General features: G+C 41.5%; 1 protein-coding gene across 5 annotated transcripts; it reads right to left on the minus strand.

Annotated features, from left to right (window-relative positions):
- Positions 1-96424: 96424 nt before the first annotated feature.
- Positions 96425-216585, minus strand: TOX3 (TOX high mobility group box family member 3). Of its 5 annotated transcripts, XM_042231621.2 has the most exons (8): positions 216070-216124; positions 129114-129179; positions 126160-126274; positions 124639-124893; positions 108708-108977; positions 104409-104636; positions 102741-102821; positions 96425-98339 (listed from the first exon to the last, which is right to left on the minus strand). In XM_042231621.2, the coding sequence occupies exons 4-8, from the start codon at positions 124804-124806 to the stop codon at positions 97659-97661; spliced, it is 1428 nt and encodes a 475-aa protein (XP_042087555.1). In that variant the 5' UTR covers positions 124807-124893; positions 126160-126274; positions 129114-129179; positions 216070-216124; the 3' UTR covers positions 96425-97658. The 5 variants fall into 5 exon arrangements, with proteins under 5 accessions (XP_042087555.1, XP_042087552.1, XP_012045144.3 ...); XM_042231618.1 differs by lacking the exon at positions 126160-126274 and having other exon boundaries at positions 124639-124890; positions 216070-216585; XM_012189754.4 differs by lacking the exon at positions 126160-126274 and having other exon boundaries at positions 216070-216585.
- Positions 216586-288358: the final 71773 nt, after the last annotated feature.

Below are 288358 nucleotides of genomic sequence, written 5' to 3' on the forward strand. Positions count from 1 at the left end.
GAAGGGTCACTGAAAGTGCTGTGCTCTCTACGCTTCCTTACCAGTTGGCCAATTCAGTTCCCACTCATTATTCAGATTCAACTCATTATTTACCACCTTCTTCCTTCACCTCCCCTAATTAGATTAGATTCCTCTGGTATATGTTCAGAAAATATTATGTACTTTTTCTTCAGTGTATCCATCATTCTTTGTAATTGTGTCTTTAGATTCTTAGTTACATTAATTCTTTGATTAATGTAACCTCCATATTGGCAGGAATCATGTCCATTTTGCTCACCAATATTCCCCTGGCATCTAGCACCTGTCCAGGAAGAAAGTAGGTATTTAATACATTTTAAATTAATCAATTTAAAAAGAAATGATTTGATGGATAAATGTATGAAGAAGAAGCACTAGGATGATAATCGAGAACAGTGAAGGGCATTGTGCATTTTCTTTTACAATAAGAGGAAAGGAATATTTACATTGCTCCCACCAAGTGACTGATACTGAGCTAGGTATTTTAAACTGGATTTCAATTCAGATCATCCTGATCCTAATGCCTATGGTGTTTTTAACTTCTACTCTATAGAAAATGATTAGTTAAACACCAAGGGAATTGGGAAATGCAGAAGGGAAACTCATTTCTTATAAACCATGGAGCCAACAGATACTAGTTTACACAAAAAATACTTGGGTATCATTTACTATGTGTCAGGCAAAGTTCTAATGCTTTATAAATATAGACTCATATTAACCCTATGAAGTATCTTGTTATTATCAAAGATGTCTCTTTGAATCACAGCAATCGAATAACTTGCTAAATGCTGTACAGTGAGAATGCGACAGAATCAAGACTGAATCCAAGCAGATGGCTCTATGGTCCGTGTGCTTGACTATCACTCTATGTAATTTTCATGATTTAAAAAAGAACTGGAGCTTACTTATTGCCTTAACAGGTCATTTTTCCTTTGTCCAAAATAAAAGAGCATTCAGGTTCAAAATGAAGTAGGCACTCAATGAAACTAAAAATTCTGGACAAAATGCATGGAGCAGCTAGCTGAGGATTCTGAAAAGTGAATGGCAACAAGTATTGAGGATGGAACCCAGAGTTCTAAATACTACTGTAGTAAGCGCCCACTTGCCCCTTTCCAGAATCTTCTGACCTAATTCAGAGGCATCTTAGAACTCTGAACTGCATAGGGACAGCAGCCAGGGGGACCCCCAAATGAGCTCTGTTCCTGGTCCAAAGAATGGAAAGGGGGCCCTCTGGATAACAAAGAGTTGGAAAAATCCCATTTTCCAGTAGTAGGCAATCACATAGTGCTGGGGGTAGTAATGACAGCAGAAGATGAGCAGGTGCCTACAACTCAGGGAGGAGAGGTGTTTTATTGTTTGTTTTTTTTTTTTTCTGACCAGAGAGATGTTTCCCAAAAGCAAGAGGAAAATGTTCATTGTTCTTTTTCTCTGTATATCCTCCCACCATTTAGTCTCAGACACAGATAAACTGTGGGAAGATGATGACAGCGAGAAGAAATTAAGCCACAGCCTTTTAATCAAAAGACCAGGAAAGGAAATTCTTATAAGCCAGCTGGTGCCTGGGAAGTCACAGAGAGTTGAGAGGTAGACAATGAGGTCAAAATGTTTGTATGAATTCTCACACCCACTCTGAGCTATGCACGTATGGATCGGATCCCTAATACCATGCCGGAAGCTTTCGGACTAAGTTAGAGCGTAGTCAACTGCCTCATTCCCAAGCAGGGACCGAGACGGCACTCACTGCTAAGGCTTGACACTGACCTGACCCTGGCACAACAGCTCAGAGCAGGCAGGTGGAAACTTGCAGTCTGAACAGAACCTGCCTGGTAAAACAAACACACACATAAATAACATTCTCCACATGGTTCAATAAAAGCAGGAGTGTCCTAACATTACACTAGAAAAGTCTAGGACACAATTTAAAATTAATCCTACAGACAAACAATGAGAAAAATCTCAATATCTGGAAAAGGAAAAGACAATCAACACACACCTACCTGAAGATGACATGGATACTGGAATTATCAGACCTATATAGTATCTGTTTTAATCATGATCCAAAAAAGGACAGTGAATAATCTTTAAAAAAAAAAAAAAGAAGAAGGAAAAGAAAGTCATAAAATACTAAAAGGGTTAATTTTATGACATGTGGATTACTTCTCAATTTTAAAAAAAACTGGACTGATATGAACAGATACCTTAGTAAGCAGGCTATCCTGATCAGAAACAGGTAAACAAATAGATGTTTAATGTCATTAACAAGTAAAGAAATGCAAGTTAAAACCTCAACTATTAGAGTAGCCAAAGCTAAACTATAACTGGCAATACCAAGTACTGGTGAGGATGTAAAGCAACCAGAATTCTCAGACATCACGGGTGACAATGCGCCATGGTACAGTCACTCTGGAAAACTTATTGGTGGTTTCTTGATAAACAGATACCTCTCTCATGACCCAGTTATTCTACCCCAAGTTTTCACCCGAGAAAAATGAAAGCATCTATCCAAGTAAGGATTGATCGATCACGTGAATGTTTATAGCCAATTTATCTGTAAGAGATGAAAGCTGAAAACAACACAAATATCCTTGGAAGGGCAAATAAACAAACAGCGGTACATTCATTCAATGGAATACTTTTCAGCCATAAACAAGAATGCTTTCTTGATAAATATGCATTAAACGTACATCAAACAAAGACATTTGATAAAGACTGTACTGCTGTTGTTGTTTAGCCACTAAGTCCTGACCGACACCTTTGCAACCCCATGGACTGTAACCCACCAAGCTCCTCTATCCATTGGATTTGCCAGACAAGAATACTGGAGTGTGTTACCATTTTCTTCTCCAGGAGATCTTTCCAACCCAAGGATCAAACCCAAGTCTCCTGCACTGTGTGAATTATTTTACCACTGAGCTACCAGGGAAGCCACCCTAATGCTGACAGAAAAACAAATCTCACAGCATTACATTTCTATGTTTCCATTGATGTGACATTCTGAAAGAGGCAAAAGTATCATGACAGCAAACAGAACCGTGGTTGCCGAGGGTGGAATGAGGATTTGGCTACAAAGGGGCACTTCAGGGACTACTGGGGAGAGTGATAGAATCCTGATTATGGTGGTGGTTACGTGACTCCACGAATGTGTTAAAAATTCTTCAATCAACACACCCACACATGGACACACATACATAACATTTAAAATGCAAAAGAGGGGAAATAAATGGTTCAGGATCAATAATCCAACACTTCAGAAGATGCCAACATGGTACACTCCCTTCTTAATGAGATTTGTGATCTAACTAAAAAGACAAAACGAGCAAATTCTGGGGAGCTATCATTAAGCATAATATTAATTCCTGTCATTTGTTAAGCATTTACCCTGTGCCAGGTCCTTTAGTGATGCTATCTACCATCTAATCCTCCCAACAATGTTATGAGTCAGAGAAATGGTGTCAAAGCCAGGAATGACTCCAAAGGCCAGGCTACCCTGCAAGTAAAAGCCAGAAGACAGAACTGTTTCCATCTTTGTAGGGTCTCTATCAGAAACCAGAGTTCCAGAAACACACTGGCATGCCATTTTTCACAACAACTGGTTTGTTGCTGATGAAGACGCAAGGGTGTTTTTTAATGTGTATTCCTCATCACGACAACAAAACCGTCTCAGCACAAACTTAAGTGATGGCTCACATGATCTCATCATTTCTCGCTGCCATGTGGTACACAAATGGCTCCTGATCTAAACAGAAACTGTTGGCAACTTCTCCCCATAAGGAAATGAGAGGTAACTGTCTAGTCTGAAAAATTAGATTGCGTCCATCGGAAAGGTAGTTAAGGTACAACCAGGACTGCAGAGACTTCCTTATAAAGGAAAAATACAGTCAACATACTAGAAGCTGGAGACTACTGATGTTTCTCAACCCTGGTTTCACACTTAGCGCAGCATCTACAGTGATTGATAACTTTCAGCATCATTAAAAAGCAGATATTTTCTAGGAAACAGGTGCCCCAGGTCTGAAGGAGGAAGTCAAGTCTTTCCTAAAATGCTCATTTCTGGGTTTCATGCCCCTGTTCAGAAAGCCCTGCTTGTTTATCAGACGAAGAACCAACATTAGCTGGGTCTTAAAGCCTTCCCTATCCTCCCTTCTCTGGTCCACATAGCAGGAAGCCCAGCCATCATCTTGGTAAGCTTTACTTCTCACAGTCTCAGCCATCATGGGGATAATGGCTTTCCTAGCTCTACATTTTCTGGGGAGGAACTCTGATTGGCTCCTCCCCATCAGATGACCATGCTTAGACCAACCAGCTGGGACCAGTGAGGCAGACACAGCCATGAAATGGGGCGACAGTGGAGCAGAAAGACAAAGCAATATTTCCAACCCAAAGAAAGCCCCTTTTGACCACCCCCAGGGTTCTGTTCCTTCTGAACTCTTTACCATTAAAGCTAACAGGTACTGAATACTTATTATGTGCTGAGCCCCTTACACCACCTTCACGTGATGTTTCATGATGTAAACATTATCCTGACTATAACTGAAAAAGTTGAAGCACGTGGAGGTTATGTAACTTGCCCAAGATCTCACAATTAACAAGTGATGGAACCGGGGCCTGGGCTGTGACCACAGTGCATCATTTCTAATTTTTGAATATGTACTGTCTCATCAACCCTTAGAGGTACTAATATGCCTCTAAGGGTGTTTATCATTTCACTCTTATTCCCACCTCTCCAGCTAGACTAGGGATGGAAGTCAGGTCTTCTCACTCTCTCTATATGCCCACATCTTAGCCTTGGACCTACCCTGCAATCCAAGCCCAGCAGTGCCAGCACCCCAGGTGACGTGCGATCAGAGTGCCTGCCAAGGAAGGAACAGATGGGTCTGCTAAATGGTGAAATCAAGTCTCTGCCACTGTAATGGCAATAAGCATTCCACATAAAATAATTACTTCCAGTTTGCTTGGCGGGTTGGACGAAGTCCGAGGGAAGGTTAATTTATCTTTCACAGCTTTGAGCCTTCAAGCTGTGGTTTCCCAAGTGAAAAGGGCCTCTCTTCAATGATTCTTTGCAAGATCCATTTAATCATGACAGAATTACCTCCTCATCACTGAGTGGCAAAGTCTATTTGGAGTCCACTTGCCAGAGAGAAGCCAGAATGGAGGGGATTATTTAAGTCACATGGAAATTTAAGTCTATAGCAAAAGTCTACAGTACAGTAGGTAGAATACTTAAATAGCATCAAGTTCTAGATACCATGTAAAATCTGTGCAGTGATTTTCTCATCTAAGGAATGGGTACAACCACACATGGCCAATTTATTTACAGAATATGAAGGACATTACATAAGATAAAGTTTACTAAATAAAACCTAGAATGGTTAAAGGTGCTTCCAGGAACAGAATCCATTCATTGATAGAGCCTTTTAGTCTAAGCTCAAATGACAGAACTTTCTGTCTTTCCTTGTAATTAATGCTTCCACCCTTCTTCATCACCTCTGTTTTCTGAGGCTCTACGTTTCTCCCTTTAGAACCATCTGTTAAGATTTTTGCATTGAGAGGGTTGGAAAAGCCAACTTTTTTGTTTATGTGTCTTCAATAAACAAACACCTACTCCCACTGAATGGCAAAGGTCTAATATTGATAAGAATTTGATGTCATCATTATATCTGATTCAATTCAACCCAATCTCTTTTTCAGAGAAGTTTGGTTTGTCAATGCAATTCCTGGTGGCCAAAGCAAAGATAGGACATGGATTTCATCCACAAATGCCTTATCTGGTATCTCAGACAGACACTAATCCGAAAGCAGCCTTGCCTACTCAGTCTGGTCAGAAACTACTCTCTAGCAGTAGCAAGAAGATAATTCCACAGACTGGGAAGACAAGCACAGAGTAGTAAATGTGTGTAGAGATTTGTCAGTGGTGGGAGACATCTAATATATTTTCTTAAAAAATACAGAAATAGGCATAATCATAGAAGCAAAAAAAAAAATTTTAGCTGACTTGGGAAATGGCTTTAATTACCCATTATATTTTGAGGCAACATGTATTCTTGCAGTCTCCCCAACAGCTGGATTCCCTTCTACTGTTCGAGTCTTTTGCGTGTAACTTTCTTTCCCCCAAGTCCATGGAGTTTTCTGAATTTAGAATTTAAGGTTGACAGTCCTCTTATTTCAATATCTGAAAAATGTCAAATGACATTTTTCTTACATCCATGGTTTCAAAGGACAAATCCACAATCATTTGAATTCTGTCTTCTCCTTAAGCTATCCTTTGTCTCTCTGTAGTCGCCTTCAAGGTGTTTACTTCAAAGTTTTCAGTACTTCAATTATGGTGTGTCTTGGCATAGATTTCTTTGTGTTTATCCCATTTGGGATTAACTCAGCTTCGTAAACATGTAGGTTCATGGTTTTTGCCAAGTTTACCAAGTTTCAGCTGTTATTTCTTCAAATATTTCACTACTCCTCCATCTTCCCTCTCCTTCAGGGACTCCAGTAGGACATACGTCAGCCCTTTGTGTTGTCCCACAGGTTCCTGAAGACTTTGTTCATTGTTCTTTCAATTTATTTTCTCTCCTGTTTAAACTGAGGAAACTCTATTATTCTGTCCTCGAGTTTACAGATTTTATCCTCTTGTCATCTCTACTCTACTATTCACCCATCCAGTGAATGTTTTATTTCAGTTATTTTATTTTTCAGTTTTATAATTTCCATTTTGTTCTTTTTTTATAACTTCAATGTTTTGCTGACATTTGATATTTTTTCATTTGTGTCAGGAGAATTCACAACTGCTATAAGACGGCTGCCTTAAAATCCCTGTCAGATAATTCTGCTTTATTGTAGTCTTGGCATCTATTGATTGCCTTTTCTCACTCAAGATGTGATTTTCCTCATTCTTGGTATGAACAGTGATTTTTTTTTTTTTTTTTTTGGTATCCTGGGAAGTTTGGATATTGTATTATAAGACTCTAGATTCTATCTAATCTACTTTTTTAAGCAGGAAGTCCTCCTGTTGTAATGTAGTATGACAGCTAAGTAAAATGGAATAAAGTATATCCCTTAAAGAGTTATGTTAAGCATTTAATGAAGTAATGTATGCAAAGCAGTTCAACCGATGCTTCGAATGTTGTGAGTTCTCACTAAATGAAGAGAAGAACTGACATAATTGATACGATTGAATAACTGATAACGGTTGCTAACAGCAGGACAATATCTTCTACTTGTCTTTTATCTTTCATAGGACTGAGCTCACAGTAAGTGCCTAGTGAATACACCACACTAATCAAGGTATCAGGAAGGAGCAGATTAAACCTGCTAACTCAATTTCTTATCCCACAATGACACTTGTTTTAATATGAAGATTAGAGCTGGCTGGCCAACTGCATTCTCACCATTTGCGGTCACACAACATAACATTACTGTCTCTTCCACGTCTGTCTCTCTAGGGAAGCAATTTCCTGTGGGACTGACATCCTTAGCTGCACAGAATAAAAATCCTTTATCCACAACGATGCGGATAGTCTTCCCTCACTCCTCTAGTCCACTAGTTTCCTACTGCCACTTTAAAAAAATATCCCAAATAGAACTTGGATTCAAGTAATAAAAGTACAAGGAATGGAGGGCAGAAAATTGTCAGATGACACTGATAGCAATACTGTACGTATGGACTCATATTAGGCTTTTTGAGACAGTTAAATGGAGAGAAATGCAGACAGACTGCTGGTATTCTGCACTCACACAGATAGCAAGAATCACCCCTGCCAAGCTGACAGAAACTCAGGTAAAGAGGGGTTCTGAAGACAGTTTATCTGAGGGCAACTGTGTTGGAGAACTTCTCTTATTCTAAACCTTAATTGTCAACATCATTGGAAAAAATGGTCAAGCATTTCCCTCTTTCTCATCTACCACTATCTAGCTGGACTTTTCATTCCACTGCCATTAGTATATCTAAATAGGTATTCATATATCTAAATATCTAAATGCTATTAGTATATCTAAAATGACATTTTTGTATCACTGATCCTTGAGCTATTAAAGAATTTTTTTCTTCTACACTAACCTCCTCAATGGTAAAGAATCCACCTGCCAATGCAGGAGACTTGGGTTCAATCCTTGGGTCAGGAAGAGTCTCTGGAGAAAGAAACGGCAACCCACTCCAGTATTCTTGCCTGGAAAATCCCATGGACAGAAGAGCCTGGTGGGCTACAGTCCATATGTCGCAAAGAGTTGGACATGACTTAGTAACTGAACAACAATAACCAACAACCTCCCGTTAATCTATTTTGTGGAGTGTGGCAGTTTATTTAGTCCCATTCCCACTCCATTCCACCAGGCTTTATTACTCTGCAGGAGCACTTCCCAACAGGAGGCAATTCTTCCCCCAGGGGCTATGTGGCAATGACTGGAAGCATTTCTGGTTGTCACAATCTGGAGAAGAGAGGAGAGATACAGGCCAGCGCTATCAGCATCTAGTGGGTAGAAGCCAGGGATGTTGCTAAATACCTTACAACATGTAAGATGATCCCCACCCCCCAACAAAGTATCTAGTCTAAAATATCAATAAAAATCAAAGCTGTGAAATCTGCCTGGAGACGGGAAAACAAAGCTATTTCCCAAGACAGAAATATCTTGCAGCTAGAGTTCCACATGTACTTAATTGGAAACCAGAAGTGAGATCCATGAGGCCACAGTGGTAAAGCCCTCCCACAAACTCACTTGAAGTTTTTCTGCCAAAGTTGTGGTTCTAGCTCTATTCTGAGCGTCAACTGTTAGAAGCATCAAGGTTTTCACTGAAAGTATGCTACATGTGACTGGATTTTCTCTTGGCTTCTCTGCTCCAGGCTGTGTAGCATTTAATTTTCTTCCACTAGCTCTCTAGAAATTCTTGTAAGTGACTTAATGACCTATCATAAATCCTTTCCTACTTATACTAGTTAGAGTGCATTATTTTGTCTGCAATTAAAGAAGCTAAGTAATACAGCAGATGATTATAGGCAATCAATCTTCAAGGAAATGGGAAATATGAGATTGATTAGGGCCTGGTTGAGTCTGAAATCAATGCAGATTCAGTTAGCATTAGAAAACGGAACTCTTGTAAGGTTTTGTAGGACTAAGTGGATGATGCTAGAGACCATCACAAAGCACAAAGAAGGAAAAAATAGAGTCGACTGATACAGTAGATTAAAGATGGTTACAAATTCTGTGACTTATCCATCTGTTCCCTCCTTCCCCCAAACTGCAATTATCTCTTGATTTCAATGAATACAAATATAACAAAATTAGTCCTGTATAACTACGGAGGCAGGGCCTTAGGTCTGCAGTAAATGCCTTTCCCTCTTAGAACATTCTCTTTTGGAAGCCGGTCACCATGCTGTGGGGAAGCACAAGCAACCAGGAAGAAAGGCTTGAGAGAGCAGAAACAAGGTGTCCTTGGCTGACAACCCCACCTAAATCTTCAACCAACATCCAGAATCTACTACCAGCCTTTTTGTTTGTCACCTGTCTTGAATATTCCAGTCCACACTGACCCTTGGCTTGTTGTCCTAGCAGTCACCACTAAATCCAGTCAATCCACAAAATTGTGAGAGGCAGTAACTGGTACTGTTGTAAGCCACGAAGCTTTGGAGTGGTTTGTTATATAGCAGCAGATTACCAAAACGGTTGGCTAATTCTAACTGCACTGGCAAGTCTAAAAAATAAAATGACAAATTAAAGATTTCATTCCCTATTTAAGGCATAATTAGAGAATCACAGTTTCCATGAGTAACCTAAAAGGAGGTAGCTACAAAAATAAGATGCCAAGCCTAATCCTGTGGGTTGCTCAACATTCAACACAGATTGATTAAACAGCCTCATTGGATTTCTTATGTACAAATTAGAAAATTATTTGGAAAGAAAAGGATGTTTAGAATAAGAATGAGGAGAGTAGAGAGGATTTGAAGGCTTCTGAAGACCTCTAACTTTCCAAATGTGACCTCCCATCGCCAACAGAAGCAGCCCATCTTTAGCTGTCTGATGAAGGGGGCCCTGCTTCCTAAAACAGCCAGTAAAAGCCTCACTGAAGAGAGTTACTATCACAGAAATCCAACTATTTCTTTGACTCAATATACTACCTCTTCAGGGGCTTCAGGCTTAAAACCAGAGTCAGATCTCAATCTGCCCTGGATTGTCCATTTAGGAGTAAAACCAGAAAAGAAGGGCCACACTAAAAGAATGGCAAGATTTTGCTAAACTATGTCAACACAGCCCAGGAAACATATGTGAGATTAAAGAGGGAGTAACATAACTCTGAATATGACTGAATTTAGTGATGTGGGTTTATCTACCAGAGATTCTAATATCAATGGGCTCATTCAAGCAACTGGGAGTGGTTCCAGATGACAGACAGAAATTTTGACTCTGTGGTGTCATACTGTAAATAAAGTCAATATTTATCACATAATATAGAAGGAAGATGACAACGATGCAGGGAGAAAGGATGTAGGAACAAATTCATTATGTTCCATTCCACTCACCCACCTTTGAGAGCGTTCAAGAACACTCCCTTACCAAAGCGGTGAGAAATGCACTCACCAACAGGAGCAGCAGAACCTTTGAAAAGGGCTGTAGTGGCTTCGACTCCATGCTAGAAGTGTAGATTCAAGATACTGTCATTGAAAAGCACCCTCTGATTTCAGTGGGGTTGATGGTGGCACAACCACCAAAGTTAGCATGATTACTATAACAGGCAGCATGGCTGGAAGGCTGATCAGAAGGATGATCAGCATGGCTGGAAGGATGATCCAGAGAGGTTTCTGTTAGGGGTCATTTTTGAAGGTTTTTTTTTTTTTCAACTGAAGTATCGTTGATTTAGATGTAATCATTAAACAAAACTCAGATGTTATCATTAAAAAATAAATGTTCTAATTTTTATATGGTTGCTGTTATAGCAATTTTATAATATAAAGAGACTGAATTTATAGTCATGACTATTATAATTAGCATTTTTATAATCCTAGTTATGGTTGAATATTTTTATGTATGTATCAATCATTTTTGTCTCTTTAGTGTTTTGCCTGTTCATGACCTTTCCTAATATTTTTAGAAAATGAATGAGCATAATTTTAATATAAAAAACCCTTCTATTTGAGTACATGTAACTTTTTGTCTATTACACATAAGTCATCTTAATCTCCTATTTGGGTTTTAACTCTTATTCTGTCAATTTTTTAGATTTTTGAAGGCAATGGCACCCCACTCCAGTACTCTTGCCTGGAAAATCCCATGGACAGAGGAGCCTGGTGGGCTGCAGTCCATGGGGTTGCTACAAGTCGGACACAACTGAGCAACTTCACTTTCAATTTTCACTTTCATGCACTGGAGAAGGAAATGGCAACCCACTCCAGTGTTCTTGCCTGGAGAATCCCAGGGATGGGGGAGCCTGGTGGTCTGCCGTCTATGGGGTCGCACAGAGTCAGACACGACTGAAGTGACTTAGCAGCAATGTAGCTGCATTTGCATGTACATATAACTTCAGTTCAGTTCAGTTCAGTCAGTCAGTCATATTCGACTCTTTGCGGCCCCATGAATCGCACCACGCCAGGCCTCCTTGTCCATCACCAACTCCCGGAGTTCACTCAGACTCACATCCATCGAATCAGTGATGCCATCCAACCATCTCATCCTCTGTCGTCCCCTTCTCCTCCTGCCCCAATCCTTCCCAGTATCAGAGTCTTTTCCAATGAGTCAACTCTTCGCATGAGGTGGCTAGAGTACTGGAGTTTCAGCTTTAGCATCATTCCTTCCAAAGAAATCCCAGGGCTGATCTCCTTCAGAATGGGGAGTTCTTTATTTTTTATAGGGGACTTTCCCAATATGAGATTAGGTTTAAATCAAATTATGTTTTGATGTAGTTATTTTTGTTTAATACTTTATATATTTACATTGTCATTCCATTTGTATATTATTCTTGTCTCTGCCTTCAGAAAATCTCTATGTTCACACAACCCAAAATAGAATAAAGCACTCGAGGAAGTATTTTCTGTCTTTCAAATATTTCATGCAGATTTTTTCCCAATACACTTATTCTCTCTTTGTAATATAATATAACATAACATAACATAACATACTATTGTAACTGGAGCAGGAAATGACAGCCCACTCCAGTATTCTTGCCTGAAGAATCCCATGGACAGAGGAGCCTGGTAGGCTACAATCCATGGGGTCACAAAGAGTCAGACACAACTAAGTGATTAACACATAGTTGATTTACATTTTATTGATAACTGTGCAATGGGAAAAGGGAGATACACAGAACTTTGTAGCATCATTGGACTGAATTCCTCTGAATTATCACTAATCTGGGACCTCACAATGCAATTATGGACCAAGGGTTAGAGCAGGGTTGATACTACAATTTAGGCCTAAGCCACATAACCATGGGTTCAATGGATACATGAACCCATGTTAGTTATTTCACTAATTCCTGAGTTCACAGAAGGAACAGATATCCTCAGAACACTGTTCCAGTGAGAGGTTTATGGGAAAAGGATTGAAGGGAAGCGCCTTAGCTCTCCTCTAAAGGCAGAGGAACCAGAGATGAAATTGCCAACCATCTGCTGGATCATCGAAAAGCAAGAGTTCCAGAAAAACATCTATTTCTGCTTTACTGACTATGCCAAAGCCTTTGACTGTGTGGATCACAATAAACTGTGGAAAATTCTGAAAGAGATGGGAATACCAGACCACTTGACCTGCCTCTTGAGAAACCTATGTGCAGGTCAGGAAGCAACAGTTAGAACTGGACATGGAACAACAGACTGGTTCCAAATAGGAAAAAGAGTACGTCAAGGCTGTATATTGTCACCCTGCTTATTTAACTTATATGCAGAGTACATCATGAGAAATGCTGGACTGGAAGAAGCACAAGCTGAAATCAAGATTGCCAGGAGAAATATCAATAACCTCAGATATGCAGATGACACCACCCTTATGGCAGAAAGTGAAGAGGAACTAAAAAGCCTCTTGAAAGTGGAAGTGGAGAGTGAAAAATTTCACTTAAAGCTCAACATTCAGAAAACGAAGATCATGGCATTCAGTCCCATCACTTCATGGTAAATATATGGGGAAACAATGGAAACAGTGTCAGACTTAATTTGGGGGGGCTCCAAAATCACTGCAGATGGTGACTGCAGCCATGAAATTAAAAGACGCTTACTCTTGGAAGGAAAGTTATGACCAACCTAGATAGCATATTGAAAAGCAGAGACATTACTTTGCCAACAAAGGTCTGTCTAGTCAAGGCTATGGTTTTCCCTGTGGTCATGTATGGATGTGAGAGTTGGACTGTGAAGAAAGCTGAGTGCTGAAGAATTGATGCTTTTGAACTGTGGTGTTGGAGAAGACTCTTGAGAGTTCCTTAGACTACAAGGAGATCAGCCCTGAGATTTCTTTGGAAGGACTGATGCTAAAGCTGAAACTCCAGTACTCTGACCACCTCATGCGAAGGGTTGACTCATTGGAAAAGACTCTGATGCTGGGAAGGATTGGGGCAGGAGGAGAAGGGGACGACAGAGGATGAGATGGCTGGATGGCATCACTGACTCGATGGATGTGAGTCTGAGTGAACTCCGGGAGTTGGTGATAGACAGGGAGGCCCGGCATGCTGCAATTCATGGGGTCGCAAAGAGTCGGACACGACTGAGCAACTGAACTGAACTGAACTGATACAACAATAGTAAACCATAAAGAATCCTAATCCCTCTAGGAATACAGAGATTAGTGCCACCAACCAAGTCTTGGAAGATCAACCCTATCACAATCTCATTTAGTTTGTCTATTTAATCTCAGCAGAAGATGGATGGATCTTTGAGAATTACAATGGCTTATTCTAAACTTAATTAGGTGTTGACTTCAATTGCAGCTACTATTCCAGATGTAGTCTTCTCAGTGGAGTAAATCAATACAGCCTCTGGCACCTAGTGTGCAGATATTGATCCGTCTAATGCATTTTTCTCTATCCCCATTAGCAGAAAATATCAAAAGTAACTATTAAGTAACCCATAAGGTTGCCAATTTAGAAAGAAAGTCAGAGCAAGATAAGACTCTCCAGCTGGCCCAGCTCAGTCAGTTGGCCCTTATGATTCCTCAGATCCAGTGATGTTTGATTTGCGAATGGTCCAGGTACTGTTAAAGGCTTGAGGCAACAAATGTTAGGAGAATCAGAGTTGCAGCCTTTAGGGTTGGTAGCAAAGCCATACTCTTTCCTCCTTTGGAGAAAACAGCTTTCTTAAAGCACTTAAATGCCACGAAGTCATAAAAATGGAGCTTGCTATCATGAAGTAGACATTGTCTAATTTACCGAACCAAAAAGTCAGAGAAGCCCTGCAGTGGTCCATCATCAAGGAGATGTGATATATATAGAACTGGGCTTGAGCAGATATTTAAGGTGTAAGTTATTTTCACTCTCAGTATAATTATTCCTGCCACACTGCAGTCCCAAGACTCATAAGGAGTCCTTATGATCAGATGGCTGAGGAGGAAAATCAGGCCTGATCGATGGTGGCAGTAAGAAATGGATAGCTGTGCCATTTCAGACCCACTCAAGAATGACCTTAAACAACAATGGAGAGTGGGAGAGTTTTCCAACAGGTAGGATTTTAAGGACTTCATTTCATGATGCAAGGTCTAGGCATTTGGAAAGAATAACATTCCAGGATTGGTAACAAGAAGGTTTTAATGAAGATTGGGCGATTCTAAATGGGCTCAGAATATGAGAGTACTTTTATTCCATATGAGTGTTCAGAAAAGAACCCCACTGTATAAGTTCTCAAAAATAATGCTTCAAATCATATCCCCATGGTTGTCTGTCAACCTTTTTCCAGACACTAATGAATGAGTTCATGGACAAAGTGGTCACAGAGGCAAAGACAGAAGAAATGCACAGGCTTAATAACAACACTAATTCTGGCTATCACCATCAATCGGTGCACCAGGGTTTTAAATACTGCATCATTTTCTGAGGACCAGACTGCTACCTGGTGGCAACTGATTTCATCAGAACTTTTCCTTTATGAAGGAACAAAAGTGTGCTCTTATTGGAATAGATATTTATTCTCTCTATGGATTTGCAGTCCTTGTTCACCATGTCTCCCACAGTCCCACCAGGCACAGAATCACTAAGTGCTTTGTTTATGATCATGGTATCATACACAACTCTGTCTCTTTATTTTACCACAAAAGCAGTAAGGCAGTATCTAATGTTCATGAGGGTTTACTGTCTTTCCATGTACCCCACTACCCACTAGAGCTGGTCTTACAGAATGATTGAGTGATCTACTGAATTATCAGCTGTTGGAGACAATATCTTGAGAGACAAGATAACTGTCCTATAGCATGTAACATGTGCATTGAACAAACAAGAGGCCAATATTGTGCCATTTCTCTTACAGACCGAAGAGACAAGAGACAGAAACACAAACAGGAAGGTGAATGGCTCCTTTCACCAGAGCTAGTAACCCCTATAAAGGTATTTATTTCCACAGTCCTGACATAGCAGTCTTGATAATTCAGGCAGAAATATCTTCATCCATAAAGGACATATGTGTTCCATTGAATATCAAGTTGAGAGTCCCTGTTGGCCACACTATGTTCCTCAAAAGAAAGTGCTGGCTAAGATGATCAAGCCTTACTCTGAAGGAGAAAGAGAATTTAAGAAAGGAACCCAAAAGTTCCTGTTACTACCATTTTCAGTGATAAAACTTAATGGGAGATGACAGAAACAGCAACTTAGTAATACCAAGGCTTGTACCCCTAGAAATGAATGATCCAGGAGATAAACCCCAACAAGGTAATGTGAACTGGGATGCAGAGGAAAAAAATTTTTAATTCTAACTATGAGCTCATGACACACTGCAGAATCAAAGACTGAAGACGTTACCCATACTTGTTCTAATAACTAATTTTATTTTCCCTATTATTTCATATGATGAGTGTTCACAGTAATTACCTTTACAAATTAAAGTATAGCTTGCAAGTATCAAGATAGATTATGACCAGAAAAATAAGGTAACATCACTCAAGAGATGGATGCAATGACTGATAGGAATTTGGTTCTTACCTTTTGGATATGAGGATGAGCCGCTTTGCTTGTTTGAGAAGTAGGTTTCATTATATTAAGCAAGACCATGTTATTGATATTCTTATTTTCTGGAAGCTTCACTGGAATAGAAAGAGTAGGTATGCTGCTGAATATACAATGGACCAAAATATGATAGAAACTGCAGAATGGCTCACCCATTACTATTCTAAACTCCTTGTATTTCTTTTTCACAGTAGAAGTCACAGACAAAGACAGCATTTCCCAGACTCGCAGCTATGGTTCTGCAAATCGCTTGTCCTGATCAAGTAGACCTATCTGTTTCAGATTAAAAGGATGAAGCAAATATCACAAGGCTAAGGCCACATGACTCTCCTGGCACACATAGTGCAAGTATTTCTTTCTTCTGTGATAGTTATGTCCATGTTTCTCATGATCATTCCCTACTTTCATCAGTGTGGACCTAGGCCAGTGGCAGAAGTATGGTTCTAGCTTGGCAGGGTAGGGCATTTTTCCCAGTATGTAGCATCCAAGCTTAATTCCCCAACTCCCCTAGACCTTAAATGAACTACTCTGTATCATATATCAGCATGGATCTGGTGTGTGCAACTAAATCTCTGATTAATATATAGGGAAAGATAAACATTCAAATAGAAGAGTTTAGCTTAATTGTCTCTTTCTCTGGAAAAGCTTTCCTCTTCTCCTGTGCACTTAGGCAAATTCTAGGTGGTCTTGCTATAATCTCTAATAGTTATTTATCTTCCTCACCATAGTATTTGACACTGTTGTTCAAGGCAGTATTAGATCCTCCCTCCCCAACTCCCCCACTTTAGAATGGATATATTCTGGTAATAACTCCCTGTAATTTACCCATATTCTGATAAGAGCACATGGGGCTTCCTTTAGCAAACTGCTTTTTTCCACTGTCAGTTCAGGGTATTTGGGTATGTAACCCCAAACTGGTCAATCAACATTGGCCCTGGCAACAGTGGTTGTTTCAGGAGTAGATTGTGATGCAAAGGAGGACCAATCAGAGTATGAACTTTTTGTTGGAACTATTACAAACAGGATGTTCTTGCACTGGGCTCCCTGAGGTAATAATATATTCTGTTCTTTCTTGCTATATTAGTTATCACTTGAAAAGAAACAGAATAAAACCAACAAAATACAGAATTCAGATATAGAGAATGAGAGATCAGTCCTGATGACATTATTTGACCACCATGAAAAAAAAAAAATCAAAAAGTACAAAGAAAATGCAAACCTCACCTGAAACCTCATCATTCAGAGATAGTCTCCGTTAACATTTTTATGATATATATAAAATAAGAAAGAACAAACAGTTTTTCATAAATGAGATCATCTTATGGAAAAACTGGAACAAATTTTTGGCCAACCCAATATATACTATTATAAACATTTTTCTTTTTATTCTGCAATTTAATGTTGTCCTCCTTTCCCTGTTACTTCTCTCCTCACTTTTTAATCCTCTGTCCCACCTCCCAGCAAATGTTATAGGCCTAGTGTTTTTATTCCATACATTTCTTCTTGATCAAATACATATATGCATTAATATATGTATTTAGAATTATATTGTTTCTTGCTATTATAAAAATGGTATCATACGGTATACCTGTCTTTGCATATAACTTTCCTCACTTAACAATACATTATAAAAATTTATCTAAGTTAAATGATACAGATTTAAGCTGTTATTTTTTAAATTAATTTATGTATTTTAATTGGGGGCTAATTACTTCACAGTATTGTAGTGGTTTTTGTCATACATTGACCTGAATCAGCCATGGGTGTACATGTGTCCCCCATACTGAACAACCCTGAGAGATGGGATGGGGAGAAGGTGGGAGGGGGTTAAGCCATTATTTTTATTGATCACAATTCATATACTATGGATGAATAAGCCACATTTCACACAGCCATCCCTTTGTTATTTGATAGTTTGTTTCATTTTATTTTTCTTTTTTTCCCCACCCCACTACAAACTATGCTAGAATAAAGACAATATACTGGTCTTTTCTTTTTTTTCAGCAGCAGATTCCCAGGAATGGTATTGCAGGGAAAGGATATTGCCAGACCGCCTTCCAACAGGCTGCAACAGTTTCCATCTCCATCAGCAACGTGTGAGTGCCTCCTTTTCCTTGGCACATCACCAGCATGAGGTGATAATGCACTTGAAATGTTTTCATTATATCTTTAATTAGAAATATTGTTGACTAGCAGTAAGGTTAAGCATCTTTTCATATGCTTCTTGTCCATTTGGATTCTCTCTTCTCTAAAGAACTCTTGAGTTGTTGGTCTTTTTATTATCAATTTGATGATGCACAGGATACAATGTATAAAATCACAAGATAATTACTCTTTTAGGAAGATCTTCAAAACATATGTAATATATATATGATATATATGTATGAGACAAATATACATATGACAAATAACTAGTTAATAGATCTAATATACTAAGAAGGTCTTTATGATTCCAAACTTTCACCCTCGAACAATGAAAAAGATGGTTGATTTGCTCAGAGATCTCCCCCCATGGCATACCTGAGAAGAATTCAGAACCCCTAAAAAGTCTGGTGGTGAAGAGCAAGTTTCGTTCATCCCAAATAGGAGAAAGTAATGGAAAGTATAAACTGAAAATGATGAAGAGGAAAGAAGAGGCTGGAGCTTTAAATAAAATGAGTCAAGGCATGGTTGTGCTGCTCAGGCTTAGAGTCAAAGGTGGGAGTGAATCAGAGCCTGATAAAGGTCACCCTTAACCCGCCTTTTCTGTGCCTCCCATGCTGTTCACCACTTTTAACTACAGCGGGGGTGTCTCATCACCCATACCATGCAGAGGCCCAGATCTTCGTTCATTTGTTCTTCCAAGCAGACCTAAAAGGTAGAGTGCCTTTGTGGTCCACACAGCTGGCAAGAAGACCAAGAGTCACAGGAGAAAGCGGTTTGCAGTGGGAGCCTGGGCCACTCCTCACAGCTGCCAAGCCTTGAATTGTTCTTGAATTGTTCAAGTTGCCATAACAACGTGCTACGGTTAAGTATAAAGGTGACCCTACTGGTCCACCCCAAGAGGGCAGCTTAGACTGGTTTCCTGCACGTATGATGAGTTGTTGAAACATAATCAGAGAAGACTAAATGTGGCAGAAACATAGAAACCAACCAGGTCAGTAAACAGCAAGTTCATATACTTGGCAGACATCACCAATCAATCCAAGACCCTTTTATTGTGAGCCTGAACACAGCTCCACAATTCTTCATTCGGTGCTCCTTAAACATGGATACATATTGGAACATGAGACTAATACAACCTGCCATCCCTGACCAACCTTTAGATGACAAAGTAGAAGTCGAAAGGGGGAAATGAGTTATCCAGGAGCACAAAAGGAGCAAGTATCAGAGCAAGGGAGAATGTTCAGTTCAGTTCAGTCGCTCAGTCGTGCCCAACTCTTTGCAACCCCATGAATTGCAGCACACCAGGCCTCCCTGTCCATCACCAACTCCCAGAGTCTACCCAAACCCATGTCCATCAAGTCGGTGATGCTATCCAACCATCTCATCCTCTGTCTTCCCCTTCTCCTCCTGCCCTCAATCTTTCCCAGCATCAGGGTCTCTTCAAATGAGTCAGCTCTTTGCATCAGGTGGCCAAAGTATCAGAGTTTCAGCTTCAACATTAGTCCTTCCAATGAACACCCAGGACTGATCCCCTTTAGGATGGACTGGTTGGATCTCCTTGCAGTCCAAGGGACTCTCAAGAGTCTTCTCCAACACCACAGTTCAAAAGCTTCAATTCTTTGGTGCTCAGCTTTCTTTACAGTCCAACTCTCACATCCATACATGACCACTGGAAAGGGAGAATGAGGTTGGGGGAAAAATCAGAAAAGGAAAAGAAATTCAACTTACTGAGTATGTTTCTGCCATGTAACTGAGGCACTGTGCTTGCTGCTTTGCACATATCATCTTAGGACAGACCTCAGGTCCTGCAAGTGTGTGGTATCAGCTGTTCTCTTGATTAGTGTCCTATACGGACAACAGCACAGATATACAGGACACAGTGCTGAGATGATTGCTCCTACTGTGGCAATGGGCTGAGTGATGCTAACTAGGTCATGGGTGCAGTGTGATGAAAGGCATGACCTTGCCATCATCACCCCTAGGCTCTTATCAGACATTTTCACTTTAGCATGATAACTTTGGACCTATGCCCAGAAAGCGTGGCACTCTTAAAGGCAGCTGCCGTGCCTTATCAGGTGACAATCTCAGCCATGTACTTAATATGTACAAGAACCAGTTTGCTTGGCACAGAAAAATTCCTACTCCAGGACCACATGCTGTATCAGTAGGAAGTACTGTGCTTTCTCACCACAGCCAAGTGCTACCCTTTATCATAAAAAGAGCCAAGTAAGAAAATGAAAAAACTCAGTCCCTCCCCAAAACGCACTCTACCACCATCACCACTGCTGACACTGGGCAAGATTATGGCAAAGACATAGGCGATGACATCATCATCACTGAGGATGATGTTAAAGTTATCTAACTGTTAGACACTGTATGTTTTCACTGTTTCATAAAATTTAGTCAGCATTTGCCAAACTCCTCTGGGATCTCAGAGAAAAAGACCTGGGGAAACAAATTCAACAGCCCATGTTCAAGAACTATATTTTCATATAATGCAACATGAACTTTGTAGTCTGACAGACACCAGTTCATGTCCTGACCCTGCCACTCAATTATGTGACCCTGGGCAAGCTGCTTTTCTGAGCCTCAGTTCCTTCAACTGTAAAACTGAAGGTGAATAATAATGAACTAGTAGAAGGGCTTCCCTGGTAGCTCAGATGGTAAAGAATCCATCTGCAATGCAGGAGACCTGGGTTCGATGCCTAGGTCAGGAGGATCCTCTGGAGAAGCAAATGGCAACCCACTCCATTATTCTTGCCTGGAGAATCCCAGGGACAGAGGAGCCTGGCAGGCTACAGTCCATGGGGTCTCAAAGAGTCAGACACGACTGAGTGACTAACACTTTGAGTAGGAGGCAAAATACTTATCACACAATAATCCTTGGCACACAATAAACTTTTGATATTTAATGTCATTAAATATTTTAATACCAAGCCCAATTGTGTCATAATAATAATGATACCAGCCAGGGTTCTTGGTCTTCCTCAATCAACAGATATTAATGAGAGGCCAGACAAGAAATTCAGGCAAGGCTTTATTTGGGCCCCTGCTGCACCAGGGAACAGGGAAAACAAGTAACAGGTTTCCTTGTTGCTTGCTCCTGGAGTCCAGGTGAGCTGGTTCCTTATATGGGGTGAGGGTAGGGGTGCATCCAGGGGCGAGGTCAAAGGGGTGGCTCGGGTGTTCTGCCCACCCCTCTGTGATGTTGTGTGCAGGGAGCATACACAGTACCTCTGCTTTAGCTCCCAACTCTTCAGAAATGGCCTCTGTGTTTTTTAGTCTTTTTGTATCTTTTATCGAGAATTTGCCCCAATTGCACATGCACACAGTTATCTTCAGTCCCTTATAGTTTCTTTGTATTTTTTTGCTCAAGGAGACATCTGTCCAGGTGAAAGCACTGCAGCGCCACAGCAAAGGGTTCCAGGTCCCAGCCTGTCTCATTAATAGACGATTACTATTTCTGCAGTCCCTGCAGTCATCCTCTCCACTCTTTCAACCCATTCTCACATTCTCCTAAATGAGACCACCCTACAGAGCACTTTTGTTCATTCCTTTTCCCAGGGAAAGGCTAACCCTTCCCCATCTATCCAGAAGGTTTCATCTTCAGAGTCAAGTTAAATGCCTCCTTCTGGGAAGCTCAGTCTCACCACCTAAAAACCATCCTTTGTCTCTGACCTTCTGAACCATGCACTCTGGCACTTCTTTCAGTCAACACTGAAAGAACATCTATACTGTACTAAGATTTTTTTCATCACACTGTCTCCTATCACATAGGATTGCATTTGAGTCTTTGCACTGACTGGTCCCTCCATCTTCTGCCATGTTTTCCTATTGCCCTGCAACGTCACATAATTTGATCCTCCCCATTTTACAAGTGTCAGATCAAATACTGCCTCTGCAGAACACGTCTCACTATTTTCCAGTTACATCCTACTCCCACCAGTTAGTCTTCATCGGTTTTCTTCATTCGTTTACACAATTTTCCATATTCCTCCCCTACTGTAAGAGATACTCCATTAGAATAGGAATTTTACCTATTGTGTTCACTGCTGAACATCCAACACATAGAAAATCACCAAGCACAAAGTATATACACAATAAATACTTACTAGGTGAATCAATATTTTTTCTTTCTTCTTCCAATAATATTAGAAGCTTCAGGGCAATACCTTCTAGAGCAGATATTCCATTCACAATCACTTTACTGTATCTGAGACAGCATTACTCAAGAGTTGAATAAAATAACTGGTAATATACAAACTCAGTGGGAAATAATATTAGAGTATATATCCTTGTCACATACTCACTAGATTATAAGCTCCTTGGGGGTAAAAGTCATCTCTTTTTCATCCTGTGCTTCCTTTAATGCCCAGCAAGCACCGTGAAATGCACATATATAATAACAGCTTAGCTGTGTCAAATGGAATTGAATAGAATAGCACAAGCATCTGCAGAAATGTTCAAACACATCCAAGCAGCAACAATAAAACTGCAAACTCATACCCAGTTCCTCTGCAGCACTGGCTCAGATCTTAGAAAAGCACTATCTATAATTAGGCATTTTGTTCTTTTTATATCAGAGGGATGAGAAAGGAGCTCTTACTTTCTGGGTGGCTGGGGAAGCAGAAAATAAACCAGTGCCTGAAACAGAAATGAAGATGCTTCGATTCTTTGTGTTTTATCATCAGAACCCAGATTAAATGTGCCAGTCTGCATTTCCTCACTCTTAAATGGACCCTCTTTCCAGTCTCAGCCTTGTCATACCTGACCAAATATATCTCTTCCCACTGGAAGTCTGGGCTGATAACAAAATATTAGTCACATTCCCTGTCTAGGAAACATCATGTAGGTGCTATGGCTAATGATCTTCTTCTCATTAACTTATATATTAAAGAAGAGGAAGATTGTTGTTGTTCAGTCTCTCAGTCATGTCTGACTCTTTGCAAACCCATGGACTGCAGCACACCAGGCTTCCCTGTTCTTCACTGTCTTCCAGAGTTTGCTCAAACTCATGTCCATTATGTCAGTGATACCATCCAACCATCTCATTCTCTGTGGGCCCCTTCTCCTCCTACATTCAGTCTTTCCCAGTATCAGGGTCTTTTCCAATGAGTTGGCTCTTAATATCAGGTGGCCAAAGTATTCGAGTCTGTGTTTTAATACACTGTCTAGGTTTATTATAGCTTTTCTTTCAAGGAGCAAACTTCTTTTAATTTCGTGGCTGCAGTCACCATCCACAGTAATCCCAAAGTCCAAAAAAATAAACTGTGTTACTGTTTGCACTTTTTCCCAATCTATTTGACATGAAGTGATGGAATCAAATGCCATGATCTTAGTTTTTTGAATGTTGAGTTTTAAACCAGCTTTTTGACTCTTCTCTTTCACATTCATCAAGAGGCTCTACTTAAACTCTTCTAGAGAACTGAAGAGGAAGGTAAACTCCCAAACTCATTCTATGAGGCCACCATCACCCTAATACCAAAACCAGACAAAGATGTCACCAAAAAAGAAAACTACAGGCCAATATCACTGATGAACATAGATGCAAAAATCCTCAACAAAATTCTAGCAAACAAAATCCAACAACTTATTAAAAAGATCATACATCATGACCAAGTGTGCTTTATCCTAGGGATGCAAAGATTCTTCAATATTCACAAATCAATCAATGTGATACACCACATTAACAAACCGAAAGATAAAAACCATATGATTATCTCAACAGATGCAGGGAAAGACTTTGACAAAATTCAACACCCATTTCTGATAAAAATCTCTCCAGAAAGCAGGCATAGAAGGAACATACCTCAACAAAATAAAAGCCATATATGATAAACCCACAGCAAATATTATCCTCAATAGTGAAAAATTGAAAGTATTTCCCCTAAAGTCAGGAACAAGACAAGGGTTCCCATTCTCACCACTACTATTCAACATAGTTCTGGAAGTTTTAGCCACAGTAATCAGAGAAGAAAAAGAAATCAAAGGAATTCAGATTGTAAAAGAAGTAGAACTCTCACTGTTTGCAGATGGCATGATCCTCTACACAGAAAACCCTAAAGACACCACCAGAAAATTACTAGAGCTAATCAATGGATAGAGTAAAGTTGCAGGATATAAAATTAATACACAGAAATCCCTTGCATTTCTATACACTAACAATGAGAAAACAGAAAGAGAAATTAAGGAAACAATCCCATTCACCATTGCGACAAAAAGAATAAAATACTTAGGAATGTATCTACCTAAAGAAACAAAATATCTATATATAGAAAACTATAAAACACTGATGAAAGAAATCAAAGATGACACAAATAGATGGAGAAATAGACCATGTTCATGAATCCAAAGAATCAATACAGTGAAAATGAGTATACTACCCAAAGCAATCTACAGATTCAATGCAATCCCTATCAAGTTACCAATGGTATTTTTCACAGAACTGATAAGTCACTTCAATCGTGTCCGACTCTGTGCAACCCCATAGATGGCAGCCCACCAGGCTCCGCTGTCCGTGGGATTCTCCAAGCAAGAATGCTGGAGCGGGTTGCCATTTCCTTCTCCAATGCAAGAAAGTGGAAAGCGAAAAGTGAAATGAAGTCACTTGGTCGTGTCTGACTCTTAGCGACCCCATGGACTGCAGCCTACCAGGCTCCTCCGTCCATGGGATTCTCCAGGCAAGAGTACTGGAGTGGGTTGCCAACTAGAAAAAATAATTTCACAATTTGTATGGAAATACAAAAAACCTCAAATAGCCAAAGCAATCTTGAGAAAGAAGAACAGAACTAGAGGAATCAATCTGTCTGACTTCAGACTACACTACAAAGCTACAGTCATCAAGACAGTATGGTACTGGGACAAAGACAGAAATACAGATCAATGGAACAAAATAGAAAGCCCAGAGGTAAACCCACACACCTATGGACACCTTATCTTTGAAAAAGGAGGCAAAAATATATAATGGAGAAAAGACAATCTCTTTAACAAGTGGTGTTAGGAAAACTGGTCAACCACCTGTAAAAGAATGAAACTAGAACACTTTCTAATACCATACACAAAAATAAACTAAAAATGTATCAAAGATCTAAATTTAAGACCAGACACTATAAAACTCCTAAAGGAAAACATAGGCAAAACACTCTCTGACATAAACTACAGCAAAATCCTCTATGACCCACCTCCCAGAGTAATGGAAATAAAAACAAAAATTTTAAAAATAAGACCTAATTAAATTTAAAAGCTTTTGCACAACAAAGGAAACTGTAAGCAAGGTGAAAAGACAGCCTTCAGAATGGGAGAAAATAACAGCAGATGAAACAAATGACAAAGAATTAATCTCAAAAACATACAAGCAGCTCAATATCAGAAACATAAATGACCCAATCAAAAAATGGGCCAAAGAACTAAATAGACACATCTCCAAAGACATACAGATGACTAACGAATATATGAAAAGATGCTCAACATCACTCATTATCAGAGAAATGCAAATCAAACCACAATAAGGTACCATCTCACGCCAGTCAGAATGGCTGCTATCAAAAAATCTACAAACAATAAATACTAGAGAGGGTGTGGAGAAAAAGAAACCCCGCTTACACTGTTGGTGGGAATGCAAACTAGCACAGCCACTATGGAGAACAGTGTGGAGATTTCTTAAAAAAAAAAACTGAAAATTGAACTGCCATATGACCCAGCAATCCCACTGCTGAGCATACACACCTAGGAAACCAGAATTGAAAGAGACACATGTACCCCAGTGTTCAATGCAACACTGTTTACAAACACTAGGACATGGAAGCAACCATGATATCCACTGGCAGATGAATTGATAAGAAAGTTGTGGTACATATACACAATGGAATATCATTCAGCTATTAAAAAGAATGCATTTTAATCAGTTCTAATGAAGTGGGTGAAACTGGAGCCTATTATACAGAGTGAAGAAAAGCAGAAAGAAAAACCAATATAGTATATTAATGTATATATACGGAATTTAGAAAGATGATAATGATGACCCTATATGCGAGACAGCAAAAGAGACACAAATATAAAGACCAGACTTTTGGACTCTGTGGGAGAAGTGGAGGGTGGGACAATTTGAGAGAATAGCATTGAAACATGTATATTACCATATGTGAAATAGATGACCAGCCCAAGTTCAAGGCATGAAACAGGGCACTCAAAGCCGGTGCACTGGGACAACCCAGAGGGATGGGATGGGGAGGGAGGTGGGAGGAGGTATAGGGATGGGGGACACATGCATACCTGTGGCTGATTCATGTCAATGTACAGCAAAAACCACCATAATATTGTAAAGTAATTAACCTACAATTAAAATTAATTAATTCTTTAAATAAAGAAATAGAGAACAGACTTGTGGATGCCAAGGGTGAGAGGGAGTGGGGGGAGGGAATGATTGAGAGTTTGGGATTAGCAGATGCAAACTATTATATAGAAAATGGATAAACAACAAGGTCCTACTGTATAGCACTATATTCAAGACCCTATGATAAACCATAGTGGAAAAGAATGTGAAAAGAAGGTTCAGTTCAGTTCAGTTCAGTTCAGCCACTCAGTCATGTCCGAATCTTTGCAATCCCATGAACCGCAGCACGCCAGGCCTCCCTGTCCATCACCAACTCCCGGAGTTCACTTAGACTCACGTCCATCAAGTCAGTGATGCCATCCAGCCACCTCATCCTCTGTCGTCCCCTTCTCCTCCTGCCCCCAATCCCTCCCAGCATCAAAGTCTTTTCCAATGAGTCAACTCTTCACATGAGGTGACCAGAATACTGGAGTTTCAGCTTTAGCATCAGTCCTTCCAAAGAAATCCCAGGGCTGATCTCCTTTAGAATGGACTGGTTGGATCTCCTTGCAGTCCAAGGGACTCTCAAGAGTCTTCTCCAACACCACAGTTCAAAAGCATTAATTCTTCGGTGCTCAGCTTTCTTCACAGTCCAACATGACTACTGGAAAAACCACAGCCTTGACTAGACGGACCTTAGTCGGCAAAGTAATGTCTCTGCTTTTGAATATGCTATCTAGGTTGGTCATAACTTTTCTTCCAAGGAGTAAGCGTCTTTTAATTTCATGGCTGCAATCACCATCTGCAATGATTTTGGAGCCCCCCAAAATAAAGTCTGACACTGTTTCCCCTGTTTCCCCATCTATTTCCCATGGAGTGATGGGACTGGATGCCATGATCTTTGTTTTCTGAATGTTGAGCTTTAAGCCAACTTTTTCACTCTCCTCTTTTACTTTCATCAAGAGGCTTTTTAGTACCTCTTCACTTTCTGCCATAAGGGTGGTGTCATCTGCATATCTGAGGTTATTGATATTTCTCCCGGCAATCTTGATTCCAGCTTGTGCTTCTTCCAGTCCAGTGTTTCTCGTGATGTACTCTGCATATAAGTTAAATAAGCAGGGTGACAATATACAGCCTTGGTGTAAACTGAGTCACTGTGTTGTACAGCAGAAATTAACACAACATTGTAAATCAACTATGCTTCAATAAAATATTTAAAAAAAAAAAACAAAACAAAAGAAAGAGGTTCTTTAGTTCCTCTTCACTTTCTGCCATTAAGAGTGCTGTCATGTGCATATCTGAGGTTGTTGATATTTCTCCCAGCAGTCTTGATTCCAGCTTGTGAGTCATCCAGCCCAGCATTTGGCATGATGTGTTCTGCATATAAGGTAAATAAGCAGGGTGACAATATACAGCCTTGATGTACTCCTTTCTCAATTCTGAACCAGTCCATTGTTCCATGTCCAGTTCTAACTGTGGCTTCTTGTCATGTAGAAAGATTTCTCAGGAGACAGGTAAGGTGGTCTGGTATTCTCATCTCTAAGAATTTTCCACAGTTTGTTTTATATCACACAGTCAAGGCTTTTTAGCACAGTCAATGAAGCAGAAGTAGATGATTTCCTGGAATTCTATTGCTTTTTCTACCATCCAGTGGATCCTGGCAATTTGATCTCTGGTTCCTCTGCCTTTTCTAAATTCAGCTTGAACATCTGTAAGTTCTTGGTTCACGTACTGTTGAAACCTAGCTTCAAGAATTTTGAGCATTACTTTGCTAGCATGTGAAATGAGTGCAATTGTACAGTAGTTTGAACATTCTTTGGCATTGCCTTTCTTTGGGATTGGAATGAAAACTGCCCTCTTCCAGTTCTGCAGCCACTGCTGAGTTTTCCAAATTTGCTGGCATATTGAGTGCAGCACTTTAGCAGCAGCATCTTTTAGGATGGGAAATAGTTCAGCTGGAATCCTATCTCCTCCACTAGCTTTGTTTGCAGCAATGCTTCCTAAGCCCCACTTGATTTCACACTCCAGGATGTCTGGCTCTAGGTGAGTGACCACACCATCATGGTCATTATCTTAATGACCTATTTTGTATAGTTCTCATGTGTATTCTTGTCACCTCTTCTTAATCTCTTCTGAGGAGGAAGGTAGTAGTTACCGTTTATTGAATGCATATTATGTGGTTGATTAAATGTTTAGTGAGTTACACATGCCACACTGTAGTTGTTATAAAAATCCTATGTCTAAGTATTATCGTTGTTGGTGTGTTTCCCTTTTTAAAAAATGTAAACCTGGGAATGGTGAAACCTGAATATGGCATGTTGTTTGGTCCTTAGTATTGTATCATTACAATGACATTGATATGTCATGACATCATTGATATCAATACCAAATTTCTTGGTATTGATCATGTCCTTTTGAATCTGAAATAATATCATCAGGAGAAGCTGGGTGAAGAATGCAAAAGAATTTTGAACTATTCTTACAACCTCTTATGGGTGTAAAATTATTTCAAAATAAAAACACTTTTTAAAAATAAAGAATAATCCTGGGACACAGGGTGATTATACAGCTTGCCCAGATCACAAAGTTTGTATATGAAGAGATCAATTTGAACCCATGTTCTTCTGGTTCTAAAACCCAGGTCTTAAGGGTTGTAGTCCATGTTCCTGTCTTCACCGGTTTTCCTTTCAGATAACATGAGCCCTTTAGCACCATGTTGTTCTCCTTACACTGGTTATTGGGAAGCTCGGGGTTAAGTGGTGCCAAACTGCAGCATAATTGGAATGCCTATTTCATTTCTCTTAGGTCTATTTCCTTCCAGCATTTATCCAACTTGGTCTTTCACAGACTAATTTTTTCACTTTTTTTTCCTTTTAGCAAACTAGCTAAATCTTTTTGAAAAGATTCCAGGTTATAAAAAAAGTTAAGAATCTCCTCAAGTTTCAAGAATATACTTACCCTTGATTTTCTGAAACTAGAGATTACTTGGTACCACTCAGTTAGCATCTCTGAGTCCAGATCCTAAAACAGGGAGGCACTCGAAGCAAAAGATGAGATAGAAAACAATGGCTTCAGGGTGCAAAGGTAAGAGGCCTTTCTTATCTTCATTTTATTTTCTGAAAATTAAATACTTGGCAGGGTTTTCCTTGAGCTAATTACCATCCCTTCTTAACATTTTAAGTAACTGCTCATTTAGAATAGTGAATGATTGCTCTGAGATTAGAGCATAGGGAAAATCTTTCTGTTGGGAATAATCCACTTATGCGGCTGTTTGTTTGAAGCAGAGATAAACAGAGATTTTTTTTTTCTTCTTCTTCTTGACATGCCAGGCATAAGAGAGAACAGGGTGATTAATGAAACTCTGCTTTTTGCCAATAAATTTCTGACTTCAGATACAAGCTCATAGTTGTTGAGTTTTCTGGGGATTTTTTTTTCTGTTTTTCTTTCTTTCCTTTTAACCCAAAGGAAAAAGAAAATGGCACCACTCAGATTCTAGAGCCCATTTAAATCTGTTACACTGTGGACTATTTTTGGTTCTTAAAATGGTTTAGGTAATTTTTCATTGGCTCTACTGGGAATGCCACTTTGTGCTCTGTTATTTATAATCTGCAGAAATTAATTATGCTGCTAATTAACAGCTTGCAAACAAATTATTGCTCAAGGAGTTATTTATTCAGTTATGAAAGCACAACTTCAGGGTTCTATGTAGATTCTTTCTGACAGCTCTTTTATATCTTGCTTTTGTTTCTTAATTTTTCTGCTTCTAAGGTTCAGCAAAGGTCTGCTTGCAAGGGATGACAATTAGTCAGGATCTGGGTAGCCAGGAACTGGGTCAGCTGCTCTACTTGTGGGGAGGAAAAGGCAGGAGAGTTGCAGAGCCTGCTTAGTATGCACTCTGGAATTGATAAAGACATTCCTTATGTGAGTGGTGGCTCTTGCAACAACCACCACAAGGTTTCACATGCCCATTTTTGCACCTCCAAGACTCTTAGGACTCTTAGCCCTGGAGGGCAGTGCTGACATCACACATGGAGGAAAGCAGGAATGTAAACATATGCCATGTATTTATCATTGGTAACACTACCATTCTCTATGCCCATGTTCATGGCAGACAGCAAAAATGGATCACAGACCTACTTCAACCTCTGAAAATTTGTCAACATGGTCTTCCAGGTAGGCATGGCCAACTGTTGTTATCCTGGGAGGAGGGTTTGCCAAATTGAGTGGTTTGATATTCCCAACTCATGTAAACAACCTTCCATGGCTAACCAAGCTGTGGGACTGGACAATGGGATGGAAGAAACTGTAGACAAGTAACCTCTTTTTCCCTTGGCAAGACCTCAGAGGGGCACTCAGGACACAATCTGACTCTAACTGACCCCATCTGCCCAAGGAGACACCTAAGAACTGCCCCCAGGCAAAGCCACAAAGTGCCAGCTCTGTATGAAGGGCCACGCTGGACAGTTCCTACAGGAGCAAGGAGTTCATCACAGAAAGAAAACAGAACACTGGCAAGGTTTGGAGTACCTGCTTCTGATTCTTTGTATTCCATTCAGTGGCTGTGAGATCCTTAGTGAGTCTCTTCCTCTCTCTGTTCCTTAGGTGTTCATCTGCCAAATGAAGATGGTGCACAGGGTCTCTGAGATCCTTCTAGCTCTGGATGTCTAATGTTCCAGTGCTGCTGTGAGTATCAAACACACATGAAGATTCCCATAGTCAGGTCTATTCCAATTAGAAAAATGAAGATGCCAAAGGAACTCACTAAACCATTCCTGCACTCAGATAAGAGGAGCAGAGATGGGTCTCAGGATCACACTGAAGAACATTGAAAATAATATGAGAAAAACAAGTGTAAAAGTCACCACGTTGATAGCTGGCACACTCCAAGCAACATTTACCCCTAAGTTCAAAAGAATCAAAACCACCTTGTGGCTCTGGAGACATTCAGATCCCCAAGCTCCTTCAACACCCCTAGAAGCTCATCTTCCTCTATCTTAACTCACCAGCCCACCTCTCACACATTCCAGAGCTCACGGCCTAGTCCATTTTCAGCAAATGCAATCACTTTCTTTAAGCCCCTCTTTTTAAGGCTAAGAAATAAGAATCCACATTTATCTCATCAGAGAAGTCAAGTCACAAGCCTAAGTTCTTCAGCCCAGAAGTGGCAAAACTAGGCTTTGATCTCATGACTTATGATCATTGGTCCTGTACTGTCCCACACCATTGGGTTCCCTGTCATGTCTTTACTTAGTGATCAACTTCAGGAAACAGAAGTCAATCTCAGGCCAATCCAGTGAGGCACCCATGAAGCTCCAGTTCTCAGAACCCCTCCAAGCAGTAAAAACTTTGTCTGAGGACTTTCTAGCCTTTGGAGGAGGCTAAATGCAGCAAAGGACAGAACATGGACTGAATTTGAATTCTAGCTAGCCCTAACCTGATTAACTTTCTGACATTAGACGTTTCTGAGAATGCTTTGAGCTTCAATCTTTTCATCTGAAAAGCGGCCACAATAAACTCTTACCATGCCCAGAGACATGTACAAAGATGTTCATCACAGCCTGGTTTACCATTGTAAATATAGGAAAGAACTGACGATACTCCATCAGTAGGAAAATAAAGAGATTGATGTTTAGTCATAAAATGGAATACTTTTACAGTCAAATGAATGAATTAGATATGCCTGTATTAAGGTGAACAAATTTCAAAAACTAAGAGTGAGCAAAGCAAAACACAAATGGATGGGAAGTATGTAATACAAAATATAGTGTATATTCCATATTTTTACATTTGTTTGCCTGTGTACTAAGAAATAAAAATATACTTGGGAGTGACACTCAACAACCTCAGAATATTGTTTCCTCTGCAGAGGGAAGAAGGGAAGGCCCGTGAGTAGAAACTTCTGTTTCTGATATGAGTACTACATGACTGCCTTTAGGTCTAGTCCTCATTTCTAGAAAAATTTCAGCAATTTGGGGCTTTCCACACTACATCCTATTTTAGGTATACTATGGAGGTTCAATATTAAAGGGAAACTTGAATAATCCCTGCTTTAACAAAGAATCCTTCTGTTAAGTAGTCAGTGCCTAATTCTGTCTATAAACTAGAGTAAGGTTTGAAGCTGCTTTCTAAAAGATGCTCATTCATTTAACAAAGATTAGTTAAGGTCATCTCTCCGCCAGTCACTGTGCTAGGTTGCTAGGTAGGAGTATACAGAATTAAGCAAAATAAACATGGATCCTGCAATCTGAGAGTTTGCAGAATGGGAGAAAAACTAAAGATGTAAACAAACTAAATTCTGTGTAAGACATGAACAGCGTGTTATGATAAGAAATACTGAAGAAGCGGCAGAGTGCTTCAGTCATCTATGAGGTGTAAAAACCAATGCAAAATTCAGTGTCTTAAAATAACAACTTACCATTTCTCACAATTCTGTTGACTGATTAGAAGGTTCTTCTGCTTCCCATGGTATTACTGGCTGGGGTACAGAGCTGCCTGAAAGGTCTAAAATGGCCTCATTCCTGTGGCTGTAGGGGTGCTAGCTGGGAGCCCAACTGGTGACTGGGGCCAGAGTTCTCACAAGCCTTTCCACAAACCTTCCAGAACTTCATCCACATGGTGGCTGGCTTTCAAGCAGTGTTCTGAGTAGAAAAGATGAAAACTTTAGATATCTTAAGGCCCAGCCCCCAAATTACACAGGATCACTTTCTGCTCCATTCTGTTGGTCAAAACAAGTCATGAGGTTATTTCAGATTCAAGAGTAGAGAAATCTGACTCTACTTCCAAAAAAACTGATTTTTTTTTTTTAGAACATTTTCAAAACATGAGTGCTGGCGGTCAGGGCCAAGGCAAAACCTGTGCTGCTTTCAGGCGCCTCTGAAAAGCATGAGGTGGGTCCTCGCAGCCCCCGGTCCATCATCGTCACTACCAGGGCCCCCACGCGGGACCTGAGAGAAGCCGGAACACAAGGCGTGTGCCCGTCATGTACGCAGAGAGGAGGGGGCCCTGGGTCCCACGAGGCAAGAGGCGTGCCTCCCTGACCATCTCCACCCACGGAGAACTGCTCATCGGAAGCACCTCCGCAGTGGGGGCCCCAGGGGCTCTCTGGGCACAGGAGAGGAAGCCACCGCTGGGCCTCAGGCACCTGAATTGACTGCCCGGAGCTCTCCAGGAGCATCGCCCAGGGCCTTTGCCGCGCGCAGCACTGCAGCAGGAAGTCCCCACCGCTATTCCCGCCCAGCCAAGCGAGAGGCCCTCTCGCGAGACAGCAAGGGGACTGCGCGAGAGCTTGTGCTGCACGGAGAACCAGGACCCTACCGCGCTGTGAGGTAGTGGGTGTGACATCCGGGGTCTGACCTGAGGCGGCACCCTAGCCTTCCACACACTACAGGCCACCTACAGGCGGGGAGGGGAGGCGAGACTCTCGCAGAGGGAACCGGAAAAGCAGCTGCGTTTGCCGTGATCTTCCATCCCTTGTTTGGTGTGGCTTAGGCCTGGGCCCAGCGGAGAAGGACATCACTACATCCATCTGCCCCTACTTCTTCTTTTTTTTTTTTTTTTTTTCACTTTTTAATTTTTTAAAATTAAAGTATAGTTGATTTACAATGTTGTGTTAGTTTCAGTTGTTCAGCAAAGTGATTCAGTTATACATTGATATAGATCTATACTTTTTATTTTAATTTATTTTTTAATTGAAGGATAATTGCTTTACAGAATTTTGTTGTTTTCTGTTAAACCTCAACATTGCTCAGCCATAGGTATACATATATATCACCTCTCTTATGAAACTCCCTCCCATCTCCCTCCCCATCCCACCCCTCTAGGTTGATAAAGAGACCCTGTTTGAGCTTCCTGAGACATACAGCAAATTCCCCCCTCCCCTGGTGTGGAATGAGGATTCCACAAGTGGTTTGTTGTGGCACTAAGTGAGATTAAAACCAATACCTCAAAACGAGAAACCAAAGATGAACCCCAGACAAATGGCAGTTACAAAATCAGGCAAATAACATTTAACTTAATGGAATATACACATATAAATATACACCCATAAGCAAAATCAAAACACTCCAACTAAAATAAAGTACAGTAGATTGACCTGGCAAACAAAGGAAATCAAAAATTTTATCTACCAGTTAAGAACGAAACTAACCGAAGCACAAGCTGTAAAACAAAACTAAAGCAAAGTGCCAAGTGGAGAATAAAGCAATGAAAACAAAACTAACAAATATGTTGAGAGGATAGGAAAGAAGGAAAGAATAGATACGCAAAGTTATATAGAGGTAGATTAAGAAGGTTTATATACATTAAAGATTAACTGCAAGGAGAAAAGAACAGTAGGAAAAGCAAACAAAGGAATAAATGTAGAAAAAAATATAATAGGTTTAAAAAGATTAAAAATTAAAAGAAAAGAAAAAAAGGAAAACTCCACGGATCTGCAAAAACCCAACATAGAGGCAGAGGTTTGCAACAACAATAAAAAGTATGACAATATATGCATATACATATACACCCATGAGCAAAATCAAAGCAATCCAACTAAAATAAAGTACAATAGTCTGGCCCAGCTAACAAAGGAAACCAAAAATTATATCTACCAATTAAGAACAAAACTAACTAAAGCACAAACTGGAAAACAAAACTAAAGCAACGTGCCAAGTGAGGAATAAAGCAATAAAAGCAAAACTAACAAATATGTTGAGACAAAAGGAAAGAAAGAAAGAGTAGATATGCAAAGTTAAATAGAGGTAGATAAAGAAGATTTATATACATTAACGATTAACTGAAAGGGGAAAAGAACAGCAGTAGGAAAAGCAAACAAAGGAATAAATGTAGAAAAAAATAATAGGTTTAAAAATTAAAATTAAAAAAAGAGAAAAGATAGAAAAAAGGGAAGAAGAAAGAAAAGAAAAAAAAGGAAAACTCCACAGAACTGCAAAAGCCCAATGTAGAGGCAGGGGTTTATAACAACAATAAAAAATGTTACTGAGGGAAAAAAAACCTCAAAAGCTTAATTAAATTTCATAGTGCCAGTAAAATCAACAACTACAACAGGGGGCAGGGGAAGAAGAAAGTTAAAAAAAAAAAAAATCCAAAAGAATCTACAGAACAAGTCAAAACATAAGAATAATAAATACTTTTCTTGAGTCACTGCTGTCAGAGTCCTTTCCCTCTTTGGAAGTCACACTCCAACTCACCTCCCTAAGATGCCCTCCAACACTGTGCTGGTCTCTGGACCTACTGAATCTGGCAGCTCAGATTCTATTCTGTTCCTACTCCTGCGTGTTCTTGCCTCCAATGTCCATAGCTATCAAAACTAGTGCGTTTTCTTTTGTGGGAAATTTCAATGTCCTTTTGTATATTCCATAAATACAGAGTCTGCCTAGCTGGTTGTATGGATTTAATCTGCAGCTTGTACAACTGGTGGGAAGGTTTTGGGTCTTCTTCCTTAGCCACACTGCCCCCTGGGTTTCATCTGTGGTCTTATTTCCACCTCTGCATGTGGGTCATCCCCTGGGATTTGCTCCTGAGGCTGCCCTGGAGGACTTGGGTCTGCCCCAGTGAAAGCCAGGCATGGAGGTGGTGCAGCTGCTTGGGTTGCAGGGGTTCTGGCAGCACCAGGTACTCAAGGGAGTTGGTGTCTAGGGCAGTAGGAAATATAGTGCTCTAGAAGGGTATGACAACCAGTATTGGCCAATACACTCCAGTATTCTTGCCTGGAGAACCACCCTGACAGAGAAGCCTGGCAGGCCACAGTCCACAGGGTTGCAAAGAGACATGACTGAAGTGACCCTGCACACAGAAGCAAGTCTTTTTGCGTGTAGCGGCTCTGCCGCAGTGAGGATTGAGCATGGAGGTGGTGCAGCTGCTTGGCTTGCGGGGACCCTGGCAGCGCCAAGTGTGCAGCGACACGGACTGCCTCTGCCACAGTAGTTATGCCCCTACCAGAGTCTTCTTTCAAGCCTCTTGTAGCTGGCGATCAGAAAGCCTCTTTGTCCAGTCTTTCTCCATAGCTCCGTCCATTCAGGCACTTAGAGGGCTCCCTTGCCTGGGGTCCTTCTCTGTTGTTCAGTGCATCAAGCACTTAAAGAAGCTTCCTAGGTGGTGTCCTACTCTATAGTTTGGGGCATCAGTCACTTAAAGGAGCACCTTAGCTGGGGGTCCTACTCTGTAGTTCAGTTTGTCAGGCGTTTGATGGGCCAGCATCTCTATTGTTCAGCTGCCGATGTTGGCACATGGGGAGAGAGAGGCTATGGTGATGGCTCCACCTCCTATGCATGACTCAGCAGTATAGCCTTGCTTCCATGGCTGCCTGGCTTTCCTCCACAGGCATTTCCCACCACAATCTCCTCCCTCACATCCCCTCGATCTGTCTCTGCAGTTAACAGCAGCCCACGCCTTGGGATTGCTCCACAATCCCTAAACTCCAGCTCCCAGCCACTGCACCTTTTAGGGGACCTGCGTCCCTGTCTGGGGTATGTATGGCTGCAGCAAGGACTATCTGATTCTCATTCCACTTCAGCTACCACAGATCAGCTGTTTCACTCTCAGCCTTAAATGTTTCTCCTCTGACTCAGACAATTGCCCCGATATGGGGATCGGACCCCTGCTTCAGTTCCCCCACCTGCCCAAGGCTCATCCAGACCTATGAACACTCCCAGTTTTCCCGCTAGTTCCTTCATCCCACCTAGTTTTACATGGTTCTATGTGTTTTCCCCGCTGGTCAGGTACTCCTGTTTGCTCTCAGCTGGTGTTCTGCATACACTTCTGTGTCTGAAGGTGTATTCCTGGTGTATCCATGGAGAGATGTACTCCATGTCCACCTAGTCTTCCACCATCTTGCTTCCATTGTTTTCTTTCTTTCTTTCTTTTTAGGTTATTTCCCCTTATAAAAGTGAAAGTTTTAGTGGCTGAGTCCTGTGGGTCTCTTTGCAACCCAAGGGACCGCAGCCCACCATGCTCCTTTGTCCAAGGAATTCTCCAGGCAAGAATACTGGAGTGGGTTACTATTCCCTTCTCCAGGGCATCTTCCCACCCAGGGATGAAACCCAGGTCTTATGCATTGGAGGCAGAGTCTTTACCATCTAAGCCACCCGGGTAGCCCCATATACATTTTTTTTTTCAGGTTCTTTCCCTTCATAGGTTGTTACAAAATATTGAGTTGAGTTCCCTTTGCTATACAGTAGGTCCTCACTGGTTGTCTCTTTTGTAAGTAGGAGCATGTATATGTTAATCCCAAACCCCTAATTTATGCCTGACCTTCTGGCTCTACTTCTTGATGGGAGGATTGGTGAACAATTGATCACCTTGTTCAGTCCACCAAGCAGAAACAGGAACTGACTACAGTTGAGAAACTGCTGTGTACCATGTTTTTTTCACATTCACTGAGCTCATCATCAAAGCAAAGTCTCTAAGAAGTCTTATGGTAAAGAACATGATTTCACTTACTGTTTTTTTTTTTTAAATGTATCTTTTATTTATTTATATCTGTACACATTTTTCATTTGTATTAACCCAAGTGTCTTTCAAAGTAAGTTGACCATAGGTACTTTTTTTATTCAGAGAATTCCTGGAACTAGTATCTTTGCATTCAGTTTGGGAAATAAGCGTTCTAAAAATGAAGTCAATTTTTATAGATTAGAGTTGCCTAATGCAGAGTCCAAAATGACATGTATCTCATGTTCTTTGGAGAAAAAGTTCTTCCGTGTAAATCAGAAAAATTAATAAACACTCTGACACAGCCTGCATGACACAGCCCAGGCCTGAGAGTAGGGGAGCGGGAGGGTCTGTCCAGGAGAGACTGAAGGAGAGGGATCTGGGTTCTGTCACCTGATCAGGCCTCCCCAGACCTTCAGCAGTTTCCTAATTCCTCCAGTCTAGGAATGACAAACTCTGGAATTTAAATTTGCATCTAGAATAAAAATCTACAAGTAAAATGCCATCAACCTATATAATACTACAACCACCTGGGTAATTATTAGAGATGAACTGCTGTGAATTACATGAAAGACCAAAAAACCCCTCTTGAACACAATCCAGCCTCCAGCAGACAAGCTGTGATGTTCGGCAGCCTTGGCGGTTGTGTTACAATTGAATTACAAGGAGAAAACAGCTCTGTGCTGATTTCATAATTATCATGATCTACTATTATGATCCATCACCAACAGAGCAGTTGGTGAAGCTGCAATAAATCACCATTATTTATATTGCAACAAATCACAAGGAAGTATCATTGAGAATCATAATTCACGTTCACTTCAGATCATAATTACCCACATATGACTGTCTAGGTATGTCATGAAGGAAGCATGGAAAAAAATCATAAACCACACTGTCTTGGAGACTTGGCTTCCTTCTTAAGATGTGTAAGGAAGGAAAAGACAAATCTTGCTATTTGTTCCCCCACAATTATCTGTCCTGGCCCTTCTCAGATCACACCAAAAGTGGGCTAAGTTGTAGGGTCAAACTTTTTAGGGTGAACACTAGCCAAATTTACAAACTTCTGGCTTGACACATGTCCTGGGACATGCTTTAGGCAAGATTAAGGTTTCAGACAGAAATTGGATTTAGATAAGCCATGCCTTTTTTTTTTTTTTTTTTTTTTTTGCCATGTACCAAGATTTTAGGATCAGTAAAAGTACTATGCTCTTCCTATTGGGACCTGAGGCAAAGAAAAAAACAGTGTTACTGATCCTGTCTTTCTTTAAAATTATGATATTTTTGCTCATCATGGATTGCTTATATTCATTTTAATTTTTAAAACTCTTCCATGAAAACATTATTTATCTCAATGACTGGGTTTTCTGGCTTTCTTTTAAATTCTGCACCCTAGAAGAATGCCTCAGCTCCTCATTCTAATCCCAGTCTGTAATTTTCTCAATTACCCTGTGGGGTAGATACAATTATTTCCATTTTAGGGATGAAAAACTAAGGCTCAGTAACTTGGTCAAGTTATATTCTGGATGGGTTTGAAAGTTCACTGAGAGGGAGAATAAGTTATGTACTTCTTTTATCTTCTTCTCTCATCTTACATGATGTCATTAAATAAGGAAGCTGAGTCAGATTGGATTCTAGTTCAAAGGCAGAGAGCTGCAGTAACAACTTACCATAACAGAAAGGAGAGTGGGCTTCTTGTTAGGGAACCATTGAATGAAACATGCCTGCCTTGACCAGTCACAATAATAACCACTTGCATGAGTTGTCACACAAGAGGAGGTCCCAATAAGGAATTCTAGTGCTGCTGCCAAAAACTAACCAGGAGAATTTGGGAGGGGCTGAATGCAGAGAGGAGATGCCAGTCGGCCTCCCAGAAACCTTCACTGTTGAATCCATCTTGGCCGAGAGATGCATGTGCCACAAGGAAAGACCTTGAGTCAGACCAGATATAAGCACAAGCAAGCTGATTGGCCAAAGACAACCAGAAAGATAACACCATTCCCTTAAAACCTAAGACTGCAAGCCGTGTGGCAGGGCAGTTCTCTGGGGTTGTCTTACCCTGCTGCTCTTCACCCCAGCACCCCTTTTCAATAGCCTTTTGCTTTCGTCAGTATGTGTATCTCCTCAGACAGTTTCTTTCCAAGTGTTAGACAAGAGCCCCTCTCTGGGGTCCCCCTTCCAGAAACATTCTGTGCAGCCCACTTTCTTATTCCCCTGAGAGCAAGGACTCTTAACAAAGGGCCTACAGGAGTCAGCAGGATTTACAGGGTCCACAAACTCCCTCAAAATCATATGAAATGTGTGTGTGTATACGTGTATGCTCTAGACAGAGGATCGATAGGTGTTGTCATTTTCTCCAAAGAATTTGATCCCCCCAAAATTCAGAACCACTGCCTTATGACAGCTGAGGTAACGTTTAGTGTAAAGTCTTACAGGTGATCCAGACACCACATGTTAATTATACTTTTATCACAATCAAAGAGGCTCCATCAAAGTAGCATGCAGGTATTGGTACCAAAGGTCCAACAGAAAGTCTTATATCATACTGTCCCTCTCCAGAATCTTGAAGTGTGTTAGTCGCTCAGTTGTATCCAACTGTTTACTACTCCCATGGACTGTAGCCCACTAGGCTCCACTGTCCATGGAATTCTCCAGGCAAGAATACTGGAGTGGGTAGCCCTTCCTGACCCAGGGATCGAACTGAGGTCTCCTGCATTGCAGGTGGATTCATTACCGTATGAGCCACTAGGGAAGTCTCTAAAAATGATGAAACCACAGTAACTAAAATCTTTAGTGGGTACGGTAAGCGCTTTAAGTGAAATAACTCATTTAGTCCTCACAGGGATCAACAGAAGGAAGATGCAATTCACTCCCTCTTCCTCATCAGTGAAAGGGAATTGAAACCACTTTGGGGAAAAATATGGGGGAAAAGAGTCCACTCCTATAGAAACCTCATTTGGAAATAAAGAAACAGTAAGGTGATTGCCCTCTCTTCCTTATTCCTTCCTATCACCACCCCTAAGCATCCACATCAGTAGAGAGGAACTGCAAAACCATGGGTCAAACATAAAGAGGCTGGTACCAAGTTAGATGCAGAATTCAACCCCTCTGCTCCACCCTGGGCCTAAGTATTGGGTTCTCCAAAACATTTTACACAAAACCCAAACTGAACAAACATTTTGGTCAACGCAATATTTTCCTGGCTTATGAAGCAAAGGAACCAGCAAATGCCCTTGATCAGGACAAAAATAACTTGTAAAAGTAGAAGGGAGCAGGACCTATGGGGCCTTCCCAAACAGACCTCTCCCCCATATCCTCTGCTTTAGCTCCTCTCTGAAGCACCTAGATAATAGTATCTGATGCTTGTTTCTCGATTTTTTCAGATGCTAAAGCCACCACCACATGGAAGAAATGTACTACTTGAACACCGGAGACAGTAGCCCTCAGACCTAAGGAGGGATGATATTAACCCCTGTGACATCACCTGGTTATCTCATCGTGAACCAATCAGAATTATGCATGAGCTGATCACATATCCCGGACCACCCTTCCTTTGCTTTGCCTTTCAAAATGCTTTGCTGCCTGGTCGGGAGAGGAGTTTGGGGGAGGAGGGATACCTGTATATATGTGGCTGAGTTCCTTTGCTGTTCACCTGAAACTATCACAACATTGTTAATCGGCTATATCCCAATATAAGATAAAAAGCTTTTTTAAAAAAGAAATGCTTTGCTGACATCCTTCCCAGAGTAACAAACCCCCATTGATAAAGCTGCTCTTTCCTTCACCACAACCTGGTGTCCGTAGATTGGCTTTACTGCTCATGGGGAAGTGGACCCAAGTAGTTGGGTAACAAACTTGACACAAACTCAAGTGTGCTTTCCCTATGAATATAAGGGCTGTTTGTGCATGTATGTGTGTGTGTGCACCTGTACACACACACACACACCTCCCTTCTTGGATAGGAACATCCTCCAGCCCCTGGAAATTCACTCTCACTATAGCTCATCTTTTCTAGTATCTGAACCCTCCTAGAGTAATCATTCTCACTACCTTGCAGATAATGCCAAGACCTTACCAGCCCATTCAAAAGTAACATCTCAGTCCCCCATCTCTCTTATACATAGCAAGACTTCCAGCTAACACTGGGCATTGCATAGTCACAAGTGAATCCAGTTCATGTTCCTGACCATTGATCCACCATCAATTTTTTCCAAGCCCCAGGCATGTGATTATCTGCAAAGCTGACTTACAAGATAAAATCCCCAGGCCTCTCCCCTCCCCCGCCTCCTCCAACAAGCAGACATTGATTTTACACAGAATGTGCGTGGCTTTGATGGTGTTATTGCAATCAACATGAAAAATACCACCGCAGTGCTTATCCGGATGTCTCAGTTGTTTTGCCTCATAGCACAAGTGATTGTTTAAAGAGGCTTGACACTGTTGGAGTCTTTTGTTTTATGGATTTTGCAAAGCATTGCTCTTTGTCTCCTGGGCTGGCAGAGGAGAAAGCTCTTTTTTCAAGGCAGTGGGCAGTGCTTTTAGAAAATAGGATCCAAGGTGGGAGCTGATTCTGTAATTCCTTTAAGCACCTGCATTTAGGCAGCCATGGTTCCACAGGAGAGACTGCACCTAAGTTGTCCATGCTGTAATTTGCTTCCTCTGGCCAAGTTGAGGCAGGAGATAGATGGACCCCCAGGACAAAGAGCTGGACTTCATTCTCTGTGGACAGATACTCCAATAAGAGTATGGCAGGACAATCAAGGGAGGAGGTGAGGCCCTTCCCAGATATGATATAAAAGACCACATATTCTTCATTCTCAAGTCAAGAGACCTCCCCAACTACACATGGGCAGAAAACTCCTCGGAGGTTTAAAAAGGAGGGTGCGCAACCCCATAGCAAATGATGTTAACTACCCATAGGCCTCTTCGGTAGAATCCATCTCGGTTAAAAGATGCGTCTGCACACATGGGAGGATCCTGAGACAAACCAAATATGCACTCAGAACCAGGCAAAGCAAGATGATTGGCCAAAGGACGCTGGAGAGAAATGCTCCATAAAAGGGTCTCAAACCACCATGAGGGTGCAAATCTCTCTCTGAGCCCACCTGTGTGTCTATCCACATATACTGTACTGACTTTCCTCCTAATGAATGCTTTACTTGCTTCACTACTTTCCATATCTATGTGGAAATTTATTTCTACACAGCGGACAGGCCAGGGCCTTGTCACTGGCCATTGGTTCCTGGTGGTCTAGAGGCTAGGATTCTGCTCTTTCACCTCCTCGATCCAACCTCAATCTCTGGGAACCAAAAGCCCTGCTTTGAGTTGCTACAGGCCGAGGCCACCCAAAATCATGTTCACCCCTGATCCTTATCACCATCTGTTTCCCATGATGTTCTACATTCTTATTCCAGGCGGATCCTCAGTAACTAAATGGGTTTGCTCCCTCTCTTTTACTTCCCTACGTCTCTCTTTCCCCCATGTCATTGCTGAGTGATTATCCAACTGATCTGATCCAAAAATAAAAGTCAAGAAAGAAACTTGGAACACACACCATACCCCTCCCACACAAGCCAAGGATCCAGACACCCACCCCCAATCTCCTCTCTCCCCCCACCCGTAACAACACAGTTGTTTGTGTCCAGTATGCCCATCTCTCCCATCAGAAAGAGAGGGAGCCCCTCCAAAAGGCTGGAACTCTTCAACATGTTTGCCCTATTTACCTGTGGTATATTGTCTAATTCAGTGCTGAGTTTTGATTATGTTGTAAATCAAAGTGTGAATAAGGATTTAGTTGGATAATTATGAGACTGGGCATGTGAAGTGATTGATAAATTCTCAAGCAGGTTAACTTATCCTGGGCATTACTGACATTTTGGACCTGATAACTGTTTGTTTGGGGGGAATGTCCTATACTTTGTAGGATGTTTAGGAGCATCAAAAGTCTGCAGATATTGCCAAAGAGCCCATGAATGGCAAAATCTCCCCAGTTGAGAACCACTGTCCTAGCACATCACAGGATTATAAGACCAACCTTAACACAATTTCATGAAGAGATGGTAACCTAGGACAAAGTGAACTGTTGAATTCAAATTTAGGCTCACTTACTCATTATGCCTCTAGTCTCCTTGGCACCCTCTACCAAACCAACACAGTGATATCATGTTGAAATCACTGACCTGTGTCCTGAGGGTCAACATGAAGCTGTACATTTCTATTGGTCTATCAAATCTCCTGGCTCTAAATTTAATTGTTGAACTTGCTAGATAATGCTTATACCCAAGTTGGGGTTCTCTGCTTATTAAAGTATATAGAACAAAACTGGGCAAATCTAAGCTCAGAGTTAGGGCAAGTGGGTTTGGGGTTCAGGTCATCTGGGAGCCACTGAGCAACTCCCCTGCCTTCTTTGGCTGCCCTGTTTGACTTTCTTTCAGTAGAAGTGCAGAAAAAGAAGAGCTTGGACCCAATTAAGGATCTTCAAACTGTTGTGTGTATTTCTAAAGTTTAATAAAGGTATTATTGCAGGAACCCCCTTGCGAGAAAATGTGAGATGGGGAGTGGAAGGCTGCCACTCAAATGCTGAGTCAATAAGATCAATTTTCTTCTTATCTATTCTTCATACTGGACTTCCAGGTTAAATTTCCTTCCTGAGAGAATGTTTCAGCATCTTGTGTGTGTGTGTGTTTAAAGGAAATAATTCAATGGCACTTGTTAAGTCACAGTAAGGAAGACTTCAGTCTCGGTAGTTACAACCACAGGCATGGGATTTTGCAAAGGGCAGAGAGATTACACTCAACTCTGAATATAGCATGGGCAAGAGGAAATTTATGGGCAAGTGTTTGGGGTCAGTGGATGGAAAATTACTAAGAGAAAATAACAGGGGTAAAGAGGGGTTCCATCTAAATCCAGCTAACACAACTCTTGCTGAAAACTGGCCAGGGTGGTCAGATATTACCTGGAGGTGGGCAGTAGAGAATGAGGAATCCGATCAGATATCAAAGGTGATCAGATATTGAGAACGGGGGATTCTGGTTAAACTGCATTATTAGTATTCTTGCTAAAACTGGATTTTACCCAAAAAATGAACAGATAGGCCTGGGAGAAGATTCAGGAGTCTGACTAAAGTTTGGTCAAGCAATCTTTATCAGTATGTATAAGTGTTATTGGGGCTTCCCAGGTGGTGCTAGTGGTAAAGAACCCAACAGCCAGTGCAGGAGATGTAAGAGACTTGGGTTTGACCCCTGGATCTGGAGTATCCCCTGGAGGAGGGCATGGCAACCCACTCCAGTATTCTTGCCCGGAGAATCCCATGGACAGAGGAGCCTGGTGGGCTACAGTCCATGGGGTCTCAAAGAGTCAGAAAAGACTGAAGCAACTTAGCAGGCAGGGAGGCATAACTGTTACTAAAGTTTTAAAATCTCTAGGTTAGATAATATTAATGAATCCTTCTGGTTCTAGAATTCTAGAAAAATTCTTAATATAGACATAATTTTGTGTACAAAAATACTTGAATAGCCACTAGAAGCCAGACTTAAAGAGACCAAGAATTTGAGGGAGAGCAAGGGTAGGGGTTTCCTCTACCTTTCTAAGTTCTCAGCTGAGGTCCCTATAACAAAATACAGATTAATGAGAGAGAAATATACACATTGACTTTAAGTTTTATGCAACTCAGGAGTTTTCCTAAGGAAATGAATACCCAAAGAACAGTCAAAGGAATATTTTTATACCAGCTCTGATAAAGAATGAAACAGTTGTGGGGGGAAATGACAGAACAAAATGGGATAGGAGGTAGTCCAGGTAAATGGAGGAAGCTTAAGCTTAACAAGGCCTGCTTATTTGGATTCCTGATGGTATCCTTCCACTTCCAGAGATAAAGGTGTTCCTATGGGAGATGGGAGGACTCCTCTCATCTGAGGGTCTTGGGATCTGCTTCCAGGGAAGGCCAAAAAGTCCTTCCTGCCCCTCCCATTTCCCAAATTCCTTCAGTTTAAAATACTAGTTTTGCCACAGGGCCATATCTTGGCAGAGAGTGTTCTGAAGCCTGTCAACCCATTCCTCCTTCACTTCGCTGATACAGCGTAACTGCGATGGGAAAGGACCAAAAGAGTACAGGTCAGTCCTCTACACACAAACGTCAAGCCTCGAACTTTCAGAGACGCACACGAGCATTCACATACCCAGCCGCGTAAATTAGTTCACCTATCTGGCGTACATTGTCTCGTCCATGCGTCCTCTACAGATGGTTGTGCAGCTTGCCCTTCGTGTCCTATTGCTGACGATCCTTCATCTCTACCATCTTCCACACCTTCTCCCTCCTCCAGTCAGTAACTCTTCTTGCCTGTTCATTCAATGCCAGCCCCTGTACACCAGCCATTGTGCTGTACTATTGTATTTTTTCAAGTACTATACAGTAAGGTTGGGCTTCCCTTGTGGCTTAGACAGTGAAGAACCTGCCTGTACTGTAGGAGGCCCAGGTTTGATCCCTGGGTCAGGAAGATCCCCTGGAAAAGGAAATGGCAACCCACTCCAGTGTTCTTGCCTGGAGAATCCCATGGACAGAGAAGCCTGGTGGGCTACAGTCCATGGGGTCCCAAAGAGTGGGACAGGACTGAAAAACTAACACTTTCACTGTTTTCACACAGTAAGGCTAAAAATGTTTTCTTTTTTTTTTATGCGTTTCTTTGTATTTTATGTATTATTTCTGTGAAAAGAATTATAAACCTATTATAGTACAATACTGTATAGATCAATGTGTCAGTTGGGTACCTGGGCTAATTTTTTTGGACTTAATAAATTGGACTTAACGAACACACTCCTGGAACAGAACTCTCTAGTGGAAACTTACTGTACATTGAGAAGAGCCTGAATTTAAAGGATATATGAGATGGTAGCAAAGGAAAGGAGTGAGTTTGAAGTTGAGGTTTAATCATCTCTTCTCTCCTCAACCATCACCTTCTCTGGCCCAACCCCTTGCCTCTGTGCTCAGGGCTTGAATGCAACCCAGATCTACCAGCGCAGGCAACCACTTCAGCCTCCCCCAGCCCCTCTGAGCCTCTGCAGGGGACTGACTGGAGCCCTCTGACTTATTTCTGAAGCCTGAACCTTTGACAGCAGGCCAGCCTGGCAGCCCAGCTCTGCAAAGTTTGCCCTGAGCCCCGCATTCCTCCTGTTTTATTAATACTGCACAGAACGAGAAGAACCAGCCTGAGTGGCAGCTACAAAGACACTCGTCTCCTAAAATGTGATATTTGATCACAGGAGGATTTTGCGGTGGGATAGTTTATAATCCTAAATTTAAATCCTTCCTGAATTTCAGACGTTCCAGTATCAGAAATCCTTTTAGGATTTTTCAAAGTGTGTAATCTGTTTAGAAATTTGAAAAAAAAAAAAAAAAAAAAAAACCTCTCTGGCCCATTCTTTCTCCAAAAATAGGCTTGCTTCATTTTTAACTTCCTTTAAAAGAAAGAAAGAAATGCCTTTTAAAAAAATTAAATTTCTTGTTTATTTCACTTCAGGGGCAACTATTTCTAAGACATCCAGTGAAATATTCTTACTAAAATAAAGTGAGATTTTTTTTTTTTTCCCCAGTGACTGCAAATGAACCCAGAAGAAACATTTATTTTAAAAGGGATTAAGGAGGGAGAGAAAGGAGAAGCTGTGTTAAGGAAAAGAACTAGAAATATACAAGAAAGGAAAAAAAAAAAAAAACCAACCTGTCTTCTCTTTCTGCTATACCTCAAGCAACCTTAGGAGAAAACAGGCGAGTTTGCCTATTATAATTTAAATGAGAGGGTGGAGAATAAGTATTCCCTTGAGAGCAGAAGAAGGTGAATGATTGGGAGGGAGGAAGAAGTGGGGAGGGCAGAGAAGGAAGCCAAAAGGAGGAAGAATCAAAGGCCACTGAAGGGATGTGCCCTGTTCTCTTCCAAACAAGCCTTCCTCTCTGGGTAGACCTGAGACCTTTCTGAGGGTTGAATAAAGGTTGAAGTTAGGAAAGAGTCCCTAAAGACAGTCCACAGGTAGAGATTGCCTCAGAATGGCTGAACCTCTTGGACAAATTTTTCCGTGTGATTTTCATTCCATTTTCATCGTCTGTTATAACATAAAATTTCATCAACTGTAAATGTCAGTTCTTCCCTTTATTATTTGCTAATGTCATAAAAATCTGAATTGTTTGCTTTGTTAAAGGGCTTGCTGGGCATTGACTTTTCCTTATTTGTACTTTACTACCCCAAATGTGTGGGGTTTATTTATTTTTTTAAGAAAAAATAACATCCCTTTTGAAATGGGATTTAAATAACAGAGCAAGGTTTGCCATTATCATAAATGTATAAAGTGCCTTGTGAGTAATAAAATGGATCATGGATTCAGGATAATTCAAACTGAAATGTTATGTTCAGTATCAAGATTAGATTACGTTAATGCAGTTCATTTTAAATGGTTTAAAGGCCATCAGATGCATGTGAAAAGAATCTGTATCATAACTTAGAATAAATAGACTGAGACATTTGTTTATAATGTCAGTGCTAAACAAATCTATTACTACATTTCTGCATGTAGCGTTATATTACCACTGCTATTAAACAAACAGAGCATGAAGATAAATTATAGCTTTAATTATAAACATTACCTTTGCGTATTTATTAATTTAAAATGGAACAATGTTCAATAACCTTAGGTTATTTATATCAGCTAACATTTTAATTAACTTTGTTGTATTTATGCGTCTTGGTAATTGTTGCTACCAGGCACATGGAGCTCCTTGAATAATGGAAGCAATCTAACCTATCCCTCTGCATATTACCCATTAATGGGATGGTAACGTTGTAACTCCTGCCAGAGTCAGACTCTGCTGCACAGGCTTCCTGGGTGAGAGCCTAAGGCTCCAAAATTTGCCTTTCTCATTGGAAACCACCACTGAGGAGCACCTGGAATTCCTGGACAGACTGTGGAGAAAGGTGGCAGAGGAGCCAGGAATTATCTTGTGAAGTAAATAGTCAGCATCTTTCAACAAGGTTGAGCTATAGAATCAGCATAGTTGAGCATATGGCCAGAGGCCATGGCCCTGCCTCAATCGAGCTTCACCTGAGTATACCCAGCACAGACAGGAACCTTGGTCATAAGATTCAGACAGACAATAACACAATACTTTACTTTTCATTAATCAGGTTTTTTTTTTTTTCTTGAAATCTCAATTCCAAGAGGTTGGTAAGAAATCCTTCCTCCATCTTTAATGAAGCTGTACTAAAATTCAGAACTCAGAACAAAAAGAGGGACAATTCTAGACCCCCTCCCACTGTATTTTTCTAACAGTAATCTTTGTCTGCTTTTCCATTGCTTTCTTGGAGCCTCATTGCTATGCATTTTCATGCCTGGAGAGATCTGTGAAAGCTTTCCCATGCCTCTGAACCTTTCTACTCTAGGTAGACAATGCATTCATACCCTCTAGGCCAGGCCATCTCTTCAGGGAACTGGCCCAGAGCAGTGGTTGAGTCAAGTTATAGCGACAGGGCTCTTCTATCCAAAGCCAGGGGAATCTCCACGCCCTCCTTCCTGTGTAGTTTTCTATTCACCCCAAAACATTCCTTTCTTTTGTCCTTTTCGGTTAAGTTCAGTTCAGTTGCTCAGTCATGTCTGACTCTTTGCGACCCGATGAACCACAGCACGCCAGGCCTCCCGGTCCATTACCAACTCCCGGAGTTTACCCAAATTCATGTCCATTGAGTCGGTGATGCCATCTAACCATCTCATCCTCTGCCATCCCCTTCTCCTCCTGCCTTCAGTCTTTGCCAACATGAGGGTCTTTTCAAATGAGTCAGCTCTTCCCATCAGGTGGCCAAAGTATTGAAGTTTCAGCTTCAATATCAGTCCTTCCAATGAACACCCAGGACTGACCTCCTTTAGGATGGACTGGTTGGATCTCCTTGCAGTCCAAGGGATTTGCTAGAGTCTTCTCCAACATCACAGTTCAAAAGCATCAATTCTTCGGCACTCAGCCTTCTTCATAGTCCAGCTCTCACATCCATACATGACTACTGGAAAACCATAGCCTTGACTAGACAGACCTTTGTTGACAAAGTAATGTCTCTGCTTTGTAATATGCTGTCTAGGTTGGTCATAACTTTCCTTCCAAGGAGTGAGCGTCTTTTAATTTCATGGCTGCAATCACCATCTGCAGTGATTTTGGAGCCCAGAAAAATAAAGTTAACCATTGTTTCCACTGTTTCCCCATCTATTTGCCATGAAGTGATGGGACTGGATGCCATGATCTTAGTTTTCTGAATGTTGAGATTTAAGCCAACTTTTTCACTCTCCTCTTTCACTCAAGAGGCTCTTTAACTCTTTTTCACTTTCTGCCATAAGGGTGGTGTCAACTGTATATCTGAGGTTATTGATATTTCTCCTGGCAATCTTGATTCCAGCTTGTGCTTCCTCCAGCCTAGCCTTTCTCATGATGTACTCTGCATATAAGTTAAATAAGCAGGATGACAATATACAGCCTTGACGTACTCCTTTTCCTATTTGGAACCAGTCTGTTATTCCATGTCCAGTTCTAACTGTTGCTTCCTGACCTGCATATAGGTTTCTCAAGAGGCAGGTCAGGTGGTCTGGTATTCCCATCTCTTGAAGAATTTTCCACAGTTTATTGTGACCCACACAGTCAAAGGCTTTGGCATAGTCAATAAAGCAGAAATAGATGTTTTTCTGGAACCCTCTTGCTTTTCCATGATCCAGCAGATGTTGGCAATTTGATCTCTGGTTCCTCTGCCTTTTCTAAACTAGCTTGAACATCTGGAAGTTCATGGTTCACGTATTGCTGAAGCCTGGCTTGGAGAATTTTGAGCATTACTACTAGCATGTGAGATGAGTGCAATTGTGTGGTAGTTTGAGCATTCTTTGGCATTGCCTTTCTTTGGGATTGGAATGAAAACCAACCTTTTCCAGTCCTGTGGCTACTGCTGAGTTTTCCAAATTTGCTGGCATATTGACTGCAGCACTTTAACAGCATCATCTTTTAGGATTTGAAATAGCTCAACTGGAATTCCATCACCTCCACTAGCTTTGTTGGTAGTAATGCTTCCTAAGGCCCACTTGACCTCACATACCAGGATGTCTGGCTCTAGGTAAGTGATCACACCATAGTGATTATCTGGGTCATGAAGATCTTTTGTATAGTTCTTCTGTGTATTCTTGCCACCTCTTCTTAATATCTTCTGTTTCTGTTAGGTCCATACCATTTCTGTCTTTTATTGAGCTGATCTTTGCATGAAATATTCCCTTGGCATCTCTAATTTTCTTGAAGAGATCTCTAGTCTTTCCCATTCTATTGTTTTCCTCTATTTCTTTGTCCTTTCTGACTTTGTTAATCCATTAAACCTAAAGACCTACGTGCTGAGTCACTCAGTCCTATCTAATTCTTTGCAACAACCCTATGGACTGTAGCTCACCAGGCTCCCCTGTGCCTGTGATTCTCCAGGCAAAAATACTGGAGTGGGTTCCCATTCCCTCCTTCAGGGGATCCTAAAGACAAAATATTCAAAGCATAAAAATGGATCTCCCTGTTGCTGAGGGCAGACAGATCTTAGTTTTCATATGGTACCCCAAACTCCAAGAAATTAGGGTGAAAAAGAAAGTAGGATTACACAGGAATAGGGAGCAGGGCTCTCTCTAAATCATTGTCCCACATTTGTGTATCCATCACAACCTTTATTCCCCAGTCCCAGTAGTCACCACTCTATCTGAAGAGCTTCTGGATAGGGAATATGCTGAGGGGAGGAATTTTTTATCACTAGACTATTAGTATTTCTCTGGGATTCCCTAATTGATCAGTAGTAAAGAACCCACATGCAAATGCAAGGAGACACAGGAGACGCAGGTCTGATCCCTGGGTTGGGAAGATCCCCTGGAAGAGGGACACAGTGACCCACTCTAGTATTCTTGTCTGGGAAAATCCCATGGACAGAGGAGCCTGGTGGGCTACAGTTCACAGGGTCACAAAGAGTTGGACCCAGCTGAAGTGACTGAGCAGATTAATATCTCTAGAATTGAGCACACAGCCAAGCACAAAGAAACTACATAATAAGTATTTGTTGAAAAAACTAAAACACGAAAAGTAATGATCTCCACAACAGGTATCAGCTGACTCTCTTGGTGTAACATGACCTGAAAAACAGCACTGTCTCCACCTTCAGCAAACAAGAGGATCAGTCCTGCAGGTCAACGTATCTTATCGACCTGTAAGTGTTCTCACTCTAGACCTGGTATTACAGTGATATCTGCAGCCAAAATGTTCATGCTTTGTTTTCCATGACAAGCATATGAGGTGATCAAAATGGGAAGTGTTTTAAGGGACATACACAAAAAAATTATCTAATCAAACTCTTCTCGTATATGTATTCTTTTTGTTTGTTTTCCTCCATTCTTGAAAACCTTTAGCCAAATGGTGAGGATATGCACACGCAGACACTCTGTACTTTTCACCTCCATCCTCTCACCCTTCCCGTAGACCCATTTACCATCACCTCCATCTAGAAGACAGGAGATCTGGATCCCAGTTTAAATCTTCTACTGACCAGTTAGGTAAGCCTTAAACATCTCCAGATCCCTAAGACTCTGCTTATTCATCTGTGGAACAGGATCGATAATTTCATCCTTACTTAATGAGATTGCTCACTGCATCCAATAATACAATAAATAAGAAGACATTTGAGCAGAAATAATATCTCATCTGGTGAAAGACATTATTATACTAAAAATTTCTTTGGGAGGATTCCTAAATAGAAAGCATTTTTAGCAACAACGTCATGGACAAGCTCAAAAGTGCTGCATCACGCTGTCAGTGGTAGTAAGGAGCTGGATGTCACTGGATATCCATAATTCGATGTGCAGGTGTGTGAAACGTGGTATATGACAGTGAAATACTATGCAGCAGTTGAAAATAATGAACTCTGGCGACAGAGCAGAATCGCATCACGTAAACCAAGTTAGAAGTAGAGCAAGGTTTATCAAACAATATCATAATTCAAATTCAAAGCAAACACATGGAAGACAACACTAGTGTTTTTCAAGACTGCATTCTCAGTACACGTATAAATATACATAAACTGGATCGGAAGGAGTGTGTGCATTTAAGATATTAGCAAGGACATCTATAGGGAAAATAGGTGTGGGACTAGAGATGAAAAGTGATGCAGAACACAGTCAGAAATGAAATAAAAATGGTTCAAAGGCTCAGATGATAGTATGCTGTGAATTGAGGAATAAGAATGACCAAATCTCTGCACTTGATATATAAATACTAATTTTTTTTTCCAGGAGGTCAAAAAGTGCTTGTATTAATTTGTCATAACGATCTACCACAAACTGAGTGGCTTACAGAACAGAAATTTGTTATCTCACAGTTCTGGAGGCTAGCAGTCTGAAGCAAGGTGTAGGCAGGGTGAGTACCTTCTGAGGTTTGAGGGAAGGATCCATTTCAGGCTTCTTTCCTTGGCTTGTAGGTTGCCATCTGAATGTTCACACGGTTCACATTTCTTCCAGGTAAACCTGTCTGTCTCAAGATTTCCCCCTTTTAATAAGGACATTTTCATATTGGTGAAGAGTTCATCCAGTGAAGACTTCATTGCCAAATAAGTTCACATTCTGAGGTCTCGAGGATTAGGACTTCAGCTTACAAATTTGGCAGGGGCACAATTCAACTTCTAACAGAGATATATCTCAAAGACAACTTAGACAAGCATGAATATGATGATCTAAAAATTATTTTGGATGTCTCAAACTATGGTCCTGGAGATCATAAAACATTGAAGCTGAAAATTAAGGAGTTATGATAAGTATTTCTTTAATTATGAGCACAAAAGCAATATGTATAAATAGTTATAGTATGTAATTCATGAATTTTAATATGTATGTCTAAACTAATCAAAAGAACATAATAAAATATTTGACTGTTTCTAAATATCTCTAAAAGTTCATAAATTAAGTTAGCTATAAAACTTTAAAAATCTTCTCCTTAGGAAGTTAAAGGATCATCCCAAAATCCACTCTCTTTGTATGAGAATATATATCTATAGGCTTAGCTAGAAAAGTGTATATTTACTCAACTCTGGCTTGCCTAGCCAGGTATCTTCTCTATGAGGGGCCCCTTGTTACCCATTAAGAATTAATCACTCTGTTTTCTGGATAACTTGTTTATTTATTCTCTTGTTGTATGGTATAGTCATTTAAAAATACACATTTGTCTTCTGTATTAAATTATGACTTTCTTAGGGGAGAAGACTGTGTCTCATTCACCTTTGCAGCATAACACCTGACCCATTTTTCCTAGATGCATAATAAATATTGTGGAATTGAACTCAGCCTTTGCTTCAAGATTTCCTTTTCTTTAATTAAATATGTAATACATGTTTCTTACAGAAAATTTAAGCAATGTAGATTTTTAGATTGTCTGGAAGAATGCTTTCTAACAAAATATAGGCTATGTAGTATACTTGACCCTCTCGACAGTATATCTTGTATAATAAATAGCTTTCTTCATTGTTACATTTAATAGCTGTACCATGTTCTATTGAATGGATGTTGTAATTTATTTAACCTAGTACTTCAATATTAATTAAGTATTTATTTTCAAGTTTTCAGCATCGGAAATGCAAGTAGAAACAGATAAATAATAATGTGAAAGCCTTGAATAGCATAAGAAAGATCAGATCTTGAGGGTAAACATTAAAATGTCCTTCCCAACAACAGAAAAATTTTCTTTTCTCTAAAGCATCATACAATAAAGAGCTTATGAAAAGTGAACACTATTTCACAGGGAAAAAAAAAAATACTTTCCAAAAGGTATAAAGAATACAGATAACATTCTCAGATTTTTTTCAATAAAATAAGAAATTGACAATAAAAAGAAAGAACAAGTCCTTTTCTCTGAAATTAAAAAACAATCCATTTAACATTCTCAGGTAAAAGTTGAAATGTAAACCCAAATAGCATAAGTCTAAAAATATTAAATTGTAGAATGTGCTAACTGTCAGAATCTCTGGGATACTAACAATGTGATAATCATAGAAAAATTATAGCCTTAAATATTTATGCCAATAAAAATAAAGCCATTGAAACAAATTTCCAAGTCAAAATAGTAAAAAAAAAAAAAAAGAAGAAGAAGAAGTGAAAGGAAGCAGAATAGAAATAGTAAAGATAAAAGCATAGTTATTGAGATAAAATCCAGTAAACAGCTAAGAAGTAGATCAAGGATGATTTCTTTTTTAAGAAATCAACAGATACACAAACCACTCAATAATCTAATCATGATGGAAAGGCTGGTAGGAAGAGATGGGTTGGGGAGAATACAAACACATATACATAAAGTACATGTTGACTTTGAAATACTTGAGGAAGATCCAGGTGAAGATGTCTACAAGTGGTGGACGTGTGTGTCTGAAGCTCAGGAAAGCGCTGCAGGCTGGAAATAGGAACTTTACAGCCCATAAAGGTGAGTGAGTGAGATAGACTATTGTCTGGCTATCTCCTGTTCACTCAGGTCCATTCTTTGCCCCTTTCCTGCTAGTTGTAGTACATTTCCTGAGCGTCATTGACTACTAGCTTCTTTCTGGCTTCACCCAGTGGGAGACTCTGGAGGAGACAGGAGGGCAGAGATGGGAAAAGTCAGGGTACTGCTTCCTCTGTCTGTTTCTAGTCACTTCTCCCACAGTGGTTGCCCCTTCCCCTGGGGCCCAGCTCCAGGCTAGGTAGCCTCTGCTGTGGCTCCAGCTTCTACAGGCAGCCCTGGCTCTGGGACGTAGATCCTGCCACCTGCTACCATTATACCTCCAAGCCTAGGAGTGCCGGAGGTTTCCCCTTATTACTACTCTCTGCTGCTGCTACTGCTGCCAAGTCACTTCAGTCGTGTCCGACTCTGTGCGACCCCAGAGATGGCAGCCCACCAGGCTCCCCCGTCCCTGGGATTCTCCAGGCAAGAACACTGGAGTGAGTTGCCATTGCCTTCTCCATTACTACTCTCTAGGTTGTCTCAACTTCCTGCATTCAGCTTCGCCGTTCTCCCTACCCTTTTCCTGGTTTTCCTGGTGGCTCAGAGAGGAAAGAATCCACCTGCAATGCAAGAGACCCAGATTCGATCCCTGGGTTAGGCAGATCCCCTGGAGAAGGGAATGGCTACCCACTCCACTATTCTTGCCTGGAGAATTCTGTGGACAGAGGAGCCTGGACAACTACAGTCCAAGGAGTAGAAAAGAGTCAGACATGACTAAGGGACTAACCCTCTCACTTTCCACCATTTTATAACCAGTTGCCCTTATTAACTTGTCCTCTGTTAGACTATCTGGTGTTGGTTCTATTTTCTGAGTAAGACTTAAGTGTCAGTTTCCCACTGCTGAGCAAGAAGGGAAGAATTAATAATCCAAACTGGGAAGCCCCAACATTCAAGAGTCAGACAGAAGAAAAGGAGCCATCAATGAGGCAGAAAGAAAAATAGGAAACTCCATTCAGTGGTCCTTGTGATTCTCTCTCTTTCCCTCATAACAAAGCTGTATTTGGGGACTTCTCTGGGGGTCGCTGGGAGTCGGACACAACTGAGCGACTTCACTTTCACTTTTCACTTTCCTGCATTGGAGAAGGAAGTGGCAACCCACTCCAGTGTTCTTGCCTGGAGAATCCCAGGGATGGGGGAACCTGGTGGGCTGCTGTCTATGGGGTCGCACAGAGTCGGACACAACTGAAGCAACTTAGCAGCAGCAGCAGCAGCAGCTGGTGGTCCAGTGGCTAAGACTCCATGTTCCCAATTCAAGGGGCCTGGGTTCGATCCTGGCCCAGGAGCTAGATTCCATAAGCTGCAACTGAAGACCCCTCATGTCACAGCAAAGATGGAAGATCCTGCAAGCTGCAGCTAAGACTTGGTGCAGCCAAATAAATTTTAAAAAATTTAAAAACCAAAATATTTTCACTGGTGTCCCCCAGAAACAAAATGTTAAGCACCAAAGGAGAAATGGCAGGAAGATACTGGGGTCCTGCCTCTTAAACTCCCTCTATACATCCAGACACTCACTGGAAAAAGGACCCTCAGCCAGACATAATATTTTCATCAGTGGCTGAACTGACTGTGTTTATAATCTTAATAAGACACCAGTTAAGTCAGCCCTACTACCTTAGCTATCATTTAATTGCCTGTGGTTTATATCTTGCATATTCAGTGGTTATGCAATTGAAAATGTAACCATTGAGGCACTTAAGGAAGAAGACAAATATTAACACACACTGCATGAGAAACTCAGATTAAAGAAAGTGATTTTACATTTCATCAGAATCACCCCCCTCAAACTACTGGATAAAGCTTGGGTACACATGCTGAGGCCAAATTCTCTTCCACCTAAGCTTAACTATGCATTTTTTTCCCCATCGAAAGATCTGCATAGCAGGGCTTATAAAATCATCTAACTAAATGTGCCTCATTAACCTGTATTTATCTGTGTTGAGTACCTGGTGATCCCTGATGTTTCTGAAATTGATTCTCTCCCTCCAGGTGAGTCTGAACGAAACCTGGGCCGAGGAAACTTTAATGGATCTGTTGACATTTCCAAAGATCTTAAATGCCAATCCCTCTTCCCTGACTACTAGTTCCCATCCATTTTACTTGTTCCTGTGGGAGTTACAAATCGCTTTATCTTTGCCTCCAAGCAGAAGCTATGACCTAACAGGGAACTTTGACCTCCCCACAGCTGCCCAGAACTCCTGCAGCCCATCACAGGGGTCTGTTGGTCTCAATGACAGATGACACTGCAGTCAGGAAGTGAGCAAAAATTAATTGTGCTTTCAGGAACTGTGCAGTGTAGTCCCTGCAGGATAAGAAGCAGGACTACAAAAGACAGAGCCCATGGGACATCCAGGTTTCCCTGGTGGCTCAGTGGTAAAGAATCTGCCTGCCAATGCAAGAGACACAGGTTCGATCCCTGGGTCCAGAAGATCCCCTGGAGTGGGAAACAGCAATCCACTCCAGTAGTCTTGCCTGGGAAATCCCATAGACAGAGGAGCCTGGCAGGCTACAGTCCATGGGGTCGCAAAAAAGTCAGACACAACTTAGCAACTAAATGACAACAACATGGGACATCCTCTGGCTGTATTCACAGCTGCCCAAGCTTCCTGGACAGTGCCCCCAGCTGACCTGGTGGTAGATGTTCCATGAGGGCAGGAACCCACTTTGCTTCAATGCTCCCAAGCCTTTGCCCATAGTAAGTGCTCAAAAACTATTCATTGAATGGCTGAAGGAATGAATCTCAAGTAAACTTCATGTTACTTATTTAGAATGGCAGATATAGACACCAACTTTCAAATCTTAAGAGACTTAAAAATCATCTAGGTTTCTGCCTTCTTTTGGAGGCAAATATGGTATCATAACCAGCCTTTGGAATCAGACAACCACTCCACATGTAAAAATGTTGTCTTTGAGTGAGTGACTAAATGGCTCCAAGACTCAATTTCCTCATCTGTAAAATGGGATAATAGATACATTACAGGGTTATTGTCAGAATTAGATGACATAATACATGTTATTTATTAAGAAGAGTGATCAGTTCTCAATATATATTAACTCTCATTACTTAGATCAGGGAACTTGGTTTAAGTTTACATATGTATTTTTTTATTTTTTGAAAAATGGGAACTTTTTTCACAGACAAAATATTCATAGAAACCTCACTAATATGAAACAGATTGGACCTTGGTAGACTCTGGTGGGGGTGGGGACTCATAGATTTCTAGTCAGTTTTTTTCTTGTCCCAGGAGGTGGCCCCAGAGTCCTTTCCAGTAAAACCTAAGTTTCTGGAGAAAATCATACTGTATTTACCTGGATCACTCCTCTCATTCCATAGTCAAGGACACTGGCCCTCAGAGAGGGGAAGTGACTGACCTGAAATCACACAGCAAATCTCTAACTCAAGATTCCTGGATTTTCCTCTCTGCTTTTCCTCTGCCTCCAGTAGAAATAACTTAGTCTTCTCCTTCTAGAAATATCTCTTGTTGGTGTTAGACGAGCTCACTGAGGTCTCTTCTCTTGATTAGGAGTCCTAATGCTGTTTGCCTGCCTGCAATGTCCCCTCACGTTAAGCTATTGTTTCAGTGTATTATACCAAATAACTCGCTGAGATGGATAAAGACAAGGTAGTGCCTTGCATCTGGCATTGAGAACACATCCAGTTTCACTGTGGTCACGTGTCTTTTTCTGTACTTTGTCATTTTGAAAATAAGCCAGAAATGTGAGAACTCCTTAGCAAACCACAGAGGAATGGTGACTTACAGAATGCTTCGCTCTGAGATCACAAATAAATCAGGATGCCTGATACCGCTACTTCTACTAAACATGGAATGAGGTTCCTGGGTATTATGATAAGGCAAGAAAATAAAAAGACAGAAATTTAAAAGAAAGAAATAAAATAATCACTATCTATAGGTGACTTTGTTTCTTATAAGAATTTTTTTTAATTTATAAAACATTAGAATAAATTAGTGAATCTAGCAAAGTCTCTGGCCATAAAGATAATACACAGAATTCAACTTATTGTTAGCTACCAGCAACAAAGAAAAAGAAAAGGAAATTTAAAAAACTGACTGAAAACATCAAAGTGTTAAAAATAAATCTAATGAAAGGTATGTAAGACTTCCATGATAACTACATGACATTGAGAAATATTAAAAATAATCTAAAAACAATAACATAATGAGCACGTTGATGTTGTATGCCAAAAACCCTGACTGAGCATACAAGTCATTTATGTGCTTGAGCTTGCAGTCCAGTGCGATAATCAATAACCATAACCATGCAAATTAAATGTTATATTGCAAACATGGGAAGGGCTACAGAGGAAGGTATATGGTGTTTCTGAGAGCTTTAAAGATCGGCCCCAGTTAAAGAACTAAGGAAGAGTTCTCAAGGAGAGCATTGAAGAAGAAAATCAGTTAAATAAATGAAGAGAAAAGAACATTCCAAACAAAAGCAATAGCATGTGCAAAGCATTTGTGCAAAGAGCATGTATGAACCACAACTGAATCAACCATTCTTGGTACGGGGGCCACAGTATCTCAGATGGTGAAGAGTCTGCCTGTAATGCAGGAGATCTAGATTTGATTCCTGAGTCAGGAAGATCCCCCGGAGAAGAGAATGGCAACCCACTCCAGAATTCTTGCCCAGAGAATTCCATGAACAGAGGAGTCTCGCAGGCTACAGTCCATGGGGTCACAAGGAGTCAGATTAGACTAAGCAACAAACACTTTCACTTTCACACTTTCTTGGTATTGATGGCTATTTAGGTCATGTGGTAGACTGTCTGCCAAAGAAGCTGCAAAGATTCCCTTCCTTTGGGTAGTACCCTATTATATGGGCTCTGGGCTACTCCATGTGACATGTTTTGGCCAAGGGAAAGATAGCAAACGTTGATGGAAGTGGAGACTTACAAAAATGTTGTACACTGGGGCTTCCTCTCTCCTTTTGTACTTAGGACTCTGAGACCACCACATGAACAAGCTCAGGCTAGCCTACTCAAGGTTAAGAGAGTACGTGGAGCACAGAGCAACTATCTCAACTGATCATCCAGCCTGTCAACCTCCAGACACCATCCAAGACCTTCCAGCTGCAAAATGACAGCTAATCACAGACATAATAAAGTCAAAAAAGTGGGACTTCCCTGGCAGTCCAGTGGTTAAGACTCTGTGCTTCCACTGGAGGGGGCACAGGTTCGATCCTCAGTTGGGGAACTAAGATCCCACATGCTACAAGCCACTGCTAAAAGAGAAAATAAATGAATAAAAGAAGAATGTTTTTGAAAAAATAAAGTCAAAAAAAGAGTCGAAAAGCCAAGTCAGCTGAGACTAGAAGAACCACCCAGCTAACTCATAGAATCATGAGCTAAATAAAATGGTTGTTATTTTAAGCCATTATATTTTAGAGTAGTTGTTAGGTAGGAAAAGCTAACTGCTGCAGGTGGCCTGCAGTTTTCTGTTCTGAGCAGCAGTGCATTAGGAACTGTCTTTGCATATACATCTTAGTGCACCTAGTACATAGCAAGCCCCTAGTAATTGGTACTATTATTATTATTTAGATAAATTAGGAAATCGCACAGATGAAGCAACTGAGATGTAGCTAACTTAAACTGAAATTCCAAACTCACACATGGGGAGGGAGATATTTGGGGATTAGTAGCCAGGTCTTCAAACTCAATTCAACATTTATTCAAATCCACCATCGTCTTATTTTGCTAAGTGGAGCAAAAGCAACACAAATTTCAAAGTCGAAAATCAAAAACGTTCCAATTCAGTTTGCTGGATTGCGATGAGTCTACATTTTTAAAAACATATGCTGTTTAATCCTGACAACAAACCGGAGCTTGTAAGGGTTTTAGGAAGCGCGTCCCCACAAGAAAGACCACTGGGAAGTTTGGCTTCAGTTTCAGCAGAGAAATATTGCTGTCCCCCAGGAAGGAAATGCAGACAAATATTTTTCTGCTACCTGATTGGTCTAACAGTAGCCACAAATCATGAAGAGTTAAACAAAGATTACGGATTCTCTTCTGCAGGGGATGGTAAAGTTTATTTTTTTGTTCAGTTTGTGGAATTACAAAAATATTACTTTCCTAGAACTTGGAAGGAGAGTTTTGCAGACAATATGAATTTCAGGAAAATATTTTTGCCATTAATTATGTCATAAGCAAAAGAGTAAAATAAACTGTTTATTATCACATATAAAATGCTTTTGATCAGTCAACTGAAAAACTAATTTCATTTTCTCATTACACTGCCTCAGGCATCCTTTAACGTCAATTTTTATTACAGCAAAAGCAAGGAAATTAAAATGATCAGTTAGGGTGCAGAGAGAAACATTTGCTTCAGAGTTTTTTTTAAGTGCGAATAATAAAGCACTGAACCTCTTTATCATTCATAATAATCACAACTCATCTGATGAGGGAAGAATTCTATTCAAAGGGTCTAGGATACCATCCCAACCTAACCCTCTCCTGGAACCCTCAGGGTTGCTCAGCAATGAAAGATGTACCAGGGGCCCTGTTCGTGTATCTTGCTGAGGTCGTGTTAAATTTCCAGCCCAATTGGTTCAAAGTTTCACAGATAGACTAGAGAAAGGAGGGGGCTCTGTTTTCACCCAAACAAGCTACAAGGAGAAAGTTTTGCAGGAGACTGGGGAAGCATGGGCTTGGTCTTAGTCTTCGTGATCAGAAGCTGATTTTATGGAAGAAAAATAATTTGATAAAAAATAAGAAGTTAGGAGACACATTTTCGGAACTTGGCTCTGCACCTTTCAAACTATGTGATCATGGGCTCCATTCACTGGCTGAGTGTCCTGACTCACCACAGCGTTATAGAGCATTAACAAGCCATGTATGTGAAAGCACTTTGTAAGTCATGATCAGAGCCCCTTTTACAATGGTTGTTGAGATAACAATGCCTGGGCTGGGGTGGATGGAAGACTTCGCTGCTTCTATTGGAGGATCATTGACTACGTACAGGGCTCTTGCATTTTGGTTACAGGGGAAAAAGTTATTCTGCTGTAGTGAGGGGATGGGAAAGGAAGAAAGAAGGCCTTGGGTCAAGGAAGTGTTGACAGAACCTCTGTGAGCTGGAACAATCTGAATGACTGCCCCACGGCAAAAGGGATGGGGAGAAACTGAAAGAGCCACAGCTGCGTGGGACCTATGCCAATGTCCTGATCCAGGGTCTGGATGACAACGCTGTTGCGGGGTCTTGTCCTGTGACCCACTTCTCCACATACACATACATCCTCAGCATCAGTAGTTGGATGCTGTTGCATTTCAGGAAACATAGGTGGTGATGCAAGCCTTGACAAGATGGTAAAGTCAGAAGGCAAAGAGGAGACTGGCTCTTCAGTACGCAGAGCTATCCCTGCCCCAAATCTGACATGTCCTAAAAAGCTCAGGCCAAATTCCCTTATTATTCCCTGCTGTGGCTGGTGAGAGAAATGAATATTAGCTAAGGCCACAGCCTGTCCACTCTGGCTACACACATGCCCAGTGGAGAAGCACTGTCCTCTGAGAAGTCAACAAACATCCCCATTTTCCCAATAGTTGAAGGCATAGATTTTTGAGCCTGTACACTCTAAGTAGCTGCTGCTGCTGTTGCTAAGTCGCTTCAGTCATGTCCAACTCTGTGCGACCCCATAGACAGCAGCCCACCAGGCTCCCCCGTCCCTGGGATTCTCCAGGCAAGAACACTGGAGTGGGTTGCCATTTCCTTCTCCAATGCATGAAAGTGAAAAGTGAAAGCAAAATTGCTCAGTCGCGTCTGACTCTCAGCGACCCCTTGGACTGCAGCCTACCAGGCTCCTCTGTCTATGGGATTTTCCAAGCAAGAGTACTGGAGTGGGGTGCCATTGCCTTCTCCGACTCTAAGTAGCTCTGTATGCCAAATAGGAGCCAAAACAAAATAAAGCCCTGCCCTCAAGGTTAAGTCAATCTACTACAGAGTCTAAACTGGGACATGACTGACATAACTTCAAGTGCAAATAGTGAACAATATATAACTGTGTATTTCCAATTAGGAAGGATGGACAGTGAGGGGTGGGGACAGGTATCTTCTCAGAAGAGGACACAGCACTCCCCAGTACGTAAGACCTTATTATTGATGTCATTTATTTTACCTTTGTCCCACTCATTTCTGAGAAATGTGTTGGTTTTACTCCCATTATAAATTCCAAGAAAGGACTTGTTGATGGGTCACTAAGTCCAGGTACTCAAACAATATGGTCAGTGAGGTGTCCTTATCTCTCAGCTTTGCTTTTCTCAGCACCGGCCCCACTCTCAAGCAGGCACTATCACGGGACTGGCTACCAAGAGTTCCAAACTTATATCTTTCCAGTATCAAGAGAAAGAAGACTTTGAAGCAACTCAAATCCCCATCAACAGAAGACTGGTTTAAGATGTGACTATATATACATATATATGTATATACCCATGCATACATAATGTGGTATGGTGTGTATATATATATATATATATATATGTTGGGTCAGCTGTAAAGAATCCACGTACTAATGCAGGAGATGAAGGAGATGCGGGTTTGATCCCTGGGTCAGGAAGATCACCTGGGTCAGGAATGGATTACCCACTCCAGTATTCTTGCCTGGAAATCCCATGGACAGAGGAGCCTGACAGGCTACAGTCCATGGAGTCCCTATGAGTCAGATACAACTGAGCAACTTCACTTCATTTCATATATACATATATATAATGGAATATTTCAGCTATGAAAAAGAATGAAACATTGCCATTTGCAGCAATATGCATGGACCTAGAGAATATTATGCTTAGTGAAACATTAGACAAATACTATATGATATCACTTACATGTGGAATCTAAAAAATAATCCAAATTAATCTATATACAAATTAAACTATATAATCTATATAGACTCATAAATATGGCAAACAAACTTATGGTTATCAAAGGAGAGAAGGTAGGAAGAAGGACAAATGAAAAGTATGGGATAAACAGACACAAACTACTTTACATGAAATAGATAAGCAACAAGGATTTACTGTATAGCACAGGGAATTATACCCAATGTCTTATAATGGAATTTCTATAGCATAATCTTGAAACAACAAAAGAACGAATTACTATGCTATACATCTGAAATCAACACACTATTGTAAATCAATTTTGCCACACTAAATCACTTCAGTCATGTCCAACTCTTTGTGACCCTATGGACTGTAGGCCACCAGGTTCCTCTGTCCATGGGATTCTCTAGGCAAGAATACTGGAGTGGGTTGCCATGTCCTCCTCCAGGGGATCTTCCTGACACAGAGATGGAACTTGTATCTCTTATGTCTCCTGCATTGGCAGACGGGTTCTTTACCACTAGCACCACCTGAGAAGTTACCTCAATAAAAAAAGAAGAGGAAAAAAAAAGAGAGCGAGAAGGCGTCTCTTTTCTGATAGTTTAAAGGCAAGTTATCGAATTGAGTATGTTTGGCCCTGGATGGCCTAGTTTGGGTCATGTGCCATAAGAGCTGAGACAATACAGTACCCTGATTGGACAGACTTGGGCCACATAAACTTTTCTGGGGCTGAGAGACGGGTGGTTTCTCAAGGTAAACAAGTTATCCTTACTGGAAAAGGGTGGCAGGAAGGCACACATCAGCAGATGGCTGTGTGAGCACCACCAACTACGCTTCACCCTCTGCCCAGCTTCCCTTAGGGTTCTGTTTTGAGCAGGAGAGAATCTAAGGGCAGATCCTCAATTGCCTCAGGCCTGTGGCATCCGACAGGCACATGCAGGTACCGGGCCAGGATGGAACCACCCTGCTTTCTTCCAGCCAAGATCTCCCAACCTGATGAAAAGGATGATTAATCCAGCTGCCTCGCTCTAATCCACCAGCCCATTTGGTAACCATCTGCCCTTCTCTTTCCACAAGGCAGCCCCAATTAAAGAGGCCTGTATTTGTTTTTTTGGAAAATGTTATGATTTTTCAAGTAAACAGTAGAAACTTTATAAAGCTATGAGATTTATTGAAACTGCCAAACTGTCTGGACTTGATCAAACTGGTTTATGCTGGTTTCAATATGTGCTCCGTTCTCTCTGCTTTATTATCATAAACAACCATTTCTATTTATTTACATAGGACCAGAACTTTTGTTTATGTTTTTCACATATCATTTCATTTGATCCGCACCAAATCCATGTGTGGATAAGTACCATTGCCAGGCCTGCTTGACCAAGGGGGACTCTGGCAGCCTAAGTGATGAAAGGTTTCCAGAACTCAACTTGGTGCCAGGCATATGGTGCTTGGAGCCCAGGTCTCCCGACTGAACACCATGTTTGTTCTGGTGTAGTCTGTTGTGCCTTGTAACTTATCCTGGGGACATATCTCAGTGGTCCCCACCCTACTCACATACCCTTTGGCCTCATTAGTCATTGGTACAATATGAAAAAGAAGGAAGAAGGCAAAGAACCACTTGCTCATTATCCATACTTGTGATTTGTACTGCTTCAGACCTAGACAGCCAAGATCATCACTTTATTTCAGTACAATCAATCGGCAATTGATTGCTTTTATAGAAAAAAAAAAGCCACTGTCCTAAACACAAAGATACACAGATGAATAAGAAATATCACTAATCATCAAAAAGCTTGATGCCTAGTTGTGGACACAAGACAAACTTGAAAAAAAATTATCTATGCTTTTGTAAGTTATATAAAAGTTTAAACAGATAGACGATAGATAGAGTTTGAGACAAAATAAATGGAAAGATGTCCCTATGCAATCAACAATTAAAAATCCATACAAATTGTACAGAGGGCAAATGAATAGGTTCAAAGAAAAAAATGGCATCTTAAAAAGGCACCTTTTAAAGACCCTCTTTGCCAAATCAAACCTGTTGAATGACAGCAAATTGCTTGAAGTTCAGGGTTAAGACTTGGGTCCTCCTAAAAGTGTGGCAAACCCTATCCCTTAGGCTGTTTATGAACAATTAGACATTATATTTTCAGCAATAATCTAGTGACGTACTGGAACTGTTCTTAAATTTTGAAGTGCATGGGCTTGTCTTGTCTTTATTAGTTAATCATAGGCCTTGTTAAAGTTAAGAAATAAACCTTGTTTTCGACCTTTTCTTCCCCTCCTCACCAAGAGTCTGTATCCACAGCAAAAGCTAAATTCTATAAAACTGGTATTGAAATAAATCTAATTTAGCTAATGAGCTCTAAGTACATGGCTGCTTTAACCATGCAGTATTTAGGGAAAACATTCCCTGAGAGGCTGGCAAAGCTCAGAGCTAGATGAGAAGCACACCATCAATTCAGCTACTTTCAGTAGCCTGACTCCCATTTGCTCTCACCTTCAGTTTTCCACCTAGCACACCGTGCTGCTGCTGCTGCTGCTGCTAAGTCGCTTCAGTCGTGTCCGACTCTGTGCAACCCCATAGACGGCAGCCCACCAGGCTCCCCGTCCCTGAGATTCTCCAGGCAAGAACACTGGAATGGGTTGCCATGTCCTTCTCCAATGCAGGAAAGTGAAAAGTGAAAGTGAAGTCGCTCAGTTGTGTCTAACCCTTAGCAACCCTATGGACTGCAGCCCACCAGGCTCCTCCGTCCATGGGATTTTCCAGGCAAGAGTACTGGAGTGGGGTGCCATTTCCTCCTCCTAGCATACCATAGATCACCTTAAAAGAAAGGGAGAGATGAGGAGTTTGTTGACTAGAGACTTATCCTGGGGAGATATCTCAGTGGAAAAAGGGACCTATATCCCATGGACAGGAAATTCAAACAGATTTGAGCACCAAGGACTATTCAAAGATGCACCTGAAGAGTGCACAGAATAAATAAAGTAATTGGAATCTTTTTATTAAATTCCATGCTTCAAAAATTTCCATTTCTTCTCCTCTACCCTGTTAAATACTTCCACTTGTGCTTGTAAGATCTGTGCTGAAACCGCCTTAATAAATTATATCTCTTCCGAGCAATGAGTTGATCCAGCCTTGTTTGGTACATCTGTTATAACATATCACAGTCTCCCATAATTACTCTTTTATTTAATTCTACACATTCTGATTTGCTGTGTCGGTGCCAGGCGAGCACTAGGAGTGTGGTAAGTGCCCTTCATTCAAAAGGAGTTCTTCAGAACAGTGTGAAGTGAAATTAAAGTAATTATTAAGTCATAGAAACGAAATGCAATTCCACAGTCAACAGCAGGGCTGGCAAATAGCTAGCAGGCCAGAGTAAGAATTGTTCGGGGCTTCTTTCTCCAGTAACTCCTCATATCTGGTTCTCAATGATGATGACATGCAGTAAGTGAAGAGGCAGGGAAACATAGACTAGAGGACTGCTTGAAGATTTAAAAGGAGCCTTCTCCCAAACACTGATGGAAACCAGAGAAGCAGCAGTCTCAGAGGCAGAGTGGAAGGGACATGTGTGATACTGTGGCTGGACAAACCTGCCTTCTCCAGCAGCTCTCTTTAGTTTCATGAATATTCTGTAGGCCGAGAAGCTTTTAGTATAGCAGAGACAATTAAATTCAAGCTTTTCACCATTGGCTCTCTTGCACCAGAGTGAGTAATAGGGCACAGAGCAATAGACTGAAATTAGATTGTAGCTGAACATGTGTACTGACCTTTTCTCAGAGCAGATCTATTTACTTTGCGCTACAGCTCCACTTGTAGGAAGTGATGTACTCCTAGCTGGAGTAAAGGTTAAGAAATATGTGCATCTTAATTCATCTGGATTTCAACCCTGCTCTAGTCTTTGGCTCAACATGTAAGACCAGCCTGGATTGGCTTCAGTGAAACTGAGGAGACAATACTTTTTGAGCTTCGTCTTACACTGATTTTTTTTTTTAAATTATTATTATTGTGCAAAGTGGTTCTCAAAGTGGTTTCTTGGGAGGCAATGTTAGTGTTACCTGGAATCTTGTCAGGAATTCAAATTTTGAGGTCTTATGTTAAACCTACTGAATCAGAAACTCTAATTCAACAAGCACTGCCAGTGATTTTGACACACACTATTGCTTGAGAATGTGTGTGTGTGTGTGTGTGTGTGTGTGTGTGTGTGTGTGTTAACCCTCCAGGTGCTTTTAATGTGCAGCCACTGATGTAGTTCAGTGTTTCCTAAAATGTGGACTGCAGCAGGTAACATAGGTGACATCCAAATAATGAAAGATAAGTCACCTTGGGTGGTCTGGAGGATATGATTTCAAATAACACTGGAACACAATTTTAAATAATATTGAATCTCTTAGAAAGAAAGCTAATCCTTTTCAACACTTCTCCCTACTCAAGAAGACCCAGTTTGATACTAATAGGCTCTCTAATATCTCTCTAACACTTAGTAATCTCTCTCTTAAATAGAAACATAGCAGGTCTTGGCTCAGAACCTTTTAACATTCAATAGTATCAAGAGAGAATGTGATTAATATCTTTACATTTCATGTGGGTTATCCTTATAGGTTGCTTTCTATTAATCTCAAAGGATACCAGTTTTCATTGTGATAAAAATTTTCCTTTTCAATTAAATCTTTTTCTGGAAGGAGAGTAAACTAATTTAAAAATAAATTCTAAGTAAATCCTTCAAATAATAGAGTACAAATGACTCCCAGGAACTCACATATAGGACAAGGAGGGCAGGCAATTTCCAGGACAGTACTCCATCAGTAGAGACTAAGCCTAATTTCCCACACCAGCTCAGCTTGTAATTCCAGGCCTTGACCTTCAGAAAGATGACCTAAACCCGGAGACATTTGCCATCAGCAAAGATAAATTCCATTCTGGTTACTGCCCAATTTACTAAGATATAAAAGTGACTCATGTATTTCAGAACAATTGCTAATCACAACATTTGGAATCGAAAGGGTTCTAAATTACGCAGAAAATTAAGATCAACAGTAACCAATCACTCAAAATTTAGATTGATTGAATTGTTTTGGTCTTAAAAAATGTTCCATTTTCTAATTTTTATAAAAGCAACAAGTTTCTAAATATAGCATTTTGGGGAAAAAAAAAGAACCAGACAGAAGAGAAATACCACACCATCTACATGTGTGCTCAGTCGTGTCCAACTCTTTGGAGACCCCACAAACTCTAGCCCACCAGGCTCCTCTGTCCATGGAGTTTTCTAGGCAAGAATATTGGAGTGGGTTGCCATTTCCTCCTTCGGGGATCTCCCCTATCCAGGAATCTAATCCACATCTCCTGCATTGCTTCTTGCATTGACAGGTGGATTCTTTACCACTGAGCCACCTGGGAAGCCCCTTCTATATTAAGTATAAAGTGAAAGTGAAAGTGAAGTTACTCAGTCGTGTCCAACTCTTTACGACCCCATGGACTGTAGCCTACCAGGCTCCTCTGTCCATGAGATTTTCCAGGCAATAGTCCTGCAGTCGACTGCCATTTCCTTCTCCAGGGGATCTTCCCAACCCAGGGATCGAACCCAGGTCTCCAGTATTGTAGACAGACGTTTTACCATCTGAACCACCAGGGAAGCTCTCTATATTAAGTATAGATGTCCCTAAAGTGAAGTATTAAGATTTTGATCAATTTACTTCTAGTCTTTTTTTTTTTTCATGAGATTGTAGTACCAATATATATACAATTCTGTACATAATAGCATAGCTTTCTCTTTCTATCTTAGTGAATTTTGTTGTGTGAATAATAAAAGAATAAATAAATGATATTACAATAAAGGTTTCTATGTCTATATCTTCTATACATAAAGTATATAGCTCAGGTTGCTTTTGGCTACAAATAATAGAAAACCTATCTCAAATTGGCTGAAACAATAAAGATATTTATCAAGTCACATAATAGAAAGCCCAAAGTAGATCAGACTGCAGTACTCTGACACCAAGGATCCAGGTTCTTATGTCTTTGTAGCATGGGCTCCATCCTCAGACTTGTAGTAAAAAGGTTCAACAGTTCTAGGTATCAGGGCCAGCTTCCCATGGAAAAAGAAAATCTCTCCCTTTAGACCGCGTTTAGGAAAAATAAAACTTTCTGCAGAAATTCCTCCAACAGACTTCTCACCTCTCATGAGATAGAGTTGGATCTCATGCCCACTTCCAACTCAGTCCCTCCCTGGTCAAGGAAAAGGGCCTACCCCAATTGGCTCACACCAAGCCTCTCACTAGGAATGCATTTGAGTGAGTCGCCTGCCATTCCCTTCAAAAAATGAGGAAAGGTAGGGAGGTTTTTTTAGTATATTGACATTGCAAATAATGTGGTGCAATGTTTAATGAAGATATTTAAAAGTTTTTTAACGGCTAGTTGCTTTTGCCAAGGGCATAAAATTTAACTAGCCTCTAGACAACGTCCTCTATGCTTTGGTCCACTCTGTTTCTCTAGATTTTCTCTAAATTTCAAGATATTTTTACATTCTAATCAATTTTTATTCTCCCTTGTTCCTTGAACACAGCCTTTTCTTACCGGATGATGTCCTAATCAAGTTTTACATCAACTGCCACTCCATAACCAACCCCTTATACTTACTTATATTTATAGAACATCTCTTAGTTAAATAGCATCGTCCCCTCATACATTTGTTGACTTACCTCCTACAGCCATGTTTTACATTTGTCTATCCAATATCTACTCTCCCATAGGTCTTGCTGATGGCACTCTAAATTTCCTGAAAAATATCCCTTCCCCTCTGTCAATCCATGTGACACACAACAGGGAATAAGGACCAGGCAGCCACAATGACTATTTTAAAGAGGGACACATGACCCAATCAGAGTCCATGAGGCTGAAACCCAGAACTTTTAGCACTGTTTAGAAGACAGTTTGCTTTTTGTTGAGGGTGCTGATGAGATTTAAGTCTGGAAATCCTGGCAGGTATCTTGTTACCAAAGAGATGATCTGTCTGGGAATAAAGCCAACATAAGGCAAAGGAGATATAAATCAAGAGATGGAGAAGATGAGGGACTTTCCTGGTGGTCCAGTGGTTAAAACTTTATACTTCCAATGCAGGAGTTACAGGTTCAATCTCTGGTTGGGGAACTAAGATCCTGCATGTGGTTTGGCTAAAAAATAAAAGAGAGAGAAACGAAGAAGATGGAACCAATCTTGGAGAGGACCACTGACCACCAAGGATCCAGCTATGCCTAACACAATACTACCTCTGGGTTTTCAGCTGTGAACCAAAGCATCCCCTTTTTCACTTGCACCAGTTTGGATGTCATTCCATCACTTGCAACCAAGACAGCCATGGTTAACATGGCCCCTTCTTCATCATTCTAATTCTGTTCGTCTGTAAAGGTTTAGTTCAAGTACAGTGCCACCTCCTCCAAGAATTCCCCTTCATCAATCCTAAGCTTCACTTTCCCTCTCTCTTCTGAACACATAGTACCCAACCTATAAACAGTTCCAGCTATTTATGGCCTATTGTGCCATTTAATGGGCAAAAATGGGTTTTAGCCCTAAGTAAAATATTGCAGGAAAAAGCCATGTTTCACAGATATTTTGTAGTCATATCAAAACTTAAAATAGAGCTTAGCACATAGTAGAGACTTTAAAAAATGAGCAAAAGATACTTACTATGCACAGGGTACTTGAGAAGGGACCAAGATGCTGGTGAACTTTTCAGATATAATGTGAGTTTCCTGCTATGACCCAAGAGGACACAACTATCTCAATCTCTGACAGAGGTCCTTGAAAATTAGAACCCCCAACCACCGCTGGCATCTGTGTAAGTTGAAGAAACAAAGGGAAAAAAAAGATGAAGGCCAAAATGTCATCCCTATTAAATTAACAGAGACCAAGGTGGAAGATGGGGACTCCATGGTGGCTCAGTATAAAGAATCCACCTGCCAATGCAGGAGATTTAGTTTTGATCCCTGTGTTGGAAAATTCCTCTGGAGAAGGGAATGGCAACCCGCTTCAGTATTCTTGCCTAGGAAATGCCATGGAAGGAGGAGCCTGGTGGGCTACAGTCCACGGGATTGCAAAGAGATAGACATGACTTAGCGATTAAACAACAGCAACAAAGATGGAAGATGAGCCATCAGGAACGACAGTCTCATGAGTTTACTAACTTTAAGGCCCACATCAGGAAGAGCTAACTATCTAGTCTTGGCAGAACTGAACCAGGAAAGCTTCCTTTGGAGTGAAAGGAGAAGCAGAGAAATCATACTCTGATTTTTATTGCCAACAGACAGCTCATTCCCAAGAGGAATAAAGTCAGATTTGAACCTACCATAGCCAGTTAATCCCTTCATGTTTACAATCAAATATATCACTTTCCTGATCCAAGGAAGGCATGAAGAGGAGAAAATCAGAGGTGTCACATGAGACATTCCTTTCACCCTGAAGGAAACATCAAGGGCAGAAAAGAAGCATTCCCCCTACATGTGCTTCTAGCTACTTACCTGGGTCAAACCTTAGGGGCTTGTGACTTACACTTGTTAGTGGTCTCCTCTTAAATTCCTAGTGATAGAGGACTCCGCTAGTGGTCTACTGCTTTAGACTCTGCACTTCTCATGCAGGGGGCACAGATTCAGTCCCTTGTCAGGGAACTAAGATCCCACATGTGGCTCAGCCAAAAAAAAAAAAAAAGCAAAAAAACACTCCTAGGGATAGAAAAAGGTTCTCAGAGTGATTATATGGAGATAATCTAAGAGACTTTGTGATACCATTGAGGCGAGGTAGACACAATGTCACTTCACATGAAGAATTTCTCTTCTGTCATGATTTCAGCCTTGGCTTTTTCTCCTTCAGGGTTTGCTTTCTAAAGTCTCTTTTCCAGGTTTTTGGGACTATGCTGAAGTGGAATTTTATGCTTCAAGAAGAGACTTGATGAATCATGGAAAGTGTAATTGACAAAGAATTGGCATGTTTTTCACTCTTCTTTTTTTCTGCATCAGCTGAATAAGATTAGTGTCTTACATGGATTATTTTTTCAATAATAGGGAAGGCTATGTTGGCACCAAAAATTGCAAAACAGCAACATCATAAGCTTGCCTAACCATCCAGTGGAAGAGAATTTTCAACTTGAAAAACACTCTTGGTCCAGCAGATCAAAGATCTGAGTAACAATTACAACTGAAATCATTAAGCATTGCTTTTTTTTCCCCCTGTGGAGAAATCAGATCCTCTAGGATTCTTAGGGAGAAAAGCAGAAACATTAGTGGAAGACCTTACATAATAACCTTTCTGTAAAGCCTGGATGGCACACGTGATTTTGTGAGACATTCAAGTCACATGTCATTAATCAGAAATGACAGTCTTTATTCACGTATATTTGACTGAAGCTGCATAATTTCAGACTCCAATAGGTCTAGATAAATGACCCTAAGTATTGTACTTTTTCAAATTGACAGTGATTGATGATAGAGGAAAAAAACAAATGCTGAAAAGGGACCCTGAAGTAAACATTGAAAATCAGTCATATTACTTTGTGGAGGGAAAAAAAAGTTTGAGGATTTTCTTCACAACTTTTCCTCTTTCTTAGCATCTCTGCTTCTTAATTTTCAGTTTCCTCATTTGTGCAATGCCAAACAATCTGTATTACAACTTGAATCTCAATGAAATACTATAACTTATGAGCTGTGTTTGTTCAAATAGGAAAAGAAGATAGTGACTAATAAAAAATCCTCCATTCAACAGATATTTCCTGGGACTATTCTATACACTAGGGTTTCAGCAGAAACTGAGACAGGTATAGGTTTGGTTCTTTGGGAGCTCACATTTTAGTGGCAAAAGACAGGCAATATCTAAGTAAAAAAAAAAAAAGAATTAAAAAAAGAGATCATTTTAGAGTGCTAAGTTGCATAAAGAAAACAAAATAGAGTGACTTAACAGAAAGTGATGTGGGATGAGGAGATGACATTTTGGCTAAATAAGAACCAGTTTTTCAAAGAGCATATTATGCAGTGGGAGCAGTAAGTGCAAAGGCCCTAAAGCAGGGACAAGCTTAGCACCTGAGAAGACTAGAAAGGAGGCCAGCACAGCTCCTTTACTAAGATGAGAATGGTAGTAACTCAGGATGGAGAAGTAGTCAGTGTCCAAATTATATAAAGCCTTATAGGTCATTATAAGGATTTGAGGTGTTAGGCTGTATGAGATTTTAATAAAGTGGAAGGAAGACTCAATCCTATTAAACTAATATCTACAATCCATTAACCATTATGAGCAAGGCACTGTGGCAGATAACACTACGTTTTCATTATTGTACTACCTCCTTGCAAAAAAGGGTTATCATTGCCTTTGAAAGATAAGGTAATAAGCTCTGAGTAAGATCACAGGGCTAGTAAGTAATGAAAGCAAATTCATATTCAAGCTTCAGTCCATCTAGTGTGTGAAGTGTGAAAGTGTTAGTCGCTCTCAGTCATGTCCAACTCTTTGCGACCCCATAGACTGTAGTCTTGTCTCCAGGCAAGAATACTGGAGTGGGTAGCCATTCCCTTCTCCAGGGGATCTTCCCAACCCAGGGATCAAACCCAGGTCTCCTATATTGCAGGCAGATTCTTTACTATCTGAGCTACCAGGGAAACTCTCAGTCCATCTAGTTTCAAAGTCAAACAGTGCCCATCACACCACACTGAGTCCCATCATCTGTATTTTCTTATTTTCACAGAAATATTAAGGATCTAATGCACACATATTCCATATCACTGCCCTTAATGAATATATAAGAATGTATATTGAAAGTGTATCAGTTCAGTTCAGTTCAGTCGCTCAGTCGTGTCCGAATCTTTGTGACCCCATGAATCGCAACGCCAAGCCTTCCTGTCCATCACCATCTCCCAGAGTTCACTCAGACTCACGTCCATCGAGTCCGTGATATGATCCAGCCATCTCATCCTGGGCCGTCCCCTTCTCCTCCTGCCCCCAATCCCTCCCAGCATCAGAGTCTTTTCCAACGAGTCAACTCTACACATGAGGTGGCCAAAGTACTGGAGCTTCAGCTTTAGCATCATTCCTTCCAAAGAAATCCCAGGGCTGATCTCCTTCAGAATGGACTGGTTGGATCTCCTTGCAGTCCAAGGGACCCTCAAGAGTCTTCTCCAACACCACAGTTCAAAAGCATCAATTCTTCGGTGCTCAGCCTTCTTCACAGTCCAACTCTCACATCCATACATGACTACTGGAAAAACCATAGCCTTGACTAGACGGACCTTAGTCGGCAAAGTAATGTCTCTGCTTTTGAATATACTGTCTAGGTTATCGAGCTCTCTTTATCCCTTGAAACTAGTTAATAATTATTTTATTTATATATATATAATAATTTATTAAATCTTCCCAGTTCAAATTACTATGTAGCTTCTATTTCCCAACTAGACCCCGACTAATACCATTCATAGCCACACCACTGATAGACCCCGACTAATACCATTCATAGCCACACCACCCATAGACCCCGACTATTACCATTCATAGCCACACCACCCATATCCTGCAGTGTCATATTGCTGACTAGTGTAACAAGGTTCTAAAAAGCACCAGTTCAATTCTGTTTAACTAAGTTTCCCAGGTTTATTTGACCATGAGACCTTCTGAAGAGCTGAATACCTATGACTCAAGTACTTTCAAGTGCACAGTATTTCACAGTTCAGTTTCAGAAATGCTGCTTTGGGGACTCATCACTAATCTAATTAATGTTTCCTAAGAAGGCAAAAGCACTCACAGCCTCCAAAGGTCCTAATTTCAGTTTAATACATTACCGAATATCTAAAACGTTCATGAAACAGAAAGCTTAACAATACATGGAAATGTGAATGTGAAAATTGCCATAGAGAATTTTCTGGTGGATAGAGGAGTGAGCAATTTATCTTGACTGGAGGAAATACCAGGAAAACATGCTTTTTGGAAACAGGGACATGTGTAGTCAATCTTAGAGGACGAGCAGATTTTGACAGAGATGCATACAATAGACTGGGAAAGGAAAGAAAAGCAGTCATGTGAAACAGGATGAAAAGAGGTATGAGCATTAGTCAAGACTCATATATTACAAATGACAAAATCTGACTACAAATGACAAAAACCAAGCCAGTGGCTTCAGTAGGAAAGGGAATGTATTGGCGTGAAAATTTGAGAAGTCCAATCTATGCTGCAGGCACCTGAAACCAGAGACTGACATCATGTCACCAGACTCAGGCTGACTCTTGCACCTCTTGGCTTCATTTCCTCCCTTGGACATCACTTTCACCCTACTGCGTTTCTCCTAGAGTTGCCTGTGATAAACTTAATGTTTGTTCCTGAGCAACCTGAGTTAATCAAGAGGTTCTTCCATCCTTAGAGACCTTGACTGTGACTGAGCCACCTGCCCACCTCCAAATCCTGCTTACCAGTAAGTTGTGATTCTCTGATGCGCCATGCCTGGTTCGATCATCTATCTCTGGTTCAGGAAAGGATTTGGCAATACCTATACCGTATAGACAAGGGAGAACCAGAATTTAGTTACAAAAAGAAGAGGAACAGCTCCTGTTGTTGTTTAGTCACTAAGTTGCGACTCTTTGGGGACCCTAAGGACTGTAGTCCACCAGGCTCCTCTTGTCCATGGGATTCTCCAGGCAAGAATACTAGAGTGGGTTGCCATTTCCTTCTCTGGGGATTCTTCCCAGCCTGGGGATTGAACCCGCATCTCCTGCATTAGTAAGCAGATTCTTTACCACTGAGCCACCAAGGAAGCCCAGAATAGTTATTAGCAAGCAAAAAAAATCTTACAACTTCTACTTAATTATGAATATAGGAAAGAATAGAAGATGAAATATTGCTAGATTTGATACTGAAACTGACAACCCCCCAATTCAGGTGAGTCTTGTCCATACAGGAAGTCAATAGGACATGAAAAATAGAAAAGTCACCATTCACTCTATGGCACACATCAGCTTTCTCAAAGTAGCAACAAAGCTAGGTGGGAGGGGTGGGGGGCAGTCCATAAACTTAGATCTAAAGACAGTTTCATGACAGCAGAAGAGAGCGAGATTTGAAACTTTTCAGAACTCATGGGGTTAATTCCATTCTGGTATTTTTTGAGCAAAGTTGACTGATGACATTTTTGCGGGGAGGAGAATAGGGACTGAAAGTAGGACAAGATGATGCTGCTTCCTGACACTGGGTTCCTAAAGCTGATGTTAGATATTCAGGTGCAATACAAAAATAAGGACAGCAAATACTGCCCTATTTGAATTCCTCATTAGCCGGGAGACTTAATATTAGATTAACAAACTAAAGCTGCCACAATGCTGATGGGGCCTGGTGAGGAACTGCTAACAAGATGTGAACATGCTTAATAAAATGACCAACTCTTGCTGATATAGAGCCAACTAATTACCTGCCACATAGCCAGGCTGTGTTCTCCCGGCTGGAAATTGATAGCAGGCTGTCAGTGTGAGAGGGGACAAAAGGCAGCTCAGGGTTGAGGAATAAGAAGAAAGGGTTGATATATTACAGTGGACACTGTTACTCTAGATCAAATTATCTTGGTTTGCCAAGAGTCACACTGTCAGGCAAGTCCAAACTAGGATTTTTTAGGAAAATCTAGAGTGACTTAGAATCCCATCCATGAACCAAATATTGGAGAGGGGGGCGAGGGAGGGGGGTTGGAAGCTATTTTAAGGTTTGGCTTTCAGGAACAGAAATAAAAGAAAGTATATTAGTGCTACAGAACTCAATTCGAGGAACATATCTTTTTGCAGATATTCCTTTCTCTGGGATTTTAAAATATGCACACATTACATTCCTAGTGTAAAGAAATTCCTTCTTACAAAGACTGTCCATTTGGGAGACCTCTGCCCATTGCATTGTACTAATTTGAAGATCACAGAGTTGCAAATCTTCTAGTTTTTAAGACTGAAGTTTATCTAGAGATTTCTGGTTAAGTAAAAAAAAAGACAACAACAACAAGTAATATGACCCCTAGAGTTTGGCCTTTTGGGAAGCATATCCATGTCCATTTAGCAGACTCATCTCACTTAAGAAGGCAGAAGCTACTTCCCAGTGCCTGGGAATCAAGGAACTTTGAATGAAAATAGAACAACTCACTGACTGTGTGCTCATGTCAAAGCATTTGGCCTGTTGGCCTTTCTTGACCCAGCTGTCAAACAGGGGATCATGGTTCTTTTTTTTTTTTTCCCATCACATGTTTATCTCATACATCAATGTTACATCCAAAAATGAACATTCATTCTCACACAAAGGGGATATTGACCAAGAGAGCCCAGGGCATTGGCTACTTTCTGAAAATAAAATGATAGGAAGCAAAATAAGGCAGCAGACACATAATTGTAGGTCACATAGGTCTGCAAAACAATAGCTACAGTTTGTTCATTTGCTTAAAGGGTCAAAGTCGCTCATTTATCATGTTTTTCTTCTTTCCAGGGCAAATAAATGAAGGGTATACTATAGAATAGAATCTTCTTCAACCAGCTAGCCGGTTTGTTCTATTAGCTCATGGGTAACTCTGACTTCAGCAAGTCATACTCTTTGGTTGGTGCCTCAAGCACCAAGTGTATTTCCATATTAGTAGTCTTCCATTGTAAGTAACAAAAACTATCTCTGATCAATTTAAAGACAAAAGAGAATGCATTAAGCTTATTGATGGAGTGAAGAGTTGAGTACTCACAAGAATTTGGGAAGGAAGAACCCAGCCTACTATGGAGATCCCATAGAGAAGTTCCTAGACTCTTTCCCTAACTACCATCTTCCACATCAATGGGTTGATAGGACTCACCTAGGAGGGCTTGTTAAAAGAGGGAAGTTCAAGAGGGAGGAGACATATGTATACCTATGACTGATTCACATTTATGTTTGATGGAAAACAAAAAAATTCTGTAAAGGAATTATTCTTCAATTTAAAAAATAAGTAAATTTTTAAAAATAACAACAACAAAAACAACTCAGTTTTCAGGGAGTAGCCTAGAATCAGCATACTTAACAGAAAAAAACAAGAACCACTGAGAAGTAGTAATATGAATTCTGCTCCATTGGTCCTCTAGCTCCAATACGATTGACAATTCCAGAAAGAGATAATCTGATTTGCTCACCTGGAGAAAAGTGTCTCTGATCCATCAGCTATGACCAGAAGGGCTGTGTCAGGGGACACTATCCCATGCACCAAGATGCAGTTCCAAAGAAGGAGAAATCACAAATAGCTTGGAAATCACCACTAAATCATTCTATATCACTGATAAAATAAGCCAAGTCATGTAGAAATTCATTATCAGGTCTTTACAATTCATTTAGAGCTCTGAAATACTGTATCAATAATTTTTTTAACTATGAAACATAATTGTGCTGGAAAGTTGGAGGAAATGTCCTATTTGCAAATCCAACCTGGATTAGGAGTTTGGATGGAGCAAGTGGAAAGAAATCAAAATATAGAGCCTTATAGTGACAAATGAAACATCAGAGACAACACTTATGTAGGGACAACCCTTCTCCCCAGCCCTCAGGCCCACACCCTGAAATGTTCCCAAATAGGAGTGCATGCCTATTGTGCTGTATGGAAAGCATCAAGTCAATAGACAAGCTTGAGACAACCCCAACACCCCACAGCTGGCTTTCAGGAGGTCACCTTCCATGTCTTCTCCTGTTTCCCTAGGAGGCCCCACAGCGACTGATTTTGCCAATAATGGAAGCTTTACAGTCTTCTTTGTCCACGAGGTCTTAGTCACAGTGAACATTCAATAGATGGCTTTGCTGCAGGCGTATTGTCAAATGCCAGAAAAGCATCTGACAGTGTTGGATGTTTGGAGGGCCATTGTTCAGAAGATTAAGTGCTGTCCCATGTTCAATCATTTATTCAACAGCCACACAGGGAACCTAACTGGCGGAGAAAAGTAAAGTCTGGGTGCTTTACTGGATGTTTCGGGGAAGAATGTCTCTCCTTATTTTGTATATTGTTCGAGGAATTTATTTTGTATATTGTTCAAGGAATCTGAACAATAAGCAGGTCATATTGTCATACTCTGAGGGACAGACAACTGGAATAGACTCCAGGCAATGTCCTCACTTCAAAAAGCAGGCTGAGGGCAAGAGGAACACATTCCCAAAGCCGCAAAACGAATTTTGGCACACACCCAAAGCAAGTGTACCCTTTTCCCAGACTCCTGCTAGACGCTTTGTATCAGCCAACTCTCTAAGAAGAATTTCCTTTGCAGAAAGTGTTTGACGAGCACTGTTCATGCTACCCGGTGTGCACTCTCTCCTTCTGGCAATAGTATTCTTGTTTTCACAGGGAAACCACCTCTCCCTGTTTTCAGTCCGTGTATTTCTAGACGAGCTGCATCCATTCTCTCCAAGGTAGAAGAGGTGACAAGCTTAACCAATCAGAGCAGGACATTACAGTAGTCCACAGTGATTGGTTTATGCTCGGGCACAAGACCCAATCAGAACCAGCTTAACACAATGAAAATTTCCTGGGATGGCGAGCCGAGTACATCCTCTTTTCTGTTGAGAATGCCAGCAGACAGGATATCCTGAGCTGGCACTTCCAAGAGTCAATAAGTGGAACCTGAGGATGCAGATGGTTCTGTAGATGGCAGAGCAAAGGCACAGAGAAAATGAGCCCCGACTTATTGATGACTTGCTTGTGTTCTTGGTACCAGCTGAGCCTGAAACCAGTCCTGTCCCTGGACTTTTCAGTTACTGGAGCAAATCGATTTCTTTATTTTCCCTTGGCTGATTTGATTTGGGTTTTTACTTCTTGCAATCCCTAATTAAAACAGGAATGAACAGAATAATGCATTTTGGTAATTCTGTTTCTTTAAAAAATACTACCTATTGAGCACTTGCTGTGGGCTTCTAAAGAAGTAGAAGGCATTGTCCTTCTACCAAAATTTGCTTCGTTGCTGAAGGAAAAGACAATGCTCATACTGCTCCAATCTGCACAAGGTATGGAATCACTCTCCTACTTAAAGCAATGAAGAGAGTTATCATACCAAATGATATCTAAAAGAGTTGAAGTGATACAAAGAGAAAGATCCACATGGAAGGTAAAGGGAGGTTTTCTAGGAAGTGAGATAAACTGGGTTTCTTTCCCCTTACAGGCCTGGGGGAAAGAGCTTCAGGTTGGCCAGTGTTAAGAGTCTTGCTTAACTCCATAATCCTCTTTGGTGCCACCAGGAAATCTAATGAATTTAGCTTTGCTTTCTTGTGTGCTCTTTGGTCAGTTGCATTTTGAGAACCATACTGATGCTCCAGAGACTAATTTAGGTCAGCTGAACTTATCCCATCATCCCTCTGCAATTACTGTTAGGGAATGCACTATTCTTAAATGTCTTACTATTGATTTCTCATGAAAATTATCTAGAAATGAGTCAACCAATATTTTTAAGCATCTTTTGCAGACCCAGCACTTTCCATGGTGGTGAAGGAATACAAATGACCACATGTAAGCCATGACCTCTGTATCCATCTGATTTAAAATCAGTAGTGACGTACACAACAAATTAAAACAGTCTTTAGGTACTTATTTGGTTTTAACTAATGCACAGTGGTTGATTCAAGAGGAGGGAGGTCAAAATGTAAGGGATTTGCATCTTCGGCTACTCATTCTTACTAAGTCCAATTCATGACCTTACCGAACTCACACTCAATGGATAGATGTGGATTAAACAAGGTTTACTGAAGGTCTGGGCTTCCCCAGTGGCTCAGGGGTAAAGAATCTGCCTGAAATGCAGGAGACACAAGAGACCCAGGTTCTATCCCTGGGTCAGGAAGATACCTGGGAGGAAGGCATGGCAACCCACCCTAGTATTCTTGCCTAGAGAACCCCCATGGACAGAGGAGCCTGGCAGGCTACCATCAATGAGGTCTCAAAGAGTCAGACATGACTGAGCGACTAAGCATAGCACAACACAGCACTGAAGGTTTGCTGAGAGTAATATTTGAAAGATACAAGTCAGAAAGATGAGAAATACTCCATTTCTACCTGTAAGTTTCCATCATGTGGGAAAATATGCTAAACTGTCATTGAAAAACTGGTTGATCAGTTTGGCTGAACTTCCAAAGCATTCTGTGCATTCACAAATCAGTGAAAGATGGTTTATGAGATGCTGAGTTCCTGCATGTTGGACTCAAAAAGCATTTCTTCTTTATAACCTTTCACTTTGCCCTCTTTGTTAAAGATCAGAAATCAGGGAAAAGATTTGGACAAGTAACCAGGACATAATTGCTTCAGGTAAAGAAATCAGAAGTCTTAAAGGGCAAGTGGCTTTATCCTGCTGTGGGAATTTCCCTGGGCTATTGAGCTGTCACATACTAACTGTATTCTGTCCAGCACCTGTCTGCTACCATTACTCTTTTCCCACAAATCATCTAGCATATTTTGGGATGTCCCTCATGGTCCAGCAGTAGTTGGGTAGAGTGAGAATATGCATGTTCAGCCTACCTTTCTTTGTGTCTAACATTCTATCACAGTCCTCACCAAACTGTTTTATAATGATTTTCATCTATAATTGCCTAGATCACCTTGCTTCTGCCCTTGCTGCCCCTTAGTTTATTCTGAACCCAGAAGGATCTGTTTCAAATGTAAGCCAGTTTGCATCCCTCTACTGCTCAAAATTCTCACTTCCTTTTCAGAGGAAAACCCCAAGTTCTGATAATGGCCTAAAAGATCCTATATGCGTTGTTCTCAGGGAATAGGAAATTAACAAAACCCAGGGACACTTCCCTGATGGTTCAGATGGTAAAGAATCTGCCTGCCCTGCATGCAGGGGACCAGATTCGACTCCGGAGTTAGGAAGATCCCCTGTAGAAGGAAATGGCTTCTCATTCCAGTACTCTTGCCTGAAGAATTCCATGGACAGAGGAGCCTGGTGGGCTACAGTCCATGGAGAAAGCTGCTGCTGCTAAGTCACTTCAGTCGTGTCTGATTCTGTGCGACCTCATAGACGGCAGCCCCCCAGGCTCCCCCGTCCCTAGGATTCTCCAGGCAAGAACACTGGAGTGGGTTGCCATTTCCCTCTCCAATGCATGAAAGTGAAAAGTGAAAGTGAAGTCGCTCAGTTGTGTCTAACTCTTAGCGACCCCATGGACTGCAGCCTACCAGGCTCCTCCATCCGTGGGATTTTCCCGGCAAGTGTACTGGAGTGGGGTGCCATTGCCTTCTCCAATGGAGAAAGATAGGGAATTCCCAAAAAAAACATATACCTCTGTTCCATTGATTACATCAAGGCCTTTGACTGTGTGGATCATAATAAACTACAGAAAGCTCTTAAAGAGATGGGAATACAAACCATCTCACCTATCTCCTGAGCAGCCTGTATTCCAGTCAAGAAGCAACAGCTAGAAACCTGTGTGGAACAACTGATTGGTTCATGATTGAGAACGGAGTATGACAGGGCTGTCTATTGCCACCCTGTTTGTTTAATCTATACTCTGAGCACATCATGAGAAATGCTGGACTGGATGAGTTATAAGCTGTAATCAAGACATGCAGGAGAAACATCAACAACATCAAACATGTGGATGAATTCATTCTAATAGCAGAAAGTGAATAGCAACTAAAGAGCCTCTTGATGAGGGCGAAGGAGGAGAGTGAAACAGCCAGCTTAAAACTAAATATTAAAAAACCTAAGATCATGGCATCTGGCCCCATTACTTCATGGTGAATAGAGAGGGGAAAGGCGAAAGTAGTGAGAGATTTCCTCTTTGGGGCTCTAAAATCACTGCTGATGGTGACTGCAGCCGTGAAATTAGAAGATGTTTGCTTCTTGGCCTGAAAGCAATGACAAAATTAGACAATGTGTTGAAAAGCAGAAACACTACTCTGCCAACAAAGGTCTGTATAGTCAAGGCTATGGTCTTCCCGGTAGTCATGTACAGTTGTGAGAGCTGGACCATAAAAAAGACAGAGAACTAAAGAATTGCCTTTGAACTATGGTGCTGAAGAAGACTCCTCAGAGTCCCCTGGACAGCAACGAGATCAAACCAGTCAACCTTAAGGGAAATCACCCCTGAATACTCTTTGGAGGGCCTGATGCTGAAGTTGAAGCTCCAGTATTTTGGTCATTTGATGTGAACAGCTGACACATTGGAAAAGTCCCTGATGCTGGGAAAGACTGAGGGCAGACAGAGAAGAGGGCATCAGAGGGTGAGATGGCTGGATGGCATCACCAATGCAATGCAATGAACTTGGGCAAACTTCGGGAGATACGAGGGACAGAGAGGCTTGGTGTGCTGCAGTCCATGGGGTTGCAAAGAGTCAGACATGAATGTGTGACTGAACAACAACAACTTAAACAAAAACAACACCTATGCTGTACCCCAAACCAGCTATACCACTCACTGGGGCCATAATTTATCTGTAAAGTTTCCCCAGGTGGTTTTTTTTTAATGTTATTATTATGGTGAATTTTGAACATACACAAAATTAGATAAGAAAGTAAAAAAGTACACTGACATACATATATCCATAACCCAGTGCCCACATTTCTCAAATCCATGGCTAAAGGGGATGGCCTTTCACATTCCCGTCCATGTCCCCCATCTTGCATGAGCAAATCCTAGACATCACCTCTTTCTATCCAGACATATTTCAGTAGCTTGAAAAGTTAAGGACTCATTTTTTCAAACATGACCACAATATCATAATCACAGCTAAGGGAACAGTGATTGTGATTCACTGAGGACTGAGAGCCACCACCCTACAAGGCTTAACTCCCTGTTTCCACTTGAACTTCATCTACTATCTCCCATACCCATTTCCTCCAGTTCCTCCAGTCACACCGCTGTCTTGCAGTGTCTCAGACAAAGTCTCAAGCCCTTGCACTTGCCATTCTCCCTGCCTGGATGCTCTTCCCCAAGGTGGACAAATGCCTTTTCACCTTGCCCATCATCACTCTCTCTTTAGGCTTTCTTTGACTATTGATAACAGCAGTTCATCCTCTCCCCATCCCTTGATACCTCCCCATCTCCCTTTCTTGCTTCTTTTTATCCACTGCATTTGGTACCCAAATTCTTATTGAACTAGTAAAACCATATCCCCCTTCACATTATAATTCCACAAGAGAAGGCACCATGAAAATATTTGCTGAACAAACGCACAAGTCAATGACTTAATTGGGTATTATTAGGCTTAATAATAATACCAGTGTACCAATGAGATGGTGGGATAAAGGGTAAGAAGTAGAATAAATAGATACTCTATTTCATAAAGCTTAGAGAAAACCCATAAAATCTGTAAACACGAAAAGGTAAGACTAATTAATAGGTAACATATTCACAGAGAGCTATTAATGGAAAGCATGGTGTTGGAAATAAAATCTGAAACTCTGAGGTTAACATCAGAATGGACAACTGTTCTGTTTTAACATTCCCTTGGGCTGCTTGTGCCAGAAAATTAAGCCTGGTTGTTAAAAAGGCATACCATACAATACAGTCATAAAGAAACTGCTGGGACTTCCCCAGTAGTCTAATGGTTAAGACTCCATGCTTCAACTACAGGGGGCATGGGTTTGATCCATGGATGGGAAACTAAGATCCTACATGCCATGCAGTGTGGCCAAAAATCAAAAACAAAACAGTTGCAATATATTGATCAAACTTAGCAGTACATAAATACATATGCATGTGTTATACATTCTACATAGAACAAATAAAGTGTGCAAGGACAGGTCCAAGTAGACAAAACCCCAGAACCCTTGCACACTAAGCGTTCATTCATGTTCTCTTTTGTAGGAGAAGCTGATCTCAGGGCCTATTGTGCAGGCCACTGCTCTCATGGAGCATTCCTGGCCATCTGCCAGGTATAGGGAATAGGCTGATGCCTGAGAATTTCTGAAAGGCTGGGTCTGCTCACTCTGGCATAATACAGTACTAAAGCTATACTTCACTACTTCCTCTTCTAGGGCCAAAGAGGATTCCTGGAAGCAATCCCTTTGGAAACCATACTTAAAACAGGTTGTTTCAATCCAGGCTTGGAACATTAAGTATTGGCCGTTGCTATAACAGAGACATAACCCTCACTCTCCCTGGCTCCTGAGGCATAGACATCATGCTTGTATTTACGTGGTAGATAAATATTCAAGGACACCATCATTAAAGCAACAGGTGGTGGCCTTGCACAAATAATGGTCTCCATCCTGGCACCCAGTGTCCAGACGGGAAAGATGCTTTTCACTTCTCGATGATAACACTATGCACCTTGGAAATCCCAGATCTTACTATAATAAAGACTCCACTCATTAAAACATAGCAATTACTTTTGAGATTCGCAGATGAAAGCTTAACAGTGGCTGCCCACCCATGAGTTTGCACAAGGGGCAATCGGAGAGCTCTATTGATTTCCATGCCCATTACACATGTGCTCGGAAACAAGTCTCTCATCAAAGTCAGTCGTTCTGAAATTTACTTCCCATGCTTTACTGTTGCCTGCAAGAAACGCCATCGAACTCATGAACACAGACCCGCTTTGTAAATGCAATTAAGAGGAAACGAAGTTTCTCTTAAAACTCTCATGAATTTGTTTTTTGCTTGCTTTCCTTGAGGGCAATTAGGACTAGGCTCATTTTTTTTTCCTTTTAGAAGACATGGGTGTTCACATACATAATGATTGGATGTCTGTAGATTCACTAATTCCATTTAGAAGCATTGAAATAAGGACTGAATTGATGTGCGATGGCCGTAATTTGGCCCAACAGAATTTTCTTTTGCTGGTTTGGAGAAAGATGAAGAAATGAGTACTTTCCACGGAACAGACCTGTGTTTTTTTGTTTTTTTTTTTAACTTCTAAAATATTGTTATTCACACCCACCCATTCATTTGGGTGACCGAATGCAGTAAGCTTCTGAAGCCCTGTGGGTGATTAGAAAGTGACCTTACTGTTGGAGGTAAGTTAGCGCAAGTGAGTCTCCCAAGGATGCGAGAACCTGGCCTTTTATATTTGCCATTTTGCCAAACCTGGTATGAGTTTGTAAACACCATAAAATATGTTACAACGTTTACAGCATATGTCTCTTATTGTTAAGAACTATTGTGAAAGTAGAAGCAGAGTCTACTTCTTAAAATATTTTTTATATAATAGTTATGGCATCCAATTATACAATAGTAATTGTGAATAATTATACCAAACCCCAGTCTGTTTTACGACTACTTCTCACGCTGAGCTCGTAGACTCTATATAAACACCATCTGTATCAGACATAAAACTCTTAGTTGCTCTAAGAACACAGGCTGACGAAACGTAGCTGATTAGTTCTGGAGCCAAGTAGTTTCATGGCTATTGCCCGGGTGCCCACAAACCACATGAATCCAACGATCTCTTTCTCCTTGGGCTCCGTCCTGCTTCTTTGACACACAGCCTAGTTAACCGTATGCTCAGCATCCTTGCGGGAATGATGCCTAGGTGCTCAGACCAGTGATATGCTTCTGCAGAGGTTTTGCTTAGCACTGAATGTGCTTAATTTGTTCTGCAGAGTTCTGTTCATTTTCTTTATGTGTAGTGGTGATTTAAGCACTTGAAGCTGGCCAAGAGCACCGCTTCCTGAATTTCCCTTGGCTAAATGCTATCGAGGTCTTTGGGTGCCAGACCGTTCCCCTGGAAATCTCCAAATGAAGCTTTCCCCTGAAGATGCTTGTTTCTATGCAAAAGGTTTTAACAATGAAAGGGAAGAACAACTTGAAAAAAACATGACTCTGGGCTCTGCACAGTTTTCAGTTCAAGAACTTAAACCCTAGAGTCAGCAATCCCATTCCTGGAGATATACCCAGAGAAAACAGTAATTTGAAATGACAATGTTGCGGTGCTATTCACAAGAGCCAGGACATGGAAGCCGTATAAGTCGCCATTAACAGAGGGATGGATAAAGAAAACATGGTCCATATACTATGGAACGTTACTTAGCCATACAAAAGAATGAAATAATGCCATTTGTAGCAATATAGATGAACCTAGAGATTGTCATATTAAGTGAAGTAAAATCAGACAGAGACAAATATCATATGATATCACTTATAGAAAGTGAAGTGAAGTCGCTCAGTCGTGTCCAACTCTTTGCGACCCCATGAACTGCAGCCTACCAGGGTCCTCTGTCCATGGGATTTTCCAGGCAGTACTGGAGTGGGTTGCCATTGCCTTCTCCAGGGCATCTTCCCAACCCAGGGATGGAACTCCGGGTCTCCCGCATTGTGGTCAGACGCTTTACCATCTGAGCCACCAGGGAAGCCCTGTGTGAAGTCGCTCAGTCGACCCCGTGGACTGCAGCCCGCCAGGCTCCTCTGTTCATGGGATTTTCCAGGCAGTACTGGAGTGGGTTGCCATTGCCTTCTCCAGGGAACCTTCCCAACCCAGGGATCGAACCCAGGTCTCCTGCTTTGCAGGCAGACGCTTTATCCTCTGAGCCACCAGGGAAGCCTGATATCACTTATAAGTGGAATCTAAAATATGGTACAAATGAACTTATTTATAAAACAGAAATAGAATCATAGATTTGGAAAATAAACCTATGGTTACCAGGGTGGGGAGAGGGAGATAAATTGGGAGATTGGGATTGACATATATACATTATTATATATGAAATATATAACTAATAAGGTCCTGCTGTATAGCACAGGGAACTCTACTCAATACTCTGTAATGACCTATATGGGAAAATAATCTAAAATAAAAGTGAATATATGTAATGTATAACTGATTCAATTTGCTGACTACCTGAAACTAACAACATTGTAATTCAATGGCATTCCAATTAAAAGATAAATAAATAAAATACTAAATTAAAAAAAGAAATTGTAAATCAACTATATTTTAATATAAAATAAAAATTAAAGAAAAATAATTTAAACCTCTATAGACAATTACTTATCTCAAGAATCTGACCTTCAAATTTTGTCCAAAAAATGAATGACATACATATTTTGTCCCCAACAGACAAGTAAGTTGTTATTTGGCAATAAACAAACTTCAGACATAACTGACAACTGGTAACTTGTGTCCAGAAGTTGAATGAACCCCAGAGGCCCATTTCTGGGCTCTTAAAGATCTATATGCAAATGTTATTGCCACCCTTTTAACATACTTACATCTTGCAAATTTTCTGTGCCAGAAAGTTCTGCTCTTCTTGCTAAGATTTTAGAATTTATGCTGCAAGAAAAAAAAAATGATATTTATTGGTAAGACATTTTCTCCAAATAGCATAAACAATGATGACTTTATTTTCTACATGCAAAAAAATACTGCATTTCTGAGCTTCCCAGGTAGCACTAGTAATAAAGAATGCAGGAGACAGTAAGAGACGTGGGTTCAGTCCCTGGGTCAGGAAGATCCCCTGGAGAGGACATGGCAACCCACTCCAGTATTCTTGCCTGGAAATCCCTATGGACAGAGTAGCCTGGTGGACTCTGGTCCATAGGGTCCTAATGAGTCGGACACAACTGAAGCAACTTAGCAATGGATCAATTAAGGGGAAAGAAAAGTGCATTTCCCTTATGGAATTAGATTCTGCTTTGGAAAGAGCTATAACTGTAGTCACATTAGTCGGCCAAAATATTCTGAACATCATTAAAAAGTTCCATGCTAGGTATGCCAGCTTTTGGATACAATTTATAAAAATGTTATTATGAGGAAAATGGTGCTAGTCCTTCCAGGTAACCATCCAAACAGCCAAAGATGGATATCTTAATTTGGCATCCAAAAAAAAAGCACAAGAGAGGTCAGACTGTATGTAGGTAATTTCCTCAGATGCTATTATTTGTCCCCTGGGAATCCACATACTCAATACCAATTATGGAGGAGAGGATTAAGAATGGGCAGAAGGGGTGAGTGTGGAACAGCAGGTCTGAATGATTTGGGCTAAGATCTTGTATCAAATTTGCAAATTACCAATTAAGGTGGGTTTAGAACATAGCATCATCCTCGCTCATTGTGACAAATTGGAAATTAAGGTTCGCACTGCATGGCAGAGGGATGTCACTTAATAAGGAATATTATCACAAGGATCTTACTTGATAACAGTAGATCCTTGGAAGCAAGGCAGACTGACCAGAAAGAAAAAGCAGGCAAAAATCTGAAAATAAACATAAGACCTGGATCTCAAAATAACCACGATCCTGTTGACTTTGAATAAGTCACTCAAATACATTATGAATGAAAGCTCCCAAGTATTCATTCACCAGAATGCTGGTATCTGGTATTATGAATCTGTTAGAATGGTATCCATTTCTATTCAACCTTAGCAAGTGACTAATTTCAAGGTATCTTTAGCAGTGTTTTTATAAAAGACAATAATAAAATCTTGTGGACAGCAGACATACTTAACTTCTGTATTTCCTTTAACATGTGGCAGCCTCTGGCAGAACACTGCCGGCTTAATGAGGGGGAAATGAACAGGTAACTTATGAATCAGCGTCCCTACCCATAATCCCTAGGGAAACACATTCCCTATCCTGTCATTGATTTCCCATGCTCAATATTGATTCACAGGATTCCTTAAATTATGTATAACAGCTCGCACCTATGTAGTGTTTATCTCTCCCAATTTTCCCTAAAGCCTGTTTAATTTTTCTGTTCATAAACACATAGAGAAATATCATGCTTTCACACTTTTGCAGCACCTCCAACCCCAGCATTCGAAACCCAGAGGTCAAAGTTGTTTACCTGAATAGAAAATAATTACAGAGAGATCTCAGTAGAGAAAACAATCAGACTGGAAGATATTCACACTGTAAAAACTGCCATGTGGCATTATGCCCCATTGAGAACACAGGCTAGGGGGCATTTGCTTTGGTTTACTGCTTGACTAGCCATGAGGAAAACATGGATTAATTATTCTCTTTGCTACTGTGATGGATTTCTGTCATCTATATATCTATTAATATCTACCTATTATCTATATATATCACCCATCTATTCACACACATATTTATACATCCTACATAAAAACATATGACAGATACAAGCACATGTCAAATATATATGTCATACATACATACAAATACAAATATTAGAAGATAAATGAAATAACAGGTCTAGAAGGAGAAGATTTCCATTCCATTTCTGACTATGTCTCTTACAAGCAAAGAGATACTGGAACAAGTTAAGACCCTCGCTGTGCCTCAGTTTCCTGATTTGTGACGTGGGGTTCACTCCTGTACTATCCAGAGAGGGAACTGAATGAGCAAATCCATAGCAAACTGCTTTGAAAAGTGCAGAGTGCTATACAAATGCCGGGGATATAATGAGATTTTTACAAAAGAACATTATTTCTCTGCTAAGAAGTGTACATCCACATTCGCGTTTTCTGTCTGTGAAGGTTCTTCTTTGAAATTAAATTGAGACCATAACCAACATCCCTCCCAGTGCTGCCTGAGGTTTTACTCAAGCAACAAAGCAAGGCCTTCTTTTTATCATTCATCGCATTTGAGTTCAAGCACCAAGAGGTACTTTTTACCAGTGGAGAAAATAGCTTTCTTTTCACAGCAGAAACACAGAAAACGCCCTCCCTCTGGATGCTAATGTGAGGATGAGGCTTATTCTGCAGTCGTCTCCCAAAATACCTCGATTCAGCTTTGTCAGTGGCATTTCTGTACCAGGAAGTTGGGCGTGGTAAGAGTGAGTCTGCAGCCATTGCCTTGTTATTTATGTGAAGAATTAAAATATTGGGATACATTTTCAAGTGGGAGTCTTGTTCCTTTTCTCCCTTGGCTTTTAGGGCCAAGTGGATACTCTCATTCTCAAAAGTAAGTTAAGATAAAATCCCTTATGCATTCAATCAACCCTGATTATCATACGTTCCTTACTCAGACACATCCAGTGCTTTTCGATTTAAGTCCCCAGCTGGGCGTACAAGAACTTCTACAAATCAAATCCCAAATTTCCTTTCTAGCTCTTTCTCCTGCTCAATCTTCCCTCCCCAACCCCATCACCAACCAAAGCACTGTGTGTCCAATTTGCTATATCCTCTAGGAGCTGTTTTTTTTTTTTTTGTTTGTTTTTTTTTTTTTTAAGATTTGTTTGCTTATTTATTTCTGGCCATGCTGCATCTTGGTTGCTGTGCACCGGCTTTCTCTAGTTGGGGCAAGTGGGGGCTACCGTCTAGTCAAGGTGAGCAGGATTCTCATTGCTGTGGTTTCTTTTGTTGCAGAGCATGGAGTCTAGGCGTGAGGGCTTCAGTAGTTGCGGTGCATGGGCTTAGCTGCCCCGTGGCATGTGGGATCTTCCCGGACCAAGGATTGAACTCATAGCCCCTGCCCTGGCAGGCGTATTCTTAACTACTGGACCACCAGGAAGTCCTCGGTTGCTGTTCTGATGGTGTCTGCGCTTTCAACCCAGGTGACTTTTCTCCTGCTCCTGCTTGTCTGGAGATGCCTCCTTCTACTAGGATGGGGCTTCCATCTCTGGCCTAGTAAAATTCTGCCCAACCTTTAAGGCACATCTTAAATGCCAATAATCCCAAGGAGCTTTCCCCAATACCCCTGACCAATTGCAATCCTTTCCCTTTCCAAATAAATTGTAATTTTCTCCAACTGCAACAACAACAAAACCTCACAACCACCCATGTGTGTTCTCTGTCTCTAGCGGCATATTGATTATCATCTACTGAGTGCTTTCCCTACCACAATTGAAAAAAAAATTAAAACTCCCAAAGTTAAGGATGGCTTTTATTTTTTTAACTTGTATTATGGAAAATCTCAAACATATACAAAGTCATCAACAGAAGGCCCTGTTTATTTTTGCATCTCCTTTGGGATCTATCATAGCGTTTTGCATGTAGCAGAAGTAAATTTAAGTAATTAGGGCCTTAGGCAAATAGAGCGGTCGGTCGGCATCTCTGACTCCACGTTTCCTGGATGGTTATGCTTTTCCTTGGTAACACCCCAGCACGCACAACCCACACACCTGTGGGGTCACAGTCAACACGGGTTAAACCCGTTCACCAACTCTCAGATTTAGGCAAAGTGCTAATCCTCCGAGTTATATCAGACAGTCAGCAAAAAGAACCGTATTTGAGAGGATAAGAACAAAACCTAGATAAGAATATTTTCTAAGAGAATTTTAATCTGGTTGTTATTTATGTGGTCTTTCAAGTAAGGCACATTTCTTCTAAACATGAAATATTTGATGGATAATCTTCAAGTACAAGGGCCCTTTATACCCATTAGCATCATGGCTTTTCTTTCACCTTGCATTATTAACTGATACAAATATCATTTTGAAGAATCCTCCCTTTATCAAAACTTCATGCCTTAATTCTAGCACTTCAGACAGATATTTCAAAAAATTTTGTGCTCACTATGCCCATTAATTTTTGCTATTACTGTGTATTGTGTGTGTGTGCGTGTGTGTGTGTGTGTGTGTGTGTGTGTGTGTGTTTGGAGGAGCAAGGAAATCTTTTAAGCTAACCAGAATTCTTGAGTGATAGATTACACGCCCATGCTGTGTCACTTCCAATTAACTCAAATTGACTGTACACCACGTTATTCTGTGAGTGCATGGAAGATCAATAAATATGGGGAAAATCCAGCTCAGCTCCCCACTTTCCCATCCGATCCTAGTAGGTCTGAGGCGGATCATGCTCCTGTGATGTGTGTGCCACAGCTCAGGCAGGCAGGTGGTGCGGAGACACCATTCAAACTTGGCCTATTCAATCCCAACTCCTCTAACTCGCCATTCATGCATAGCAAAACACCATCTGGTCCTATTTTGCCTCCAGCAATCACAGCTGACCAAAAACGATAATAACAGCTGTTGCAAAACAAAAGCCAAACAAAGGGGGTGGGGAAGGGGGGGAAGGAAAGGTTAGATGGAAGTCCAGTGCTGAAAAATGCTCCGTGAAGTGAGAAATGGGAGAGAAACCATTCAGATGTCTGAATGGACACAGCAGAGGACTTCTACTTAAACCTGAGATATTCATCCATCTGTCTAGAAAGCCTTCAAACCTCCGTCCGGTGGTAATGTATTGCAGAAATTATGCTGCGCGAAGGCATTTAAGCTTCTGTTCTGTGAGTTGGGAGCTAACGACCCCATGTCAGCTAGAAAATGAAAACTCCTTATATTCTTTCATCATAAAGCAGGACAGGTTAATGCAAAAAATAAAGCCTGTTTAGCCAGAGTAATAAAATAACGTGCACACGGCAGGGGAGAGAAAAGGTGTGTGTGTCATGGAGGAGGGGATGAGGGGCGCCTCGTTAATGTCCATGGACCCCTGAAGAGGGAAAGTATAAAGGTGTCCCACTAATCAGCTTCTATAATGTTCATGCCTATTTTTCATTACCCTGATTCATTTCTGACTTGTAACCAAAAAAAAAAAAAAAAAAAAAAACCACACACCAAATACATCATGTACTTACTTATGTCTCAGAAATAGGAATCCATCCTATGTACAAAATGAAATACAAGTTGACTCATAATATGCATTTAGCAGATCCTGAGAATAATATAGTAACAAGGTCGGGGAATTTGTTTCATGATTCAAGCTTTTTGACATTTTCAAGATATAGTTTTGCCTGGTGATTAATTTTTTAAACTGTAGTAATTAAGCTATTTTTTTTCTTGAAATGGACCGTCAGTGGCTTAGCAACATTTAATCAGATGTGATAAAACCCAAGATTTATAAAAATCATTTAATAGATGATACAACACCTGCTTCTAACTGCAAACAGTTGAAAACAGACTTCATTTGCAATTAAGTCTTATCACTAGTGACATTTTTTTTTCGAGCAATACTTCATGGGTTTTCAAAATGACAATTACAGAACTAATACACAATTACTGTCACATGTAGTTTAGCAATTAATTTTGAAGACATTTGTCTAAAGGTTTCACAACAGAATATAAAATGGTTCTTATTGTTATGTAATGTTAGTTTCAATTCACAGAAAATCTTTTACCATCAGCTCTGCCTCTGATGGGTCTGGTGTAAGCATCTCATTTCTTTGTGGAATACAATTGCCCCCTTGTAGATGTGATTAGGCATCATTCGTAGACTGTTTGAACACTGATACCTGTCAACTAATACATCTCATGAAAAGCTTCAATTTAGACATAAATTTTTCTACAGCCAGAAATCTATAAATTTATAATTAGAATCTCTTGCTGTTCAATATTTGTACATAATACAGAGGACGAGAGGATTATGAAATATTGAAAGCTGAATTCATTATTCATAGCCCACAACATACAGTAAATATTCTTTGAAATACAACAACAACTTTGAGGAATCCATATTCCATTATTTCTTGAATGTCTTGCACACAGTAGCCATGGATACCACCACTCACACCCTCATTTTTTTTTTTCCAGATTAGGATTCTGGTCAGGGTTGACACTTGCTGTTTTTAATTTTCATTTTATCATAAGCAGTTGAAGACTGTTGCCAGTGGTAATTTGCAATTTTTATCAAGACCTCTTCATTATAGCTTCTGACAGGACAGATGCTGTAATTAATCATGCAGGACAACTGGGGATAGTGGTCACAGTGTTCTCAAAGAGGAGTCGCTACAGAGCAAGAAAAGGGGGGAAGGAATGGGCACCGAAATAATTATTTTGGCTTAAGAATTAGCATCCACCATCCATTTTAATAGCAATAAAGACACAATGCCAGCTAGTTTGAGCCCCAAATAGAAGGCGATTGCTTTTTCCTCTAGACATACCTTGCCCTTGCATCTTAATAAAATGATAATTATAAATAATTACTAATGGTTCTATTTATTTTGTTGTTTTTTGGCCCCACTGCACAGTTTGTAGGAGCTTAGATCCCCCACCAGTGATCGAACTTGTGCCTTCATCACTGAAAGCTCAGAGTCCTAAACCACTGGGCCACCAGGGAATTCCATTAATGGTTCTATTTCTAATGGTTTAGCTTCTTTTTAACAGTCCTTGGTTTCGGGGCCATGCAATCCATATTCTTAGCTGTACATCTCGTATTTTCAGCTAAAAATAGAAGATACCTGGGCTTAAACACAGGTTGGTATGGGCTCTATTTCCCCCATATCCTACATATTCAAGTAACCACAAGTGAAATTTGACATATCATTTTATTTGAAAAGTGAACAGTTGTCTGGTTGTTGCATCAAAATACAGTCCACAGTTTTTACTGAAATGTGTTTATTCTATAGCAAGATAAAAGCATTTTTGTTTTAGTTAAGCAAAATACAAACAACTTAATTGCTGCTATCATAACTCATAAAAAAGTATAAAACAGCATAAAAACACAATAAGCAACATAGCAATGAATGGTTTATGTCACCAGTGTTTACGTTAAAGCCTCGTTTATGAAAACTTTACAACACATGATATGAAAACTTACAACTTTGAAAGAAAATATTTACATTGATTATTCAGATGTGATGCGCCTTTTAAATATTCTACCAGTATTACATCATAATAAAAACTCTTGCTTTTTTTTAAATCTTAACTTTTGTAATAACTGTCTTCATTTAAGTGCATTTCCCTTTTAAAAATACAGTGTTTTTAATTTTTGAAACTTGTCACTCAAAACACAGAATATAATATTCACATTCTTTTCTTCTAATTGGAATGAATAGAATGGGTTAACAGTGGTCATAGCGTTACAACATATACTGTGGTTTGGTTTGGAGAAGTCATGGGTAAAAAGTGAAAAGGAGTCAATAATTGAATCTAATCACTTGCATTTTTTTTTCTTTTTTTTTTTTTCTGGAGAGATTCAAGGAAAAAAATAAGAGCTTTGGCAAAAGTCTGTGATTTACATTATTTTTTTTTTCATGACAAAAAAATGCCATCAACGATTGACATCATACAAATGTTTGTATGAAACTGGATCTTCAGATTTCAGGTAGTTACTGACTGTGCTTTTTATTTTCAGGGCTTCAGAAGTTCCAGTCGCCTTGAAGTGGGGATTCTTCACTTCAGGAGAAATAAGGCCATTTGCTATGACTCAGAGAGGCCAGTTTATTATAGTCATCAGTCTGTCCTAGGATTCATGACACGGTTTGATTCACATATTGTAGGTAGAGCCTGAATAAATAAAAAAGCCATCACATAGCAGAGCACAGCTTTTCTTATTAAAAACAGAGTAGTTTCGAGATCTTTCAGCTCCACTGTTTAGTTCTTCTTGCCTATCTAATAGACACTGGAGAGGACCGCCGCGATCGTTACACTTTTCTGCATCACCAAACACCGACTCCACCAGTTGCAGCCGCCTGGGGTGTATCCTCCGACGGCCACTCTCTTCCAGACGCGGCACAACAGCCTGCCCTGCGCGTTTGTCTTTAGAAAATACTGACCTGCGATAATACTTGAGTCTGTGTCTGAGACTGTATCTGCGACGGATGCTGCTGAGAGGCCGGCTGGGGGCTCCCGAGGGCGGGGATGGGGGAGGTGATCTGGGAGGTGACTGGGGAGTGCTGCCGGGGAGAAGGCTGGGACTGATGTTGCATGTGCTGCAGCTGCTGCAGCTGGAGACGCTGCTGCAGCTGCTGCTGGTTGATATGCTGCTGGAGCTGCTGCTGCTGCAGCTGCACGTGGTGCTGAAAATGCTGCTGCTGCAGCTGCTGCTGGAGCTGCTGTTGCTGGAGCTGCTGCTGCTGCAACTGCTGCTGCTGCAACTGCTGCATCTGCTGCTGCTGTTGCTGCTGCGTCTGCACTGAGGGGCTCACCTGGGCGGAGGATGCCGAGCCCACCATGGAGCTGATCAGTGGAGCCCCAAGGTTCGACGGCATGTTGGCGGCGATGGTGACCGACGTGACCATCGGGTTCACGGGGAGTCTCATGGTCAAGGGTTTGGGAGCGATTGACCGAGGGAGCGACGGTTGGAGAGTCTGAGGGGACGCTGACACGGTTCCGTGCTGAGACAGCGGAGGGTTGAGAAGGAGGGAGGAGGTCAGATTGGTGGACGCCAGGGTCTGCTGAACGGAGCGAATGGTCTGGGCTTCTGCTGATTCCGCGGCAGCCTGCATTTGAGGGGAGATGGTTGGAGTGTTTTTACAAGGACTGTGAATGGATGACCAAAATGGTCAGCGTTACTCTTGCTTCCCAAGCACTTTGTGGGAGGACTAGGCAGCTCCTCCCGGAGGTGGATTCCAACTCCCCAAGTTTTGAATCTGAGCTGGCTAGGCACCTTTGCTCTGGTCAACAGAAAGTGACGGAAATGAGGCTTCAAAGACTGTCTGTCTCTCTCAGAACCTACCCCTAGGTGATGACAGACATGTGGCCCTGGTACCAGACTCAATTACTAGCTTCCTGCCAGCCAGCCCACTGCCATGTCTGGGTATATGTGTGCCAGCTGCACACAGGTGAGAAGGATTTGGTGACGCTGCCCTGCCTTGGCCTAGATCTGAAGACCCAGCTAGTTACCTGGCAGTCTCTGAGATACATGCTTATCTTTGTAAGTCCCTGGACTTTGGGTCCGTACAAGTGTTCCACAGCACTACTGTACTGAGAGATGACTGATGCACATGTTTGAGTCAGTAACAGTTGTTCAGGACTGAACCCTGAACCAAGATCACCACCAAGAACCATTCTGAAGGACAATGAGAGTAGACTGCCCGAGTCCAAGTCTAGCTCCACTACTCAACAACTCTGGGATTTGCGGCAAGTTAATTCACCCATCTCCATTCACCCAGCTTCCTTATCCACAAAATGGGGTTTAATGGTATTCACCTTGTGTAGGGGTTGTGAGAATTAAATGTACTCATATATAATTGTTAAGCATTTACAACAGTGCCCGGCCTACAGAAAGCACTTGGTAAATGTTAGCTATTTTCACTCATGAACAAGCTCTACTGCCAGAAAATGACTATTGCTAGAAAACTTCAAAGCCCTGTATATAATATACAGAGCCATGATAATTTATAACAGTGCTTACTTGCATATAAGAAAAACATAATTGAATTCTTTAGGAACACTTAATTGAAGAACTTTACAACTTTAGAAATATTTTGGTTTACCAAATATTTTCAAAGTTTTCCAAAATTTATCAAAGACGTCATGCATAAGTGGAGAGTGTTCAACTCTCATGTGACTAAACAACCTGTTACAAGCAATCTGGAACTCAACATGCAGAGAAACTGCCTAATATATTTTGTACTAAAAACACATAATTACCTTCACAAAAATATTTTACTAATGCAACTGTGATTGGAATGACTTCTTTTAAAGACTACTTTTTCTTCCTAGTCTTCATAAAATTAGAGTTTTTTGGAGGGCAATAGGGACAGGGGAACTTGGAGGCATCAAGCTGCCATCTACTCTCTTTAATGATTTTGAATGTTTATTTCTAGATTTTTATTACTTGCATTTATAAAATCTACTATTAGAAGACACTTGAGGAATGACTTTACATGGAGAGTCACTGGAGGTAGGAAAAGCCATGGCTGATGGCTTCTGTTTGAAGACCTTATCAGTATAAGACTCCGTCCATTGGTGGACAGTTTTCTGATTTTGCACAAAAGCTCAGGGAATGGGGTGGGTGGGGGCTGCACATGACTTGAGGGTGGAGGGTCATGTTCTAAAGTCTTTGGTTAAGAAGAAACCCACAGATGTTCATAATGGTCTTTAAAAACCATTACGTCATCCACAAAGTAGAATATGCAGTTTTCTACATGTAAACGACACATTATTTTAAAATACTCAGATATTGAAAAATTGCCAAGACGGTCTTAAGGAAGAAACTATGAGAAAAGTCTATACTTAGACACCTGGGCAATCACGCCATTGCACCTTTAAGATGCTCCCCTAGAGGAGAATGGAAAAGCGGATGAGTCTGAAGAGCTCCTGCTCACCTGCTGGTTCTACTCCTTTATGGTTTAATATTAAGCTTCGATTAATTTTGTTGGTTATTCTGAAGACTAAAAGTGATAGCTGAGTCACATCTCAAGGGAGGGAGTTCCCGGCTCTGAATGTAGTGGATGCTCAGTTGCTCCAGTAGCGTCTGACTCCTTGCAACCCTATGGACTGTAGCCCGTCAGGCTCCTCTGTCCATGGGATTCTCCAGGCAAGAATGCTGGAGTGGGTTGCCATGCCCTCCTCCAGGGGATCTTCCCCACTCAGGGAATGAGCCTGAATCTCCTGTGTTTCCTGCACTGCAGGTGGATTCTTTACCACTGAGCCACCGGAGAAGCCCTCTGAAAGCAGAGACTTAAGTTAAAAGCACATGTGATGCACCCTTGTTTATTATTGCTAATGCTGAGGCTGAAATCTTGCTCCCTGGAATCCCACTCCTTAAATGGTTCCATCCAGGACACAGAGATCAAACTTAAGCTTTTCTTCCATGATGGCTGTTATACTTGAGGACCAAAATCAAATGCTCCCAAATCCTTGCTTCCATGATTCTTTTAATTATTTAAATATGATTTGATTTTCAGTCCTTACCATCATGGAGACAACCCACTAAAGGGCCTTCAATTAGTCACCATTTCTCTTTATATCATGGGGACCGAAAAAGAGAGAACCAATTCTTCAGATGTGGTCTGGTCATCAAACTATACAGTTAGATGCTGCTTCCTGCGAGATCACCATATTAGCAGCTATTTCACACTTTAGGGTCAGGTTGAAGTTATTCTAAACTTATACCTCAAGGGCCATTTTAGTTGCCTGCTATGTCTCTGACTATAAATTTGGGGTGTTCTTAACTGCCCTGGGGCTTCCCAGGAGGCTCACTGGTAAACAATCTGCCTGCCAAGCAGGAGACATGGGTTTGGTCCCCTAGGTTGGGGAGATCCCCTGGAGAAGGAAATGGTGACCCACTCCAGTATTCTTGCCTGGCAAATTCCATGGACAGAGAAGCCTGATGTGCTAGAGTCCATGGGGTTGCTAGAGTACGACACGACTTAGCAACTAAACAGCAACAATACTTACCTATTGAAAAAACAAAAGCAAAACAAACCTGCCCCTAAAGAATTTAGATTTATTCTTTTTAAATCCCATCCTATTGGATAGTTTTTCCAGTATCCATGGACTCAATCTATCCATTGGGAAACATTTCTGAATCAGTTTTTAGTATCCAAAAGTAAAACTTTTTAAGTTATCCCTTCTAAGTCAGTCACAGACCTGATCAGCCCAATCACAGATGCTATTTTCAGAGTGCACTTTGAGTTACTGGCTCTTGGCTTAAATCCACGTATGGTCAATTATTCACACTCTGATGCACAAAGATCACCTATACCTGCTTCTGGCTAACTGAATGAATAAATGATCCACTTGAGGACATGCACATTGTTACCCTATTCACGTCACTCCATCTAATTAGCCATCAAGTACACCTCAATTCTTAACATCTATAGCCCACACATTCAGTGGTTTTCTACCAATGTGTGAGTCTGCATCCAGAATCAGTATCTCTCTCAATGTGCATCTTCCAGAGTCCCAGAAAAAGGCTTTGCTGTGGGCCTGATGAATATTTTCTCTTTCTAATGAAATGGGCAGTGTCCTAAGAACTGTCAAAGACAACCTCTCTTGATCTGGTTCTGAGCAGCTGCCAATGGTAGATCTTAATATAAAGAAGAAACAACTCAGGTGAAAAAGAGAAAAAAAGGGCTAAATTCTTTTTAAATGGCTTTGCCAGCACCATTGACCATGCCCTGAGGCCCTATGTGGTACTTTGAGGCCACGACAAAGACAATGAAATGGAGTCTCTGCTTGCCGGAGGAAATACATCAAGAGCAAAAACATTAGTTCACATTATCCTTCCCAAAGCCTTTCTAAATTCTAGGAAGGCTAAAGACAAAGTTAATTAAATGTTAAAATAGAAGGTAACAGCTCATGCTCCTTTTGGATCAAGGTAATAATAATCCAGAGTGACATTTGCTTTAGAATACCAGTGCATTTTATAATACATCAGGGCCCATTGTATACTCTATGTATAATACATGTATATGTGTCTTTTTTTTTAAGTACTTGGAGCATAATTTTATTTTAAATAATCATGAGGTTTATTTATTTATATGATGTGGAACAGTTTGGTCAAAAATGCAACATCCTCTATTACAATAATGCAGCCACTGGAGAATTTATGATCTGATGTCCAAAAATGCCTGAGAAACCTACTTCTCAATTTAAATAGAGGACATTAACACAGATCTCAGCCCCTGACAGGAAGAAAGGGGGCTGTTTAAGATTTGTCTAAATAGCTTCAGCCAACATATGCAGAAATCAGTGAATCTTTTGGAAACAATGTGGATTCATTAGCTTGAATGAACTCTTATTTTTCGTGCCGTCATTTGAGTTATCTCTAATGAGAACAAATAAGTTTATGAGTTATTTGAGGTGCTATCTTTTTGAGGAGTCGCATTTATGTTTTCAATGCTCCAGGGCTGTTTTCAACTTTGTAACGCAGAGATTGGCCGCTCTTTTACCTTAGAAACGAGGCTGGCCCTGTATGCAGCAAGGGCTTTCAGGTATTCTTTCTTGGCAGCTTCCGTTTTCCTTTTATATACCTATTAAAAGACCACAATTAGCACCACCTTTAGCATACACATTCTCAGCCATAAAATAACTGCTGTGCAAATTAGGTTGCAACAGAACTCACATAAAAAGTTGGTCTCCCTGGCTTTGATTTTTAAATATGAAAACACACACACAGGTATTAAAACAAAACCAAACCCTGCCACCCTCACTGGGACACAGTTTTGATGTTCACTATTACAAACAGAAAAAGATTTCGGCTAGCAGCGCAGAATTCGTGAGAATAACAGCTGAGGGCCTCCTGTTCAGGCAGTGAATAAGGTAATGAGAATGAAATGTGTGGCAAACAGTTTAAATTATAGAAAATTAACCATTTCTCCATCATGTCTTCTTTCCCTCACATCCATTTGTAAACTGAAACAAATCAGAGGATGAAAACCCAGCAACAACAGTGAGAGCGAGTGAAGATAGAAGAGAAAAGATGGAGACCTTTCTTTTCGAGGAAAAAAAAGTCAGAAATAGTGAAAGATAAAAGATTTCCATTAGTGAGACCAGTGATTTACAAAAATAAATCCCAGTATACAAAACCTGATTTGAGCTTCCTTTTCTTAAACAATGGTCTGATGGCTAGCTGTTACACCAAAATGCAACTCTCTTTTTTTCTCCAGGATTTAAAAGTTAGACGCAGCAGTTTGCCAGCCCCATAGGATTACATTTCTAGGGTAGAAGATGGGGCTGCTGCCTAGAGCATGGAGCTCAGTGCAAACAAACAGGCAGATTCTACAGGAGCATCAGCCCAAGGTAACCAGCTGGTAGGAATGAGTTCATGATTAAAGGAAGGAAGGAAGAGAGAAAGAAAGAAAATCAAGGGTTTTCCATTCTATTCCTGAAACAATTATTCTGGTTTACTACTAACAGGGTAGTAGTAACTTGTGAGGATATGTGAAATTAACACCTGTGAATGGTCATTGAAATTTCACGGAGAAGACAGAGGAGAACTGAGCTCCAAGGAAGCCATTCTTCTCTGCATCAGTGTGGAGGACTTGCATGGGAAAGACAGGACACTAGACCCTAAGGAATGTCTCCCATCAGCATGGCTAATCACTCAAGGCCTCTTATATGGCCACACTTTCAAATGAACATGGAATAAAATTTCAAATGCTCATTGACAATAATGAAACACACAGAGGTGGCTTCAAAGTTTGGAAACCCACCAGGAGAGCACAAGGGTTCAGAAAGATGATCAAAAAATGGCAAGCAGGATGGACCTAACCCCTCTGTGGTGCCCTTTGTGACAAACGGGGGGTTGGGGAAATTCTGCATTATTTAAAATGGAAAGATTATCATCAAAAGTTTATGCTTGCAGGATACTGCCTGGATCTCCTCCAACTCTCTTCTGAACGGGTTCTGAACACACACCCCTTAAGGGAACTGAGAAATCCAGATAACTGGAAGGTACTTTGGAGTTATATGTTTGTGTTTTTCTAATTCCATAGCTTAGAAAAATGATTTCATGAGAATCAGTCATATTAAGGGGACGTATTCACCCAGAAAAGGTGTCAGGAATATTCTTGGAACATTGAATTATATGGCTGAGATGGGTCTTTGCCTGAACTCACCTGCTTTTGTTCTTCCCCGAGGCTGTCCCACATAGATGCTACGATTTTTGAGACCTCTCCAAAGGTCGCATTGGGGTTCTGACCTTTAATTGCAGCCTGTGTGTCTCTGAAAAACAGGGCATATGCTGACACTGGCTTCTGTGGCTCATTGGGATCTTTCTTTTTCTTTTTCTTTGGAGTCTTGGGCTTCTTGCCAGAATCTGGAGCAGCTCTTTTCTCTCCGATGGCCTGCAAAGCAAGATGAAAATTCACTGCCTAGAATGTTCTTGCAGAGAATGCAGAAAGACTTACTCAGATCCCTGGTTGTTCTTTTAAGGTTTTGTTATCCATCACCAACAGATGAATCACCATCAAAAGAGGGGGAGGGGTAAATTTGCTTAGTGTTAACTGGATGGAAGAGATTAGCTTTTAGAACATTGATTAATGAGACCCAGAAGTATCTTCAATACATTTACAACATATGCTTTAAATAGCAATTATGAGTAATGAAAAACAGGACGCTTTGTACCAAACATGTATGTATGTGTGCGTGTGTATGTATGTGTGTGTTACATATGTACCCATAAACAAAATATTTCACATTTTCAGAGGTTTTAGAAGTAAACCTAAATAATATTCAGGATGTTGACCATACTCAGATATTTTAAATGAGGTCCCTTGGCCAAAGACACATACTATCGTAAGTATGATTGGTCTGAATTGATTTTTTGAAGCTTGGTTTCTTTTTTTTTTTAACCAGAACTTTACTTTGCTAATGGTCTCCAGAAACTCAAATAGAAATTAGCTCTAATCCCTAAATTTGCACAAAAAGGGAAAGGCCACTTTTATCTTCTAAAATAATAAAAACTTGCTAAAGAATAGGATAATAAGGAATGTAAAAGTGTCCAAATTCTAACTAGAGCTAGAAAGGAAATTGATACTCTTCATAAAATTAAAAACCTGTAAAAGAGCAGCATCAGTAGATACTTAAAATCACCAAGGCTAATAAGAAGACTAATAAGAAGATGCTTACTGTTATCTATAGAAATTAACACTGCCACAAGAATACTGGCCTAGTGATACTCACACATATTCCCAATGATCAAAACCATAGGAATGATATAGACATAGTTTATCAAATTTATATATCACTGAGCTCTAATACTCACCTGCCACCATCATCTAATTTCAACAATCATATAACAGACTCATCAGAGAAGCAGGGGAAATGATTCATCAACCTTGTTTTATCCCCTTCCTCATCCCCTAGATTATAATATGATGACTATATTGGAGATAATTTTGCAGTTAACTTTACCAAGAATCCTGAAGTGTTTGACAAAATATGTTTTAAAAGCCAGCTCTGGGCAAAATCAACAGAGATAGATTCAAGTTACTAACAGATTGGCTTTTAATGGTCTTGAGTCTTGAATCTTAACTCAAATTTTCCAAGAGTATCATTACTTTCTGAAAGAGGGTCATTTGGAAATTAATTCAATGACCAGAATTTGTAGGGAGGAAAATGATAAGTAACTTTTCTTTGAGGGCTCTGAACCCTAGGAAGCCAGTAACCTCCTTCTTGGTGGGCCTGTTGTTTGCACTATTTGAGTAATAACCACACCCATACTTTACACAAGTAGCTTACAGACGTCAGTAGGTATTAAGCTAGACTTCACCTCTCCTCCAAAATGCCATCTTTCATAACTCACACAATGAATTAAATAAAATTCCATAGACGCCACTCTTTTTTCTAAATTTTCAGAATAAGTGAAACTTGTATTCTAGTTAATGAATCTGAACTTGCAAATGAGTCAGATGTCTTCTAGTTAGAGCTTCAACTTGAGCCAAATTTTCCTTCAATGAAAAATATTACTTTAGCCACAAGAAAAAAATATATACACAGATTTTTCTAATTGACTCAAACTCAATTCTTTTCTTGGAAGAGAATTTGGCACTGTTTGCACCAACAATACCCTGACCTATTTCCAGTGTAGCTTTTTCCAAATAAGAGTTCAGGTCCATTCTTTGCAAAACAACATTCAAATGTCGACAAACTTTGTCATCTTTCTTGGACAACTATGACTTGCCATAGTCATCATTACCTTTTAAGAATAAACCCAAAATGAAGAATCTCACAGTTTAAATAAAAGCTCAGAATTAATTCTCCTAAAGAAACTTTGCATAGTTGATTCAAAGGGCTATGAAAAAGTGGAGAAATAGCTTTATCCCAAAGACATAGTCAACAATAACATTAATCTTCCTTTTTTCAGCTAAGTTACTTAAAAGATAAACTGGATTCCTTGTCTTTACTGAACACCTAGACTCTGTCTAAAAATGGAACAAGCTAAGAGTTACATAAAATTTTCTTTATAGAAATGACAATTTCAGATTGATACAGAGGTAAGTATTAAGATCAGTGAGAATGCAAACGAAGTGAAAGGAATCCATTTGAATTGTGTCATAGCCAGCTGTAACCCATATCTTATGCACATCCCTTGAGTTTATTATTTCCCACTTCACCCTGCTGAAGTCCTTGTGAGTGTGAGTAGAGACTGCTAAGCAAATTTCCCCACTCTGTGTCCAGTGGGGAGTTAACATATCTGGACAGACCAAACCCTCCTTAAAATCCCTGCACATTTCTCCTCTTTTCAGCTAAACTCCCTCCTCTTTTCATCACCAGCAATCTTCTCTAAGCACCTTTTCTTCCATTTCTATTTAAACATAAATGATGCTAAAGGTAAAAATAAATGATGCTTAATATTCTGGCCTTGACTTGTTCCTTACCCACTCTGAGAAATTCTGGTTACTTCTATGTGCTCCTATCTATATGCCGATGGTTCAAAAATCTATACTTCCATCTCTAACAGACTGAATTCTAGACGCTCTCCAATGGACTGAGTTCTAGACTCAAATGGAAGCGTCTCAAATTCAACCCCTACCATGCCAAACTCTCAGCTTCCCCATGGGGGAAAAGAAAATAACACTCCTCACTTCCTAGGTTAATCCTCTCCATTTACGGATATCCATGCTGTTCTCAAACTAAAACCCAACATACATTTTATTCCTTCAAATTCCAGGCAATCATCAAACCTTAATGGATGATTCTCTCTCTCTTGAATGTCTCACTAATCTGGCACCTCCTGTATGCCTTCCTTTGCTAAAATTAAAGGAAACAAATCATAACAAAAGGATGTTTTAATTGATTTCCTTCTCTCTGGTCCCTCTCTTTGTAACTCGTTCTATATACAGCCTAAGCTATCTTTCTAAAGCAGAAAATCTGTTCATGCCATTCCTCGATGCAAAGAATTAATCAGCTCTCAGCTACCAGCAGGGAAAGGCTACCACATTCTAGCAATTTCTTTCAAATCCCATTTCTTTCCACCTCCGTGTCACACCATTCATGGTACCCCAAAATGGACATACAGTTCCTTTGCTCTTTCTAGCACAATGTGGGCCTCTCTCTTCTGCCTCACAAACTTTTATGTATTCTCTTAGACCTAATTCAAACATCACCTTCTCAATAAAGTCTTCCTCAAATCACTCTCCAAAGCAGAATCAATGACAATCTCAGTACACCAGATACATCAGTTAGGCCACTAATCACATCTGAAGCTAGTTTTAAACACTCTTATTTGTTCCCAGTGGGAAGTCCCAGGGGCAGTAATTCTCTTATACATCTTTGTATCACCAGAACCAAGTAAAATGCCAAGCACAGAGTAGGTGTACCACACATAATTAATAAATGAGGAATAAGTAATTGTGTACCTAGAATAAGTAACTTTAATGAAACAATGTTTTTTCTAGGCATGCAAAAAAGTCAAACTGGCAACTAAGTTTTTGTTTCAAATTGTGTATATTTGAATCATGCATCATTTCCTCCACAAAAGCAAAGGTGCCAAACCACTGGAACATACTATGTGGTAAACACCACTGAAGTGCAAGACTGTCCAGTGGGGCAGCAGTTCAGCCAACTAACCAGATGAAACTTGCCCACCTGGACATTAACTTAGAAACAGAGCAGTTCAGAATTTCTGAAAAGTCTAGCACAAGCCTTCTCCTTTGCCAATTTAAGGAAAATTCAGCCTATTAAGTGATTTGCTCAACGCCTTACAACTAGTAGGAGAAGTCAGATCTTCCAAGTTTCAGTTGAATATACTTTCCACAGAAATAAACAGATATAAAAGAGTTAAGAAAAAATTAAACCATCATAAATGTAAGTGCTACTCCACATCCATGAAGTAAAGGAAAATAATATTGTGGATGAAGCTTAAACACAAGAACATAGGGGTGATCCCTATATACTAAAGCCAATTAACTTACTCTGTTGGATTCATCAGCGTCCTCCTCGTTGATGGAGCTGGAAGGGGAGGGAGTCGCCGATTTGCTTGCAGGAGGTGAAGGAGATGTGTGGGGCACACTGGCCCCTCCCAAATTCAACCCCAACTGGGCACTGAGCTGAGACTGGTTGATGGTGGTGAGCTGGGCAGGAGGCATGATCCCAGAGCGAGCAGCATCCGTCATGTGGACGATGGACCTCATGATCACAGAGGGATCCTGGCGGTATTGTGAAACTTGTGTATGGCTCTGATCCTAAAGGGGCAACAGAAATGGGAAACTCTAGGTTTTCTTAAACATCAGTGAGCTTGCAGGAGTTGGAGAAGGGGGTCAAAAGGTACCAACTTTCAGTTACAAAATAAATACATCATCGCATTGCACTGTTGTTCAGTTGTTAAGTCATATCCGACTCTTTGCAGCCCCACAGACTATAGCCTGTGGGGCTCCTCTGTCCATGGGGTTTCCCAGGCAAGAATACTAGAGTGTGTTACCATTTCCTGCTCCAGGGGATCTTCTTGACCCAGGGATCAAACTTTGCATCTCCTACACGTGTCTCCGGCGTTGTAGGCAGATTCTTTACCACTGAGCCACCAGGAAGCCCTAAATACTTCATAGGGATGGAATACACAGCCTGGTTGGCTGCAACTAATACTACTCTATGACATATTTGAAAGTTGCTAAAAGAGTAGATCATAAAGTCTTCATCACAAGAAAAAGAAAAACCATTTTTTGTGGGTTTTTTTTGTAACTGTATGATGACAAATGTTAACTACAATTACTGTGGCGATAATTCTGGAATATATACAAATATCCAATCATTATGTTGTACACCTGAAACTAATATATTATATGTCAATTAATACCTCAATTAAAAAGATCAATGAACATAACTTCAGCAGCTCCTTAGATAGGTTTGACTTGTTCCAATTTTGTTAGATCTGATTTATTGCAGGATAATGGTCTCTATTAATTTATTAACTAGAAGGACTCATGCTAGAAAGTTGAAAGATCAAAAGCACGAAGCCCAAATTATTCAGCCTCAACTATTACACTGTAGAACTGTCTTGTGTGAGCGTGCGTGCATGCTGTCATGTCTGACTCTTGGCAATCTCATGGACTAGCCCACCAGGCTCCTCTGTCCATGGGATTTTTCAGCAAGAATACTGGACTGGGTTGCCATTTCCTCCTGCAAGGGATCTTCCTGCCCAGGGATCTCCTGCATTGGGAGGCAGATTTTCTTTACTACTGGGCCACCAGGGAAGCCTAGAACTATCACTGGACGACTTAACTAAGTGAAAATAAAGGACTATTAGCAAAGGGAAGAGAAATATCCACCTCTTGCTCCTTACTGAGGAAACTGATGACAAGGAAAGGGGTGATGCCAAGGTCTAAGCCTTTCAGGCTCACCAACTCATTGGCCATCCTTCTTCCACACAGTGCTGGTTCAATGATCCTTTCTCCAGCTCTGCAAAATGGGGAGAAGCTGTTCTCTATTTTATTCTACCAGGCATGCATACGCCATGTAGCAAGGATGGGCTAGAGAAACGCGGAGCAAGCATCTGTTTGCTTCAGGGCACCCTCTCTGTAAAACCCTTTGTGGTTAACCAGAGGATCATTCCAATTCTGAATTACATTGTCAATGGCATCTGGAAGCCATTCCATGTCTTTAGGATTGGATATCATTTTTTTTTCATCTTAAACCTGCTTTGTTTTCTTTTGCTTAACCCATTCTGATTTAATGTTTTAATGAATTGTTTAAAATATGTATAAAGAAGGAGGTAGAGACCATCAGAATTAGCTCCTCTGAAAATTACTGCCGACACTTCAAAAGTAGCCTTCTCTGTTTTGGGGAGGCATAGAAAAGGATTTAGATTTGCTGCTTCTTCTCATTCCAAAGAATACAAAAATGAAAACATGCTTTTCAAATGACTTCATTTAAGACTTGTCATTTAGAGTGAGCCTGCAATTTTCTTGAAACCAAATTCTCTTGACTCACAGTGACCCAGAATCTAATTTTATACATAACCCTATGAATTCTTCTTTTCAATATTTCTGATAAAGCTTATTTTTGCTCTTTAAAGAAACAAATGAATTGTAAATATTATAATGCCACTAATTCAGAAGCCAAGAGCTATCAATAGGAAACTAGTTGAATAAATTATGATCGATCATGCTACAAAGTATTATGAAGCTTTTTAAAATAATGAATTAGATTTATGTGTATTGACCTAGAGAAGAGTGTCTTCATTTTGGCTCTAACGACATTTTGGACCAGATAATTCTTTGCTGTGTGGCTGTCCTTTGCATTGTAGGATGTTAACAGTAACCCTGGTCTCTCCCTGTGTGTGAGTGTTAGTCACTCAGTCTTATCCAACTCTTTGTGACCACTTGAACTGTAGCCCACCAGGCTCCTCTGTCCATGGAATTCTCCAGTCAAGAATACTGGAGTGGGTTGCCCTTCCCTTCTCCAGGGGATCTTCCCAACCCAGGAATCAAACTTGGAGATGCCAATAGCAACCTCCTTTCCTTCACCAGTCATGACAATCAAAAATGTCTGCAGACATTGCCCCATGGAGGGCAAACTTGCTTCCAGTTCTGGAGAGCCACTAATCTAGAAAGATATGCAAGATCTAGCAAGTGAAACAGAGAAGGCGATGGCACCCACTCCAGTACTCTTGCCTGGAAAATCCCATGGGCGGGGGAGCCTGGTGGGCTGCAGTCCATGGGGTCCCAAAGAGTTGGACACGACTGAGCAACTTCACTTTCACTTCTCACTTTCATGCATTGGAGAAGGAAATGGGAACCCACTCCAATGTCCTTGCCTGGAGAATTCCGGGGACGGGGGAGCCTGGTGGGTTGCTGTCTATGGGGTCGCACAGAGTTGGACACGACTGAAGCGACTTAGCAGCAGCAGCAGCAGCAGCAAGTGAAAAACCAAGTTGCAAAACACTTATAGAGTATAGGCCCCTCTTTGTTTTTGTTTTTTAAGTTAAGGGACTTCCGTGGTGGCCCAGTAGATAAGAATCCACCTTCCAATGCAGGGGATGCAGGTTTGATCCCTAGTCAGGGAACTAAGATTCCACATATTTGCATCACAACTAGAGAGAACCTTGTCTGCAGCAAAGGAAGATCCCATACACTGTGACTAAGCCTGGAGGCAACCAAATAAATAAATATTTTTATAAAGTGTCAACAGTAGTTACATTATACTGGATTGGAGGGGTAAGGAAGGGAGCACCTTAGCTTTTCCCATTCACAAAAAACACGAAACAAAACAAATGAGACGAAAACACTCTAGTTAGGAAAATCTAAAACCAAGAGACAAAAACACTTAAAAGAGTCTGTGGCTAACTGTCAGGGTTTAATAGAAAATATACATATTTTCCATTGATAAGTTTTGAGTTATCACATTCCTATGCAATCCTGGAAAAAGGTGCTCCACATTTCAGAGCAACCCCAACTCTTTTTATCTCACTAACGATATACTCCAGAAATACCACATTCTTGTAGGAGTCCTTCTATAGTCTGGTATCACAAAAGTGGGTTTCATGTTATCACTGTGTCTTAATTTCTTTTTATTGGCACTCCTCACACATTTAGCTATTTTGCTTCAAAAATCTGAGGATTTTTGTCCACTCTTCCATGTTCTTTTAAAGTCCTACCATAGCTTACTGATGTATTTCAGCCCGCCACAAGTGGAAATTATGCTATCTTTTTCTTAACTTTAGTCTCCAATTACACCTTTCAGAGGCTTTTCAGAGGTCCTTTCAGACTTCTTTAAATCTAATTATTTTAAAATATCTGCAGGCAACTCCAGAGTATTTTAATTCCAATGGTAAAATGACCAGTTAACTGGCATGGCCATGAAGTATCAGGATATAATTTACACAGCCTTCTCAGTAACCAAGAAGTCACTTTGCTTTCTTTACTCCCATGCCCATGAACATCAGCACGTATAGATACTTGACAGGTGCATCCCAGATGTACAATATTTCAGAGGAATCTCATGCTCACACAGAAGGCCATGGGGTTAGATTTCTGGCTTTGTCCACTCTTCCTGAATTCCACCTGCAATTTGTGCATTTATGATGGACCTGGTTGCCTAAGAGATCCTGTTGACAAACAGCCAAGGTTCATGAACAAGGAACATTGCCCGTGTGTTTCTTCGGATCTGGGACCTGTGCTAAGCTTACTATGCACTTTCCAATTCAATCCTCTAAATAACTTCCTGAATTAGATACTATTGTACCTCTTCGTGGATAAGAAGGATCCCCTAAGCCACAGAGGTCGCTGGGGTGATTGATTGATGGAGAAACCGTTCTCTAAGTCCCATGGAGAGAGGAGCCTGGCGAGCTACAGTCCACGGGGTGGCAAAAGAGTTAGACTTGACTTGGCAACTGAACAACAACACAGCTTAGCAACTGCACAACAACACAGCTTAGCAACTGCACAACAACACAACAAAGGAGCCATGGTGCCACCACCGGTGGAAGCTTGTGCCAACAGAGTGAGAGCTGAATGGGCTCTGAACTCTGTACCATCACCACCCTCCTTTAACAAAAGCAACTCCATTTTTATTTGTTTTATATAAATTGAGACTCATTTCACAAAAAAAAGAGGGGGCTGGTTTCTGAATTGGGGACAGTGTGAAAACCACTCCCGAAGCATACTGGCGGCGGTGGGGCCAAGATCTTGCCAAAACTTAGAGCCATCCACATGGTCTTCAAATCCAAAAGATGCTGGCCCACCTTTCTTATCTCCCACGGGACCATACACCAAGGACCTCTAAAATATTGCCAGGTAACCTGTGAACCACATAATCAATGCAACAAAATGTGCTAGCATCTACCATGGTCCATTGTTATCTGATAACAACTTCCTATGTGTGAGGATTATAGTATAAGAAGATTAATGGTGAAAGTATCTCTTTAGAGAATCAAGTTCCTTTAGGGTCACCAATTATTAACAACCTCCTTGGGGAACCTGGTGATCCTTAACAGCTCCAATCATTTCCTATTTCAAAAAAGTAACCTTAAAAAAAAACCTCCTGTGATCTTAGGATTTCCACTTAAGAAGAAAAAAGATATCAGCTCAGTTGAAAAGTATTTATTGAGCACTTACGATGTGGCAGGCCAGCAACACCAATATACTAATGCTCATATCTTTCAAAACTAGAAAATTACCATGTGATTCTCTTAAACATGACTCTATTTAGACAAAATTTAGAATGGACTAATGAATTTATTAATACTATAAAAAAGTGTAGGCAAGAATAATTAATCTATATTCCTCCGAAATAGCTCACCACTTTTCCTAGTAGTAATGACACGACAGGGCTACCCGGCTGATTCAGTCAGTAAAGAATCTGCCTGCAATGCAGGAGATGTGGGTTCGATTCCTGGGTTGGGAAGATCCCCTGGAGAAGGAAATGGCAGCTCACTCCAATATTTTCGCCTGGGAAATCCCATGGACAGAGGAATCTGGTGGGCTACAGTCCATGGGGTCACAAAATAGTCAGACATGAATTAGCTACTAACTCACCACCATCACCACCACCAATGACATGAGATGGAAATGTATAACCATGGATATAGCCCCAAGAAATTTAACGTGTTTTCGTAAATCATTAATCTTACTTATTAAAATTAAGCATTGAAACATTTACCAGTGATCACTGAAAGGCAAAGCAACTGCTGGGTTATAAGAGATGCTATTATCACACTCAACAAGAAGGACTGAATGCTGGTGGCTTTTTTGACTCTTCATACAATTATGTTTTATATGGAGAGTTCACTTGTATCGTTTCCTAAATTGTTCATCATTGGAAAGCAACTCCTTCTTTCTTCTTATCTCACTTTGTCTTCTAACTGATATTAGATAAGAGTTTGTCAACCTCAGCAGTATTGACATTTTGGACTGGATAATTCTTTGTTTGTCAGATGCATCAAATCCTTTGCTTGCAATACATCTTGAGCATTGTAAATGCTTAATAGCATCTCTGGTCTCTACCCACTGGGTGCCAGTAACCTCCCCTCCCCTCCAAGCTGTGACATCCAAATGTCTCCAGACACAGCAAAGTTCCCTGATGGATAAAATCTGCAACGCCCCATTTGAAAATGATTTTATTAGAGAAATATAACAGAAATCATCTTCTTGTGGGGGAAGAGAAGGGGGTGTCCAAAATTAGGTTCTGTCTGTGAAAACAGAACATATGTGCATAAAAAAGATTCAAACTGTGATAAATATTGTGGAAAAATAAAGAGGCTATGCAAGAAAAAAAAACTATTCAGGAAAGGGTAGCTATATTTGATTCGGTTAGTAGGAAAGCCCTCTCCAAGGTGACTTTTGAGCTGATACCTGAAGAGTAAGAAGTCCATCAGGCAATGAGGAGAAACTATGTTCCAGCCAGAGGGAAGAGCATGTCAAAGTATGAGATGGGAGAAGGCTTGTCATGCTTGAGAAATGAGGAGGCCAGGAGAGGCAGAAGCGGGGTAGGCAAGGTGAACAGCAAGTGGAACGGGTTTGGGAAAGATGGGGATGAGCCAGATCAGGTGAGGTGGGAAAACTGGGGGATGCTCCCTGCAGAGGTAACCCACTGCACTGAGTTGCAAAGGATGACTGGCAGCTAACAGAGCCAGAAAAGAGGGAAGAGCATTGTATGCAGAGAAGAACATGTACCAAGTCCCGTGGCATAAGGGAGCACATGTGTGTGTGCTCGCTAAGTTGCATCCAACTCTTTGCGACCTTATGGACTACAGCCCACCAGGCTCCTCTGTCCAAAGGACTCTCCAGGCGAGAATGCTGGAGTGGGTTTCCATGCCCTTCTCCAAGGGAATCTTCCCAACTCAGGGATCAAACCCACGTCTCTTAAATCTCCTGCACTGGCAGGCAGGTTCTTTACCACTAGCGCCACTTAGGAACCCCTAAGGAAGCACATGATGGATAAGTAAAGAAGAGGTCCATGTCACTGCCCAGGAAAAGCAAGGCTCACTGTGAAGCTGGAGAACAAGTGATGGCCGTAAGTAATGGGTCTATAATCCATTCTGGATTTTATTCACAATGGAGAAAGAAACCACTGAAAGTTTAAAAGCTTGGTACCTATTTAATGATGTCATTCATCCCAATAAATATTAACTGATTGTACTTCATGGGCAACCCATCAATTGTGGACAACTTGGATTTAATTATAAATAGTATTAAGAGCCTAACACCTCAACTTATTTTTTAATTGGTATGAACTTTTTATTTTTTGTAGAATGAAGCAATTTTTAATTTACTTTCTAATAAAAAGTAAAGTGAAAGACTCCCACTTGTGTCCAACTCTTTGCTACCCCATGAATTATACAGTCCATGGGATTCTCCAGGTCAGAATACTGGAGTGGGTAGAGTTTCCCTTCTCCAGGGGATCTTCCCAACCCAGAGATCAAACCCAGGTCTCCCACACTGCAGGCAGATTCTTTACCAGATGAGACACAAGGGAAGCCCAAGAATACTGGAGCGGGTAGCCTATCCCTTCTCCAGTGGATCTTCCCAGCCCAGGAATTGAACCAGGGTCTCCTGCATTGCAGGTGGATTCTTACCAACTGAGCTATCAAGGAAGCCATAAATTTTAATTTTCTGATAAAAATTGAACTGTAAATCAATAAAATATATACGATAGCTCCTAAAAGCCCAGGCTCTTTTAGTTTATGATTTTTGTTTCTCATTAGTTATCTATTTTGTATATGGTAGTGTGTATATGTCAATCCCAATGTATCCCACATGCTCCCTCCCGCCCCTTGGTATCCATACATTTGTTCTCTATGTTTGTGTCTCTATTTCTGCTTTGCAAACAAGCTCATCTATAACATTTTTCCAGATTCCACACATATGTGTTAGTATACGATATTTGTTTTTCTCTTTCTGACTTCACTCTGTATGACAGTTTCCAGGTCCATCCACGTCTCTACAAATGGCACGATTTTGTGCCTGTTTATGGCTGAGTAGTATTCCGTTGTATACGTGTATCACATCTTCTTCATCCGTTCCTCTGTGGATGGACATGCTTCCATGTCCTGGCTATTGTAAATAGCGCTGCAATGAACATGGGGTACATGTATCTTTTTGAATTTTGGTTTTCTCCGGGTATGTGCCCAGGAATGGGACTGCTGAGTCATATGGTAGCATGATTTGAAGAGTACTCAAGCATTTGCAACCAGAGAAGAGTATTCAGAATGGGCAGGTCACAGACTTCTTATAGGAAGCACACTGCCTTCTACTTGCCTATAAATGCAATTCAACAAAGTCTTTGGGCAGTGATGCCTTGATGGTTTGTCTATGTCTCCATGGGCAGAGTGCTTAGCTGAGACTTGCTCCTCTCTCCACCTGATGAAAGAGCCTCTTTGTCGTTTGTTTTTTAAAAAGGAAACCAAGGAATGGATGTTTTGGGTAGCGGTTCCTTGTTTTCTTCAATCTCCTGAAATCCAGTCTATTAGTGAACATTAATCATTGGAGCGAATGGCTAAAAATCCGAATAATTTTATATTAAAAAGGACACTTTAGCTCGCTAGCATAAATTAGAAACTGGAATTACCATGATCATTGCAATGCCAGGTAAATACCAAGCAAAGCAAATAACAACACAGTCCATCTAAATATGGGGATCTACCTAAGATTTGGGGCCAGAGGTCTGCTTTCTCCTTTTGAAAAAGGATGAAAGAGAGATGTGAAAGACTAATTAGCCTCAAACTGAGGCTGCCTCCTTGATTTAATCAAGACTGAAAGAGGATGAAAAGTTGAAAAATGTCCCTACTGTGTAAATCAAGATCGCATATTACCATGTCCGTACTTCCTAGAAGATATATGGGGTTTGAGGGGATGGGGAGGGGAATGGAAACAGTTTGTTCTTACTACCTTAGCCAAGAAAACTTTACTTCCTTTACATATTCAAATTTTTTCCACTCTTACTTTCAGGCCCATAAGGACCAGTCCTTCCATGAAGTTCTCTCAGAGTAAATTTCTCCTTCCTCCCCATGCCTGACATTTATCTTTGTGATACACACTTGGTGATACATAATCATACATCCTCCTGTATTGCTTTCTTGTTTCTTTTACAAAGTAAAATATATTCAAATAGATTTTATAATTTTAAGTATCACAAAGTATTCTATTTTATCGATTGTTATTCAGCACAATGGTGGTTACTTCCATCTCTGAAAGTAAGCCAAAGGATTTTATCAAAAGGAATTTTAAAAATTTAAGATGCAAATGTATTTAATGCATCTACCATCTGCATTTACAAACAAATATTCTCTGTAACAATTCAACCTTAGGTTTTCATAATACAGGAGAATATCTAGTTAAGAAGCAAACAGCCCAAACATATTAGCAAGTGTGACTAAATAAATTTTCACAATGTGTTATTTTAATCAATATTTCTTAAGAAATGGAGTAATTAAACAATTATCAGTAATAAAAATTGCTTTGTATTTATAAATATCAGAGAACTATAAATAGGAAATCCAATAATTTTAAGCTCAATTATTTATATTCTATAGCAATGTTAAAATTTTATTTGCAGATAAGCAATTAATCAATACTCAGGCATAACTAATGTATTCCTAACCCAAATAGAACCTCAAACAAATAAAGTTGTGCCAGATGCATACCAATGATAATTACAGACCTACATACCATAAACTTTATATTCATCAAAATATCTACACTGAAATAGATCATTTTTACTTAATAACTACTCTCAGGGTTATAATCAAACACACCTACACATGAAAGTTTTGCGAAAAACAGTCTTCCCCAAAGTTAATTAATAGTTTCTCAGCAAAATAAAAAAAAGAGTTTATGATAAAACAATGGTATTTTCTCATACACCCTCTAACTCCTTTGTTTTACCAAGCAGTCAGCTCTATAATGATTTTATTTGATCCTAAATTAAAATTTTAAAGATTAATTCTATTTTTACAGCTGTTGATGTTTTAAATCCCCTTCCCCTCCATTTTTATTTAGCATTCAAAGTACGCTCTTAATAACCAATAAATATTACTTCTAGGTCTCAGGATGAACTAGTAGCAAACAAGACAGGCAAGGAGGGGAGGACAGGCCTTAAACAAGCAAAGAAGACTGTTTCCTAAGGGCAACAAGGGCTGTGAGTACAAGAAAGTGAGACAACAGAACAGGAGTAACTCTCATCCCTCTAAAAATTGTTTGAGGGCTTTCCCGGTGGTCCAGGGAGCCTCCCAGGTGGTGCAGTGGTAAAGAATCCGCCTGTCAATGCAGGAGATACAGAAGTCGTGAGTTCAATCCCTGGATCAGGAAGATTCCCTGGATCAGGAAGATCCCCTGGAGGAGGAAATGGCAACCCACTCCAGTATTCCTTCCTGGGAAATCTCATAGAGAGAGGAGCCTGGTGGGTTCCAGTCCATGGAGTCCCAATCAGACACAAGTGAGCATGCACACACACTGGTGGTTCAGTGGTTAAGAATCCATGTTGCAATGCAAGCAAGTCCAGTTCAATCCTGGGTGCAGGAAGATCCCACATGCCACAGGGGAACTAAGCCCATGTGCTGAAACTACTGAAGTCCTCACACCCTAGAGCCCACGCTCCGCAATAAGCGAAGCCACTGCGATGAGAAGCCTGCACACTGCAGCTAGAGAGTAGACCCTGCTCTCAGCAAACTAGAGAAAGCCCATGAGCAGCAACAATGACTCAGTGCCACCAAAACTAAACTAAATACATAAATAAAAATTTGTAAAATGGTCTGTCTACTGTCCCTAACCCACAGGGAAGTACTGCCAATGCTATAAAAGATTATAACTGTAGATTATATGTTCAAAATGAGACACAGGGAAATAAATCATAGGCTAACTTTTTAATAACATGTTTCCTTGAATGTGATAAACCAGCCAAGTCATCACAGGTTGCCCTTCACAACAGCTAATTGGGTTTAGTAGAAATTTGGAACATTCCCCTCCTTCAATACATGATCCTTTTAAAAACAAAAACATGATCCTAAAGTTAACCCAGCCTTAAAGAAAACACTCTGATGTTCAGGCTCAGCAGGTCAGTAGAGCTACGTACAAGGCTATTTGCTCTACCAAGAAAGGCGGCTTGTAAATGTCTGTGGCCTTGGTATTTTGAGCAGACAATTGTCAAGGTGTAGTAACAGCTAAATTAAAGTTGACTCCGGACAACATGCCTCTATGAAGCAGTCATCAGACTCTGCATTTTGGTATTACATGGAAGAGACACTGCTAACCAAACACTCAATTTATAAGTGATCAGTCTCTAATGATTAAGAATATATAGCACTTAGTAGGTGCTCAGTAAATGTGTGCTAGAGTTAATATGGTTTCCATTTTATAAGTTGGACTTTTAAGAGATGGGTCCCACTGCATTCAAAATGAGTCATTTCGCTTATGTAAGACATGCCTTTTCTACTGTTAACTTTTAACAAGAAAATGTTTCGACCATACTTGACCAAAAATAAACATTATTGAAGTAATTGTTCAATTTGTATGAGAAATTGTTGGTCCCCTCCAATGGCTAAATGGTAATCGTCCAGCGGAATTTAGCTTTGCCGCTTCTATTGACAATAGCAATGAACATGTCCATAACAATAATAAGGGCTTGTTTTAATAGAATGTTCCACGCATTAAACACATTAATGACCCATGAAATAACTGTTTTATCTGTAACACATTAAGCAACATTGCTAAAACAATATATTAATTGAAAGTCGGCTATTTCTCTTAAGATTTTGGAAAGTACAAAAATGACAAGAAAGTTATTTTGTGAAAATAAAAATAATCCAGAATTAGGCCCATACTAAATAACTATATGAAAAATAAAAATTTCTAAAACAAGCCTGGTAATTTTAGAATTATTTTGATTCACTTCGATTATTCTGATCAAAAATGATGTCTGCCTGGATTATGTCTTAAGAGCTTTATGAATATTTTAAAAGCTGCTACTTTTTCTTCTCTGTGTGCATATCTTCTATAGGACTTTTTTTCTCTCTTATTCTCTTTCTTTAACAGGTACAGAGACTACTATACTCAAATTTACCTCCCTTACTTCCATCATTTTCAATTTTCTAACACTATGTTTGATATTACCAGAGCACCAGGAGTATTTTCTATAAATATATGCTATCACAATTAAGTCCAAAGCAAATATCAAACAGAAAACGTTGGTCCTTCAAACATGAAATATAATGCACAAAGAAAAAGTATAGGAATTATCAGTGTGTTTTATAAATTCTCTTTGGGAGGGGCATCTAAAATATCAGACTAGAGACAATTATTTTACTGTCTGTTTCTCGGATATCAAAGAGAATTTTGAAATTCATCAAAGCTAACCTTCTGTTATGTACAACGGGCTAAGCTGAAAAGAATGTTAACAAGTTCAATTTTCATTCAATCAGCACTACTGCTCTCTGAAATGTTTCATTGCAGGAAAGAAATAAAAATAATCTATATGGTAATTATGAGGATGAATCCCCCAGTAACTTTCAGCTACATGAAAGGTCAGTTCTATTCAAGATATTTTATCAGTCCCCTGCACATACTCCTGTCCTGTCATTTTAAATCTGAACAGCATTTTATTTTCCCATTTACAGCTACCTGCAGAATTAAGTACTTAAGCCAAATAAGAAAAAAAAAAAAAAAGAAATGTTGAATGCTGGCAAAGGCTATAATAGCATAGAGATAAATCGCTCAGCTGCTCTCTCTCAAGCCTCTAGGGCTGCAGATTTTTCTTCTCCTGGTGCACTGTGGGTATTCAAAACTTGTTCAACATGATTTCATTTCATTTCAGGCACTGCCTGAGAAAACTAAATTACAGAATCAATCATACAGAAGGTCAGAGTGAGACTTCATTACAAGTATTGCATGCTTGCATGAATATCTTTCATTTATGACTGACCCAATATGTCACAATAGCTGTCTAGTAAAAATAATCCACTTTCTGAAATTGATGTACTACTGATGTCAATGCTACTCAGCAGGCTGGGCAGATTATAGAGAGGTGTTTAAAAAAAAAAAAAAGAAACCCTTTGGAGTGCATGTTGTAGATTTTTAGGATTGCCATCTTTTGCAGATTAAAATAATTTCCAGATGATCATCTGAACTGACAATAATGCTTAGAGGTAAAAAGAATTTTTAACCAAACTATGACTGTTGATTTTGACTTGCCAACCACATCCTGTTTGAAAATACACATATCCACAACAAGCAAATCAAGGTTGTTCTTTGAAGTCACAAATGCATCAGATTTCAATTTTTTCAACAATTTGCTTTTGAATACCAGGGCATTATTTGCATATTTTGAAATGGGAATGCTAATCATTAGACTCTTTTTAATCCCCCTCTTTTCTTTTTTGTTCCTGTTTTCTGTTTTTTTAAATATAACAGCAGAGATTTAAAGAAGATAAACATGTTGCCAACAAAATGCAGTTAATCAGTAATGTGACAAACTGTCACTCTCTAAAGGAAAACCAATGAGGCTCTGAAGAAAAGCTGGTTCAATACTACATAAACAAGCTAGCTTTTCTTCTTACACGATAGTCTTAATTTACCATAGCAATTCTTAACTGACAGCCATACTCATTTGGATAATAAAACTTCTGAGTTGCATAAGGTAACGAAATAGCCAGTGCACACTGGGAAACTGAATGCATGATGTATAAAGTATTATTTATTATTTTTCTGGTGACCTTCCTGAGGGAAATCTCCGAGGAGCTGCTGTGGAGCATTACGATGTCGCCAGCCACCTCGGTACCCGGAGGGAAATATAGAAGAACCTTGACATAACCTATTTTTAACCATGCCTCTGGCGATTCTGAATTCAAGTTTATAGGTGAACATGTCAGGTAGTACATAGAACAAAGCCAACGACACATTGTATTCGTCGTAATTCTGTCCCGGTACATTTTATTTTTTCCAACATTTGTGATTTAAAATCCCCTGACATTTCTTCAAGGTGAAATTCTACTCGAATTTTCAACAAGATTAGTTTGTTTCCAGCCAAAATAAATATCATTCAGGTTCAGCGAAACTTCAGAAAGGCACCAATAAATGCGATGAGGTCCACGTAAACACTATGACAACCGTTTGCACTTACCTAAAGGACTTCTACTTTTAAAAATCAATGAAATAATTCAGCTGCGTGAGTGATTAGCAATACATTACAAAAGAAGCATTAAAAATTGAGTCCTCTCTCCCAACGCCACTCCGTGAAAGCATTGTTCTTTAAGTGTATGTGAATATCATAATTATTTTATGATTCCATCTTTAGTTCTTTCCAATATAGTAAATTCAATTGACCATGAAATGAAATTTCATAGTCAAAATGCCTCCTTTACACTTTTTTATAGCAGCAATAACAGTTTTATAGCTTTAAGGCAAGGTAATTCATCAGATGTTTAATTTAAAGGCAGATTCTTATATTATTAATAAATATTTACCAATTTAATAAAGCACACATTTTAGCATGCATTATATGGTCTTTTAACTATTTCCCTAACTTAAATGAGCCTCGCTGAGCATCTATGAATAATGGTGAACCCTGGGCAAACTCCCTTGGCAACTAAACACCCTTTTTATTTTTATTATTTTCCAGGCACAACATTGCAAGGCTGATTGTAGAGAAACAGAGGACAGAACCCTCCCTTCCAGTGTCAAACAGACAAAAATGCAAGAAAGTCCACAGGAAACAATTATTTGAGATGGCGAGGAACATTTATGAATACTTAATGACCATTTCCCGACTGCTCCTTGCACTCTTTTCTGACAAAAAAGTAAAAATAAAAACCCTGATGTTCAGCTCAAACACAAAAGATCACAGGCAAAGAAAATTATGTTGCTGCAATCCTATTTGGGAAAGTAATCTTATATTTCAGAGAGCACACTGAATCTTTGCACTGCTAATCCACTACATATTTTGCAATCATCTGCTATTATCTGGGGAATTAACAATGAAACCAATAAACATCACTGGCATGGTCATAATGTGCAGAGAAATATGTAAACAAGCAACAGGATTTGTTTTTTGTTATACCAACACATCTGTTTCATTTTATCAGGGTTTAAGAAAAAAAAAAAGCCCTATAAACTATTAATCTTGTTTTAAAACGTCTGCTTCGTGCTTCACCTAGATAGACACCCAATGCCTTATATACCATGGTAGGGAAAAAAACAGCCCCACCAGAAGAGTTTAAAATACTTAAGTAGATTTACTCTGGTGATTGCTAACTATAATTGCACACCAAGAAAAACAGAACCAAAATTATTGCATTAGTAATTTTGGCTCTCTGGAGTGCCTTATTTGATGTTTACAACAATAAATAACACAATTAGGTATATTTCACAAAATAACCCACTTTATACTTTCCTCTGCTGGTTATAAACAATTATTCTTTTTCCCTTTCTCTGTATCACAGTTTGATATTTCATTTCAGGTAGGAGCAAATCACATACCACAAACATGATGCTTTAATCCAACAAACGCAAAAGACCTGGGCCCTGGTAAGGGCTCCCTTCTTAAAAAAATCTCCTGGGCAAACTTTCAACTCAAGGACATACCTTTGTTAAACCAAAAGCAAGGGAAAATTGGCTGCTTTCAAACCAATGAGTCAGACTTCTTTAAAAAATCAATTCAAACCAGAGGATCTTGTGGGGTCCTCCTTTTTCAAGACAACCAACCCAATGCCATCTTGTCCAACACCAGTGACTGCTCCGCTATGTGCTTTTAAATGGCACCAGGAGGAACAATCTGCATGTCCACCAGTAGACATGTCCACCAGTAGACATGTCCACCAGTAGACAGGCATGAGCATGTTTCAGAACATGGGCTCTCGGATCTTTACCCTGCGAAGTTCAAACAATAAGTAAAACACTTTTAAGCAGTAAATTTGCTGCCTACCATATGCAACCCACTGCTATGAAGCACGCCATCTTGTTCCACGAGATTTCTTGAGATTGTTATGGAAGGAAGATCCAGGCTTTGAGGGGGAAACTGGGGTGTGAATTCACTTCCTTGGGAAGGCAACGGATCGCTGAGGCCTTGAAAGGGCAGGAGGACGTCAGGCATGCCCAGGGCGGGATCCGACTCTGGAGGTGGCGTGATGGGGGGTATTTCAAACTCCTCATCCCCAAGGCTTGGTGTATGGAATGTCTGCTAAAAGGAAACAAAATATAGATATCTTCATATTCTGTTCCTAGATCTTATTTCTCCTTGGAGGGAAAAAGAACTATGTCACATGAAAACACTACATAGCTAGACCAAATATTTATTTCTCAAATGAAAACATCTTAAACACAGATTTCCATATATAAAGTTTTGCTGATCATTCTGATTAAAGATTTAAGTCTCATTATCATATGGTTTTAATGGAGTATCAGTATTAACAGTTTTTTAATGCGTACTTAATTAGCAACATCTGTCTTTGTTGTTAGTTGGAGCACCAGCGACATTAGATTTGGCTATATAACAAATTGCCACTTTATTGATATGTTAGTGAAACAGCTCAAACGCTTACATTATCCACATGCTTCATCAAATGCTGACGATTTTGTGGAGCGCACACACAACATTAATCCAGAAGTGAACATAACACATATTTACTTTCTGCCACAACATATAAAACAAGTGATGCCAAATGTATGGTTTGCTTTTTAAAGTTTCCTTATTGGTATATTCTCAAGTGTAATACCTGCTTCTATGGAAGTTGTTACCGTTTGTAATAAAGCATTTTATATAAGGATGATCAGAGCATATATATCCAGGGCTTTTATTTAAACAAAAAGGAGAATTTTCTTTTACAGGAAGATTTTTGATTTGTATTTATTGGAACACTTCTCTTCCAGTCTTCAATTTTAAAAGGCCATAGAAGGAGCATAGAGATATATTGATAGAAATGTACTAATTCCATGGATGTTACTCAAGTACTTACTGTTATTTCTCAAGACCTAAGTAAATAATGCATACTTTTTTCAGTGCTACTTAGACCCTTAAAAATAGAATTTTCACATAGGACCTTGGGGTACAAATTAGAGCTGCCTGCTGAACCCCATGAACCATCTTTCTTAAAATAGAACTTCGATTTTGTGGGAAGAGGGGTCAATGTCTAGGATATTCTTTTTGGTAGGGTGAAGCAGTTACTCAGATACTTTTTATTTCCAGCTCAGAGGGTCAACATTATAGTTCATTTATTATTAATAGTATTTTTTGAAGAATGAATTGGTGCAAGATAATTTGAATCTACTGTAATTGGTTAAGAAAACTAATTAAGAGCTGAAAATCATCCTTCTTCAAGCCATCAATGATGATGTAACTTAATAACCATTTGAAAGAAAATAGAAACAAACCCAAGGGGAGAAACACGCACACACACACACCCCATTTCTTGTCTATAGAACCTGTCAACTGCTATTTGTATCTCACCAGAAATAAAGAAGTCACAAGCTATGGGTGTCCGTGGCTGGGCAACTGAACATCTTGAGTTTCTCCGCAGATTCAGTAGATGCAAAACATGAGGGTACAACTGCACATTTGAAAGCTAGAGTGAAATATTAGATTTTCTGACATATTGATTCCAAGAACGACTCCCCAAAGATGTCAGTTTCCGACTGCGGTACCCCGAGTTCTCAAACACAAAGGATGAATTGGCCACAAGCGTGGCTGGCTAATGAATGTAACCCTATGGCTGCATTTGCTGTTATTTTGGCACTAATGTGGTCTAGTAACAGATGCAACTGTAATTTGTGACTCATTTGCTACCCCATTACTGCTTAATGAAATCTAACATATCACATTAACAATACGGATAAACACTCATTCTTGATATGTGGCATTTGGCTGTTTTCATTACCACTGTAATTAACACTTGAAATATTATTTCAATAAATATTTAAAGTACTTTAAAAATGGTCAGGGTAATCATGACACAGACAGAAAACATAAAGCAAATGTGTGAATTTCAAACTCGGAGCATCCTGGTCCCCATAGTGGTATCTACTGGGCGATATCTATGGGAAGTTTCAGGCACAATTGTGACTTCACAGCATCAAACCTAAAGTCTTCCTGAATGAGTTTGCACTCATTAAAATGCTAAGAAACCAAATAAATTTACTTTTAACGCTTTTAATGAAATGATTGGGAAATTAGGCACATACTATAATGTAGTATATTAACGTTAACTTGGGCTTTATTTTTCGCTCAAGAAAGATGTACAGTGAAATCATCACATAGGATTATTTTTTAAACTTGAACATAAAACATGTCTTTTGCTAGGCAGTTAAAATTAAGGAGATTTTCATTTTTATTTTTGTTAAGGTATAAAGAGATCTTACATATAACATGTCCCTCCAGTATATTTTTTAAAGAAATTAATTTTGACCTAGAATTCAATATATTACTGTTTCATAATCTAATAAAACCATAACACTATATTATATAACTAAGAAAATGCTAAAACCTTAAATGACTTTTAAAGAGAGATAATCCATGAAATATAAAGTTAAACATTCCTGAGAGAAGAGAGTAATCAAAGCACTGGTTATCTGAGATAATAAAAATAACCAAGTATGGCAGCAACCAAAAAAAGACATTGACTTCTGCAACTATGCCATATGACCAATATCAGATTAATCAGAGTTCATATAATTACTTTTTACAGATATTGACTTTCCAGTGTTTACCTTGTACATGTTAAAGTAGTATGTACATGGTTAAATACCATCTGTACTGAAATGTTCAAAACATTTGTTCCTTTTGATAAAAATGCAAATCTGGAGAACTGTTGTATCAACATATAACAGCCAATGTCTGACACGGTGAATTATCACAGCTGGAATTAAATTGTCTCTGAACAGCTGCTGGCACTAGAGCTTTCATCAATGTTTGATTCAAATGTAGGGAAAAAAATCCTACAGAATGAAACATCATGTTGTCCTTACAGATGGGGTTTGTGCTCATTATCACAAACAACACAGCAGCCAGTGCCAAACAATATTCCCTTATCTAGGCAGTCTTCTTGGTTAGAGAGATGGCGGTCACTGCAAAAATGATTAATCTACAGATACCCTTAATTCTGGATTCCCCACTTTCTCTACTAATTTTGTCAAGTTCGTTTCTTCCATACCACTTGCCTCCCTGTAACAGGGATCATTTACGAAGCCATTATGATTTTCATTCTCTGGGGTCAAGCTGGTTCAGTTTCCTATATTTGAATGTATTTGGAAAATGAAGAGTTTTTATTATGGGTATTGCAAGAGGAAATATTCCATTTGGACCAATCTCGCTTCTGCTTGTTTTTGTTTCCTTAAATCTCACACAGTTGTCTACCACTTTCAGGAAAACATTTCTTGATCTCATCAAGATGGAGGTTTTTCTGGAGGGCAGACCAATGAGACCAGGGAGCAGCCCTAAGTCACAGAGTAAGCAATGCAGTGTGAAAACAGCAACAAAAATATGTTCATTCCACACGCACTGATGACCTTCACACAATCTCATGGTTTCCCACCATGGTGCTGCCTTTTGATTCCATCCCTCTATTTTCCTAGCCCTGACGGAGTCTTGGAGCATGCTGATACACTCATTCATTCATTCAATACATATTTACTGAGCACAGGTGGTGCTAGAGGTAAAGAACCCGCCTGCTAATGCAAGAGACAGAAGAGACGCAGGTTCAGTCCCTGGGTTGGGAAGATCCCCTGGAGAAGGAAATGGCAACCCACTCCAGTACTCTTGCCTGGAGAATCCCATGGACAGGGAAGCCTGGAAGGTCAGTTCATGCGGTCTGCAAAGACTTGGATGTAACTGAAGCAACTTAGCAGGCAATATGTGCACAGCACTGTACTCAACTGTGGGAAGCTAACAAAAAAACACTCATTTTACATCACAGCCACTGAAGACCCAAGAAATCATGATACCATTCTGCCACATCATTCCCAAACCATGGCAACTTAATGAAATTATTCCCAGAGCTGTGTGAAGCTTAAATATTCTCTGTTAGAAATGCCTTTCATCCTAGTTTCCAGAATAACCCCTATCTGCTTAGATACCAATATAGTTTGGATAGTCTCTCTTTTCTTATATATTTATTTCTGTTTGCACCTATATATTTTTTCATCAAGAGGTGTGTGTGTGTGTGTGTGTGTGTGTGTGTGTGTGTGTGAATTACTAACACTTGTAACAGCCTACGGACGAGTGATAAAGACTTGTCAGGTTATTTTCTCTTCCAATAGCTTTTTCTCATTTCTCCTCCAAAGTTGTTACCTCGTGCCATGTAAGAGCGAGAGTGAGATAAATTCAATACTTGGCTTTTCCCTTCAAGCCTTTTAAACAATCTAAATAACACACAAAACATGAACAGACACATTAAGACAGACACCTACCTCGCTGGCTGCAAAGAAAGCGTTGTTTGCCTCAGCCATATTCATGTAGTTATTGTTATTTCCAAACTGAAAGAAAACACATTGTTTTATGTTAATATGCCGTGTCATAAAGCATGCTGGGGATTTACTCAGTGCTCAGATGGGATCTGGAAAGAACGTTGGTGCGATGAGATACAAGGGTGGTCTGACTCAGACCAAGTGTGAAGTGTGACAGGTTTCAGAGCACTATGCTATATTCTGTCAGCTGACTCCCTCAGAAAATAGAGCATCGAGTTAAGCTTACGTGATAATTCTAGAAAATAGTGTTGTTTCTCATTAAGACTAACAGCAAAGGAGACTACGGTAAACATTTGGCCAACTGGTCACTAGTCGGTGTTGTTTACCGAACTGGCATTTGTCAGAGGTTAGCAGGAAAAGAGTTTCCAAGAAAATCACCTTGACACATTTTTAAAGCATGTTGGGACTTCATAGCTTACTTTTCAAGAACAAATGTCACAAGTGTAGGTAGATTAAAATGTGAATTAAATTGAATAGAATTCAGTTCCCAGGACTCAAATTCTATTTTCCCCTGAATAGGGTGTGGCATGAATATAAATAAATAATAAGACTAAAGAATATCTTTTAAACCTTCAAATAGAGTTTAAAACGATATCTATATCCATCGGGGCTGTTGAAAATAGTGGTATTTAATCTCTCAGTATAACATTAAGTGCAAAGAGGTTTAAAAAATAAGCAGGATCCCATGAACACAGCAATTTTTATTTAATTCCCTAACACAATAGCCCATTCAGACCATCACAAATAAGACTGTATCAGCATTTCAGACATAAGCTCTTTCCTTCCAGAGACCTGTTATCAAAATGTAAAACTTGGATTTTGGCAGAAATGCATTTTCAGGTTCAGATGGTCTAAGAAGGCACATTTTTGTTGCTTTAAACATTTCTGTTATCAGTCTGGCAATGTAGAGAGGCTCTGGGAACAAAATTATCTGGAGCTATATTATTTTCACGATTTTTAAATGGTTAAAGAACGCCCTTCTTTTTATAAAGTGTATTATTTCTTCCCTTTCACGCATCAAATAACACATAGGTTTGGTCTCCAAAGGGTGAAATGTATATCCATTCTCTATTATAGATACAGCCAGTAATTATTTAAAGTAAAAGGCACAATTTTCCCAAGGAGATAGGTAGACAGATAGATACAAAGATTGATAAAGACAGAGACTAAATATAAATACAGACATACAGATATGAAAAACCCACAATAAACCCACAAATCCTCCTCTCAATATACCCCCAAACACTTATTTCTGAGGGGCTCTCATCCTCCAACTCTGAACCTGTAGGATTCGTGCACAGAAGTGGGATTGACACGCTCTACTTTATCATGTCAGGGATCCAAGACCTAAGCAGGATTTATACGGAAGGCTCTAATGGTTCCAGAACGCTGTTACAGTCTACAGAAGCAAAATCCCACCCGGTAAACCGACACCTAAATACATCCTCACACAAGGAGCCCTCAGATTCATTTGGATAAGTATCTTTATGAGGATTTCTGAAAGATGTACTTGTTAGCGCTTAAGAAAGCCCTTTCTCTAGCTTTTCGGAAGGCATGTGATATTGAAAACACGTGGTGATGGGTTCACAGATGTCTACTTATCTCCGAATTCATCAAGTTGTATACATTAAATATGGACAGGTTTTTTTGTATGTCTATGGTACCTCAATAAAGTGTTTCAAAAATAATTTTAAAATAAAAAAAAAAAGAAACACATGAGAGGGTGCATGAACACACACATATATTCTGCGCAGCCCCCCTCCACCCGCCCATTTTTCCACAATGTGAAATACGCGCAAGAGAAGGGACAGGAATTTCTGTTGAATGAAGGATTTTAGAATTAAGATCTCAGGCCTCCATCTCAAATGTTCTTTTTAGGGTATTTATGAGAGCTTGGATCACGATGTACATTCCGTGTACCAACCCTGGCTCCCAAGCTACTGACAACAGCCTGTATCACAGCTTTACTGTTATTTAAATGTAGGTTTTGTTGGGGAATTAGAAATCCATTTAAAGCAAACAGCTCATTATCAGAGAGTTGGTTTTTTTTCTTTTTTTAAGATTAAACTCACTTATTATCTAATAGCACCTAAAACAACAAAGAAAAATAAAATGGCTATTAAACGAAGGGCTTAAACAATTCAAAAAACAAATTAAGCTTAGAGTGAAATAAGAACTGGGTTAGAAATCCTCTTCTGAACAGTTAGTATGCGAATGTAATTACTGAAGAAACTACAGCTAATCAGCTGTGAATTGTATCCATTAATTAGTATTTGCCCTGGAGAAATGAGAAAAATCAGTAACAACGCAGGCACGATGGTGCGTTGATGAGCCACGGGCCGGCCCCACCGTGGTTACTCAAGCAGGTGGCTCCAGTGGTCCACGTAATTTGAAAAGCTCTCACCTGAAGTACTGAGCTGGCATTACAAAGCACTCCTTGCATATCTTTTGTATCTATATAAGGCCTTAATGAATGGCTTTTAATTTGGAAACACTTGGTGATCAGGCGGGAAGAGTTATAAATCATTTCAAATGGAAGCGAAGGTTTCTATTCTGTTTGGGGTAAAAATATCTCCTCTGGTTTGGAACTGGAGGGTACTCAGAAGGAAAAAAAAAAAAAAACAGGATGCCCAGCTAAATTTCCCTTTCAAATATACCACTGTATTTAAAATGGATAACCAACAAAGCCCTACTGTATAGCACAGGGAACTCTGCCCAGTGTTGTGGGGGCAGCCTGGATGGAAGGGGGCCTTGGGAGAGAATGGATCCGTGTCTCTTTGCTGTTCACCTGAAACTATCACAGCATTGTTAGCCAGCTATTCTTCAATCTGGGCGTCCCTGGTGGCTCAGTGGTAAAGAATCCACCTGTCAATGCAAGAGATGTGGGTTCGATCCCTGGGTGGGAAAGATCCCCTAGAGAAGGAAATGGCAATCCACTCCAGAGTTCTTGCCTGGGAAATACTATGGACAAAGAGGCCTGGTGGGCTACAGTCCATAGGGTCACAAAAAAGTAGGACGTGACTAAACAGCAACTCCAATATAAAATAAAAATGAAAAAAAAATCCACTTTATTTTATTATAATTACGCCCCATGCAGTATTTGGGGTATACTTATACTAATAAAGTGTTTATTTATGGGGATTCGAATTTAACTGCAGGTTGTATGTGTTTATTTGCTAAATCTGGCTACCCTCATGCACTGATGGACCTGACAAAGAAGAATGGGATGCCCTGGTCACTGGCTTTACCTTATCAAGTAATGCTAGCTTAATTTTATTTTCTTTTAATACATGACCTCTGGATTTTGTTGTGCTTCTTTTGTGTAAGAACCAATCTGATTCTGAGAGGAAAAAGTGATCATTTGGGGAAGATCTATAATATAATGACCTCAGAACAATTAACTTCTACTGAATTGTGTACAATTAGATTTACATTCTAAGGACAGTGACATCCGCAAACACGCTGTATTACACAAACTCTTGGTCCACAAGGGAAGGGGCCTTGACTGTGCTCACCACTGTCTGCCTGAACTAACAACAGTGCCTGGCATATCATAAGCCCTCCAATATTTGTGGAAGGGAGGGTGATCATATTTTAATTTCAGTGTATCATAATCACACATCTGAAGGAGAACAATTCTGCCCCTTAGTTTTTTATGATGATAATGATAATAAAGGCTTACCCAGGGAAGTCCTCTACATACATAATTAATATTTCATTTCACTTTCCAGAGTGGGGCCAAATGTAATTTATTTTCCCAACAAACAGAGAAATAAAATTACTACCCCTACTTTACAGAGGAATACACTGAGGCTTCTAGGGAGTCAGGAAACTTGCCCCAAACACAGATACAAGCAGTAAAGTCTGACATCCCTCCTGCCTCATACTTGCCTGCTCAGTTGCTCAGTTGTGTCCAACTCTTTGCAACCCTATGGACTATAGGCTCCTCTGTTTGTGAGATTTCCCAGGCAAGAACACTGGAGGGGGTGCCATTTCCTTCTCCAGGGGATCTTCCCAATGCAGGGATCAAACTTGCGTCTCTTGCATCTCCTGCATTGGCAGGCAGATTCTTTACCACTGAGCCATCAGGGAAGCCCCTCCTGCCTCATAATCTGTATCAATTACATTCCAATTGCAGCAAAAACTTGAATATTTCACTTAGTGATCAATTTCAGAACTTCATTTTTAATGATCTTACTCAAAGCTTAAATTTCCCAGAGGGTAACTCATTTACTAAGTCTAGTAAAATGCACTTCAGGAAAAGTATTTCAAAAACTAGTAAATTTGGGAAAGGCTGTGGATCACCGCCCTCTCTTGGATGAGTCACAGGGCTCCCTGTAACACTGAAGATTGTGAGATGTCCTGCAGTTCACTCTTATTTATGTGTTTATTTATTTATGTGTTTACAATGTGTAAGACATGAGACAAAATGATGGAAAAGATGACAAGGTTCCTATTTGGATGGAGCTGACATTTTTCTTTGAGAGCTAGTAAACCCAGTCCCACATAAACTGGCTGTGGAACACTTCATTTTCCCCCCACAACACCCTGTGGGAACACACTCTAGACACCTTGTTCCAAATCCTTTATTGATAATACTGTCTTATTTTCCCCTGAATCCATCTTATAATAACTAATATCCTAACTTTGCACCATGGTAAAGTTTAGGTATTTTACTAATCAATTAATATGAATTTCTGAATTTGACATTCTAAGTCAAGACGGTTAGGCAACACTGACTCAATGGATATGAATTTGAGGCGATAGTGGAGGACCGAGGAGCCTGGCGTGCTGCAGTCCATGGGGTCACAAAGTTGGACACAACTTAGCAACTAAACAAGAACAGCAACAACAAGTCACCTTAATTTGGTCAATTTCCAAACTTTCTCAGTGGTAACTCTTCACTAATGTTCCTTCCAAGATCTTCTACTCAGTGATACAAAGTTCTTCTATGTGATTTCAAGAGTCAAAACAAAATATGTCAAATAAATTAAATGAACCTGTAGGTAAAACAGAGTTAACTGCTCCAAACAGCATTTAAACATGTTATGAAAGAAACAGGCTGATTTAACTGTTTTAAAGACCTCATCTATGTGGGGGAAATGGTCACTGTGAGTCAGGGGCATTTATGAGGTGTGCTGGTGATGATCAGTCCTTTCCAATCTGATAGGCTCTAATAGGTGGGATATAATTATAAAACAGAACTAAATTACTCTGCATGTCAAACTTCTCTATCTTAATAATTTCACAAAAGAACATCTTCATTGTACTTGGAGGTAGATTTGCTTTTGCTGCTTGATGAGTAATTATAGCTTCAGCAAATACAATTTATGAAGGACATCAACTGAAAAGGAGCATTGCAATATTTTTTAAAAAAATTATTAAAGACCATCGTGTTCATGGCCTGACTAACCATGTGAAGTGCCAAAGCAAATTAATGGAGATTGTTAAGTCTCGCTCATCCAGCAAAAGGCTTGGAAGACAGTGGAACAGCAGACAATAACCCATCTGTAGTCACAAGACGAAGACTTCAGCCTGATGAGTCCACACAACATCATTCTCACTGAAATTATTCTGACACCCATGTAAAGAATTGTATAGGCTTCTAATAAAGCAGCATTAACTACAGGGTATCAAACAGCTAAATGGCACAAATTTAATCCTGAAAAAAAAAAAAAACCATAATCCTTGGAATTCTCTTTTCTTTTTTCCCATTCGATTTGTTAGCAGACACCATCCAATTTGATGCCTCAGTAAGGACATCTGTCAAGTTGCTTACACAAATGAACTGTGCCATCACGGACCAAGTGTGCCAAGCACGGTCACATGATGGAGAAGGCTGCACTGCTAAGTCCACACACTCGCGAAGGCTCTGTTAACTATCCCGTGGAAAAGAACTTGCCAGGGATCATCAAGATTTAACCATTGTCAGCAGTGGTAATCCATCTTTCGAAAGCCCAATATGGCGAAGGATAATACTGATGTGATCAGGGGTAAATCTGGAGCATCACTCCAGAAAACAAAGAGTGGCTTTGTCAAGTCAGTCTGTACCAAAGGTTAGGGGGTCAACAATAGGCTGGACACAAAAAAAAAACCTGCAAATGGACTATGAGGTATACTAAGTGTAAGAGCACACGTGTGCGTGTGTGGAGTCGCTCAGTCATGGAACCCCATGGACTATAGTCCACCAGGCTCCTCTGTCCATGGAATTTTCCAGGCAAGAACCAGAGACTGAACCCACATCTTCTGCATTGTCAGGCAGATTCTTTACCACTGAGCCACATGGGAAGCTCCCCCCCAACACACGTGGTAGCATATTAATTGCATACAAACACAATTCTCCTAATTATACAATTATAACCAGAGAGAATTATGTATACACATGTATACAATCACATACACAGACATGCGCTTCCTAGGTTGACTTAGAGGTAAAGATTCTGCCTGCCATTGCAGGAGAGATAAGAGACATGAATTCCATCCCTGGGCAGGGGAGATGCCCCGGAGGAGGGCATGACAAGCCACTCCAGTATTCTTACCTGGAGAAGCCCATGGACAGTGAAACCAGACGGGCTCTAGTCCATAGGATCGCAAAGAGTCAGACCTGACTGAAGCAACTTGGCATGCATACACGCACATAAGCACACATAAACAGGTTCAAGTACAAAGCAACATTTTTTTTAAGAAAAAACACTTTCAAAAATATTATTTGCCTGTGCATATGCTAAAAACTTCTAGATAATTACCTGCGGAGCACCAGACACATATATAGTCACCCACAGCAGTTCCTCTTGGATATCAATAGGCATCTCAGTCATGAGAGCAAAACTGAATTCCTCATCTTCTCCCCCAACCACATCACCCTCAGCCTTTCCTCATCTCCTTTGAAAGGGAAGTGACTCAGTTCCGGTGACTCAGGCCAAAAATCATCCTTGAATCCAGTCTTTCTCTCTCCCTTCCCCCATCAAATCATCAAAAGATTCTGTTGGCTCATCTTTCTAATTATATCCAAAACCGATTGCTTGCCACCGCCTCTGCAGGATTCAGGCAGGCCCCAGCATCCATGCCCTCCTGAGTCCCTGTTGCAGCCTCCTGGCAGGTCCCGCTAGCTCTGCCAAGCCCCTACCACACAGTCTATTCTCAGCACCGAGCCAAAGAGACCGTTGGAAAATCCAAGTCAGATCACCTCCCTCCTCTGCTCAAAACTTTGCAGTGGCTGCCCATTCATCCAACAGAAGAAGCCCAAATCTGCACAATGGCCCGAAGTCTTCTCCGCCCTTTGTTGATGTTCTTCTTGCTTGCTTATCCCACCCTATCCCTGCCAGCCTCTCCTAGCTGTTCCTGCAAGACGCCTGACACATTCCCATCTCAGGGTCTTTGCACTGGCTGTTTCCCCTGCCCAGACTGTTGTCACTCCAAGTGTCCCTGGTGTGCTCGTGGGCATTCTTGTTCACGCTCAGTTGTGTCTGACTCTTTGTGATCTCATGGATGATAGCCTTTCAGGCTCCTCTGTCTGTGAGATTCTCCAGACAAGAATACTAGAGTGGGTTGCCACGCCCTCCAGTAGGGGAATCTTCCCGACTCAGGGTTCAAACCCGAGTCTCCTGCGTCTCCTGCATTGGCAGGCATATTCTTTACCACTGCACCACCTGGGAAGCCTGATAGCTTGCTCACTCCCCTCCTTTTGAGACTTTTCTCAAATGTCACCTTCTCTCTGATTACCATATAACATTTCTTTGCAGCCTTCCTCCACCTCTAGAACACTACCCTTCCCCTACTTTCCTTTTCCATAACAATTTTCAACGTAACCTCAGTCAGTTCAGGTCAGTCGCTCAGTCTTGTCCAACTCTTTGTGACCCCGTGGACTGCAGCATGCCAGGCTTCCCTGTCCATCACCAACACCTAGAGCTTGCTCAAACTCATGTCCATCGAGTCTGTGATGCCATCTAACCATCTCATCCTCTTTTGTCCCCATCTCCGCCTGCCTTCAATCTTTCCCACCATCAGGGTCTTTTCCAATGAGTCAGTTCTTTGCATCAGGTCTTATCACAATGTAACCTAGGTCTTATCTTTCTTCTCCACTAGATTGTAAACTTAGTGAGAATAAGAATGTGTTATCTATTGTTTACACTGATGTCCCAGTGAGTGTTTGATAAATAGTAGGTGTTCAATAAATCTCAACTGAACAAACAAATAGATAAATTCATTTCTAGTTGTGAAACGATGGTATGTGGCATTGTCCTTCAAGCCAAGCAGAGCACAGAGTCAGCACATGAAATTCAAATAAGAAGGAGAAACCAAGCATCCATCACCACTGGGTTTCCCAAGTGGCTCAGGGGTAAAGAATATGCCTACAATGCAGGAGACACAGGGGACAGGGGTTCGGTCCCTGGGTCAGTAAGATCCCCCAGAGGAGGGGATGGCAACCCACTCTAGTATTCTTGCCTGTAGAATCCCACGGACAGAGGAGCCTGGCAGGCTCCTCTGGGGGTCACAAAGAATTGGACATGACTGAAGCAACTGAGTACGCACATTACCAGAGGGTCCCTTGGAAAACCACGCATATGGGAAAAAGTGGAAAAAGAATTTGCTGTTATTGTTCAGTTGCTTACTCATGTCTGACTCTTTGCAACCCCATAGACTGCAGCACACCAGGCTTCCCTGTCATTCACCATCTCCCAGAGTTTGCTCAAACGCATGTCCATTGAGTTGATGATGCCATCCAGCCATCTCATCCTCTGTCACCTATATACGCTAATAAAATGAATATTTTAAACACTAGAGATACTTAGCTTGGAAGAAAAATGCTTTATTCTAGAAAATGCACTAACCCTTTCTAGGAAGGATAAACAGGCCTATAGGTGGGTGGGGTTGGAGTATTAAGGATGATGCCTTCAGTGGCTAAAAACAAGTTGCAATGAATAACAGAGATTCTGGCTGGCAGGCAAGAAGAGAAGAGAAAGCCAACAATCTAATGGGGCAAAAATTTGAGCTTCAAATTAGTTAGTTGATGTTTTTTTCTCATTGAAATATCCTGTTTTTTGAAATTTTGTCTTTCAAGTATAGGTTAGAGTTTCTCAAAGTCTGGGGCTAGGAACCAAGGAGTAATCAGATGCCTGGTATTAAAGGCAGATGACCTGATACCCAACTAGGATTTAATGTATCAGAATCTCAAGGCAGTTCAGTTCAGTTCAGTCTCTCAGTCGTGCCCAACTCTTTGCAACCCCATGAATCACAGCACACCAGGCCTCCCTGTCCATCATCAACTCCCAGAGGTCACTCAAACTCATGTCCATCGAGTCCGTGATGCCATCCAGCCATCTCATCCTCGGTCGTCCCCTTCTCCTCCTGCTCCCAATCCCTCCCAGCATCAGAGTCTTTTCCAATGAGTCAACTCTTCGCATGAGGTGGCCAGAGTACTGGAGTTTCAGCTTTAGCATCATTCCTTCCAAAGAACACCCAGGGCTGGTCTCCTTCAGAATGGACTGGCAGTGGGGACCTAAAAAAATCGGTATTTTGGGACTTCCCCAGTGGTCCAGTGGTTAAGACTACATGCTTCCACTGTAGGGGGCAGTTTCCATCCCTGGTTCTGCATGCCTCATGGTGTGGACAAAAAAAAAAGAAAAAGTATTATTATCATTTTTTTAAATCTATATTTTGAACCAACTTCTCAGGAACTCAAAAATAGACTATTTGAAAATGATGAGCCTGATTAATTTTAGGCTAATGGGTGGAAATTTCTTTTTTTAAAAAAAACCTTTCCATACATCTGATGCTGATCTTGCCAAAATGCTGACATAGCACAAGCTGTACTGTTTAGAGTAATAAAGGCTTCGTTCAATTATTTATCATCTCTTCTTACCTTCCTCGCTTAGAGGAGAAAGTAATCACTTGAAAGGTGACCATGATCCCCCTCCCCTCCCCTCACGACCAGGAGGAAGGACAGAAATATCCTAACGTGGACCAAGTAGGAAATGCAAGTTCCCCTGTTAGATTTTTCAACACGTTCTGTGGACCCACACAAGGAGCAACAATGCCTAAACATATGGGCTCTACGCAAACAGGGAGGCCTTTAGAGTTTCATGATCTGGACACATTTGAGTCTGTGAATGGCATAGCCATCTGGACTAGTTAGAAGTAGCAAGAAAAATAATGAAAAAAACCCCAACACCCTCTCAAACCCAACTGTACTTTTTAAATATTATATATATATATATATATATACATATATATATATATATATATAAGTAGAGGAGAGGATAATAAATTTCTCAAATCAAGTTTCCCTTTTAGCAAAAATGGAGCAGTCCTTGGGATTGGTCCAGCTACTGAGCATCACCAATATTCAGGGAACAGGAAAAGGCCCAATTTTCCTTAAATACATACCCAAAGGGGCCAATGGTAAGGCATCTGCTGTGAAGTGACCACACCTTTCGTGTAATTATAATTTATCTCACTTCCTCCTCCTGAAAGCCTTACCAACACTTCACTGGGGACCTCATAGAGGCTAATTAAAAGGATGTGGTTGGGGCTCTATCTACAGACATCAAGAAGTTGAAGTAGGAGACGTGACTGTTGGTTTTAAGAGATGACAACTCGGTTGGAGTGATAGCACAAAAACATTTATCAAGGGCCAGGTTGGTTGGTGAGTGACACTGACAAATGGTCTGCAAGCTTAGAAGATGGAATCAAAAGGGAATGGCCTTTTCAAAAAGTATATCTTGAATGAAGTATGAAGGTGGGGGTGGGGCATGCCCAGGCAGAGAGAATGGGACGAGCAAAGCTGCAGACCTTAGCAAGCACAGGCTTCCTTCCAGGAACAGACAGATCCATCTGGCTGCAGGCGAAGGGCAGGTATTGAGGAAAGGCAAGGTCACTATGGAGAGATGGCCAGTGGCCAGGCTCCGAGGGGGCCCTGAAGGCCAGTCTAAGTATTTACTGCATGGGCCAAGAAGTTCATTTAGGGTTTTCCATAGACGTTATGGAAGAACCCAAACAAACTTCTTGACCAACCCAATATTTTGAAATGCATTAAACAGGAAGGTCCAGGAAGGGTTTTGTTGAAGGAAAGATTCAGTGAGAGAGATGTAAAGCCCCTTTCCCCTGAGCACATCACCTGTAGGAGGTGTACAAGATGGGTATCAGGATAGAAGCTGAGAAACCAGTTCATATGGCAAGGTTGGCACCAAGTTGCAGATGCTGAGACCAGGCAGGGCCAAGAGCAGGAAAAATGTAGTACAGAGAGCATTTCATTACAAGTCAGACCAACTGGCTTTGCAATCCAATCCCACTGAGCTAGTCATGGGAAGGCAGGTAGGTTACCTAACTCACCTTCGGGACAAGTTCAAACTCCAGCAGCTATTGACTGCTTGTGAGTCCTGTAACTATGCACAAGCTAGTTAGCCACCACGGCTTTCATTTTTCCTTCCTCTAATGTGGGCGGAACAGCATTTGCCTCATCCTGGGGGTTTTGAGAACGAAATGGGTTGTGCACAGAAAGCTACTTTTTCTATCTGTACTCATGACTAAGGTGACATTTCAGAGTCTTGGAGAAACCAAAACAGACCAAGCATGTCTGTTTTACAAACTGCAAAGGCTTATAAGATTGCACAAGAGAATTTTACTACCTAACGAACTCAAATAGCTTCCCTTTGGTTTACAGAGTAAAAGCCTTATCCCTAACCATGGGCTACACATACCCATGTGACCTGGCTGCTGATTCCTCCTCCAAAATACCTCTGAGCCGCTCAGATCCAGGTACTCTGCCCTGGCTGTTCCTCGCTGCCTTCTCCAGGCCAGTGCCCCTGATCTTCTCCCTGCCTGAACCACTCTCCCCTCCACCATTAATTCATGTCAGTTTCTGCTTAAGGTCCCTCCCCAGATCAGCTTAGCTAGAATAAGGCACGCACACCCCATCCTTATTTATTTTGCTGCACTGGGTCTCAGTTGTAGCAGGCAGACTCTTAGTTGCAGCGTGTGGAATCTAGCTCCCCAACTAGGGATGGAATCTGGGCCCTCTGCACTGGGAGCTCAGAGTCTCAGCCCCTGGACCACCAGGGAAGTTTCCTTCAATGTATTTAGTTGTCTGTCTCTGGCCTCACCAGAGTAGAGAGTCCGTGGTGACAGGGAATTTATCTGGGTCCATGCAGTTTCCTCTAGCCCTGGCGTAAGTATGGTTGCTCACAGTAAGTATATATCAGTATTATCAGTTGAATCCATGAGTGGATGAATGAGCCAGAAAGATCCAAGTTCATACCCAAGCTTTACCACTTACATGTTGGGTTGTCATTAGGTACTATGCTTCATGTTCCCTCTCTAAGTTTCTGTTTTCTTGTTTCTAAGAAGGAAAGGACAGAACTTCATGGGATTGGGCTATGTAAGGAGAAGTAAGACAAGACAAAGCCCCCAGCAAAGTGTTTTATATGGAAGAGGCACATGACTAAACAAAAAAGAAAGTTGAGAGTAAAGAACTCGGTGTTTGGTAATCTGGGAAAAATAAATGGATCATTGAAACATTTCATGTAATATTTATTTGTGGCTCAGACGGTAAAGGATCTGCCTGCAATGTGGGAGTCCAGTCCCTGAGTTGGAAGATCCCCTGGAGAAGTGAATGGAAACCCACTCTAGTATTCTTGCCTGGAAAATCCCATAGACAGAGGAGCCTGGTGGGGTACAGACCATGGGGTTGCAAAGCATCAGACACAGCTGAGCGACTAACACTTTCACTTTTACAATATAAAAGGGGCTTTCCAGGTGGTTCAGTGGTAAAGAATCTGCCTGCCAATGCAGGAGACACAGATTCAATCCCTGTGTCAGGAAGATTCCTCGGGAGAAGGAAATGGCAACCCACTCCAGTATTCTTCCCTGTAGAATCCCATGGACAGAGGAGCCTGATGGGCTACAGTCCATGGGGTTGCAAGGAATCAAAAGTGACTGAGCTACTGAGCACACACACATAATATAAAAGACACCGTGGTACATATTTGGTAGAATCCAGGTGAATAAGACTCAGTTTCTACCCTAGAAGTGCTCTAATGTTAAGGACAGGTAGGACTCCACATCACCACACTATACACTGCTACTGCTGCTGCTAAGTCACTTCAGTCGTGTCCAACTTTGTGCGACCCCAGAGACGGCAGCCCACCAGGCTCCCCCGTTCCTGGGATTCTCCAGGCAAGAACTCTGGAGTGGGTTGCCATTTCCTTCTCCAGTGCATGAAAGTGAAAAGTGAAAGTGAAGTCACTCAGTCGTGACCTACTCTTCCCGACCCCATGGGCTGCAGCCCACCAGGCTCCTCCATCCATGGGATTTTCCAGGCAAGAGTACCGGAGTGGGGTGCCATTGCCTTCTCCACTCTATACACTAGAGATAAGAAAAACACTCCCCATGGAAAGTCAGCAGAAGTTTTCAAATAACAGAGGCCACTTAAATGGGGTCTTGAAGGATGTATAGGAGTTTGTCTATGAGACAAGAGCACTCTGGTAGAGAAAATTACTTGTCATCAGCAGGCCTGGCAGACAAAGAAATGGGGATGTGTGGATTCTTGGCAGTGAACAGAGAATGTGCATATGGGAGACGGCAAGTACAGACTACACTTTGGAGAGCTTTAGCTCAGACATGCTGTACGGATGTTTGCAAGCCGAGGAAAGACTAAAGACAGAAGAGAAGTACCAGCCAACATTAAGCAGAAGATAAGGTCCAGAGTATAACTTCCAGAAGGTAAGAAGAATGTCTTGTCTTACAGGGGTTTCCCTTGTATTTGGCAAACTGGGCATCTTTTGTACAATGATAGCAACTTGTGCATTAGATGTGCTTGGTCTCTTTCAGGTTGTTGAAAAGGACTGAAATGAGAGAGAAGAGTAGCCATTAATATGGATGGAAAAAACAGCTACTTTCTTTGATGTCACCGTAAAACCCAGAAAGACTCTGCCTGTCCCCCAAAGATCTGACATTCACATGCAAATTTCTGTTCCTAGCAGTTACTTGGGTTTAGAAAGGGCTGTGTCTCAAGATAAATTCTAACATCCCTGAAAGAAATAACTACTTTGTTCTCATCTCTCATGGGCACTTTAGTGTAGGTTCATTTATAATGGGGCTTCCCTGATAGCTCAGTTGGTAAAGAATCTGCCTGCAATGCAGGAGATCTGGGTTCGATCCCTGGGTTGGGAAGATACCCTGGAGAAAGGAAAGGCTACCCACTCCAGTATTCTGGCCTGGAGAATTCCATGCACTGTATAGTCCATGGGGTCACAGAGTTGGACACAACTGAGCAACTTTCACTTCACTTTAATTTGTAATAAATAAACCCACTGATGCACACAGTAGGTATCATCTTCAGGGATGCTCAGAAAACAATTCCATGGAATGCAGAGAAAAGGGAGGGAACCCTTGTGTACTGTTGGTGGGAATGTGAATTGGTGCAGCCACTATGGAAAACAGCATGGAGATTCCTCAAAAAATGAAAAACAGAACTACCAGAAGATCCAGCCATTCCACCCCTGGGTATTTATATGAAGAAAACAAAAATATTAATTTGAAAAGATCTATGCATCCTGAGGTTCACTGCAGTGTTATTCACAATAGCCAAGATATGGAAGCAACTTAAGTGTCTATCAATAGATGAATGGGTAAGGAAGATATGGTACATATATAAATGGAATACTACTCAGCCATAAAAAGGAAGAAATCTTGCCTTTTGTGACAGCATGGATTGACCTAGAGGGTGTTGTGATAGGTGCAGTAAGTCAAAAAGGGAAAGACAAATACCATATTATTTCATGTATATGTGAATCTATAAAACAAACAAACAAACAAAAAAGAACAAATATAACAAAACAGAAACAGACTCATAGGCACAGAGAACAAACAGACAGCTGCCAGAGGGGAGGTGGTGGTGGGAGGATAGAAATATAACAGGAGCGGGAGAGTGAAAGGTACCAACTTCCGGTGGCAAAGTATATGAGTCATAGGCGTGAAATGTACAGCGTAAGGAATACAGTCAATAATTATGCGATGTCTGCATGTGATATATCACAGTGATCATTTTGAAATGTATAGAATATCGATTCACTATGTTATATAACAGGAACTAATATAGTGTTGTAGGTCAATGATACTTCGAAAACAAATGAACACATTCATAGGAAAATAGGTCAGATTTGTGGTTACTGGGAGAGGGAGGGTCAGAGGAGGTGATCAAAAGGTACAAACTTTCAGTATAAGATAAAACGTACTGGGGATGTAATGTCCAACATGATACATATAATCAACCCTGCTTCGTGGAATATATGACAATGGTCAAAAGAAGAAATCCTAGGAGTTCTTCACTAGGAAAAAAACCACTTTTTATATTTCTTTAATTTTGTATCTGTATGAGATGATGGATGTTCTTGATACCAGGATAATCATTTCAAATTATTATGTTGCACACCTTAAACTTATACCATGCCATATGTCAATTATATCTCAATAAAACTGAAAGAAAAAAAAAACAAACACCACCTTGGAAAGCCTTGCTTGGCAGCACCTTGTGCACCCCTGGGCTCTGCTAGAGTCTCCTCTTTTAAGCTCCAAAGCAAACTGTACATCACTCTAAAGGGAAGTGTGAAGAGTGCTCAGTCATGTCTGACTCCTTGTAACCCCATGGACTACACAGTCCATGGAATTCTCCAGCCCTGAAGACTGGAGTGGGTAGACTTTCCCTTCTCCAGGGGATCTTCCCAACCCAGGGATTGAACCCAGGTCTCCCACACTGCAGGCGGATTCTTTGCCAGCTGAGCCACAAGACATCACTACACTGTGCTAAAACGATCTGTTTCCATGTCTGACTCCCTCGAGGGCAGAGGCTGTATGTGGCCCATTGGCCATCACAGCCCCATGGCCTGGCACACAGGAAGTACTCAACTACTGAGGCAACGGCCTCAGAATCAACTCAGGGGTCCTTGCCACTGGCAGCGTTAGTGTGTAGCTAAGCCATTTATTATTTTTTTTCTAAGCCATTTATTTTTGTGCACGTGATTCAGTTCACTTCAAATTCAGGTGAACCATTGAGAGGGTTTGCCAAAGCACTGCCAAGTCTTAAAATAGAAATGGAAAGTCATCTAAGATAAAATCTGAGTTCTTTTCCTTGTCCTGCCAGACTTTGTAGTTCATACTGCAATCAAATGACCCAGGACTTCAGAAACTTTCCACTGAAAACAAACTTTAAGGTCTCTAATGATGGGACATATTTATTCTAAATACCTTCAATAAGTCTCTTGGGTCTTCTTGCACAACCCTATGAAATTTCAAATGTAAAAAAGGAACCGTGCATTAAGCAAAATGTTCTTCGCTATTTTTAAATGAAAACATTTTAACTAATTACACTATTTTTTTAGTTCAGTCACCAAACTCTCCCAACCAAAGGTAAAACATGTGTTCTCTAGTTTCAATCAATCTCTCTAATTATGAGTTAGTATGAATTCCACCAAAAATGATTTTCTGCATTGTCTTCCACTCTTTGATTCCTTAAGTATAAAGTTTAATGCTCCTAAACTGTATCATATCATGTTGGGGTGCCTAAAACTATGCTCATATAGAGATAAAATAAAGCTATAGATTTACAGATATAAATACACAGGTATAGAGACCAGTGATTCCCAACCAGGGGTAATTTTGCACCCCCCCCCCCCAACCAGGGGATATTTGATGCTGTCTAGAGAGTTAATTTATTTTGGGGAGGAGGGGCTCCAAAATCACTGCAGATGGTGATTGCAGCCATGAAATTAAAAGACGCTTACTCCTTGGAAGAAAAGTTATGACCAACCTAGATAGCATATTCAAAAGCAGAGACATTACTTTGCCGACTTTCTAGTCAAGGCTATGGTTTTTCCTGTGGTCATGTATGGATGTGAGAGTTGGATTGTGAAGAAGGCTGAGTGCCGAAGAACTGATACTTTTGAACTGTGGGGTTGGAGAAGACTCTTGAGAGTCCCTTGGACTGCAAGGAGATCCAACCAGTCCATTCTGAAGGAGATTAGCCCTAGGATTTCTTTGGAAGGAATGATGCTAAAGCTGAAACTCCAGTACTTTGGCCATCTCATGCGAAGAGTTGACTCATTGGAAAAGACTCTGATGCTGGGAGGGATCGGGGGCAGGAGGAGAAGGGGATGACAGAGGATGAAATGGCTGGATGGCATCACTGACTCAATGGACGTGAGTCTGAGTGAACTCTGGGAGTTGGTGATGGACAGGGAGGTCTGGCATGCTGCGATTCATGGGGTTGCAAAGAGTCGGACACGACTGAGCGACTAAACTAACTAACTAACTAGAGAGAGTTTTTATTGTCATGACTAAAGAGTACTTCTGGCATCTAGTGGGTAAAAGCCAAGGATGTTCCTAAATATCCTGCAATGCACAGAGCAGCTCCCGCATCGAAATATTATCCTATCCAAAGTGCTGTTAGTGCCATATCCCGGATGGGAGGGGAGTTTAGGGGAGAACAGACACATGTAAGTGCATGGCTGAGTCCCTTTAGTGTCCACCTGAATCTATCACAACATTGTTAATCGGCTATACTCCAATACAAAATAGGTTTAATTAAAAAACAAATGACAATGGAAAAAAAAATTGGCTGCTAAAAAACAAAACAAAACCAAAATGCTAATAGTGCTGAGACTGAGAAATCTGGATATAGATCAATTCATACATTAAGCATAAACAAAAGTTAAAATCTTTTAAAAGACATATTACAGGATTCTTGCTGTTACACTATCCAAACACAATCAGTGTTCTTTCTTCAAGTGGGCATTATGCTGACTTTGGATGTTATCTACTTATAAGATTATTGACTGCAATTAAGGATTATCTTAAATGGGTTTCAAATATGTATCAACTAGTTGGTTGTCAGCTCTGAAGCTTTACACTTATATAAATACTCAGTTGCATGTTTTCCCCCTGTTTTGAATAAGTCAAGAAACAAAAATAGTTTTAGCTGTTATTCTAAGGCTGTTTTAAAAAGAGAAATAAACCTATAAATTCTTCCCAAAGAATGATAAGTGACTTATTGTGTCTACTTTCCAGTCTCAGACATATTTGATGCACCAAATACTTGAAGCCCATTTAATTCAAAAGTTATCAATGGTAAGATTTTGTCAGCAAATACATAATCGTTTAAATCAAACAGGATTACATATGTCTATGAATGCCTATTAATTCACATCTATCATTTCCAAAAGCTTAAGAACATGTCTCAGATACCTGATAAGAAACTGTAAGAATGTACAAGACCCTGGTTCTGTGCTGGCTATGGAAACATGTCAGGACTAGTGGTTTACAGTGTAGGGCAGGGAGTTTTTGCTCACACTGCAAGAATATCTTGATTACATACATTTTTTCTGTGATTTTATGATTGCCTGAATTCTGCAGGGACAACTTTTTACCAGATGGGCGATCATATAGCTTTCATTAGTTCTCTGTATCCTACCAGTTATGTTTGTTTATTTAGCTAAAATCTTTTACTAGGAAAGGGCTCACAGGAGACTCTAAATCCCACTTCTGATAAGGTCTCAGGGCAGGAGGGAGGGAAATTACATGCCTCCCAAACAACTACTCTGAAATCTGTAACTTAAGATTTTATATCTTATATTTATTTTTAAAGGAGGTTTCCCCCCTCTTTAGACCTATATTTTAATTAGTTGGAGTATGAGGCTAATGGTTTTTTAAACATAACCATAAAATAAAATCCCTTCAAAGTAGGAACTGTTGGCTTTCATCTTAAAAACAAATAATGGAATTCAGTCAAGATGTCAGTGTTAATCTGGTGTAGAGCTCAAACTTATTTTAGCATTTTACATAAAATAACCATGAGTTTAAGCATTCCTAAATAAGGGAGGCATTTTATTCTTGGAATCCCAAACAGTCGTTGTATGCCAGTACATTCAAGATTACCTTAACATTTCTTCGCATGAATCTAAAAAGATGTGATTATACAGCAATTTGTAAGCAGCTCTTCTTAAATCATATATCAAATTTTACTCTTCAGCAAAATCCACATTCGATTCTAGAAGAGTGACTCAACTCTAGGAAGGCAAACCGTATCAAGTTGTAAATGCAAAAGTGACCCCAAATGAGGTAAAACAGGTGAAAATCTTAAAACAATCACAAGGGGATATTAGCTAGGCTGGACTACCTGCATCCTATTTAAACATGAACCAATCCTCTTGATGTGCTTAGTTGCTCAGTCGTGTCTGACTCTTTGCAGCCCCAGGGACCGTGGCCAGCCAGGCTCCCCTGTCCATGGGGATTCTCCGAGCAAGAATACTGGAGTAGGATGCCATGCCCTCCTCCAGGGGATCTTCCCAACCCAGGGATCGAAGCTGTGTCTCTTATGTCTCCTGCATTGGCAGGTGGATTCTTTACCACAAGTTCCACCTGGGAGGCCCCAACCCTCTTAATAGGCCACAGTTAAAATGCCATCTATTAGGGGAGGAAATTTTTGCTTGGAAACTTCTTAGAAAAGGCAAACTACTTGGCTTTAAAGTAAAATGTTAGCACTTTATTTAGTGACTCTTATTTTTAAAATGTACATATTTATCAACCTATACTGACTTCATTTATTCCTAGGAAGAGAATTTCTTTCTCATTGCTACTAGTGGAAGAAGATATATGGCACAAAGGAAAAATTACTACATGTTCTATAGTGCTGGTTAATAATGGAGGGGAAAAGTCAGATCCGTCTATAAAGCCTATCTATAAATTTCTTTGGCCCTAATAAAAAGAATTTAGGGTACGATTGTTATTTTAACAGTTGCTTCTTTTTTTTTTTTTTTTGCCTCCTATGGGCCTTTGTTACTTTGTGAGGGCTCTCTCTAGTTGAGGCGAGTGGGGGCTACCCTGTTGCGGTGCACGGGCTTCTCATTGCAGTGGTTTCTCTTGTCGAGCACCGGCTCTAGAGTGTGCGCTTCAGTAGCTGTGGCCCCTGGGCTCCTAAGCACAGACTCAGTAGTTGTGGCACACAGGCTTAGTTCCTCTACGGCGTGTGGGATCTTCCTGGACTAGGGATTGAACCCACGTCCCCTGCATTAACAGGAGGATTCTTATCCACTGCACCACCTGGCAAGTCCTAGGGCATGATTTTTTAAAGAAGCGCAGCTGCCTTCATATCAAGATTAATATTGAAAATGAACCCTGTCTAATAGAGCCCCTGGGATAAGGAACAGATTCCAGGAACCCCTTGGATTCCATCTGGCACTGGCCGCTGCTCCCTTCACTGTGCTGTCTAAATGCTCCATACCCAAAATAAATGCTCACAGAAAGACCATGACCTTAAAAACCACAACTATCACCCAAACTGTTTACTCTCATCATGTTTTAATGACTTGCATCAGATTACAAAGAGGTGAAGCTTCATATCCTAATACACCATTGGGGTGCAGGGGGGAGATATATATAATAGGGAAACTCTCAACATATAAGATCACACATCTCCATGGAAAAATAAACCCTCCAGAGATAACAGGAAATGTATTCTATTAAGTCAAAGTCCTTGATCCTTGCATTGACCAGAAAAGAAGGGCTGAGAAAACACTAAGTGTTCAGTGTTCATCTCATTCTAGCGCTGAACAATGATCAACTCCCTGCACATGTCTTTCAAAAATAAGAGCTACAAGGAAAGCCTCACCTGCTTTCTCTCCCCTGCTGGGCAAAAGTTTTTCATGTTGCTTCCCCTACTGGTCAGGGAAGTTTTTAATACAAGGAAAGTAACTTTACCAAAGAGACAAGATTTCATTTCTAATGGTAGAACCTGAAGTGGATGTCATAGGTGGTCATCTGGGACTATATCAAGTGTTGCTTTGGGACAGATATTAATCAAGGAATCTTCACCCTGCTCTTGAAAAATCTGAATGAGGGGAGGTCCAGGTAAAAATAAAGGGTTTTACAAAGTAGCAGTCGTCCTAAAGTAGAAAACGTATCTTTGACAATAAACAGTGCTGTATATTTTAAATGAAGCCTAAGAGTCATCAAACCTTATGAACTCCAACAGCTCCTAACTGTTACTAAACAGGGTCTTCCCAAGGATGATATGCATCAAATATAAACATCTTAGAAAGGCTATATGTCTCACATTTGTGAATTTTATTTTAAACAGTTCTAAAGTGGCTTTAATATTGTAGGACAATGGTAATGATTCAAAATCATGTGATAATTTTTTCTTCTTCTTTTATGCTTTCTAAAATTAGCACCTACTAGTTTGATAATCAGAAAAACTATATTATTTATAATGGAACTGCTCCCAAGAAGTATTTCCTCAATGTCTATCAGCACAAAACACATAATAAATTAAAAAATACTGAAAATAAGAAAGAGAAATAATCAATTTTTACTGTTCATTTACTTACTCATTCTTACAGTAGATATATTCTGATAAAATCTACATGCCAGGAAGTTTGCTTAAATACTGAGAATACAATGTGAGCTAAAAAAGATGTTTCCTGACTCCATGGAGCATGTAGCTGAGAGCAGAGAGATAAGATAGCAATTAAATGATTATAGAAATATTTGATGAGACTTCACCTGTGAGATATGCCCATGAAGAAGGACAAAGGCTGTAAAATGGATTAGAATAAATGCTGGTAGATCAGAAGGAAAATATTACAACAGACCAGATGAAAGGTGATAGTAGCATGATGACCTAAGGTGGGAATGGCGGGGGTAAGGGAGGGAAGATGGGGAAAGTCAAAGAGTGGATGGCATCCAGGAATTTATTTCTCCCTGGGCTTCATGATGACTTGAGAGGAGTGAGGGAGAAGGCTGTTGTCAGGGAAGATGGCAAGGTTGGAGGCTCATGAGACTGGGTGAGTGACAGTGCCGTTCATCTAAGCAGGGGATGCGGAACAGAATCAGACTTGGGGTTGTGGGGTGGTCTGAATCATGGGTTTATTTTAACTGTGTTGAGATTCAGGAGCCAAGAAAAACCCAGAGTTCTGCAAAAAGGAAGACTAAATCTGACTCCATATTAGCTCTGTTCTACTGCCTGAGCTTAGTCAAGTTGGTTATGTATTTTTGTAAAAAAAAAAAAAAAAAGTTGTCTACAGCCTGAAATAAACAGGACAGCCTATTCTCAGGGCTCTGACCTTTAAGAGTTCATTCATATAGAGATAAAAAGTTTCAGAACAAAGAATGGCATTTGTTTTGTTGGAGGTGTATAGGAACATTGTGATCTGATCAATGTGGATAGCTACAAGAACAAAGGATTCAGACACCAAGAAGTTTCCAACAATTAATCATGTCCCCTCCTTCACCTTGCCTTTTTAAAAATGCTTTGCTGAAATTCTTCACGGATCGAGGTTTTGGAGGCACAAGTCACCTGTCTCCTTGCATGGCCCTGCAATAAACCTTTCCCTGCTCTAAACTCCAATATTTAGGTATTGTTCGGCCTCACTATGCACTGGACGCTCGAAATTGTGTCTGGCAACAACTGGGATTCAGAGACCCAAGAAACATCTCTAGTTTATGGGAAAGGTCTGAAACAGTGAGAATTTTTTGGTGAGAATCTTTGTTAAGACTCATGGGTGCAGATGTTTAACACAACCATGAACAGGAATGAGACTAGGAGGAGAAGAAGCCTAGAACAGAACAGTGAGCAAGTCCAGGACGTTGACTCAGCAATGTGAAAGCATGGCGAGGGTTGCAGAAGTGCAGTTTAGACAGAGTGGCATTCCCGACACCAAGAGAAGCTTCAGAAAGAGAGGAATGGGTCCTGTTAAATACTGCAAACACTTAAAGCAGGATGAAGCTGAAATACATCTGTTGGATTTAGTGACACCAAAATACTTTGCTGTTCACGGAAGGCGCTGAGCAGAAAGATGGCGGAGGGAGAGTACCAGCTGCCCTCGAGGAGTTGTGAAGACAATAATGACACACAGGCAATGGCATGAAAGTGAAAGTGAAGTCACTCAGTCGTGTCCTTTTGACTCTTTGCAACTCCGTGGACTATAGCCCGCCAGGCTCCTTTGTCCATGGGATTCTCCAGGCAAGAATACTGGAGTGAGTTGCCATTTCCTTCTCCAGATCTTCCCGACCCAGCGATTGAACCCAGGTCTCCCGCATTGCAGGCAGACGCTTTAACCTCTCAGCCACCAGGGAAGCCTGATGGCACAAAACCACCTACCGAAGAAACTCCAGGACTCAACTCCAGTTTGGGTGGAAGAGAAAAGGGGAGAAGCAAGGGGGATGCCTATGGCTAAGGAAGATTTCACCTATGTAAAAATAAATAAATAAATATATATATATATAGCATATATATGACTTCCCTAGGGTCCACTGGTTAAGAATCCACCTGCCAACATAGAGGACACGGGTTTGATCCCTGGTCTGGGGAGATCCCACATGCCACAGGCCAGCTGAGCCCGGGAGTCACAACTCCTGAGCCCATGTGCCCTAGAGCCCATGGTCCACAAACAAGAGAAGCCAGCACAATGAGAAGCCTGCACACCGCAATGGAGACTTAGCCCCGACTCTGTGCAACTAGAGAAAGTAGGCAGCAGCAATGAAGACCCAGCACAGCCATACATAAATAAAATTTTTTAAAATAAAAACTGATGACATTTATTTAATGTTATAAATCAATGTAAATAAATGAACAAGTAAGTAAATAAATGTGATGGACGGCTACCCTACAATTTTCATTTATTATGGGAGAAAAAATAATAAGCATTATGGTCTTCGCATATAAATCATCCCTTAATAGATAAACAAGAGTCCCAAAACATCTGTAAAGGAAAAGCCCTTAGAACAAGTGGACAAACAAGATTCTCTTATAATAAAGCAGAAGGTGCATTTTCTGGGATTAGTGAAAAGGTCTTGTTTGCTGATGAGCTCAAAGAGCTGGATGGCCCAGAAACTGTTGGTTTCAGGTGGTGATGAGCACGAGGCAATGCCATGTCAGCTCTCCACCTCACATCCCTCCTCTCCAGAGCAGCTGAGTCATAGAGGACAGACAAGGCAAAAGGAAGACACCCGCTTCGTCATGAGTCGGGGCGCGAGAGAGAAAAGTGAGCTTTCCCAATATTCTTTCATGGCTGAGAAGTGTCTTATTAAAAGGAACTGTGAGACAGGGTACTGATGAACCTATTTGCAGGGCAGCAACGGAGACGCAGCCACAGAGAGCAGGCTTGTGGACACAGGCGGGGAAGGAGAGGGTGGGACGCAGTGAGAGAAAGGAACTGGAACATATGCAGTAGGATCTGTAAAGCAGGTAGCCAATAGGAGTTTGCGGTGTGACACAGGGAGCCCAGCCGGGAGCTCTGTGACAGCCTAGAGGGCTGGGATGCGGTGGGAGGCGGGAGGAGGGTTCAAGAGGGAGGGGACATGCGTATACCTATGGCTGACTCATGTTGGTGCATGGCAGAGACCAACACAATATTGTAAAGCAATTATTCTCCAATTAAAAAAATAAGACAAATGGTACTATAGATTGATTTTAGGACAATATTTAATTCTAAAATAGAGATAGTTCAAAATTAAGCATACATGTAATGGAGCAAGAAATACTTCCTCTCTCCGCTTTTATTCACCCACATACTTTAAAGATTGTTATTTTCATATGGACCACTTTTTTAAAGTCTTTATTGAATTTATGACAATAGTGTTTTTGCTTTTTTTTTTTTTTTTTTTTTGACCATGAGGCATGTGGAACCTTAGCTCCCCAATCAGGAATCGAGTCCCCATCCCCTGCAATGGGAGGCAAAGTCTTAACCACTGGACCACCAGGGAAGTGCCCCCCAACACACACACACCATTTAAACATAAGGAATTATCCAGACATGTTCAGAAGGAAATACCGTCTAGAAGAAACAGGGTTAAAAGGATTGCTTCTGTTTCTAGGACAACAAATTTGTAAGCCTGCAACTGCAACTGTCCCATTATTTTCTCAATATTGTTTTAAAACCAAGTGAATCAGACTAGATGTTGTGGTTAAAGTTAATGCATGAAATTTTAACCGAAAGTTGGAGGAAATTTCTAATAAATTTGAAACTATTTCTCACAAAGCAATTTGGTTGTGGATAAAGGTTGTTGTTGGGGCCTTTGGAAACTGACACATTGTCTATGAAGCCATCGGTATGAATTTTACAAGTCTATAAATTTTGGGATCAAAAATGTAGTGGCTAAAAGGGAAAAGCAAAATTTTCCTCCTGATTCTGATACATATAAAGAATGAAATTCAGAAATAATTGTATTTGCAGCAACATGGATGGATCTAGAGATTGTCATATTAACTCAGACAAAGAAAGATATGATATCACTTATATGTGGAATCTAAATGAACTTATTTACAAAACACAAACAGACTCACAGACATAGAAAACAAACTAACTTATGGTTACCAAAAGGGAAGGGGCAGGGGAGAGATAAATTGGGAGTATGAGATTAACAGATGCATACTATTATATATAAAATGGATAACCAACAAGAATTTACTGTATAGCACAGGGAACTATATTCAATATCTCATAGTAGTAGCCTATAGTGGAAAGGAGTCAAAAGAATAATATTGACATATACATATATATGTGTAACTGAATCACTTTGCTGTACACCTAAAACTAACAGAATATTGTAAGTCAAAACCATAATCCAATAAATAAAAAATGAACTTTGTCTACCTTGAATCTGAGGTCCTCTCAGCTTTATTAAGTAAGTGAAAGATAAACTTTTGGGTCCCTAAACTTGAAAATGAGTAACTAACTGACTGTACTTCCTCCATATGCCGTCTCCTGGTATATATGTTCCTTCTTGAACACATCCCAGCCTTCCCCAGCTCCAGGCCATCTTCTCCATCTGAAGCGCTGCTTCTCTCCATCCCCATCCCAAAACACTCCTGCCCCCAGCTAGTGGCCTCCTGTTGAAATTCTATGCATTCGTCAAGAATGCACTAGGATCATCTCCTCTTCTGCAGGATCCTTCTTGGCCTAGGCCAGCAGAGCTGCTTCTCCTTCTTTGAAATCTTCAAAGCCCTTCCTTCCCATGTCTTTTACGATGCTCAGCATGTGCTGAAAATGATGAATTCTTCCTATGCTTTCTCCCACCTCTCCTACCACACTGGAAGCTCTTTAAGGCCAAGGACCATCTTGTCCCCTCCAACTCTTCTGCAAGGCTAGCTACATACAATGCTTTATCCATAGAAGAGACACAGTAAGTGTTTGGATTTAATTTTTCATTCTGACATTAACTTTTTATTTTAGTGGCAGAGAAAATATCAACTGAAGAGAAAGGAAACCAAGGTCACAAAAGTAACAAGGAAAAGGAATTCAAATCTTGACATATTACTTGGGTTCTAGGAAAAAGTGTCTAACCCCAAATTATCTGCCAACCTATGACTGACTCTTGTTCAACAAATGTGTGTGGAGCTTTCATTATAGAATACACATACACCCATACACAGACAGCACCAAAAATATGTAACTCCCAATAGGCATGATCTCTGTATTTTTAAGTCTCTGATCTCAGCAGAGCCCTGAAAACACTCAGCAGTCCCCTGCAACTGCAGATCCATATTCCAGAGTGGTTCTGCCAAACCTCTCCCTTCCCCTCTAGCTCTTTGCCAGTCCTCACCCACTCCTCCACAAGAGAACTGTGTCCCTTATCAAAAGAAAGCAGAGGCCATCAATTGAGTTCTTCAACTATCACCCCCAAACCATTCCATCAAATCATCCTTTTCCTTCCTTTACCAAGGAAAACGTGTTCTTCTTCCTCCCATCTAGACTTGCCTCTATTCATTTACCTCTCATTTGATCCTTCAGCTTTTCCCACTTCACAGCGTCCTCTCTAGACTTATAAAAAAATTCAAATCCTTTAGGGGAAGGGGCACCAAAGGCCACTGAGACCAGAGCCCCTCTTAAAATAAATCTCTCCTCTTTCCCACCCCACCCCTACCCACCCTGATTCCACACCCATCTTTCATCCATTCCTAAGGCTGCAAGTGTCTTCCTCTATTTAATGAACTGCTGGGGGTTTTGTTGCTCTTGTTGTTTTACGGCTGTGCTGAGTCTTCTTGCTGCTGAATGAAGACTTTTCTCTAGTTGCTGTCAATGGAGGCTACTCTCTTATTTCGGAGCACAGACTCTAGGGCACATGGGTTCCAACAGTTGTGGCCCCGGGCTCTAGAGCACAGGCTCAGTAGCTGTGGCACACGGGCTTAGTTGCTCCTCGGCATGTGGGATCTTCCCAGACCAGGTATTGAACCCATGTCTCCTGCAGCGGCAGGTGGATTCTTAATCCTGGTCCACTGGAAAACTCTTGGACTCCTAATTACCAAAATTCACCGACACTTCCCCTCTCTGTCTCAAATGGTCACTTTCCCTCCTCTGACACTTTCAACCATCCCCTTTTGGAAAGAGTATTTTTTATTTGGAAAGACTCTCTGCCAGTTTTCTTATTCCCCTGAAGAGTTCTCAGTTTCTTCTTAATGCATACTCTGAAAATTCATCACGTCTGATGCATCAGTCACTACCAACACTCTCCAGGCTAAATATCAGTCATTATACTGAGTTTCAGTTTTCCAGCTCCTCCTGAAAGTTGCAATGGATGTCTTACCAACAACTCAAATTCAACACATCCATCCATCCAACCATCTCATCCTCTGTTGCTCCCTTCTCCTGCCCTCAATCTTCCCCAGCATTGTGGTTTTTTCCAATGAGTCGGCTCTTTGTATCAGGTGGACAAAGTATTGGTAATTATCTGATGAGTGTGTTGACCCACCCATTGACTGTCAATGTCACATAGAAACTGCATCCCTTTTTCCTATTTTGTTCTGAGTATCGGACACACTGTGGGACTAGACAGGTGCTAAGTAAATACTTCCTGCAAGAAGGAATAAGTGACTCCATGAGGTCACTGACAGCATGATCTCCAAGCTTAGATAGTAGAAACTGAAGTACAGGTTTCATATCAAGAATCAGAAGATGACACACTCATATGTTTCAGCATCCCATAATCATTTTCTTAGAAGATTTCTTGTTTCTCATGAAACACAGGCCAAGCTAATTTCAGGGCCACATGCCCTGGGGCTGGTAGCAAGAGGAAGGCTGGCTTCTGAAGGACTTGAATCTGCTGGGCCCCCTTGACACGACAAAGGTTGGCTTTGAAATATTATTCCTTCAGTTGTTCCAGGATTTATAAATTAGATCAGTTTCTCAAAATGGATGTGTGCAATGAATCTGGGTATCAAATTACTTTGGCCATTTTTATAAACTTTTTAATGGCACTATTGTTGTCAATCATTTTTTTAAATTATACAAAAATTCCTTAATTTTCCTTTTTATGTAGAACACTCACGAACAACTGAATTTTCACACACTGTATCTGGGATCTAAGACAGATGGCCGATCAAAATTAAGGCACTCTTCTCCTTCCCAATTGAGTCAGGGCTCCAAACATTACCAGGTGTTATCGGATATGACGAGAAAAATGAAAGGCCGTATCTTTGCTTCTGATTTGCAGAATGATGAAAAGCGTCTTTATTTTCTTTTTCCTCAAGAGTAGACTCTTTCAACTCCCAATTTTGTTTTCATGCGAGGCACAAGGTAGATCAGACAATCCAACTAAAAAAAAAAGTTCACCCCAGCTTTCGTTCTGAGAACAGTCAGATCAAAAGAATTTTTCTGAAGGCAAAACAGGTGGGTTTTTCCCCTTTATACTTACAAGCGAAACAAACATGTACTTTGTACTTTCACTGAACACAGAACAAGTGGACAGAAGCATGCTTCCCTTCGCTTCGTTAATACTCACACCTGCAAAGGACTTCTTGCCTGCAAAAGGCAGAAGCAGCTGAAACTAGTGACTTAAAACTGGGGCAAAGGAAAGAGGATCTCAGCTCAGTATTCCAGACAACATGTGCAGAGTGATGTACAGGGGAGAAATAAATGTAAGATGATGTCAAGAAATATTTAACCTTGAACCTACAGCCATACACCGACCCCACACACAGACATATTCATATGAACATATGCATATCCACCCTCTCCCTCTCAGAAACCAGTTCTTTGGAAAAGTGAGAGCTAAAATCTTTATTCAAGTTCAGCATATCCATAAATTGGACCATAACATAAAAGTGATGGTGAATTCCCAGGAGAGCTTAAAAAATAAATGCACTAATAAACTACAGGGTGATGAGAAACCATAAAGCCCACTTTATACCTAATATCACCTGAAGAGAATCACCAGCAAGAAGAGAGACAATTGGTTATAAATATTTGACCACACTAAACAGTCTTTTTTGTCCTTCCCAACCTCTCTTTTACCCACAGGAAAATTTCTTCGGTTTCATTTTCACTCCTGTCCATCTCAGAACCTTCCTAAAGACTATGTCTTATTAGAGAAGGCATCTTTTCATCCTAATACTCAGTACCTTTGCTTCTATCTCTTGAAACCCCACCTTTCCTATAAAGTCTCCCCCTCTATTTGGAAGAATTATTTTCCAAAGTCCTAGCATTGAAGCCCACAACCAGCCAGACAACTCTTGATCACAGCCACATTCTCTATATTCAGTGTCAATATTCTAGATGCTCTCCCAGTGTTTATAACTCTCCCTGTGGGCACATGCTCCTTAAACATTTATCTTCCCCAGCATTGAAAGGTTTGAATTTTATATCTTAGAAGAGCAGATATTTTCCAACTGATCATCCAAAACCCCTTTACAATCTTTCCAGCCACACTTCTAAGAATAATTTTATAATCTCTTCTTCCAACTCCCCAAAGAATCCTTTAATACTAGCAAACAAATCTTCCTGTCATGTGTGGCAGCTCCAGCTAATTATTTTCTAAAAGTCAGGCTCCTCTCTTCATGGTATAGACTTACTGGCTGTTTTTAAATGCCTTTGGCCAGGCTGGGCAACTAGCTCTCATCACTGCAGAAATAATGTGTGTTACATTTGGAAGGAGACAGTTGAGAAGTGTGGCTTCTCTATCTTCGGCTTCCCTTTCTATCACAGAAGGTGCTGGCACTTAAAAGAAGATGGCAGAATCTCCACCAGCCTAGTTTCCCAACTACTGGAATCAATCTTGATCTGTATGGGTGAACAAGAACTACACCTCTATTATGTGTATTTCATTACACATTCGAGGTCTATTTGTCATAGAAAAGTGTAGTCGCTCAGTCGTGTCCAACTCTCTGCAGTCCCATGGATTGCAGCCCGCCAGGCTCCTCTGTCACTGGGATTCTCCAGGCAAGAATACTGGAGTGGGTTGCTGTGCCCTTTTCCAGGGGATCTTCCTGACCCAGGGATCAAACGGGGTCTCCCATATTGCAGGCAGATTCTTTACCATCTGAGCCACCAGCGAACCAGGGAAGCCCCTGCTGTTATAGCTCTAAGGCTATACAGCTGTTGGGCAATTTTGACCAGATCACCATCTTCTATTTTGTCTATTCATCTTCCATTTGAACATTTCTAGTCTCACAGGTTTTGAGGCCATCACTGAATGACTCATTCAGTGTCCATATTGACCTTCAAAGCCCTAATCAAATCTATTTCTCTAATCAAAACTTCCACCAAAAACCATATTCTCAGCCCTTATGTACTGCTTGTATTACACTCATTTGCATCTGGTCACATGACTCTTTTCATCTCTCCACTGATAAATATTTATTCAGTACTCTTATATCAGATGCAAAGTTATATGGCAACATGATGATATCACATTGGAGGAGAGAGTAAGTTTTTTTTTTAGCTTGCTTTCCTATGACAAACCATTCACCTGTGTTGTATACTGCAGGTACAAGAGTTTATGTCAAATGGCCAACAGGGTGTCATTAGCTCATTGATGACAATATCCACCTCAGCACCATACATGGAGGGGTGGGTCTCAGAAATTCCACAGGAGAAATTTTTCTCTTAAAAATAGGATCACTGTCTGCTGATACTGACGAGGGCATGTGTTTGCAGTTGGCAGCACATGGGTTCAAATCCCACCCATGGGCTGTAGTTATGTAAGCTCTTTATAAGTCTCTTAAACTCGGTAAGCTCCCATTTCCTCATCCAGAGAAGAGAGATAATACTGACCCAGACCTTGCAGGACTGTTGACCATCCACCAATAAGAGACATGAAGAAAATCCCTTTTACCTTCAAGATGCCTTTACCTCTACATTACCGGGTACTTTGGAAACAGAGATCCTCCTACCTCCTCAAAATGCAATTCTCCAATGCCTTATTTTTGTCTTTAAAACACATTTCTTCAAAAGATATGGAGAATTGCCATGTGACCTTCCTAATAATGATCAAATAATTATTAAATATTTGGCTGGTGAAAGGAAATTTAAGTATTAACCACTCTGGATCCATATTCCCAAATCTCACTAGTTCTAAAACACTGAATGAATAGACCATATTGTTATTCAGTCACTAAGTCCTGTCTGACTCTTTGCCACACTGGACTGCAGCCACCAGGCTTCCCTGTCTTCCACTCTCTCCTGGAGTTTGCTCTAGTTTATGTCCATGGAGTCAGTGATGCTTTCTAACCATCTCATCCTTTGCCACCCTCTTCTCCTTTTGCCTTCGATCTTTCCCAGCATCAGGGTCTTTTCCAATGAGTCAGCTCTTCGCATCAGGTGGCCAAAGTATTGGAGAATCAGCATCAGGCCTTACAATGAATATTCAGGGTTGATTTCCTTTAGGATAGACACACTGGAATAACATTTATTGGGGTTTCAGTACATTTCACCTGGATCACAACCCTGAATGAGGGGTGTATTGCAGTCTCCTCTGGTCGATGCAGAAGCTGATTCTCAGAGAACTTTAGCAACTTTGTTCAGAAACCACAGTGCAGGCACGTGTGGTGGACATAGGGTTCCAAGCCAAGGTGGATCACGTCAGATGTTGTGTTCTCAGTGACCACAACAGTGTTGATACCCACCCCTGCCCTTCCACAGCACAGCTGGCCCACTGATGATCTCCAAATTCTTGCAGCAAGGCACTTGATTTTGAAATCCCCGACTCCAAATTAATCTAGAAATTCTCAAAATGACCGTGGCGAGAGGGTAAAAAACTATCTATAAATGCCTGTTTCAGAAGAGTGAAACTTGAGTATTACGTTTTCTTCCAGTTATTCTCGCTGGAATTTTAGTCTGAGAAACTTTGAAAGCAGACTCTACACCATCAACAGTGATCAAACATCATCACTAAGAACTATGGGGCTGGTGAAAAGAGGTGCTGTGTATCCAGTTTTACTAAATGCTGTTCACAAAAAAGGATCAAATTCTACCCATGAGTTTTTCTCATTCTTTTCTAAACTAAAGACTTAAAAGCCTGCACAAAACAGTAACTCGGAGCTTTAAAAAAAAAAACAAACCTGTAAAATACCATATAATCAAGATTGTTTAAATGTATAAAACTGTCAAGTAGATTATCCTTTATGCAATTCAAATGAGCCTTTGGGAGACAGAATTAACTGAGGGCAAACAGGAGCTTAACTTTAAAAGACAAAGACTTGGCTTATATCAAGTTGACACTTCCCGATAAGATACTGCATTATACCAGGTTATACTTGCAATAATAATTTTTGATTGGCATATCATTTGCCACTAACTACTGCTTGGCTTCCACAGAGCACAGGCAACATACTATAAACTGTTATGAAAGATGTCTTTGTATTGTTCAATATTTACAGGGTGTGTTATTTTATAAATGCTCGAGTTGGCATAAGCCAAAAAAAAAAAAAGGCATTAAAACATTTCAGATCAAAATGATCCCCTTTGCCTTACAAAAGAAGCACTTTCTAAAGACAGGTGACAATTCTGTTCAGAAATTTTCACTCCAAGGCTAAGTAAATGTTCAGCGGTAAAAACACAATTGCTTTGTTCAGCTGCACAAACAGATTCCTCCATCGCCTCCATTTGCGTATTCCTGAATATCCTCTTTCAGATCCCACTTTTATAGTAAGCAAAATCAATTTTCTTTTGGACCAAAAAAAAAAGTGAGATCTGATCTAATGAATTTAATCTTTTAAATAAACATGAACTGAACTTGGAGCACAGGTTTTTCCCTTAAGAAAAGATCTTTGTTGTCCAGAAAGATCTCTTTCAACCTATGAACGGTTAATGCCAGTGACAAATCTAACCTGGGGAAAAAAATGGAAAATACGTATTTATACTCATGTTCTTTGAAACGTTTATACATGCATACAACCCACACACAAAGACCCTGCAACCAAATTATCCTGCCCCAAAGGTAGACTGATGTTAAGTTTAATTTTTGAAGCAAATTAGGTTCCCCAATTCAATTTTAAACAAATAGAAAATGAGAAACAGAAAACTATAACATCAAACTTTTATTGCTACTTTGCTAAAAAAGCACACTCATGTTTATGAAATAGAGTCTCCCTCAGCCTCCAAAGGGGAATTATTCTGAAATTCGGCAATACTTCAGGATCCTTTCAAACACCAGCCCGGTGTAGCTTTTCCAGGCCTGTTTCAGCCCTGCTAATAGTTATTGTTTGTACAACTGTAACTAAGTACATTACCAACCAGTTGTTCAATCTATATAAATTTAAGAAACACACATTGCCAAGGAGTGACTCATATATCAGTCTATTATATGCTACAGGGCTGACTGTTTTAAACAAATCATTCTGCCTACAGCTGAAGAATAGAAGCTATATACAGAGCAGAGGTTATTGTCTAATTTAAATCTTGGCTTGCTTCCCAGTGCTGTACAAGATTCCAATTTGTGGAAATGTTGCTCTTTGCTACTGCCAGAAAGGCTGCAGAAAATGGTATTGGGAGCCTTCCAGAAATATGTCTGCAAAATGCCAATCAACAAGTCACTAAAGATTAACAGTATGACTGTACCAAATTAATTTAAATTATAGAAACATATGGCTAGGATGTTTGCTTTGCACTTAAGACAACACCTACCTCACAAAGAGCTAGGTTTGTGCCACAGCAGAAAATAATATCCCAACATTGAGATTCCTGCAAAATGTGAGTATCAGCTAATAAATCGGGATGTCCTTGCAGAGCCAATCTCTTCGAGTGTTTAGGGTCTTATCTTTTCATATATTCAAAACATATGGGAAAATACTTTGTGGAACACGGTATTTTTCTCCCACAGAGACAGAAAGGAAAAAAAAGAATCAACATTATTCAGCGACTGAAAACAATTTGCTCTATGATGTGAAGAAAATGCTAGCTTTATTGAGATTCGCCATAGAACCCAGAGGATAACGCGATCTACTGCACATTATTCCCAATTCCAAAATATGATACTGGGCTAAGAATTTAATATATAGCCAAGAGGAATCCACCAATTACATGACCAAATCATGAAAATCAAAAGACAGCCCAACTTATATCCCACCAGCTGCTCTCAATATACATTATATTCCTGCCACTTCCCCATTATTTTCATGGGACTCTCTAATATATACAATCATGTCATCAACCAAAAGGGGGGAAATTCGTGGCACTTCAAGCTGTAGTTCTGCATTAGTGTATGCTGTATTTCAACTGAATAGGAAGAGAACTGCTTTATGTTTCTCTCCACTGCTTTTCTATTATTGCCTAGCTAATGGAAATACATCAAACAAATGTTCTACAAGAGCAATAAATATTAACGTTGACCTATCCATCTGGGAGAAATGAGAACAATACTGCTCACTTTTAGCCCAAATATGACACTGATAAATGAAGCGATGAGATTCCATCACACTTTCAACAACCTGGGCTGGGAGCCCCGGCATGATCCTGGTACCAGCAATTTTCTTCATTCATCTTCATTAGGCAGTCACTTGACCGCCCTCCCAAGATTCCTGTCAAATCAGAACCTTTTTTTTGGGGAGGGGGGAGGTTGTTGTACTTTCTAACAATGTAGCCTAAATGTGTTCTTCAAGTTGGATTTTTTTTTTTTTTTTAAAGCCAGGAGAAGCCCTGGATGAGCAGGAAAGCAAGTGCAAACAATTCTGGAAGCAAAGAGACATCAACTGTTACTCATGATTAAAAGGGAGACTGCAGTATGAAACTGATCCACATGACCTCCTGCTCGCCAGCCTGAGCATTGCCCCAGTGGCAGGGAAGGGCTCCGAGCGTGTGGACCGATTGTCACTGCCTGAGCCATAAAAAGACAATTACGTATTCAAATGAAGGATATACGCGGGGCCTTATCACAGATGTAGAAATGCTTTCCATTTCCTCCCTCAATCACAGTTTCAAGTGAGCTGGAACAAGAAAGGAGGACATTCTTACCCTCACACAATGAGCGAGTTTCATCACATTAGCAGTTTTACATTACAGTCCATTATTTTCTATTTCAACGGCATAACAAGAGAGGTGCTGATTTGATTATTCCGTAATAGTGAAAATGAATACCAATGCAATATAAAATTGCTATTATAACAGAAAGCTACTAATATGATTCACAAGACCCCCCTGGAAATTAGGTTTTATAACTATGATCACAGGGGAAAAATTAGAAAGCCAGTAGGCAAGAAGGGAATTGGGTGCTCCCACACCAGTCTTAGCGAGGCAGACAGCTGCTTGGAGGAAGCCAGGCGGCATTTACTTGGGAACAACACAAACACCCTGTCCTTGCAAATTATCTGAGAGATATGCCTTCGTTTTTCTTCGTGGCACATGTTCCAGATACTCATAATGTTAACTAAAGCTGTGTTCACGTATATCATTAGTATAAGGTTTCTGATTTTAAAAAAGACATAAGATAACCAATAAGGACCTACTGTATAGCACAGGGAACTATACTCAATATTTTGTAATAACCTATAAGGGAAGAGAAGCTGAAAAAAAGAATACACGTGTATATATATAACTGAATCACTGTGCTATACACCTGAAACCAACATGACTTTGTAAATCAACTATACTCCAGTAAAATTTTTAAAAATTGAAAAAAACACCTGAACTAGAGGATTCTAGACAAAGTATGAAGAATTCATCACTTCTGGAATCAGATTTTTAAAGATCACAGTGATTCTAAAAGTCCAGAATAAACAAAACGATGACGCAAAACTGCCTGAAGGATTTTGGTCCAAGGCCCTCTTTCATTCCTGTCTCCCAGCCCAAGTAAAAAGGATGTAAATTTCATTTCAATTATTTTATTTCTAGACCAATCTCCTCTCCAGCAATCTTGAAGGATCTAAGATCCACCTCAGGATACTCTCAGCTGGCAGAGAGTGCACACCTGGACTCATGGGTCTAGCAAGATGAAAATATGCTTTCACTATGGTCTCAAAAATATACCTTCCTGAACAGGTAGAGGGTGAGCAAAGAAGTACAGAACAGCAATTCTTGCATTATCTTAGGTACAGGGTATAAACACATGACCCTTCATAAAAGCTTTTTCCAAGTCAGTTCTCTGTCAGTTTCTGAGAGCATACAAGATGTCTGAGACAAACACAAAACCATAGCAAGCATCAATCTTTGGTTTAAACACAAAAGTCACTGGCTTCAAAGTGACAACTATGAATTCCTGCTTCTGGCTCTATGTAAGAATGGATACTGTTATGCAAGCCAGAAGTTTTCCATCTTTACAAAGACAGGGCATTCTAGAACTGGAAAAGGGATCACTGACTATGGTTTTCCTCTCCAGATAAAAGAAATTATCCTAAGAGATTTAAAAGAAGTAACACACTAACATTTAGTTGGCAAAGGAAGTCACATCACATCAAATTTTACCCTGTAAATGCACAAGTACTTCTTGTGTTTAAACATCTCCTTCATTGGAGGAATGGCACTATGACTCAAACAAATATTGAGTATGTAAATAAAACATGTACACCTCATGGATATCAGCTCCTCAGCACTGGCCGAGGACATAGCTTCATAGTCAACAAATATCCTGCAAACTGACCACTACTGGCACTACCTCATCAGCATTTGATCACATGAACCAATAGTATCACACTGGATGTTTCACAAAGATTTCTGGAGAATGTTTAAGTGCTGCCACATTTCTCAAGCTAGGTACCATAGAGGAATTGTGAGTTGTGAAGGCTGAATCTACACTCCTGCTAGTTATCAAGAGCTGATCTCCAAAACCTTCCAGTGATGGTCACTGCGTTTTGCTTTCTTACCTCCTTTTAGAATAATTCATATGCCAATGTGTCTTAGTAATAATAACAGTTAACATTTATTGAGTACCTTCTGTATGCTAGGCATTCTGCTAATCACATCCTGTTAATTATCTAATTTATCCTTCACAACATCTATATGATGTAAAAAAGAAACTATCATATTTTATAAAATCTAGAACACCACCGATTGTAAGATAAAATCCAACTACAGATTGTTAAAATGTGAATAAATGTGTGCCTTGATCAATGAAATATGGTATTTTTATTATTACTATCCCCATTTACAACTAAGGAAACAAAGCTCAGAGAGGTTCAGTAACTTGTCCACAATTGCACAGCAAGAAAGCGTGGACTCACTAAGAATGGTCTGATTCTGAAATCTTATATTCTAATTAAGTAGTCTACAATTTTTTATTGTACGTCTCTTCTAAAACATTCTCATAAATAATAATAGCTAATATTTTCATATTATTTACCATTGTACCAGGCACACTTCAGCTCCCTTTCTGTATGTTAATTCATTACTTCCTCACAACAATCTGAGACAGGCACCATGACTATACCCATTCTACAGAGAGAAAAACTAAGGACCTTGATCAAGGAAACCAGGTGATGCAGATAAGCAGACTCCACACTCGACTGAAGTGTCTCCCTAAAATCACTGACGTCCACTGCCAACATATGCGGGTTTATTTAGTTTAATTTATATAGCTAATTACCACCATTCTGACATGGTATACATACTTTAAAATGTACCCCAAAAATGTAATGAAAAGGATGAGAAACATAGAGACAATTACTAATATTTTCTTTTCTGATCCTAAAGTTACTTCCTGAGCTATGTGAGGCCATAATAGGGAAACCACTGCTAAACAGATTACTTGTGACAACCCTCCTTATCTAGAATGATCTATGAGAGACAACCATACCACCAACTAAGGCTCCCTCTGCCTTCCTTCCTGGAGTGGTACAGACTTGTCTCACCATCCTGCAATTACTTGAGGAAAGGAAGCAACAGAAAAAGGAAGGAAGGTATCAGTTTCCTGTAAGTTGAATACCCACCAAACAAAACATGGGCATGTCAATGAGTCCTGTCAATAAAGTGGCCACATCTTCCCAGATGGCTTATCAATGCATGGTTTTCTGGAACACTGCAACTACATTTTTTTTCCTGACAGTCCCTTCCAACCCTACAATAAGGCAAATACTCAAGCATTTCCTGAGTGCCTACTGTTTGCCAGCCCATGAGCATTACCAGAAACACACACAAAAGCTGCAACCATAAAAAGCAGGAAGGAAACTTAACATGGCTAGAAAAAGCTACACTCTTCCATGCTTCAAGTTTAACTCTCATTTCTAAAATATCTTCTCTTGTATATTAGCCAGAAAGCCAGTTTCTAACAAGATAAGCAGTAGTCAATACCATACAGATCAAACCTACAAGAATGGGGTCTTCAAGAAAAGGAAACAATTTTCAGGTAAAATGTAAAAGTCTATTCTCAACAAAAAGGACAGATTGAGAAAATAGTTCAGTAGCAAAGAAGGAAAATTACCATTGATCCTGGCTGCCATGTCTAATGAAAAGCCCTAAGGTTTTTAAAGATAATCTTTAGCAGTGAACTTCGATCAAATAAATGGATTATATTGTAGTCAAAATGAAGAATGCCAGAATGAGCTCTAAACATAACTTTTTAACAAAACTAAAAGAAGAGAAAGTATTTTACAATTATTACCAACTTTTTTTGAGACACTAACAAGAATTTCATAATATCCTGATGAAGACTAAACCTTGGTAATTCAGTTTCTGGGAATTTCAAAACATAATCAAACAATATTGCTTCTTGTTCTAAGTATAACTTTGGCTTGCTGGTATAGTATTAATATGAAAAATAATAATAACAATGCATTTTTACATTTCAGAGAGTTCAGCAAACTTTTCTTAAAGGACCAGATAGTAATTATTGGGTTGGCCAAAAAGTTTATTTGGGTTTCTGTACACTTTCACAGAATATTGGCCAATTCAATATTTTGGGCTCTATGAGCCATCTGGTCTGTATTGCAACTACTCAGCTCTGCTTGAGGCAGCATGAAAGCAGTCACAGAAGACAGACAGACATAAATGAATGAGCTTGGCAGTGTTTCAATAAAACTTTATTTACAAAAACTTAACGACTGGCCTTCAAGCCATAGTTCTCCATCCTCTGGTTTAAATGATTACTTGTATCTACTTAATTTTTTTTTCAGCTTGCTGTTTATTGGGATCATTCCACCATAAAAATTATATTTGCCCATTAAAAATTGTGTTTGCTCATAAAAATACAGGATGAAGAAAGAGCCTTGGACTATGAAGTCAAACAGGGATGGGTTCTAGGACAGCTGTGTGACTCAGGCCAAGTGACCTAGCATCAGGTAGGTGTCAGTTTTGTCACCTGTAAAATGGAGATGATGACAGTCCTGAACCCACAGTGTCATTCCTTGTGAGGACCAGACAGCGACCATAAAGCACATTTCTACTACACGACCTATAACAGTTATTGCTATCAACTTTCTTCCAAAAATATCCAGCACAATGCACCTGTGTTGAATGAATGAGCAAATGAAATAAATGAAAGAGTGGGAGATGGCAAAATGTTACCTTAGCTTCCAAGTCAAAGCATAAACTGGATCTTCCAATGTTTTACAAGAGAAAAAGGCAACAGAAAGTAATAGTTAATATTGAAACTGTATCAACAGGTTTTCGAGAGAAAATTATATATAATGTGCTTCTCTCCAACCTTCAAAGAATAAGAAATAAAAAGTAAATGGAAGCTGTTATTTTACAACCTTACTTGAACCAGGGGATGCATTTATGGAAACAACACACATATTGTAAACTAACCGGTTTCAATACTACGAAACAATACTCTTTTAGAACAAAAATGTGAGATAATTACACATCACTCCAAAGTTTGATTTATTGTTGTTTTTGAAATCAAGTAGACATATTCTGATATTTGTCCTCTAGTAGAATCAGCAACTTCCTATTCATGATAGCATGAGATGAGATATTTAATAAATAGCAGGTCTTGAAAGTCCAGGGATTAAGTCGTTTCTTTTAGCAAAATTGAACATAAGGGCAACATATGCCAAGCATTCCTGTTGTGCAACAATTTTTGTGGTTGGGAAAGAACCTAAAGGCCCGGCTTGCTCCCTTAAGATGATCACATTCTCAAATGAAGAGAATGAGAAATGTCTGTGTGCACACAGTACTCCACACACACACACACACACACACACACACACACACACACACACACACTTGCTTTCCTGCTTACACGACAGCACTGGAAAGCACAGGTGAGATTCAAAGGACGGAAGAGATGCGTGCTTCACTGTTGACATAAAGAAGCCTCTTAAAGACTTATTGAGATAGACAGAACAGCAGTGATACATTAAAGACAGAAAAACTTTTAAAGAACTAAGAAAACACAGATCAGTTAAGGATACCAATACATGGGAAAGAAAAAGCCTGGCTAAGAATCTCTGAATCTGACTCTTCTGCTACTCTTATTTAGTCATCAATGCAGTTTAGATGTAATGATTCATTTCTGCTACCAATAGTTCTGACTTTATTAACTTCTCATTTGAATAACAATAATAACTGGCTTATCCATTTTTTTTTTCAGAGGGATGACTTGTTTGCTTGTTTCTTTAGCTATAATAAACTCTGAGTGTCGGGGTCTCCAAACTAAGCATTAAGCATGCTGATTGACAATTTGGAAGCATAGGAATAATTACAGATTATACTAGACAATGTAACGAAATTGAGTTTTCATGGAACTGATGACTGTATTTTGCCACAAAAATCATCAACTGCTTTGACCTCATGGATAAGCCCCAAGTTCCTTCTAGTGAATGCAAAATCAGAATCACAATCAACCAGTTAATAATTTTAAAACACAAGAAGAATGAAGAGTCTCTAGGAGAATCTCAATTTTTATCTAAATCTATTTGAAACCTCAGTGATGAATTTTATTAACTTAGCCCTGAGTGGACACACAAAATTACAATCACCAGAGAGGGGTCTCAATATTCAATCCCAAGGCTATTTTATCTACATCCAAGAATTTGGGAAGCAGTGCAATTGAAACTCTTATGCTAAAAACAATGCACCGAGTGCCTCTTGGTTTCAAGTCTTAGCAGGCACATGCCTGAAACACACAAAATGCTCAAGCTTCATTTCTCATATGCCCAAAGGTCTAACTACCAAAAGACATGAACAAATACAACAGACAGAGAGGAGTGTTTTTCTCTAACTACTAGAAGCGAGGTCCAACAGAAAAGAGGAAAGAACAAGAAGGTGAACAACTTTCCATAGGAAAAAATTCAAAAAACATATAGTCATCAGAACCTTCATATCAACCCAACTCATCAAGTGATGCATCACACAGAATGGTAGACCACAGTCATTATGAAAGAGCTGCAGTGCATGACTCAAGGGTCTTACGGATTCTTGACGTTTCTCTTAAAGTTCACAGGGTCATGGCAGCCAGCCTCCTACCAGAAGTTGCTTATTACAAGCATACTGTTCAGGTTCACAAAGTAATCAGAAGCTGAAGGCAAGGTTCAAGGTAAAAGAATTTTTATGGGGGAGTAAGGAGAATGGAATTATTGTGGAGGCCTCCAACAATGGGATACCACTTAGGGTCATTAAAAAATTTCAAAAACAAGATTAAATCATACATTAACATTCTCCTTAGAATTCTAATTTCCCTTAGAATGTCCTTCTAAATCTACTTCATCTAAAAAGTACTACCATTTATAACATAGTATTGTTTGTAAGCTATGGTTTTTCCATTTATAACATAGTATTGTTTGTAAGCTAAGTTTCTTCCAGTAGTCAAGTACGGATGTGAGAGTTGGACCATAAAGAAGGCTGAGCATCGAAGAATTGATGCTTTTGAACTGCGGTGGTGGAGAAGACTCTTGAAAGTCCCCTGGACGGCAAGGAGATCCAACCAGTCAATCCAAAAGGAAATCAGTCCTGAATATTCATTGATTGGAAGGACTGATGCTGAAGCTGAAGCTCCAATACTTTGGCCACATGATGTGAAGAACTGACTCATTAGAAAAGACCCTGGTACTGGGAAAGATTGAAGTCAGGAGAAGAAGGGGATGACAGAGGATGAGATGCTTAGATGGCATTACCAACTCAATGGACATGAGTTTGAGCAAGCTCTGGAAGTTGGTGAAGGACAGGGAAGCCTGGCATGCTGCAGTCCATGGGGTCTCAAAAAGTCAGACACGACTGAGCAACTGAATAACAAATGCTTGTGCCAAGTAGTCACTGAGGTCATCATGGAGACTAATGAATTTAAGTGGAAGGAAGCTGTGGTTAGAGTCCCCCACGGAGATCTTAATTCTGCTCACACTGTTCTAAGGCTTCCAACAAAGTGGTCACTGGCTGTCAAGGTGATGAAGCTCACATAGCTCATATTTAATGCTAAAATAGATGGAACACCACTATTTAACTAGGGTACATGGATGCATTGGATATACATAAAAATATCCAAGTCACAGAATGAAGTTGACAATCTTCCAGACAAATTTTACTCAAAGAGTGGGGGTGGAGGGAGAAAGCCATGATTTGGATTATAGTACACATGGAGGAACTATGTTTAAAAAATAAAACAAGAGATTTAGAGAATGGATGGCAGCAAAATGATCTTGAAGAATGTGAGTTCCCTGCCTTCTTTACCATCAGGGGGGCTTCTGTGATAGTCTAAGAAGGTACACCTCAAAGGAGTCATGAAGTCTTCATTTCAACATTTATGCTTAATTGTTTGCACACAGTTCAGTAAGCAAAGCAAGCCACAAACAAGAAGTATTTATGTCAAAAATAGAAAATGAAGCATACGATTATTTTCCTATTAATAGAGCAAAGAAATGCCATAGGCTACCCAAAGTATCAGTTCGTCCAGAACTGGTACTAAAGTCCAGAAGTTACATACTGAGGATTTCATTTATACATGAGATCATTTTTACAGTTTGGCTATTATATGATCTTAATTATATTTTATTAGGGCTAATAGGTAGGCTTCCCTGGTGGCTCAAACAGTAAAGAATCTGCCTGCAGTGCAGGAGACCTGGGTTTGATCCCTGCATCAGGAAGATCCCTTGGAGGAGGGTACAGCAACCCTCTTCAATATTCTTGCCCAGAGAACCCCCATGGACAGAGGATCCTGGCAGGCTGCAGTCCAGGGGGTCACAGTCGGACATGACTGAGCGACTAAGCACATACACAGGCCTAATACTATTTTTTTTTCTTTCTTTTTTGGTGTCTAGATTATATTATTTGAAAATAGTGACTTTCAATTATGTTAGGTGACAGAAGAAAACCCAGGAAAGAGTGAAAGTATATCAGAGGACTCAATTCTATCACAGCTAAGCTATGGAGTTTGCATAGGTGTTAGTCGCTCAGTCGCGTCTGACTCTTTGTGACCCCATGAACTGCAGCATGCCAGGCCTCCCTGTCCATCACCAACTCCCGGAGTTCACCCAAACCCATGTCCATAGAGTTGGTGATGCCATCCAACCATCTCTTCCTCTATTGTCCCCTTCTCCTCCTGCCCTTAATCTTTCCCAGCATCAGGGTATTTTCCAATGAGTCAGCTCTTCACATCAGGTGGCCAAAGTACTGGAGTTTCAGCTTCAACATCAGTCCTTCCAATTAACACCCAGGACTGATCTCCTTTAGAATGGACTGGTTGGATCTCCTTGTAGTCCAAGGCTTCACCAACACCACAGTTCAAAAGGATCAATTCTTCGGTGCTCAGCTTTCTTTATAGTCCAACTCTCACATCCATACATAACCACTGGAAAAACCATAGCCTTGACTAGATGGACCTTTGTGGACAAAGTAATGTCTCTGCTTTTGAATATGCTGTCTAAGTTGGTCATAACTTTCCTTCCAAGAATGTACGATGCTTCCAAGTAGTAAGCATCTTTTAATTTCATGGCTACAATCACCATCTGCAATGATTTTGGAGCCCATAAAAATAAAGTCTGCCACTGTTTCCACTGTTTCCCCAACGATTTGCCATGAAGTGATGGGACCAGATGCCATGATCTTAGTTTTCCGAATATTGAGCTTTAAGCCAACTTTTTCACTCTCCTCTTTCACTTTCATCAAAAGGCTCTTTAGTTCTTCTTCACTTTCTGCCATAAGGGTGGTGTCATTTGCATATCTGATGTTATTGATATTTCTCCCAGCAATCTTGATTCCAGCTTGTGCTTCCTCCAGCCCAGCGTTTCTCATGATGTACTCTGCATATAAGTTAAATAAGCAGGGTGACAATATACAGCCTTGACGTAGCTATAACAATATTATGAATGAGCTTTTAGGCTTATTTCTGAACACGTTCAATATTTGATCAAAAATATTGAGCTCTTTTGACTAAGCACGGTAATCAAAGAAATAAGCTAACATAGCAGAACTTCTATAAGTTTCCATTATATAGGGAAAAAAATTCCTTTGATATAACTAGAGAATTAATTAATCATACAAGTATCTGGAGGCATTAATGTGAAGACTGTTTTGGAGAGGTCTAACACAGATACATCTGGGTGGGAGTGTAAATTCATACAGTTACTTTGGAAAACAGTTCAGCATCATATAGTCCAGCACATATTCTGCCCTAAAACTCATGAGTTGCACTCCTAAGCAAAGATAGGAGAGAAACACAGGAGAGCACTGGGATACAGATACAGGATGTGTGCAGGGATCTTGTTCATAACAGCAAAATGCTGGTGATGAATTCAATTCAGTCCATACAGTGGAATAGTTTACAGCAATGTATACCCAAAAAGTGCAGCCAGATGCATAAACTTGGATGACTGTCACAAAAATAACACTGAGGGGGAAAAAGCAAGCAGAAAAGAAAATGTCCAGTAGAATTCTACTTATTAAACAGGTTAGAAATATGTAAAACCAAACAACATGTTGTTGAGGGATAACTAGATGTATAGTCAAACTATAGAGAAAAACAAGCGAGTGATCAATGTAAACTTCAGGAAAGCGACTGCCTCTGGGGGTGGGATGGAAAGAGCTGCAATTGAGGACACGGCGGAGGTGTCAACGTTATTCATAACTTTCAATTAAGCTGGGTGTTGGCTAGATAGTGATGGCTTTATTATTCCTGAAACATTAATTATATTCTTACACATGAAATATATTTTCCAATCTAAATTCACATATATAGTTATGTGTGCATGCTCAGTCACTTCAGTCATGTCTGACTCTGCAACCCATGGACTGTAGCCCACTAGTCTCCTCTGTCTATAGGGTTTTTCAGGCAAGGATACTGGAGTGGGTTGCCATGCCCTGCTCCAGGAGATCTTCCCAGCCCAGGGATCAAACCCACATGTCCTGCATCTCCTGCATTGCAGGAGGATTCTTTACCATAGAGCCTCTGGTGAAGCCCCTATATATACAATTAAGGGGCTTAAAGTGCAATAAAAGACCGAATAAGCACGAATCTTTAGCATACTAACAATCAAAAGATGATTGTTATTGAGAAAGTAATTGTAAAAGAAGCATTAGAGTATTTCTAGAAATCCTGGTTCTTGTGATGTTCTTTCAACCCAAGATAATAAGTTTAGGAAAGTTCCACTCTGTGTATCTTTCTTATGAGCTGAAAATATGAATAAATGTTTCTTTGGAATTATCTCTGTAATCATGTTTGAAGCTAATGTTGCAAGTAAAGCTATTTATATAGCCTCACCATTGGTCTGAATGCTTATCACTGCAGTTTTATTATAAAGTACATCTAATAGACTTCTTTCCACACTAAGAAAAAACAGTACTATAATAAGGTATGGTACATTCGTGGATAAAAATACTCCTTTTGGAGAACATAACATAATTAGTTTCTATTCCAAGTCTGTCAGTGTGCACTGTTAACCTCTGACAACTATACATGAACCTTTTAATTAGTATGTTATCTTTGGTGCAATTAATAACTTGTACTTCATGTTATAGGCAAATTAACGTTTTCCCACTAAAGCCAAATTCTTCAGTGTAGTTCTAAAAATGTTTTGCCATTTAAATGAAATTTTAACATTCAGACCTCTTGCTCCCAAAACACATAAGCCATTTTTTCCAAAGCTAGACAGCTTTTCACTATCAGCGTCCTTTCAAATATTTTACCTAAGACAGAGACTCTTATATTAAATTTAATTTCACACTTGCCAATCACACACACCCACTCTTAATTCCTTGAGATAATGCACTGGAGTCTAACATGCATGCGTATGTGTGGGTACGTGTACACACACAAGCACACATAATACTTAAATATGTATAAACACATTAACTGCTGGGTATTGGTTAAAATAGATTTTAGCATATCATCTTATTATATATTAAACATAATACTGATATTTGCAATGCTACTAATATAATTAACTTTTAAATAGGAATTGGCAAGTCCAAACACTAAGCTGGTGTAAAAATAATGGCCAATCATGATATTTGTGAGATGAACCTAAAAGGACCCTGTGTCCCACCCCCATCCCCAGAAACCAGAGCTATTTCCTGCTGATAATGGTTTGGAGGGAGCATCCAAGTACAAAATCAGCTATATCCCTCTAGTCCCCAGTAATTCATCACCTCCCTTTATACATGAAAAAAATATCTGTTGCGTTTCCAAGAAAATGAGCAAAGACATAAACCTTGGTCAAATGATGCCACTTAAAAGATGAAACGCAAGTCTCGTTTTCATGTGTTTTTCCCTTTTCTCTTATGACAAGCATAGATAATCTCAAAATTATTTTGTCAATAAAGTGATTACAATAAAATGATGAATGAGATTAAATATTATAGAAGAGAAAGGAATAAAATATAATACTTAGAGGACAAAGGCCTTAAAAATCTAGGAGTAGGTCTGTTGAGCAGAAATATATATATAAATTTATATTTAGAACAAAATAAAAATGGATTTAGTAATACTGGATTTAAACTGGAAATAGCTATTTGAACTCATGACTTTAACCTTTACAGATCTCACCCTAAAATGGCCTAACAGGGGAATCACTTCTTCTTTTCAAAGGCACTTGAATGGCACAGCATCCAAATTTTAGACTCCAATACTATTCTCTACTAAAGAATCAGAACTCCTTGGAGAATAGCTGATTCCACATGTTGGGGACAGGAAAAAAAAAATCAAGGTCAACTGGAAATTGTTTTGATTCTCAGAAAATAAAAGTGCTTTCAGGAATGCCTGGAGAGATGCTGAGAGGACCAAGGAGAAAGCTTAAGAAGATTCCCTCAGGTCAAGCTGTGACCATCTGAGCATCAACCTGAGAATATGTATCATAATTAATTAGAACAAGTACATCCTATAAAAAGCTCTGAGTTCAGGATGCTAAAATAGAAACATTAATGTGGAGTATACCCCAAAGAAAGGTATTTGTAATATAAAAGAGGCGTGAGTATGTGAAAAAAAAAATCTTAAAATTGATTTTTTTTTCTGTACCACTCAGCATGTGGGATCTTAGTTCCCCAACCAGGGATCCATGCAACCTGTGCCCCCTGAAGTCCTGCAGTGGAAGCGCAGAGCCCTAACACTGGTCTGCAGGAGAATTCCCTTAAAAACAATTTTAATAGGTGGTAAAGTGCTCACAGGTTTGGATATTCGGTTTCTCCTATTAGGCACGTGCTTCTTTATAAAGCACAGATCTGCATTTTTCATTATGGGTATTAATGAACCCTGAGTAACCCAAACAGTCCCAGAAAAGTAAGAACTATTCCAAGAAAACATGACGAATCCCAGCAACCTCTGCAAGAGTGAGTCTTCAGGTCTCAAGAAGTTTGAAAACTATTAGCCCACACTCGAATGACTCAAAAACTGCTGCTGCTACTGTTGCTAAGTTGCTTCAGCCGTGTCCGACTCTTGGCGACCCCGTGGACTGCAGCCCACCAGGCTCCTCCGTCCATGGGAGTTTCCAGGCAAGAGTACTGGAGTGGGGTGCCATTGCCTTCTCTGACTCAAAAACTGAGTGTACTTGAAAAACACACTCTTCAGTGCAAAATTGTGTTTGTATAATTTCAAAGAACGCTTAAAACCAAGCAAGATATTTATTGCCTAACTGGATAGATTCAGTTCTGAGGGAGGAAACAGGAGACAATGGAGGAGTGAACTTGGAATCAGAATTCAAGTCCAATTACACTTTGCTATTTCCCAGTTTTTAAAATATTAAGACCCATCAGATCTCTCTCTGTAGTAAACATGAAGATCAAATGTGAGAGAATCTATGCAAAGCGACCATCTCTATAGCATTTGTTTGATTGTACAGATATTTGGTGATTCATCTCCAAGACAGTTTGACCATGAAAAGAATGACATGTTTTTTGTTACTATACCCCCAAAATCAGGGCATATTCTGGAAAAGAGACAGAAATATGGGTTCCAATTGATTTTCTTTCAACTGAATCAAGAGAATAAAAATTTGCCTCAGATATAGTTGCCAAAATGCCAGGGTGATTTTTGAAGAAAAAACTACAAACTGATGGATTGTGTTCAACTCCTTCAAAAATGATCCCAACCCTAAATACTCTAGAACTCCGAACTTTATTCCAGAAATGTTCCAGTCAACAAGAGCTTCTGTTTCCTATTTACCAAAGCACAGCCACTGCTCAATACAGCCACTTATGAATCAAATGCTAATATTCATCATCACATGCCAGGTACTACACTCTGCGCTTAAGATGTAGCTAGCAACAAAAGAGACCAAGGTCTCTGCCCCAGACGAGGGGGGCGACAGACAAAGAGAGATGACCTTACATAAGAATTTCAGATGAAGAAAATAAGGCTATGTTACTAAAAAGGCCTTGTGGGAAGGATGTTTTTGAGAGGGGGAACAGGATGGCAATGACGACCCTGTATGCAAGTCAGGAAAAAAGACACAGATGTGTATAACGGACTTTTGGACTCAGAGGGAGAGGGAGAGGGTGGGATGATTTGGGAGAATGGGAATTCTAACATGTATACTATCATGTAAGAATTGAATCGCCAGTCCATGTCTGAAGTAGGGGGCAGCATGCTTGGGGCTGGTGCATGGGGATGACCCAGAGAGATGTTGGGGGGAGGGAGGTGGGAGGGGGGGTCATGTTTGGGAACGCATGTAAGAATTAAAGATTTTAAAATTAAAAAAATAAATTTAAAAAAACAAAACAAAACAAAAAAAAAAAACAAAAACAAAGACTGAATATTCACAGTCTTACCCAAAGCACAGTAATAGGGATGTATACTGTACAAAAAGCCAACTGGCTCTCCATTTTCACTTCTGCCCTCTGAGACTCATCACTACCAGCAGCACCACTTTACAAACAACCAGAAACACGTTACCTGTGTTCCAGAAACATTTTGTGTTATGATACCCGGAGATGTATGGTATATTCATCACAAAGATGATGGACAACTGATTCCTCTTTGTACATTCAATGTATAGAAATATTGAGGACCAGTCCTATACTTCACAAACATTCCTATAATTAGGATCATTACAAGGATAAAGGCATGAGTGAAAATTACAGAAGCCTAGATGAGGGAGAAATTGAAAACCTACTGAAAACAATTTCTCTCATGGTTAAAATGGGATAAGAAATACCAAGATCCTAGTAGAGTACCTGGGGTTCTAAAGTTCAGCTCAGTTGCTCAGTCGTGTCCAACTCTTTGCAACGCCATGAATCGCAGCATGCCAGGCCTCCCTGTCCATCACCAACTCCCAGAGATCACTCAAACTCATGTCCATAGAGTTGGTGATGCCATCCAGCTATCTCATCCTCTGTCGTCCCCTTCTCCTCCTGCCCTCAATCCCTCCCAGTATCAGTCTTTTCCAATGAGTCAACTCTTCGCATCAGGTGGCCAAAGTATTGGAGTCTCAGCTTTAGCATCAGTCCTTCCAAAGAGCACCCAGGACTGATCTCCTTTAGAATGGACTGGTCGGATCTCCTTGCAGTCCAAGGGACTCTCAAGAGTCTTCTCCAACACCATTCTTTGGCACTCAGCTTTCTTCACAGTCCAACTCTCACATCCATACATGACCACTGGAAAAACCATAGCCTTGACTAGATGGACCTTAGTCGGCAAAGTAATGTCTCTGCTTTTGAATATGCTATCTAGGTTGGTCATAACTTTCCTTCCAAGGAGCAAGCGTCTTTTAATTTCATGGCTGCAATCACCATCTACAGTGATTTTGGAGCCCCCCAAAACAAAGTCTGCCACTGTTTCCACTGTCTCCTCATCTATTTGCCATGAAGTGATGGGACCAGATGCCATGATCTTCGTTTTCTGAATGTTGAGCTTTAAGCAACTTTTTCACTCTCCTCTTTCACTTTCATCAAGAGGCTTTTTAGTTCCTCTTCACTTTCTGCCATAAGAGTGGTGTCATCTACATGTCTGAGGTTATTGATATTTCTCCCGGAAATCTTGATTCCAGCTTTTGCTTCTTCCAGCCCAGCATTTCTCATGATGTACTCTGCATATAAGTTAAATAAGCAGGGTGACAATATACAGCCTTGACATACTCCTTTTCCTATTTGGAACCTGTCTGTTGTTCCATGTCCAGTTCTAACTGTTGCTTCCTGACCTGCATATAGATTTCTCAAGAGGCAGGTCAGGTGGCCTGGTATTCCCATCTCTGGGGTCCTAAAAGGGCTCAGTAAATGTTGGTTTCTTCTCCAAAATAAAATTGACATGATTTTTCTGTGTTGCTTCTATTCTAGTTCTAAAACTAAAGCTCTACTGAGTAAAAGCAGAGTGACCTAGTATTTGAAATAGAAAGACCAATCTAAAATTGAAAAATCTAAAATGAAGAATTTTATTATAAGGGTAAATTCACTACTAACAAAAATACAAAGGAGGGCAGGGAATTTACATATATTTTTCTACATGCTTTACATTCATTAAGACTTACAATGTCTTGAGGTAGGTATTACTATTCCCTCATTTACAAAGAAATGACAGTTCAGAGATCATTAAATACATATACAAAGGAACCAAGCTAATAAATGCTTAATTGTGGGAGTCAAACAGAGGGTTATTAAGTTCCATATCTATGTTTTTCCACTATATCAGACTTCCTAAATATAATACAAGTTTCAGTTCAGTTCTGTTCAGTCACTTTGTCATGTCCAACTCTTTGCAACCCATGCATCAGGCTTGCCTGATCATCACCAACAATGCCATCCAACCATCTCATCCTCTATTGTCCCATCTCCTCCTGATTTCAATCTTTTCCAGCATCAGCGTCTTTTCTAATGAGTTAGTCCTTTGCATCAGGTGGCCAAAGTATTGGAGCTTCGGCTTCAGCATCAGGCCTTCCAATGAATATTCAGGGATATTTTCTTTAGGATTGACTGGTTTGATCTCCTTGCAGTTCAAGAGACTCTCAAGACTCTTCTCCAGCACCACAGTTCAGAAGCATCAATTCTTTGGCAAGTTGAGCAAATTCCAAATTATTAGAAGCTAAATAGATACCTTTTAAAAATTAGACATTGTATGTCTTCTGTTTCTGGGTATCATTTCAGTCATAGTTCAAGAGCCAATGCTTACAAACTTAACTCCATATGGTTGTTTGTTTTTTAAGATTTTATTTATTTATTTATTTCTTGGCTGTGATGGGGCTTCATCGCTGATCAGGCTTTTCTCTAGTTTCAGCAAGTGCGGGCCACTCTCTCTTTGTGGTGCGTGGGCTTCTCATTGAGGTGGCTTCTCTTGTTGTGGAGCGTGGGCTGCAGAGCACACCGGCTTCAGCAGTTGCAGCTCTGGGCTCTAGAGCCCTGGCTCGGTAGTTGCGGCACATGGGCTTAGCTGCTCCATAGCATGCGGGATCTTCCCAGATCAGGGATCGAACTTGTGCCTCTTTCATTGGCACATGAATTCTCTACTACTGAGCCACCAGGAAAGCCCCAAATAACTGGTTTTGAGCAAGAACCCAACTGACACTTAACCACTAAACTACTCAGAGCACCCTTCATTCATCTTTAGAACAGCCATTTAAAAATAAGGAAAACAGTAATTATTTTCTCAATATGGTTATAAAAGCTGAGATAAGAACAGTACTTGCAACTTCAATAGCTCTAGAAATAGAAAGCTTGTGAAAACTAGGGAGGGTGAGTATAACAGAAGAAGACCAGTAGGTTGAGAATCTAACAGCAGGTACTTATAGAGAAGATAGGAGTTACCCTGGAGGAGGAGCCAAGCCCCAGATGAGAAAGAGCGTATAATCTTATAAAAGAGCCAACTTTAGAAAAGGACCCAAGAGAAAACAAGTCTCATGAGGGCAGAGCTCTGATCTGCCTTCTTTTGTCACAAGATAGATACTCAGTAGATAATTGCTGAATGAGTAAATGAAGCAAATGGATAACTTAAGGCGTAACTATGAAGAGTTCACCAAAAAAGGGGGAAAAAAAAGGGGGGGGGGGAATGTTTTAAGTGGGAAAAGGCTTGCCTGTGCCCCTGTCCTTGGTCCTGAACAGTTGTGTTTGGCTTGTTATGATAGTTTCTTAATTCTTGTTCACTTATGTCCAAATTCTACTCACTTTCCTTTGCTTGAATTTTCATCTTTATGAAATTTTTTAAAGAGTCTGATTTTTTTGAGCTGCAGAACAAATCATTTCATGACTTCTGTTCAGAGTTGGCATAGCTGATTGCATGTACTTTCAACAGTTCTACCATGCTTGACACAGATATTTTCCCTACTCCCCTTGGGAAGTTAATCATTATGTGTTTCTCATCCTCCTCTGATGTTATACTTTAGTTTAAAAATAACAGTCATTATCACTCAATTATTCAGTGATCAAGTGTAACACCAGGTGCAAACAAAAGTTCTGACAACACTAAAACATGCCCTTGTTACTGCAAAGGATTTAAGAGCCTGGCATTTATGAAGCTAGTGATCAGGCTACTCTAAATTTGAAGGAGATGAAACGGAAGGACCGAATAAGCTGATTTTTTTTTTCTTTTTGCCCTTTAACTTCCTTCCCTGGTGGCTCCGATGTTAAAGAATCATCCTGCAATGCAGGAGATCCAGGTTTGATCCCTGGGTCAGGAAGTCAGTCTGAAGAAAGGAATGGCTACCCACTCCAGTACCCTTGCCTGGAAAATCCCATGGACAGAGGAGCCTGGTGGGCTACAGTCCATGGGGTTGCAGAGTTCGACACAACAGCAAATAGCTTTCTGTCTTCATCACTGTTCACAGTGATATAATCAACATATAGAATGTTTATTTTAATGATCTTTACAGTCAATCCTCTGAACATGATAGCTTTAAAATATCTACAGCACAATCATTTGGGGTTTTTCTCTTTTTGTGTGTGAATCTGTATGCACAGTCCTATAAGTACACACTTATACACACACACACACATACACACAAATCAAACATGCACACATATAATTGCAAAAAAACACCCTCAAAGAATTGTCTACTTCAGAACTGAAAAGACCTTTGAGCTGATACAGTTCAAAGCCATGGCATTGTAGATGACCTTGAATGTAAAATAACTTTCAAATTCCACACAGATTTCCAATATAGTTACAGATATAATGTCTGAAAAAACTGACTAAAGGTGAACATGAATGCATTTAGATTTAAAAATCATCTCATTTAATATTTTTAAATCAAATTTCAGAAAGCAGGCCTATGTAGCCCTGTGGATCTAATATTATCAAAGAAAAAATATGATATTTTTCCCATGTAGAAACAGACACACAAGTTAAAAAAAAATAATTGCAGGAGAAAGGGACCCTTGCCTGCAATTTAATTTCATCACTTGTGCGCATTTAGAAAAATCTGTCTTGTTCATAAGCAATAATGAAGGAGAAAAGTTGGCAACAGAGCCAATTATATTATTTGCTAAGTAAAAAATAATTCAGAGCATTTAAAAATCTTTTTCACTATAATTGATATAAACTTTTTACTCAAATTTTCCTCTTCTTGATTATGACTCATATTACCAAAATGTAGCAGACTGAAAAAACTAACATTAATGCTAACCACAGTAGTTTACTAAGTGTGGACATAGCTAAACATTTACCCATTTATTGATTTAACCTAGTTCTCTTAAACGTAAATACATATTATAAACATCTTGTAGAGAGATCAGTGATTGGGGGTAAGTTGTGCTGCTGCTGCTGCTGCTGCTGCTGCTGCGTCGCTTCAGTCGTGTCCGACTCTGTGCGACCCCAGAGACGGCAGACCACCAGGCTCCCCCATCCCTGGGATTCTCCAGGCAAGAACACTGGAGTGGATTGCCATTGCCTTCTCCAATGCATGAAAATAAAAAGTGAAAGTGAAGTCGCTCAGTTGTGTCCAACTCCTAGCGACCCCATGGACTGCAGCCCACCAGGCTCCTCCGCCCATGGGATGTTCCACGCAAGAGTACTGGAGTGGGGTGCCATTGCCTTCTCCGAAGTTGTGCTAAAGGGCATGAAGAAACCTTTCTGAGGATGGAAATGCTCTGTAATCACTGAGATGGTTGTTAATGGTACAAATTCAGTACAAATTCATAAAAATTTAAACAGTACACTTAAGACTGGAAAGTTGCATTTGCATGTAAATTATATCTCAATAAATCTGACAAAATAAAACCCCAAACCCTAATGTACCATGAACCTAAAGAATCATTTCTATAGAGTGCGTGCCATGCGCATGCAAACATTAACTATGACCCAGCCTAATACTACAAAGAGGGACTTCCTTGGTGATCCAGTGGTTAAGACTTCACCTTGCAGTGCAAGGGACCCAGGTTAAATCCCTAGTTAGGGAACAAAGATCCCACGTGTGGAGAGGCAACTAAGCCCTCCCTTCACAACTACTGAGCCCATGGTCTGCCATGGAAGATCCTGCTTCATACAACAAGGATCCCACATGCTGCAACTAAGATCCAGTGCAGCCAAATAAGCAATTATTTTTTAAAAATACTACAATGAATGCATTAGGCAAACAGTGACTCTCTAATAAAACACGGAGAGAGAGATGTTTAATGAATATTAAGTACAAAACTTAGGTTCAGTTCAGTTCAGTCACTCAGTCGTGTCCGACTCTTTGCGACCCCATGAATCACAGCACGCCAGGCCTCCCTGTCCATCACCAACTCCCAGAGTTCACTCAGACTCACATCCATCGAGTCAGTGATGCCATCCAGCCATCTCATCCTCGGTCGTCCCCTTCCCCTCCTGCCCTCAATCCCTCCCAGCATCAGAGTCTTTTCCAATGAGTCAACTCTTCGCATCAGGTGGCCAAAGTATTGGAGTTTCAGCTTTAGCATCATTCCTTCCAAAGAAATCCCAGGGCTGATCTCCTTCAGAATGGACTGGTTGGCTCTCATTAGACACTATTAACACAGAATGGAAAATAGCTTTCCTATCCCCCGCCCTAACTATCCCTTGAGCTGTGCTGTGGGTTGTGTTCAGTCGCTTCAGTCAGTGTCTGACTCTTTGCAACCCCATGGACTGTAGCCCGCCAGGCTCCTCTGTCCATAGGATTTTCCAGGCAAGAATGCTGGAGTGGGTTGCCATGCCTGCCTCCAGAGGACTTTCCCAACCCAGGGATGGAACCCACATTTCCTGGGATTCCTGCATTGCAGGTGGATTCTTTACCACTGGGCTACCAGAGAAGCCCAATAATTCCTTACCAGCACCCGGTCTAATTTAGAACAAAGTTGGGGGAACTTTCGGGAGTGTCTTAACTCACTCCCCCTCAACACCGCCACTCAAAGCTTCCCTTGGATATTTTAGTCTAGTCTCACTTGACACTCATCATTATTCTGACCAGAAAAGATGAGCGGCCAACTCCACCTACACCTCTGTCTCTATACTAGAAAGAATTAGACGGAGAAAGAAACTCAGATCCTGGGTGGAGGATGTAGTGGCAGGCCAGGATGGTTTGCTACAGGAAGATCTCTTCCTGCCTCACTGAGAGCTCCCTTCACCTTGATGATGCCCTAATCAGCTCCCAAGAGTGTCTATAAATACAGAGGAGAAGAGAAAATCACTAATAATGATGAATGTAACATAATTAAGCAATTTATGAAGGATAAAATATTAGAGCCATGGGAATTGATAGGTTACATGTATCTTACCTCCAAGTTAAGTAAGTACTAACTGTCCTCTGCCATCATGCTGCTGCTGCTGCTGCTGCTACTAAGTCACTTCAGTCGTGTCCAACTGTGTACAATCCCATAGATGGCAGCCCACCAGGCTCCCCCGTTCCTGGGATTCTCCAGGCAAGAACACTGGAGTGGGTTGCCATTTCCTTCTCCAATGCATGAAAGTGAAAAGTGAGAGTGAAGTCACTCAGTCTTGCCCGATGCTTAGAGACCCCAGGGACTGCAGCCTACCAGGCTTCTCCATCCATGGGATTTTCCAGGCAGGAGTACTGGAGTGGGGTGCCATTGCCTTCTCCCTCTGCCATCATACCAAAGGAAAAAAACTAATACATTGGGAATACCGCTAACTTTCCCATCAGATTAAACACACCAAGACCACTTTGAAAATATATAGGGAAGGGAAGTGATGCATGTAAAATTATGGCTGATTTTTGCTGCTGTATGGCAGAAACCAACACAACACTGTAAAACAATTTTCTCTCAATTAAAAAATAAATTTGAAATTTTTTTTAAAAAGAAAGAAAAGTTACTTAACAGAAAAAGAAAAGAAAACATATAAGGAAACACACAATTAAGAACAAAAATAATATTTAAAAAATAAAGGCAATGAAAAGTATGAAAAAAGTTTCTATTGCATCCATCTGTGCACCTTCTCCCAAACCCCCAAGCAAAGGAGACACAGATTTCTACTTCCAAAAAATGATTTCTTGCAAACCATATAATACATATGTTTTCAATTTTATTTAATAAAAAGTAGGGCAAAGTGAAAAACAGGTGCCTCTGCAGATGGAGTATGCGAAACACATGTAATACTTCTGATAATGCTGAATTCCACCCTCCCCTCCTTTGGAATTTAAAGCATCTCTAAAAACCTGCATGCCAAATATTACCAAATATTTAGAGTCTGAAGGGATGAGGTTCATTATTCTGCCCAGTAACACATCTTCAAATAATATTTCAGTCTTGTTTTGAAGAACTGCAATTGATATCTTTTCCATATATATTTAACCTCCTACAGATTTATTTGATTCTCAATAATTACTATTCTCTGGTAAAAGGCATATGTTATTACAGTACACTACGCTCCCACAAGCTGTCCATTCAGTGTATTTTAATAAATCTCTGCCAGAGCTGTATAAATTTGATCCTGTTTAAATTTAATAAGGATCAGAATATATCAAAGCACAAATACCCATGGGAGAAATAGATATTTTGCATAGTTATTGAATGGCCTATTCAGGGATACACTATGTAAGACCCAGACCATCAACCTTGAATTAAAAAGAGAGATTAATGTGCTCAAAGCCAGCTACTTGTTAAATAACATATGAAATTAGTATTTAATAAAACATCTTCTCTATATTGCTGCTAATGGTATCAGTCTTAATACAGCTTTAATATCAATATTCCCGTACAGAATTTTAATATTTACAAGAATTGCCAGCTATGTATTTCTCAAATATCTACATTTACCTTTATAAAATGCAATAGTATGTGTGTGACACGGAGGAAAAGCACCTTACGGTAACTTAGAATCAGGGGCTTAATGTCCATCTGCAAAATATAAATAAAAAGAACAACTGCTTTTCTTGATCTATTTCTCACAGATTTCAAGCATGAGGAATAAGGCACGCTTTTCCAGACATTCTCTTCTATGGTAGGATGGGATGTTTCTGATTTGAATCATATTTCTACGATCATTAATATTCTGTGATTAAGTAAATCACTTCAATTCGTTTTTCTACCAAAATTTACACTTGAGTATAAACACCAAGGACAATAAGCAGTGAGACTGACTTTAGTAACTGGAAGAAGTTACAGAAAGGCTAAATTTCAGTTATCAAGAAATCCTTCCTCGTGGTAAGGACAATTAAGAGACAACTATTGCCAAGATCAAAATAAAAAGAGTAATACTCAAGGCACGCAAAACCAACCTTTTCTCACACTAAATGTCCTTGGCAGATGGATGGGCTAAACTGTCTTATCTACAAACATTTTGGAGGCTACAAATTGTTTAAAACCCATATAATCTACTCTAGCTCATGGATGTTATATTGAAATCTATACCTCCTTATTCCCAAATGCTTTCTTCTTATTTAAACTAAAAATACAAGACCAGTTCACTCATCACACAAAGTGATAAAATATACTGTCAGCTGGCCAACCAAGATCCACTAGCCAACCACACCAGAAGATTAGGTCTTTCTATGGGAGAGGTGGTTGTTGGGAAACCAAGGCCATGTGCCACGCCCTGAAGCAGGATGCCCCTCATCACTTCTCACTGTCTCTTCTGTGAGCACCTGAGTCTTGCTTCTCTACTACTTCTGTCTCTTCTGTCTCTTTGCTGGACTGGTTTGGATGAAAGAAGTGAATCCTAGCTGAGAAAAATAAAGGGATATGATGGTTGGGCAATCAGCCAATTCACACTGAGAAGATGCATTTAAACACCAGACATCTCCTCTTACGTAGAAGTAGTAAAACGACCTACAAATACCATGCCTCATGGAAACTGGATTACGGGTGCAGATATCACATGTCAGATATGCCCAGTTTTATGAAGCAATGGTATATAAGATCTAAATATAAAAAGTGAATCTATAGGGTGAATTTTTTAAATCCTGAGAACATATCTCTGCCTTGCAATGTAGGAGACACCAGTTGGATCCCTCATCTGGATGCCCACAGAACTAAGCTCATGTGCCCCAACTGCTGAGGCACAACTCTAGAGCCCGCTCACTTCAACTAGAGAAAGCTCTCATGCAGCAACTAAGGCCCAGCACAGTCAAAAATAACTAACTAAATAAATAAAATTATATATTTTAAAAAACTAGCTCTTGGTCGACTATCTTCAGTTTGCCAATGAAAATATTGTCATTTATTATAACTTTCCTGAAAAGCCTTTATTTCCAAAGATCAGGCTTAGCAGCAGGACAAGCACCTTATCTGATGCAAAATACAAATACAACAAAGAGAGATGCAACCGCTAGCAACTGCTCACAGCAAGCTAAAGCTGAGAAACTTAAATCTTATGCTTGCTTTGCTCACCCTAATGTGCGCATGTTAAGTCGCTTCAGTCCTGTCCAACTCTTTGGGACCGCATGGACTGTAGCCCGCCAGACTCCTCTGTCCATGGGATTCTCCAGGCAAGAACACTGGAGTGCATTGCCGTGACCTTCTCCAGGGGATCTAAAACACGCACTTCAAATTACAGCTCTTCACCCCAGATCAGTGTCTGCCAAATTTCAAATATTTGTATACCACCTCTATGAATTTTATTTAAAGCAGGTCCACATTCTTTTTTCTCCAAAATCTTGGGGACAGATGGGTTTTACAGCTGAGCGTTTTTAAGATTCAGAAAAGTAATACAATGCATAGTCCATCTATGACATGATACCTCTAGTGGCCTGGGCAGCATCCCATAATCAAACACGCAAATATTTCTGCAGCAAAATGTCTGAATATTTACATGAAGGGGGATAAGTAGAAAATAAAAACAGTCTTACCTAAGTTTGGTTCAGGTTTTTTTGCAAGTGTATTATCGTAAACTTTTTTTTTTTAATAAAGAAAACTTTGTTTTTCAGAGCTTTCAGAATTCGGGAATTGTGGCTAAGGCATTGTGAGCCTTTACTTCTCTTTAATTCAGCCATTTGAATAAGAAAAATTATACTTTTTTATTAACAAAATGAAAATTTATATCATAAGTAGAAAACCAGTATTCTTTGCCATAAATACAACATAACCATCAAAACTAATGCAATAAAAGAAAAATGATCAATTTCATTCTAGCAAGAATGAAATTAGCTACAGAAAGTTTGTGACCAAGTCCTATGTTTCCCTCCTTCCTCCTCTTTCTCTCTGCCTATGTCTCCTTCCTTCTTCTTCTCTGCTTTGGCCTCGCTCTCTTTCAAGCTCTGTTAAAAAGGAAAGATTAGCAAGTATTAGGTGTTAATGACATAGTGGCACCAAACTGAGATTTTTCTCATTGCTGTAAAAAGACTGAAAAGGAAATGGAAAAGAAACCCTTTCTACATCATTCGGTATGGTTTAATAACATATCCTCAGAGCCAGGAATCAAATCACATCCCACTGATGATTGAAGCTCACCACCACTTCCCTCCCTCCAGTCTTACACAAACTCATCCCAGCTGTCTGCTCCCATCCCTGGCTGGCCCTACCTTCTCTGACAGCTGTTTGGAAATACACATAGAGAGAGGGCTTTAGTATGCAGCTGCAAAGAAACTTAAGTTGTGTAAGACCACAGGGGTCCAGGAAGCACTTCACTCTACATGAAACCCATTTTATACTTGTTAAATGTGTTCTGCCTTTGTCTATCGCTGCCTTTATGGAAGACACTGTATCACCAGAGTATCCACTTTGCAGAAATGGACTGAAAGTACACAACTCCGGTGGATAGGAGTATATTCTCTCCGATGGTCTCTGGTCCCTTCAGAGGCCTTGGGATGGTTCAGAGCAGTGATGCTCACTCAGACTGAGATCCTGAGGCTGCAGCAATAGCATCACCTGTTAGACACGCAAATTGTTTGGCCCCACCACAGACCAAGTTAGAAACTCTGGATGTGAGATCCGGCAATTTCGGTTCGAACAGGCCCTCTAGGTGATTCTGATGCTCACTACATTTTAAGAAGCATGAGAGTAAGGAGCACAGGCTCTGAACCAGCCTGCTGAGTTTGAATCTCAGATCTATCCCCTCTGAGCCTGTGACCATGAATAAATTATTTAATCTAGTCATGCCTCTGTTTCCTCATCTGTAAACTGGGACCTTAACAGGACTTAACATTATGAGTTAAGGATTAAATTTACCAATAGAGGTAACATGCTTAGACTAGTTTCTGGAAATACTCCACAAACATTTATACTCCAAATTTCCACATGAAACCTTTACTTGCAACTAACAATGGGATTTGTTTTCTCCAAACAACAAAGACATTGAATGACTGTTTTCATTTAAGGATTAAAATTAAGGTTCAGAGGACTCGTCTCCTATAGAATTGGGAGCCTGTCTACTGCAGCCAAGGTAGCTAAATGACAGCCCACAGGCCATATGCAGTCCCCAGAAGGTTTCAAACAAGCTGCCAAGATTTAACAATTGAAAAATAGCATGGGATCAAAAGTTCTGAATCCCCTTGAAAACTGGAGTTTAGAAAATACTGAACAATTAGCTTAGCTAATTAGAGGACTTGCTGCTGCTGCTGCTGCTGCTGCTGCTGCTAAGTCGCTTCAGTCGTGTCCGACTCTGTGAGACCCCATAGATGGCAGCCCACCAGGCTCCCCCATCCCTGGGATTCTCCAGGCAAGAACACTGGAGTGGGTTGCCATTTCCTTCTCCAGTGCATGAAAGTGAAAAGCAAAAGTGAAGTCACTTAGTCGTGTCTGACTCTTAGCGACCCCATGGACTGCAGCCCACAGGCTCCTCCGTCCATGGGATTTTCCAGGCAAGAATACTGGAGTAGGGTGCCATTGCCTTCTCCGAATTACAGGACTTAGCTCCTCTAATTCCCTGGGGCTAGGGTTGCTCAGAGTAGAGTTGCAACCATGCCCTTAGATGAGGTCCATGTTCTGCTCTCAGTCTGCGGCCATATACACAGGCAAGTCAGCTGCAGTCACATGTTACCTTCCTTGTGCCTATGGCAGGTGGCTTTGTAAGCCTTTTCCTCCTGAAAACTCGAAGAGCTTTCAGCACGTCCTCTGTGCACAGCATGGCCAACCACCCCAGTCTACCTGAGATGGAGAGGTTTCCTAGGACATGGCTCTTTCCTGTGAAGACTGGGACAGTCCCAGGAAACCCAAGATGAGCTGGGCACCCTACCCAGGCAGATCGCTCCCAAATCTATACCCCAGGAGTCTCTCCTGATATTCTGGTCCTCATGCCCAACTACCATGGCTAATGCTTCCCACCTTTACCTCAAAAAAGTTTCTTTTTGCATTTGTGCATTTTGCAAATACTTCTTGAATGTTTCCTCTAAAGCAGGCACAGGTCTGGGCAATGGGGATTAAGCAATGAAGAAGAGATAAAACTCTCTGCCCTTACAACATTATGTCCTGGCACAAGGGAGACAGGCAGTCAGTGAAATAAACACCGTGTCTATTGTAAGACCAAATGAGTAGAGGAAAATGGAGACGAGAAGGGGGGATAGAAAAATATCATGGAAAGGGAAGAGGGCCCATGAAAGGTCCTAATAGGTTGGTCATTAAAGGGTTCCCTGAGAAAAGGACATTTGGGAAAAAAGACTTTAGGAAGATGGGGGAGGGAAACATGAAAACATCTGCTGAAAGGGGTTTGGGGGCCAGACTACAGGGAGTAAACTAAAGACGGGAGTGTGCCTGGAGTTTCTGAGGGCGGCAGGAGTAGAATGCGCCTCACCTAAGAGATGAGATCAAGATCATGGCAGCCACCCAGCTGAGACCTTACAGGCCTTTACGTGGACTTCGGCTTTGACTGAGTGAGTCAGAGGGTCACCGGAGAGCTCTGAGCAGGGGAATAACAGGAGCAATAGGACCTAACCCAATTATGTTTCTACAATAGTCATCAACATACAGTGGTTTTTTCCTTCATATCTAAGCAAGTCAGTTCAAGCAAACTAGGTTCCACCCCTATAATTTTAGCATCCTTCTCATTGAAGGTAAGAACCTTGTTTCACACCATTGGGTCTTTAGGCCACAAAGACTGATAGAGAATCAAACAGTGAAAGAGAGACTTACCTCAGTTCCTCTACTGGGATTTATGTACTGGAGGCTAATATGATTTTTTTGTTCAGGAATATTTGTGTTTATAAAGACATTCTGATGAATGATACTCTTTTTCCATTCATGAAATTTTCAACATAAAAGAACCCTGAATTCCTATTTTGAAATCCATTGTGCCATTTTTATTCTGCCTGTATTTTAATATAGCATCAATATTTAACTACTCATTAAATGAAGTGTGACTTTTATAGTGAAAATGTCAGTCTTTGCAGTTCATTAAATTCATTTAAAGTATAGCTGCTTGATATTTTTTTTTTCCTGGAAGAATAAAAGGACTATGAATTGAAGGCATAAACTTGAAATTTAAGCATGTGTTTTCTTCAAAATTAACATTCAGGTTCTGTAACATTATTCATAAGACCCAGGGACTGTTTGCATCTTCTTGCATTTTACTTAGTGACTGTCGTCTTTATAGAGTACAGAGCTGTTTATCACAGCTGGATATGACCAGTGGAATGTCACTATGGGCATTAAGATGTCATAAGCTATTATGAATCTCTGGAATTCTGCATGTAGTATTAAAAAAACATTATCTTGAACTATGGCATCAGGAAAAAATACACCCTGGAAGATGTGAAATTTAATAACTCACTGAATCCAATAGGCCCTAAAAGGGGTCTACTTCAGTTTTAAAAAATAATTCTGGTAAGACGTTTGATCACCTGAAAGAAAAGGATATATTAGAGGTGGAATTTGAGAAACGAATGTAAGTCAGTTTTTTTAGGTGTTTGTGATTCTTTCTTCCTAAAAATGACTATGATTTACATGATGGGCCAGAAAATGCAAATGATGTCAAATCACCACGGGGATGTGTACACCATGGGGACAAGGACAACAGCCCTTAATGAGATGTTGGAAGCCTTCAGCATTTCTGAACCAGACATAAAGGGAATGAACATCCCCAGGCCCTGCGTCTTCTCAAAGATGCTAAAATGGACCCAAGTCTTGTGAGAAGAACACGGCTACCCCCTCCCCCAACCCGGGACCCATTAATCTCCCCTCCCCAGGCCGCCCCCAGCCCCTCATGCCAGGTCTACCCAACTTCCAAAATAAAAGTATAAGCATGACCCTTGGAGCAAAGTGCCTGAAAGATAAAGCCCAACCTCTGAAGTGTGCCTGGAGAGACCTTTCCAAATGCAGTCTCTGTCCTCCCCTCTGGGCTGCCACTGAGAACCTCCGTTTGCTGCCTGATCGTGGCTCTATGACTTTCCTCCTCCACGTACCTCCCCGCCAAGTTCTGCTAAAGTAAAATCCCCCAGTTTTCTTAGCTGGAATGATAATAATAATAATAACAAAAAATTCTGTTCTGCTCTATTCCAGTTTCAAAAGTCTAAGCAGTGTAGCGTTAGTCATTCAGTCGTCTCCAACTCTGCGATCCCACCAACTGTAACCCACCAGTCTCCTCTGTCCACGGGATTCTCCAGGCAAGAATACTGGAGTGGATTGCCATTCCCCTCTCCACAAAAGTCTAAAAGGCATGCTCTTTAAGGGGAAAAAGAGGAGGCTTGGGGTTTGACTTTTCTTTTAACTGGAGTGTAATTGCTTTACAGCTGTGTTAGTTTCTGCTGTGCAACAAAGTGAACCCGCTCCAAGCATACATACATTCCCTTCCTCTTGAGCCTCCCTCCCATCCCCCATCCCACCCCTCTTAGGTCATGAGTCTGGGGGCTGAGTTTTGGAAAGTAAACATGCAGGACTTGACTGCCACCGTGTGTGTTGAACTCACTGCAACTAATTAGCTACAGTAAATAAAATGAACTGAAGAACATTTTGGATGAATACAAAGGTTGATGATTGGGGGAGGAGGGCTACCCATGTACTTATTAAAATGTAATGATCCACTCGAAGAAGTTGGTGGGGTTGTTTTCTTTTTTCCTTCTGCCCTTTTCCCTGAAGCCCTCCTACTGCAAAGGAAATGGAAAAAAAAATTATCTGGAGTCCAGAGCACTTCCCTAAATTACAAAATAAAATAATAAGTCAAATTCTATTTCAGACATCTGGCCACTTGTTAAGAAGCATGCAGCCTGCCATTAGCAACTTTACCAGCTACACCTAAAGGGAAAAACATCAATTTCAAATCAGTGGCTACTGTCAAGCACATATAAATGTATTTCATTGCTTCTTTGCAATCAGAGATCGTGGAGGCCTGAACTACAAAGGCAATAGCTAAAGAAAGGGTCTCTTCTCACACCTCTGCTACTTTTTACCACTGGGACGTCCATCTGAGTCCCAGTACAAATGCCTGCATGTGCACGCACACACACACACACACACACACACACACCCTTTCAACGTTTCCCAATCTTTTACAATATTTTCCCCACCCCCTTGCTTCCCTGTTATAAGTATTAATACTGCATTAATTTATAACACAAACCTGCCAGGTAAACCCAAAAAGAAGAGTAAATGAATTTTTATATATATATGTATATATATATCCCACTGAAAGATACCCACAATTGAATTGTTTCTCTCTTTAAATAGCAAAAACATTGGTCTGCTCATAAAGAACTAAATGTTCACTTGTTTTCCCTTAGATCTTCCAGAATTGGCTTTCCAGGAACTTCTCCCATATTGGCCAAAGTAGCTACATTTTATAAGCTACTGCTGCCTCTAAGGCATGCTCCAACATTTCCACTGGCTTAAGTATTCTCATACTTTTTTCAAGTTTGTAGTTGCCCAAGTTTAATTACCTCAGAACAATTCCGTCATCGACAACCAACTAAAAGAGTGTGGAATTCCCCACCCCCATCCATCTATTCATTGAGATTCTACCATGTCTGGAATGTCCAGGGAAAGATTCAATAATCAAGGGAGAAATGAGTTGCAGAAACTCAAAGAGAACAGAATAGCCAAGGCAGGAGATTACGAAGCCTGGAGATGAGGACTCACTGAATTAAACATTCTTAAGCAGACTTACATACATAATGAATTGGTCAATTCTGTCCAATGTTTCTGAAAGAGATTACCCTTCCAACAAGCCAAATGAGTGTTCAAGGATGGTGGCTCGGATGGATTCCTGAACAAAATAAGTGTTAATCACTTTATCTCCCCCAATCTTTCTTTGTGAAGAAGAGCAACTTTTCATTTCCATAAAGCCTTGAAATCTGTTGGCTGGTAGGGGATGGGGGAGCGGTTTAGAGGAGGGCTGGTTAGAGGATGCAGACAATGAAGTCCCTGAAAAGGGGGATTTCCTGACAATAAAACCCTGATCAGAGCCCAAGAGGGCACATTGTTGTCCGCAGCACTCCCCCCTTCCCTTTGGGAATTCCAAGCATGGTAGAGAGGGAAGGGTCATGGCGACGACTGCTCTGGGAAGGATCAGCCAGGTAGGCTTGGCAATTTATTGCTTGGAAAATGCTGGACCACCACAGTACATGTTCTTGGAATTTGTTCTTTTGAACACATTGCTACAGGTTCCTTAAGACATCCTATCAATTGTTCAAGGAATGTGTAATCAGTCTATAGAATCTTTAAACAAGGAACATTGACTATTAGCATAAAACATTTCAGCTAGTTATAAATTGAGATTTTTCTGCATGCCAGACACAGGGATGTATTCTGAGGACAGACAATCAAGACTGACAGACATGGAGGTCACTGTGTAGAAAGTCAAAACTGTTTCTTAAGCTTCTATGCACCATACAACCAGTCATTGGTGGTATTTTAACAAGACACTCCAAATAGCTTTGTGACTGACTTAATTCACGTATCTAGAGGCCGAGGTGGATCCTAACTGAGCCAAGTCCCAAGTTCATGAACAATTATTCTGTCTAGTGAACACAGACCTTCTCCTCTCAATCTACTGTATCACATAGCTTTGCAAATTCAAAAGTTTTTTACTATTAGCCCAGCGAGATCCCCAAACAGAAAGAGAGAGGAAGAAAAAGAAAACAGTTGCCAGATGCCAAGACAGCTGTTGATTCTCTTACCTGGTCCAAGGACTTCCTTCCCCGGTGACTCCCCAAAACAGACACTGGCCTTCTTAGCTATTCTGAGGCACACACGGTAATGGAGCCTCCTTTTAGCTCCATTAGGCCCTAGAGGAAAACCTGCCCTATATTTAGATAAATGCTCTTTGTAGCGAAAGAGTAATTCATCCCAGTTAGCACTTTCTAAATGGTAAAACCATAAAGTTTTCCAAAATATTTCTCTAGCTCAGTGGTTCCCAACCAGGGGCAATTCTGCCCCCCAAAGAGTATTTGGCCAAGTTGAGAGACATTTCTGGTTGTTTTACTGGAGGTGCTACAGGCACCTAGTGGCTAGAGGCCAGGGTTGCTGCCAACACCCAATAATATACAAAAAAGCTCCAAAATAAAGAATCATCTGGCCCCAAACATCAATAATGCTGAGGTTGAGAAACCCTGATCTAGTTATACATTAAGCAAAGAAAACAGGATCCATCTATCAATGTTTAAGGTGTAAAGTCCTCCAAACAGTTCCGTTCATATATTTGATATTCCGGGGCAAGATCCTTCTCCCACAGTCTGTTTAGCAATCTCTCCACATCTGAAGAAATTCACCTGATCTCAGGTGAAAAATAATAGCCTAGAATAATGATGATGATCACTGTGCCATGCATGGTGCTTAGCTGTGTCCGATTCTTTGCGAGCCCGTGGACTGTAGCCTGCCAGTCTCCTCTGTCCATGGAATTTTCCAGGTGAGAATACTGGAGTGGGTTGCCATTTCTCCCCCCAGGGGATCTTCCCAACCCAGGAATTGAACCTGTGTCTCCTGCATTGGCAGGCAGATTCTATACCATTGTGCCACCTGGGAAGCTCCAATGATGATAATAGCTAACAATAATGAAGCCATTAGTATACAAAGAGCTACAGTCAATATTTACAGCAACTCTATGCTATAAATGCTGTCATTAATTTCTACAAAGTAAATTTATTTATGGGCTTCCCAGGTGGCTTGGTGATAAAGAATCTGCCCACCATTGCAGGAGACTGGGTTCGATCCCTGGGTTGGGAAGAGCCCCCGGAGAAGGAAATGGCAACCCACTCCAGTGTTCTTGCCTGGAAAATCCTATGGACAGAGGAGTCTGGTGGGCTGTAGTTCACAGGGTCGCAAAAGAATTGGACATGATTTAGCAACTGAACAACAACAAGAAGTTTATTTATTACACACAACAATCCCATGTAGCAGGTGGGTCTAGAATCCTCTAAAATGGAAGTCCTATGAGCAGGATTTCTCCGTTTTGTTCACCAGTGTCTGTCTACCACCCAACAGAGCAGAATTCCCATTTTAGAGATGAGGCTCACAAATGTGCTGGAGATCAAAGAGCCCATACATAGTGGAAAGTGGCTCCAACTGGGCCTCTGCCCCCACACCCTGCCAGCCTGCCAACTGCTCGATATTCAGAGTCATTAAAATCCATTAGACCTCTTGGGCCAACCTTAGATAAACAACTGAAGGAGGAATGAGTCAGGCTGCTTTCCAAAGTCACCAAAATAAAGTTTTCCACTTTTCAGGAAGCTGACTAAACAAAACAGTGGCCCCAAGACAATGGTAAAGTACATCTGCATTGCCATGAGTCACTTTAAAGCAATCTAAGAGGGTAGTTGGTTTTACAAGAGGTTAACTGCTTCTCTTAATTTGGGCAGAGCTCACGTGGCACCGGGCAGGCTTCCCAGAACCAAGACAGCAGCGCTTTCTCAAAGATCAAATGCCCTGGGTGTGCTCAGAAATGTTTTCCAGCTATGAGGGAGCCAACTCATGGGCCCTGGAATGTATGTGTGGACCAGTCACCACTTGACAACTGGTCCAATGGACTCCCAACGCTGGCGTAATCTTAGCACAGTCTTCAGGTAAAATTAAAACCGCGTCTCCTCAATTGCAGGTGGATTCTTTACCAGCTGAGCTATCAGGGAAGTCCAAGATAAATGCTAATGATGGCATACTGTGAACATATAGCAATCAGAGGAAATGTTTGACTGATAACAGAGCTCAAATACTGATTTGAATGCTCGGGGACTATCCCAATTTCTCTATACTCATCAATTCAATAGATTCCCTAACTCTGGGGAAAATATCCTAAAAGTGATGAACTCTAGCAAGCATTTTATGTTGAGAATTAGACTTGTCCTTATAAAAAGACCAAAGGGGGAAGGGATGTGTTTGGTGATTTTTTTTTTTCAGTTGCACAATATTGACATAACCAGTAGACTTTAATTTCCTAAGTGGAAATTTCTCTTGTAGAAAGATATGCAAGGTATCCTTGACACTATATAAACATACTCATTGTACTTAGGAGCATTTTAAGTATTTATTCATAACCTGTCTTTCTCCACAAAAGAGTTGGGTGACTTTTAAAAGTACAATTGATTCTAAGAGAGAGTATATTTCTAAGAATCAAGGCAAAAATTTTAAGAAAATAATAAAGCCAAGATGACCGGAATGTACATTCTACTTTCCTGGATAGTTACTGAGTAAGTTTCATGTTGGACTCCAAGCTTCTTGGCAGCCAATGCAAAGAAATGAGAATAACAAGATTAATAATACCTATTAGCTAAAGCTAAGTGATTTTTTCCCCCAGCTTTTCCTGTACAGTAACCTAAGAAGATTCTCTGGTAAGACATCATAAAAGAGGACCCTGGGATATGTAATGGGATATAGCCAACACAGAACTGAAAAGAAGATATTCATGAAACTACTATTTGTGCAAAGTGAAGCTCTAGGAGTGTGCAATCGATACACGAGAAAGACCCAGTGAAGGCAACTGTGGAGCGGGGTTTACAACAGAGCATCCTCCTGAGCAGGCAGCTCTCAGGCTGGCAGAAGCCTCACATTAAATTAGGTTATCTGGTTGAATGGCTGCCCTGCATCTTCTTCAGGCCATTCGCCATAAATATATTATCTCTTAATAACAGTTTTTACTAAGGATTGAGCAGCAGACTTCAAGAGCATCATTTCTGATAGGAAACTAAAGGACAAGTATTCTGTGTCAACCATTAAGTATAGTGGCCAAATTTATCATCAGAAAAACATTTCTCCGAAAGTTGAATTCTCACATGTGGGTTGCATTTCACTGGGAAATTTTAGTAGTTAACTAATAAAGTGTTGACTATAGTCCAAAAGTTATCAGTTAACTTAAGGTTGAATTGGCCTCTTTAAAAAAAAAAAAATACCCTTTTCTTTTTCCTCCTCACATTGAGACATCATTTTTTTGTCTCTCTAGATATGTGTCTTCAGGATCACGCTCAACCACTGTCCCTCTTGCCTTCTGTTGTCACTCTTCTTGCTTTCTGTATAAGTCTATCAGAATTCCTTTAAACTGACTTGGTTTTCCTTCACTTGGTTTCTGCCCTGAACTTCCACCAGTTTTACCCTAATAAACACACAGGTTCAAAAATCGTGGGGAAGGCAGGTGAATGCCCCCCATCTTGCATCTGCTCAAACATCAGTGTTTTCAAAGTGTCTAACAATGAGGTGATTTTTCAGATGATCACAGTGGTATACATCACAACTAAAGTATTTCCTAGGAATCTAGAATTAAGACAAGCCATGAATAAGGGAATACGTAGTACAAAATTTTGGCCCACTGGCAGCTGGAAACCTGTCAAGTCAAAGTCAGAACTGGAGATAATATTTGAAAAATTATTAATGCAGACAGAACAAGATTGTTATGCTACCAAGAACGTAAGTATGAACAACAGAGCTTTGAGGGCCAGGGAAAATAGCTAATTCAAATTAATATGTTCAAGACAACTGATATATCTAAGTAATGCACAAAAATATTAAGACAGGCAATCCTACTTTGTGGTGCTGATCTATAGCCACTGTAATGACCCTTAATAAAATTCAATAATCTTTTCTAAGGAATTTTATTTTTCCTTAGTGTGGTTAAATTTGTTACTAGATATGAAGGGTCTCCAATGTCAAATTGAGGACAAAGCAATTGAGCCAGTAGGCCAATACTCCCAATATCTATTATGCATAAATGGATTAATTTAATTGATATATAAATAAGTGTTTAAAAAATATTAACAGTTTTGCATTTATTGTATGGCTAATTTTTACATATTGCAAGCAATACAAGATTGCCTTATGCAATAGTGATATGAAATAAAAAGTGAGCCAATGTAAAAAAAAACATTTTTTAATTAATTTTTTGATGTGAGCTATTTTTAAAGTCTTTATTGAATTTGTCACAATATTGCTCTTATTGTTTATGTTTTGGTTTTTTGGCCTCAGGGCATGTGGGATGTTAGTTTTCTGACCAGGGATCAAACCCACACCTCCTGCACCAGAAGGTAAAGTCTTAACCACTGGACTGCTAGTCAAGTCCACAAAATATTTAATAAATAATATCAGTGGTATGTAGATATGGCCAAAAAGAGGTGGCAAGGCTGAGAAAGCACTGGTATACACAAAAATGAGCCATTGGAAGTGCTTTTAGGAGAATGATGCTTAGACTAATATCCTTTTGAGGATCAAATCAAAGTGGAGCACAGACTCAGCTGCAGGTGGGAGAAATTTAGAGAACACAGAGTTGGTGAGGAGCCTGGGGTTATGACAGAGGCCTGGGCTAGGATGCTGGCAATGGAAAGAAAGAAGATAGATGCAAAAAAGTGCATGAGAGGAAAAATGAAGACAACATGAAGAGTTATTGCCCTAAGGGAATGAAAGGGGCCAAGCAATCATGATTAATTTTTTTGTATATGAAAATGGTGAGGGCACGGAGAGAAATGGTGAAAATGTGAAGGGGAGCTTTGGGGGAAGAGGGATGCAGGTGGCCATATGGCTTCTGTTGGATTTGAAGAGATGGGAGACAAGGAAGTGGTAATATCTTCTAGAGAGCTGCCATGTAGGAGGTGAGAAATGCATATGGAGCCAGAGATGAAGATTTGAGGCCTTGGGGGGTAGACTGCAAAAAAAAAAAAAAAAAGCCCCACATCTCCCTGTATCCACACACTTTATCATGTGAATTTGCAATAGTTCCTTTCAAGAAATGGAATCTACTTCTCCCCTTGAAGCTGGCTTTGAGCAGTAGAATGTGCAAGAAGGACAAGTTTCTGAGCCTGAACTCAAGGGTTCTTTGAACTTCTTAAAATGCTGCCATCCAGACTCCTGTGTACAATTTGGCTTGCCAGAGGGGAGAGATTACATGTACTTGCAGGAGAAGTGAGGACCCCCAGCAGACAGTCAGCCAATCTCCAGAAGCAGAGCCTCCTAGCCAACCTGCCATTGATCACAAACACATAAGAGAACCCAGCTAAGATAAGAATAGCTGTGCCATACTGTAAAGCAATTATCCTCCGATTAGAATAAATAAATTTAAAAATAGAATAACTGAGCCTCTGGATCCAGCCTAAACTGCTGACTTGCAGAATCCCAAGGGAAACCTGTTTCTTTGTTTTAAGCCACAAGGTTTAATTTGTTACACAGCAATAGCTATCTGATACAAAGAATATCAGAGAGCAAACACAAAAGGCAGACAACAAGACCTACACATGAAGTGGGGGGGGGGGTGTGGAAATACAGGGGCAAAACAGTAAGGAGACAGGTTATGGGAGGACATTTTCACTGTCTGGGAAGAGGAGAGAAAGCAGACAGGACAAAAGAGCAGAAGTACCCAAATGTACCATATTTGGGAGCCAGAGACAAAGAAGGTCACAGGAGATAGAAGGGCAGGGGTAGAGATAGGCGATTTCAAGGAGCCATCAGAAAAGCATAGCTCCAGGGCTTAAAGTAGGATCTCACCTAAAGTTGGCACTCCATGTTCTTGCAAGAACGAATGAAGTCTCCTTGGGCAAGGCAGAGCTCGCAGGAGAAGAGGGAAAAGACGGTGTCAATCAATAAAAGGGGAAACAGAAGCAAACTGCAGTGTGTTGAGAAGGGTCTGGGAGTAGGAAAGACATGGAAGTCCAGGTAGAGATTTCCTGTTTGAGCAATGGTGTAGAGAGATGCTGAAAAAACAGGGGTTCACAGAGTCAGATAAGTGTCAAAGAAGATGGTCCTTTCTTGACTCACAACTACCAGCGTGGCCGGGACCCAGCAGCAACAGGTTAGCAATGCCAACCCTCCAGCACCCTGAGACCCACTGATCTGCATTGTATCCCAACCCCCAGCTGACCTGCCTGCACATCTCACTTTGAGAAGCACTGCTCTGCAAGGTCCACAGACAAGGAAGAAAGAATGTTTAATCACATCTTGAGAAAGTCCTTCTGTTTTGAACTCCCTTTCAAGACCCCAGATAAAATCAAAGGCAGCATCTCAGTTTGGTGCTAACACAGCTTCCACACCTCGCTAACACTTGCAAATCCTCCTTTTCAACAAACAGACAGCAGAGCCTGAGGCCAGCAAGGTCTCCAGTGAGCTTTCCAGAATACTGTTTACTCCCCTGGTGTTTATCTTTAGGATTTTCCTTTAAGTCTGGGAAGTGATAGGGTTTTCCACTGGTGATAGTCTTCATTTACCATTAATTTATGCAAGGGAGAAAAGTGAGTTGAACGAAACTGTGACACGTATTATAATGTGTGTGTGTTAGTCGCTCAGTCATGTCTGACTCTTTGCAATCCCACAGATCGTAGCCCTCCAGACTTCTCTGTCCATGGCGTTTTCTGCGCCAGAATACTGGAGTGGGTAGTCATTCCCTTCTCCAGGAGATCTTCCCCACCCAGGGATCGAACCCAGGTCTTCTGCATTGCAGGCAGATTCTTTTACCATCTGAGCCACTAGGGAGGTCCATGGATGGACTGAGGAGACAGTCAAAATTATAACAAGTGAGGTGGCCCTCAACAAACTGAAGGTGGAAAAATCTGAAGTGCATGTAGCGGAGGTCAGAGGACATCTAGGCACATTTGAAAGCAACCATTGACAGGGACCAGATAGGAAAGACAGGAGTTGTCTGCAGAATCAAGAATATTTAACAGTCAGAAGAGGAGTGACATTGTCATGGAGGTGGGGGTGGGGTGGTGGGGATTTCCCCCGAAGAGTAGAAACTGCTCTCCTCTGCGTCTGGATGAAAGAGAGGAGCGGTTCCTACACAAGTTGGGATGACAGGAGAGCAGTTCCCAGCAGATAGTATCAACGTTCCTGTGAAGCGAAAGCTGAGAGTTCACTCCTAAGACTAAAGGGCAAGCTGGTCTGACTGTGACTTGAAAAGAGTGGGGAGCCCTTGGGCTCTCCATCTGGAAAATGTCCAAGAGAATAAACAGATGAACAAAAGGACTCAGGTACACTCAGACAGTTTTAATTTTTAGTAGGGAAAATGGCCACAGTTCTCAGTTACCCTGAAGTTGAGAAATAGGCTTGAGCAAAGGCTGACAAAGCCTATACAGCAAAAGGGGGAGGGGGCTGAGGAGGCATGGTAGGGAGGGATGCCTTGGCTTTGCAGTGGTCACAGGTTAACTAAAGGGACCAGGGGGTTAAGTGAGGAGAAAGGGCAAAGAGAACCATAGGTTTCTGGGGAAGATTTGGTGGACATATGGATATGATGAGTCAGAAGTAAGCTGGGTTTGATCAAAGAAGAAGCAAGTCCATTGAAAAACAATCTCATTTAAAAATGCAACTAAACGTTGACTTCTGCATAAAACTCTGTTACCAAGAGTTTGGACTTGAGAAATGATAGTGTAAAAATTCAGGAGGTATTTCAGAAAGGAAAGAAATTTGGATCTACAATATAAGTAATCAATTAATGTCAGGACATTGAATTTGCAGCTCCTGCAAAGATCAATCATTGCGTATTTTAAGTGTGCCCAAATAAACCCCAAAGCTGAGGAAAGGATTGAAAAGATAGCATGGTGTATCTCTTTCACTAAAAGAGATAGTGAAGAGATAGAAGATAGTGAAGAGACAGATGGCACCCCCACCCACCCACCCACTGCGCCTCTGCACCTTCTGCACCCTCTGCTGCTAAGTTACTTCAGTCGTATCTGACTCTGTGCGACCCCATAGACGGCAGCCCACCAAGCTCCCCCATCCCTGGGATTCTCCAGGCAAGAACACTGGAGTGGGTTGCCATTTCCTTCTCCAATGCATGAAAGTGAAAAGTGAAAGGGAAGTCGCTCAGTCGTGTCCAACCCTTAGCATGAACTGCAGCCTACCAGGCTCCTCCATCCATGGGATTTTCCAGGCAAGAGTACTGGAGTGGGGTGCCACTGTCTTCTCCGTTGCACCCTCTAAGGGGCAAATAAAAGCTAAAATACTGAATGAAGTAAAATACAACATCACAGTTTGTACTGGAGATAACCAGAAAGGGTTCCTCAGACCACACTCACAAGCACTCATGCCTGCTCCCTCAGTACCTGAGTGTCTGCCTGGGCACACGGCCAGCCACAGACTTGCACCGGTAGGTGTGGCCTTGTGTCTCAGCTCTGGCCAGTGAGGAATAAGCAAGTGTCCTGTGGCAGCCTCTGGAAACCTCCCTTGACCGCATCTCCTTCCTGCTGCTTGGACCATGAAGATAACTGGCCCTCCACGTTGAACCTTAAGTTCAAGGGGCACATGAAAGTTGGAGGTAAGCTTGGGTCCCAGATGTTTAGGAAGCCCCCATAGTAGCTCTGTACTACTTACCTCTAGTCTTCATTAGGGACAAGAGAAAATCTACCTCACTTAAGCCACTGCTTCTCAAGTAGTTTTTTGAGGTTTTGTGTTTTGCTTGTTTTGTTCTATATTTTGGCCACACCTCACTGCTTGTGGGGATTTTAGTTCCTTGACCAGGGGTCAAATCCAGGCCCCCAGCAGTGAGAGCAGAGACTGCTAACCATAGCTGTTGTTGTTCAGTTGCTCAGTCGTGTCTGACTCTGCAACCCCATGAACTGTGCATGCCAGGCTTCCCTGTCCTTCACCATCTCCCGGAGCTTGCTCAAACTCATGTCCATTGAGTCAGCGATGCCATCCAACTATCTCATCCTCTGTCATCCCTTTCTCCTGACTTCAATGTTTCCCAGCATTCTGGTCTTTTCTAATGAGTCAGCTCTTTGCATCAGGTGGCCAAAGTATTGGAGTTTCAGCTTCAGCATCAGGCCTATCAATGAATATTCAGGACTGATTTCCTTTAGGACTGACTGGTTTGATTTCCAAGGAACTCTCACAAGTCTTCTCCAACACCACAGTTCAAAAGCATCAATTCTTCAGTGCTCAGCCTTCTTTATGGTCCAACCTCACATCTGTACATGACTACTGGAAACACACCATAGCTTTGACTATATGGATCTTTGTCAGCAAAGTAATGTCTCTGCTTTTTATATGGTGTCTAGCTTTGTCATAACTTTTCTTCCAAAGAGCAAGCATCTCTTATTTACCAGGTGGGAGTGCCCTCAAGATTTTTTTTTTTCCTGTTACTTGCAAGCAAACCCTAACTCAAAGGTTCTTCTTTACCTGCATCAAAGTTTCCCTTTCCTTGACCATTTCTGGAATGCTTTTACCAAACCAACCACTGGCCTCTGTCCAGAATATCTCCCCATGTACCCATATTGACACACCCACACACACACACCCGTATTTCCTGAACACTCACATATAAACACCTGCTCTCCCACCAAACCAGAGTTTTCTCAAAGGCAGACCACATCTAATAGGCCCTCAGAAGTGCATTCCCAATAAATGCATAATAAGTAACAATGACTAGGCACAGGCTATTCCTGGTTTCCACAAAGAACAAGAACCATGAACAACTCAAATCTTCAAAATTCTTCAAAAGCATCACGTTTCACTTCATTTAGCAGTTTAAATGGATTTTTTTTCTCTGTTTTTAATACTACACATCCACTTCCTTTCACTGTAACATCAGTGTTTTGGTGTCCCTCTGAGGTACCATTGCTCCCAACTCTTGGCTCATCTGGTTTCTGTGGGGGCTGCCAGTACGCACCTCTGATTCTAAGATGGGACGCTGGACCTGGGCACGTGACCCAGCTCTGTCCAATGAGACCTGACGCACACAAGGTACTAAGACAAGTGGGGAAGCGAATTGCTCCCTCTTGGGAAAGCTGTGCAGGTGTGACTTGCAGCTGTTACTGGACATCTTTCCACCATCTGAGTATAACCTGACTGAGAAAGAAGCCAAACAGATGAAAACAGAACTAATATAAAAGAGTCTTGACAGCATCCCTTTGTAACTCCTGGATCCAGCTATGCCTGAAGCAAAACTCACAACCCTTTTTCTATTTAACTCAGTTTGAGGATTTTCCCTACTTGGATTCAAAACTGTACAACAGCTTTGACGACTTCTCCATTAAACACTGTTAGAATTTTTTGTGTAAGCCAAATAATAAGAGTTGAGTTTCTCCCTGAAGACACGCATGTGTGAGTGCTAAGCTGCTTCAGTCGTGTCTGACTCTTTGCAACCCTACGGACAGTAGCCCACCAGGCTCCTCTGTCCGTGGGATTCTCCGTGAAAGAATACTGGACTGGGTTGCCATGCCCTCCTCCAGAGAATCTTCCTAACCCAGGGATCGAACCCATGTCTTCTACATCTCCATCATTGGCAGGCAGATTCTTTACCACTAGCACCAACTGGGAAGCCCAGAGGCAAGCATAAAAGATTAGAAAACAGATCTGCTAGTATTCTTCATGAGTACTCAACAGTTCTAAATTTAACTCATCCTTTTTCTAAAAAAAAAAAAAGTTTCAAGTCAAACATACATATTTAATACAAGTTTTCTAGCAGGTCAGCATTTGGAACTTCTACTTCCTGTATCTAGAAGATTTTTAAAAGAAAGTGGAGAACTTTTGTTATTCTATGGCACATCAAAATCCCTTGCTCATTACAAATTAGCTGTAGAAACTGCTGGAAAATCTCATAATATGGTATAGTTCTACCATATCAATTTAACATATATTGAGAACTCACTTCCGTTATAATATTTAACATAATACTTTTATATAAACAATTTATAGTCAGTGTAGCAAAGGCCACATTAAACTTGCAAGCGCTGGAATAGAAGGGCCCACCTTAAAATCTAGTTCCTCCAAAAGAATGAATCGACGTCATCCAGATAGTATTTAGTGAAATCCAAACACTTCTTGATATCGGCCAATTTGTTTAACTTCAGGATTATGAAGACATGAAAAGTATTCTTTTATAAACAAAGTAAAATTAAATTAAGATTAAAGACAGAATGTTAGTCCTACAAGAAGGGCCATTTTCCAATGGCTCATGTGTTTTATACACGCATGGAACATATTTAAAAGAACATGGCCTCCCAAAGGAAGGGATTAAGATACAAACCTAGGAAACAAAGAACATAAAATGATCTACTACAGAGAGAGAAAATAAAATCTGTCAGAAGCTCACGCAGACCTTGAATAAAAGCCTCTATTTCTTATATTTTAACAGTTTTTTAAAGAGTGCTGAATCCACCTGTAAAATGTATTGAATTTATAAACATACCTAGCTGATATCCTGTCTTTCCTCACTAACCACACTCAAAACAGATTCCCTAAGATACTAATGCCATCATTAACACATCACAAAATCCAATTTGAACTTGTACCTCTTACATCAAGAAAAACACATGAAATATTTTAATTCAAAAGTGGCTGATGTGGTTGCAACATAAAGTGTTACAAATTTTGCATCCTTCCCAGTTGATGACCACTATTTAAGAATGCTTCTTTCCAAATGACTGTTAAGATAGAAAAAATAAGCCATCACACACTCACACACACACACTCCTTTTTTGTATCATAGTTGTAATGGTATAGCAAGATTTCCAAATTTTCGGAGTTTCACATGTGATGTCCTAAAATACCACCTTCCTAACTGGGAAGCTGAATTAACGACTACCACATCAGCCAACCCTCTTGATTAAGCATATATCCTTGCACCCCTGTCTCCTTACATTTAGAGGAGTCACTTCTGTTTGCAGTGCTTTATCACATAGAGGAAGACCTCGACTTTGGTCCTTCAGCCCCGATCTCTCTCTCTCTCTCTGAGTTCCAGGGCACTGGCAGGTTCCAGGGCACCTACTTGATATCTCTGTGGGAATGTTCCAGCAAAACATCCTCGATCAGCTTTATCTGTCCTTCAACACCAGCTCCTCCTTTGGCCTCTCTGCTTCTATTTGAGGTCAACATTCACTCAGGTCCCAAGTTCAAACACTCAGCCTCCTTTTCTCCTTCCTAAGCTACAGAGATGCTCTGTTCCCTGCCTCTCTCCTTCACAGCCATACCCACCTCTCCTTAGCTCAAATCCTTCCTCCCTGCCCCTACCCTCACAACCTCTTGTCAGGTCCCACACGAAAAAGTCAGAGCCATCTTCACCCAGGACAGCCCCACCCACACCACCAGTCCTCTCAAAATTGTTCAGACGTGCCCCACAGTAGACACAGGTGTCTTTCCGACAGCCTTCCTCCTTGCTAACAGAGCATAGCATTCATTATGCTCATGAGACTAGTGCCCAGCCCCAGGGGATGACACAGGATTGGCTGAAGTTGATCACAGCAATCTCTTTGCCAATGACGGGTCTAGGGTGGACATGTGATCCATTTCTGATCAATAAGTCAAAAGAGTTTAGTGGAACTGTTATCAAGAAAGCTATTCTTTTTTAAAAAAATTTTTTATTGGAGTATAGTTGCTTTACAATGTTGTATTAGTTTCCGCCGTTCGGCAAAGTGAATCAGCCAGAATATGTGCGTGCGTGCTCAGTTATGTCTGATTCTTTGTGACCCCATGGACGGTAGCCTACCCACCAGGTTCCTCTGTCCATGGAATTTTTCAGGCAAGAACACTGAAGTGGGTTGCCATTTCCTCCTCCAGGGAATCTTCCTGACCCGGGGATCGAACCTGCACCTCTTGCATCTTCTGCATGGGCAGGCAGATGCTTTACCACGGAGCCACCTGGGAAGCCATATGTATACAATATATTCCCTCTTTTGCAAATTTCCATCCCATTTAGGTCACCGCAGAGCGCTGAGTAGAGTTCCCTGTGCTATACAGGAGGTTCTCAGCAGCTATCTGTTTTACACATAGCAGTGTGTATATGTCGATCGCAATCTCCCACCCCATCTTCCCCACTTTGTGTTCATAAGAGACGTATAGAAGGAGAAAGTGCTCCTTTGCTACCACTCCCACCACATCGCTATTCTGTTTCCCATTTTGCATGATATCACGTGGGCATGTGATGCCAAGAGCTACAGCAGCCACCCTGTGACCATGAGAAGACTGTTGAAACTCCCAAGGATGGCAGAATAAAAAGAAAAGCACACAGGTTTCTTGAAGACATGACTGTACTGTGCTCAGTCACTCGGTCGTGTCTGTCTCTCTGTGATCCCATCAACTGTAGCCCACCAGGCTTCTCTGTCCATGGGATTCTCCAGGTAAGAATACTGCAGTGGGTTGTCATGCCCTTCTCCAAGGGTTCTTCCCAACCCAGGGATAGAACCCAGGTATCCCACACTGCAGGCGGATTCTTTACCATCTGAGCCACCAGGGAAGACACGACTGAACCATCCAAAACAGCCAGAGATGGCCCACCTAAAGGCTTGCAAGTAAACCAGTGTCCTTATTGTTTATGCCACTGTTTGCTGGGCATTCTATTCCCTGCAGCCCAAAGCATTCTAACCCATAAATGTATATAGGACAAACTCTTTCCCTTACCACTTAACACCCTCCATGCCATGCTACTCACCGCATGACATCATCACCTGGCAGCCCCACCCCAGACTGATGATTCAGAATCTCCAGGGGTAAAGTCCAACAGTCTGTGTTATAAAAACCACTCTAGGTGATCACCGTATATGCGAAAGTTTGAGAAACACTGCTCTATAATATGACCACAAATTACTCTTTTCCATTTAATCCACTCTCCTACATACCATAAGGAACACTTCTCTAACGACAGTGACCTCATTTCACTAGGTCTGGGCATCATTTGATGCTTGCTTAATTTCATCTCTTTCTAATCAAAGTTTTCAAACTTGAAGCCTCCTGGGACCTCAGAGGTTTACAGAGGTCTAAGTATGAGGAAGAGAGGGAGGAGAGGACCATGGTGAACGGTGGAATGCATGGCCATCTGAATCAGGGCAACAAGAGATGAGGCAGCAAGAGGGTACAGGTCTAGTACTGCCAAACTTATGAGGAGGGAAAAGCTGGAAATCCAGACTTATGTGCAAAGACTTTTAGAAGCATATGATTCATTTATTTTTTAAAAAAATACTGGTGCAAAGTGAACAAAACAAGTCCTCAAGTGGATTCAGCATTCCCCTGACAGTTTGTGATCTGGAATAGAAAGTTCTTGCAATATCCACACATACTTTGAATGTTGTGGCCACTGACAACCATTGACTTCACCTGAAATGACTGAAATTAATACTCTTTGGCTAACTGTGTTAGGCTCCACTGAGCACAGGGTTCTCATCAACACTCCACTGTTTGGGATGGCAAAATGCGAATGGCAGGGGGAGGGTTATGGACATCTAGTTACTGTCAGAAGGATCACTTTATTCATTAGTCACCACAGACTGGACACCTAGAACTCCAAGCCTCTTGGGGGCCTATAAAAATGTTCAAAATATGAGAAAAAATTAATCGGCCACACAGCACACATACACATGTGCACACAGACATACACCACAAAATTAAAACAAATAGATGCTTAATTAAATGTCTACAAAATACAAACACAAGCCACCTCATCAATAGCAACTGAGATATGGTATCACATCATTTTATATTAAATGGAAGACATGAAGGGGAGCCCAGACCAATAGGACTGAGGCATTGCCAAGGTCCTCAAAAGACCCTGAGTGCCGACCTAGAACCAACCATTCTGCCCTAGGTCTTATCTTCTTTATAGCAATCACAAACTTCATACCCAGTTTTACTGCCCCTTGACACTACTCACTCCAGGATCCTCAGCCTAAAATAAAGTTTCCAACCATGGCTGCACATTAGAATCAGCTGAGGAGCTTTTAAACACTGCTGCCTAGATCCCATTCCCAGAGATTCATATTGATGTTAAGATCAATAAGAGCTTCAATCAGATCTTATTGAAGATAAGTTTCAATATCTTCTACAAGCCTCCTCCTACATAACCATGACCAAAAGCAGGGCTGAGACCCCACAATTCTAGAACCATTTCCAGAAACATTCTCTGAGATAGACATCTTTCCAGTTAGACCAGCTTGATTTTCTTTCTGCTGCCTTGGCTTGGAACACAGGAAGATTATGGCACCATCAGTGGACTAATTATCTAGAACAGGGGTTGGCAACCTTTCTCTATAAAGGGGCAAACAGCAAATGCTTCAGGCTTTGCAAGCCATGCAGTCTTTGTCACCATGACTCAACTCTGCCACTGCGGCGTGAAAGCAGCCCACCTCCCAGATAAGATGTAAACAAATGAGTGGGGCTGTGTTTCAATAAAACTTTATTTATGGAACACAAAAGTCAATTTCATGTAGTTTTCACAGTCACAAAATATTGGGTTGGCCAAAAAGTTCACTTGGGACTTTCTGTACCAATTTACTTAAAACCCGAATGAACTTTTGGCCAATCCAATCTTATACTTCTTTCAAATTCTTTCAACCATTTAAAAATCCAAAGACCAACCTTAACTTGCAGACCATACCAGAACAGTCACGGGGCCAGATGTGACCTGCAGGATACAGTTTGCCAAATCCTGGTCTATAACAACTATTCCATTGGTTTGAGACAATAAAAGTAACAAATAATAGAATCCAAACGATTGGATTAGAACTACACTGAAAGTAGTTAAATTGTATCTCCCCCACTCACTCAAATGAACAATCCATGTAGGTGGACACTGCAGTAGAATCGCCCACATAGTTCAACATAAACTAGAAATGACTGATTAAAAAATTTGATATTTTGAATTCTCACCTGCCTATGAGTTTGTCAAGACGAGAGTTGAGCATGCTTGAGAGTGCTACATAACGATTTCAATTGTTTGTTAATTTGCAATATTTAAAATTCAGGCTATTTCCCATAAAAACCCAGATTATCATTCTCTTGAAAAAAACAGAAATGCAGAATATGGAGATACTGGGTCAAATGTTGGTATAACAAAAATCTAATAATGCTGAGCAAGGCGCCCCCTTTCAATGGGGCATGTTCTCCACTTAACCACAACACCTGGCTTCATGAAGGTTAACCAGATGTCACTAAAGACATTTTGCGTTTATGACCCCTGCTTTAAGGTCCTTAGAAACATTTTATTTCTTTCACAATGTGGTTTTCACATCTTATTTAAATACCAGACATGAAAAATCTCTCAATCTGCTCTCAAAGTTCAATACTCCCATACTCTAGAACCTGTAGATGAAATCATGAGTTCTTATGTTAGTGCAAGATATTAACGTAAAGAGAGTTTCAGTCTTACACCCCTCCCCTCTCAATATGTTCTCAATTTAAACCATGGTCTCCACCAATATAGACCAATGACAAATCACCCTTCAGGTCCTCCTACTCTTCAAGCTAGTTAAGGTAGAAGCCCATGAGGTGGAGGAAAAGAGTTCACATCAGAGTGTCTTAATTAAGCAGAGTGATCAATAACACATATAGTAATTAGAAAGGAATGTTTGGGACTGATAGAGTTACAACAGTTAGGCCCATTCTATATAGGGTAAGAAGTCAATAGCGGTATTTTGAAAGGGGGCAGGGAAGCCCTAAGAATATGCAGGAAAGTAACTAGAGTTGGGTTCAAGTTCATTATTAACCCACAGTGTGATTTTTATCTTGCTTACACCCATGTTAAATACAACAGTTTATTTAGGGAAAACAGACTTCTGAACATGCTGATGGATAGGTTGCATATTATCTTCTTACTGGTGAAGACAAATTGAACCCGGAGAAAGAAAAAAATCCAGATATATAGACAATGGGTCATTAATTCACTTGAGTAAGATAAGGCCTTTTTCAAATATATATATATAGGTGTTAGTTTAATTTGTTAGCTGCATCAGAAAAAGAAATGCTCAAACAATAGATTTTCCACTTGAAATTAAAATGGAAATTAGCCCTGAGGAAATAGAGATGACTTTAAGTTTATACATCAGTGGCTGGTTCATGAATTATTAACTGATTTTAATGATCCTGGCTATATTTTATTTGAAGTTATTCTCCTACTTGCAATGACTTTTGAACCCTCAAAACTCTTTCATCCATTCTCCATGGACAGAGTTACACACTTTCATGATCGCTGACATTTAAAAAGGATCCATATACTCACAGAATGTAAAGATAATGCACATGATATAATTTATACAAAGGACTCTAGTCATTTGTTAAAGAGAGAAATGAATGAAACCCTATTATTCACGGTTTGTAAATAAATTTAAAGATAAGCGCTAACTTTGCACTTGTTAAGCCTGGAGCAGAGGGCTCTGTATTTCTTCTAAAGTTTCCCAGATGGTCATTAAAACAAGAAAGGGCAGAAACAGACTTTCTTAGAAAGCCATCATTTCCCATCCAGAAAGATAATATAGATGATTAAAAGTTAAAGTCTTTGGAGATTAATAATTACAGGTGTTTTCAAATAAAATAAATGCATGCCTTTGTCCGCTAGTTTTCACATTTTCGATATAAATCTGTATTGAATAATGCCACTTCAGACACACAAGTTAGCTATGAAATGAAGTGCTATAAACCTTTAATTAGCACTTGCTGTTTTATACCCATGAAGTTAATACTTCCTCTTCTACTTCATTCCCTCCATAAAGAAAAATTACAGGGAATAGAGTTGGGTTGTTCACTTATGAAATGAAGAGTAGGAAAATATAGTATCGTGGCTCAGTTGAAAGATTTTTGTATTTTTATCTGCAAGGAATGAAATGCAAACATCCCTTAAAAAAGTGCAATCTGATTTGTACCAATATTAAGTGCTAACTTTCATAAGTTGGGTACACAGAGCACTTAAGACGACAGATTGCAGAATTACTATGAAACTGAGTTATTTCAGGCAAATAGCTGCTTTAAGAAAATATGACAGCAATCCAACTTGCGTCCCTACTCCTGAAGGTGAACAAGCATTTCAATAAATATTATCTGTTTTTAAGCTTTCTAGACCCTCCCTGAAATAAATAACACTCTGAGTTTAAATTGACTCCAAATAGCCTTTCTCAAAAAATAAAAAGAGACACACACAAAACACCCACAATTTCCTCTGGTCCCTTGAAGTACCCTTGGGATCCTAGTGAACAGAGATTTGCCACGCATTGCAGTGACTGGATTAGTACAAAAGGTTTCTATTTTGGTGTCATTGGAGTGTTGCTGATCTCAAATCAGAGAAAGAAGTAGTTACATTAGGAAAGGTAATGGCTTCCAAAAATAAGAGCCTGCCCAGTTAGACAAGGCTTGCATACACAAGGCTAAGTTGTAAGGAGACAAATAATACCCCACTGGAACAATTAGGTGGATTCTCAGATACACTACATACTTAATTAGGCTGCCTGAGTCCCTAACTGAGCATACATGGGGGACTTTTTAAAGCATTTAATAACCTGAGTAAATCCAAAATCAGAGGACAGAAACTAAACAGTAACTCTAGCTACCTCGGTGGGCTTTTTGTTGCTTCTCTTTCAAAGCTCAGGAATTTGGAGAGCTTGAATGCTCCCGCCTCGCCCTCCCATCACCAAAGGGTTAAAACACTCTGAATAATGTCCCTTCCTTCTATGCTTGCTGGGAGGCCCCTCAGTGCCAGGCGCAGAGCTGGACGATGATGACACAGGGGACAAGGGTGAAGGAGAGAGACCTTGATGGTCTTTCACAAACTTCAGCACTGGAGTTGCGATCGGATGGGAGTATAAACAAATAGAAAGGAACAGAAGCCTCCATCAGCCACGGGGCACTGCAAACCGTTCCTCCCTCAAGATACAATTCCCCTTCTTCCTGCGATGTGCTCATTCGTTTTGTATAGCACCTTTCTTTCTGCAGGCTCTTTATTTCCTCCTCTGTTATCCCAGCAATCATAAACTGCGATTTGAAAGAAAAAGGGGGGTAGGGGTGGGGGAGGGAGGAGCAGGGAGGGGAAAGAAGAAAGAAAAACCACATTCGAAAGGCACAGCTCTTTCTCTGAATATCGCCCTCGGGGTGATGTTTCCTTCAAAGCTTGGCCTTGGGGGGCTTCAGAAAGGATGGAGAACGCGAGTCCGCGCTGCCCTGGCCCAAGGACTCCGGCTCCCGCACGGACTCGCCGCTCCGCGCGGCGCCAGCTGCCCTTCCGGGAGATCCACCTTCCTCCACCTGAAATGCTCGGTCCTCAAAGTTGGCGCAGGGGGAGGCGACGGAGGTGGGGTGATCCAGGGCGTGGTGTGGAGGTCTCCAACCCTGATCTCCCCGAAATGCCAAATTTACCCCTCCCCAGAAAATGAAAGATGAGAAGCCACTCGCGCTAACCCGGGAAGAGCGGGCCCCTCCGTTGCGTGGTCCAAAGTGCCCCAGCGAGAGGGCAGCAAAGGCCACCTGCGGGGGTCCCACCACTTCCCGGCCCCCTGTTCCCCCCATCCAGGGCACGCTCAAAAGTTAGTTCCTTTCCTTCGCTAAGCGGCCCAGAGTCCAGCTCTCGGGGGCGTGGGGGAGGTGAGATGGACTGGGAGAGGGGTGGCGAGGTCATCAGACCACGAGATCGGGGACTCCTGCATTGCCCCCCTCCACCCCAAACTCGGGGAGCCTGCGATCGGGTTTACTAATAACAACAACAAAGCGAGTGCCCCCTTGCAGTTCTTGGGCTGCTCCTCGCTTCTTTGGGGGCAGCCAAAGAGAGTCGGCGGAGTGGGGGGTGGGGGAGTGAGATAGTGGGAGGAGAGGCGGAGGGGAGAGGGGAGCGCAGGATGAGGGACAAAAAGGGGGGTGGGAAGGGGCAGAAAGAGTAGAGCGAGAGAGTTGGACAGAGACGAAGGCGCAAAGGGAAAGGAGTGGAGTGGGGAGAGAAAAGTGCAGCAGGCGGAGCTGGGCGCGCCCGGGATGGAGAGATGGCCCCCGCCCCGCCGCCCCCCCCGGCCTCAGCCCGGCCCGGTCACCTTGCTGTAGCCGTAGTACCCCAGGCACTGCGCGAAGTCCAGGCCGGCGGGGTCCCCGGCCGCCGCGGGGTAGAACCTCACATCCATGCCTGAGCCGGGCCCGGGGCCGCGGGGCCGGGACTAGGGCTCGCCGGGGCCGGTGCCCGCCTCCTCGAAGCCGCTAGATCCACCGTCGGGGGGCGCCGGGCTGGGGTTGTCCCGGGGGCGGCGCGCGGGACGCGGGGCCGGAGGGGCGCAGCGACCTGGAGCCGAAGGAGCCCGGGAGCCGCGGCCGCCGCACACAAAGGCGCGGCCACGCGAACCGCGGGAGAGCGGGAGGCGGCCCGGGGGACGCGCCCCGCAGGGGCACCGAGGCAGCGCTGCGCGCGGGCCGGGCGCCCGGGGCGCGGGGCGCGGCGCGGGGGCCCGGGACGGCGCGGCGAGTTCAGGTGCGCGGGGCGAGGCTGGGACGGCGGCGGCGGCGGCGGCTGGCCGCGCTCCTCCTCCTCCTCCCCGGGCGGACTGAGGAGAGGAGCCGCGGAGACAAGGGGCCCGGCCCCTCCCCTCCGTCTCCCCCTCCTGCCTCCCTCCGCCGCCGGTCCCCTCCCCGCGCTGCCGCCGCTCCGCCCCTCCCACCGCGGGCAGCTGGCGCGCCGCCCGCCCCGCCGGTGCGCTCTCGGCCCGGACCGCCTCCGGGCGCGCGGACCCCGCCCCGCCGGCCCCTGCCCCGCGCGGCCCCTCGCAGCTCACCCCGCGCCTCGCGCAGCCCTCACCCGCCCCGTCGCCCTGCCGGCGGCCTCCCCCTCTCCCGGGCCCCTCTTCTTCCCACCGCGCCCCCCTTCCCTCTCCGGTCCTCTTTGTCCCCGCTGCCTCGGAGCGCTCCTCGCCCCCCTCCTTCCCTCGGCCGCTTCGGCCAGCCCGGTGTGGCCCTCCAGCCCCCTTTCCCACCACCGCCGCCCTGGGCCCCCCGGCTGCAGTCATCCGCATCCACGCGCCGTCCACTGCCTTCCCACCACCGCTCTTTCCCTCGGTTTCCACTCCTCGCCCCCATTCCTCTCTCGTGGGTCCTAGGGTCCCTTTACGGCACTCCGCCTTCCCCTGCGAGTGTCCGCTTCCTCTCGGAGGTACCTAACCCAGCAGGTCACCTGCAGGATTGCCTCCCGAGAGCCGGGGGCCAGGGTACACCTGTGGGGAGGGGTGGGGGCCTGGCCTTTCACAGGTAGGCAGACCTGAAGCTCCGGGGTTCTGGCTCGTGTCGCTTCTCTTCGTGTTTTCTTTGCTCTTGTTTGTATTCGAAAGACATTTGAGTAACTGGATCTAGGCAGATCACTCACTGCTCTCGGAGAGAAAATGTCCCTATTTTCCTAAAAGGTTCTGGGTGATTAACGTCCTCACACGGCACTCTCCCAGCCCCTCTTCCTTTCTTTCTCTTTCTTTAAGCTGCATCTTACCCCCTACTCCCACTTCCCTACCCTCCACTTTGCTTCGGGTTCATTTGAGAGTTTGGCCCTCAGCCTTGGCAGAAGGGAAGGGATTTTACAGCAGAAGAGAAAGTTAGGGAGAGGCTGTGAGATTTGCCCCCAGCCCCAATTTGGTTATCTAGAAACTAACCGGAAGGGAGAAATTTACAAATATTTTAGCTGACACTCACTCACACTTTCATCCCTGATCACACTTTGCTGGCCCACAGCCTGAAGTTTTTCGGACAAGCATCACAGGACTTTCTCTCCGTTTCGTCTATTCTCCCTGGCTTGGTGACACCTTGTGTCTCTACCTTTGCCCAACGTTATCTTTCTGGAACCAAGCAGGAAAAAATAAACTTCAATTAGGCGAAAGTTTGTGTATTTGCCCTTCTCTTAGTAGAGTCAGGTGTTTGGAAACTGCGTGAGAGAGCGGTGTGTATTCAGGGAAGGAACAACTGCTTACATTGTCGCGAGGTTGACTCCAATCCCCCCCTCCTGAAAAAGCTTTGGTCTCCTCTCCCGAGTCTCCATTTAGCGTTGACAACCCAGCGGCGCTCCCTAATGGCCCAGCGGGTTGCACAAATTGGCAGTGAGCTGAGATATTATCAGGACAACACCCCATCGAGCAGGTTCTTGAAACGCAGAAGTGGAGGCCCTTTCTCCGGGCCACTGGGCGCCTGTGGCCTTTTCCACCAATCAGAGCCCGAGGTTGCAGTGGCCACCTGTTGTCTCGCAAGAGTACATCTTTTAAGTTTCACTATTAGTATTTAACAATGGCGGAGAGTGCAGCATCTGGCCACAGGAGAGGAGCAGCCTGCTGAGCTGAGGTACCAAAAAAGAAATCTTTTTTGTTTTTCTTCCAGATAGTTGTTAAAGGAGCCCCCAAAGGCTGGGAAGGGGAGTTTTTCTTCGCGCACTCACAATCCTCACCTTCTGCTCGTTCTGTCACGCATCCGAAGCAATCTGAGCTTGATTACAGAGGATGAAGCAAAGTATAATCAAAGTTACAGAGAGACAAAACCTGAAGCTGTAATCAGACTTCGAGGATCAGGAATACAAATATTCGCACTGGAAACCCCACTAGCTGCGAGATTTGGAATTGCATGTGAGCGCATGCGTGGCATTGAGCATTGCGCTGTAGAGACTAGAAACTGACAACCCTCTCCCAGGAGGCTCCGAAGAGGCAGGAATGTCAGGGGCTAGGGGTACCACCTCCTGGCCATTGTTGTGAGAAAGGCTTGCTCTTAGTATCCCTCTCCCCGTTACAATGCAGATGTTTTGGGGGAAGGAAACAATATTGTTCGTCGATATTTTAAGATGATGATGATTTAGGAAGTAATGTAAGCGAAAGTTCTGAGTGTAGATCATGATTAAGGAGAGGAAAAAAGAAACTGATGAGTCTGAAGATACATATGTTGAGACACTTTGAATTTAAAAAAAAAAAAAATCCCTAAACCAGAAATAGTCATCTGGGAAGGCTGTATACCAACCCCTGACTTTGGCCACTGTCCATAGCCTGTGCATTCAGCAGCTACTTTCGCGTGACTTCCCCTGTGCTGGACACTGTTTTGGGCACTTGGGAATGAGGAGGAGCCCAAAATGACACATGTGAAAGTCCTCAAAGAAGAAGTGGACCCGTCACACTCCTGCACACGTTATATATACACACACATTCGCATCTAGTTACCTGGAGATCCCGTGATGACATACCTGCTGCTGCTTTGGGGAGAAGCCACCTGATATGCAAATTTGCATCCATAGCATTTTATCCATAGTAAAAGAAAGTTCCAGGGAGGGGGCAGAACCACTGCTCAAGAGCCCAGGCAGGATCACTGCTGTTTCCCAAGAACCACCCTTGGTACTTAGGTGGTTTGCAACAATTAAATATGCATTTAAGAAAGGAAAGTGAGAAGGAAGAGAAAGAAGGAGTTGGGGAAGAAAGGGAAAGAGAGGGAGGGAAGAGAGACAGATGTATTCATAGTGGAATATCCTTCCCAGGGAACCCGGTTGAGGTAAGATTTGGAAAGAGTAAACCCAGCAGTTCAGATTTGGAAAAGACCAAACTGCCTGAGGGTTGGGGAGGGGGGGTCTTGTGTATCCTGCAGTGTTCAAGCCTTTGTCCACATTAAGACTAGTATTATATGTTGTTTCATTTAGCGCTGTTCTGATGATTCATTGTATTCAGAATGCCGCCCCAGTTTTAAGGGTTCCAGTGGATCTGAAGCCCATTGGTTAAAAATTTTAGAATGATGCTTTAAAAAATTTAATGCAACTGTAACTGTCATGCTATTTGTCATCGTAAGGGTGTCACCTTTTTCAGGCTGTCAGCATTTTATGCCACAGACAAAGACTTTCTTTGTATTACATTAGCCTTGAATTTGAAGAAACTTCTCCAAGAGCATATCTTAAACATGCTTTGAATTTATGCTGCATGGTGCTAACAGTCATTGATTTAGAAGAAGGCAGCACAAGAATCAGTTATGAAGCCAAAATACAACTTTGGGGCATAAGAAAATTCCTGTAGTGTTTTTAATATGATTTGGGTCCAAAATATTAGTCTTATTAGCTTGATGTTTGTAATTGGATACTTGGTGTCATCCGAGACATCTTTTAAAAATGGGGGTAAAATACACAAACTTTACGAAACACCATTTTTATATTTTGACAGGACTCAAAAACTTTATTTCTCTGCTTTATCTGGCTCCAAATTAAGCAAGAGTCCCCATGAGGATGCATTAAGCCTGCTGAGTTTTATAACCAAATATCTTACTGAGACCACCCCCCCACTTTTAGGGACCTATGCATGGTAATTTAACCTGTATTCTGCTTCCTTACATGAGGATTGTACTCAACATTATATACAGTTTAATTTTCTTGAGTTTGGGGCATAAAAAATTCTATCCAAACATTATGGTCCTTGTTTGCAATATGTAATGTAGCCAAATTAACAGTGGCTCCAAATGGAAATTAACAAGGCCAGAGCTACTGAAGTTTCTTTTCTATTCCCACAGTAACAGCTAACGTATTATATTGGTAAAATGTCTTATACTTGGCTTTATATCTGAATTTGGCTTCACGTCATAAAGCATAGCATTTCTATCTAGCATGGATTCTTAGTGTCTGTATAACTCATCTCCGTGAAATTTAAGAGAGTTTCCTGTCAAGAATCAACACTTCACTTTCATAGCCTAAATCACATGCAGATAAAATCAAGTCAAGACCAACCAAGGCTCTCACAATAGTGAATGTACACGTGGTATGGAGGAAGCATTCTGACCTCGGGGCCCTCATTACACATCTCTAGCTCAGGCTCAAAACTAATCACCAGGGAAGAGTTTCACCTAGGAATTACAGTGTGAAAAAAAATCCCCAAGCACTGCCATGGTTAGTTTCAGTAAATCCGAACTTTTCTGGTCTGAAAATGTGAATTATTTTTATAGTTTTAGTTAGGTCAAGATGTACAAACACATGAGACAGTGGGGGAAAAAAAATAAATGTGTATTGTTATGCACATGCGGTTGTTTCTCATATTACTACAACCAGTTTTGGCCACATGGGTCTCTGTGCTACCAAGCACAAGAAGAGCTCCAGAAAAGGAATCATTTTCCCAGCTAAGTTTGACTTTTGCTAAGAATAGATATACCCATAGGTTCCAACAGATATATAGTAATTATGAAATAGTAACCCCCAAAACCTTAGTAGCAAAAAAAAGTACTGAGCTGAGAATTCATTCCAGAAATATGAAATATAGCCAGTATTTGCTTGTGACCTAAGTAGCTCTTCAATAAAGCTGTTTTAAAAACCAATACACTCCATACAACCAGGAGGTGTGCAATTTTCAATGTGTTTACACCCTGTTTTAAAAAATATATATCCTGTGTTCACAGAAATCCTAAACTGTTGCCTTGCCTGTTTTCTGAAATATATTCTATTTCTTTTAAAGTGAAAGAATGACCTCTTTTGCAGGAACAATTTTCAGAGACAGCGTGTTTATCAAATGGTTTCTCTGCTTTCATAAAAACAATTTATTTTCACTGAACTCTTCAAGATAAGCATCAAAGCCAGGAAGAATGTACAATGAAGTTTATAATTACACTCCAGAAACAAATACTGGGTAGTTTTTATTTTGCTCAAGTGAAAAAGGTTTTTTTTCCCCCACCCCCCACCCCCCAAAGAGACAAAGGTAGTGATGGGGGAGGAGGTTTTTACAGGATTGGAAATCAGGAAGCTCAGAGGGTTTCCAGCAAGACGGGCCCTGCAGGGTTGCCCACGAAGCCTCCTGACTGAACAATGAAAGCTGAGGACCCAGGACTCTCTTAGCGATGGGTAGCAGTCGGTCCATCTTTTATTCTTCACCAAAGGACAGCTATAGGGCCATGAAGGCAAAAAAAACCATTACACAGATATTAAGTCCCTCCACGACAGAACTATATACCAATGCACATAAATGCCTCCCTTAGTTAGAGCCTCTGATGATATCCTTTCTTTGATAAGCACCCAAGTCTCTAGGTTGAATTTATAGGGCATGTGATTTTTAATAACCATAGAAACAATAAAACTGTAAAAAAAAAAAAAATGCACCAAAAAAAGAACTGAGTCCAGTAGAGATTCTGTTTCTTAAGAATTAGGAAACAATTACATTTTGATCCCCGAACAGCCAAGGACTAGCAGCAAAATAATCTCCCCTAATTTACATAGATCCGTTCGTGCCAAACACACGAGTGTTTGCTTTTCAAGTAATCGTGCAGGTGCGTATCCTGCAGTAACGAAATCTCTAACTCATCAAACTGTTTTCGCCAGAGTGGGACATGCCCTCTTTCCTGGAACAGTTTCAAGCTTTCTCCCCCAGCATTCCAGCCACCTGTTTATGGAGTTCATCCTCGGGAGTAGATGCATGCAGTTAGAAACAAGAAAATGAAAATACATGACCTTGTTTGTTATTTATAACAAAGAAACTCAGCAAAATTAATGCTGTGGAGCTGGACCTCTTGACCCGGGAGAAAGAGCCACCTCATGGCTTTGTGGCCAATGAACAATACTCCCGGCAGCTCCCATTGTCCAGTCAGCCTGACTTTTGGATGGTCATGAAAGCCGTATACCCAAAATATTAAATGTTTTACAAGTTAGGTTAGAGGATTTGCTTTTTTTTTTTTTAAGAAAACATGTTTAGAGAAGTGAAGCTAGTTCGCAAAAGAGCTTTTCTGTTGAAGGTAAGCAGGTAAAACCATTTCATTTTATCTACTCAGTGTGCCCTGGATCAACAGCATGTTGAAGAAAAGGGAAATATCAAAAATTTCCAACCAGGACTCTGAGAATTGAAAACTGGTTACATATGTAATAGAAATTAAATAGAAAGAGGGTCATGGCAAGTGTTTCAGAGAAAACATCATGTTTCCTTCTTTTATGGCTATCCGTGGGAAAGGAGAGGACAACGTCCTTCCCTTACATACAAGCCATGTGGATGCTGCCCCCTAGAGTTGTTCAATGAAACAGCACCTCCTTTTCCTTTTTCCACTTACCCCAAGCCACAGCCCAGAAACCCAGGACAGGCAGGAAATGAAGATCATGGAAGGCTCTTCAGAACTGATGCCTGCTTGAAACCTCTTGAGGTAGACTCTCCAGTAAAAATAACACCCTCTATTGTAAATAGTGCTGCAGTGAACACTGGGGTACCTGTGTCTTTTTTGATTATGGTTTTCTCAGAGTGTATGCCCAGTCGTAGGATTGCTGGCTTATGTGGCAGTTTTATTCTTAGTTTTTTAGGGACTCTCGATATACTGTTCTCCATAGTCCCTGTATCAATTTACACTTCCACCAACAGTGCCAGGGAGTTCCCTTTTCACTACATCCTCTCCAGCATTTACTGCGTGTGGATTTTTGGACGATGGCCATCTTGACCGGTAGGAAGAGATACCTCGTTGTAGATTTGATTTGTATAGCTAGTGAGAAGCTGCTCTATAACACAGGGGACTCAGCTCGGTGCTCTGCAATGACCTAGAGGGTTGGGAAGGAGGTTCAGGAAGGAGGGGATATAGGTACCTTTATAGCGGATTCACGTTGTTGTATAGCGGAAACCAACACAATATTGTCAAGCAGTTATCCTCCAATTAAAAATAAAATTTAGGAACAATGACAGCCTCCTAACTTTTGCGGTTGGTCCTAAGGCTGGCCTCTGCCCCCACCCACTGCCTTCCTTCCTGCTTATGGTTTCCTCCCTTGTTCACCCTCAACACCTCCCATGAGAGTCTTGGATTCTTCTAGACCTTGAATCACAAAATCAAAATTTAATTTTTCCCCTCAAGTTGCTTAGCTATTGCCCTATCTGTCCAGTCCCGCTATGTCTATAACCATTTTACTTTTCCCCCGAAGTAAACAACTAGTTTTTAAAGGACTCTCTACTATGCCTCAGCATTTCTTTTTCACTGCAAAATGAAGCCAGTTTCACAAGCTATGCAGGTCATCATACAAACATTGCCCTGGGTGTCATAGGCCATCCTTTCCCACCAATTATCTCCATTTTGACCCCATGGGGTGGTTCATCGTATGCTTCTCCCCATCTTTCACTGGGGACATTGCAATTGTAAACCTGGGAGATCCCCACAAACCCTTCTTGGCCTGTCACATTCCCTTAACAACAATAACAAAATTATAGCCATAAAAGGTCTAGCTTTCTTGCGAACACCTGTGAGTCTAGCTCAGTCCCAGAGATAAGAGTTTCCAAAAGTTTTTGCATTTAACTGTCCTAATGTTGTTGCTGTGTTCATTCATGTCCAGCTCTTTGTAATCCACGAGGACTGCAGCCCACCAGGCTCCTCTGGCCATGGGACTTCCCAGGCAAGAATACTGGAGTGGGTTGCCATTTCCTTCTCCAGGGGATCTTCTCAACCCAGGGATTGAACCCATATCTCCTGCATTAGCAAGTGGATTCTTCACTGCTAGTGCCACCTGGGAAGCACTTAAACTGGTCTAAACAAGAAACCTATTCTGCTGTCCAGAGCCACATATCATCAGCAATGATTTTACTGAAAGACTGTCTTAATCTAGAAGCATCACCAAATGAGTCCCCACTGTGTATTTGAAAGTACCAAGTGCTGTGCTTAGTGGAATAGATAGGGTAGAATGTGATTACCCCATCTTAGTCAGAACTGAAACTCATGTCATTTATTGTTCTTTTTCTTTCCTGTGCCTTTCTAGGTACCTGATGCCATTTCCAGAAATGGAAGCAAGTATGATCCCTGTTCACAGTGAAGATTATAAGACACAGGGAAAGTATTATAATGATGAAATAGTATCATTGGTATCTTGCCTGAGTCCTTGGTCACTTCAATTGTGCCTGACTTTTTGCAACCCCATGGACTGTAGCAGGCCAGGCTCCTCTGTCCATGGGATTCTCCAGGCAAGAATACTGGAGTGGGTTGCCATTCCCTTCTCCGGGGGATCCTCCCAACCCAGGGATCGAACCTGGGTCTCCTGCATTGCAGGTGGATTCTTTACCATCTGAGCCACCAGGGAAGCCCATCGTTCATGTCTTAGGAGAAGCATTTCCTCCCCAATGTAGTCAACAAACATTTATTCACAGATACATTTGCAGATAATATGTTACGGTATTACTTAGAGAATGGAGAGATGGTTTAGGATCAAAGTTATCAGGGAAAGCTTCCTGGAGAAGGCATTTGAAAGCAGAAAGCATTTGGGGGAGACAAGAGGGAGGAATAAGTGTCCTAAGGAAAGGAGCTTTTGAACACAGTCATTAAGGAGAAGAGCTCATATGTGCAACCGGAATATGGAGTCCTTTTGGTCATCCTTGAGAGATTATGCTACAGTGACAACCTGTAATATCTTAGTGGATTACCACTACAGAGGACTGTTTCTCACTGAAATTTTATCTACCACCAGCCACATTTTCATTTCAGGACCAAAGCTGAAGCAGAAGTTTCTATCTGGTCTTCTGGAAATGAAAAAAGAGGTGGTGAAAACATGCTATGGCTCTTGAAGCCTCTGCCCACATTACTTCCATTCACGTTTCACTAGTCAAAGTGAGTCAGATAATCAGGTGGCCACGCCTGACGTCAATGGGGCAGAAAGTACAGTCCTCCATAGGAAATGGTCTGATATGGAGGAGCTCACAATATTTCGAAAAAATGAAATCAGTGACAAGGGAAGAGTTTTTTTAAGAGACTTATCAAACATCTCAGGCAACGAGTAAAATTGTTTAGCTGGAGCAGTGAGTGAATCTTGAAGAGCTTGGTGAGATAAGATGCCAGCAAGTTGTGTCGGGGGTCGGGGGGGGTGCGGGGGGAGGCAGGCTGAGAAGTGAAAGGTAATGAAGTTTTGAAGTCCCTGCAGCTGAGTTAGACTTCATGCAAGAGTCTACATGGAGGATGACATGAAAACATGGCTGGGTTCTCTGATCTAAAATTTGCTTTGACTCATATTCAGCAGACTCATTTAACATTTAATGAGTTTATCCGGTGTGCCAGTTGTGGTGCAATGTAGACATTTGCATATGTATATTTAAAATTTTAATCCTCATGACATCTCTCTGAAGTAGATAGTATTATTCCCAATTTTTTTTTTTTTAAGTTTTAGAAGTAAGCTCGCAGAGGTTAAATGACTTGCTTAAGGATACAAAAGGAGCAATAGGAGAGCCATGATGCAAACTGAGGTCTTTTCTTTCTATTGCATCACTGCAGGGCAAAGAAATAAAAATGCCACCTTTCTTTAGTATTGACTTGTTATTCTTTATCTTCTCCGTATACCCAGAGTCTAAAAGCAAGGTTAATATGATACTTTTTCTCCTCAAGCAGAAGTTGTCATTAAAATGCTGTTTATATAAGCACTCCTTGAGTAGGACAATTTTATAAGTGAATTAAGAAGAAACAAATCTTTACTCGAGTTTATTTATTATAAAACCCTATGGCAGAGATAGTTACCATTTTCAGGTGTTCATGTGCTGCCCCCTCCCTTCATTGTGTATTTCCCAACCTTTTCTGTCATTAGACAAGGGGTCATATGACCAGTTCTGATCAATGGACCGTGAGCAAATGTGTCATTTTCAGGCTGAGAAAATTTAAGATCCAATAAGCATCCTCTGTGGGCTTCCCAGATGGCGCTAGTGGTAAAGAACCTGCCTGCCAATACAGGTAGACATAAGAGACACGAGTTCTATCCCTGGACTGGAAAGATCCCCTGCCAAAGAGCATGGCAACCCACTGCCGTGTTCTTGCCTGGAGAATCCCATGGACAGAGGAGCCTGGGGGGCTACGGTCCATAGGGCCGCCAAGAGTCAGGCACAACTGAAGCAACTTAGCACGCACACAGGCATGCATCCTCCGTGTCTCTCTTGCCCTACTGTGCTGTCCTTGGGGGCCAGGTGTTTCAAATGCCACAGATAGAAAATAGAGGAAGGCCATTCACACCTCGGAATTTACATGAGCAAAAACACATCTTTATGTTTTTGAGCCATATGAGTGTTTGTTACTGTTGCATAGTCTAGCCTATCCTGATCAATACAGACTCCCCTGACTTTAAGTGACCCAAGGAGGACCTCCCTAGTAGTTCAGTGGTTAAGCACCTGCCTGCCAATGCAGGGGACCTGGGTTCGACCCCTGGTCTGGGAAGATTCCACATGCTGTAGAGCAATTAAACCCATGGGCTGCAACTACTGAAGCCCAAGCTCTAGAGCCTCTGCTTCATAACAGGAGGAGCCATCTTGACGAGAAGCCCATGAAGCACAGCTAGAGAGGAGCCCCCACTGGCCACAACTAGAGAAAGCCTGCACGCAGCAATGAAGACCCAGTGCAGCCAAAAAATAAATAAATAAAATTAAAAGTGACACAAGGAAAGGCACTGTATCTGTGTCACTCATTTCCTGGTCCCTCCTGCTAAATACGGGGCTTCCCTGGTGGCTCAGATGGTAAAGCGTCTGCCTGCAATGTGGGAGACCTGGGTTCAATTCCTGGGTCAGGAAGATCCCCTGGAGAAGGAAATGGCAATCCACTCCAGCACTGTTGCCTGCTAAATACAGGGTCTCTCACAAGGCATGGTCTCAATAAACATTGACTGAAGGATAATGAATGAATCCAGAATTGAATATGGTCCTTATGTGCTATTTAGTTAAGAAACCTATGAACTGTTTTTGGAAATGACTTGTTGATCAGTCTTCCTGAAATACCATTGCATCTTGTCCCTCCTTAGATTAAGATCTTACGATATTAAGTTAATCAGCTTTAAACCTCCTTCCCCTAACATGCAAGGCCCTCATAAAGTGACCTAGATTCCTTTGATTTTACATCTCTAATTTTATATCTCTAATCTAGTCTATCATGACTCACTGACATGTGCCCCCTAGTCATTTTCCCATTCTTCCAGGAGTAAATAATGTATGTTCTTGAGGAAATCATTTTAAGTCTCTGAGCCTCATTCTTATAAAAGGGATCTGTAGCATGTATACAAAACTTTTAAATTATGCAAGATTATGAAAATATCATCATCTAAACTTATTTGTTTCTGTTTGTAAATATTAACAAGGTCAGCAGATTAGAGCAGTGATATTAAAGAAGTGTTTCTAATTCTGCAATGCACTCGTCAAATTTCTTGTACACACAATTGCGGTCTAGCATGCATGTTCAGTCACTGAGTTGTGTCTCTTTGAGACCCCGTGGACTGTAGCCTGCCAGGCTCCTCTGTCAGGGGGATTTCCCAGGCAAGAATACTAGAGTGGGGTGCCAATTCCTTCTCCTTGTGGCCTAGGAAACATGGTAAAAGGAACCAGAAAGACACAGTTGTTTTCCTGGCCCAAATCCATTTCCTCTTACTGCTTAACCCTGCCTTTATTTTATGTAGGCCCATTTTCCTCCACTGGATCGTATTCATTCAGAGTAGATTCTATCATGATGTCCCCAATTTTCACTGCCAGTGATAAGTTTAGTCTTTGGCTATGATGTATATCTGTTTGATGAGACGTGCAAAAGAGTGCAGGAGGGCTTGTTAAGAAGAGTTTCTTTGCTCTTAAAAGGAAGCAAGAAGATATAATAATTTCTTCTTCTGGACAGTGTCATGTCTGGAAATGTTGTCAACGTGAAGGGAGTCTAGCCTGAGGTCAGAGCTGACACACTGAGATAAGAATGGTAACGCAGAAACATGCAAAGAACATAGATCCTTGACGATGTCATGAGTCACTGAATTAACCAGCCCCGGAGCTCTTTTCCTCCTGATTTCTAGCTATGTGGAATAGTATATATTCTATCTTCTGAGTCAATTAAGTTGAAGTCTTCTGTTACTTGCAACTGAGAGCAGTGAAACCCACTTAATTTGCTATATTGGTTGGTCAGGGCTGCCATATGAAATACCAAAAACTGGGTGACTTACACAACAGAGGCTGGAAGCGCCAGACCAAGGTGTTGGCAGGACTGGTTTCCCCTGAGACCTCTGTCCTTCACTTGTGGATGGCCACCCTCATGCTGCCTCTCCTCGTGGTCATCTCTCTGTGCCAGAGCCTCCATGCTCTCTTGCTGCATGTCCTAATCTCTTCTTATAAGGACACCAGTCAGGTTGTACTAAGGACTCACCCTAAATGCTTCATTTGAACTTGATCACCTCTTTAAAGGCCCTATCTCCAAAAACAATCACATCCTGAGGTTTTGAGAGTTGGGGTTACAACATATGAACTTTGCAGAGAGTACAGTTATGAGATTTGCCTAAGCCAAAAGGAAGCTTACTTTAAAACTATAAAAAAATTTCACAGAATCAAAGTGCGAGTTATAAAGTTAGACCTCATGGGAACTGGAAAGCCAACAGGGAGTTCTTCCTTTCATCTTTTTTCCTTTTCCTGGTCTCAAACTTCTATTTTTCTTAGCTTATAGGCTTTGGTTCTTTTCTTTCCCTCTGCCAATCAGCACCCCTACTTTTCTGCTTGTACAAGGCCCATCATGGGTGCCGTGTGATGGTGGTCTCAGGTCCCAAGTCACAGGACCTTCCTGTTTGGCTTCTTAGAGCTGACTCAAGCCTCATGCCTTTTTCGAAAATTTTTTCCCAGTCTTATTGACATACAATTGACATGCAACATTGTATAATTTCAGGCTTCCCAGGTGGCTCAGTGGGTAAAGAATATGCCTGCAGTGTAGGAGATGCAGGAGGAATGGGTTTGATTCCTGGGTGGGGAAGATCCTCCAGAGGAGGGCATGGCAACCCACTCCAGTATTCTTGCCTGGAGAATCCCATGGACAGAGGAGCCTGGCGGGCTACTGTCGATGGGGTGGCAAAGAGTTGGACCTGACTTAGAGACTGCATATTGTATACGTTTCAGAGAAGGCAATGGCACCCCACTCCAGTGCTCTCACCTGGAAGATCCCATGGACGGAGGAGCCTGGTGGGCTGCAGTCCATGGGGTCGCTAAGAGTCGGACATGACTGAGGGAATTCACTTTCACTTTTCACTTTCATGCATTGGAGAAGGAAATGGCAACCCACTCCAGTATTCTTGCCTGGAGAATCCCAGGGACGGCAGAGCCTGGCGGGCTGCCACCTATGGGGCCGCACAGAGTTGGACACGACTGAAGCGACTTAGCAGCAGCAGCAGCAGCATTGTATAAGTTTAAGGCATACAACATAATGATTATATGTGTGTGAGTGTGAGAATAAAATTGTTGACCCTCAAACAATATGGGTACTAGGGGTTCCACTGCCTGTACCCCTCCTTCAGTGAAAACTCTGCGTACTGCTATCTCTGCCTCACATGCAAAGGAACTGGTAAATGATAAATGACGCACCTGCCTAAGGGCAGAAAGATGAAACAGTTTGTATAGAAACAGGACTCAAAGCCTAGTTCTTTTGGTGCCATCTATTGCGATCTCTAATCAAATGCAAACTTTTCCCCACACTTCGTTAACTTAAAGATCTGAAAAATGAAATTACAAGTGCTGTATTTGCTGAAAACAATCTGTGTTTAAGTGGACCTATTTGTTCACTGTGTATAAGTGAACAGCAATTCAAACCCATGCTGTTCAAGGGTCAGCTGAAAACATGTTGTGAAGTGACTACCACAGTACATTTCAGTTCAGTTCAGTTCAGTCGCTCAATCGTGTCCGACTCTTTGCAACCCCATGAATCGCAGCACGCCAAGGCCTCCCTGTCCATCACCAACTCCTGGAGTTCACTCAGACTCACGTCCATCGAGTCAGTGATGCCATCCAGCCATCTCATCCTCGGTCGTCCCCTTCTCCTCCTGCCCCCAATCCCTCCCAGCATCAGAGTCTTTTCCAATGAGTCAACTCCGCATGAGGTGGCCAAAGTACTGGAGTTTCAGCTTTAGCATCATTCCCTCCAAAGAAATACCAGGGTTGATCTCCTTCAGAATGGATTGGTTGGATCTCCTTGCAGTCCAAGGGACTCTCAAGAGTCTTCAACACCACAGTTCAAAAGCATCAATTCTTCGGCGCTCAGCCTTCTTCACAGTCCAATTCTCACATCCATACATGACTACTGGAAAAACCATAGCCTTGACTAGACGGACCTTAGTCGGCAAGTACGTTTAGTTAGCATCATTCACCTTACACAGTTATGATTTTTTTCTTGTGACGAGAACTTTTAAGATCTGTCTTATCAATTCTTTACCAGGCTCTTGAGATAGAAAATCTGGCCCAGTTTGTTCATCCCTGGTTTAATCTAACGTGGTCAGGTACCTGAGGAGTGGGTCTTATGGTCTATGACTAAGTTAGTCATAGAGAAGTTCACCAAAGAGAAGGTTTGAATAGGAATAAAATATTTGGTAGCTCTAGTAAAACAACAGAAATGTTAATGGGTTTATACTGTAGTTAGGTGGATTTGAAATAGATTGAATATCATACACAAAGGGTGTTGATTTGTTATTGACAACCTACAGAAACCCTTTAGTAAAGTCCCATTTTATTCTATTCCGGATTCTGATTTTTTTTTAAAAATTTCCCCAACATTTTCATAAATAAATTAGGACATAGACACAGCTACTGAATTTTTAGTTGATGAAATGATGGAAACATTAGTTAATATAGTTGGAGAAAAAATTCAGACTCAAAATGATCATAAAAGACCTGGGTAGAATGAATAAGATGAAAGTTATCTCAGACAAATATTCACTTCCTAATTTGGATTTCAAATCTGGAAAAGCAGTGGAATGGAGTTTACAAATTGAGCCGTTGTATAAATTTTAGTACTCTACAGATCTATATCTCTCTAAGAAAGAATTTTTTTTTCTTTTTAAAATTTGGTTGCATGCTAAGGTTAGTTTGAGAAAGTCAGTGTTTTCCTAGAATTGGAAGATTCCTATAACTTTTGGTCCTTTGTTATCTAGCAGGTAACAAAGCAAGTAAGTTTGTGTTCCCATAGGTAACTCACTAACCTGGAAAATCGCTGAACTAAGAAATGCCTCCCTAATGTAGCTTAGTAAGGAGAAGCTATTGTAATACAGCAGGAGTCTAACCATAATACAATTTCTCCACATATAACTTGATATTCTGTAAGCTTGGCTTTCCCAAGAAACATATAAAGACAAGCTTGCTTTCTAGCTACTTTTTTTTATTCCTTTAATTTTTAAAATAACCATATTATTTCCCCTTATATATGAATATATCCTCATCAAAAAGTGAAGTCCAAACTTTACAAAATATGTAGTGTACCAAATGAAATAGTGCATAATGAGCAACCAGCGTAAATGGTTGCGTGCGTGTGTGTTCAGCCACTCAGTCATGTCCAGCTCTTTGCGACCCCATGGACTGTAGCCCTCCAGGCTCCTCTGTCCTTGGGATTTTCCTGGCAAAAATACTGGAGTGGGTTGCTGTTTCCTTGCAGGGGATCTTCCCAACCCAGGAATCAAACCCCTGTCTCCTGCATGGCAGGTGGATTCCTTACCACTGAGCCACTGAGGAAGCCTGGCATCGGTCTAAGGATAGACAAATCGACCAAAGGTGATAATAGGGGGTCCAGAAGAAGACCCATGCATATATGGACACTTGTTTTGTGAAAAAGGTAACACTGCAGAACAGCGAGAAAGGATAGATTCTTCAGAAAATGGTTTTGAAATCCTATGAAAAATCCATATGAAATGAAAACAAGAGTGTTTACTCATAATTCACTCCATGCACCCTAAGTGAATTATAGACGTACACGTGAAAGGTAAAACAATAGAGTTTCTAGAATACAGTATAGAAGAACGTCTTCATGATCTTGAGATTAGCTAAGATTTCTTCCTTAAAATAGTATTTATTTGTCTGACTGCATCGGGTCTTAGCTGAAGCATGCGGGATCTTTCTTTGCGGTGCATGGACTCTCTAGTCGTGGCACATGGGCTCCGGAGCACACAGGCTCAGTAGTTGTGGTGCTTGGGCTTAGTTGCCCTGTGGCATGTGGGATCTCAGTTCCCTGACCAAGGATCGAACCCAAGTCCTGTGCATTGCAAGGCAGATTCTTAACCACTGGACCACCAGGGAAGTCCCAGCTAAGATGTCCTAACAGAACATAAACCCTATAAAGGAAAAGATCAGATGTCTGGGCTTCTTTAAAATTAAGAATTTCTCTTCAGGAAAAGACATTATTAAGAGAGTGGGACTATAGAGTGAGAAAAAATTGGAATACTAAAAGAAGCATATCCGGAATATATATATATATATATATATATATATATATATAAACTCCTTCAAGTAGATAAGAAAAATATGGGGCAGGGAAAGGCACAAGATTTAAAGAGCCATCTTTCAAAGGGGTATCCAAGTGGCCAATAAACTTGGAAAGCTGTTTAACCTTATTAGTCACAGGGAGAATGTAAAGTAAAGCAACAGGGATTTAGCACTGCATATCCACTAGAATAGCTGAAATGAAAAAGACTGTTAGTAAACGAGGTAAGGAAATGGAATAACTGGAATTCTCATACTTCTGGTGGGTATTATAAACTGGTAAAAAACCACTTTTAAAACTCTTTGACTGTGGGTATAAAACTGAACGTGCAGATACCCTATGGTCCAAAATTTCCATTCAAAGATATATGACCAACATAAATGAATACATATGTGCACCAGAAAGTATATCCAGGTTGGTATTAGCATGTCTTGCGTACTGTCTTAATACTGTTTGATTTTTCTTTAAAAAAATTTTTTTTAAGTTTTTTGTTACACCACGTGGCATGTGGGATCTTAGTTTCCTGACCAGGGATCGAACCCACATCCCCCATATAGGAAGTGCAGAGTCTTAATGAATGCACCACCTGGGAAGTCCCTGATTTTCCTTTTTAACAAAGAAAGAAGAGGCCTCAAGCTTGGACCATTGCGGACTATATCCTCGTATCTCTTCTCGGAGTTCTTTGGAACAATGCCATGTCTCCTATGGAAGTCTGGTAAAACCTATGGACCCTATTACTTATTATTTATATCACAATAACATCTGTAAATGCCTACAACAAAATGCATAGTATTAAAAGAAAAAAAATATTGAAGTAGAGTTCTATCCACCATGGAAGGATCATTGTATTTATTTTTATAGTCCCTTTCTCTGTATGGAAAGTGATTAATGGTTTCCATTTACAGTTATGACATACAGATTGTGTTGGAAATAAATTTATGAAAAGAGGAGACATGAATTAGAGAAATATATTAAGTAAATTAGAGTAAGAGATATGACCCAAACTTCAACAGTGCTGTGTCATAACTGAGCGAAGAATGCTGAATTACCCCAGAGAGGTGAGTTTAGTGGTGGAAATTTCAGGCCCCACTCAAGGCTAGTGACTACATTGGACCAGGCTTGGAGTTAACTTTACTCATTCATCAGTTGGTCAGTATCTATTGACTGGGCAGTCCCACCCAGTAGAGGACACTCTTCCAGGTGTGGGAATAGGGCAATGAACAAAACAGGCCAATCTTAAGGTGTTTCCGTTGCAGGGGAAGGATAGAGCAAGCAGGCAAAAATGTTCAATAATACGATAACTTCAGATGCTGATATTTGCCCTGGAGGGTCACTAGAGGAGTGACTAGGGGAAGGCTGGCGGAGTGAAGGTGGGAGTCTTATTCAGGCTGAAGCAGAAAAACACCAGACTCCCACTCCAGTAATGCCTGGAAAAATGTGGAAAGGCAAGCTGGGATTTCTGGGTCATTACCATGAGGTAGGAATAAATGTGTGTTCTCTCTCAGTGGCTCCTCTTGACACCTGGGTAAATGGCTGTTTACACAGGCACATCACCCAGCCGCTCCCTTGAAGGTAAACAGCAGTTTCCTGCCTTTCTTGCTAGCACAGATTGGGGCCTGGAACACTGCGTACCCAGGGGAACGAAGAGGTGGCCTCCATTCATGTTTGTGTTAATTCATTCAAGCAAGATTTATCAAAAGCCTCCTAAGTACCAGGTTCCATGGTGGATACCTGGCATATAGTCAGGACCAAGAGAGAGGACCCGGCCCCACCAATCTCTGTCCACTCCACTTAGAATCCAGACTTGTTCAGTCTAGAAGTGCCTCAGAGTCCCCAGGCCATCTCTCTTGTGGTACAGATGAGAACATCAAAATCTGAAGAAGAGGGCTTCCCTTGGTGGTTAAGAATTCGCCTGCCAATGCCAGGGACCCAGGTTCAATCCCTGGTCTGGGAAGATCCCACATGTCTCAGAGCAAATAAGTCTGTGTGTTGCAAGTACTGAAGTCCGTACGCCATACAGCCTGTGCTCCACAAGAGAAGCCACTGCAGGGAGAAGCCAGCCACCACAGCTAGAGAGTAGCCCCTGCTCACTCCAACTAGAGAAAGCCTGAGTGTAGCAACAAACAGCCAGCACAGCTAAAAATAAATAAACAAACCTTAAAAAAAATCCAAAGAGGAGAAATGACTTGTCCAAGGTACTGAGTTGAGTCTTTGTAGGTTTCAAGCTAGCCCAGTCTAAAGCTCTTTTGTCAAGTCTGTTTGCATTGCCAACTCCTGAGGTTATCTCGTATATCTGAACTGACTCTTCCTGTTAGATCAGTGCTACTCTTTTACCAAACTATCATGACTTAAGGAAAGGAGAAACGAGTGATGCCTCCAAGCGTACTGGAATGCAATCCAGCTCTAAGTCCCTAAGTTACCACATGGGCTGCCTGGACTGGCTGAATTTCTCTTATGTTTATATACCTTTTCTCCAGGAGATGTGCCCCAATTTCAGTTTTCCATGTTGAAATTAGCACAGGCTGCAGTGAGGACACAGAGAAGGCAATGGCAGCCCACTCCAGCACTCTTGCCTGGAAAATTCCATGGACGGAGGAGCCTGCTAGGCTGCAGTCCTTGGGGTCCCTAAGAGTCGGACACGACTGAGCGACTTCACTTTCACTTTTCACTTGCATGCATTGGAGAAGGAAATGGCATCCCACTCCATTGTTCTTGCCTGGAGAATCCCAGGGACGGAGGAGCCTGGTAGGATGCAGTCTGTGGGGTCACACAGCGTCGGACACGACTGAAGTGACTTAGCAGCAGCAGAAGCAGTTAGGACAAGCCTATGTTACATTGAACTATAACTTCCATTTCCATAATGCTGTTTATTTTCCATTGTTTCCTTCATATGTTAAATCAGCAGGTGTTTACTGAACACCCACTGTGTGCCAGGCATAAGCCAAGATAGATAATGTGCTCAGTCATGTCCGACTCTTTGCAACCACATAGATTGTAGCCTGCCAGGCTCCTCTGTCCCTGGGATGCTCCAGGCAAGAATACTGGAGTGGGTAGCCATTTCCTCCTCCAGGGGACCTTCCTGACCCAGGGATTGAACCCACATCTGCTGCATTGCAGGTGGATTCCTTATAGCTGAGCCATTGGGTAAGCCCCAACATAAGCCCAAGATATCCCTGCACTGATTTGACCCTTGTAGTCTAGTCTGAGAGGTAAACATTTGTCAAATAATTACACATATAAATATAAATCTACCACTGGAATAGAAACTTGTGTTATTTCATGGCCTCCAAGAAGCAGATGCTAAGACAGGACTGAACATGAAAAAGATTTATTTGTGAACAAAGCTCCTCTGTCCATGGGGTTTTCCAAGCAATAGTACTGGAGTGGATTGCCATTTCCTTCTCCAGGGAAGGCTAGAGAGGGGGACAGAGAGCCTGGGAGGGCCAGAGAGCCTGGGAGGCAGTAAAGCAGCTCTGGGAAGGGAAGAGAGGGGTAGTCCCAGGCTGCAGAGTTGTTCTAAGGAAGACGTTGTTGTTCAGCCATTCAGTCACGTCCAACCCTTTGCAACCCCATGGACTGCAGCACGTCAGGCTTCCCTGTCCTTCACTATCTCCCAGAGTTTAGGCAAGGCCAAGGCCCGCTCAGAGTCTCAAGTTCTCAAGAATGGACCTGCCTTTGTATTCTTGTTGTGCTTAGTCATAGGCTGGGAGTGGCCTGTGGGAAGGGCAGCCTCAGCACAGAACTGCTGGTGGGAGATTCAGAGTCAGAAGTTTGAGCTGTCAGTCAGTTACGATCCCCTGGAGAAGGGAAAGGCCACCCACTCCACTTTCTGGCTGGGAGACTTCCGTGGACTATATAGTTCATGGGGTGGCAAAGAGTTGGACACGACTGAGTGACTTGCATTTTCACTTTCAGTAAGAGAGGATGCAAACAGCTGACTCACTGGAAAAGTCCCTGATGCTGGGAAGGATTGAGGGCAGAAGGAGAAGAGGGCATTAGAGGATGAGATGACTGGATGACATCACCAATGAAGTGGATGTGAATTTGGGCAAACTTTGGGAGATGGTGAGGGGTAGGGAGGCCTGGCATGCTGCAGTCCATGGGAATCACAAAGAGTCAGATAAGACTGGGCACCTGAACCATGACAACAGTAAGAGACATATAAGAAGTGCATTTTTGTGACCATCAAAATGCTACGAAGGAGGGAAATATGGTCATAACAGTGGCTACATTAGAGGAATGTGATCTGCTCTAGGAGGATGGGGATTCCCTGAGCAAATTATCTTTGTGTTGAGTCAATGAGGTGAAAGTTCAGTGTTGTAGGAGGAAGGGACAGCAAGTGCAAGGGCCCTGTGGCAGAAAGCATGAACTGTTCAAGAAAACAAAAGAAGGCGGCTTAGTGAAAAGTGGAATGTCAGACTGGAGAAAGGGGCATGGCAGGGGAGGCCACAAGGGTCTTTAAGCAAAGAATTATTTTGAACATGCATCTCAAACTTATCATGAGAGACATAGCGTAGAAGATGGAGCACTCCGTGTGTGCCCCTGGCTTTCCAGATGATTTAACTGCAGCACGACTTGCGGGAAAAGTACATTGGAGAGACCAGGGCTTTGATGTCACACACTTCTGTTAGGGTCAAAGCAGCAGTTACAAACCAGTGGCCTCCATGACAAACGCAACTTAAGGATGTGTTTACTTTGGCTCAGGCAGTAGTATAAACCTTTAAAAATGTTGTGGCTTCCATTGAAAATCAGGTCATTCTACACAAAACCTGAATGAGCAGTCTCTCTTTAAAAAAAAAAACTCAGATCTAGCAAAACTAAGCCCACATTCTTGCCTGAAAACAATTGTCGGGAAAAGAATAGAGGCTGTCTTCTTAAGACAGGGCCTATCACATGGCAGCTGATCAATAAACATTTACTGAGTGAGTGAATAAACGAACAAAAATAGAGAGACATGTAGGTCACCAGGGCCTGTGGTAAAGGAATCCCTCCCTCTCAGCCCAAAGTAGAATGTGATTTAAGAATCAGTCCAGGGTGTGCTGATGCTGGTAAATGACTAACAACCAACCCTTTGGGAAAAATAAAAGAGCAATGATTTGTAATGTTTGCTGGGTTTTGTGCTGTGAATATTTCCACCATGGCTGATTCCAAGCCACTGACGAGATGTCACTCAATGTGACTTTGAACATGAGCACTGAGATGGCCCAAGCACACCACTCCTGCATGTGAGGCTAGAATTACTGAAATACTGACCTTCTGAGCAGTGCTCTAGAAGCTGGTGCACATAACAGGTGCTCAACAAACGTCTGTTAAACCAGCAACTGAATAGGTTGAAGCTCATAGATGGAAGATCAGTGGGAACTAGGGCTCAAGAAGGGGGAATAAAGGCTTGCGGTGCTGACCCCAGGACCATGAGTCAGGGCATGTTGTCATTCTTCGACCGTTAATTACCCTTTGAGATTTTCAGATCTCTCATCAGTCAAATGAAGGGGAAGGGTTGGATGATCTCCCTAAATCCTCTTATAACTCCATGATGTAAATTAGTGATTTTCAGCCATTATTAAAAAGCATAATTATCTTTTCAAATAAAATATCACAAATCCGATAAAAAAAGAGCTATACATCTGCTGGGAGCCCTGATCCTCTAACTAGTTAGTTTCCCCTGAAGTCTCCCATAATGGTCTAGCAGATTGGCGACCTCCAATGAACCCCAGCTCCCTGTATCCACACCCCCATGATGTCTCTTCTCCTCGAATCGGTGTGGAGCCCATGACCTGGTCCAACCAACAGAAGATAGTGTGCCTGAATACTCAGTTATGTTCGACCCTTTGCGACCCCATGGACTGTAGCCCGCCAGGCTCCTCTGTCCGTGGGATTCTCCAGGCAAGAATACTGCAGTGGACTGCCATTGCCTCCTCCAGGGAAGCTTCCTGACCCAGGGATGACAGCTGTGCCTCCTATGGCTCCTGCACTGGCAGGTGGATTCTTTGCCACTGAGCCTCCTGGGAAGCCCTATAGAAGACAGAGAGGTAAAAATAAGCCAGTTTCTGGCCTAACTCTAAGAAGGCTGGAAGATTCCAGAACCCTGTTGCTTAGTTGCTTCAGTCGTGTTTGACTCTGTGCGACCCTATGGACTGTAGCCACCAGTTCCTCTGTCCATGGGGATTCTCCAGGCAAGAATACTAGAGTGGGTTGCCATGCCCTCCTCCAGGGGATCTTCCCAACCCAGGGATCAAACCCAGGTCTTCTGCATTCTAGGCAGATTCTTTACCATCTGAGCCACCAGAGAAGCCCAAGGATACTGTAGTTGATAGCCTATCCCTTCTCCAGGGGATCTTCCAGACCCAGGAAGTGAACCGGGCCAGAACCCTGAGCCACTATATAACAGGTCCAGTTACCGTGCTGGGGAGCCCACATAGAGAGGCCATGGAGGGCTCATGGGGAAAGATAGAGGCCTTGAGACTTAATGGAGTGACAGCAAGAGGCCCAGCCATCCCAGTGTCCAGCCCCAAGTCCACTTGCCAACTGAGCACATTTCTGTGCATGACCATAGACAGCACCAGCAGAATTCCCCAGCCAAGCCCAGGTCAGATCGCAAAGAAAACAGCTGTTGTTCTAAGGTTTTATTTTTAGAGTTTAGATTATTTTAAAGACCCATTACCTGAACAGCCATCAACGCAAAACTGATCCATATCATGGAGAACTTCACATTTATTAAAAGGAGAAGGCAGGTATAGGTTTATTGGTGTGAAACGATTACCAAGATTTACTCTCACTTGAGTTTGGGATTGACATGTACACACTGCTGTTTAAAATGAATTACCAACAAAGACCTACTGTATAGCACAGGGAACTCTGCTCCATATTATGTAACAACCTAATTGGGAAAAGAATTTGAAAAAAGAATAGATACATGTATATGTACAAGTGAATCACTTTGTTGTACAACCGAAACTAACACAATATTGCTAATCAATTGCACTCCAGTATAAAATAAAAAGTTTAAAAACAATGATCTACTCTCACTTGAGACAGCAGTATTCAGAAGAGTCTGAGAGTATAGGGCAGGATTCTACCTGTCCTCTAGGGACATAAGCATGTGTGCCTGTGCAAGGATGTGTGTGTTGTGTGTATAGTACGTATGTGTGACTATTGAGGCATACAGTATTTCTGGAAAGACATTTGTAACAGAATGATAGACTTAGGTTGGGGAGGGGGCTTACTTTCATTATCTATCATTTTGCACATATTTTTTTTTACCATGTTCCCATTTATTACCCATTCAAATGACAGAAATAACATTTTGACAAAAACGAAGCAAAAAAGCAAACTCTACTAACATAAAGTTGCAGATGACACGCTAAAATAGCATGGTAACAGGCTATTACACTAACCTTGATGATTCAGGTCTTTGACTAAATGTTACCCAGAAATGGTATACAGAAATAGAGGAAATAATTTAAAACTCATCTGGTCAACAGATTCCCTTGTCACTCTTTCCATCAGATTGGGAGCCACTCACCAGGAGGGGGCTCTTATCATGGGAAAAGTCTCAAGTTCTCTAGTGCCTTAGGGTCAGTTTTCCAAGAAGCAGATGCAGAGTCAAGGATTTTAGAAGTCATTTATTCAGGAGGTGATCCTGAGAAGCACCAAAACAGGAGTAGGGCAATGAAACAAGAAAGGAAAGAAAGCCAATAAGGAAGGTGTCAATGGTTGGCATTGTGGGTAGCTGGGGTTCAGTCCCCCTGGGGATCTCTGAGAGGCAGGGTAGAACTTGCTGAGTTATCCCACCCAAAGAGGAAGGAATATCCTCTGCTCCTGGTGGCATCAATTCTCCCCACCGCAGGCTGAGATGCCAGAGAGGGTGCTGGTGACAGGAAGTCATCCATGAGCAGAGGACATGAGTGCCAAGGATTTAGAGCAAAGGACACCATGGGCATTGGCTAAGCTGGAGGCAAAGCTTGTGGTAAGAACTTTTGTACCTAGGAAGCAGGGAAGGAGAGAAAGCCACACAGGGAAGCGTGTTGCTTGATAACACACTGATTGCTTAGTTTTACTGGATGCCTTCCTTTTTAAATTTTTATTTTATATGTGTGTGTGTGCATGTATATATATACACACACATATATATGGGTCTCTGAAGTGGCGCTAGTGGGAAAGAACCTGCCTGCCAATGATCCCTGGGTCAGGAAGACCCCCTGGAAGAAGGAATGGCCACCCACTCCAGTATTCTTGCCTGGAGAATCCCATAGACAGAGGAACCTGGCAGGCTACAGTCCATGGGGTCGCACAGAGTCAGACACAACTGAAGTGACTTAGCATGTGTATCTCCAGAAGTTTTGGGGGGATTTGTAGACAGTATTTGAAGCCACAACTCCATAGCCACTCTTGTTAAAAACATAAAATGACTTAGGATATTAATGAATAATGTTCAGAGGCATCACTGTCAGCAACTAAGGACCTAGAATATTATTAATAACATAAATTATAGTGAGAAAATATTTTTGTGCTATTCATTTTATTTAAAAATAAAAACAGATGTCTTCTTGAAGACCATAGGAAACTGCCTCATCTCAGTCTCATCCATCTGCGAGGAGGAAGGAAAAAGGATGTCCAAGGGACTTCAGTTTCTCTGCACTTCTGGATCAGAGGCGTGAAGGTGCCTAGAAGATGTCCTATAGCAGCTTGCATCTCCGGGGCATAGGCAACGCCTGGGGTAGGACATGAGAAGTGTGGGTCCTCAGCGAGCCATTCCATCTATAACATGGGCAGATGCTGTGGTAATCCAGCTTCATGACTGTGGGAGAAATGCATGCCCATGCTGGGGCCAGGATGGATTTGGCATGGTGCACAAATGCCTCTGGTCCAGGAGGCCATGTGGGAAACTGGACCAAGCGCAGGGCGGTATGCCCTAAGACACGTCATCTTAGAGTGCATTGTACCAAATTATACTACTATATCAATGAGAAATTTCCTTAAAAGTTGTAAAGGTAGATCCTCAAGACTAGAGACATTATTTCAACATGGTTTCCTGACAGTTATATGGGAGAGATTTTTAAACAATGTCACACATAGGAAGGAATTATTATTAAGACTCAACATCAGTTCTCCAAGAGCAGATGATACTGTACCCACCAGTTTCCATTTTTCATAAAATTACTCCACTGCTAAACATTGTTCAAAGCAAGGCTTCTAATCATGTCACTCACAATACTCATGGATATGCCAAAACGCAGGTAGGATGACTGTGAGGTTAAAAGGGAATTTGTCGCTGATTTCACCCAACCATCAGTTCAGTTCAGTTGCTCAGGCGTGTCCGACTCTTTGCGACCCCATGGACTGCAGCCTGCCAGGCTTCCCTGTCCATCACCAACTCCCAGAGCTTGCTCAAATTCATGTCTATCGAGTTGGTGATGCCATCCAACCATCTCATCTTCTGATAACCCCTTCTCTTCCTGCCTTCAACTTTCTCACCATCAGTCTTTTCCAATGAGTCAGTTCTTTGCTTCAGGTAGCCAAATTATGTCCTTCAGCATCAGTCCTTCCAATAAATATTCAGGACTGATTTCTTGAAATCAGTCAACCAATCATACTTATATTTAACCTGGAGGATATGCTCTGGAAGAATATCTTTGACTTGGAAGACATTCTCTCTAGAGATATGTCATAAGGTTATTGTCTTTACACCTATTATGCTCAATATTCCTTCTTCAGTGATTTGGATAAAGACATAGCAGGCATACTCACCCAATTTATGGATGGCATATATAAAGGAGGAGTAGTTGGTGTGTTTGATGACAGAATTAGGATTTAAATTGTATTGGCAGTTCAGGTTGTTAGGTCAAAACCAACCATACACAATTTAAGTGTAATAGAATCTTGTTTTTAACATCCAAGAAGTCAACGATGTAAATATAGGGTCAGAGAGCTAGATTGACAGCAATTGAGTAAGAAAAGATCGGAGGGTTTTAATTAACCCGAAGCTCAATACAATCCAACAGCAGAACTGCTTTTTCATTTAATGCAATTTTAAGCAGTGATAAAGTATTATTTTCAGTTGAAGGGCGATGATGATCCTAATAGAATCTGTGAGGGGCATATTACATCTGGAGTATCGTTTGCTCAGTTCTGGGTGAAAGAGTGAGCAATTATATACAGCAGGGATTTGCAATGCATGTCACACAAGAAATGGTTATCAGCGCTGGGGACAAAGGAGAACAAAGTGATAATATTTTCGGGGAATAATAATGACCTTGATCTATTTGAAGAGCATTCAGGTGTAAAAGGGAGTAAACCTAATCTTTGTTGCCGTACGTTTCAGTCTGCTATTGCCACATTAATGCTACGGCTTGTTACTACATTCATTTACCTCGTAGGTGTCTGCAGGAGAACTGGAGTTTGTCTGATCTGATGTAGGCTTGCCTGGGCTTGGCTGCAGGTCATGGTTTGGGTTCAGTTTTGTTCTCTATGTTCCTTTTTCTTTGAAAATCAGTAGGTGCCCTGGGGAATAATTTTTTCATAGTGATGGAAGAAGCACAAAAAGGCACACAAAAATCAAAGCCTCTTCTGGTTTCACATCCACCAATACTCCAATTGCCCAAATCAAATCATCTCAAAGTCAAGGGTCAAGAAATTACTATGAGGCCATGGGAAGGAAACTGGACGTATTAGTATTACTGAGTAGTAAAACCAATAATCCAACACAACCCACCCCCAGACTAATAGGGCAAAACTAAGTTCAGTGGACTAAAGAACACTGATTCTGCTATAATGTAATAAAAACGGAATGATCATTGAAACTGTCCAATGATAGGTGTAAACTAGCAAAACCCTTGTCCCAGATGAGGTTAGAGTCCAGTGATTCATTTTCTGAGAGCGTCATAAATGGAACTCTGGCATCATTTAGGAACTCAGACACTGAGGCAACTGGTATCTCTCCACCTCTAACATCCTACTATTCTTGATCCTATTCTACCCCACACCCTTCTTTCCAGACTCTGCTGTCCTGAGGCTATTTCCCCCCAAGCCATCTGCTGGGAAGTTTATATATGGCTTTTTTGCATCCCTGAGAGTTTCACATGAGCATCCCTTATTTTCCCAATTGCTTTGGAAGCATTTCAGTAGCATGGGTCTTAAACGTCTCTTGCCACTGTCTATAGATACTAGCTCAGTGTCAGGCACCAGGTTCTTAGCATGGCATTGAACAACCATCCAGCACCCAGCCTGGCCCCAAGCCATCTTGCCAGCTTCATCTACTACTTTTCGCACACTGTGCTCCAACCAACTTGAGCTACTTGCCCTTCCTCGTACATAGCCTCTGCTTCTTAGGATTTTGCTCACTCAAATACCATTCTGTCTTATCTTCACAGGCACAGATCCTATCATCTCACTCAGGGAAAATAATATGCTCTGTTCTCCAAGATATTTTCCCACTGATACTCCATCCATAAAGAAGTTTCTTACTATTTTGAACACTCTTATCTTTTCTGTGAAACTTAAGATTTTCATGGGATAGAAAAGTGGTTCTCATCTCTAACCATATTAGGGTGGTTTGAGAGTATATGAAACATTCATATCCAGTTCCCATCCCAAAGTCATCTCATATTATTGACCTGTTAAGAGAAACTCCAAGTAACAGTGGTTTCAGTAAAACATTCCTAAAAACAGTTAACTGACACAGCAAGGGTAGTAGAAGTAAGTGGTTTCAGTATTAGCCCAATACTTTAATACTGTTACCAAGGACTTAAACTCTTTCTGTCTCTCTGATTTGTCATTCAATGAATCAGTAATGTCTTCCTTCATGTTTGCAAGATAGCTGCTGTGGCTCCAGGCATCACATCCTCACACCAGCATACCAAGCAGGAACAAAGCAAGCATGAGAAAAAAGTTCTTCTCACATCTCTTTTACTAGAGAAAGAAAGCCCAGAAGTTTCTTGCAGATATTTCCTTACATCTCATTGCTTAGAACTGGGCCACATACCTATACTGGACCTACTACTGGAAAAAGAGAATATGTTGTTCAGATTGCTTTAGGTGTACCACAATCCATCATTGTGGTTAGACAGTCCTGAGAAAAATCCAACATCTGATCTGAAAGTTACAAAGGGATAACGGCAAGTAAGAAGAGCCGCTTCTATCCACAGATGCCCCTGTGGGACAGTAAGCTGGCTGAGGGCAGGACCATTTCCATGCAACAAGAAGCTTTAGGAATCATCAGAGATGCTCCATACTCACTTGCTACAAAACTGAACCCTCTCTCCCCAAGCCATTGTCTTGAATGCTATTTTTACCCGATTGTAAGGCAGGCAGTCGTGTGCCCCACTTATTTTGACTTCTGAGAATGTTCATTTCCCTAGGATCTCCAAATATAAGTCAGGTTTTCACTGAGGGCTGCAGAGCCCTCGTAGGTGTAGAAAGCATATATATGTGCTAATGACTTAGGTTCCTAGACAAAAGTGTATCTATGAAGGAAGCATGGATTAAGCATAACAAGGCTGTAGGATTTTGTGTGTCCTCTTATCACCTCCCTGCCAGGAGGCAGGATGGGGAGTGAATGTGTCAGGCAAACCTGGGATCAAATACAAGCTGCAACATTTACTGCCTTTGTGACCTTGGGCAAAATATTTACCCTCTCTGAGCCTCAGTGTCCTTGCATGTAAAACATGAATGCTCTCCCAGGGATGCTCAGTGGAGCAACACTGATAAAATCTACAATAATAGTAACTATGAGTCTCCATTCCATGGCTGGCCCTCTTCTAGCTATTTTACATACGCTATTATTTTTAATCGTCACTGAAGCACAATGAGGCAGGGGCTTGTATTGTTCCTGCAGCTCAGAGACGTTAAGGAACTTATCCCAAGTCACACAGTTCATGGATGAGGGTTGAACCCAGATATTGGTCTTCAAAGGCAGTTCTAGAATGTATCAACTGCTTAGTATTTCTTGATTTCCTTTTCCCTTTTTCTCCAATTATTTGATGCGCTATGCTGAGCTGTCTCTTCGGTTGTGTCCGACTCTGTGACACTGTGGCCCATAGCCCACCAGGCTCCTCTGTCCATGGGATTCTCCAGGCGAGAATACTGCAGTGGGTTGCCACGCCCTCCTCCAGGGGATCTTCCCGATGCGGGGATCCAATTCACATCTCTTGTGTCTCCTGCATTGGCAGGAGGGTTCTTTACCACTAGTGCCGCCTGGGAAGTTCCTTGCCTTAATCCTGTAATGCATCATTCTCTTTTTTTTCTCTGCTTGGTTCTCAGGTAAATATTTAGCATTTTTTTAATGCCTGTGTATTAAATGCCTTGTTAACATACAATTCTTTTAAACTGCCTGCCTCGTTTGAATTAGAGGGGGAGTGGATGGGGAGGCAAAGAGAAAGACCTATGAACTCCCAACAGCCTCTGTAGCTTTTATTTGCTGTTTTCACTTCAGAATGCTGTGTCCCTCCGTGATGCCCTCCTCTCGCTCACCCTTTTCCTGAAGGATGCCAGCCTGGTTTCACTTCCCTTTGAAAATACGGCTCTGTGTGCCCCGGATCACTTCAGCTGTGTTGCACTGGGCCTCACTAATGGCACCATATCCTTTTCATCAGAAGGTATCCAAAATGGCACAGTAGACTTTTATACAGGGCCAGAGTCACCGCATTCATCACAGATACTGCACACTGTTCTATCGAATACGCTCCCTTTCTTTTTTCAGGAAGGACTGGTGTCAGTTTTCATTCTGCCTCCTGCGAACTGGGAGCTTCTTTTCCCCTAAGTCTCACGGCTGTTGTTTTCCACCCTCTGCCAGGTTTCATTTCTGCATGGCATCAGTGGACCAGGGTGCCCCTACCCAGGACCAGGACTTGGTTAATCAACACTTGGCGTTCTCCCCAAGGGCTGCTCTGCATAGATTTCAAATAACCTGTTGCTTTCCTGTCTACCATCTTTCCTCCATAAGTAGAGTGGATGCCCCACTCTCTTCGCTGCCTGTGGAGCCTCACCTGTCATAGTAAAAGAGCCATTCTTATTGCAAGGACTGATTCCCGTTGTAGGCAATTTAGCCTGAATCTGTCGTGGCCACAGAACATGCTTTTGAAAATTTAAAAGAATAATATAATTTTTTAAAAGCCCGATGTGACCTTTTTCTTGAAATATGAGCATAGCACAAAAACTTGAGAGGAGACAGCCTGAAAATAGGTTAATTGCAGTTTGACTGTATCTAACAAGAGCTCTCATGGATGGAGCCCATAAGAATGCCAGGCAGTGTCCAAATATGTTCTATACATCATATCATTTAATCTATATCACAACTCTCAGAGGAATATGTTATTAGTACCCCCAGATTCACAGAGAAAATGAAGGTTAAAAAGGGTTCAGTCATTTGCCCAAGACCCCTGGAGAAGAGAATGGCAACCTACTCCAGTATTGTTGCCTGGAGGATCCCATGGACAGAGGAGCCTGGTGGCTACAGTCCATGGGGTCACAAGGAGTCTACATGACTGAGCAACTAATACACACACACACACACACACACACACACACACACACACACATTCACACACGCATGCAGCTAGTGAGCATCAAAGGAGGGGTTTGAACGCAGGCCTTGGCTTATTTCTGAGGCCACGAGCTTAGCTACTGCTGCCGAGCATCCCTTGCTTTTTGCTCCGTGCACCAACTTTCCTACGTTTCCGTGTTTGCCTTCTGGTTAATGTTTAGCCTCTCTTCTCTAGTACACCACGTCAAGGGTGTGGCATGGCCTTTCTGCTTCCTGAATAAATGTTCGTTACTCAGCTTAAACCAGCCCTACTCCCTTCCAAAGAATCATTAAAAGTGACAGCCCTAAGCTAAATGGAGAATCAGTGCACCATGAGCTATCATGTAGGATTTATTTTTCTTTAGTGGCAACATGACCCAAACATTATCTCACCTTCAGAAAATCCCAGAGGAACTGGAGGACACCCCCAAAACACCCAGGAGAGGTCACTGGAAAGGCGGGGATTAAGGAAGACCCCGACACAAGATTATTGGTGGAGAGGAGAGCGTTGTGGACAGTTGTTTTTTTTTTTTCTCTCTCTCTATTGCAGAATCAGTGCGACGGAGGGAATGCGGGCTTTGGAATCAATCTCAGGCCTGCGGGATGATCTTGGGCGCTATTCTGAGCATGCTGGGGCCCTCCTCGGCTTCCTTAGTGGTGAAGTGCAGCCGGCCATATGCTTGCCTTGAAGCGTCTTGTGGATTGATGAGATTTTGTCTATAAAGTTCCCAGCACATACCCGGCACATTGCAGATGCTCCCAAAACCGAAGCTATAATTCTTCTGAGTGGAGAAGGAAATGGCAACCCACTCCAGTATTCTTGCCTGGAGAATCCCATGGACAGAGGAGCCTGGCAAGCTACAGTCCATGGAGTCGCCAAGAGTTGGACCCAACTTAGTGACTAAATAACAATTCTTCTGAGAGACTCAGCTTCACTCATGCTGAAGTCCCAAGTGATCCTGGGTTCAAACTCAGCCTCATCTCTAAGCCACTGAGTGAATCTGGGGTTGTTCATCCCACTGCTGACTCAGTATCCTGCTCAGAAAGTAGATTTCATCATCCACCCTGCCTTTTATGGATTTTGACAAGGATCACTGAGGAGTCCATGGAGTAATTTGAAAATTTGAAGTACTGTTAGGCCATTCTTCTGTTTGCATAGTAAAAATAAAGGAGGAAAGAGAGAGGGGAAAAATCCAAAACCGATGTTTTCAGATTTGCAAAGATATTAAGAAGAGGTGGCCAGAATACACAGAAGAACTGTACAAAAAAGATCTTCATGACCCAGATAATCACAATAGTGTGATCACTCACCTAGAGCCAGACATCCTGGAATGTGAAGTCAAGTGGGCCTTAGAAAGCATCACTACAAACAAAGCTAGCGGAGTTGGTGGAATTCCAGTTGAGCTATTTCAAATCCTGAAAGATGCTGTGAAAGTGCTGCATTCAATATGCCAGCAAATTTGGAAAACTCAGCAGTGGCCACAGGACTGGAAACAGTCAGTTTTCACTCCAATTCCAAAGAAAGGCAATGCCAAAGAATGCTTAAACTACCCCACAACTGCACTCATCTCACACGCTGGTAAAGTAATGCTCAAAATTCTCTGAGCCAGTCTTCGGCAATACGTGAACCATGAACTTCCAGATGTTCAAGCTGGTTTTAGAAAAGGCAGAGGAACCAGAGATCAAATTGCCAACATCTGCTGGATCATCAAAAAAGCAAGAGAGTTCCAGAAAAACATCTATTTCTGCTTTATTGACTATGCCAAAGCCTTTGACTGTGTGGATCACAATAAAAGGTGGAAAATTCTGAAAGAGATGGGCATACCAGATGAGAAACCTATATGAGAAACCTATATGCAGGTCAGGAAGCAACAGTTAGCACTGGACATGGAACAACAGACTGGTTCCAAATAGGAAAAGGAGTACGTCGAGGCTGTATATTGTCACCCTGCTTATTTAACTTATATGCAGAGTACATCATATGCAGATGACACCACCCTTATGGCAGGAAGTGAAGAGGAACTAAAAAGCCTCTTGATGAAAGTGAAAGAGGAGAGTGAAAAAATTGGCTTAAACCTCAACATTCAGAAAACTAAGATCATGGCATCTGGTCCCATCACTTCATGGCAAATAGACGGGGAGACAGTGGAAACAGTGTCAGACTTTATTTTTTGGGGCTCCAAAATCACTGCAGAAGGTGATTATAGCCATGAAATTAAAAGATGCTTACTCCTTGGAAGGAAAGTTATGACCAACCTAGATAGCATAATCAAAAGCAGAGACATCACTTTGCCAACAAAGGTCCGTCTAGTCAAGGCTATGGTTTTCCAGTGGTCATGTATGGATGTGAGAGTTGGACTGTGAAGAAAGCTGAGCACTGAAGAATTGATGCTTTTGAACTGTGGTTTTGAAAAAGACTGTTGAGAGTCTCTTGGACTGCAAGGAGATCCAACCAGTCCATCCTAAAGGAGATCAGTCCTGGATGTTCATTGGAAGGACTAAAGCTGAAGCTGAAACTCCAATACTTTGGCCACCTCGTGGGAAGAGTTGACTCATTGGAAAAGACCCTCATGCTGGGAAAGATTGAAGGTGGGAGGAGAAGGGGATGACAGAGGATGCGATGGTTGGCTGGCATCACCGACTTGATGGACATGAGTTTGGGTAAACTCTGGGAGTTGGTGATGGACAGGGAGGCCTGGCGTGCTGTGATTCATAGGGTTGCAAAGAGTCGAACACAACTGAGCGACTGAACTGAACTGAACTGAAAGGGAGCAAGACTGGTGTTTGGCAGTTTTTAATCTCTTCTTTCCCTATCCCTTTTATCCTCTCTTATAAAAGGGCTGGAAGAATGTATTAGGGCTTCCCCCATCCAGAGAGAGGGGGCTTCCTAGGTGACTCAGTGGTGAAAAATCTGCCTGCCAATGCAAGAGACACAGGTTTGATCCCTATGTTGGGAAGATCCCATGGAGGAAGAAGTGGCAACCCACTCCAGTATTCTTGCCTGGAAAATTCTCTGGACAGAGGAGCCTGGTGGGCTATAGTCTATGGGATCGCAAAGAGTTGGACATGCCTGACTGAGCACACACACACACACACACACACACACACACACACACACACACACACCCCCAGAGAGAGAGAAGCACTCACACACACACACATACCCTTCCATTATTCTTCAAATTATGCCACCAGAAAGCTGCCTACTCTGCTTTTATGCCAGTTGAGCTCACTGCCTCATTTTCCTCACTTACTGAAATGTGTTTAGTGAGAGCTGCTCTGCACACCAGACACATCATCACAGGAGCCTAACAGATCAGGTGACGGGGAAACATTAGACAGTATTCAAATCAAGGTGGAGAGACTTCCTGGCGGGGAAGGAGCACTGGGCCAGGAGTGAGCAATCCTGGCTTAGACCTTGGGTGTTGACAATCAGCAGCTCTGTGACTTTGGGCAAGTCACTTCCCCTCTCTGGGCTTCGGCTTCCTAATCTCTCAATGAGCAGAGCAGAACCTGGTGGCTGTGCCTCTCTGGCTTGGAGAACCCATGATCCCCTATGTGTCAGGGTACCTTGAAAATGGTGCATCCAGGGCACCTCATTTCTGCCTGATCTAAGATCCATCTCAGGTTATTGCTGGCCTTTTGCTTTCGATCTTCCCTCACACAGTAAAAGCACAGACATGCAAACTCCTTAACTGTGTGCATTTTTTGTTGTGTCTGAGGTCCCTTTGGGGTTCTATCTTTCCATAGACCCATATAAACCCAGAAGGTGGTTGTTGCCATTTAGTTGCTCAGTGGCGTCTGACTCTCTGCAGCCCTGTGGACTATAGCCCACTAGGCTCCTCTGTCCGCAAGATTCCCTAGGCAAGAATCCTGGAGTGGGTTGCCATTTCCTCCTCCAGGGGAACTTCCCTACCCAGGGTTCGAACCTGGGTCTCCTGCATGCATCTGCTGCATTGGCAGGTGGGTTCTTTACCACTGAGCCATCAGGGAAGCCCAGAAGGAGGAAACCCAGAAGGAGGGTGGCATAAAACAGAGTGAGCAGGGGCTCTGGTGGGGTGTACATGCCCCACCTAGAAGAGACAGCAGAACTCAGTGCCAATAGACAGTTGGCACAGATGAACAGAGGTCCAGGGTGGCCAGATCTGATGTTCCAAGGAATGACAATGATCTTGCATTTTCTTAAGGATGAAATCTACCATTTAAAAATAAATTGTATAAAAATGAAAACATTTAAAAACTGAAACTAAGCATAGGTGTGACTGAGTGAGTGAAAGTCACTCAGTCACGTCTGACTCTTTGCGACCCCATGAACTACAGAGTCCATGGAGTTCTCCAGGCCAGAATACTGGAGTGGGGAGCCAGTCCCTTCTCCAGAGGAAGCATAGGTAACTGACTCTTTTTTTTTTTAAAGGCTCAAAAATAATTGTAAGTGGCATAAGAAAAAATTTCTTGTCTTTTCACCAGTGCTGAAAAACCATAAATTGGTTCACTGGCCCGTGGTGCAGATTGTGAGCTGCAATCTAGAGCAGAGGAGGGATGTTTGGCTGGTGGGCAATGGAAGGAATGACCTGGGACCTCGTACCTCCGATCAGCATCCTTCGTTTTTTGCTAGTTAAAACCGGGTCTCCTGATTTCCTGGGTAGGGCTTGCTTGACCACACGGATTTCTTTTTCTGGAAAGGATTCAGCAGGAGCGAGAGACACACGAAAGAGAAGAGGGTGGAAGGAGCCAGTGAAGGAGAGAGAGAGGAATCCCCTGCCTGGCGCCCCCTAGTGAGGGTCCAGCATGCCCCGCAGAGGAGCCGAGGTGGGTACCCCTTCTTCCCGCAAGCTCTAGCCCCCCTAGAATGGCCATGCACCCTGGGCAGGATTGGCTGTTGTCCCCATGCACGGAGCAGAAAGCACTCAAGTCCTCCTTGTGGGGCATGGTGCTGTGTGGTGTGCTTGGTCTTAAAGACTGACCAAGAGCTTTCCGAAGGGTTGTAGGCGTGGCTTCTGACAGACTTGGCGGGGTTGGCTCCGTTCTGGGAAACCTGCCACCGCGCCAGGTGAAGGGGAAGTAGATTCTAAAACACTCTGGGCATTATCACAGGTTATTCAAAAGAAACAGCAACCACCGGAGCTGATTGTGCCACGTTCCTGATAGGAAGCAGAGCGGGGGAGGGGGGTCTTTGATGTTCTTAATGACCCTCCTCTCTGGCCTGACCTTTGACCCACCTGCTTTCTCTGGGTCAAATCAGGGGATGTAACTTGCTTTCTTCCTCTCCTTCATCCCTGGCCGGCTCCCTGCGGTGGGGAGTGGGAGGTGGGGTGGGGGAGGGGGTGGGCCAGGTAGGAAAGTCAGTGTCTTGAAATCAGCAGCTTTGGTGTCTGGTGTGCAGGTCTGCCTGAAGCCTGACTCTTCCATTCACCAGGTGTGTGAATTAATCTCTCTGACCATTGCCTTCCTTAACTCCAAAACGGGAATGAGAAAATTAAAACAAAACAACGAATGTAAAGCAGTTCCCTTAGGATGAGACACGTGAAATGTTATCAAGTGACAGCTAGAGCTGGAAAGGGCCTTCCCTGGTGGCTCAGACAGTAAAGAATCTGCCAGCAATGCAGGAGACCCAGGTTCGATCCCTGGGTTGGGAAGATCCCTTGAAGAAGAAAATAGCAACCCACTCCAGTATTCTTGCCTGGGAAATCCCATGGACAGAGGAGCCTGGTGGGCTACAGTCCATGGGGTCGCAAAGGGCTGGACACGACTGAGTGACTAACATTTTCACTCTCATAGCTGGAGAAGTGGTGATCTCTGGAGCTTCTAGACTTAGAATCCAACCAGAAAGCTGGAGAAGCAGTCTAGCGGAGTATCCCCAAGTGTTTGACCACCCTGACAGCACTTTGTGCATCCGTGCGTGCCAAGTGGCTTCAGTCGTTTCTGACTCTTTGTACCCCATAGACTGTAGCCCGCCAGGCTCCTCTGTCCATGGGATTCTCCAGGCAAGAATACTGGAGTGGGTGGCCATTCCCTTCTCCAGGGGATCTTCCTGACCCAGGGATCAAACCCATATCTCCTGCGGCTTCTGCATTGGCAGGTGGGTTCTTTACAGTTGAGCCACCAGGGAAACCCCGACAACACTTTAGCGAGTAAATTTAACTCACTGCACTTCCATAGCCTCACCTGAAATGGAGGTAATGATGACCTACCTCAGGGGGCTCTTCTGAGGCTTGATAACGCCATCCATCCTGGGATGTGCTTAGCAGTACACCTACCGTGAGTGCCAAATGGATGAGAAATATGATTATCCAGGTGAGCACTATGGAACATAGAACAGTGCATGAGCTCACCCATGTTATTACAGAGCTTATCTTCTAGGGAAAAACAGAATATGTCTCCTGCTACCCATTCATGTCCTCTCAGGAATTCCTTGTGAAATCCCATGGACAGAGGCGCCTGGAGGGCTACAGTCCAAAGGGTTGCAAAGAGTCAGACGCAACTGAATGACTAAACACACAAGCGTCGCATGGATTGCTTCCCAGGCGACATGGTGGCAAAGAATCTCCCTGCCCATGCAGAAGACACAGGAGACCCAGGTTCAATCCCTGGGTTGGGAAGATCCCCAGGAGTACGAAATGGCAACCACTCCAGTATTCTTGCCTGGAGAATCCCGTGGACAGAGGAGCCTCGGGGGCTACAGTCCATTGGGTTGCAAAGAGTGAATCATGACTGAGCTTGCATGCATTATATTATATCACATGCATTGCAGAAGCCCACCTTCCAATCACCAGCCTTTGCATCTCACCTGAGATCCTTCTCTGGCATAGAGGGCCTGCTCTGTTCACATGTTCAGCAGAGCCAAAATCCCTGAGATTTTATGCCGCCAAATTCACCCTGCACTGCAGGGAGCCATTCTCAAGAAATGATTAATGGGAACTGCTGTATAAATTAGGAGTCCTCAATCCCCAGGCCACAAACTGGTACCAGCCCACAGCCTGTTGGGAACCAGGCCACGCAGCAGGAGGTGAGCAATGGGTATATGTGCGAAGCTTCATCTGTCTTTACAGCCTCTCCCCACTGCTTGCATTACTGTCTGAGCTCACCCTCCTGTCAGATAAGCATTAGATTCTCATAGGAGCACAAGCCCTACTGTAAACTGTGCGTGTAAGGGATCTATATTGCACTCTTTTATGAGAATCATCCTGAAACCAACCCTCTGCTTCACCTACTCTCACCCCCTGGGATCCATGGAAAAACTGTCTTCTATGAAACCAATCCCTGGTGCCAAAAAGTTTGGGGACAGCTGGTATAGATACCCCCCAGCTTTCTCATTCGTCAGTGAGACAGCTCTGTGTGCATGTTCTGTGTTGGATCCCCAAGTTCCCACAACAGGATTGAGCCCCAGTTGCCCACTCGCTTGATGACATGTTATTTATTGGCTATCTTCCTACCTTGCCCCATTCCCTCCTTCCTCTCCTGGTGTTTATTGGGATCATCTCCAATAAGTTATGTACACTTGAATTTTTGTCTTAGTAACCATGTCACAGCAGATACAAACTGAGGAGTCTCACTGCATATCCCAAAGTACTATGATGTTTGCATACGCTGCAGGCGGCAGGGATCCACGATCAGGACCTGGAGAGATGATCTTTGCTGTGGTTTTCCCTTGGTCTGAAACTGCTGTAGGCCTGAAGACCTGGTACCTGAGCTCCACAAATCTACCCTCAGGTCCCTGTTTGGGAGCAGGCTCCCTTAGAGATGTTCCCAGGGGCGAGGAGCCATGGCTGGGCTGATGCAAGAAGCTGGGATCGTGTCACTAGGCTGGGATCACATCCCAGCTGCAGGCTTCTCAACTCAAACACAGCCTCTGTGGACAAGAGGAAGCACACCCCAGCCAGACAAATTGGAGTTCTCTCTTCATTTTTTTTCTTAAAAAAAAAAAAAAAAAAACAAGGTAAAATATAAAAATAGTTATGTCTCTGGGCCCTCTTTCTATTAGAAAAAAAGAAAAAAGAATTAGAACAGGAAACTCAGCTGAGAAGAGTCTGTCTCATGACAATGCGACTGAAAGATGCATTCCCTAAACATAAAGGGAGACAGTGAGGACTTCCCTGGTGGCCCAGTGGTTAAGACCCCATGCTGCCGATGCAGAGGACGTGGGTTCCATCCCTGGTCAGGGAACTAAGATCCCACATGCCATGCAGCATGGCCAAACGATTTTTTTAAAAAAGGAGACAGTGAGGGAAAAAGTAAAACTCAGTAGAGCTACTTCTCCACTGAGTAACTGATGTGTAAGCAAGTCAAATTCTAGCTCAATTTTCTGTGAAAAATAAAAACACAGAAGAGAAAAACAAAACAAGATACTCAGAACCAGCTCTGACACTCAAGTGTTCACTGGAGAAAATTAATACACTTATGAGACAAATCTACCTTCTGTTCAAAGTTGCCTGATCCAAGTTGTTTAGTCACTGAGCAGTGTCTGACTCTTTGCAACCCCATGGACTGCAGCACACCAGGCTTCCCTGCCCTCACCATCTCCTGGAGCTTGCTCAAACTCATGTCCGTTGAGTTGATGATGCCATCCAGCCATCTCATACTCTATCGCCCCCTTCTCCTCCTGCCTGATCCAAAAGCACATGGAGTTTGTAGGAACACGCTCCGTCACACTGACAGATCATTTGAAAATCTAACAGGAGACTAGAGTGTGGGTGCCCAGGCCTCAGAAAGAGCAGAGGTGAAAGGACAGGCTTTTCTTCAAAGAAATTAGATTTTTGCAAAAAAAATCAGGGCCCAGACAGTGTAGAGGAGAACAAAGAACACTCAGAACCCCCTCCACAGGCTCTTGCAAAACAGTGATTTTCAACCACTCACAGGTGGTTTTCTCCCAAAGCAAATATTTACAGAGTTGTGAAAGTTCAACATAAGTCACCTGGGCATGAGGTTCCCCTACTTGTGCCCAAGATCTTGGGCCTGGAATCATTAAGCAGAACCTCGTGAGTTTCCACTATGGGACAAAGAAACCACTGGGCCAAAAAGAATTGGTTCTGAGAGTGTATTCATAAGGATAAGGGCTGCATCTTTTCAAGAAAGTGTTTGCAGTTCCAAGAAAATAAAGGATTTTAGGCAAAGGTGATGCCAGTGGCTTTTTCCTCATCTGCCAACCTTGGCAGATTCTGCCCTCAAAGAACTCATGACCGCTTTGCAAATCAATCCATTATGACCATCAGATCAGCAAGAACACAAAGTGTGGAGCTGGCTGTCCCTCTGACCACCTTGAATAATATCTCATTTGGTTGTTTGCGGGAAAGGCCTTCGCTTGCTTTTCCCGAACGTCCCAGGGACGTGAATGGGTCTCAAAATAAAGAGACGCAGCCTGGGTGGGCTGCTGTCCACACTCCCCACTTTCCCTTTGCCTTCTTCAGCGGTTCTGGAGAACCAGGCAAGACAAGAAAGCGAATGTGGTTGTGCAAGAAGGGAAGAAAGGAAAGAGAAAGAGGAAAGGAGGGAAGAAGGGAGGGAGAGACAAAAAATGAAGATGGGCAGAAAGGAAGAGAAGGAGGAAGGAAAAATTACAGAAAAGGATGGAGAGGGATGGAGGAAGGAACAGGAAGGAAGGGAATGAAGAGAGGAAGGAGGGAGAGAGATAGAGAGAAAAGCTTGAGAGAGAGAGATAGACAAAGAGATAGAGAGTCAGAGAGAGGGCTAGCTCTGCGGCTGTCATATCCTCACCGGTTTACACCGAGGAGCCAGATAGCCTCTCAGTGAAAAGCTGAGATTAAGCTCACAACATAATTTCCATTATGTTAATGTTGCTTTAAAATATATTGCACAGAGTGCTGCAACAATCAAATTATCAATTATAATGTCTACTCAGAGTAGAAAAGTGTTGCAAACAGAGGGCTGATTACTGCTTCAGTACATCCAATCTGCATACTCATTGTTCAGTACAGGGAAAACAAATTATCTTGTGTTGGCCCCAGTTCAAATTTAATTAAATGAGTGCAAAGCAATTATAATAAAGTACAATAGTGTAGTAATGAAAGGAAAATAACTCATTAACCTATTAATCTTTATTTATGTTCCTCTCAAATAACTATGTAATTTCTTTATCACCGCATCCCATAAGAAAAGGTAGGGTCTCACTGCTTGTGGCCTGGTTAACAGGTTCTATTTGCCAAAGATGCCTTTGCGTGGACAATTCAGACCAACTTTCCTTAGCTTGGGAGCCACCCCTCCACCCTCCCATCAAGCTCCCCACCCACAGGAACATGTATGCAGCTTAGGCCAAACCCTCCCCGTCCGCATTTTCCTGACAGTTGTCAGTTGCCCAAGGTAAATTTCTCTAGAAGCTGAGATGTGCTTACCGCAGCATCAGGGGACAAGGCTTCTTACATATCTGCTGCGCAAGGCATTGCAGAGCCAGAGAGGACAGGATCCCTCAGGTTGAGAGACAGCCCAGTCCTTTCAGCCTGAGAAGAATCAGAGCTCACACTTCCGCTTTCTGGGAGACAATGGTTTTCACGTGTATGATCTCATGTAAGCCACCTTGAGGTGGTATGATTATTATTGCTTGCTTTGTCAACAAGCCCTGGAGTTTTGTACCCTCTCATGCTTTAAAAAAAAAAATAAAATTATTTATTGGCTGCTCTGGGTCTTCATAGCTGCAAGCAGGCTTTCTCTAGTTGTGGCAAGCAGGGGATAGTCTTTGTTGCATTGCGCGGGCTTCTTCTCATTGCAGTGGTTTCTCTTGTTGCAGAGCCCAGGCTCTAGGGCGCATGGGGTTTAGTAGCTGTGGTGCACCGGTTTAGTTTCTCCGCAGCATGTGGAATCTTCCCAGATCAGGGATCAAACCCCTGGCCCCTCCGTTAGCAAGAGGATTCTTATCCACTGAACCATCAGAGAAGTCCCCGGGACATGAGTTTTGAAATGAGAAAATGTTTTGCCCAAACCTTGAAGTTCACCGACAACAGATCCAGGATCCTAAGTTAGAATGCTGCTGCTGCTGCTAAGTCGCTTCAGTCGTGTCCGACTCTGTGCGACCCCATAGACAGCAGCCCATGAGGCTCCTCTATCCCTGGGATTCTCCAGGCAAGAATACTGGAGTGGGTTGCCATTTCCTTCTCCAATGCATGAAAGTGAAAAGTGAAAGTGAAGTTGCTCAGTTGTGTCCAACTCTTAGCGACCCCATGGACTGCAGCCTACCAGGCTCCTCCATCCATGGGATTTTCCAGGCAAGAGTACTGCAGTGGGGTGCCATTGCCTTCTCCTAAGTTAGGATAACCACCCCTAAATCCTCATTTCTGTACCCTGGGACTTCACTATGTGGTCCAGGAACTGGTATCTTTGGCATCATCTCAGAGCTTTTCAGAAGTACAGAATCTTGAGCCCACCTTAGACCTAAAGCATCAGAATCTACATCTTACAAGATTCCCTGGTGATTCAGATACATGGAGAAGTGTGAGAAGGGCTGGCAGGTAGTGCTGGATACCACAGTGCCTTTCCTGGAGAGAGAAGCAAATCTCTTTAACAACTATTATGTCCTCTGGTTTGCCCTGTAGACTGTCTCTCCCCCCATCTTCACCAAACTCTGTTCCCCAGGAGGCTGATCTTTATGAACCCTATATACCAGCCCCCAGACCCTGTACCTTCCAAGTGGATAGGGCCATATGAGGGCTTGGAAGGCAGGAGGAGATGGTGGTGTGTGTGCCCCATGTCCATCTGCAGGGTTGCCATGCACTGATTGAATCTCTGCCCAGAAAGTCACAGCTCCTGTCAGGAAGCTGAAATCAGCAAATCAAGCTGAGACTAGGCTAGCCAAGTGTGGTGGCTAGGGTGCAAAATATAAATAAGTCCTGACTCTTAAGACCCTTGCCTTATCCTGGCACTGATGTACATTTTTTTCTGTCAAGTGCCAGAGAGTCAATGCTTGAGGTACTGCAGACCATCCAGTCTCTGATGCAACTACTGAATTCCACCTTTGAAATGCGACAGCAGCCACAGACAGTAGTAGACGAATGGGCTCCTGCATGAGCGCTCAGCTGCGTCTGAGTCTTTGAGACCCCATGAACTGTAGCCCACCAAGCTCCTCTGTCCAAGGAATTTTTCAGGCAAGAATACTGGAGTGGGTTGCCATTTCCTTCTCCAGGGGATCTTCCCGACCCAGGGGTTGAACTTGCAGTCTTCCCAACCCAGGGATCAAACTCACATCTCTTGTGTCGCCTGCATTCCAGGTGGATTCTTTACTGCTGAGCCACGAGGGAAGCCCAAAACAAATGGGCTCAACTATGGTTAAATAAAACTTTATTTTCATAAACAGTTAGCAAGTCTGATCTGGACCACGGATCATGTCTCACATAGAGCCAACCCCTGCTCTACTTGAGACAGTGCCCATGTCTGCTAACTCTAGGGTATGACACTATCCCTCATGGTTTCCTTTAACCCTGCTCACATCTTTGCAAACAATCCTTTACTAAGCTTCCCTTGAATTATCCAAATTGAGTGTGCCATCTGTTTCCTGCTAGGACCCTAATTGATGCACTTGGCTTTGCGTTTCTCCAACACAGGCTTTAATTGCAAAGTAACAACAACAAAATAAACAACAAAAACGGAGGCTATGACCAGTTACCATACAGTGGGGACACAGTGCTTTACATGTATTCATCATCTCAGAATATGATCGAACATTTCACAAAGTTGCAATATGCTCTTAAAGTCGGCTGGAGCTTAAATAAATAATTTTTTTTTTCCTTGGGGCCTGGAGTCTCAATCCGGCTGCCCTACTTGTCCTCTTCTAATGGAATGGAGGTCTGTTCTAATTAAACAAGAAAACACATCTTTTCACAAGGGGAGAACGGAGGGCATTGTACTCTGTGCTCAAAGAAAGCGTGCTTTAATAAGAATCCTTTTATAATCCCTGCTTTTATTTGTTGCTTCCCAAAGCTTTTGCTGGTAATAAAAGGATTGTAAAGTTGACAAATATAAGCAGGGACAAAGAAGTTTGGGGAGATAATGCCTTGGTGAATGGGAAAGTATTTGAAAGTGTATTGATCCCGCAACACGGAGAAGATGATCGTGAAAAGCTGAAGCTGCCATCAGGGTGATATTTCTATTACAAAGTAAAAGTCCCTCCAGGGAGGACCATATATTCCCCATATCATGTAGAGTTATGCTCAGTCATGAGGAGGAAAAAAATAATTCAAACTGGAGTGTAGACTTTGGGATCTGAAGATCTGAGCTCAAATCTTGGCTGCATGGCACTGCTCCTAACCTTCTGTGTTAGTCTACATAACCAACACACTGAGACTCAGCACACGTGCTGCATTCTGTTCTGAGCACATTATGGACGTCTGCTGTCATTCTGCACTGTCACTGTCACTAGCAGCATCCATTACTCCTCTTGGCAAGAGCCAATGATTTTTACTTGAGATTCAATCACTCCCCTCCTTAAAGCCTTCACATTTCTACTGGGGTTTCAGCTGCAGTGCGTGGGCGGAGCACATAGTCAGACCTGGGCTGATCACTGTACTGTCACAAAGACTGATTTAGTTATGGGCACACACGACCCGCTTAGCCAATGAGACTGAAAGCAGGAAGTGATCTGATGGGCTCTTCTTTCCCACTAGACTTGAACGTGAGGGCTGGAACTGCTGCAGCCATTGTGCCAACATGTGGAGCTGGAGGCTGAAGTCAACAGAACAGAATGATGACATTGCTCAGTCCCCAGTACAGCTTTGCCTAAAGTTAATCTTAAGGAAACCAACTGGAGAAAAACGGAAGCAAGTTTTTACCCTTCACTGCATCCAAACCCTTTGGAATGAGTCTATAAATTCTCTCACCAGGATCCTTGAGAGATGGATTCTGCCCCATAAATATGCACTGGTCCTGTGACTATTTTGGCCAATGTAGTGACAGTGGAGGTGGTGGTTCTCTTTCCCTCAGAATCTGCCCAGGATGCAGCAAAGCTTGGGCCAGCCTAGCAGGACGAGAGATGGGGAAGGGGTGAGCCAAGCATTCCAGTCAACTGCCAGAGGCAGTGCTACCAACCCCATCCACAGCGATTACAGATGAATGAGGGAAGTCAGTGGAGACCAGAACCGTCCAGCTGAGCCCAGCTTACTCTGCCGACCCATAGGTTTTGAACTAAATAAGGAGCTGGGTTTTGTTATTGTTGTTGTTAATTTTTGGCCACACTGCATGGCATGCAGGATATTAGTTCCTGACCAGAGATCAAAACCACACTCTTTGCAGTGGGATCATGGAATCCACTGGATCACCAAAGAAGTCCAAAAGCAGTAGTTTTAACTACTATATGTTGAAGGAATCTCATTATATACTGCTCATCGATAACTAACTCACACGCAGAGCTACATCCCTCAGTTTTCACTTATATGAACCAATAGTTTATCTCTTTTGTTTGAGTCAGTTAAGGATTGGGTTTTCTGTCCCTTGAAATGGAAAGAATCCTAACATAATAAATACATGCCTTCATTCTCCAGCCAGATAGGGATCCTATCTGTCTGATATGGAGCCAAGGTTTGTCTGATTGGGATCCAAGGGTGAGTGAGTAATCAATAAATTTTAATGGTTGCATAATATTTGGCGGGTTCTCAAATCACATTTGGATATATTTGCTCTTGAATCTCCAAAGTAATCTCTACAGGGATCAGAGTTTACTCAGCCTAACTCCTCTACAGGAATTTGGAAGATATAATGGGTTTTTTCAACCATCACAATAGGTGAAAACAGGTAAGCTCAAGTGTCTAAGGAACCACATTGAGTCATCTTCCTCAAGGGAATCCAGAAAAGTCCAGGGCTCAGTTCCACTCTCCTTGCTATAGAAACCTGAAATTAAGTATCACCTTTTTCTTTTTGTAAAATAAAAGGCACGTACTCTTTTTAGGCAAGAAGCCCAGATCCACCTGCCCTCCCTCTCCTCTAGGCCTTCATCCATTCATTGCTATAACTTGCCACATTATTCCTATAATTTATATTCTTTTTTTGTTTAAAGAAAGAAACTAAAGCAGGGACTCCACAGAAACCATACTCCACACCAGTAAAAGATAAAATCCATTTGATCTATGTCAGAGAGGAATCCAGCAACAAATTCTCACCAACAGTTGACAAATTGTGAGCATGGGTGTGTGTGTGTAAAAAGAAGGGAAGAAAAAAAAAACACTGTTATTTTTATTCTTTAATCAGAGGATAACCAGTGAGTTTACATTTTAGGTTCTTAAATGGTTGTTTTTTCTCAAGTCCACAGCCAGTGTTCAGGAGAAAGAAGGGCTTGTTGAAAACTGAAAAGAGAAATGTACTCTGTTGACGAAGATAACATCTCTCAGTCCAGAGGTCAGGTGAGGGAATCACTGGCTGACGTTCACCCTTCTCTTGAAACTCTCCCAGGCCTCAACAGCTCCTAATCTTTCTTTCCTTCCTTCTCAATCCTCCTTACTTATAGGCTCATCTCTTTTCCCCAAAAGACTCAAGAAAAGTCCAAGGTAATAAATGCCATTCACGAGAAAAGGAAGATACGGCTTCATCTGGTGGATCTCTTCCAACCTAGAGAACTGATGTGAGGTCTGACAATTGCCATTGATCATGATGTGGTCCAGAACCATTCAAACTTTCCTTCCTCATCAGATTGCAAGTCTGCAGGCTAGCAAAAACACCAGATTGAGAAATTGGATCTCAGTGAGAAGATATTCAGAAGATAAATAAATGAACAGGGTAGAGGTGGGGTAGGTAAACTCTGGGGAGACAGGGAAGCTGGCATGTGATGGAGAACACTCTGTTGAAACTAGTAAACAGAAGAGCAACAGAGTAATAGCAGGAATGCAAATTATGGGGACAAGGGGGGAAGCAGGAAAGAGCTTTAGTCACTCACCCCCTTTCTTGTATTATAAAACACAAATTCCATATCATAGTCTTATGACCCTACATGATTCACCCTCCCCCATCTCTTCCCTAATAAGGCTTCCCCTTGTTCCATGAAAACAGTCATTCAGTAAATATTGAATAAAACAAAATGCCATTTTAAAAACAAATGCGTCCTGATGTAGAGAACAAACGTATGGATACCAAGGGGAAAAGGGAGGATGGGATGACTGGGAGATAGGGATTAACATATATACAATACTGATACTATTACTGTCTGAGCCACCAGCGAAAGCCAATAGATAACTAATGGGAACCGGGCTTTCCAGGCGGCTCAGTGGTAAAGAATCCATCTGCCAATGCAGGAGATGTGGGTTCAGTCCCTTTGTTGGGAAGTTCCCTTGGAGAAGGAAATGGCAACCCATTCCAGTATTCTTGCCTGGAGAATCCCATGGACAGAGGAGCCTGGCAGGCCACAGTCCATGGGGTCACAAAGAGTCAGACATGACTTGTGACTAAACAACAAATGAGAACCTGCTGTAGAGCTCAGGGAGCTCTACTCAGTGCTCTGGGGTGACCGCAATGGGAAGGAAGTCCAAAAGCGAGGGAGTCTATGATTACATACAGCAGATTCACTTTGCCATACAGTAGAAACTAACACAGAGAAGGCAATGGCAACCCACTCCACTGTTCTTGCCTGGAGAATCCCAGGGACAGGGGAGCCTGGTAGGTGCCATCTATGGGTTCGCAGAGTCAGACACGACTGAAGCGACTTAGCAGCAGCAGCAGCAGCAGCAGAAACTAACATAACATTGTAAAGCAACTATTAGTCCATCAGTTCAGTCGCTCAGTCATGTCCGACTCTTTGCGACCCCATGGACTGCAGCACGCCAGGCTTCCCTGTCCATCACCAACTCCTGGAGCTTGTTCAAACTCATGTTCAACATATATTTTTAAAATACATATAGTCCAATAAAATATTAAAACAACAACAACAACAACCCAGATGTGTCCTTACTCAGTCTTTGGAGTTTGTGCCAGTTGAATCTTCACATCCCCCAGGGCTACTCATGGGTAAGGACAAGAGGGGGCGGTGTGAAAAAATGGGACAGGGAACCAACCCTAACCATGGCAGTTAACTTCCTCAGTGTTCCCTGCAGGCTTCAAATATGCTGTTCAGGGCATAGTGTGAAGGGCGGGGAAAACCGTTTAGAATTGCTGGAGTACCATGATACCCTCAGATGGTAGTTCAGATGGTAAAGAATCTGCCTGCAATGCAGGAGACCCGGGATTGATCCCTGGGTCAGGATGATGCCCTGGAGAAGGGAATGGCTACACACTGCAGTATTCTTGCCTGGAGAATCCCATGGACAGGGGAGCCTGGCGGGCTACAGTCCATGGGGTTGCAAAGAGTTGGACATGACTGAGCAACTAACACTTTCAATGTTGACGATTAAAAGGAAAAAATTTAAGTCAATTTTATCATTGTTTCTAATTCTTCACAGAATTAAATTCTTTACATTTAATTCTTTACACTTTCCTGGACTCTGGGTGCACTGCTCCCAACTTCACCCCATCCTTACCTTGGCACATCACTTGTTTTTTCCCCCTGTTCTTGTCTGAGCATGTTTACAGAGAGAGCAGATGTCCATGAAGTCACCCTGGAGAGCTTGTTCTGTGACAGCACCCATGTCTTCACAAACATACATGTTAGTGAACATGGTAAAGATTAGAATCTTTACCCTGGCTACTGGGCATCCTTGCTCTCAGGCCACTAAAACCTCTGGATAATAGATTTTTTGCCTGCTAACTCTATCTCCTCCTGCCCAGGCAGAAACTCAGCCTCTCATTCCAGCCCCACTCTGGAGGACAGGAAGAGCTCTGTTTAACCAAGTCCATGAGCCATGCTAACCAGTGACTCATGGCCTCTTCTTCTCCATTAGGGCTACATAGACAAAGATGCAGTTGGGGTCAGCTGTGGGGAAAAGGAGAGCTGGCTATCCTGGGAACAGGAAAACCACGATGACAAGAGGCCTAAGTTTAGTCATGCTCACTTCTCAACTCTGTTCTAGCCCTTTCCACATTCAGCAAAGTACGGCCATAGGACCCGTGTTGAACGGAGTGACCTGCCACCCTAGCTTCTTGCCGTTGGACACTTTATGCCCCAACCCCAGTAGGGTGTCTTGGTCACAACAAAGATCTACTCTAGGTGTTGTCTCCTTCTTAATTCCATTCTTGATCTTTCTTTGTTATCCCCCTTTAAAGAGTTACTCTCTCAGAGTTGTTTCCAACTCTTTGCAACCCCATGGACTGTAGCCTGCAAGGCTCCTCTGTCCATGGGATTTTCCAGGCAAGAATACAGGAGTTGGTTGCCATTTTCTACTCCAGGGGATTTTTCTGACCCAGGGATTGAACCAGCACCTCTTGCATCTCCTGCATTGGCAGGCAGATTCTTTACCACTGTGCCACCTGGGAGGCCCCACTGCAAGATGAAATGTGTATCAAATGTTTTCCCCCTGGACTCAGGGCATGACATTTTTAGCTTACTTGACAGTTATCATAGATGTAACCATTTTTGTACCGTCCCAGTAGATATAACCATGCAACTGAATTCTGGACAAGGACCACTTCCCAGTCTGGCTTAGAAAATCTCTCCCCACCCTCTCATTTCTCTCACCTTCCAGCCTTATGGAGAGTGCCAAAGTCCTAGGGGTGACAGGCCACTGGATGGAAAGAGCCTGATCCAGAAAGGACTTGTGGGAGAGAGTTCCCATTCCCACTCCTGCTGACCCACATTGCACAGGTATGTGAATTAGGAATACACTCTCATTCTCTTCTATTGTGGAAATTAGGGATCCTTGTTACAGCTGCTAGTGCTCCTTACACTAGCTGCTACACCAACAAAGTCCTGCAGACGTGTACTAAGAAGACCCACATAAACATAGCTTCTCTGAAGTTCCTCTTTTCCACAATTCAAATCTCTGGGCCTTACAATATGAATTCTGGCTGCTCCAGCAACCAATGACTAGAGCTGTTTTCTCTACTGAGCATAAAGTCTTCTTTGACTGGGTGCCTCCAAACACATTCATCCCCTGGTGCTGCTTTCCTGGCCCACAAGCGAGTGAGGGACAGAAGCTCCCTGGATTTATACGCTCTATTACCTTTATTAGTGAGAACCCCAGGCTGAAACCATTCATCATTGGCCAGCCCACCGGACACAGTGATTCACTACAGACTTGAAGTCAATTAGGTATCATCTTAACTGGAGGGAGAGACGCTTCCATCAAGTGGAGAGAGCTTTATGGCAGAAAGTTGTATTAATGACCCCACTTCAGTGCTTATCAGGAGGAGGTCATATAATCCCTTCCCGGAATTACATGCTGGCCAGTTCAGATAAATAACACAGATCTCCACCATTCATAATCCAAAATGTTAACAATTAATTTCCGAAATCAATCCTGAAGAGGGCTGGAAGCCCAAATCCCTAGACCCAGACAGGCCTTGCTCGCTGGATTTCTCATGAGTCAAAATTTAAACCTCAAACTCATAATGAACTGTTGTCAAGACACAGCTGACTTAGGCAATCAAGATAATATTATTCAGCAATAACCTGGGTGAAACATACTCTAAGTGTGAATTAATAAGTCGGCTGACACTAGGTCCCAGATGTTTCCCACTCTGGCAATATGCCCAAAGTGATGATAAGCAGATTTACATACTTAACTAATATGTTTATTTAAAGGAAATTTCCAAATCCAAAATAACATCCAGATTTCTTATTTGGCTGCAGATCAAAAGACATCCTATCAATAAAGACAGAATCCAGGATAAACCTTTTCAACATCTGCTTAAAACCAAACAACAGATTTGAGGGTTTGGGTAAAACTTAATTGCCGACAAGTTTTACTGCCTCTTATATAAATATATATTTTCTTGTCCCTGGGGTGGTTCTGACCTCATCAATTCCCCTGTTCACAATACACAACATTGTTCTTTTACCGGCATCAACAGCTCTGCCTTTATGGAACATTCCAGTCTCAAGGACGAACAGACTTTCTCCCTCATCAGGAAAGTCGAGCAAAAGTCAGGGGCAGGAGCAAGAGCTCAGAATCTTGTAGAAAAGAAAAATGTGCCCCTCTACCAACCAGGAAATGCTTTGTTTTTCCATAGTTACTAAGGAGCATTCACTTGGTCTCACTCTCCCTTCCTTTCAGAAGGAGGTGGTAGGAATAGTGATCCTCTTTGCATATCAATATTTTCCTTTTTGTTGTTATTGTTGTTGATGATGATTTCCCCAAAGGCGAGCTTAGTAACTGAACAAAGTGTTAATACATCAAAGTGTTAGTAGATCTCTGAGCCTGTGAGGGAGATAACAGAATGGGTGTTGGCCCTGATCGCTCTTATTCTGTAAATGTGAAATAGTTCACCCTCCATATTAACTGCCTAAAACTGAAACAGGATTGTTGGGCAGAGAAGCTTTTTTACATACAACCCACAGGCCAGGGCTGTAATTGAACTAGGGATCTGCTTCAGAAATTCCCTTTGCCTAGGGATCTGTTCAGCGTCAGGGCCAATATCAGCTGGTTGACCCTGGCATGGAGGAACTTAGACAGTCAGAAGCCATCCGTCTTCGCTCCTGCTCCATTCTCTGAACTGAGTTGTATTAAAACTCCTGGGTCCAATCTCATCACAGCCAAGCCAGGAAGACTAGGTTGGTTAAAGTGACCAAAGAAAAGGAAACTAAAACAGTAGTGGTATACCATATTCTTCCCCTCTACTGGCAAATATGGGCTTCCCTTGTAGCTCAGTTGGTAAAGAATCTGCAGGAGACTGCAGGAGACCTGGGTTCGATCCTTGGGTTGGGAAGATCCCCTGGAGAAGGAAACGGCAACCCACTCCAATATCATTGCCTGGAAAATCTCATGAACAGAGGAGCCTGGTGAGCTGCAGTCCATGGGGTGGCAACAAGTCAGGCACAACTGAGCGACTAACACTTACTGGCAAATATATTTATAAAAACTCCATTGTCATAGTTTTGATTTTCCCCATTAGATGTGATATGTAGATGAATTACATATGTATGAAATACAGATATCAAAAGTCTTAAAATTTGTCTAAACTTTGACCCAGATTCTACTTCTAGAACAGATTTTTAAAAAATAATTAGGGATTTGTGCACAGATTTAACTATGAGAATGTACATCTTTGCTTATGATAAGGAAAAAAAATATTACAAATGACCTAAATGTTAAACAATTGAGACCAGCTAATTAAAGGATGATGTACAATTTATGAAATTATTCAAAATTGAAGTAATGGAATAAAATTTAATGGCAGTGAATGATGCTTGCACTCTATTACGGAGTGGGGAAAAAGACACTGCTGAAAATAAAAATATGTATTGCTTCTTGCCATTAAATTTATGCACGTACAAATATGTAATATGAATATGTCTTAATGGCACAGAACAAAATTATGACAGTGGTACAATCATGCATAGTTATAGCTTGTTTTTGCCAATTTTTATAAGTGATCTATAGTGTTACTTTTATTACCAAAAATTCTGAATATTTTGCGAAGGTTTTGATTTTAAATCAATTATATAAGGGTATAATTTACATATAATAAAATGTACTCATTTTACATATTCATTTCAATGAGTTTTGACAAATGTATATCCTGCATTATCACCAACAAATTAAGATACAGAAAAATTAAATTACAGAATTATAATTTAATTTCTGGACTTTCCTGTTTGCTCAGATGGTAAAGAATCTGCAGTGTGGAAGGCCTGGGTTCGATCTCTGGATAGGGAAGACCTCTGAAGAAAGCATGGCAACCCACTCCAGTATTCTTCTACTATCCTAAAGCATTTCTTCATGCCCCTTTGTAGCCAAGTCCTTTTCCACCTCTGGCTTCAAAGCAAATGTCTGTCACTGTTATGGGCTGAAATGTGTCCTTCCCTGCCTCCTAGGTGGTGTGGTGGTAAAGAACCCACCTGCCAATGCAAGACACATGGGTTCAATCCCTGGGTCAGGAAGATTCTCTGGAGGAGGAAATGGGGGGCTCAACTCCAAAATTCTTGCCTGAGAAATCCCATGGACAGAGGAGCCTGGCAGGCCACCGTCCATTGCATCGTAAAGAGCCAGACATAACTGAGCGACTGAACGTGCACACCCAAAGTTTATATGCCGAAGTCCTAAGCTTCAGTATCTAAGAATGTGACTGTATTTGGACATAGGGCCCTTGAAGAGGCAATTAAGGTGTTGTGAGGTCTTATGAGAGGACTGTACTTCAGTATGACTGTTGTTATCATGAGAGGAGGTGATCAGGACCCAAACATACACAGAGGGAAGAGCGTGAGGACACGGAGAAGACAGCCAATGATAAGTCAAGGAGAGAGGCCTCAAGGACTTCCCTGGTAGTCCAGTGGTAATGAATCTGCCTTCCAATGCAAGGGACGCAGGTTCAATTCCTGGTTGGGGAACTAAGATCCCACCAGCCTCAAGGGAACTAAGTCCATGTGCTTCAAGTACTGAGCCTGTGCATGGCACCTAGAGAAACATGTGCACCGCAATGAAGACCCAGCACAACCAAAAAAAAAGGAGAGAGGCGTCAGAAGATGCCAACCCTGCTGGCACCTTGAACTTGGACTTCTAGTTTCTAGAATCATGAGAAAGCAAATTCAGCTTTTTAAACCACCCATCTCTACAGCCCCTGTAGAAAACTAATACAGTCACTGATTCTTCTTAAAGTTTCATATGATGGAATTGTATAGTATATGTGTCAGATTTCTGCGGCTCAGGTTCAGTCTGGATATTTTGTGTTTTATTTTTAATAATTAAATGTATTTATTTTTAATTGAAGTATAATTGCTTTATAATATTTTATTGGCTTCTGCCAAACAGAGCCTGGATGTTTTTGAGATTCATCCCTCTTGTGTGTTATCTGTAGCTCGGTAAGTTATTGATTCAGTTGATCATCAGTTGATGATTCCTTTTTGTTGCTGTGTAGTATTTCATTGTTTGGCTGTACCACATTTTTGTTTATTTGTTCACCAGATGATGGATATTTAGGCTGTCTCTAGTTTGGGGCTATTATGAATAAAGCTACTGTGAAATTCTTGGACAAGTTTTTTTGCAGATAAGTATTTTCATTTGTCTTGGCTAAATATCCATAAGTGGAATAGCTGGATCATCAGGAAAGTGAATGATTAACTTTAAGAAACTGCCAACCTCATTTCCAAAATGGTTATACCATTTTACAACCCTGCCAGCCGTGTATGAAAATTCTGGTTATTCTACATCCTTCCCAAAACTTGAATTCCCAGTACTATAGCGATTCTAGTGGACATGTAGTGGTATATCACTTTAACAGTAATTTACATTTCCCTAATGACTAAGAACGTGAGCATCTTTTCATGTGCCTATTGGTCATTTGTATATTTTATTTTGTAAGCTGTCTGTTCAAACTTTTTGTCCATTTTTTTCTTGGGCACTTTGTCTTTTACTAGGAGTTCTTTATATATTCTAGACACAAGTCTTTGTCAGTTACGTGTATCACAACATTTTCTCCTAGGTTGTGACTTTTCTTTTTTTCTCCCTTTTCACATTTAAAAAAATTTTTAATACAATTTTAAAGGTTCATTATATTTGCAGTTACTACAAAATATTAACTACATTCCCATGTTGTACAATACATCCCTGTAGCCTATCTTATGCCCAGTAAAACTACCTTCCACTTCTTCACTCATGAATTGCCTTTCCCTGCCCCCTCCACTGGTATCTACTGGCTTATTCTCTATGTCTGTGAGTCTGCTTCTTTTTTTTTTGTTATATTTACTAGTTTATTGTAATTTTTAGATTCTACATAAAAGTGATTTTATACAGTATTTGCCTTTTTCTTTCTTATTTCACTTTGTGTAATGTCTTCCAAGTCTATCCATGTTGCTGCAAATGGCAAAATTTCACTCTTTTTAAGGCTGAGTAATATTCCATTATATGTATATGTATATGTGTGCCACGCCTTTATCCATTCATCTGTTGACGGATATATAGGTTGCTTCCATATGTCGACAACTGTAAACAATGCTTCTGTGAACATTGGGGTGCATATGTCTTTTTGCATTAATGTTTTTGGTTTGGGGGATATCTATCCAGGAGTGGAATTTCTGGCTCATATGGTGGTTCGTTGTTTTGTTTTGTTTTGTTTTTTTGAGAAGCCTCCATTCTGTTTTCCACAGTGGCTGTATCAATTTACATTGGTGCCAACAATGTATGAGGGTTCCCTTTTCTCCACATCCTTGCAACATTTGTTATTTGTGTTCTTATTGATGATTACTATCCTGACAGGTGTGTGGTGATATCTCATTGTGGTTTTGATTTGTACTTCCCCAGTGGTTAGCAACATTGAGCATCTTTCCATGTGCCTGTTGGTCATCTGCATTTCCTCCTTGGAAAAATGTCTATTCAGTTCTTCTGTGCGGCTTCTCTTTATATTTTCCAAAAATCAGAAGTTTTTAATTTATTTTGCTTTTGAGAAAAAGAAATGACCAGTGGTACCTCATGTGAATTCAAGAGCACCTGGTTTTCAATCTCAGTCGAGCCTCTGGTTTCTTATTTGACTTCTGTCTCCCTTGCTACATGGGCTTTGCCAAAAATCCAACCAACTGGCACCTACTCACTCAGTGGTGTCTGACTCTTTGCAACTCCATGAACTAGAACATGGGAATTCTCCAGGGCAGAATACTGGAGTGTGTAGCCTTTCCCTTCTCCAGGGGATCTTCCCAACCCAGGGAACAAACCCAGGTCTCCCACTTTGCAGGCAGATTCTTCACCAGCTGAGCCACCAGGGAAGCCCCATGCTGGTGGAAGCTGCAAGCAAAAAAAGCAAAAGAAGTGTAAGGGAAGCCGCAACAAAAACAGAAGCAAAGCCTAACCTGCCCTGGTGCTTCCTCTGACCTCTAGGAAGGAAAGTGCCATGTCTGCTGAAGTCTTCTAGTATTTCCTGGCTTTAAACTGCCAGCCACCATTTCCTTCACTCACAATTACACAATTTTTATAAAGGTATGATTTGGTTAGTGCTGCCATGCTGTTCTGCTAAAAGCAGAACTAGAAAACAGAGACCCTTCAAAATTCTATTAGAAAATAAACCTTTCAGGAGATGTAGAATCAGGCTCTCTGAGTGGTAGGGTTAACTCATTTCCCTAGTTCCCTAGAATTGCCTGCTTTCTGCTGCCTGCCCCAGAGGAAGCCCATGCTCACATATCTCACACAATGCAAGGTTTTTAGGGTGAACATTGCCTTAGCTGTCTATCTCCTTCGATCACACAGGAAGCCTCTAGACGGCGTGGCCATGTTTTGCCCATCTTTGTATGTGTGACCTGGCACAGAATAAGAGTTTGGCAGATACTGTCCCAACCTCTGAGAGACCTCTTCCTGATCTATATTCTACTTGATAAAAGCTTTCCCTCTGGAGGTACACTGACCCAGGATCATGCCTCAACTCTTATCTTTGAGTTATTCTACATTCTCAGTCTTTGAGCCCCAGTCTCTTCAACTTACCTAAGGAGAATGATGCTTATTGCAGAAACCACCTAGTCAGTTTGTATGAATTAAATAAGTAAACACAAGTTGTGTAACTCAGTGCCTGGCTCATAGTAAGTACTTTGAAAATGATTATTTATATGCAGTATTTTATGTGAGTCATTTCTTATAAAATTACTCTTACTGTTTTCTATGATGATGAAGATGATGGTAATGGTGATGATGATAAAATAGCCATCAGACTAGGTGCCTTATATGCATTGTATTTTTTAATCTTTACAACACAGATTTGAATCACAGTTATTTCATCACTTTTATTTTTTAATTAATTAATTTTAACTTATTTGCATCACTTAGTTGCATTATATGGGTTTGTTTGTTTTTTGTTTTGTTTTTTTTTTTTTTTTTGCAGTGCTCGGGCTCTCTAGTTGTGACCCACGGGATTAGCTGCCCCATGGCATGTAGTATCTTAGTTCCCCAACCAGGGATCAAACCCACGTCCCTTGCAAGGTGGATTCTTAACCACTGGACCACCAGAGAGGTCCCTCATTGCTGTTTTATATTAATAGCTATAACTGAAATAACTGCACAAGGTCACAAATGTAGTCAGTGATGAAACTGGAATTCAGATTCAAGCTTATCAGACTCTTTTAAAACAATCACTCCATCCTTTCATATAAGAAGGTGTTCTCTGATGCAGAAGAGAGGATACGCTTGTGGCCAAGAAGGAGAGATTGAGTTATAGACATGGGGATGTTAGACCACTCAGTTCAGAGGAACAGGAGACAGACAGCTTCGAAGACTACCAGTTTATTCTTCCCTCCTTTAGATACCATGTCAATTAAGATTAAGTTCTGTTGCATATTACAGACAATATGAATAACAGTGGCTAAAATATGATAGCATTGTTTTCTCTTATGTAAGAAAAGGACAGAGATATTTCATCTAAAGCTGGTATGGTGGGTTTCAATCAGCAGAACCAGGTTTCTTCTGCCTTTCTGCCCCACAGAAGAAGCAGCTGAAAGAAGTGCCCCCTTCCTCATAATTCCTCATATGTTCAGAAACTCCTTGACTCCACCAAGAGAATATTCCAGCCCCAAGAACCAGACCAGCCCAGAAACCCTCTATGTCTTGGGGATTTGAATCTCTCCTGCCTACAGAGTGCCATCCTGCTGGCTGGGGGAGACCCTTCTGTCCCATCCAGTGGCTTGGCTAGAAACTGGTGGGAGCCTCAGCGGTACTCAGCTGACCAAAATTGTACTAGAATAGCTCTGAAAATTAAATGGTCATTGGATATGTTCATTCTATGAACTCATCCTATGAGTTCTCATCTTATGAGATGTATCTCAGCTTTATCTCTCCCCAGCCCACAAAATCATGTCAGGAACTGGGTACTGAGCCTAGTTTGCTTACTGAAATAAGAGATTTAAATAGGGCCCAGAGTCTCCTAAAAATAATAGCCCAAATGTCCAGGATACAGTTGAAAACCATCACGTCAAGAACCAGGGAAATCACAAGAGAAAATGAATGAGAACAGACAATCAACTGACACCAGGACTGAGATGAATCACAGGCAGGGTCATCTGCCAAGGACTTTACAGCAGCCTTCACAAAAACGTCCCAGCCATCAACACGTTCCTCTGAAACAAATGAAAAATATAGAAAATCTCAGCAGAGATAGAAGTTTGTGTGTGTGTGTGTGTGTGTGTGTGTGTGTGTGTGTGTGTGTGTCTTAAGAACCAAATGGAAATTATAGACCGAAAAATATAATAACAGAAATAGACTATATCTTCCAGCTGGGTCCGCCTCTTCAAGAGAACCCAGAAGAACAACTCAAAGATTACCACTTAATCTCATTGGCTACTTTCTCGCTACATGGGAGGTTGGGAGATGTAGTCTTTCAGCTGGGCCACCAGGGATAGATAGAGTTTTGTTTATTGGGTAAAAACAAAGAATAAGTATTGGGATATTAACTACCCATGTCTGCCATTGAAACAAAGGGCTCATACAGGGAGATGAGATCAATGCTCTGAGAGTGTATTGGAATACGGACTTATTATAGATAAGATCAAGAGAAATCATGTACCCATTAATGAGGAGGATAAACTTTTAGATCCAGCTGACATGTTCCACAGTTACCATGATTCCTAAGGGCCCCCATAAAGACAATTTGATGTGACCTAATATCACTAACACCTCAACAGGCTCACCTTCTCAGGGAAGGCCACTTAATTACCTGATTAATTTGCTCATCTTAATTAACTTGTCACTATTGTTGATAACCTTGTATTGATTGCTCTGCTGGTAGTAATTAGAAAAGTGGTAGAGATGTAAATGGAGAAGCCACAAGAAGGAAAAACAGAGCCTGATCCCTGTCTCCCAGGAATCTGCCCTCCAGTCTTTGAGCTCAATGCTTTTGCTTCTCTTTCTGGGCTAATACATTACAGATGCAAATCATTTCTAGGCTGATAATTTCAATTTGTTCCATATTCCTTCTTAGAAGATCTGCTCTTTTACTGGTATTTTCTCAAAGATTCTGCTTCCATATGCCAACACGGTCCTACCCCTCAACCACAGCTGACTGGACAATGGATAAACACAGAACCTAAGGTGAACCAATCATGTTCTGTTTTTTCAGATTTTTGGAACATGAAGAAACAGTATCAGCTAACTTGAGGTGTTGAAACTGTAGGATTGTGTAGGCTTGGAGGGTGGCCAGGGCAGCCATTTTGTAGCAGCCATCTTTTTTTTTTTTTTTTTTAATTGAAGTATAGTTGATTTGGGCTTCCCAGGTGGCATTAGTGATAAAGAACCCACCTGCCAATGCAGGAGACATAAGAGATGCGAGTTTGATCCCTGAGTCAGGAAGATCCTCTGGAGGAGGGCATGGAACCCATTCCAGTATTCTTGCCTAGAGAATCCAATGGACAGAGGAGCCTGGCAGGCTACAATCTATAGGGTCACAAAGAGCTGGACATGACTGAAGTGACTTGGCAGGCACACACAGTTGATTTACAATGTTGTGTTAGTTTCTGGTGTACAACAAAGTGATTCAGTTATACACATACTCTTTTTCATATTTTTTTCCATTATGGTTTATTATATTCCCTGAGCTATAAAGTAGAACCTTGTTGTTGTTATCTATTTTATATATAGTAGTTTGTATCTGAAGCAACCATTTTGAACATTGTACCCCCACTAGCAATTAGAAAGAGCTGGTCAGTTAAGCTTACCAGACCCCTTAAAGCTTTACAACTCCTGGTTCTAAATTTTGCCCCTCCTCCAGCCATGCTTCTTACTCAGGAACTTATAAGACACAAAAGTTTCCTAGTACATTAGCGCACTCAAACTGGTTGCCATTTTTTGCAACCCAGTGAACGCCTCATAGAGTAAAGCATTTCTACCATGGACTTCTCTCCATTTTATTCTTAAATGCCTCTACTGAAAAGGCACATTTAATGAACCACAAAACGTCAGTAAAATGGAAGTGGCATCAATAATGTATAAACTGAGAACTGATTGGTGCTCGGCAGAGGCCAGAGGTGGGGGTAGGAGAAATGGGTGAAGGTGGTCAAAATGAAACTTCCAGTTACAAGGTAAGGATATAATGTTCAGAGGATATAAAGTACAGCATGAAGACTAGAGTTAATGATATTGATTTGAATATTTGAAAGTTTCTAAGAGAGTGGATCTTAAAAATTCATATCCCAAGGAAAAAAAAATGTAATTCTGTGAGGTGATGATGTTAAGTAAGCACACTAAGGTAATCATTTTGCAACATATAAATATATACATATATATATACATACATACATGTATTGAATCATTATGTTATACACCGTGTGTGTGTGTGTGTGTGTGTGTGTGTGTGTGTGTGTGTGTTAGTTGCTCAGTTGTATCTGAATCTTTGAGACCCCATCAATTATAGCCTGCCAGGCTCTTCTGTCCATGGAATTCTCCAGGCAAAAATACTGGAGTGAGTAGCCATTCCCTTCTCCAGAGGATCTTCCCAACTCAGAAATCAAACTGGGGTCTTCTGCATTTCAGGCAGATTGTTTACAGTCTGAGCCACCAGGGAAGCTATTATGGCCTTAAATGAATACAATTCTATTATGTTAATTGTATCTCAGTAAAACTGGGGTAAATATATAAACTGATGCACTGCTCCACAATCAGGACCCGTGTTGCACTTCTTTTCCACCAAGGAAATCAGAGCTCTTCCTGCCGCGAACATGTCACCACCGACATTTCACCACTGACTTTAGTCCTCTGAAACCCCCTCATTCTCAGACCTCACCAGATTCCCAGAACTCTATTGCCTCTCAGAAGTAATCATAGTCAACACTGGGTGCCAGTTATTTTGGCTTGGGGCCGCAGCCTTGCAGTGCTGGAAATGAGGTGATGATCTCCTATCTAATTTGATTGAATCGAGTGTTCTAGTAAGACTAGTGATGTTTTCCTTGCTTCAGGGTCCATCCTAATGAACAAATGCTGCTGCCTTTTCATAGAAGGCTCCAAATGTGGGCTTGTAAAGAAAATCTTTATAAATGTTTCTTGGTGTCTCAGGGATCACCCAACACAATTACACATGGGGCTACTCTGGGAAAGACTAAACGAAACCTAATTTACCCTCCACATACGCCTTTTATTATTGTAGCATCATATTTGAAACAAAATGTGTTTCTCCAAACTTTGTTTATTAATTTAGAATATAATGGAAGCGAAAGAGCCAACAAAAATTAAGAGCAGCTTAATCAGGGACACAGAGTCATGACTGTCTGGAGTTCCATGTTTCCAACCCTGTCGTCTATAGAGTCTTCGTAAGCCCTGCCTGAGTTTGCACAAGCCACACAAACAAGAACAGCTCCAAACTTCATTGAGAAGAATAAGGACCTCTTTACAAAGAAGGAGCAGTGCAAGGGAAAGCCATGTGCTTCTTACAACTCTTTGATGGCTACCCAGTGCTTAGCGTTTTTATCATTCCTAACAGAGCAACCTTCTGGAAGCTCAATTCTAGAAGTCTGTGGAGTCCCATCAAAGCCTTAAATTTGCACATAAGACACTAAAGCAACCCTTTTTTCTTCTCTTTCACCTGAGCCTGACCTAATCCTCATGAATACACAAAGTTCTGTGTTGACAAACACATGTCTACAGCATCATTTAAATGGCAGCATGGACCGTTGTATGAAAATTTTATAAATCTTAATTATGTTGAATTGGTTCATGGTGGTTTTCAGGCCTACTATGCCTCCTAATTTTCTGTATATTCATTCTATTAACTTTTGAGAGCTTGATATTGAAACTCCAACTAAAAATCCCAATTTATCCACTTAAAAAATAATTGTAATATATAGTGGAGCCATACATAGCTTGGTTCTGTATTTTCCAAGTCTCCTATAAATGTGTTATCATACTTACATAATTTGAAAAGCTAAAAAAGGGAAAAAAATAAATGGCAGCATGGTATTCCAGGAAAGACCACAATTTACTATTGTAGAATGGTTAAGCTATTTCTGATATTTTTCTGTCTTAAATGAATCATCAGTGAACATCCTAGTAGTTAAACATCCATGATGTATCCTCAAATCTCTCCCAAGGGTAAACTCCTGAGTAAGTTTATGTACACCAGTTTCCCTGGGTATTATTTTTGTAGCCAGTTTTGTACCTGGATACAATAGGTACAAACTATTGAACATATTTTAAAATTTTTGAAGCTTATTGCCAACATTCTTCTCCAGAGAGGTGATATCAAATTATGCTTCTACAAAATTTGCAAGAAGTTGTCTGTTTATTGGCTCAACACACTGACGATGATTATTTTTTATCTTTTTTTTTTCCAAATTTTTTGGTGTGGACCATTTTTTTTAAATGAATTTTTAAATTTTTATTGAATTTGTTATATTGCTTCTGTCTTATGTTTGGGAATTTTCTGGCCATGGGGCCTGTGAGGTCTTAGCTCCTCAACCAGGGATCAGACCTGCACCCCCTGCATTGAAAGGTGAAGTCTTAACCACTGGATCACCAGTGACGTCCCTCTTTTTTATTTCATTGGCAGTTTGATTTATTTTGGGCTCTTGCAACCAGAGTCAAGGTAGTGCCCTGTCTCTTAGTCTAATAATAATTTCCCCCTCCCCGTCACCACCACCAACACTACTCACTTCTTTACACTTGGGACACCTGCACCCATTATACTTGTACCATATTTACTCGATAGAGAGAAAGAGGAAATTCGTAACCATTCATTCATTCACAGAATATAACTGAGTACATGGATTGTACCAGCGTTGTGGTAGGTGCTGACGGTATAGTGATGAATGAGACTGACAAGATGCCTATCTTCAGGGAGCAGATGGCCCCTGCTACCAACACAGCAGACTGCCCGGGGCTCACAATCTGTTTCCATCTCAGCACACTAGAAGCAGGACCCATCATCCCCAATCCTCCTCTCTCTCTCTCCCATGGTACTCACTGATCAGCTTTGGAGAGCTTCACAGACCTCTTCTTATCTTCTTAATCCTGCTGGTCATAATTGGTGAGTCACCATGACAACACTATAATGGGCAAATCGTGAGTAATTCACATATTAGACATATCAGAGTGGTCCAAATATGCTGAAGAGGAAACTCAATCTTGATCTCTTAAAAGGTTGAGTTTTCCTGACTGTGGTCTCTCAAATGTAGGTGGTATTCTCTGTGACATCCAAGTGAGGTCAACCACATGAAAAAGCCATAGATCCCACCACCCTTCAATTCCGGAGCATCTAACCAGCCCAAAGAGGTCAGAGTCTTAGAATATTCCAGGAATCACTGGAATTCAAAATCTTAAGGAATTCCAAATCCTTAGGATCTTAGAATTCTAAAGATCCTAAAGAGGAGCACAACATGTCACCTGTTTAGGAATCTTTCCGCCTCTCACATTCCCTCATGTTCTAGCTCCTTACCTTTCTAGGATAGACACACGGGGTACAGGACCTAGGAGCCATGACCCTTTCCTAGATACAGCCAGAGTCAGACGTAGGTTTCAGGACTTCAGAGAAGTATGCTAAGTGAAACAAGCATAGTGGTTCAGTGATTAAGACTTTGCCTTCTAATGCAAGGGTCATGGGTGCAATCCCTCGTTAGGAAGTTAAGATTCCACAAACATTAAAAAAAAAGCCAAAAACATAAAAATAGAAGCAATATCATAACAAATTCGATAAAGACTTTAAAAATGCTCCACTTCAAACAAAAAATCCTTAAAAAAATTGTCAGAGGAAGCCAAATAGTGTCTGATATCACTTATATGTGAAATCTAAAAAATACAACAAAGTAGTGGGTATAAGAACAAAAAAAGAAACACTCGCAGACATAGAGAACAAACTAGGGGGTACCAGTGTGGGGGAGGGGCAGTACAGGGAGAGAGGCGTGGGAGACACAAGCTATTAGGTGCAAGATAGGCTTAAGGACGTATGGCACAACACATGGAATACTTTGTAATGACTGACAATGGAAAGAAACCTTTAAAAATTGTATAAAAGTTGCTAGAACTTAAAAAAGAGAGAGAGAGAGACTTCCCTGATGATCCAGTGGTTAAGACTCCATGCTTCCAATGCAAGGGGACAGGTTCCATCCTTGGTCAAGGAATTAAGATCCCACATGCCCTGCTGCATGGCCAAGAAAACAAAAAAATATATGTCTAAATGTTTTGATTTGAAGGACGGTGATCTGAGAATATGGGCTTCCCTGGTAGCTCAGACAGTAAAGAATCTGCCTGCAATGAAGGAGACCTGGGTCCGAATCCTGGGTTGGGAAGATCCCCTGGAGAAGGGAATGGCAACCTACTCCAACATTCTTGCCTAGAGAATTCCGTGGACAGAAGAGCCTGGCTGGCTACAGTCCATGGAGTCACAAAGAGTCGGACCCAACTGAGCAACTGAGCCATCTGACAATGGCTCCAAACAAACCAAGATCTCACTGGATCCTTGACTAGAGTCTCGGTAAGGGCGCATATGTCTGTCTCCTGCGCATTTTTTCAGAAAACTATCCTGTATATTTCTGGAGCGTTACAAGTCTAAGAAGATGGTGTGCCAGTCTGCATGTGTATGTTTATACACATTAGCACGTGTCCCGTGGAGGCGGATGTTCTCTGAAAGTCACCCAGCAAACAGATAAATAGGCCTGCCCATCAGTGTGATGTACTTACAAGTCTCCTCCTTTTCACTTCTTTCCATAGGAGCAAAAGATCCAAAGTAATTGAGTTCCACACCTTTCATTGTGCATTTATTTGTTTGTTTTGGTCTGTTCCCTGATGGAAGATAAGCTTGATGGGAGCAGGGATCTTGTCTATCCTACTTGCCAGTACTCCCGATCACCTAGAAAGGTGCTCAGCATATAGAAGGCGCTAAAAAGTTAATGTAAACAAATACATCATCACATTCCATTCACACAATCACGCTGTGAGAGAACCTCTGTTATCCATTCAGTCATTCAACAGTTTTGCTTGAGTGTCTGCTCTGTGCCTGACATCATGCCAGGCACAAGCCATAGTTCATCAACTTGTTCTTCCCTGCCAGGTACCCACATGGGGCTTAAACGCAGCTTGCACAGATCATTGGCATGTCTTCTGTCCTTTCCAATCCATTTTGGAAGAAGGGAGGGGAATAAAGACATTTGATGTATTACTGATGAGGTGAATGAATTTAGTGCTCCCTAAACATACATACTTTGCCAGTGTCTCAGCGGAAGAGCAAGCCCGAGCTCTTCTCCCCATTCTGGTATCTCTTAATTGTGTGACATTGGGAATGATGCGTCTCACTTCTGCTGTAAGATGAGGGGACTGCCTGTTGAAGAGAAGAAGCGGAGTGGTTGCATCCATGGACCTTAGAGGCAGGGCTTCTAAGTGAGAATCTCGTCTCTAGGGCTCCCCAGTCTCGTGACCCTGTATAAGACACATAAGCTCTCGTAAGCTTTGTGTTCCCCTAAGTAAAGGGAGGATCACAGTACCTCCCTCCTGGCGTTACTGCAAGAATTAAATGGGCTCCCAATCCACTTAAACTGTGAGTCATAATACCTAACACATGGTACGCACTCAATAAATGTTCACTGGTCTTATTTTATGATGACTTTCAAAGGTGGCAATGGATAGTAAAGGGAGTAGACTGAGGAATTAACTACCTATTTTTATGCCAAAATGACTGATGACAACCAGTCACTAAGTTGCTTGAAACTTCTCAATTTGCTGTTGCTGCCATTTGTACCATCCAATGAAGTAACGTTAATTTTAAATCAATGATTCAGTTTAGAGGTGTGGGTGACGGTAAGCTGCTTCCACCAAAATAAAGTTTCAAAATCACTTGGGTTAAAAGACAAATAAGAAAAGGTCCATAGGGAAGCCAGGCATTGGATTCTTACATGCTGAAGATGGAGTCAAGGTTTCTGCCCTTTGTAGGCAAAATATGGGAGACCTATCTGATGGTAGGAGGGTTTGACCCCCGTGTTATCAAAGTAGCATTAGAACTTCATTAAGCAATTTTCCCAAGAAGTCCCATCAGTGTCTCTGCTAGGAATTGAAATATGTCCCCCCAAAAGAGATATTGAAATCCCTACCCTCAGTACCTGTGACTATGACCTTATTTGGAAATGGGGTACATATAATCAGGTTAGGATGAGGTCGTACTGAACTTGGCCCCTCATCCAATATAGCTTGTGTCCTTATAGGAAGAAAAAAGACACAAACACATTGGGAAAATGCTATGTGCTCATGGAGGCAGAGGGCAGAGTGATACATCTTCAAACCGAGGAATGCCAAGGACTGCAGGCAAATATCAGAAGTTAAGAGAAAGACTAGGGCATATTTTCACTTAGATTCTTCAGTGAGAGCATGGCCCTACCAACACCTTGTTTTCAGACTTTGGCCCCTAGAACTGTGGAGAGAATACATTTTTCTTGTTTGAAGTCATCTTAAGTTTGTGGTATTTTGTTATAGCAGCCTGGGAAACTAATATAGTCTGATTATGATCAAGTGGAGGTTTAGGGAGAAAAATCATGGGAGAATTAAGAGATTCAGTCTTTGGAGCCACATGTAACTCTTCTCATTTGCACATATTCAGGTAATTATGCATGAAAGGACTTATATATTTTTTTAAATTGGAGTATAATTGCTTTACAATGTTGTGTTAGTTTCTGCTGTACAATGAAGAGAAATCAGCTATATATGTATACATATATCCCCTTCCTCTTGGGCCTCCCTCCCATCACCCTGCCATCCCCACCTCTCTCAGTCATCAACAGAGCACCAAGCTGAGCTCCCTGTATTATACAGCAGCTTTCCACTAGCTATCTAGTTTAAGTGAAAGAGGAAAGCAAAAAAGTTGGCTTAAAGCTCAACATTCAGAAAACGAAGATCATGGCATCTGGTCCCATCACTCCATGGGAAATAGATGGGGAAACAGTGGAAACAGTGTCTGACTTTATTTTGGGGGGCTCCAAAATCACTGCAGATGGGGACTGCAGCCATGAAATTAAAAGACGCTTACTCCTTGGAAGAAAAGTTATGACCAACTTAGACAGTATATTTAAAAGTAGAGACATTACTTTGCAGACTAAGGTCCATCTAGTCAAGGCTATGGTTTTTCCAGTGGTCATGTATGGATGTGAGAGTTGGACTGTGAAGAAGGCTGAGCGCCAAAGAATTGATGCTTTTGAACTGTGGTGTTGGAGAAGACTCTTGAGAGTCCCTTGGACTGCAAGGAGATCCAACCAGTCCATTCTGAAGGAAATCCCAGCCCTGGGATTTCTTTGGAAGGAATGATGCTAAAGCTGAAACTCCAGTACTTTGGCCACCTCATGCAAAGAGTTGACTCATTGGAAAAGACTCTGATGCTGGGAGGGATTGGGGGCAGGAGGAGAAGGGGACGACCGAGGATGAGATGGCTGGATGGCATCATGGACTCGATGGACGTGAGTCTTGAGTGAACTCTGGGAGCTGGTGATGGACAGGGAGGCCTGGCGTGGTGCGATTCATGGGGTCGCGAAGAGTCGGACACGACTGAGCGACCGAGCTGAACTGAACTGACTGAGTGCACGTGTGTCAATCCCAATCTCCCCATTCGTCCCAGCTGTGTCCGCACGGCCATTGTCCCACTAACCTCACTCCCATTTCAGGGTCCCTCTCTCTGTCCTCACACTGGAAAGCGTTGTCCCAGATCTTAGCATATAATCTCTCTTCTTGCACTCAGCTTGACTTCCTCAGAGAGGCCTTCGTGGACCATCCTCACCACAGTAGCCCAAGCCTCCCAGTATTCTTTATCCTTTTTTCCTGTTGCGTCATTTCAGAACACAATACTGTATGCAGTTCTTTGCCTGTTTGGCTTGCCCCACTCCTCTGTGGCAGGATGTGACTATTACAAGAGAGGGAACATATAGTCTTGAGCCCCATTCTCTGCAGCATCCAGAAGAGAACCCGGTTCTAAGAGACACATGATTCCATAATCCATCACATCTAAGATGACCTCGATTGCCAGATGCATCATTCCTCTGTGCCGCTAAGAAAGAAGAAGAGGCTCCTCATGAAACTCTGCCCTGACTGTGACTGAGAGACACATCCCGAAGCAGAGATGTTAAATTGTTGGGGGGGGGGGGGGGGGGCGGGAGGGTATGTGTGTCTTGCATGCAAATATTTCCATAACAATGACTCTGTGAAGAGCTCAGTTCTTGAAGAAATCTTTTGACCCCTCTGAAGACCCACACAAGTCATAGTGCTGACCCTGAACATGGTTCCAGGTCTGTGAGGGTCCCACACAGGCAGAGTGGAAGGAGAGAGCAGGCTGGATGCCAGAACCCATGGGTCGGAGCCTTCTGTCCATTCCAGAGCTCATGTTGGCATCTCTGAATTTCAGACTCCCAGCATGAGGTCATGTGGCCAACTGGATTTCACAGCTCATGCTTGAGGAGCCTGTCCCAGTCTACAACACACTTTCAGAGGGATTCCCGCATTTCCTTCCACCTCACAGCAACACTTTCAGGCAGGCAGGTAAGGGGACTGAAGTTAACCGACTCACTCAAGGTCACAGGGATAATTAGTGCCATAGCCAGGAACTGAGCATATTCTCTAATGCCATGTCCAGACACTAAATTGACTCCAGTCCTTAACCCAAGCTAATTATAAGATTGCTAATTACAAATTATAGTATTAAATAGAGTTGAATTAACATGAATTCAGCAGATGAACATTCTGGAAGATTCCAGAAAAGTATAAACTCAAATTTGTGTGCCCTTGAGTCAACTATTGGAGGTCCCCTCCCCTCATCATGTCCCCCATTTTGATTCCAAAGTCCTTTTCATGTAAATGAGCTATCGAGCCAGTGGGGGAAAAAGTCTGGGCTCTTTGGAGGGGGTACATTTTGGAGCAGTTTGCTGTTTTCTTAAAGCTTCGGGAAGAGTAAGCGGTAATCAATAGTGAAATCTGCCTGAATCTCGGAGGCTCAATGAAGGTGCTTTTGAAGCACATCACAGAGCTTGATTTTCTGTTATTTAGTGCCAAAAGTTATTACCTCAGCAGCAGTGCGATGTCTAATTTATACCAAATTGTTAGCTGAAATCTATTAAAGTTTATTAGCACCATCTCAGAATACAGTAACATCTCACTGGTTCTGCTCCTGTTTAAATTGACCAGCTGGTTTAACTCTATTAGCTTTGAGGCTGAGATAAACTCAAGTCCGCGGGAGCCATCCATGGCACCGGGGGAGAATGAATACAGATGAAGCTCGGGGTATTTGGGGTGTTAGCTGCTACCAAATTGCTACAGGCTTCATCTCTCTTGATGCAGCCGCGACCCTGTTACTCCATTACCAGTGGAATGGGGAGCCGTTCTCAGAATTCAGAAAGCAGCTGTCAATGTGATGGAGTTTCCAGCAGCGAGGGAGGCATTCCTGGAATTAGAAGGCTGACAGCCCACAATAGTGACTTGGAGGAACGTGGATTGTCTGAAACTGATTTTTCAAGACTTGTCCCCATTGCCTGCAAATCTGTGACTTCTACAAGGGGACTTGTGGTTGGATTAAGGGAGCACAGAAGATTTAATGTCACCAACGGAGGATGCGCTGGTCTTGTGTCCATCCTACCTGTCCTCAGGGTCAAGACCTCAAAGCAGTCAGACCACAAACACATGGAAACATTTATCTAGAGGCTGAATGTTACTCTGGAATGGACTCTAGAATAGCACACAGTGTTTGGCTGTTTTGAACTGCCCAGAGAAATGAGAATCCTGGCGTTCAGAGTCACCCAGGTCTGGTTTGAGAATTGAGAACCTCTTTGCTTACTACTTGGAGAGGGAAATGGCAACCCCCTCCAGTATTCATGCCTGGAAAATCCCATGGACCGAGCAGCCCGATGGGCTACAATCCATGGGGTCGCAAAGAGTCGGACATGACTGAGCGACTTCTGTGTGTCTGTGTTGCTTACTACCTGCACAGTCGTGAACAAGTGACCTAAACATTCTCGTTCCCAATTTCCTCTTCAGAGATTATTTGGGGGAGAGTGCAAGTGTTGTACATCAAGTGTTCAGCACAGGTACCCAGGAAATACATAATTAACATTAGTTTTTTTATCTAACTCTCGGTTTAGCGTTTCATAGCCATTAAGTTCATTGTATTTTCATTTTCCTCTAAGCTCCCTTATAATTATTTATTATTTTATTCAAGTCTGAGAAGAACTCAAAAAAGTAGTTCAGTCAGTTCAGTTCAGTCAGTTCAGTGAGCTCAGTCGTGTCCATCTCTTTGCGACCCCATGGACTGCAGCATGCCAGGCTTCGCTGTCCAGCACTAACTCCCAGAGCTTGCTCAAACTCGTATCCATCGAGTCGGTAATGCCATCCAACCATCTCAACCTCTGCCACCCTCTTCTCCTTCTGCCTTCAATCTTTCCCAGCATCAAGGTCATTTCCAGTGAGTCAGTCCTTCACATCAGGTGGCCAAAATTGGAGCTTCAGCTTCAGCATCAGTCCTTCCATTGAATAATCAGGATTCTTTAGGATTGACTGGTTGGATCTCCTTGCTGTCCAAACGACTCTTCAAGGAGTCTTCTCCAACACCACAGTTCAAAAGCATCAATTCTTCAGCGCTCAGCTTTCTTTATGGTCCAACTCTCACATCCATACATGACTATTGGAAAAACCATAGATTTGAATAGATGGACCTTTGTTGGCAAAGTAATGTCTCTGCTTTTTAATATGCTGTCTGGTATAGTCATAGTTTTTCTTCCAAGGAGCAAGCGTCTTTTAATTTCATGGCTGCAGTCACCATCTGCAGTGATTTTGGAGCCCAAGAAAATAAAGTCTGTCACTGTTTCTATTGTTTCCCCATCTATTTGCCATGAAGTGATGGGACCAGATGCCATGATCTTAGTGTTTTGAATGTTGAGCTTTAAGCCAACTTTTTCACTCTCCTCTTTCACTTTCATCAAGAGTCTCTTTAATTCCTTTTCAATTTCTGCCATAAGGGTGGTATCATCTGCATATCTGAGGTTACTGATATTCCTCCCAGCTATCTTAATTCCAGCTTGTGCTTCATCCAGCCAGGCATTTTGCATGATGTATTCTGCATAGAAGTTAAATAATCAGGGTGACAAAATACAGCCTTGACATACTCTTTTCCTGATTTGGAACCAGTCCTTTGTTCCATTTCCTGTTCTAACTGTTGCTTATTGACCTGCATACAGATTTCTCAGGAGGCAGGAAGGTGGCTTGATATTCCCATCTCTTTAAGAATTTTCCACATACCATTCAGGTAGGACCTAAATCAAATCCCTTACAATTATACAGTAGAAGTGACAAATAGATTCAAGGGATTAGATCTGATAGAGTGCCTGAAGTACTATGGACGAAGATCTGTGACATTATACAGGAGGCAGTGATCAAGACCATCCCCAAGAAAAAGAAATGCAAAAAGGTAAAATGGTTGTCTGGGGAGGCCTTATAAATAGCTGAGAAAAGAAGAGAAGCTAAAGGCAAAAGAGAAAAAGAAAGATATACCCATCTGAATGCAGAGTACCAAAGAATAGCAAGGAGAGATAAGAAAGCCTTCCTCTGTGATCAAAAGTGTAGGTGGGGCAGTAATTGATCACCCTATTTTACCTGAGTGAAAGTCTTTGACTCAGGGAGGTAAAGAGACACCTTCTCTGTCAATATCATATGGTTAATGCAGAATGAGATGGGAATCTCTGGTGGTTCAGTGGTAAAGAATCCCCCTGTCAATGCAGGAGACATGGGTTCAATCCCTGGGTTGGGAAGATCCACTGGAGAAGGAAACGA

The sequence above is a fragment of the Ovis aries genome, chromosome 14 (genome assembly GCF_016772045.2).
Source record: "Ovis aries strain OAR_USU_Benz2616 breed Rambouillet chromosome 14, ARS-UI_Ramb_v3.0, whole genome shotgun sequence".
Classification (NCBI taxonomy): Eukaryota; Metazoa; Chordata; class Mammalia; order Artiodactyla; family Bovidae; genus Ovis; species Ovis aries.

Excerpts from the sequence above, each read along its gene's own strand:
- TOX3 (XM_012189754.4), bottom strand. The coding sequence starts at position 216,156 with ATGGATGTGAGGTTCTACCCCGCGGCGGCCGGGGACCCCGCCGGCCTG. Across the intron at positions 108,978-124,638 it reads ATAGCAGTGGGTTGCATATG|GATCAGAGCCATACACAAGT; the intron begins GTAGGCAGCAAA and ends TTGCCCCTTTAG. Across the intron at positions 104,637-108,707 it reads ACGCTGATGAATCCAACAGA|GCCATCGGAGAGAAAAGAGC; the intron begins GTAAGTTAATTG and ends CTTGCTTTGCAG.